This window comes from Balaenoptera physalus (assembly GCF_965194825.1).
Source record: "Balaenoptera physalus genome assembly, chromosome: 10".
Taxonomy (NCBI): domain Eukaryota; kingdom Metazoa; phylum Chordata; class Mammalia; order Artiodactyla; family Balaenopteridae; genus Balaenoptera; species Balaenoptera physalus.
In genome coordinates, this window is record NC_138889.1 from 64,563,873 (window position 1) to 64,793,966 (window position 230,094).

The 230,094-nt window shown below is 48.3% G+C and overlaps 10 protein-coding genes and 3 long non-coding RNA genes across 25 annotated transcripts; 5 read left to right on the plus strand and 8 right to left on the minus strand.

Annotated features, from left to right (window-relative positions):
- Positions 1-3,866: 3,866 nt before the first annotated feature.
- On the minus strand, positions 3,867-12,686 carry HPX (hemopexin). Its single transcript, XM_082409623.1, has 10 exons — positions 12,570-12,686; positions 12,357-12,421; positions 12,187-12,258; positions 11,887-12,008; positions 10,120-10,270; positions 9,218-9,430; positions 8,848-8,955; positions 4,591-4,721; positions 4,348-4,510; positions 3,867-4,211 (listed from the first exon to the last, which is right to left on the minus strand). The coding sequence occupies exons 1-10, from the start codon at positions 12,650-12,652 to the stop codon at positions 3,952-3,954; spliced, it is 1,368 nt and encodes a 455-aa protein (XP_082265749.1). The 5' UTR covers positions 12,653-12,686; the 3' UTR covers positions 3,867-3,951.
- An 8,288-nt stretch (positions 12,687-20,974) lies between these two features.
- Positions 20,975-44,795, minus strand: TRIM3 (tripartite motif containing 3). The gene is made up of 12 exons (XM_082476332.1): positions 44,646-44,795; positions 36,739-36,904; positions 31,163-31,394; positions 30,794-30,945; positions 30,408-30,588; positions 29,394-30,126; positions 29,186-29,289; positions 23,506-23,673; positions 23,147-23,315; positions 22,822-22,892; positions 21,676-21,816; positions 20,975-21,549 (listed from the first exon to the last, which is right to left on the minus strand). The coding sequence occupies exons 2-12, from the start codon at positions 36,867-36,869 to the stop codon at positions 21,397-21,399; spliced, it is 2,235 nt and encodes a 744-aa protein (XP_082332458.1). The 5' UTR covers positions 36,870-36,904; positions 44,646-44,795; the 3' UTR covers positions 20,975-21,396.
- Positions 44,796-44,933: 138 nt separating this feature from the next.
- Positions 44,934-45,552, plus strand: LOC309667692. The gene is made up of 2 exons (XR_014267901.1): positions 44,934-45,172; positions 45,412-45,552. It is a non-coding gene; the product is annotated as an uncharacterized lncRNA (long non-coding RNA).
- Positions 45,553-47,052: 1,500 nt separating this feature from the next.
- On the minus strand, positions 47,053-51,913 carry ARFIP2 (ARF interacting protein 2). 2 transcript variants are annotated; one of them, XM_082476402.1, is made up of 8 exons: positions 51,790-51,913; positions 50,846-50,986; positions 50,493-50,589; positions 49,648-49,766; positions 49,250-49,471; positions 48,572-48,729; positions 48,249-48,423; positions 47,053-47,789 (listed from the first exon to the last, which is right to left on the minus strand). In XM_082476402.1, exons 2-8 carry the CDS (start codon positions 50,942-50,944, stop codon positions 47,634-47,636), a joined length of 1,026 nt encoding a protein of 341 aa, XP_082332528.1. In that variant the 5' UTR covers positions 50,945-50,986; positions 51,790-51,913; the 3' UTR covers positions 47,053-47,633. The 2 variants fall into 2 exon arrangements, with proteins under 2 accessions (XP_082332528.1, XP_082332529.1); XM_082476403.1 differs by lacking the exon at positions 50,846-50,986 and having other exon boundaries at positions 51,790-51,898.
- Positions 51,914-51,997: 84 nt separating this feature from the next.
- On the plus strand, positions 51,998-69,009 carry TIMM10B (translocase of inner mitochondrial membrane 10B). Of its 5 annotated transcripts, none has more exons than XR_014267894.1 (4): positions 51,998-52,129; positions 52,321-52,416; positions 52,614-52,878; positions 68,869-69,009. XR_014267894.1 is itself a non-coding variant. In XM_082476424.1 (4 exons), exons 1-4 carry the CDS (start codon positions 52,088-52,090, stop codon positions 53,395-53,397), a joined length of 276 nt encoding a protein of 91 aa, XP_082332550.1. In that variant the 5' UTR covers positions 51,998-52,087; the 3' UTR covers positions 53,398-54,436. The 5 variants fall into 5 exon arrangements, 2 of the variants coding, with proteins under 2 accessions (XP_082332550.1, XP_082332549.1); XR_014267895.1 differs by lacking the exon at positions 68,869-69,009 and adding an exon at positions 53,393-54,436; XR_014267896.1 differs by lacking the exon at positions 68,869-69,009 and adding an exon at positions 53,020-53,386.
- On the plus strand, positions 63,892-140,366 carry DNHD1 (dynein heavy chain domain 1). Its single transcript, XM_082476291.1, is given in 45 exon segments — positions 63,892-64,275; positions 64,393-64,466; positions 64,738-65,551; positions 68,869-69,042; positions 74,072-74,275; positions 74,355-74,465; positions 76,439-76,595; positions 79,991-80,245; positions 80,355-80,492; positions 80,626-80,677; positions 91,652-91,917; positions 92,008-92,251; positions 96,610-96,767; positions 97,261-97,430; positions 97,432-97,745; positions 102,725-102,852; positions 102,954-103,152; positions 103,538-103,632; positions 104,181-104,388; positions 105,771-105,896; positions 106,204-106,301; positions 106,406-109,292; positions 109,493-109,670; positions 109,834-110,026; positions 110,256-110,544; positions 119,712-121,308; positions 121,503-121,711; positions 121,910-122,114; positions 122,190-122,292; positions 125,780-125,929; positions 126,179-126,361; positions 126,487-126,918; positions 127,135-127,606; positions 134,459-134,740; positions 134,984-135,136; positions 135,316-135,494; positions 135,627-135,921; positions 136,306-136,589; positions 136,789-136,975; positions 137,170-137,292; positions 137,378-137,579; positions 138,381-138,472; positions 138,634-138,783; positions 139,007-139,794; positions 139,978-140,366. Coding segments are annotated over 44 exon segments (13,959 nt in total). The 5' UTR covers positions 63,892-64,275; positions 64,393-64,402; the 3' UTR covers positions 140,329-140,366.
- LOC309667691 lies at positions 75,620-106,494 on the minus strand. The gene is made up of 3 exons (XR_014267900.1): positions 106,389-106,494; positions 105,211-105,318; positions 75,620-76,068 (listed from the first exon to the last, which is right to left on the minus strand). It is a non-coding gene; the product is annotated as an uncharacterized lncRNA (long non-coding RNA).
- Positions 110,559-164,834, minus strand: RRP8 (ribosomal RNA processing 8). 6 transcript variants are annotated; one of them, XM_082476349.1, is made up of 8 exons: positions 164,587-164,834; positions 163,030-163,399; positions 162,373-162,826; positions 162,153-162,282; positions 161,876-161,982; positions 161,695-161,791; positions 157,228-157,377; positions 110,559-113,234 (listed from the first exon to the last, which is right to left on the minus strand). In XM_082476349.1, the coding sequence occupies exons 1-8, from the start codon at positions 164,683-164,685 to the stop codon at positions 113,133-113,135; spliced, it is 1,509 nt and encodes a 502-aa protein (XP_082332475.1). In that variant the 5' UTR covers positions 164,686-164,834; the 3' UTR covers positions 110,559-113,132. The 6 variants fall into 6 exon arrangements, 5 of the variants coding, with proteins under 5 accessions (XP_082332475.1, XP_082332476.1, XP_082332477.1 ...); XM_082476350.1 differs by lacking the exon at positions 110,559-113,234 and adding an exon at positions 140,507-143,622; XR_014267893.1 differs by lacking the exon at positions 110,559-113,234 and adding an exon at positions 161,222-161,466 and having other exon boundaries at positions 157,286-157,377; positions 164,587-164,764.
- LOC309667693 lies at positions 145,865-156,194 on the plus strand. Its single transcript, XR_014267902.1, has 2 exons — positions 145,865-154,397; positions 154,707-156,194. It is a non-coding gene; the product is annotated as an uncharacterized lncRNA (long non-coding RNA).
- Positions 164,835-164,872: 38 nt separating the features above from the next.
- On the plus strand, positions 164,873-171,482 carry ILK (integrin linked kinase). 3 transcript variants are annotated; one of them, XM_082476355.1, is made up of 13 exons: positions 164,873-164,999; positions 165,389-165,571; positions 168,650-168,815; positions 168,998-169,093; positions 169,281-169,377; positions 169,476-169,559; positions 169,671-169,756; positions 169,890-169,999; positions 170,110-170,237; positions 170,329-170,450; positions 170,550-170,649; positions 170,757-170,887; positions 171,071-171,482. In XM_082476355.1, exons 2-13 carry the CDS (start codon positions 165,483-165,485, stop codon positions 171,218-171,220), a joined length of 1,359 nt encoding a protein of 452 aa, XP_082332481.1. In that variant the 5' UTR covers positions 164,873-164,999; positions 165,389-165,482; the 3' UTR covers positions 171,221-171,482. The 3 variants fall into 3 exon arrangements, with proteins under 3 accessions (XP_082332481.1, XP_082332483.1, XP_082332482.1); XM_082476357.1 differs by having other exon boundaries at positions 164,903-164,999; positions 165,437-165,571; XM_082476356.1 differs by lacking the exon at positions 164,873-164,999 and adding an exon at positions 165,022-165,134.
- TAF10 (TATA-box binding protein associated factor 10) lies at positions 171,455-172,884 on the minus strand. The gene is made up of 5 exons (XM_082476417.1): positions 172,607-172,884; positions 172,313-172,467; positions 172,008-172,072; positions 171,805-171,919; positions 171,455-171,621 (listed from the first exon to the last, which is right to left on the minus strand). Exons 1-5 carry the CDS (start codon positions 172,836-172,838, stop codon positions 171,532-171,534), a joined length of 657 nt encoding a protein of 218 aa, XP_082332543.1. The 5' UTR covers positions 172,839-172,884; the 3' UTR covers positions 171,455-171,531.
- An 862-nt stretch (positions 172,885-173,746) lies between these two features.
- TPP1 (tripeptidyl peptidase 1) lies at positions 173,747-180,317 on the minus strand. The gene is made up of 13 exons (XM_082476358.1): positions 180,221-180,317; positions 180,034-180,105; positions 179,632-179,771; positions 178,649-178,799; positions 178,315-178,442; positions 178,041-178,219; positions 177,653-177,851; positions 177,316-177,504; positions 177,007-177,076; positions 176,456-176,576; positions 176,213-176,371; positions 175,920-176,045; positions 173,747-175,746 (listed from the first exon to the last, which is right to left on the minus strand). The coding sequence occupies exons 1-13, from the start codon at positions 180,262-180,264 to the stop codon at positions 175,606-175,608; spliced, it is 1,719 nt and encodes a 572-aa protein (XP_082332484.1). The 5' UTR covers positions 180,265-180,317; the 3' UTR covers positions 173,747-175,605.
- An 805-nt stretch (positions 180,318-181,122) lies between these two features.
- On the minus strand, positions 181,123-216,017 carry DCHS1 (dachsous cadherin-related 1). Its single transcript, XM_082476292.1, has 21 exons — positions 215,738-216,017; positions 199,797-201,704; positions 193,914-194,102; positions 193,592-193,823; positions 193,224-193,460; positions 191,869-192,894; positions 191,455-191,648; positions 191,148-191,244; positions 190,888-191,045; positions 189,817-190,681; positions 189,482-189,721; positions 189,262-189,387; positions 188,499-188,708; positions 186,589-187,467; positions 186,351-186,464; positions 185,963-186,174; positions 185,719-185,873; positions 185,397-185,527; positions 184,998-185,281; positions 184,530-184,668; positions 181,123-184,197 (listed from the first exon to the last, which is right to left on the minus strand). Exons 2-21 carry the CDS (start codon positions 201,582-201,584, stop codon positions 181,586-181,588), a joined length of 9,888 nt encoding a protein of 3,295 aa, XP_082332418.1. The 5' UTR covers positions 201,585-201,704; positions 215,738-216,017; the 3' UTR covers positions 181,123-181,585.
- Between the last annotated feature and the right edge of the window lie 14,077 nt (positions 216,018-230,094).

The following is a 230,094-nucleotide window of genomic DNA, read 5'->3' on the forward strand; positions in this document are numbered from 1 at the left end:
CCTGTACCAACAAAGCTGGAAATCTGAAAACCACATTTCTCAGATTCCTTTGTCGCTTCGTTCCGTTAGGTTCTGCCAATGGGAACCCTCGCTTGAGGAAGGTGGGAGGAAGGTAAAAGTCGCTCTGCTTTTGGCAGTGTCTCTGGCGACCGCAGCAGCAGTGGTCCCAACCTAGCAAACGTGGAGGCTGTTCCAGCAGCATCAACAATACAAACTCCAGCTGCATCAGCAGCCAGTGCAGATGTGTGGGTTCTACCTCCTTGATCTTTGGGCAATGCCTTTTCTCCCTTTTGCTCCTCTAAGCCAAGATTAGTGGTGGTTTCCTGCTCTCTGGGTAACGCTTCTTTCCCTCTTATGCTTCTACATATCTCCCCCACAACTTTGTAACAAATTATTTGCATTAAATCCTTCTCTACTTGGAATATCTAGAGTGCCTCTGTATCCTTACGGAACAATGATACAATACACATTTTCCTACTTTGCATACACATGTGCGTGTACACACACATACACCACACACAAGGCTCAGAGAGGCTGAGTTTCTCAAATCTACAGTTAGTAAGTGGCCTAGCTGGGACTGCAGTTCAGACATGTCTGACTCTAAAGTTCTCAACTCTTTCTCTGACCTAAAGTTCGCTTTTGTTGTTCTTTTCTTTTTCATAGTTAGATTAAATAGAAGTTAAAGGGGACAGAGAAATAAAGGCATTGTTAAGAAAGTTGTTCAGATGATCAAACTTCATGTTCAATTTGGGTAGGAAAAAGAATAGCCTTCAGGGAATGGAGGATGGGGAGATAATAAAGGGATCAAAATCTCTATAAAGTCAAAGAGCAGGAGAGTGAGAATGAAGTTGTGAGGGAGGCAGAAGGATGAGGGTAAGAGGCTGCGGTCACAAGGCTGATGTTGGAATGTAAGGAATTTCTTCACAGGTGGAGCAATTGTGAATGAGGACTAGGGTCTGAGTTTGGGTGATTGAAGTGGGGACTTCAGCAAGTAAGGACATAGTCAGGAGGTTGGTAGATGAAGACCATAAGAATACTACAGCTCGCTTGCTTGACGCCAAAGGAAGAGGAATTTAATCTGCATAGAAAGAAGAGAAATGGCGTAGACGTGTGTGGGAGTCATGCCAATGCTGAGATGCTTCCCATCCACTGGGACAGCTACAGGGAAAGGAAGAGGGCCCTGGGGCAGAGCCTGGTCTCAATTAAAGCTGCAGGTAAAGAGATAGAGAAGCATATTAACTGTGGAGTGTACAAAGAATATAGAGAAGCTTATTGACCATGAAGAGTGCATTAGAGAGGGCACCATGGAAAGTACAGGAAGAAGAGGCACAATGATGAACAGGGAAAAGGGGCCATGGAGCAGCTTGGAGGTGAGATTCTTCACTCTCCCTCACCCTCCCATCCAATCTATCAGCAAGTCGTATAGACTGTGTGCTAAATGATTTTTAATCTGCCTACTTCTCTTCATCTCCTTGGCACCAGTGTCCAAGCCTCCATGATTTACCACCTGGACCACAGCACCAACCTCCTCAGTGGCCTTCTCAAATCCACAGCGGTCTTGTCTCACCCAGTACCCACTCTGCAACAGTCAGAGTAATCTTTCTAAAATGTAAATCTCATCACCTTACTCCTTTGTCTAAAATCCCTCGGTAGGTCTCCATTGCCCCAAAGATAGACAAAATCCAAACTTCCGAGCCTGACACGCAAGTCCACATGAGATGAGAAGCCCCTGGCTCCTTCTCCAGCCTCATCTCCCACCAGCCTGTCACTCATCCCCTGTATTCAGCCCTGCTGAGTAGTTGCGGTCTCCACTCCTGGCTCTTTGCTTGTGTTGCCTCCTCTGTCTGTAATGCACTGCGCATGGTAGTGCGTAGCAGGGAATATATATTTACTAAAGGATCACGTACCTTCTATTCATCTTTTAAAATTCAGCTCAAGTGTAATGTCATAGATGAAGCCTTTCCTAAACCCCTCTCCATCGAGGTATTGCTGGCTCCATTTTCACTTGCATATATCGTCTTCCATCTTAATGTGTGTCTCACTCTACTGCATTTATCTGATGCCTTGTCTGCATCCCCCTCCTGACTGTGTAAAGTAGCAGGCCTTGGGGGCAGGGACTGTCCGATTCATCTTTTGATCCATTGCCTGACACACTGCCCAGAACATAGGAGGTACTAAATGCATGGATGGAGGAAGCATGAGTTGGACCTTTTCTGGGAGTCCTTGGACACAAGCTAGAGGCTTCCCTGCAACAGAGCAGATGGGAGAAGAGAAGAAAGAGGAGACTTAAATTCTCCTTTCTCAATAGAGAGGAGGAAGTTAACCTTGAGTATCCAGCAGAGTTGCTGGATAACTGTTTAGACACCCCTAGCCTCCCTGACATGATGCAGTGATGGCCCCATAGGTGACACATGGACTGAATAAGGCCCAGAACTGAGACTCTGGCCTTGTCCTCACCCCTCAGACTGAAGGAGGAGCAGCCAATCCCATGAGGAGAACCATCCAGACATCTTCCGGGTTGGAAGAGAAAGCTCAAGGCACTCCTTGGAAGTGGACCCCACAGCCCTGGTGCCTGGCCCCTACCTTAGTTCCCAGCCCCAGCCAACCTCAAGTGCTGGGTGGACCCTGATCTAAGGGTCCCAGGTTCATCCCCTGCTTCCCTTCCTAGCCGTTGAGGCTGGGGAAGGAACCTGAGACAGTTCAACTGAACCGCAGGGGCCTGGTGCCTATTGGGAGCTACTCTATGGCCTGGCTTCGCAGTGCAAAGCTTGTCCATCTACTCTTCTACCCATGAAAGCCCCACAGAGCAAGGGGCCACCAGGTCAGGAGGGGTGACCCTAAACCAGGAGAGGCCATGGGCCAGAGTGTAGGTATCCTTTCAGGCCCCTTCCAGAGTGAATCCAAGAGATGGGTTGAGTCCATACTCATTGTCACTGGGAAGTGTCTAGTATTATACCCATTTTATGGAAGAAGTCACTGAGGCTAAGATATGGAAGCTCAGAATGAGGGCCCCCTGCTAGAGTCTGAGGCTATTTTTTTGAGCCTAAAACAAACAAACTTTCAAGCTCAGGTGGGTTGGAAACGTAGAGGAGGAAAAAGGTCTCACCTGAGACCCAGTTGCCTATAGTCCAGGCCAATCCCCAGTCAAATGGCTGTCAGTAAGTTTGGAGCCTAAAGCCTTGGTCAGCTTATGACCTGAAAAGAACAAACCACTGCAACCTCCACCCAGATGACATTCTTTGGCCTACATGGTGCAGATACCCAGGGGACTTAGCCAGCAGGTCCCCCCAAGGGCTGTGTGACGTTCTGCAAATGTGTTTCATGGTGCCCGCTCCCTGAATCAGGCCTTCTCCCCTTTCCCCAGCTTGCCTCAGGTGAGTGAAAACACTGTTTTCATTCCACTTGTTATGCCTAACTCATAGCAACCAAAGACTTGTCTTCTGGAGTGATGCTCCCTGAACCCCCGGACCTACAATTTGAGGGCCCCCGCGGCCCTCCGTGGCAGCACCAAGCCAATCCACTTTGCACAAACATAGCTGCCTCCAGCCCTATTTTCCCAATGTCCTGGGGCCAAGCTGTGGTCAGTTATTAGCAGGCGGGGGCAGAGTCCCTGCTCTGCCTCTTACGTGCTGGATAGACACAGGGGTTCCTTTCTCTACTTTTGTTCCTCTGTTTCCCTCTCTGTGTCAGTAGTCTGGAAGAAGTCAGTTTATGACCGGGGTTCAGGAATCACCTGTGCAAAAATGAGGTCTGTCCCTGAGCCCTCCCCTCCCTTGTCTCCCGCAGCCTCTTTAAGAGCCTCAAAAGAGAGGTTACGAGCTTCTCAACTCAGAGAAAGAAGTGAGATTGTTCCACAACCAGGGCCCTTTGATTCAAGCGAGGAAGCACTCTGGCTTTATTGTAAGGAAAACCAGGAGAAGGAGCTGGACCAGACTCACATCAGCAGTGCTGTCAGTGAGGGCAGCCCAGGAGGCTGTTTACTTTCTGGGGCTGGGGAAGGGCCTCGGTCACAGTCAACTTCTCCACGTCTCTGTAGCAGTACAAATTGGGGCCTTGGACGAGGTACAAGCCAAGACCATTGGCGGAACACGAGTTGGGGCCCAGAGACTTTTCCGTACACAGGGCCGCGTCAACCTTTTCATGGGGCCAAGGAAGCTCTGTCCACGTGGCTTGAGCTCCTAACTTCAGGTCCAGCCACCACAGCTGCCGTCCTGGGAAGAAACAGCGGACATAACATGGCTTCCACGTCATGGGGATCCTGACCTGGCTCTTCTCATGCCCTGACGGGGCTCTGTGCCAGGGAGAAGTAGCAGAACAAGCCACCCCTCAGCACCCGACGCCACTCACCTGCCGTGACGTGGAGCAGAGAAGACCCAGGACAGGTAAAGGCTGCATCCACAGTATCAAGGTTGATCCCATGAGGGCTCCCGAATTCCTTCTCCAGCCGCTTTGGATAACCATCTACTAGGGTATAGCCTCCCTTTGTCAGGAAGATATATACCTCGGTGCCCTGGAGGACAAAGGACATTAATCAGCACAGAGCTGGGTATTTTCCCTGTCTCCACCCCAAGCGTCTCTCCCAACACACACCTGGATCAGATAGAGCTTATCATCCCAGGAAAAGGCAGTATCCACTGTTGAAGGACCACGGGGCCACAGATGCTCGATGGGCCAGCTATGCCACCCGTCCCGGCTGGTGTCCAGACGCCAGTAGTGGGATCCTGTGGGGTAGCAGAGGTACCTGCAGTACTGGTGGTAAAAGGCCAGGCAGTGAAGAGGCAAGTGACAGAGGCAGGGGTGAGTCTCGAGAGGGAGGAAAGAATGCATCCAGAGGCCAAGAGGGAAGAGGCCATGTGAGGAGTTGAGCAAGACTTGGTTGGCAAAGTTGGGCATTGTGACCTAATTGGAATTGGAGTCAGTAGGGGCCTGACGGAAGGGCGAGCTTGGAGAACAGTGGCCAAGTTGCCAGGTAAGGCCAGCGTCATGAGGTTCAGTGGGGTCTCCTTATGCATCTCAGATGTCTGTGTGCAGAGATGCTACAATGAGACAGTGGCCAGAAGTTAAAAGGGAAGCACCGCAGCAAGCTTCCACTGGGCGTTCTCACGCTGGCTGTGTTCTCTAATCCCTTGAGGTGGTAGGAGATGGAGGGAGTACCCAGACCAGCGCCCTAATTTTCCTCTCCCCTTTTCATAACAACTTATTAAAGGAATTGTCTAAACTCTCATTTACCTTTTCTTCCTCAGCCCATTTCACTTACATTCCTGTTTCCCTCTTCCATTGAGATTTCTCTTTTCACGGTCACCAGTATCCTCCAACTTGCCAAATCTAATGTCTTCATCTTACTCTACCTCTCAGTGGCATTTGACTGCTCACAGCTCCCTTCTTTAAATATCTTTTTTGGATCTTGGCTCTGTGATTCCAGACTCTTCCAGTGTTCTTCTTATCTTTTTGACTCCTCTTCAGCCTGATATCTATTATTGGAATCCCCCAGTTTGGACCTCTGCTCTATCTACATTCACTCTCTTGGTGATTTCACCTAGTCCAGGGCTTTAAACACCATCTATATACGGATGACTTTTGATCTGTTCTCTTTGGATCTGATGGACTGCTTCTTCGAGTGTCAGGCTCAAACTCAGTTGCCTACCTGACCTGTCCATTTGGGACCATTAGACACCAAAACCCTAATGTGTCCAAACTTATTTCTGCCCCCACCAAACACACACACACACACACACACACACACACACACACACACACACACACACACCTCCTTCCCTAGTCTTTCCCAATTTTAGAAAAAGGAACCACCAGTCACCTAGTTTCCCAGTCCCCAAAAGCCAAGTCATTCTTGAAACCTCTCTTTTCTCTTCCCCACTCCGATCAATATCCAAGGCATTGGTTAAGTGCCATGGGCCCGACTTCCAGAATACATCATGATGACTCCTCACCACCTCTGCTGCTGTTATCCCAGTCCAAGCTGTCATCACCTCCAATCCAGACAGCTGCAAGAACTCCTCGCTGGATTCCCTGCTTACACAATTGTACCTCTGTGACTTATATTCCACAAGAAGCCAGGATGATCCTTTAAAAAAAATAAGCCATGGGCTTCCCTGGTGGCACAGTGGTTAAGAATCCGCCTGCCAATTCAGGGGACACGGGTTCGAGCCCTGGTCCGGGAAGATCCCACATGCCGCGGAGCAACTAAGCCCGTGCACCACAACTACTGAGCCCGCGCTCTAGAGCCCGCGAGCCACAACTACTGAAGCCCACATGCCTAGAGCCCGTGCTCTGCAACAGAGAAGCCACTGCAATGAGAAGCCCGCGCACCACAACGAAGAGTAGCCCCCGCTTGCCGCAACTAGAGAAAGTCCGCGCGCAGCAATGAACACCCAACGCAGCCATAAATAAATTAAATAATTAATTAATTTAAAAAGAGAAAAAGACAGATGCTTAAAAAAATAAGCCAGAACATATCACAGCCCTGATCAAGAACCCTTCCTGGCTTCCTTTTACAGTTGAAAATCCTTACCAGGCCCATGTAATCTGGCCCCTGCCTCCCTCTTTTCAAGCCACTTACCTGCTCCTTCTCAACCTATCAGCCACACTGGCCTCCTTTCTTGACCCCTCAAAGTATTTGCTCTCTACCCTCCCTAAAATGCTTCTCCTCCAGTGCTTTATGTGGCTAATTCCTTTTGATCACTGAAATCTCAGCTCAAAAATCATCTCTTCAGAGAAGGGGCCCCTAATTCTCTTCACCTCTATCCCATTATCCTGTCTTATTTTCTTCACAGCTTTTTGGGGACACTTCACATTTTTTATTTTATATTTTAAAACATCAACGACTCATAAATTCATTTATTCTAGCTTCAAATGGTATTTGAGAATAAGAAGCATTCTGATGTTCCCAGAACACATCACAGCTATTAACACTGCCTGAAAGTATTCTCTTTCATTTTCTCTTTTTTACTGTCCTCTCTCCCGCTAGCAGGCTCTCTGAGGGCAAGTGTCTCGTCTGCCATGTTCACGACTGTATCTCAGTGCCTAGAAAAATGCCCAGTGCCTATCAGGTGCTCGATATTTTTTGGTGCTCGAAAAATAGCTGGTATTCCCAATGCAGCCACAAGTTCTCTTTATGGGTATTAACTGGGCAAGTCACAGTAACTACATATCCACCTTCCCCTCCTGCTCGTGGCCCCTATTTTGAGCATCAGAGCTGTGCTGCATTTTGTGCAGAGGAAGTAAGTGCTGAGCCCCCAATCCATTAGAAGCCGATGCAGAGGCTGACCAGCAGCCACTTTAATGTGGTCTGGAGTAAAAATATGGGCTGAGCCAGTCCCATTCTCTCTCTGGAAATCCAAGTAGGGAAAAGAGAGCCGAGACAGTTATCAGTCGGATCTGAGGCTAAAAGATCCTGACTAGAGAGAAAGTAGAGAGGGCATGATGGTCCCTGTTCGAGCCGAAGTAGTGACAAAACAGAAAGAATGGATTAGCAGCTATGAGGTAGAGACAAGAGATTTATCAATTAGGGAGAGGAGAGGACCAGCCCTGTGCTGAGTGTCTGGGTCACACTGGTGTTTTCACCAAGATAGTGAGTTCCCACCTCAGCTGGGTATTTTTAACATAACAATATTCTCTCAACAGCTATAGAACATCTCTAATACTCTTGATTTAGGAATTCAGCTGCATTCTATTTATGGACACATGGTCTTGAGGTTCCATGATCTCTCCATGGCTGGGTGTTCTCTCTACATCTCTGTGGTCCCTGTGGCCCTATTTTCTTAGTGTCTCTATCTCCATATCTCTCTATCTCTATTTATCTCTCTATCTCTATAACCATCGCTATTTCATTTTGTGTATGTGTCCTCCCCATGGTGCCTTGCTCTCACCATAGCTGCATGTTCTCCTGATATTTATGTGTTCTTACTCTGGCATATATTCTCAGCATAGGTCTACCTTTTCACTACAGGTGTGCGTTTCATCACGGATGCATGTTCTCATTACAGCATGCATTCCTGCTGTGGGGATATGCTCTCCTTGCGGCTGTGTATTTTTCATTACAACTTCGTAGTCATATCTGATCAGATTTATTCAGGGATTCGGAGCAAGAAAGGATTTTCACTCTTCTGTATTCTCACCACTATTTTACATTTGTGTCTGATCATACATATATCTTAGGCTGAGTGTAATGTGGTAGGTCACTCCTTCTCTTGGAGCTGTCCTCAAGTATAGATCAAAACTTATCACTACCTGTCTGATGAGCCCTAGAACATCCTTAGGTATCATTAGATGGCTTTTTAATGGCACAGGTCTGGGGAGAGGGGTTTCTCCTGGTCACTCAGAGGAGAAATCTCTTCAGGCTGGTGAGACTATTGCCTGAAGGTCTAAGGGACTGAACACTTCCTGGCTGGTTCCCAACAATGGGAGCGTCTCATCCCCAGGTGATGCTGTGCCCAGAGGCCTGGACATAGGAACCAGGCACCTGGAACAAGATGGAGCTCCTGATGATAAGCTCAAGGTGGGGAGGGCCAGACATGCAAAAGCAAAGAGAATATGAGGAGTCACAGGGGCCAAGAGGTCCAGAGAAGGCACAGATCTGGGAATGGATGGTACTGGGAGGCAGACAGGTGAAGTTAGAGGCCTCAGCAATGAGAGACAGGTTGAACCGTATGCATCGGACGAAATGAGGTGTGAAAAGGGGCATGATAGGGTGTAAGGATGGGGGCCGATGGGACAAAATATGGGGCACAGTGATGAAAATGGAGGAAATGTGCCAGAGATGAGAGACACACATGAAAGAGACGGGAGGTATGGAGGGCAGAGATGGGGGAGTTGGAGGGCATCTCTTACCACTGAAGGCATAGGTGGCACCATGTTTGTCAGACAGCAGTGCAGACAAGACTAGATCTGGGCTACAGCGTTTATCCCTATGGTGGGTCACATTCCTGTGTGCATGGCCTTGGGGGAGAAATAGGTGAGGGGGAACACAGGAAGGCAAGAGGTCAGAATGAGTTCCGAGGTGGAAGAGGTGGCTGGGGTTTTTGGGGGTGCAGGTTTTCCCCATATGAGGACAGCTGGGAAGAGCCAGATGCAAGTGGAGCTAGGGCAAGGGCCAGGGTGTCATTCCACAGGGCGAAGGTAGGAGCTGGGATACGTGCGGTCCGCGAACCCAGGGAAGGTGGACAAATTCCAGGAGGTCCCAGGGCTTGGGCTTTCTCACCTCTGCCAGGGCAGGGCATAAAGTAGTCTCGGACATCCAGAGGGTATTTAGGATACATATCTCCCGTGACAGGGTTGAAGCGCAGGAATTGGTTACCCCAGAAGCAGTAGTAGTGGCTGAGCCATCGCATGGCAGAAGAGCAGTTGCCAACAGCCTGCCAGGAACGTTTCTTTACGGTTTTTGTAGTGAAGTCCCAGAACCTCATGTGGTTGCCTTTGTCCAATCAACCAACAAGCATTCAGTGAGGCCAGGCTGTGCCTTCCCTTGTGCTTGTACTGGCCCCAGGATGGACCAGATATGGTCCCCATCACGTGGAGCAGCCCAGCAGGGAAACAGTTGAGGAAAGTAATCATACAATAAAATGGAGCAGCAAAATACACATGATCAGCTCAGCAAGGGCGGTGGGACGAGTCAGGGAAAACTTCCCAGAGAAGGTGATACTTAAACTAAAATCTGAAGGAGGAGTTACAAGGCAGACAAGAGGGGGAGATGTAACTCCAGAAACAAAAGTCTAAAGCATGAAGCAACTTGGGTGTATAGGGAACAGCATAGAGTTTCTGGGGCTTCATATTCAAGGTAAGGGTTTGATGAGACTCAAGGCTGGAGGGTCAATAGGGACTTGGTCATGGAGAACCTTGTATGTAAAACTAAGGAACATAGATTTGTCCTAAGGGTCATGGGGGACAATGAGGGACTTTTAGCAGAATTACACCCAGTTACCTTCTCCAGGATGACTTCCCCTCCTTCCCCTACTCGACCTCTAGACCATAATTGGCTTCTCTACTCCTTCCCTTCCTCAGGAAACCATATAGTGGTTCCACCACCACCACCATCCCTACCACTACCTCTATCACCACCAACCTACCACTACCCCAGGCTCCCTTATTCCAGCCTGGACTGACCTTGGAAGAAGAGGACACCCTCATGTAGGCATTCTTCACGGTGACATTCCACAGCTGCATCCACTGGGGATGGGATTCCAGGAAACTCCTCTTGGAGCAACTTTGGATATTTGCTCTCCTTCTCAGGAGGGTATTCCCAGACTCTGTCCCCCTGCATGCAAAAACATGCTATTTTTAGCATGCACGCCAGATACTACTGCCACTCTGCCATCCCACACAACATCTTTGATCTATTGCACTTACATAATATCCTTCTGCAGTCCCACACACTCTCAATCCATCTGTGGACAACAATGTGCTGTCCCCTTGCACAACTTCAGTTTGTGCAAATCCCATCACTGTTACTATACCACACACAACTGTCTATGTACAACCAGATACTCCCATGGCACAATTATCTGCAATACCACTGGTTTTGGCAAACACACCCACAAATAGTCATCCTGCAATCATCCACCCATTCCTACATTCATTTGTTCATTTACTCACTCAAGAAACAGTTGCTGAATGACTTACCATATGCCAGGTATTGTGAGAGACACTGGGGATAAAGGGGTGACAAGACTCTGTCTCTGCCTTCAAGGAATTCACTGTACAAAAGCAGAAAGGATCCTACAGTCCTAGCCATGTGAGCCCCAAGGTGGAGGCATGTGAAGTGCACTGGGAATACAGGGGGAATACCTAAGTCAACCTAGAGAATTCCTGGACGGCTGCACAGAGGAGGAGGCATTTGGGCCAAGAGTTAAAAACTGAGCAGGAATATTCCAGGTAGACAAGTGTGGACTGGGCGTTATCAGCAGAGGGAGTAGCGTGTACACAGCATGCTCATGTGGCTGGCACACAGTGAATGTGGTGGAGGAGGAGATAAACCTGCAAAGATAACCAAAGTCCAGGTCTCAAGACCCATGTGCACCTGGCTTGCAGGAATCAGCACGTGGTGGTGCCATTTGCTGAAATAGGGAACTCAGGAGGAGGGGTGGATTTGTACAGAAGATATTGAGCTCCGTTTGGAGGATGCTGAATCTGAGGTGCCTACGGAACATCTAAGTTGAAGATGTCAGCCTGGAAATCGGAAAGAGATGTCTGGAGCTCCGGGGAGAGATCCAGATCTGGGGTCCACAACGTGGAGAGAACTCAGAGCCGTGGCAGTGGTTGAGATCACCCAGGCAGGGTGTATGGAAGGGCTGGGAAGGATCCCCAAGAAACATTCAAGGAGTGGCCCAGGATGAGAAGCCTGAGAAGAGCAGGAAAAGAGGCAGGAGGGAAAACAAAGCCGGCAGTGAGGGCCGCCCCGACCACACAGCATCTTTGTGCGAGTCAAGAGAAGGTGCCAGAAGGAGCAGACACAGGCTGGGCCAAGGCATGGGACTTGACGAGCACAGTAGGCTGGATTTCATCCTCCACTTGCCCCTCGGCCAGGTACCATTGTGTCGTGAACAACCTGGCAACCATAGGAAGAAGACTTGATGCAGGGTCATGGAAGCAAGGGAAGAAATTTCCCGGAAGGAAAGGATGGTCGACAGATTGAGGAGTAGCAGAGAGGTGTGGCCGCAGATTAGGACTGAAGAAGAGCCACTGGACGTTGTGCCTCCCAGGCCCGCATGCACACAAACTCCCCTAGCCTGAGCTTTCTCAGAAAAGGAAGGCACAGGGGGAGGAAACCTGGAGCCTGTTGGTAAGGGCTCCATGCCAGGGCCACTTGGGGAAGGGTCTCTAGTGTTGATTCCAGCACTTCCTGGCCTGGCCCTGACCTTGGTCCAGCCGTACCTTGATCAGAAAGACTCTGTCATGACCATGGCGGAATGCAGCATCCACGGGGCCGGGGACATCCTTCCACCTCTCTGAGATTAACTCCTGAGTCCAATTGTGACCCTTCCACACGAACTCCCCTGCAAAACGCACACTCACTGAGGGACCCGGAACAAACTTTTGGCCTACCGAGCTAGTTACAAAGAAGCTATGGGTGATACTCTCAGATAATTCCTACGATCTCCCGCAGATGGATACACCCTCGGTGAAGGGGACCAAGTCTGAGGTCCCAAATGCCCCAATCCCAGCCCCTCATACCTTTAAAAAACAGCATAGTCCCATGCTCATCCAGGGTGGTAGCATCAAAGCCCCAGCCATCCGAGCAGCGTTCTGGGAAGGAGGTGGGGAGATAGCAAATAAAAGACCAGTCAGATGATACAGTGCAGAGACACAGCTAGACAGATAGACTCAGGAAGTCAGGGTCTCACCCATCACATCTGGGTCCAACTTGGTTGCATTCCCACCTTCAGCTTCATGCCTAGGGGCATTAGCCCTAGAGAGAAGACACGGAGACGTCTGGCTCCACAGGGTCCAATCCCTCTCCTTTAGCTCCTGACCCCAGACTTGCCCCAGACCTAAAAACTGGCCCTAGCCCACTCTAATCTGGAGCCCGGCCCTCCTCCAGCCCCGGCTTCACTCACAGAGAAGGAGGATGGGCGTTAGCCAGAGACCAGCACAAGCCCAACAACCACAGTACAACTGGTGTTCCCAGTGCCCGAGCCATGATGAGCTGGAGAGGCCACAGGACAGCTCTGGGCACCTGGCTGAACCCCTATATAGGCATGGCAGCAGCACCACCCCACCTCCAAGCCTGCTGGGAATGAGATCTCTCAGGGCTATGCCAATATTGGGTGATTACATCAGTGCAAATAAGGTCAGGGTCTGGACAGAAATCTGAGTCCAAGACTAACTCTTCCCAGCAGGAGGGCCCATCCCCCTTCAGTGACTTTTGAGCAGTGACTAGCCCAGCCCACTGATGTTCAACTGTGACTCTCTTCACCTTGGTGATGGGTCTGAGTGCCCGTAAGGTCGGGGAAGGGGGTAGATTGATTGAGGACCACGTTTCTGTGGTTGGATTTACCTCAACAATGCAGGAGGTGAGAAGAGGAACGTAACCTTTTTGTGTACTGTGCCATGCCCAGCTCTGAGACCCCTAACGACACCGACACTTACATATACTTAGTAACCACACACATACGCAAACACGCTTAGAACTACTCAGAGAACAGCTTCTTCCAAGCTCCATCAGGGGCCTTTGGGGGGCATTCCCAAGCCTCTTTAGCTTTGCCCTTGATGGGTCAATAATATTTCACTGTTGCCAAAAGTCCAAGTTCCACCCTAGCCCCCACCCCCAATGACAAAGAGCTTTGCAAAAATCACCTGGGAGAGAAGGGCTGACAGTAATGGTGCAGGAAGAGGTGTCTCTCTTCCAGAGAGACCTACTAGTAATTAGACTTTCTCCATAGTTTCCACCTTAAGGGGAAAGTGTTTTGTTTACCTATCACAGAATAAATAGAACTGTACTGGGGTTTCACAATATTTACAGCTGATTCTTGCTTAAATGTTATCCTCTCAATGAAGTCTTTCTTGACCACCCCATCTAGCTATTTCAGACTCTCACTTGTTTCCTTTGTTACTTAATAAAACTTGAAATTATTTTGTCTGTCTGCTTACGCTTTTGCTTCTGCTTCTGCATGCTTGTGCTTTGTTTCTTTGCTTGTTTTGATTTGCCTGTTTTATGTACCATTACATTTTTTTAAAATGTTTTTGGTTTTTTGCCACACCACGCAGCATGTGGGATCTTAGTTCCCCAACCAAGGATCGAACCTCTGCCACTTGCATCAGAAGGGCAGAGTCTTAACCACTGGACCACCAGGGCAGTCCCTGTACCATTACATTTTCTCCACCTAGTACCTGGCATGTACAGGCATACCTCAGAGATATCACAAGTTTGTTCCAGACCCTTGCAATAAAGTGAATATTGCAATAAAGTGAGTCACACAAATTTTTTGGTTTCCCAGTGCATATAAATGTTTTGTTTACGTGGGACTTCCCTGGTGGCGCAGTGGTTAAGAATCTGCCTGCCAATGCAGGAGACACGGGTTCAATCTCTGCTCTGGGAAGATCCCACATGCCGTGGAGCAACTAAGCCCATGCGCCACAACTACTGAGCCTGCACTCTAGAGCCTGCGAGCCACAACTACTGAGCCTGCACTCCAGAGCCTGTGAGCCACAACTACTGAGCCCTCGTGCCACAACTACTGAAGCCCACATGCCTAGAGCCCGTGCTCTGCAACAAGAGAAGCCACCACAATGAGAAGCACGCCCACCGCAACGAAGAGTAGCCCCAGCTCGCCGCAACTAGAGAAAGCCCACATGCAGCATAAAAGACCCAACTCAGCCAAAAGTAAAATAAATAAATAAATAAATAAATTTAAAAAGTTATGTTTACACTATACTGTAATTTATTAAGTATGTAATAGCATTAGGTCTAAAAAAAATGTACATAGCTTAACTTAAAAATACTTTATTGCTAAAAATCCTAACCATCGTCCGAGCCTTCAGGGAGTTGTAAACTTTTTACAACAGTAACATCACAGATCACCATAACAAATATAATAATAATGAAAAAGTTTGAAATATTTCAAGAATTACCAGAACGCGACACAGTGACATGAACTGAGCAAATGCTGTTGGAAAAAATGTGCCAACAGACTTGCTCAACACAGGGTTGCCACAAACATTCAATTTGTAAAAACAATGCCACATCTGTGAAGTGCAATAAAGTGCAATAAACAAGTATGCCCGTAATAGATGCTCAATAAATATTTGTTGAATGAAAAAAATTAATTTCAAGTACTGAATAGTGTTACTAACGTTGCAGCCAAATTGCTAACAATTTTCCTCCTTCTGGGGTAAGGAGAATATCAGGATTGGGGGTGTGTTATTTTGGAGGCCTGTTGCCATCTAAGGGTCACAGGTCTCCTTGGCACTGACCTTCATCTTATGGTTTTGTTTCTCTCTCCAGTGTCCCTGCCCTACATCCCTCTCCTCCTCTTAGCCCTCCTATCTCTGGTACCTGCTATCTTCGGCACTCACTGGGGCTACTCCCAAAGTCTGCCCCATTTCTATCTGAGATGTAGTTGCAGGAGACAAATATGGGCAGAGTCAGCTCTGGGCCAGGCTGAGGTTCCAGGATCCCTGTTCCCCAGTCCAGCCTGAAGGAGCCCTGATCCCTCTCAGATGCCCTTGACATATATAACCTTAGCAAAGGTCTCACTTCCCTTATCTACTCTGCGAAGATTCCTCCTAACAGGAAGACAGAGATTTCTGGGACCTCTGGAACAGCGTGTCATCATGCCTCTGCCAAAAGGATCAACATCCTCTCCTGACTTACAGTGAAGACAGCCACGTTAACAGCATTGCTCCCCTTGGGTTAGTGAACAAAGCTGGACTCCCCAGGCCCTTGGCAGCATGGACAGTGCCTCGGCTCCCTCAACAGATACCTGACACCCACCTTCTCCCACTTCAGGGCATCTCTGACTGCACCTGCTTCCCCCCAGCTGCTGGGCACTGGGCACTGGGGGCCGCTACTCCCAGACTCCCCCTCTCCTGTTCTTCAGCCTCTAAAACCTTAATATAACCTTCCTGGGATTCTCCCTCCTTGAGCACCCAGTGAACCTTTCATCAGCAAACCCCTCAACAGCTGTGTGTAGCTCCAGAACTGCGTCTGCGTGTCCTGCAGATTTCACTGAGCCTGCCTGGGGAGATGGAAGCGTTCACACCGAGTCACAAACACCCCTCAGAAAACCCACAGTGAGGGTCTTCAATAGTTGTACTGGCAGGGCCCCGCACAGGCCTGCTGGTCCAGGAAGCAGCCTCCCTGTGCCCTAGCAGGGCTCTTTGAGGGGAGACAGCACATATACTGGATGGCGGTTTTTCAGCTCAGCCTCTTCTTTCCCACACAGCTCTGGTCCCCTTCATAGCACCCCTATCTACCTATCGCAGAAGAGTGATTTGTGGCACTCTTCCACTGTTGTTTCCTAATTTGCTTGCCTACCCTAAGGTGGCTTAGATGCCATAATTGGAAGCCTTCCTCCTTCCTCCCGCCCACTCCCATCCCCCCAGCCTCTCAGGGACTAGACTAGCAGAGTCTTCTACGTGGCAGGCAGCTCAGGTTGGAGCTCATATTCTGAGCAGGGGCTGAGAGGCCATTTGAGAACCCAGGCTGTGGATATGTTGGCCATCCTGGTGCTGGTAACAGGGCACAAGGCAACTGTTCTCAGGGGGCCCAAGATAGGGCTGGCCTTGCTTCTCTTCTCACTTGAGACGGCTGTTTCTGCTTGTCCTGAGTCCTTCCCAGCGCTCTGGCTTCGGCTCTGGACAAAATGCTTGCCCATACTTGGGCCTGAGCGCCCCCTGGAGGCCGAAGGGATCAGTGCGCTCCCACCCTTCGACCAGAGGCCACAGCCCCGGAGCTTTTCCTCCCAGAAACTGGCTCCCTACAGCCTTCCTCCTTTGCTCTTCTCAGCCTGGCTGTGGGGCCTTAGTGCCACATCCTCTCCCTCTGCAAACCTCTGCTGCCCAGAGCGGGTGCGGGGATCTCAGTCTCTTGCTTGATTTCTTGGGGAATTCAAGCCCAGAAATATACAACCGTCCCGTTTTCCATGTAGTCTTCCCAATCCTCATAACAAGCAGCTTTCTGGCTTCCCCCTGAGGCAGTCTGAATATGGGCCTGCAAACATCTTCATGGACAGAGCTTTCCCCTGCATTGCCAGGGACCACATTTAAGCTGGACACTGACCCACTGTCCCTTGGAATGGCTGTGTACAGCCTGCCCTGCTGTCATCTGAGTTCTCTGACCTCAGTTACTTGCCCTGGGCCCACTGAGTGCTGCCTGTGCTGGGCCTGCTGCCTGTGGCTGTGTACTCCAGGGAGCAGAGGCTGGATTCTCCCTTGCCCTGGGCTTGGAAGAATTGGGATACAGCTCCAGGTACCAAAAAGTGCTTGCTGTTCCCAACCAATGCCTCCAGGATTTTCTCTTGCTCTGTTTCTAATGGGCCTTCCTGCATAGTCTATTCTTACTTCCCTATGAATAAATAATTATAATAATAATTTGCTCATATCTATTGGGCACATGTACGTGCCTGGCATTGTGCTAAACACTTAACATGGATTATTTTATTAAATCATATTATTGGTATGATTTAATAAAATATATACTGTATTATTAGTCCCATGTTACAAATGGGGAAACCGACGTTTGGTGTCTCAGCCAAAGCCCATTATTAGCAAGTGGTAGAGCCATGATTAAGTTCTGGCTGCCTGGCTCCCTGGGGTGTGCTCTTTACCCTATCAAGGGGTGTGCTGGTGCATATTTAACAGCCAGCTTTCCAGAAGGGAAAAAGCCCTGATTGTAGCACTCATTAGTTTCTGTGGTGTAAATACTCCTATCACGGCCATCTTCAAGCTACCAACAAGACCAAAAAGCTACCAACAAGCAGCTTCAAGCTGCATCTTCTCATGGAGTTGAGAAGAAATGCACAGTAACATACTACTTACTATATGGTATTTCCACCTTGCAGATAGGACACATATAAATAACCCCAAGAGCACAGGTAATAGTAAAATGCAGTAAAATAATTAGGAAGTGATGAGTTTTGAGTATTTATTATATTTGATTTTAATAAAATGAATTTAATTTTAAATTTACATAATTTAATTTTTAAATAATGGCTGAGTTTCCAACAATCAGTTGTCAAAATTCCTGCAAATTTTGGGAATTCCCTGGTGGTCCAGTGATTAGAACTCCGAGCTCTCACTGCAGAGGGCCTGGGTTCAATCCCTGGTCGGGGAACTAAAATCCCACAAGCTGTGTGGCACGGCGAAAAAAAATTTTTAATTCCTGAAAATTTGACAATGAGCCCTCGTGGGCCAATATGAACCAGCTCCAGCACTGCACTGTTCACCATCCTGCCTTAATGAACAGGACCAGGATTTTATCTGCTTTATTCAATGCTATATCTTCAGTGCCTAGAGCAGGGCCTGAAACACTGTATGTGTTTAATAAATATTGAATCCTATTGTTCCTACTTCCTAATTAGACCTAAGAGTGCAAACACCATCATTTCTTATCTGATTACTGAAATAGCCTCTCCCTCTCTGCTTCTCCTGCCCCTCTATAACACATTCTTTGTAGCAACCATGGTACTCTTCAAAAACATATCTGAGACCACCTTATGCTCTGGCTTAAAAGTCTTTTTTCTTGAAGATAAAAATCAATCTTAATTCTACTAGCCAGAGAACACCACTATATATTAACATTTTGTCTATTCCAGTCTTTTTCTATTCTTGCAATTTCCTTTTTAAAACAAAGGTATGATTTTATAAACCTTTTTTTCTGGGACTTCCCTGGTGGCGCAGCGGTTAAAAAATCTGCCTGCCAATGCAAGGGCACGCAGGTTCGAGCCCTGGTCCGGGAAGATCCCACATGCCGCGGAGCAACTAAGCCCGTGCGCCACAACTACTGAAGCCTGTGTGCCGCAACTACTGAGCCCACGTGCTGCAACTACTGAAGCCCATGCGCCTAGAGCCCGTGCTCCACAACAAGAGAAGCCACTGCAACAAGAAGCCCTCAAGCAGCAACGAAGACCCAGCGCAGCCAAAAATAAACCAAAAAAAAAAAAAACCCAACGTTTTTTCTGTAACAGTGTATCTCAGACTTTGGCGTTTTGAAAGGATGCATATAATTCCATTATATGTGTAAGCAGAACTTTATATAACCATTCCCTGCTGATGGTCATTTAGGTTTCACCGGGATTTTTTTTTTCTATTATAAATAAAGCTCTGATACACATTGCTGCACACACCCTCTTTGTGCATTTGCCCAATTATTTTCTTAGCAGACATGCCTAGAACTGCAAGACTATAGATGATTTTAAGGCATCCAAAGTCTTAAAGAGGAGCAATTTAGAGATGTTTAATTTTCTCCTGTTTTTCAGTCTCACTTCTCTTCCCACCCCACAGAAGCACTGTCCAGCTGCCAGTTCATCCTGTAAGGCATCCCTTTCTTCCCTGTCACTTCAACTTTTCCATGGCTTACTGTTATACTGCAAATCAAATCCAAACACTTTACCTGAGTTAAATGATCCAACTCAGGCCTGACTCTCCAGTCACCCTGGCCTCCTTTCAGATCCTCCAACACACCAAGATCTTGACCCCTCAGGACCTTTGTACCTGCTCCGCCTTTGTCTGGAAATCTCTATCTCCTCTCTCAACCCAGCTGGCTCCCTACCCACCCCGCAACAACCCGCAGGTCACTGCTCAAAGAGGCCTTCTTCGCCCACCCTATTTAACGCCATTTCACTCTCTATTTTATTGAATGCGTTCCATTCATTTCCTTCACAATTTAACACAAACTTTCATTACACCTTTAGTTCCTTGTGTCTACTGGTTTGCCTGCCTTCCCCACTAAACTATAAGCTCCGTAAGGGCAAAAGACCATTTCTGTCTGTATTCCCAGGGCTCAAAACTCTGTCCAACCAATAGGAAGTCTTCAGAAGTACTTTTTGAATGAATAAATGAACCTGTAGGCCACATATGGCCATAGGGCTGTTCTGATCTCCAGACAGCCCTATATAAGCAAGGTATGAGCTCTTGCAGGACTGCAAAATAACTTTCTGACCTGTCCCAGCAGGAGGCTCTGCTGCAACCTGCAGGTCTGTAAAGATCGTTTAAGACTTAGGCCAAATAAGTCAAGGCATAGCTTCCACTGCCTGTCACCCCTTCCATCTACTTCTGGGCCCAAGGTCTGAATCGGAAATGAAATGCCCACTGTGATCAGACCTAGGAAAAAGTAAGTGACTGCCCCCCACACACCACCCCCCCCCCCACCCTGTCTTGAGATGCCTTCTGCATGGCTTAGGCTGGTGCTGAGTGACTGATGACTGAGCACACCATCTCTGCTGGCCAGGGCATGGGCTCAGGCAATCCTACTCCTAATTGGGGCCAGGGCCTGTTAACACTTGCCCTAGAGCCTTCAGGGAGTTTATCTGTCCCTCCACCTGCTTACCAGGTCCCAACCAGTGGGGCCAAAAAGCACCAGGAAGGTGAACACACCATGTGGTCCACACGGTGTCCCTTTGATCTCTGCAAAGCCCCTATGGTCTTCCACAGGTCCATGGACAGGCCCTCCTACCCTAGCCCTGAGAATCATGCTACACCAGGACAAGGTCTTGAGCTTCCCCATGGCCTCTTATAACCAACCTTCCCAGATCCATCACTCCCCAAATATTGTTGAGTGCCTTCTCTGCCAGTCACCATGCTAGGTGCAAGGGGCGTAAGAATGAGTAAGGTGCTGTAACTTACCAGTTAGGAGTATGACACCTACAGATTCAAGACTGGCCTCTGCTCTTACTCAGCAATGAAGGGCAGCTTCAGCCTTCTGTAGAGAGGGAGAAACCACAGTCCCTGCCTCCCAAATCGCTGAGAGCTAGTGCTAATTCTCTCTGGAACTGGCAGCCAAACCCTGGCAGAACAGAGCTCAGGAGGGGACGCTAGGACCCTTGTTCCACTGTGGGGAAAGGGCAGCAGTCTTGGCATGAAGAGCAGGAGGATGAAGCAGAGCTCCAAGCCTTCAGGACTGAGTTCTCCAATTGGCCACGGAGTCTCCCACAGGCAGCTTCCACCTAGGCTCGCCCCAGGTCCCTAACCCAGGCCTGCGTTTCAAGGATTGCTGTCATCCCCGCAACTGTTCCCCCTACAGCTGCTGGCTGTGTTCTAGGCCAGGGTCATTTCTCAGCCCCAGAGCAGATAGCCAAAGGACTCACTATTTCTGCAGGAGACGTGGGTCTGGGGACAGGCATTTAGAGGTGGCTGAGCCCCAGGCGTTCCCCCTCTCTGCTCTCCTCTCCTGAAGCTCCAAAACATCAGGGCACATTTGGGAAGCTGGGTCCCCTACCCAGCTGCTTGCCCACCTTTTCGTCAAGAGGTAGTTGCACCCTCCTCTACCCTCCCAGCCCCGGCCCACAAGAAAGCAACAAAACCATCGTGGTGAACACATTTATTTAATATGAGGGGTGGGTATTGCTGTCTCTGTCAGTGTGTATGGGCTGGTAGGGAGACAACCAGAGGGACTTCTGCCCTGGAGTAAGAGGCTGTTCTGGCCCCAGGCTGGGGGTGGTGGGGAGCAGACTGAGGGGATGGGGTGGTGTGTAAGGAGGGGAGGGCAGGGTGAAGCTCTGCACACATCCTTGGGACCATGGTCCAGGCCCACCCAGTCACCAAAGCAAGAACCGAATAAATAAAGTGCAACCGTGGGGCTGGGAGTGGGGAGAGGGAGGGCACCGGGCGCACCCACGCCCGCAGCCCACATTCAGTGCTGCCAGGTCTGGCCCACCTCCTGGCCAGACCATCTTGTCCAATCACCCCTATGTCCGTCCCTCCAAGAGCCAGGCAGGCCCTGTGCAGCTACTGGAGGTAGCGATAGGCCTTAAAGCAGTGGTTGCCCGCGTCGGCCACCACCACGTGGCCATCCGAGGTCAGTGCCAGGCCCTGCGGGCCATACAGCGGCTCTGCAGATGTGTTGATATAGGACAGGAAGGAGCCAGAGCTGTCGAACACCTGAGGAACGAGTGGAGATTGGAGGGAGCCGTGAGATCAGGCAGATGAGTGGCATTTGGGAAGGGGGTGCATGGGGCCCAGCGGGAAACCTCACCCTGGTGCCATCCCTGGGCCTTCCTTCCTCACCTGGATGCGGCTGTTGCCCCAGTCAGCCACGATGATGTTTCCATTGGAGTCCACAGCTACTCCCGTGGGGGCATTGAACTGCCCATTGCCCTCGCCGTGGGAGCCGAACTTGAAGAGGAACTCTCCGTCGGCACTGTACACCTGGCAGGGGAAAGGGCTGGGGACTGGGGACCCGGCCTCAGGCAGAAGGCGGGGCCTTGGAGGAGGATGGGGTGAAGCCCCAGGGCTGAGGACCCCCAGATCTGCAGCTATAAACCAGTTCTTCTTCCCAGGCTTCACGTCCACACGTGCCACTGCCTACTGGACACCTCCAGCTGATGTCCCTTGGGCAGCTTATCTTCCCTGGGAAAGTAGTTCTTCTTTCTCCTTCCCAGTGACTGGCAACACCCAGGTAGCCATGAGTCATTCTCGACTCCACCTTCTCCTCTGTGTGACGGCCAATGAATTACCACAACCCGCTGACTGTATCGCAAATCTGTACCCTCTGCACATATTGCCACTGCAATGGTCCTCAGCTAGATTATTGTAAAAGACTGATCTTCCTGCCTCTAGTCTCGCCCCAGCCAGAGCGATCTTTCTAAGACACACAGGACTACATCACCCTCCTGCCCGCAATCATTCAGTGACTCCCCATAGCTCTTAGGAAGAGAGCAAGCCCCTAAGGGAATGAGCAAGCCTCATTCTCACCTGGCACCACTGCCCTATTCAAACCTCATCTGAACTACTTGTAGTTTCTTGACTACATGGTATGAGTTCCCACCTCCTTGGCTTCTCCTGTCTCCCTACCTTCTGGTGAATTCCAACTTGTGCTTAGTCTCACCTGAATCAGATGCTCCCGCTACACCCTCACCCAGTTTCCCTGCACTCTCCTACCACAGAATGTATCACATCACACTGTAATATCCTGGCACCTTCTTCTCTTCCCCACTAGACCATAACCAATAAGATAGGGAAGGTATTTGCTGTATTCATCACTGTATTCCCAGCTTCTAGCATAGTGCCTGGGACAACGCAGTCACGCCATAGATGTTAATTGTTCAAATGAATGATCTCAAGGGGGAAAAAAGGGAGGTGAGGGAGAGAGGAGTCTTGTGCGAGAGGAAAGGGTGTTGGAACAGTGGTCGTGCAGGGAGGGAGGACACTGACCTTCACGGAATGGTTATGGAAATCCGTCACTACAATCTCATTCTTGTTGTTCACAGCCACAAAATGGGGCCCTGAAAATACAAAGTGGGCTCTCTGGCAGTAAGCCAGGATACTGAGTGGGATGGGGAAGAACATCTGGGATGACAAAGCTGCGGTGTGAGGAGAGGGGTGGGGTCTCTGGGATGATGGTGCCAGGGTATAGTGAAGGGACGGGGTCCCCTAGGGCCAAAATATAGGAGGAGGGGGTCTGTAGAGCTGGGACATCCAGGGGAGCTCTCTGGGACTGGGGTATCGGAGACTAGGTCTCTAAATTCTTTCCCAATACCTGCAAAGTGGCGGTCAGTGGCCCCACGGCCCCCAAAACGGCCAACCAGCTTGCCATTGGGCTGGAAGGTAAAGACGCAGCAGGACTTGTTGTCGACCACAATGATATGCCCATTCCGGTCTACAGCCACTCCCTTGGGGCCCATGAGGCGGCCAGCTCCAATCTTGGTCTGGAGGAAGGGGATATCCGTTAGGGGCTTTATCCTGCCCGGTGGGGAGAGTAGTCCCAGCCTGGCACCAAAGCAGAACCTTAGGCTGAGGATGGATCGAGCAGTCCAGGCCCTGACCACCAGGAGGCACTAGAATGGTCATCTCAGCTGGCCCCAGGGGTGCAGAGTAGAGTGACAGCAGGCCTCTCACCTTGAACTTGCCCTCAGGGGAGAAGATGCTGACCCAACGGTTGTCATAGTCTGCCACGATAATGTCTCCATTGGTGTCCACGGCCACACCTGTGGGACGCTGCAGCTGCCCAGGCGAGCGTCCTCGGACCCCAAAGCGGAACTTGAACTGGCCTTCATTGGAGAAAACCTGGAGCAGAGGAGCAAGGGAGGGAGTGGGCAGGAGGGGAGAGACTGTGGGCACAGAGGGAAGGGAGCAGGATCCTGAGGGAGGAGACCCACCCCCCTTCATTCATCACTCAACAAGCACTTCCTGACACCCTGCTGTGGGTAGAATCAGACGTTGCCAGCAGCAGACCTTAGGGGACATGCAGCAGAGGTGTGAATGGGACTGTAAGAACGTGAAAGGGGTGAGAGGTGGTCCAAGAGCAGGGGCAATCCGAGCTAATAGCCTAATAAGGATGCCAAGAGATGAACCAAAGTTGGCGAGTAAAGAAGGAGGAAGAAAGGTGTTTAAGCAGAGTCAGCAGTATGTAGAAGGCACAGAGTCCAACAGGGGCACTGCTTGAATTCAGTATGGGCACTACTTGCCTAGTGTGGATGGAGTGCAGTGGGCACTCCCGTAAAGAACAGAAGGAGTAAGGTTTTATTCTGGGTATGATGAGAATTCACTGAAAATTTCTGGGCAGGAAAGTGACAAGATGAGATTTGACTTTGTAGTATAATAAGAAATATATTTAAGGAACTTCCCTGGTGGCACAGTGGTTGAGAATCTGCCCGCCAACACAGGGGACAGGGATTCGAGCCCTGGTCCGGTAAGATCCCACCTGCCGCAGAGCAACTAAGCCCGTGGCGCTCTAGAGCCTGTGAGTCACAACTGAGCCTGAGTGCCACAACTGCTGAGCCTGCGCTCCAGAGCCTGCGAGTCACAACTACTGAGCCCGAGTGCCACAGCTACTGAAGCCCACGCACCTAGAGCCCGTGCTCCGCAACAAAAGAAACCACCACAATGAGAAGCCCGCGCACCGCAACGAAGAGTAGCCCCCACTCACTGAAACTAGAGAAAGCCCGCGCACAGCAACGAAGACCCAAGGCAGCCAAAAATACACAAATAAATAAATTTGGGGGAAAAAAAAAAATATATATATATATATATATTTGGCCTTTGTCCCCAGTGCCTGGCACAGAGCTCCTCAAACCCTTAGAATTTCCTGATCAATAAGAGTGTCTTCTGTCATTCATAAGGAGTCCCTTTTGAGTTTATGTTAATGAGGTGACTTAGGGCGGGGCCCCTAGATGGCTTCAGGATGGGGCTGGTCACCAGAAGGACCATCTGACTAAAGGGTCGGAACTTTCAGCTCTACCCACCAACCTCTGGAAAGGAGAAGGGGTGGGGAGCACAGATTAAGTTTTATAAAAATTCTTGAACAACAAGATTTGATGAGCTTCTGGGTTGGTGCCAGGAGGGTGTGTACCCCAGTTCCACAGGGACCAAAGCTCCTTATACTAGGGACTCTTCCAGACCTCACCCTATGTATCTCTTACCTGGCTGTTCATCTGTATCTTTTATAATATCTGTTATAGTAAACTGATAAACATAATTAAATGTTTGTCTGAGATCTGTGAGCTGCTCTAGCTAATTAACTGAACACAAGGAGTGGGTTGTGGGAACTTCCAATTTATAGCTGGTTGGTCAGACTACAGGTGACAAACTGAACTTTCGATTAGCATCTGAAGTAGGGGCAGTCTTATGGGACTGAGCCCTCAACCTGTGGGATGTGATGCCATCTCCAGGTAGATCATGTTGGAATTGAGTTAAGTTTATAGGCTCCCTGGTCGGTGTCCACTGAGAACTGGAGAACTGCTGGGCGGTGTTGGAAAAAGCACATGGGAGCTTTTTCAGAAAGAGCACTCTGGCTGCAGGGAGAAGTCGAGATTGGGACCTGGCCGGCCAGTCAGAGGTGCTGCAGTGGTCCAGGCGAGAACTGATGATGGCTCGGGCCAGGGCACTTGCTGGAGGGAAGTAGATGGATCAAGAGACATACAGGAGGAAGACTCCACGGGACTTAGCAGCAGACAAGAAAGGGGTAGGTAAGGGTGGGGGAATGGACAAGGATTAGCCCACCCAGGCTACGAGGCTGATAAGGTAATCTGGACAGAGGAAACCTTTCAACCTCTCACCCTCTTCCACTTCTTCCACCTTAGCAACATGCTCAGGTCTCACCATCCTAAAAGCACCTACGATTTTAACGCTCCTCTCCTCTATAGCTAAGCCTTCGTGCTTCTCCTTCACAGCCACAACATCACTCACTGCATAAGGCTCACACATTGCTTTGTTATAACTCTAGGGACACAAGATAAATCAGAGCCAGAAGCAGCCTTGGAGAACTCAAGTTATGGGCCTTGGCCTTGTTCTTTGATCCAGATGTTCTTCCTCCTGCGTGGACTGAGCCCCCTGCCCCTGCACCATCCCCATTTCTTAGGCCCGCAGGGCTGTTTGAACTGGTCTCACCAATGGACATCACTTCCTCCTGATGTGGACCTCCCATCATGCCATCCCCTGGCTGATCAGAACAGCCCCTGGCTGCTGCCCTGGTCCCCTGTGGTTGGACAGCACTTGCCAGCACGAGAAGGCAGGCACCACGGGCTGAAGAGGTGCTGTACCACCAGCTGGGTAGTGAGGCAATGTGTCTGCCTCCTCCACTCCGAGCAGCTTAGTTTCTAGCTCAACACTGAGGCTTTAGGGGGTCTTCCTCTTCCCATCCTATCCTAACCTATCCCACCCATTACACCTGGCCAACTCCTACTCATCCTCCAGTTCTCAGAATTTCCAGGTCACTTCTTCAGAGAAGGTTTTAATGATCAACTCCATCTCCTAAATCAATATACACACATAAAGTTAAGTCTCCGTGATACATGCTTTTTAGCTCTTTTCATAACAACTGTCACTCCTGTCACTAAATAACTGCTAAATATCCTTGCCCCCCATCTAAGGATGTAAGCCCCAGGTGGGGCAGGGACTGTGTCTGTTTTGTTCGCTGCTGCATTTGCAGCACCGGAATAGCAACTGGCACACAGCAGACATTCAACAAATGAACGAATCCGTCAGCTCACTCGCAGACCAGAATCGGACGCCTCCCCTTGGATGCCGCACAGCGATCTCAAACTCACCGCACGCAAAAGTGAATTCATCAACTTATTCCCAGGCCCGCTCCCAAATGGCAACACCGCCTACTCAGGTCACCAAGCCCTGCAATTCTTGATTCCTCCCTCTCCCTGGACATCTGATGGCTCATCAAAACCTGCCATAGTTGCTTCCTTATCTCTAGACTCTGCCAGTGCCCTAATTTGATCCTTAACATCTCTCTCTTTTGCCATGGTAGCAGTAAGCAACTTCAGGATCTGAGTCTACTTGGGGGAGAGACCAAAATAAAATAAAACAAACCAACCAGGGATTCTGGTAGAGAATGAAAAGTGCTATATGGCAAAAGGCTGAGGGAGCTTGGAGGAGAGTGTGATTAGCATTCTGCCTGAAGGAAATGAGGAAGTTTTCACAGAAGAGCTGATAAAATTTCTGGACTCAGACAATTACACAAGGATGTAATATATCCAAATCAAATTCTTCATTCAGAATCACAAAATGTTTCTTCTCTTCTGTCAGCTGATGCTGATTCAGCACAAGGAGAGGATCTGCCTCAGCTGCCACCATAGCCGGGTCCAAAGGAGGAGAAGTTCACGAGAACCCCAATCCTCACGAACCGAGCGGGGGGTCACAGTGCATCTGGCAGCCTGGCCCACAGCACACCTGAGGACCCCAGAGTGAGAGAACCTCAGCTTTGGAATCGAGAGCCAGGCTCCTAGCAGCTATGAGGTTGCTGCGCGGGTGGCAGCAGGGGCAAGGAGGATGGCTGTAGTAGAAGGGAGTGTCTGGAGGGGGGAGGGGCTGCACTAGGCCCTCCCTCTTAAGTCCCCACCCTGAAACAACAGACAAACACAGCCCCTCGTCAGGGAGACAAAGTGGCACATCTTTCCGGGGATGTGAGTACCTGTGTGTGTGCGCCCCAGGGGAAGTTTCCCAAACCTCAACGTTTGTGCCAAAAAGCATCCTTGGCATAAGAAGGAGGAACGGAGTTGGAGGGTGGAGGGTGTGATGGAGTAGGGCCTCGGCACCACCCCTACCCATCCAAACCCCTCCACTCCTCACTATCCAGCCTGGACCCAAACGCCTCCCTGCGCTGACCTGAGCCTCTCCTTTCCTCTGCTCTTAGGAACAAGGTGGGAATAAAGGTGGGCTAGACAGGCTTGGGAATATAGTCATGGAAGAGTTCCTGGCTCCTTCAGTCGGCTAGGTGGAAAGCAAGGGCCAGGAGACCAGACACTGAGGTGACAGGTCTCTGGCAGAGCTGCACCTGTGACAGGGGTACTCAGGCAGAGGGTCAGGAAGAAGTTTAAACGTACAGATGTGAAGTAAGGATCTTCAGGGAAAAGTTTTACTACCTGACAATGTTTCCAAGAACTGAAAGTTTACAGTAGTTAGAAACAATCCTGTACAGAATAAAATCAAAGTTCCACAGCTTCCTCTCCACAACCATTTACAGCGTGACCTCAGCTACTCCACTCCTAAGAGTAATCTCCCTCCAGCCGCCCTGGGATCCTTCCAGTTCCCTGAACAACGCCCTATAGCACCTTCCACCTCCTGGCTTTTGTCCCCACCTGGACAATGGTATTTTCAACAACAGCTAACAGTTAGAAGGTTCACTTGGTGTCAGGCACAGTACATGATGTCATTCAATGCTCCCAGCAACCCTCTGAGGTATTCTTTTCCTAATTTTACACATGAGTTAACCTAAGCTCAGGGAGGTCACATGACTTGTCAGTAAGTGGCAGAGCTAGGATTCAAGCCCAGGTGTCTGGTTTCAGAGCCTGAGCTTTGAACTGCTCTGCTGCGCCTACCACGCTGGTGCCCGTCACTAGGCTCTGCCTGTTCGTAGGCTCACTACAAGGAAAAGAGAAAACCGCATTTTCTGGCTTTATGGAGCTCAGAGTGCAGCAGACGGCATGTCCCTTCAAGTGGCAGATGCTTTACTCAGGTGTGTGAGGCACTGGGAGGGCCAGAGGCAGGACCACCTATGAGGATGCACTATAGTCTAGCCACTGGAAGGCACCCCTTTTCACCAGTTATCCCCGTTTGACTGTCTAGTCAACTGGACGTTTGCGGAGACGGGCACGGACGACACGCATTCCGGATCCACGCAGGCATGTTGGAAGATAGTGGGGGAGCTGCAGAGACTGCATCCTGACCACTGTGGTGGGCAGAAAGCAAGCCAGCCAGGTGGAGACTCAGGTGGAGGCAGAGGGGAGGGAACAATGAGCCAGATCTTTCGGGTCCAGGAGCAGGTCTGGCCTGAGCCGCAGCCTGGGAGGTAGAGGCTGCCAGCACAGTAAACCCTGGTGCCTAACTGTGAAGGTGCTGGTTACGGCTGTGGCCCTTGTGGAACGGATGGCGAGTGAGTGGGTGAGCGGTGGTGCTATGATTCATTGCTCTTTAAGGAAAGGTACTATCTGTAGGGTTTCATCCTTCAGGAGGCGACCTGTATACTTTGTTGGGTTTTTGTTTCTTTGTTTGTTTTGTTTTTGTTTTGTTGTTGTTTTAGTAGGCTGTAGCTTGAGAACTTCTATTTTGGTGTTAGGGGAGAGCTTACCTGGATACATTGGTTGTTGCTGTCTGCTACCACTATGCGGCCGCTGCTGGCTGCGGACACACCCTGTAAATTGGTGAATTCACCCTTCTCCCTTCCACGACTGCCTGTGGGGAAGAAACGGGGTGGAAGCAAAAAATTCACACTGAGGTCATTTTGAGTCTCTGGCCCCGCCCCATCCCCCTCTAGCTCCGCCCTCGGCCCTCTGTACCAACGCGGAAGACGAGCTCGTCCTCAATGGGGTTGTCCTTTCGTTTGCCACCGGTGCTGTACATGGAGCTGGGCCGACGCACCGCCTTCTGGCGCACGTGGCTGCCCGGGCCGCCAGGGGACTTGACGCGGCGCTTGACGTCGTCCGGGGAAGGTGGCAGGTCCCCAGGACGCAGGGCCCGCACACGGAAGGGGCTGCCGCGCACCGGCTGTCCGTAGAGCAGCACCGAGAGGAGCAGCTCGCCTTCGGTGCGCGCCGTGTACACCAGCTCGTACGTGCCGTTCTTGTGGTCCACCACGGGCACCGGCAGGCGTGTGCCGTCGGGGCCCGTGATCTCCGCGCGCAGCTCGGCGCTGCCTGTGCGCACCAGCCGCCCATCCTTGTCTTTGGTAGTGACAGTGAGAGAGGCGGGCTGGCCCACAAGCGCCTGGCGCAGGCCCTCGCCAGTGGCCACCGTCTCGTGTGCAGTGGCGCTCGTAGTGAGCAGCGCACCCAGATTGAGCACCGATCGCCGCAGCCCGTCGACCTCGAGGACCAGTTCCAGCTGCGCGTTCTCGTGCGGCCGCTCCGGGAAGGCCTGTGCTGCCAACGCCGCCAGCCGCTCTCGCATGTGCTTGCGCACGAGCAACACCTCCGGGGCCGAGCCCAGGCGCAGTGCCTGCTCAGCGAAGCTGCAGCTACTGCCGATGTGCTCCTGCCCCTGGCGCAGTGTGTCTAACTGGGTCTGCAACACCTGAGGAGGGGTTAGGGGAGGGTTGGGTAAGCAGGCTCGTGGAGGGGAAGGTGAGGGGGGCGTCTCTGTGATTCCTGATGAACTTGTGCTATGGCATGAAAGGAATACAAGAGGGTGAGTGTGGACGAGGGACACAGATGCCCGCAGTACCTACTGGCCACGCCAGAAGGGGGCAAGTATAGACTAGGGGAAGGGGTGCGCGGGTGTGGGAAGCAGGGGATGCGTAGAGGCAACAGGCCATCTCATGATGGACGGTGGCGGGAAAGGGTGAGCAGACACACCTTCTGCTTGGCTCCACAAATGGCCTCCAGGTCGCTGACCAGGGCCTGCTTGCGCTGCTGCAGCGCTTGCTCCAGGTCCTCGAAGGCTGCGCTGATCTGGGCCAGGGCCTCCGCCTTGCGCTCCTGCAGCTGCTGGCTGATGCCCCCCACTAAGGCGATGGCAGCGGACAGCTGTGGTAGTCTGGGGAGGGGAAACATCTCATACCAGGGCTGCTTGAGGATGCCCTCACCAAACCGTCCCTTCTCCCTGGAGACCCTACTGCCGCCCTCCAGGATTTCCCCTCCCTAGGAATTTTATCTCCACCCTCCGGAAGGTCCCTCCTCTGCCCCTGCTGAAACACCGTCCCAGATGGCCCCACCAGCGCGGGCTCCCGCCGGGCGCCTACCGGCCGCGCACCGCCTCGAGCTGGCGCTGCAGGGCGGCCTTGTGCTGCTCCACCACGTCGCGCAGCAGCACGGTGCCGTGCTCCCGATGCTCGCCGGCACGGCACTCGCCGCACATGGCCGTCTCACAGGCCTCACAGTAAAACTCCATCGTCTGGCGGCGTAAGGACTCCCGTCAGGCAACGACTAGACACCACACTTCTCTGTCCCCTCCCCCGCCACCTGCCTTCCTTGCCTCTCACCTTCCAGGTGCACCCCCCCTACCTGGACCACTTAGAATACCCTCTCACCCACAGCCACTCGGCCCCTCCCCCGACCTCTCCTCCCCCTCCACCCCAAGTCCTGGCCTCACTGGGCCTGCTTGGGCCCACCTTGCCTTCATGGTTGGGGCAGGAGAGGGGGCGGCCAGCCACTGCGCTGAGGGGGTGGGGGTCCTCGGGGTCGTGGGCCCCATCAGGTGCCTGCTGCATGGCCTCCATGAGGCTGCTGATGAAGAAGTTGTTCTGCAGCGCAGAGACGCCTTGCTCAGGGAGGATGGACGTCTGCCGACACACTGGACAGGACAGCGTCAGGCTCTGGGCAGGGATGTAGTTCTGGAGGCATCTGGCCAGGGAGGAGGAGGAGTCAAAGGGATGAAGGGGCGGGGCGGTGTCAGTGCACCCCTCCTCTCACCTGCCATGGGTGCCAATCCTTCTCCTCACAGGTGTGCTGTTACATTTATTTTGAAACCTCTCTGGCTGGCACACGCATCTTGTCCTGACAGCAGGGGTAAAAGGCCTCACCTCTCACAACTGAGTGGCAACACATCCCTGACGTCTCTCAGAAGATCAGACATACCCACATTCCTCACAGTGTGCACAGACACAAGTTCACCTTTCACAGGTGTTTACAAACCCTTCTCACAGAAAATGTGTGACTACCTACCCCCGCACCATTAACTCATTAAACATTTACTGGCTGCCTACTCTTGCCAAATTTATGCCAAGCTCTGGGGATACAAAGATAAAGCACAGTGCCTACCTCTAAAATACTTCCCGTTTGTAGAGAAAAAAAGTAACAAAATTAGAGTTTGTAGAAGTAAACAGTGTGATGATTAAAGGCATGGGTCCTGGAGCTAGGCTGCCTGGGTTCAATTCCCAGGTCAGTCAACTCTTATACTGTATGACCCCTGACAAGTTACTTAACTTTTATGAGCCAAGGATCCCTCCTTTGTAAGATGGAGACAGTACAGGCTTCACAAGGTGTGGAGAATTAAATGTAAAGTGCTGACATGCCTGTACAATATATCATACAGAAAGTATGATATATTGTAGTATTACAATACTATTATAATACTAATTATAGCTATTAGTATTACCTATCATTAATATAGGGAACACAGAAGATGCAGTGATAAGGAAATGCACAGAAGGGGCCTCTGGTAGTAGAGAGGGTAGACAGAAAAGGCTGAAGAGAAGGTGACGTAAGCAAAATCTTCATGGACAAATAATTGTTAGTCTGACCAAGAAAGGTGCAGGGAGAGGAGGAAGGGTGTTCCAGATACAGAAGGTGGCCAGAAAGAGCATAGTATGAGTAGGGAATTATAAGCCGTTCAAGGTGGCTGGAGAGAACGTCCAAGGCAAGGAATGGTAAGGGAAGTCTGGAGAGAGAGGCATGGGCCAGCTCATGGAGGGCTCCTGGGTCACATCAAGGAGCTCAGAAGTCATCTCAACAGCACGAGGGAGTTGCAGGAGCATGGTACAGCCAGGTTCACATTTTACCAAGTCCCCCTTCACTGCGTCTGCGTGGAGGGTGAGCGTGAACATGATGCGACAGCAGACGACGGGGAGGAGCCTCCTCCTCAGCAGCCAGCTACCACTTACTGAGCACAGTGTGCCAGGCTGTGCTTTGCACTTGGTGTTTGTTAATGGCCTCAGAAAGGGTAAGTGGTCCAAAGTAACGAAGCTAGCAAGCACAAGAGCCAGAGCCAAGGCAAAGCGTGTGCTTAACCAAGGTACTCTTGTAATAGTCTAGGCAAGAGGTGAGGAAGACCTGGATTTAGGCAACAGCAATGCAGACTGAGGTGGAACAAATTTGAGAAGTATTTAAGAAGTGCAGGGCTTCCCTGGTGGCGCAGTGGTTGAGAGTCTGCCTGCCAATGCAGGGAACACGGGTTCGAGCCCTGGTCAGGGAGGATCCCACATGCCGCGGAGCAACTGGGCCCGTGAGCCACAATTGCTGAGCCTGCGCGTCTGGAGCCTGTGCTCCGCAACAAGAGAGGCCGCGATAGTGAGAGGCCCGCGCACCGCGATGAAGAGTGGCCCCCGCTTGCCACAACTAGAGAAAGCCCTTGCACAGAAACGAAGACCCAACACAGCCAAAAATTAATTAATTAATTAATTTTTTAAACATTAAAAAAAAAAAAAAAAAAAGACAGGGAGGCCATCAACATTTAGATGGCTTCTGTAGCCATGGGAGAGGATATGATCACCAAGAAGGGGATTACAGTGCCAGAGCACCCAGCAAGTACTGAAAGAGGCGAGCAAAGAAGAACGGGCAGAGAGGTAGGAGGAGAGAGAGTGTCAGGGCAGCAAAGTGAGTAGTGCAATTTCAGAAGCAGGGAATGAGTAGTCATCAGTGTCAAAAGCAGCTGAGGAGTCAGGGAAGGTAAGGACTGGAAAATGCCCATGGAATTTGGCAACTGTAAGAGTACTTTTGTCTGTGAAGAAAACAGTGAGTGGAGGGAGGGGTAGAGGAAGGAAGGCTTGACTCTGGCCAGTTGAAGAGTGAATGGGAGGTTGGAAGTTTGAGTAAAAAGGAGGTTGATGGGTTGGATGGCAGCTGGGAGGGACAGAGGGACAAAGGAGTGTTCTTATCTGTTTGTAATGGGAGGCTTGAGCATGTTTGTTAAGTTGAGGAGCCAGTAGAGAAGGAGGGAGGGAAGAGACTAGAAGACATGGGACGAGGTCTGGGGATGGGAGAGTGGCTTAGGTTGGCTGGAAGAGGAGGAGTAGACCCCATCCTCTGGATGGAGGGAGGGGAAAATGAGGTGGATGCACTTGAGCACAGGGGGCAAAATTACAGAGAGGATGCCCCACTTGCCTCGGGCAAGGTCAGCTGCTGAAAGCGAAGGAGTGGGGTGGTGGTGGGAATCCAGGAGGACAGGGAGGCTGGGATTAGTCACTGAAGGGAGGAGAGAGGAATCTTACTAGAAACAGACTGACGGCAGCTGTGCTTGGAGACCACAAATTTGTGGAGGGAAGATTTACATGTTGCAAGGTTTCCCATATCCTCAATCTCTTCTCTTAACGTTCTCTACACTTCTTGATCTGAATTAATTAATTTTTATTTATTTAACAAACACTACGTGCCAGGCACAATTCTAAGTGCTTCACAAATATTAACTTATTTGTGACCTAGTTTCCCCTTCAGTCTTCTCGAGTTGAGAGTGGTTTTTGTCTCATACTCCACATTCCTCAGGACCAGAAGGTGGGGTTGAGTCCTCCCCGCCCCCAACTGGAACATTTCTAAATTCTTCTTCTTCAGCTCCTTGGAAGCTCAGGCCTTGATGTCTCCGCTGACTCAACGGTTGCTTCCCCACTGGCCGAAGTCTTTCTTCTGGCTCACTCTCTTCTGTTACCCTCCCTCCCATCCCAACACACACACTCCTGCCATCATTCTCGGTGGCTCTGACATCCACAGGGTGACCCACCCACCGTCAAGATTTCTTAGTTCCTAAGCTTCCTCTCACCCCCACCCCCAGTGATCTTTTCCTCCAGTTCACCTCAGCTGTCCACTCCCATGCTCCTGGCACTACCTATGTCTCATCACCCATCACGGCATCAACTACGAAATCTGCATTTCAACCATTCCACTCAGTTCCCCTGTAACTCTCTCCCCAGCTTTGCTGAATCTGGGGTTCACCTTGAATACCTTTGAACTCATCAAGATCTCCATCCTACGTGTTGCACATACCTGGCTTACGACTGCTTCCTAACTGGCTTCCTGTTTCCACTCTTGCTTCTCTAGAATCCACTGTCCAAACGGCAACCAGAATGAGCTTAAAAAAAAATCTAATTTATGGAATTCCCTGGCAGTCCAGTTGTTAGGACTCCGTGCTCTCACTGCCGAGGGCTCGGGTTCGATCCCTGGATGGGGAACTAAAATCCCATAAGCCATGCGGCGCGGCCAAAAAAAAAAGTCTAATTTATGTCACATTATTTCCCTGCTAAAAAAAAAAAATCCTCCGGTGGTTTCCCACTGCATATAGAACAAAATCCAAAACTTTCCTAAAACTGCCAAGCTCCCCCGTGAACTGTTCTGACTCTTTCGGACCTCACTTCATCCCACTTTCCTCCTCACTTAGTCATGCTGGCTTCTCCCCTGGTCTCTGAACATGCCCCACTTACTCCTTTCTTAAGGCCTTTGCATGGAACAGCGCAAAGATAATCCTGTTGCCTGGAACAATCTGTACACGTCTGTTTCCTTCTCATCCTCAGGTCTCAGGTCAAATGTCACCTCCTCGGGGAAGCCTTCCCTGATGACTCTACGTAGACTAGCCCCTGGCCCAACCGCCCTCACTTACTCCCTGTTTATTTTCTGGAAAACACTTAGTCCAAGCTGTGACTCTCCTGTTTGATTATTTGCTTGCCTACTGTCTGTCACCTCCCACTAGAGCATAAGTCTTTGAGAGCAGGGACCAGGGGATAAATGAATGAGTAGCATTAAGAGAGAAGGCTCTGCAGTTAAACCTGGATTCAGACCTCGACTATTTACTTGCTGCGGAGCCTCGAAAATATCTCTTAATTACTTAATGACTCTGAACCCTAGTTTCCTCCTCTCTAAAATGGGGATAATAAAGTATCTGTTGTGAGGATTAAGTAAATCAATACATGTAAATCACTTAGCCAGTCCCTGGCAAATAGTAAGCAATCAATACACGGTAGCTATTGTTATAATTTCTCAGGCACTGATTTTCTCCAAGAGTGCTCAGTGATCTGGGTATAGGAGAAGGTATGGAGATATCCAATTACGGCTCAGATCCAGGATTGAGCTTCTGCCACATGGGTTTAGAAAAGGACAAAGGTGTGTGGGAATTGTAGAGGCCTATGGTCCACCATGGGATTCAGGATGGGTAGGAAAGAAAGGGAGACCAGGAAGGAGATGGAGGCTGGGAGAAGAGGGAGCAGTCAAGGGCATTGGACATCTACATCCAGTCAAAGCTGGTGTAGTGAGAGTGGGGTAATGGAAGCCAAGAGTGGGATCCTGGAGTTTGTAACCACAGAAGAAGTGGTATTATTCTGGGTGTTGGCAAGATGCAGGGCGTCGTTGGGAGGGTGTCTGACTGAGGTGGCACGGACTACATTTATCTGTAGTCTGACTGTATGATGATTTGATTACTATCTTTCTCCTTCACTATACTGTAAGCTCCTTAAGAGCAAGGATCATATCTGTTTTTGCTTATCACTGCTTGCCCAGCGCCTGGGACAGGTCTGGCACATAGTAGTTGCTCGATAAATAAATATTTGTTAAGTGAATGAATAATAGATAGAAGCCCAGAGGCTGGGAGGGGTTGCCTTTCATTCAGTGCCTCAGGACAACAGTGAGGACAGGCAGGGAGGACAGACCTAGCTTTGAACATCTTCCCACTGGTCAGAAAGTTCTGGGGCCAGAGCTGGTTGAGAGTCTCAGCTCTGCCTGATTTCTCTGGTGGTGTTGAAGGCTGCCTTGGCGTTTGGACAGGGGCAGAGAAGGCCCTGTTCTGGGCAGGGGCCACAGCCCAGTGTTAGGAACCTCTGGTTCTCTCACAGGTTCTTGCACCAAACCCTTACCTCCTGTAGGCTGGGGTTCATCTGCTCCCCTCCATGTGTGCACACATCTCCCTCACCTCTTACAGGTTTACACATGCCACTCCCTTCTCTGGGGGGCCTGCAAGGTCCTCATCCCTCCCCGGTACACACACCCTCACCTCTCACAGAAGGTGTGCAGGCAGGGCAGCACCTTGGGGCACCGGTACCGATCCAGGCAGATGCTGCACACCAGGAACTGCTTGTCCATTGGCTGGACCTCTGGGCCAGGGCTGTCCTCCCTCTTCGCCATGGTGCCCACGGATGGCTCCTGCCACTCACACCAGCCTGTGTACGGAAAGACGGTCAGCACCAGGGAAGCCAGCAATCCCTCTCTCCACCTGATCCCCATCACTCAAAACCCCTGCAGAGCACTAGCCCCATCTCTTCTCTGCCAGGGACCGAGCAGCGTGAAGAACATGGACTGAGTACCCTCCGAGCCTGCTGCTCTGGTTAAAAGCACAGGCGTCAGGTTAGATTGATTTCAAACCCAGCTCAGCCTCTTACCAGCTATGTGACCTTGCACAATTCATACACCCTCTCTGAGCCTCAGTTTCCTAATTTGCAGTTATGGAAATAATAATCCCTACCTCAAATGGTTGTTTTGAGAATTTGCGATAGTGTATGTCAAGTGTGTGGTACGGGGATGCCCTTCACTGACACACCCACCCTTCATCTCCTCTGCCTCCCCCAAACCCCCCCACCAGGAGACTTTCCTGTTGGAGTGTCTCTCCTCTGACCACCTGCAGCCCTTCTATCTATGCTCTGACCCACCTCCCAGCGCAACTGCCCAGGATCACATTCTTTTCCACATCCAATCAGTATCCAGGTCCCGTGGATTCTGCCTCCCAAATACCTTATCCTCTTTTCTCCAACTGCACAGATACCACCCCCAATTCAGGTGCCACCAATTCTCTCCAGCGATACAGCAACAGCCTCCCAACTGGCGTCCTTGTCTCCTCGCCTATGCCTTCTCATCCCTCTCCCTCACAGCCAGAATGAGGCTTCTAGACACAGATTCCATCTTGTCACTAACTCCCTGTTTAAATTCTTTCAGTGGTTCTCCATTGTCCAGAGGACAAAGTCCAAACTCCTTAAACTGGCCAACAAAGCTTAGCTTTGGCCCATACCTCCCTCTACCACCTCACGTCTCATGATTCTGTGAGTAGTCACACTGGTTTCTTTCTTTTCAGTTCCTGGAAAACTCCTTGTTCTCTTTTGCTTCTGGGCAGTCACACATTCTGTTCCCTCTGCCTGAGATCCTCTTCTCGCCCCCACTTCGTCTGGCTAACTCTTGCTTATCTTTCAGGTCTGCACGTAAATGTCACTTCCTCCAGAAGGCCTTCCCTGATTTCCTGAAGTCTGGGTGAGATGCTCCACCTTTATGTCATTCTGCACCCTGTCTTTCCTCCATCCTGGCCCTTATACACTATACTGTAATTTTCTTGTTACTTCTCTGCTTTTTCCATAGTATGCAGAGTTCTTGAGGAGAGGCATTATATTTTATTTCTTTTTTATTCCTAGCACTTAGCACAGAGCCTGACATAAGGATTGGTCTATATTTATTGAATTAATTCAGTAATTCAACAAATATTTATTAAATGCCTACTTTGTAAGGCGCTGGGGATAGAGTGATAAACAGAACAGATATGGTCACTGTCCTTGTGGTGGGGAGGTAGTGAAAAGTAAATAAATGAATAAATATATAATTACAAATTAGGGGACGGGAGTGCTATAGAGAAGAAAAGGATGCTATGAGAAAGAATGCTTTTTTGATTGGGTGATTGGGGAAGGCCTTTCCAAGCAGGTAACTTTTAAGTAGAGCTTTGAGGACTAGAAGGAAAATAGTAGGGATGAGGGTGTGGGCATCAGAGAGTGAGGGGGGGAAACCGTTCTAGGCTGAAGGAAGAGCACGAAGGAAAGTCCTTAGGCAGAGACTCACTGAGAACTCGAAAGGGTTCATGTGGTCAGAGCAAAGGGAATAAAAGGCCACAGGTGAGTTTGGGAAGGTAGGCTGGAATGAGATCACAAAGGACTTTGATGTTAAGAATCTGGGTTCTATCCCAAATTGGGAGGGAAATGATGCAATTTACAAAAAATAAAAATAAATTAAAAAGCTACACTGGCAGCTATGAGGATTGAAGAGGAGCCAGGGTGGAAGCAGGGAGACCGCTTGGGAGGCTACCCCAGTTCTTCAGGTAGGCAGATGTTGGCTATTAGCAGAGCTACAGGCAAAAAAGTGGATTGATTTGAGAAATAACCGTGAGGTTGAGTCAAAAGGACACCACGATGGACTGGATGTGGGAGGGGAAAGGAATGACAATAAGGGCTCCCAGGTTTCTCCCCTGAGGAGGATGGGCTGTGCCTAGAGACAGTGAAGGCTAAGGAGCTGATCTGGGCCATTCCATTTTAACCATGAGACGTCTGAGAGGTGCCTGTGTGATACCCAGGTAGAGATGTCAAGTAAGAAATAGAATATAGGAGCTCCAGGGAGAGGTCTGGGCTGGTTTTTGACTTGGAAGCATTGGCATATTAATGACACAAGGCAATGATAACGGATGGGACCATCTAGGGATAGAAAGTGAAGAGTGAAGGAGAACTCAGAGAGATGGGAGGAAGACCAAGAGTGTGTGGGATGAAGGAAGTCAGGGGAGGGGGGGGATTCAAGAAAGAAGGAGCGGTGAAGTCAGATGAAGACTGGAGAGTGTCCACCAGATTTGGCTGTGGTGGAATGGGAGGGGCAGAAGCCAGGTCAGAGTGATGGAAAGATGAATGGAAATGAAGAAATTAACACAGCAGTTGTAGACAATTCAGGAGAGAAATCTGGCCATGAAGGGAAGCAGAAAGATAGTCAGACTACTTCAAAACAGGCAGTGACTAGGAGCAGGTCACCACTATCTGTGCCCAGCTTGATGCACCATGGCCCTCTCTAAAAACAATGCATGAACGAAGAATGAATGAATGAATGCAGTGGGGCCAGTCCAGAGTGCAGAGCTCTCTCCAGGTTTGCGGAGGGGCAGGAGAGGGGCTCAGCTGCATGTGCCTTATGTTTATGTCAGGGTGGGCATGGATAGGGTAGGAAGGGCCTCCCTGAATGTGGACACTGGGATTCTGAGGTTCTTTCTCCAGATGTGCAGGGTTCTGAATCTGGAGACTTAATACAAAGACAACAACATAGCAGGAGGAGGACAGATTGAGGGTTGGCAGAGGGAGCAGGAGGCCAGAGCCGAGCTGAAGCTTCTGTTTGGCGAAGGGGAGGGCTGCGAGGAAGAGTAGGAGTGGTCTGCTGGGCCCTTCTGGGGCAGCTGGAAGTCAGGCTCCGCCTCTCTCCGAGCCCAAGGGGCTCTCCCAGCCTGTCACACAGGGGCGGAGATTGGGCAACATCCAAGCACGGACAGCTCCCTCCCTTCCCCTTCCTGCTTCAGTTCCCCACCCAGACGTGCTGGGCGTACAGCCGCTGAGGTCACACCCCTGCCTAAATCACCAAGATTCCCTTCCTCTCCTGGGCTTTTACTCCCACCTCTCCCATCTCGCTGCTCCTTAGAGATCTGCCCCCAAGGTCCTACAGGCCATGGTTTAAATAGACTGTTTATCACAGCAGGTACTTGGAAGATCTTGAACTCAGAGCTGAGATTTCACCCTCCTTCCTCGGGCTGCCTACTGCCATCTCTGCATCCCTTATCCTTCCCATCTTTTAACTGAGGTTCTAAAGGCACTTCATTTCCTGTTTCAGCATTCATTCAACACCTCTGCTAGGCCTGGGAATACAAAGATACATACTCGCAGCTCAGCCTTCATGGATTCCACAATCTAATAAATCAATTAATGTAGTGCAGTATGGTGAGGGCTATGACAGGGAAGCACAGATTGCTAAGAGTCACCTAATCTAGATCTGGGGCGAGGGAAGGATGTACAGGAGGCTGGAGGTCCAGAAAGTTCTCCTGAAGAAAGGGCCATTCAAGAGCTCCAGGATGGCTAAGAGTTACAGAGAGAATGGTGCCTTCTGCATCAGGAGACTGAATCAAACACTGTGACAGGGGAGGACTAAGAAATGAGATGCAGTGGTAGGCAGGAGCTAGATCATACAAATCTTTGTTGGCCTTACTGAGGAGTTGAGACTTTACCCTTCCCTGCTAGGGGATTAAGGCTTTATCCAAAGAGCAAAGGAGCAGGGTGGGGAGGTGGAAAGGGTTTAAGTATAGAGTGAGAGAGCAAAAAGAGTAAAGTTTTGACTGCACCGTGGAAAACAGGTGAGGGGTATCATGAGTAGAAAGTTAAGAGACTGCCATGATATTGTAGAGGAGAGGTGATGGTGGCCTTGATTAGGGGAGTAGCAAAGGGGAGGTTGACAGAAGTGGATTTTATAGGGAGGAATCAATAGAACTTGGTGACCAGCTGGTTAGATAGGAAGAGTAGAGGGAGAAGAAAGAATTAGAGATGATTCCTAGTTTTCTGGCTTGAAAACTCTGAAAGACAAGCAGTTTGGATGGGAGGGTGACAGGCTCAGTGTTTAGTAAGAGGAATCTGAGGTGCCTATGGGACATTTGAGAGGTCCAGCTGGCAGTTGGAAAGATAAGCTGGAGCCTAGGAAAGAGGTCTGGCCTGGAGATATGGATTTGGGAGTTGGTGTAGAGATGGTACCTGAAGGCATGGAAGTGGATGACATCACCCAGAGAGGGCATAAGATGAGAAAGGAGAGCCTCTGACTGTGCCCCAACGAACCTCAACATTTAAGGGACAGGCCCAGAAAGCAAAGCCTGAAAAGAAATTGAAAAGGTGTGGTCAGAGAGGCAGGAGAATCAGGAAAGAGATATGAAAGCCAAGGGAGAAGAGAGCTTCATGAGTAAGAGAACAATCTTCATTGTGAAATGCTGCAAAGAGTTCCCATGATCTAAAGCCCAAAAGAAGCTGGTATTAACCTCAGGGAGTGTGGTTTCTAAGGGCTGGAGGAAAGGAAGCCAGATCCAGGGGGCTGAAGAGGAAGTTGATTGTGAGCAAATGAGGACAGCCAGTGCTGATTCCACCTGATCTTTGACATCTGCAAAGGATGTGTTTCAAGGCTTTTCAGTTTCTCCAAATTCTCAAACAGCATCTAATTTCCTCCATGACTTCCTCGTACAACCTCATGAGAGTCCCAGTATACATGGTTGACACAGCTGTGAGTGAAGGTAGGTGACCGAGGCATTGTGAAAAAGTGGATGCAAGAGGCCAGTTAGGCTCACTTGCTTCTGAAAATGACTCACTCCTGGTCACTAGCCTCCAAGTGTATTTGATCATTTGAGGCTTCAGCAAAATGACAAATGACTGCAGGATACAGTCTTTGGGTTTTCTCTGAAACAGATGAAGCCTTGGAGGAGGTAAAGTCCTCAAAGCCAAGGAATCCTTGCAATAACATTGGCAGGGAAGGAAAATGATGAAATTTGCAGTACCATCTCTCCCACCCCCTACTGCCAGACTGAGTAAGTAGGTGAATGAACCATTCAATGAGCTGATCAACCTATCAAACAATCAAACTTCCTGGGCACTCTGGACAAGGCCCTTAAAGTGGTTACTGGAGACACAATGCTGAAACAGACACACTCCCTGTCCTTCACAAGTTCTCAGACTAGTGTGGGAAACAGACATGGAAATACACAACTACCATGTGATAAGTGTCATGATATTGACATATTCAAACTGCTGTGGCAGCAAAGAGGAGGAAGTACCCAACTCTGAAGGTGGTGGAGAATAAAGAAGACTTGCAGAGGAAGGGATGTATGAGCTGGCTCTTGGGGGACAAATAGGAGTTTGATAGGTACACTGGGAAAACAGTGAGTAATGGAACAGAAGCATGAAAAATTAAGAAACATGGACCAGTTGGGCAAGAGAGCAAGACTCAAAAGGGCAGAGGTTGTACTTGATGCTATCACAACCCACTCGATGCGAGTTCTCCACTTGCCTCTCTGGCTGCTCCTTCACTGTCCATTCCTTATATGTCTAGCTCCTCAGGGCTTTGTTCTAGGGCCTCTTCTCCCCTCACTTTCATACTGTCTGGAAAATCTCACCATCTCCCATGGTTTCAGTTACCATCCACTTGCTAATGACTCCCAAAGCCTTATCTCCTGTGCAGAAAACTTCTTGAACCCACCACACCTGTATATCCAGCTGTACCTTGGACATCTGTACAGGGGTAATGCTAGAGACTAGTCTAAAACTGAATTCACTTTCCCCTAACCTACTCATCTTGCTGCGTCTCTCATCTCAATAAAAGCCACCACCATCCACCTAGCCACATCAGCCAGAATCCTGGGAGTCTTTTCAATTCCTCCTCTTCTTTCAACTTTCAGATATAAGGTATGACTATTATTCTTGCTTCTGCTCCTAAAATGTGTCTAGGTTAAAAGTCAGGAGATCCAGGAGCTAGTCCTGACTCTCACTAATTTCACCAATGCAAGGTAAGACTCTGGACAAGTTCCTACTCCATCCCCTTACTTGCAGATTGGGGGAGGGTGTCTTTTTCTTCCCCAAATCTGAGATTCCCAAGGTTTTCTGTCCAGCCAAAGGTCCCTACAGACTGTATTATGTACCCATGATTAAATCCAATCTTGTACTACCTTGAGTATGATTGCTGGTTTCCACAGGAAGGCTCGGTGTGTTAGAGAGTGGTTGTAGTTGTCCCCACCTCCCTTCCAAAATAAATGTTTGCTGAGTTTAGGGCACCCATGACACTCCCTCTGGGCACCCCCTACCCTAGCCTAGCAAAATGGTTTTGCTCCATTTTTCTGAACACAGGCTGTACTGTATCAACTATGGGCCTTTGCTCAAGCTCTTCTCTCAGCAAGAATGCCATTGTCCCCTAAGTGGCTGAGGCAGCACCTGGCACACAGAGGGTGCTCAGTATATGTTGGTGACAAGAGAGCCATGTTTAAATCACTGCAGTAGCCTCTCACCAGACAGAGAGGCAAAATCAAAGGCAATAACAAGACAAGTGAACGAAGTTCCAAGGAAAAAGACCTCTACTTAACAAAGAAGCTTTCCCATAAGAGAAGTAGTAAGTGCTCTGTCACTGGAGGCATGCAAGCCAAGAGAATCAGGGCACCTGTCAGGCCTGCAGCTCTGATTCCAATTCTGCAGCAAATCAGAACCCTGCTTAGGGGATGAATGGGCACTGATGAGCTGGACAGACAGGCAGGGAGAGACCTGTGAAAAAGACCTCTGCACCTGCTCCAACCTCCCAGATCTCATCTTCCTACAGGGGCCAGTCCTGGGCTTCTGCTTTCCACATCGGAGACCCCCACACCAGGAACGAGCCCAGGGCTGGCCTTTAGTGGACTGACCTCCCTGGGGTGCAGCCTGCCCCTCCAACCTGCAACCATCTGTCCCTGCAGGTTTGCAGCCCATGATCTGAAGCCAAGTCCAGAAGGGAGGAGGCCAGAACCAGGGAGGAGCCTGGGGTCCTCCAGGCGGGGCCCAGGCTGCAGGGGAAACAGAAGGGTCCTTTCCTACAAGAAACAGCCTCCGGATACGGCTTCCTGTCCAGAGGCCAGTGCTAGAGGAGGAAAGGGTGTCCTCTATACCCGCCGGTGGGCCTCTAGGTGCCTGAGAAGGGAGGGGGTAGCAAGGGGTGGAAGTGTCTGCACCAGGGAGAAAGGAACCCTCGGACAAGCTGGGCCACAAGATTCCAGAGTCCCACTCAGCCGCCCCACCCGCTCCCCCACCCCCCACCATCCTCGGCCGCAGCGTTCGACACCCTCCGCCAACATACACAAGCTCCCAAACCCCGCGCTCCTCCAAGGAAGCATCACCCATCCACCCGCGCCTCCCCCCTCAAACATGGACCTCACGTGAGCAGCCACAGCCCGAAGAATCCCCCCACTGCTCTCACGGACAGGGACACGCCTCACGTGGACAGAGACAGGCACAGCTTTTGAAAAGCATCTATGCCCTCACCCACAGACACTCGGACAGACACACCGCCGCTTGCACCCGGACCGGGACCTGGGCAGACAGGGATACAAACGCACCCCTGGGGGCCGCCCTTCGCACTCACCGCGGCGAGGCAGGATGGGAGGGCCAAGACCCGGACTGCGGCCACTCCGAAGGGCCCGCGGCGCTGCCGCTGCTGCCAGCGCCCGTCCGCCCGGCTCTGCCCGCGGCGCCGCCCCACGTCCCGCGCCTCCGCCTGTCCCCGCGCCGGCGCCGCCGCCGCCGGACCCGCCGCACAGGCCGGAGGGAGGGGCCGGGGCGGGGCTGCGGACCAGCCGGGGGAGGGGGTGGCTCGGAGACCGAAGACCCACCCACGCCCCGCCCGCCGCCACGGAGGCCCCGCCCGCCCCTACCCCACCCGCACCGCTCCTCCAACTCTCCTGAGGCTCCTGCAGGAGCTGCCTCCTCTGTCGGGCTGGGGAATCCTTGAGCAGGATCCCGGATCCCGGATCCCGGATCCTCGATCCCCGCCAGCTGCCTCTGGCTCCCGACGGCTCCAGGAAAGGGCAGCGCAGTGGGTCTCAGGGACTGGGCGGACGCTCCGTCACGAAAAGGCAGCTGGACAGCAGGGTGTTCGGACTCTGGGAGCCGGTAAGGGCTGTCTCCTGGAGGTGCCCTTCCAGGCTTTCCTGGGGGGCTCCTACGGACTATGTTAGTGTGGTCTCTGCTGAGTAGGGGGAGACAGGGATCGCCGGTGACTCGGCACGGATCTCTGGGCGGCGGACGAGCCCCAGGGTAGAAGGGCAGTACGCAGAGCTCTGGGAGAGGGGGCTGACGGGGTAGAAAGATGGGGGACTTAACTTGGCTCAAGGTGCCTGGCTCTCCCTCAGGAGCCCCCTCGCGAGGAAATTATGGTTCAGACCATCCAGCGACTCCCTTCCACCCTCCAAAGACCAGAGCAATTCTCAGAATCATCGCCTTGTGGAAAAGCAGCCCCGGTGGAAAATAATAAAAAGTATAACAGTTAACAAGGACTGAGTGCTTATTATGTGCCAGACACATAACGAATCACTTTACATATATTATCTTCTTTAGTACTCATAATCTTAATAGGTAGCTTCTTTTATTAGCCGTGTTTTGCAACGGAAATAACTGAGGGCCCTTGGCTCCCCAGACATTAACCCTGATCACTCAGGCAGAAAGTGCTGGAACCAGGGTTTGAGCTCTGCTTATAGGTCCTGCCTCCAGTCACTTGGAGCCTCAGTACCTTTCATGTTGAAAAAGCCCCAGTGGCCCATAAAGTGAGGGGCCTGTATGTGGACCACCTCACTCTATAATGAAGCTCCAGTCAGATAACTGCACCCTTCCAGAGGTAGGGGAGAATGCTGAAAAATTCTGGAGCATTCCTTGGTCAAGGAGCATAGGGTGATGGTACCTGGTCCCTGAGTAAATCAAAGTGCTATTAGGGAGCTTTCTCGCATCACACAAGGTTCAGATTTGGGCTCAACACCTGGATGCAGCAGGGACCCTGGGAAGTGCCTTGACTTCTCATCTGCCTCAGTTCTGGCACCCAGCACAGGTGCTCTGGTGCTTGTAAATGAGCCTCAGACAGGGTTCACTCTTGCTTTGGAATATGGGGCCAGGGCTAAGAGACCACTCAATATGAGGCAACTCTGGTCTGTATTACACTATTTTAAGCCTCACAAAGACTTCTTTCCTCAATCCTAAACTTCTCCCATGTCATCAAACGTCTGCTGATAAGGCTTCACAGCTCCTTTGAACAAAGGGCAAAAGTCCTTAAGCAGCCTGAAAAGGCTCAGCATGATCTACTTACTACCTTACCTCTACAGTCATTCTCAGCCACTCCCCCTTCATTTTTCCCAAGCTGAATTCCTTCCTGTTCCTACTCAGGGCCTTCACATATGTTGGTCTCTTTGCCTAAGATGCTCTTCCCCCTACTCTTTACCTGGCTGTCCTCTAGTTACCCTCAGGTCTCAGCTTTCAAGCTGACATCCCCATCTCCACCCATCTAGGCTAGACGCCCCTCCTCTGTGCTCCCATAGCTCCCTGTACTTCTGTATTTCTGTATCCTAGTACTTATCACTGTATTGTAGTTGCCTAGTTACTTGCCTCTATCCCCCACTAGGCCGTAAGTATTGTGGGCAGGGACCACGTTTTATTCCCTGATGTTTCGCCAGGGTCTAGCGCAGTGCCTGGCAAATAAAAACACTCAGTAAATATTTGCTGTATGAATGACTGGATGATGGAGGTCAGTGGGCCCAACCCCCTCTGGGCCCTGTGTTTTAAGATCCATTGCTATCTTGGTGCTAGCCTAAAGGGCAAATAAAGCTTTGGCTCCTACTGGGGCTGGGGGAGGAGAGTAGGCCCTCAGATTGTTCCCGAAACCTGTGACTTCAGCTATCTGGCCCCAGCTCTCCTGAAATGATAGGATTTTGGTGTGTAATTAGACTGAGCATTTCTCTACCCAGACCACCCTCCTAGAGTTCCCCACAAATTGACCTCACTGGGCCTGCTTTTATGAAAGGTTTATTCCTAGTGCTAGGTCCCAATCTTCCAGGGCTCTAAGCACAATTAAACTGGGTGGGTAGGTGAGGGGAGACCCATTCAGATGCAGGGCCAGAAATGGGGCTCCCCATATCCCCACCCCTTTGGTCCCAGTCCCCTTCTCTGCAATGGGCACGCATTGAGGAGGGACAAAGGATATTGGAGGCAACATCATTGGCCCAGGGGAGCCCAAGAAGAGCTGCCATTGGCTGACAGGGCCTTTTGAGGCTCTGCCATTGGTCAGGGGGCACACCCCAGGAACTGGGATAGGCCTGAGGAGTGATGCCATTGGCCAGGGAGTGGTTTTTGTCATAGCCTTTGGCTGTGGAGTGGAAGGAAAAGATCTGGGAATGAAGCCCAGTGGCCAGGAAGATAAAGGACAGGGCAGCAGCTGCTGGGCCTGCAGACCTCCTGTCAGGCCCCAGCCAGGGAAAGGGAACCCAAGCCAGAGCGCAGGTGGCAAGGGATGTCCCATGTCCAAATCTCCCCCACCCTGGGACTGCCCCTCCCAATGTCCTTCTTGACAGCCAGGTTGGGCTGGAGTGGCTCACTGCTCCTCTAGCCAGGAGGGCTTCTCAGCTCCTGGAGGCCGCAGCTTGATGTTGAACTGCTGCAGGGTCTGCTCCAGTTGTTTCTGGTTCCCAGCAAAGTAGGCTGACACGGCATTGTGGAAGAGCAGCAGCTGCTTGTGCATCACCTTGATCTGGGGGTCCAGCAAGGTCCGCTGAGACTGGACTCAGACACCCTTCCTGAGGGGCTATGAGCCTGAGCCCAGACCAGGGGCACATGGACTCTGCTCTGATGGTGCTTTTGGAGTGGGGGCTGACCTCCATCAAGGGGGCCAAAGGATAAGAGCCAGTGTGATAGGAGAAACCGGACTTGATTGGCAGGGCCAGAGGTTCTGGCACCCAAGCTCAAGGGCTGGATTTTTCCCAGTTATGTTCTTGGGATCAGCAGCCAAATCGTCCAATAGGAAAGGGCCGGGAATCAGAGGGAGGGTGACAGGAAAGGTCCAGGGGCTGAGTGGGCTGGGGGAAGATCCTACTCCTTAGCCAGGCTGCATTTCCCCATCCAATAATGGGGAGGGGTTTTTTTTTGGGGGGGGGTGAGGTCAGTGTTACAGATGGGAAGGTGGGTTGGGTCAAAGGGGTGGGGTTAGCACCTTGTTTTCTTCCAGGAACTTGAGCTTGATGGCCACGTCTCCCCGCAGCTTCTCATATTTGTCCCGATGGGCCTGGAAAGTGGCCTGGGCACTCTCAAGTCGACCACGCATCCCTGCATCACGGGGGCCTAGGCTCAGCTCCTCTAAGTCTGTCCGGTAGGCATCGTATTCCAGCCTGGGGAGGGGGTGATATGGGCTGGTCTCCACCCCTTTGCCCTCCACACATACTCTCCTTTCTTTTCTCAATTCTTATGCCCCTAAAGCTCAAACTTCCACCCATGCCAGCCAACGCCCCAAACCCTAGGCCCTGCCAGTGCCCACACCTGGCAGCCTCATACTGTTTGACAGTCATGAGTGTGTCTTCCATGGTCTTGGTTACCAACGTATTGATGCTAGAGACAAAGAAGTTCACAGCCCCTAGCAGCGTCTCTCCGTTCTTGCACAGCAGCTTCTGCGTCTCTGCATTGTAGCCAAATTCCTCCTGAGGGCAGAAGGGAGGGACAGGCCTTGAGTAACAGTCGGGGCTGTAGGGGGCCCTTCTTTCCCCTCCTGTCCCGGGAGGAACCAGCCATTGAAAGTGGAACAACCCAGCACTGCCTCCAGCAAGGCTCCCTTAGCCAGAAAGTTAGTGGGGCTGCCCTGGGGATGCCTGGGGCAGGAATGTGGGAGTGAGGGCCTCAGATGAAATTCACAGGACTGGAATAGGGAAAGCTAGTGAAGCAGGCAAAGGAGGGGCTCCGATTAGGCTGAGCACTGAAGGCATTCTTGTCAATGCAGAGAGGGATACTTGTGATGCACCTGGTGTGCCGCCTGCCCCACCCCCTCCAACTTCTGGACCTCCGTACAAGCCCCTGCCTCCACAGGTGGGTGCTGCTGGGGGCAGAGCTGGGCCTGCCCTGGAGGGGTTCTCCCTCTGGGCTGCAGGAGGGAGGGAGGCTGAGGGGTGACTGCCTGGCGGGCCCGGGCCCAGCCCCCAACCCTCTCAGGCCTGGCTGAGGCACCTGAAGCTCTGGGGACTTCTGGCTGAGGTCAGCAAAGGCATCCCCTAGTGCATGCTGGGTCTGCAGCAGGCTGTAGAGGTGGGCTGTCAGTGCCCGGCCCAGCTGCAGGACACTCTCATACTTGCGCTTCGTCTCACGCAGCAGCTCAATCTGCAGCTCTAGCTCCAGGTCCACAGTCCGGGAGCCTCGGCCAAATCGCTCTGATAACAGCTGCTTTGTACACTGATTGGGAAGTGAGGGAATAGGTCAGAGACCCTAGCACCCTGTCCTCCCAAAAGGTACCTACCCCAGCATCCCCAGGCTCCTAGTCTCAGCCATAGATGGGACATTAGGATCTGGAAGATGGGGAAAAGGTACCCAGGGGAGTTTGGGGGAAGGGAGAGGTGCTTGAATCCCACCTTATATGTGTTGATGCCCCATTTCTTGACGATGTCAAACTTCTCTCCAGCGATGCCCCGAGCCACCTCATCTCCGGGGCCAGTAGGAGTGGTATTGTGAGATGGATGGCGGCCAGACCCTAAAGGACCAAGTTCTCTGACACCAGCCTCTCTCAGATACAATCAGACACCTCTGTGGTTCCGCCCATACTTCCCTCCCAGCACATGAAAATGACTTCCCTGAAGGAGCAGAAGCTAGAGACAATTAGATTCTCCTACTCACTAGGAGGAACTCATACATTGTGCCCTGAGACCCAAAACCCGATACACATCCGGGCTCCTTCTGAAGTGGTGGTGGGGATTGAAGAAGGAGGGAAGAGGGAGTTGCTAGTGTACAGGGGTAGAGAAAACAGCAGGAAACAGGCTGAGTATGGGGTGACTGATCAAGGATAGTGTCAAACAGAAAACCCTGCTGACATTCCCATGTGGATACTAGTCAGTGTGAGATTCAGAGCTGTTTGTTCCTCTAAATGTTAGAGTCTAAAGTAAAACTCTGAGAAGCCTCACAAAGTTCCAAATCAGATTCAGGCTCCAGAGTAGGCGGGGGAGGCCCGTGAAACAGAGTTCTTTGCTTGACTTAGGTGGTGACAGCAGAGAAAGGACAAGTGGGGCTAAATGACAAGTGGGAGCAGATGGACACCTCTGGGAACTGGCCTTGGGCTGAGATTCCGTAGGGTTCATACTAGCAGAGGTTCCCAGGATCTCCAGACATAATTCAAGCCTCCTTAGACATACTCTATGCTCCCTAGAACCACCACTCTCCCCCTCTCCACTCAAGCTCCCTGTCCTGTTCTGATCATTCATACCTGTGGGGATGAGTCCATCACCAGAGCCCCCATAGCCACCAGACACAATGCTGGTTTCATTGAGGTTGGGTCCTGACACCATCACCTGCTGGAGGTCCTATAGGCCAGAGAAGAGGGGGGCTTCAGGAACATAGGGGCAGCTGAAGCATTTTGGGGGTGAAAACAAGCTTGGATTGAAGCATCATAGAGAGAGCACACAAAGGAGGTCTGCACAGAATCAGAACAAAGATTTGTAAAAAGATTGAAGGGAGACAGGTAAGTTAGGGGAAGGCTACTGGAATAGGGGCGAGAGTTCAGGGTTTAGGAATTGGGATTCCTCAGTTGAAACAATATGAAGAATCAAACAGAAGCACCTGCTCCAGCCCATCATCCTCAGGAAGCTGCCCAGCTTCGCCATTCCCGTGGATGGGGATCTCCATTGTGGCTGCCTTCCCTAGGATCCCGTCCGTCATGGCTAGCGAAGGGACTGGAGTCAAAGTCTCTACCCCAGCGCCCTGCAAAGCCCAACACAGACAGTTCTGGAAACTGGCCAGTACTCCAAAGAGGAAGATCTCCCCTGCCATTTCGGAGGTTGTCCCAGGGCCTCAGTGTTCTGGCGTTTGGCCACTACTCTTACCTGAAGTATATGTATTTCTCCCCTCCAAGGTGCATATTTGTAACACGCACACCCAGGCCTCAGGTGTGCCTGACCTGAGGTCATGTTCTCATGAACCCCCCGTCCTACCAGGACTCCGGTGATCATTCATGCATTCAATCACTCAACAGACATTTAATGAGTGCCTACTATGTGTCATGCACTATTTGAGGCAATAGAAATACAGCAGTGAACAAGAGAGATAAAGTCTGTGCTCTCAAGAAGTGTATGCCCATGCAGGTGTTTCTCCCCATCAGGAGATGAACCCCTTTCCCAGGGCTCAGGTGTGTACCCCCATTCAGGTATGTTCACCACTGCTTGGCCTTTCACACTCCTTTAGTGTTTCTTCCTCTTTCCTGCAGGTGGTCTCCCCCTCCTCCATCCCATGCACCTCCTCTTCCTCGGGCCCTCCCCCCTCAGGCCTTAGTTGAATCAGTTGGTATAAGTTCCCGACCTCTGGGAAAAGCCTCTTTTTCCCAGTACATAGGTAGGTGATCCCTTCCAAAGTCAGTTATGTCTCCCCAGGTGTGTGAGTCTCCGCCCTCCCCCCCATACACCTGGGCATCAGGTGTGTCCTCATCCTTCCCCAGGGTTCAGAGGCATCTTGTCCTCAGGTCAGGTTCGTGCATTCAACTTGCCCTCGCCCATGCACGTCCCTCTCACCTCGGGCCGGGCCGCTCTTCCCCTCAGGGCGCCAGGCCCGGGCCGCGCGGGGACCTCGGGCTCCAGTTCCCGTCGCGATCCTAGCGGCAGGTCAGGGACTCGGCGGAAGTGACGTCCTCTCCCGGGCAGAAGAAGCCGGCCACGTCGCAGATTATGAGGGCGGAAGTGACGTTAGCATCTGGGGGTAGGGCGATCCTGGAGCCAACCTCTCTGTCCCTGGGGAGCCACGAGAGGTCACTTCCGGGGCATGACCGAGAAGCTGTGAAGGAAGTGACATAGGGCACGGGCCGGTGGCGTGATGGAGCAGCAGCAGCAGCAACAGCAGCAGCAGCTCAGAAACGTGAGTGGGAGCTTTAGGGCCATGCGTTCAGCTAGCATCCCTGTCTGCATGGCGGGAACTCCAAGGAACCAGGCATCAGAGGGCTGGGAACGTCGGGCCATGGGGTGCGGTCCTGGGAGAGCTCGGGCGACGCGGCCTTGAATTGAGATGTGGCCCCTCTTCGCTGAGTTCCTTGTCCCCTTTCTTCCCAGCTGCGGGACTTCCTGTTGGTCTACAATCGGATGACGGAACTCTGCTTCCAGCGCTGCGTGCCCAGCCTGCACCACCGAGCTCTGGATGCTGAGGAGGTTAGGTGGGGGAACTGAGTAGGGAGATTACCCTCGATCCTCAGAGTTAACCGTAGACTGCTTCCCTATTCTGCCACTTCCCCTACCTCTGGCCCTGGCCTTTCTACGATCCTCGCCCCTAGGCTGGGGATGGGAAAGAAGGAGACGGACCTGACAAGACACCTTTGGCTTCTACTTCCACCCTGTCTTCCTTCCAGGAGGCCTGTCTGCACAGCTGTGCTGGGAAGCTGATCCATTCCAATCACCGCCTCATGGCCGCTTACGTGCAGCTCATGCCTGCCCTGGTACAGCGCCGCATCGAAGACTACGAGGCTGCCTCATCTGTGCCAGGTGTTGCTGCTGAACAGCCCGAAACCTCGCCATCAGGGAGCTAGCCGTCCCCAACCCCGGGAAGGGAGGCACTGGATGGACCCTCAAATTTAAGGAGCCAGTGGACCTTGGGCTGGGTGCAACCTGTATATAGTAAGTGAGGAGTTGCCTGAGAGCTGGGTACTGTTGCTCCTTTTCCTGGAGCTAATAAACCCACTTTTACTCTGTTTGGTTTATATTCTGGGCAAGGAAGCTTTGCCCACTTGATTGGCACCATCTTTATTATTCTGTCAGGATGCTTCAGCCCTGGCAGCAGAGAAATTGCCTTCAATGTGTAGAAGAAAAACCTCAGCATTCCCAGGCACCTGGTTAAAGCGACGTCTGTGGGTACAACTTTAAGACTGGCAGTAGCGACAAGAAGTTGGTTTCTGCCCAGATGACAGAAAATGGGAACTCTGTCTACCTGTTCTTAAATCTGTCTGACTTAAATGGCTCACTTAGAGATATCTAAGGACAGCAGATTAAGAATCCACAGGGCTTTTAGGCGCTACCTCCTGGGAAGTCACTAGCCTCAGACAGAGATGAAACCTGTAAGAATTCTGGAGTGTTCTGGAAAGTCAACCACTTCCTCAAGTTGTTACTTACTTAATATTTTCTGTCTTCTTAGGATGAGCAGTAAAATCTTTAAACAAAGAAGATCTGTGTACTTGTCTTCAGGAGCAGTCAGAAAGGGGAAAACTTGTGGAACCATATTCTGCAATACAGTCAGACTCGAGGGATAAAAACCTAAGGGAGGGGCTTCCCTGGTGGCGCAGTGGTTGAGAATCTGCCTGCCAATGCAGGGGACACAGGTTCGAGCCCTGGTCTGGGAAGATCCCACATGCCGCGGAGCAACTGGGCCCGTGAGCCACAATTACTGAGTCTGCGTGTCTGGAGCCTGTGCTCCGCAACAAGAGAGGCCGCGATGGTGAGAGGCCCGTGCACCGCGATGAAGGGTGGCCCCTACTTGCCGCAACTAGAGAAAGCCCTCGCACAGAAACGAAGACCCAACACAGCCATAAATTAAATAAATAAATAAAATTAAAAAAAAAAAAAACCTAAGGGAGAAGTAGATGGTGATGGTTATGGGAAAAAAAGGAAGAAAGCCAAATCTTCAGGACTTCTTGAATGTTACCTTAATGTCTCACTGCTTGTCTGTAATCTCCTGATTCCATCTCTTCGTCTACCCCACATTGTTCCCACTGTGCCTGTTCTGTGATTTCTAATTCCAACCTGTCTGTTCTTCCCTCATTATTTCCCTCCGTGTGGAATTTACTTCTGTATTCAGCAATCTGAGTGGCCTATCCATCACTGAATTTTCTTGCCATTTTTGTGTCCTTTTTGTATCAGCTGTTTTAACATTTCTGTTCCCCTATTCACACTGCTAGAGAAAAACAAAGCTGTGTAGTGAATGCCACTAAATATTCAAGGTCTCCAACCTCAACCAAGCCCTCGTTACAAACAAGCAACCCTTTGTGGGTTCCTGGTCTGTTTGCTTTCCTAATCACTACGGCAGTTATTTTACACCTTCATTGCTCTCCTTAATCCCCTACCTCACCCTCGACTATTCCCCATCAGGTGACCATGTTTGATTTTTAAAATGGAAGTAGAACTTCTTAGACATTGGTTTCCACAATCATTAAAAAAAAAAAAAGAAGGAAATAAAAGAAAACTTATAACCATCCACAAAGCAGATGTTTTCTCTCTTGTACAGATCAGGATGTTGAAATTCTCTGGTAGCAGACCCTGTCTGAAAATGCAGACCTGTCTTTAAAATCCTTTACTACACCAGGCTGCCTTTCAAAATATCTGTTGAGCACCTGTTTTTTATAGGTTCTGATCTTGGTATTATCCCCACTTAACAGATGAGGAAGCAAGAATTCAGTATGTACCAGAAGCCCACCTTATACACAGTTACCTATTGAGAAAAGTGGCTCTAATCAGCTTTTTGCCTCATTAGCTGAACAAATCTTGAACAGAAAGGCTTGCTAAGACCCTTCCTTAATAAAAAAGTTGTTGACCAGGAACTTTCCTTCTGAGTGGCTTCATGTCTGCCCAATAAAGTTCTCTCCTTGAAAAGTAAATGCAGGTAAAACAGCTTGTGAACCTTGCAATTCCCAGAGACAGGAATGGAGACCTGGGATATTGTTGTGATGGTGGGAGGATTCTTCTACATTGATTTTTTTTTTTTTTTTTAATTTCAGTGTGTGCTGTGTACCTTGTTTTCTTTTTTTTGTTGTTATAAATGGATGGGCAGTTAATTGAACCCAGTGTTTATATTTTATTTATTTATTTATGGCTGTGTTGGGTCTTCGTTTCTGTGCGAGGGCTTTTCTCCAGTTGTGGCAAGCGGGGGCCACTCTTCATCGCGGTGCGGGGGCCACTCTTCATCGCGGTGTGCGGGCCTCTCACTATCGTGGCCTCTCTTGTTGTGGAGCACAGGCTCCAGACGCGCAGGCTCAGTAATTGTGGCTCACGGGCCCAGTTGCTCCGTGGCATGTGGGATCTTCCCAGACCAGGGCTCGAACCCGTGTTCCCTGCATTGGCAGGCATTTTCTCAACCACTGCGCCACCAGGGAAGCCCCCTACATCGATATTTATGTATATCCCTGCAATAAACTTCCATTGTGAATTATCTATGTTTCCATGTCACATAATTAGTAATTGCTGGAGAAGGGCTAGGAACACAGATCTGTCTGACTCTAAAGCCTGTGTCCTTTGAACTTCCAGAGCTTATATTTGCCTGCTTATCTGCAGTCAACCTTTCCCTAGGCATGGAAAGACAAGTGTCTCTCAATCTGATCCACCAAGACTTTTTAATCTCTTCTTTCCTTTCTGTTTATAAATAGGTTCAATATTTATGAAAAGAACCTTATTCCTACTATCTGTCTTCCCTTGTCACTGAAATCTCCTTCAGGTCTTACCATAACGTCTTAGCCATTGTTACAATGAGCAATGTGATGTTTCAGGCACAACACGAGGGTAAATGTTGACAAAGCTTTATCCCTTTATCATAAACGTATTTGAGACAGGGTTGTTCTTGCTATTGTGGCTTCAGAACTTAACTGCCTACTCCTTTGCAAAGTCGAATTCCTTTGAGCCTATTCAACTATACCACCCTCTCTTATTACTTATCTGTAGTAACTGCCACTCTCCTACTTTCCTCTACATAGCTAGCTCTTGGTCTTCCTATCCACCTCTTGATACTTTAATGTTGCACAAGACAGTCCGTTCTGTTTCTCTTAGTTCCTTGACCCAATCTCTAATGATTTCTACTCTGTCTCAGCTACTCATACTTACATCCTTTCCATTGTCACCACCCCAAACTGCTCCATCTTCAAAGCACTATTACTTGCATCTTATTCACTGACTGTATTCCTTCCACTTTGTTTATTGAACTATTCCTCTACCATTTTTTTATTTAATTTCACTGCAGCATTCATACCATTGCTTCTACATTCTCTCCATTAACACCTTCCTGTCTTTAGATTCCTGTCGAGCTTAAATTCTAGTCATTCTTGGGACTTCGCTGGTCGTCCAGTGGTTGAGACTCCGCATTTCCACTGCAGGGGGCCTGGGTTCGATCCCTGGTCTAGGAACTAAGCTCCCGAATGCCATGGGGCGTGGCCAAAAACAAAGTCCTTACTAAATTCTAGTAATTCTTTTGGAATAGGCTAAATTTCCTTCCCTCTCATTTCTTTGTTGGACTTGGGTAAAATGAAACATTTGTGCCTGCATTTGGACATCTAAAAACTGCCCAAGGTAATCACTATAGAGCAGATTTATATCGCTATGAATCCATGGTTATCAACTTCAAATGGAGTCTGAGGCCCTGTAATCCCACTAGATTTTTCTAGTTGTCTTTCCTGTTCCCTGCAATGACTATTTCAAACCAATATTCTTTTTTTTTATATAAATTTTTTTATTTTATTTTATTTTTATTTATTTATTTTTTGGCTGCGTTGGGTCTTCTTTGCTGTGCATGGGCTTTCTTTAGTTGCGGTGAGCGGGGGCTACTGATCGTTGGCGGTGCGCGGGCTTCTCATTGCGGTGGCTTCTCGTTCCGGAGCACAGGCTTGTGGCGCATGGGGCTCTAGAGCGCAGGCTCAGTAGTTGTGGTTCACAGGCTTAGTTGCTCCACGGATCTTCCCAGACCAGGGCTCGAACCCATGTCCCCTGCATTGGCAGGCAGATTCTTAACCACTGCGCTGCCAGGGAAGCCCCAAACCAATATTCTTAAGCCTCTTATTATCCCCACGATTCTCTTCACTTTCTGCAGGTAACCTTATTTTAACTTCATAGGCAAAAGTAGAAGCTATCAGTTAGGAGCTCCCACAACATCTTGCAACTCAAAACTTGGTCACCCATCTACATCTGCATCATTCTCTCCTCTTTCCCTCCCGTCTAAACAGGACAAGTATCCCTCTTAAGGCCAGTGCCTATTCCTGTGCACTGAATCCTAGTCCTTCCTTCTTTGGAGATCTCTGACTTTTTCCCACTTTACTAAATTCTCATCAGTGTTTAACCATGCCAAAGACTCCCGTTACAACAAACAAACCACTCTACCTCACAGGTACCGTCCAGTTTTTTTCCATTTTACAGCTAAACTCAAAACAGTGGATACTTTGGTCTTCTCCATTCCCACTTCTCCGCCCACTCTATTTTGACTTCTGTAACCTTTATTCTATTGAAATAGTTCTTCCTGAGGTCACCCTAGCTCACCAAGTGACCTTCATATCCCTGAATCCAGTGGTTATTTCCTCAGCTTACTTCACTTCTTAGTGGCATCTGGTACTATCGACTTGTTCCTCATGGACACTCTCACTGGTGTCTGTGATTCCACTCGTGTTTTCACTGCTACCTCTGACCACATCTTCTTAGCTTCCTTTGCAGGCTTACCCACCTCCAGCCATTAAATCTAAAAGTTTCTCAAGGTCCTGTTATTTCTCAGTGTAATTTTTCTGGGATTGTTTCATCCCCATTTTGAGCGTTAGTCACTGATAATTCAGATCTCTCCTCTGAGCTACTCGATTTGACATCTCCACTTAGGTGTTTCAGAAACATCCCAACTCAACATGTTTCCTCATAAACTTTCCTCCTATGCCTGGTACTCAACCAGTTGCAGAAACTAGAAACCTCACTCAATTACCAAATCCTATCAGTTTACATTTCTAAAAGTCCCTTGATTCTGTCTGCTGCTCTCCACCTTCACAATCTCCCACCAAGATTACTGCAATTCCTGCTTCTTCCCATATCCACTTCTGCACCCCTCCAATCTGTTGTCCATTCATTGGCCAGATGACACAAACTGAGGCTTAAAACCTTGCAGTAGCTCCCCATTAGGATTCAAAACTGACATTCTACACATGACCTACAAGGCCTTGCATGATCCAGCCCCCCACCACCCCCCGCCCACCTACCTCAGCTTAATCTTGTCAGTAACTGTCAAACACCGGACAGTTAATGCTGTTTGTTGAACTGAATTGAATGGAACTGAACCACATCTCACTCCCTCTCTGTATTCTAACCACTCTGGCCTTTCAGTTCCTCTAACCAGTCATACACTACTCCGTCTCAGGGCCTCTCTGCTGTCTCCTGACTTGGAATGCTTTCCCCCTTACTCTCCCTACCTAATTTCTACTCATTCTTGAGTACTTAGTTCAAATACTGTTTCCTCAAATAACACTTCCCAAACTCCAGCTCCCATAAATGCTTATGTTTTTGGCATGTAGCACTTGTACACTTGGTAATGATCAATATAAACCCCATGAGGTCAGAGTCCTTGTCTGTATTGCTCACTGTTGTATCCTCATTACAGTGCCTGGCACATAAAAGTGCTTGATAAATATTTGTTGAATGAGCATCTTTCAGTCTCTTCCTAGCTCAGTCAACTGTTTATATAATGAGAGAAAGGCTTTTTATCAGAAGGGACAGCGATGAATCTGCATTTAACCTTTGACCTTTTGCCAATGATTTAGAGGTGTTTTTCATTCAAACCTTCACTTTTTGTATCTTCCTCCCTTAAGCAGATAAGTCAACACCTAAAAGCCTCCATCTGCAGCAAATCATTCAGATCTTGTTATGAGGGAGTCTTACCAGTCATTTACCCAGTTAAAAATTGGAGGTTCTGTTACTAAGAAGGAAGAGGAGAATGGTTACTGGGAGACACCTGCCAATCCATTTTCCATACTAACCAAGAGTGATTCATGTAAAATATAAAATTTAACCATGGTACTCATCTACTTAATGCCTTCCATGACCTTCAGACTCCTTAGCCTCACAATGGAGGCTTTCTCTGATCAGGTCCTAGATGACCTCTCTGGCCTCATCTTCAGCCAGCTTTTGATTATCTTATCCTTGTTATAAAAGAATTGATTTATTTGTAGTGTTCAGACACATCATGCTAATTCTGGACTCTTTCCTTTTCTGGGTATGTCCCACATTCATCCATATATTTATATATTTCACAAATACTTGAGAGACTGCCTTTACCGGCATTGTTAAGCCCTGCAGATACAGAGGTGAACGAGAAAGATGCAATCGTCGTTCTCTTGGAACTTAACATGGATATGGTGAAGGTCAATATAGAACAAGTAATTGCAACCATGACGTATGTCAGGAAGAAGAAATGTGTGTTGTAATGAGAACAGACAGTAGTACTAACTTAACCCATGTGTGGGATGAAGAGGAACTTCCCTGAGGAAGTGATTTTGAAGCTGAGATTTGAAGGATGAATTAGAATTAACCAGGCAATAGACAGAGGGAAGGGCTGCCCTCCTTTCCTTCATGTCTTTGCTTAGATGCCACCTTTTATTAAGGCTTACTCTGATTACCCTATTTAAAATTGCAACCCATCCTCTCCTCGGACATTCCTGATCCTCTTTTTTTCCCACAGCACTGTCACTTCTCACATACTACATAGTTTGCTCATTTTGTTTATTATTTATTATTTGTGTCCTCCCCCACTAGAATGTCAGCTCCATAAATCAGGAATTTTTGTCAATGTTATTATTTTGTACACTGATATAACCAAACACCTAAATTGGTGCCCAACACAATTGATACTCCACAAATATTTGTTGATAAGTGAAGGCAAGAGAGAATATTTCCAGAGCAAAGGTCTAGAGCTTGGCTTTAGAGGGAAGAGGATCGTCTCTTATTGGTAACAGGAAGGAGGGAGGAATGGATATCAGATCTAAGTAGTTTTTTGATTTGGTTTTGGAAGATTGAGAGTTCCTTTTAAATAGCTTGTGTAACGGTTAGTTTTATGTGTCAGTTTGGCTAGGTTACAGTACCCAGTTATTTCATCAAACATTAATAATAGAGGTATTGCTGTGATCGTATTTTATAGATGTGGTTAACATCTATAATTAGTTGACTTTAAGCAAAAGAAACTTCCCTCAATAACGTGGGTGGGCTTCATCTAATTAGTTGAAGGCCTCAAGAGCAAAAACTGAGATTTCCCAGAAAAGAAATTCTGCCTCAAGATTGCAACATTAACTCCTGCCTGAGTTTCTAGCATGCTGACCTGCCCTATAGATTTTGGACTTACCAGCGCCACAGTCGTGTGAGCCAGTTCCTTAAAATCAGTCTCTCTCTCCCTCTCTCTCTCTCTCTCTATATATATATATCTCTTTCTTCCTCCCTCCCTCCCTCACTTCCTTCCTTCCTTCCTTCCTCCGTCCCTCCCTCCCTCCCTCCATTCCTCTTCTGCTTTTTTTCTCTGGAGAACCCTGACTGATACAGCATCTACATTTTTTTTTTTTTTAAGTTGGAAGTGAAGTTATCATCAGAGAGTAAAGCCAAAGAAAATGGAAGATGAGAAAGTACAGCAGAAGGTTTGAAATAGTCATTGCACAGAATGAGAGAGTGAACTGACAAAAGGAACATAATTAGATTATTAGGTAGTGTTGAAGGCTCAGTAGAGGTTACTGAACAGAATTCCCTTTTGGCTTTGTCTGTCTGGAACTTTTTTTAATTGAAGTATAATTGATACACATCGTTATATTAGTTTCAGGTGTGCAACATAGTGATTTGGCATTTATATCCCTTATGAGATGATCGCCACAATAAGTCTAGTCACCATCTGTCACCATTTAAAGTTATTACAATATTATTGACTGTATTCCCTCTTCTGTGTATTACATCCCCATAACTTAATTTATTTTATAACTGGAAAAAACTATTATTTTAAGGCCTAAAACTTTAAGGCCTACTGTAACTCTTCCTTGCCCTTTCCAGGAAGGATTCTTATTTGTGCCCTCATTGAACCCTTTTATGTCTCGTTCACCATTATGTCCACAGCACTTGGTAGAGTGCCATAAACAACAACAAAAACACATAGCTCACACAAATCAGTTATATCACGTGTGTATTATCTACCAGGCTCTAGTCTAAGCATTTTATATACATTAACTCATTTAATTCTCACAACAACCCTGTAAAGTAGGTACTACTATTATCTCCATTTTACAAAAAAAAATAGAATTGCAGTAAAATATCCCACGACTAGCAAGTGGTGGAGTCAGGTTTTCAATCCAGTCAGTGTGACTTCCAGAGTCTGTCCTCTTTCTCACTAATGAAGATTGATTGCTATACATTTATGCATTTGTTCCACAAATATTTTCTGATGACCTACGCGTGGTGCCTAGCACTAGGGGCTGGGGGTACAGCAGAGAGCAGTCAGAATCTGCCACCGTGGAGCTTATACTTCTAGTCAGGGGAAACAGACAATAAGCAGTTAAGTTAAGTATTGATATGAGATGGTAATAAGTGCTATGGGGGAAATGAATGCAGGGTAAGAAGGATAAGGAAGGTGGGGAGAGTGTTGCTATTTTAGGCTAGGTTGTCAGAGAAGAACTCACTAATGAGGTCTCCTTAAGCAGAAACTTGAAATGAGGGAGTAAGCCTTGTGGACATCTGGAAAGAGTGTTCACTGTGGTATCAGCCACTACTTGCCCACAGCATCCATTGTCCCCTTCTTCCTTTACTAATAGAACCCCTGACTTCAACCTGGGCAGATGGTGGCTGAAAATAAAGATCAGATTTTGCAGCTTTCCTTGCAGCTAGGTGTGTCCATGTGATTGAGTGATGCATGCATTGTCAGGTTGTGCCCTTAAGGGTAAGGGTATGCCTTCTCCTACTCTTTCCCCCATCTCACTACTTGGGATGGGGCCCAACACACATGGTGTTGAACTGTCTTGGACCTTGAAGATAAGGACCACTTCCTTGGAGAAGGCAGAACAACTAAAAGTCTGCCATATTAGCCCTGGAGTACTTATTCCTGGACAGTTGTGTGAGAGAAAAAGTAAGCTTCTATTATGTTTAAGCCATCGTATTTTGGGGGTCTTTTTGTTATTACAGCATATGTGTAGTAGACAGAATGTTAACATGGTGCCCAAGATTTCCCACCCCCTGTGTACACACCCTGTATAATCCCTAGGACTGTGAATATGACAGATTTTACTTCTGTGATTAGGTTGTATTATATGACATACTTGACTGTAAGAAAGGGAGATTATCCGGGTGGGCCTGGCCTAACCACATGAACTTTTTAAAAGCAGGGAGTTTTCTCTGGCTGGTTGCAGAAGAGAATGTCAGAAAGATTTGAAACATAAGAAGGATTTGAGGCACTGTTGCTGGTTTGAAGATGAAGGTGCCATATGGCAAGGAAGACAGGTGGCCTCTAGGACCTGAGAGTGGCCCCTAACTGAGGCCCAGGAGGAAACAGGGACCTCAGTCCCACAACCGCAAGAAACTGAATCCTGTCAACAACAAGAATGAGCTTGGAGGAGGATTTTCCCCCAGAGCCTCCAGACAAGAACTCAGCCCAGCTGACCTTTCAGGCTTATGATATCCTGAACGGAGAACCCAGTCAGGCCATGCTGGGCATCGATATACAGAACTGTGAGATACTAAATGGATGTTGTTTTAAAGCTGCTTAGTTTGTGGCAGTTGGTTACACAGCCACAGAAAACTTCTCTGTCTTCTAAATGAACCGTAAGCAGAGACGTACTGTATGAAGGCTCTGGGGGTGTGGGTGGGGCATGCTCAGTGTGATCCAGGCACAGAGGAGTGGTGTGAATAGGGAAAGAAGGACAAAAGGCCACAGAGGTAGCAGCCAGCTGATCAGATAGCAAATTGTAGCCTGTGTAGGACTTCGGCTTTCCTGAGGGAATGAGATGATAAGGCATTAGTGAGTTTGAGCAGAGGAGTGATAGGATCTGCCTGTATTTGAAAAAGGTCACTGGCTGCTCTGAAAAGAGCAGATTGTAGGGGCAAGGGAGGAAAGAGACCAGTTAGAAGTCTATGGAATAATCTAGGTGAGAGGTGATAGTGGCCTAGACCAAGGTTTAGCTCTTAGGGTGGTGAGAAATAGTTGGATTTTGGATATATTTTGAAGCTATAGCTTAACAAAATTTGCTAAAGCATTAGACGTGGGATGTGTGTGGGGGGAGAGGGGAGTCAAAGGTGACACTAAATTTTGACCCAGGCAACTGGAAAAATGGACTTGCTATTTACTGAGATGGGGAAGACAGTGAAAGGAACAGGTTTATTTGGGAGGGAGGCAGTTAGGAGTCTGGTTTCGGACATTTTAAGTTTTAAAGTTTGGGATTCTTATCAGATATATAAAGCAGAGGTGGGACTCTATCACGTGCTGAATTTCTATTCATTGTAATCATTCAGGCGTTCCCCCCACTTCCAACCCCCATTTTGAGCTCCCTACGATCAAGGAGTTTGTCTTGTTTGGGTTTTCTGCAGGGGGTGAGGTGGGCTAGGCGGATTCGTGCGAGTGCGTGTTGGGTTGGGGAGTGTCCCAAAGACATAGCTTGCTGGTGCCCGTGGCAGCTTACAGGCTCAGTAATAGATAAACAGGCACATGCATTACACCTGCCCACGATGCCCTCAGGATTGCGACTTCCCCAGATCAACCACGTAGCTCTTTTCCAGACCCAACCGGTCAGAAGGCCTGTTCCCAAGGCCGTAGGTTCGGCCTGGGCTCGGCCCCTCCCCCCTAGGCCCCGCCCCTTTCTGGCTTCACCCGCGCTCTGAAAGGAGGCTCGGGCCTCAAGCGATCCTGTAACTGTTCTAACCGCTGGGAGCGGGTGGAGCTGCGGGTGAGTTTGCTGCTGGGCATCAGCTTCCTTTCGCACCGCTCCCCGCACCGCCCCCAAGACACCCACTCTCGCCACTGCCCCCAGGCAAGTCCCCTTCTCCTGCGCTCCTACGGATCCCCCTCCCCTCCCTTCCCCTCCTCTTCCTTCTCCTTTCCTCCTCCTTCCAGCCCGGCCCTCTCCGCTCTACCCCGCGCCTCACTCCATCCAACCAAGTAGTTCTCTGTACCCACTCCTCTGCTTTCTGTCCTCAACACATCCCTCAGCCCGTGGGCAAATGGGACTGCGGCTTTGCTGCCTCTGAGTGATGACCTGTTCCTCTCTTCGGGCGATCACCAGGCTCCAATCCCAGTGACAGTTCCCTGCTGTCCTAAGGTCCTCTGAGTGAGCCCTTTCGGTGTGTGTGTCTACAAGTGATCACACGTGTGTGTGCCAGTCTCTGGGTGGAGGTGGCTGTGAGTAGAGCGAGCCTGTGCCTAGGACCCAAGTCTAAGTTCATCCATTTCTCCAGCAGGCACTTCCCCATGAAACCTCACCAGCAGATACCGCTCTCTTCCCTTCCCTTGCCTCCCGTGCCTCTTAGGCCAGGTGAGGGGACAGTGTTCTGGGCAGTGGGAAGGGACTTTTGTGCAGGGAGGGCCCTACCTCTGTCCTGGGCCTGCTTTTTACCAGTCTTTGGGGGAATCTGTGGGGTCGGTTGAGGGTCTCAGGAAAGACCCTCTGCTGGTCTAGCTCTGCCCTGCAGCTCCATCCATTTTCCTGTCCTAAGTCCCTCCCTTCCCCTTTCTCCCAATCCCTTTGACCTTGCCCAGAGCCTAAGCCCCCTTTCTCTTGCCCTCTCTTGGGCTGAACTAAGCAGGTGAGATCCAGCAACCACGAACCTGGAACTGGCAGTCGGATCCTGAGCAGTGGGCGGGGTCAGTTCGTCAGCAGTTGAATGCCTGGCTCCTCTTGGTCTCGGATGAAGAGGCGTCATCTAGAGCCCTTGAATCTCGGCACTCTGTAGGTGTCCTAGACAAAGCACAGCAGCCCTGGGCCTGTCAGGGAAAACAGAGGCAGTTCCTGAAGGCAGTGACTCAGTCAGGGCGGCCTGCAGTGCTGGAGCTACTGGTAGCTGAGCTCCAAACTCTGTTCTCAGCAGTGCTGCAGGATGGCAGCCCCGCAGCTTGGTACTACATGTACGCAGTGCTGGGTCTGCTGCCTCCATATCGTGCGCTGCTTGTTGGTCGCCTTGATTTGCTGCCTTTCGTGGAGCGGCTGTACCGCTGGGCACCCTGGGTCCAGGCCCAGCTCCAGCTGGACCTGCTAGGTGCCATAGACCAGGCCTTTCCCCGAGACACCTCCTTGTTAGAGGGCACCTCCCATGTTGACTGCTATCCCCAGAAGCAGAGGTTCCATCACGGGCCCCCACGCCCAGCCTGCCCTTTTGTGCAGGCCCGGTGGGGAGGGCAGCAAGTAGAGGAGGGGTTGGCCACATGGCTACGACCACTGACACTGCCTGAGCTACAGCACAGCCTGGGTATTGTTGGTACTGAGGTGGCCCTGGAAGAGGCCCACTGGCTAGATGGCCTTAGCCTCCTGCCCTTGGCACTAGCGACGGACATCCCTGTACAGTATGAAAGCAGTGACGGTGACAACGCAGAAGAGGAGCCTGTCGGAAGAAGAGAGACTAAGTAAGTGAGGGACCTAGTCTGGGGCTTTGAGCAAAAGAGAGACAGAACCCTCTTCCCTTCTGTCTGCAAAATAAACCCAGTGGTCTCAGTGTTAATCCCCATAGGGAAATGCAGAAATTAATGGAAATCAAAAGTCAACGATGAGGAAGCCAAAGCTTCAGACAATAGCTTGAGTTTCCAGAGTTTCTAGACTTCTTTTTCATACAGTGCTTAGTTGTTTTTCTCACTTGTTCGTAATCCCTGAGTCTTGCCTCTGGGTCTACCCAGTGCTGGGTGCTGGAGGTTTGCTCCAGGTCCTTCCCTCGGGACGCTCCTAGGTGAGTGCTTGTCTGAGGGCCCTTCCCACTCACGTCTGTGCGAACTAAGCCAGCTCCAAGGCACATTACAGTTGGCAGCACTGACAGATAGGACTTTCATTCTGACCTTCCAGAGCCTTCTTCCTGCCCTGCGAGTGAGGGGATCCTGGCCCCTGGAGTGGTGATTTTCTCCCCAGTCTGGCTCTCATTGCTCTCTTCAGGGTTTCAGAATGCCTACAGAGACCCCCTCTTCTGAGAGTTCTCTAACTCTAATCTTGGAATTTCTCCCTGTCCTCTGGCCAGCTTGTCTGTGACATATTCACTGTCTGGGAAGAAGGGTAGTTTTACGTTTAATCTAGCTTGGCTTTCTCAATTTTTGCTCTAAGTTAATGGCTGGGTCAAGTTTTTCCTGAAGTCTTAATGGTGGGCAGATAGGCAGGCTCCTGGGGTCCTGATGACAGGTGGCCAGTGCCAACAGTGTATGCCTTCAGTAACCCCAGCAGACTCTTCTTCTTCAAAGATCTTCCCTGTGCCCTAAGTATAAGTCTCCTTTCCTGGGGGAACCTAACTTGAGTGAGAATGGGCTGAGATGTTGGCAAGAAGCCAAGTTCTTTGTCCTCTCTTTGGAGCTGGCGGTAAACCTCTGAGGTCTAGCTAATGTGACTTAATTTGTACCATGTTCCCCAGGACTGGCCTCCCAGGCATTGATACATTCAAGAAGTATTATTGGTTATCTAATATATATCAGGAACTGCTAGATGGTGAGGATACAGAAGTGGTAAGATAGACTCAAGCTCTTCCCTGGGGTTTTACAGCTTAGTTAAGGGAGATAGATGTTAAGTAAGTTGATTTAAGTAAAATATCATGTTAAGTAAGTTGATTTAAGTAAAATATCATTACAATTTGTGTTAAGTGCTATAAAAATCAAAGAACACTGCCCTTCCCCTGGCTGCTCCTCTGGGGTGTGTGTGTGTGTATACACATCAGAGTTAGGGGAAAGCACATCAGAGGAGTTTGGGTTTAGATTAGGGTTAACAAAATATCTTGAAGATTAGGAGGTGAAATAAAGAGGAAAGTTTCAAGGAGGAGGGAGCAGTCAGTAGTGTTAAATGCTACTGAGGCAAGTAAGAAAAATCTGAAAAATACTCATGGAATTTAGCAATAAGGAAGAGGTTGGTGAGAGTGGTTTCAGTGGAGTTTTGTGAGGAGGAAGGCAGATTGTAGTGTGTACAGGAGTGAATGGAAGGTGAAGAAGTGGAAATCACGTTTTGTTCTTTCATGAAGCTTGGCTTGAAAGGGAAAGAGAGAGATTAGGACAGCAGATTGAAAGAATAGTGGTATCTGAGTAGGACTCAAAGAAATGAAGAGATATTTATAGTCTTTAAGACAGTGCTTGAGAAGTAAGTGCTCAATAAATATTTGTAGAGTTAATGACTAAATATAGGCTAACAGTCAAAGAAGAAGAGATTGAAAATACATCATGAAGGGAACTTCCCTGGCGGTCCAGTGGTTAAGACTTCACCTTCCAATGCAAGGGGTGCGGATTCGATCCCTGGTTGGGGAGTTAAGATCCCACATTCCTCGGGGCCAAAAAACCAAAACATAAAACAGAAGCAATATTGTAACAAATTCAATAAAGACTTTTAAAAAAATGGTCCACATCAAAAAAAAAAAATCTTAAAAAAAGAAAAAATACATCATGAAGACGGGATAAGTGATCCCGAGCACAAATGGAGGAATTAGCCTTGCAGAGAAGAAAGTCACTCCTTCCTCGCAAATTAGGAGACAAGATTAGGATGGAAATATGTACAGATAAATGTGTGGAAAGGCAGCTGAACTTGAGGGAGTTATTTCATGGCTGAGAGCCTCAGTTTTCCCTGGGCAGAGATGGAGGCAGAGAAGGGGACCGGGAGCTCAGCAGGGCTGGGCATAGGTGGGGGAGTGGGTAGGTTGAGGCCTGGAATAGCAGCTGAGGAGACTGCAAGGGGTAGCTCCCTGAGGACTTGTACTAAGACATCGAGCAGAGTGAGCCCACAGATGAGACTGGACACCAGGAATCTATAGAGGAGCTGATGATATTCCTTTGTTCTGAGCTCTTCTGAACCTACTTAGATCATGTAGCACTTTAATTATTGAGGAAATGAATCTTTAATAGCAGTTACACCATTAAGATGTCCTGATCTGACGTCAAAATCATAAACCCTACTGTTGATGTGAACTTTAGAATAGGATTGCATTGTATCCCTGGGATAACTTGTTCTGTTGATCTAGATTTGGGTCAATTAATGACACGAATATACTTTGACTGATTAATTTTTCAGAGAGTTTTTGGTTTGTTTTATTTTTGTGCTCTAACCAAAATTATTAGTCCAGGTAATTGACTTTTGGCTTCTTGAATAATTAATTTGAATACCAATTTTATCGACTGGTATGGTAGAAGTGTAGGAAGATTGATGGTACTGGTGCAGGCTTGAGTGGGCTGCAGGGTGCTTCATCGGATCCCGGCTGGGAAGAGATGGATGTGAAGCTGGAAGCTGGGTGATGATGGAGGAAGAGTAAGAAAGAATCACAAGCATGGAGATCACGCAGGGTTGGAAAGCAGGTATAATGGGGGCAAAGATAGGAGATCAAGAACGTTAGGAAGGCTGCCAGAAGGAAGAAATCCAGGACCGTGGGCTGGCAAGGTGATGAGTTGGGACAGCCAACTATTCCCATTACTTTTACTCAGTATTATGTAATACTGACGTCATAGTAATCACAATCAATCCAGAATGATTATTCACTTATCAGAAAGGGAGAGGTTATTCACGCACAGGTGTACGAATATAGTTGCCTGACTGTATCTCCTCATGGGCTGTATTTGCTCAGTATGTGAACCTTCGGGTGTAGATGGTCGACATGCTCTGACAAGGTCACATCAGGTCCTCTCAGGCACCTGATCTAGCACCTTTATTCACTGGCTGACAGTGGCCACCCAACCGCTTTGCTCTGCCTCTTCTCTCCTGATTTCTTATCATACAGGTCTCAGCTTGACTCGGAAGTTCCTGGGGAGGAGATCTTCCAGAAAAGAAGCACTGGCTTCTTACCGCAGACTTCCCTCCTGGGAAGCCAGATAAGGACCGTAATGAAGACAGAGAGATACCTGAAGAAGATCCACTTCCTCTATCTCAACGTGGCTCCCGGCCGCTACTTTCGGTGAGAGCCCATGCCCAGACCCCTGTCCTACTCCTCCCGCTCCCTGACTTCCTCCCGTGCTGTTTTCCCCCTCCTCCTCCTCTCCAGACCCGCTCCTCTCCTATCTTTCTCCTCTCCCCTCTCATTTCTCCTCTGTCTCCTGGTTTCCCTCTGTCTTCCCTTCTCCTCAGCCTCCTCTCCACTCTTCACCTCCTCTTGCTTCCCTTTGCTCTCATAGCTTTTTGTCTTAGTCATTCTTTTCTACTTTTTTCTCTGTCTTCTTTGTTCTGTCCTAGACTGATAGAAACATTTGGTCATCACCTCAGAAGGGAATTTAATGGTGATCTCTTCTAACTCCAATGCAAGAACCCTGGTGTTTGTTCAAATCTTTACACTCTCAGGGAAGCTTTGTGTTTTGCAAGGCATCCTGTTCCTTAGACTACTTTCTTTTAACTTCTACATTTTCATCCTAATTTTATCTCTGTGCAATAAAAACAAGTCTCAATCCACATGACTTGAGAGGCATTCATTCACTTTCCTCTATTAGGTCCAAATCTTAGTATTTTTAAATGCTTTATTCAAGTCTCTTCTCTTCCCAGAAATAACAATAACAATTACCATTAATCAAGCTTTTCTATATACATGTGTCATTTAATCCCCACCTACCAGACAGGTGCCATTATTATTTCCATGTATGAGATGAATAGACTGATGCATAGAGAGGTTAAGTAACTGGTCTAAGACCACATAGTAAGTGATGGAAACAGGACTTAAACCTAGGACTGTCTTAACTCAAAAGTCCACACTGTTAAGCAGTATCTGATACCCACTCCCAGGGAGCCTTATTTCCTGCGTACACTGACCTCTTTCTCCTGAACTTAGGTGGCACTAATGAGCTGTACCATCCATTGATTTACTGATCAGTTCATTTAACGAAAGTTCACTGAGAGCCTTGTGCCAGTTATTAAGCAATTGTCTCTTGGCTCTAGTTCTGCTCTTCTCTCCCTGCTTTGTAATACTGGGGCTGGGACTGCAAACTTCATTTCTCCTTTTTCAGCTAGCTTCCTGTTAGGTTTGATCAATAGGGGGTGCTAGAAGGAGACTGGACAGCAGGATAAGAGGAGAAGGGACTTTGTCCTTCCTTTGCTTGCTCTTCATGTCACTGCCCCAGAAATTGTCCTTCACTCTGGCAGCGGCTGGCAGTTTCTGAATCAGCCTCCTCTGATCCTGAGAGGGACCAACGCCAGCTGGGTAGCATCTTCCCATCAGAGTTGTGAGTCACCGCTCTGCAAGGCGTCCCCCACCTCCAAACTCCTTATATACTAGTAATAGCCAGGCAGCATCTCCTTCTTAGAGAAACCTCTTCCTTTTGTTCCTCTAGTTCTAGGGCTGGCATCCATTTCCTGCAGTTATTGTCTCTGCGCTTAGTATTCCCTTTTTGCTTTTTAGGTGTCCTATGACACTTTTTCTAAAACACATTTTCTCTGTTAAATTCACTTTGTTGAAATTCCTAATGCAATTTCTGTTTTCCTGACTGGACTCTGATATAGTACCTGATATTATGAGTGGTCCCAGGAAACAATCCTCAAATATGGGATTTTGATATTATTTTGGTAATGTCCTTCGCCTTGGACAGTACCGGCCTCCTTGTTAATGGGAAATAGTATACTAGTAATCCATGACCTATAGTGGCATCACAATTAATTAGTCACTGTGGATGAAAGTGATAACCTACCTACTGACACTTAGTGGCTGCTACACTTGACTGTCCGGCAGTAGTGATAGTAATGGTAGCAATGTTGGATGAGATGCCTGTTGACCATGGTGGAGAGCCTACAGAAAGAAAATTACAAGTTTAGGGCTTTCAACTATCAGCTCAGTCATAGTCAGAGAAGCAGCACAATCAAAGATAATTAGGCACAGAGAGAGACAAGAAACCATGAGCAAGAGAACTAAAAAGGCAGTGAATAATCACAGGGCCAACATCTGTCAAAGAAGGAACCCAGTGAAGTGAGTTTCGCACTTGGTTCTGCTTTTCCCCGGAGATTCCAGTAGAGGCAATGGTGTGTCAGTTTTACTATATGCTCCTGAAAGATGGAGAAGAGGAGCTGAGCTTTCAACAGACTCAGAAAGCTAAACAGCAGAAGTTGCAGCTGGGGGCCCACACCAAGGAGGGAGGTGTTTTCTGGTTCAACCTGTGTTGTAACCAGGGTCCCAGCTGGAAGCCCAGGGGATTTAATTTGTGGGTTCTCTGATGATTTTCATATTTTACCCAGATACTTTGCCCAGTTTTTCTAGTTGTTCTCAAGTGGGAGTGTTGGTCCAAATTTCAAGTGCACCATCAGTAAAAGTGGAAACTGGCATTTTTTGTTTCACTTTATTTATTTGCCATGTAACAGGTTTTCTTTCAAAGTATTTGCATTTATCAAAATTTTCTTGGTACTTCCCTGGTGGCACAGTGGTTAAGAATCCTCCTGCCAATGCAGGGGACACAGGTTCGATACCTGGTTCGGGAATATCCCACATGCCGCGGAGCAACTAAGTCCGTGCGCCACAACTACTGAGCCTGCGCTCTAGAGCCCGCACGCCACAACTAGTGAGCCCTCATGCCACAACTACTGAAGCCTGCACACCTAGAGCCCGTGCTCCACAGCAAGAGAAGCCACCACAATGAGAAGCCCGTGCACCACAACGAAGAGTAGCCTCCACTCCCTGCAACTAGAGAAAGCCCTGCGCAGCAACAAAGACCCAACGCAGCCAAAAATAAATAAATAAAATAAATAAATTTATAAAAAAATTTTTTTCTTGTACTTGTCCTAGATTTTTTTTTTTTTTTTTGTCATACCACGTGGCTTGTGGGATCTCAGTTCCCTGACCAGGGATTGAACCCGGGCCACAGCAGTGAAAGCCAGGAATCCTAACCACTAGACCACCAGGGAACTCCCTGTCCTAGATTTTGATTTATACTTAGGGGAGAATATATTCCTTCACTTCCCTAGAGTCTTTGCTCAGCTATCCCTGACTCCTGGTCCTGTGCAGGAAGAGTAGCCTCCGTTAAGAAGGCCACAGGGGAAGGAGTGTTCCCTTGGGAAGTCAGGCCTCAGTTAGGGTAGGTAGCTATCCTGTGGGATGCCAAATGACCCAGTGGTTAAGAGAGGGGGCTTGAGTCAGGTAGATTTGGTTTTTAAGTCCTGTATTCTTTCCTTAACGGCCTTGTGCAAAGTTATGACCTCTTTTTGTTCAGTTTTCTCATCTGTAATTTGGGGATAATAGTACTCAAGAAGATCTAGTCACTTTGTCAGAAATGAAATAAAGTTTTTTATTATTTATTTATTTATTTATCTTTGGCTGTGTTGGGTCTTTGTTTCTGTGCAAGAGCTTTCTCTAGTTGCGGCAAGTGGGGGCCACTCTTCATCGCGGTGCGCGGGCCTCTCACTATCGCGGCCTCTCTTGTTGCGGAGCACAGGCTCCAGACGCGCAGACTCAGTAGTTGTGGTTCACGGGCCCAGCTGCTCTGCGGCATGTGGGATCTTCCCAGACCAGGGCTCGAACCTGTGTCCCCTGCATTGGCAGGCAGATTCTCAACCACTGCGCCACCAGGGAAGCCCTGAAATAAAGTTTTTATATGACTTGATTTAGTGAGTTTATTCTGGTATCCATGTAAATGCTCTTGAGTCGTTTGCTGTGTATTCTAGAGAGAGAGAAGGGTCGTTTCATCTTTTAGGCATTATATGCATGGGACCTGGGACACACTGCCTTTAAAGGGCTTAAAAATATATTTAGTGCTTAAAAGTATTACTGGTTCCAAGTTATGAAAAAAAACCCTGCAAGATAAAAATTAACAAATGCTTGGGACTTCCCTGGTGGTCCAGTGGTACCAACGCAGGGGACGCAGGTTCGATCTCTGGTCGGGGAACTAAGATCCCACATGCCATGGGGCAACTAAGCCCACGTGCCACAACTAGAAAGCCCACGTGCCTCAACTAGAAAGCCCACACGCCACAACGAGGAGGCCTTACGCTAGAGCGGAGGATCCCGCATGCCACAATGAAGATCCCGCCTGCCACAACTAAGACCCGACGCAGCCAAAAATAAATATTTTTTAAAATTAATAAATGCTTTATTAAATGTGCCCAAACATAGCATTATGGCAACTAGCTTTCTGCAACTAGGTACAACTATTATATAGTTACATATAAATTGTATTTAATATGGGATGTAGGTGCATTTTCTTGAAATAAGACAACTTAGTAGGATTTTAAGATGGCTCTGGAGGTACTTGTCTGGTTCACTAGGTGGCAGTTTTTCTCTTTATTGGCCTGTGTCTAGTCTTCTAGTTACTCTTGCTTTTCCCCATTCTCATTTACTCCAAACGGCATTCCCTGATTATCTCTGCATGTTATTTCAGCATCTAGGGATATACATATTTTATCATTTCTAAGATGCACATTTTTTTTCACATTTCAACATCTCCGAAACATCTCATGTTACAAATTGGTGGCATATCATATTGGCGACATTTTTTAATTTTAGCATTTCATAAGAAAATGTTGCAACTAGGGACTTCCCTGGTGGGCCAGTGGGTGGGACTCCTCGCTCCCAATGCAGGGGGCGCGGGTTCAATCCCTGGTTGGGGAACTAGATCCCGCGTGCATGCTGCAACTAGGACCTGACATGGCCTAAATAAATAAATAAATAAATAAATATATAAATAAATATATAAATAAATAAATAATTTTAAAAATGCTGTGAGCTTACAGTTGATGGCATCTTAGATTTGATGGGATGTTAGCTCTCTGGGTCTGGAGCTAGGAACTTCTTGGGACTGGCTAGGGGTCTTTTTCTTTCTTCCCACCTATTTTTGGCTGCTGTTTCTTCTTAATATTCCATCTTTCTGGTTTGAAGATCATTCTGCTCTCTTTCCCCTCTTCCCACTTTCTTTTGCCTTCTTTCCTGCCTCCTTCTTTCCCCCTTCCTGTCCTTCTTTTGTCCCTCCCTGGAGTCTGCACAAGTTTGCAAGGCTCCCACTGATCTGTGCCCTTTCTTAAAGACCTTACAGCCTGATGGTGGTACCACCCAACAAGGTGAATTCTGAGCACTACATCTTCTCACCCTTTGGGGTCCTGCACATACATCCTGTAGAGGGCAGTGAGGCAATGACGCTGGGTACCTGGCACCACCGCTCTGTCCTCTGGCAACAGCTCCAGTTCATTCCGTTCTTCAAGTATTGCCTCTTACGCAAGGCCTTGGCCTGGTAGGTGATGACGGGTATGGGATTTGGGAAGAAGTGTCACAAAGAGCAACAGCCACTGTCACTGCCCTCTGATCTGTAGTTGGAAGAAGGGTGTGAAGTTGCAGAGGCTGCACCGGCACCGGACTTTCCTAGAGAAGCATCTGCTCTTTGCCGTGCCCCACTTTGGAGTTGGGCTACTCCATATTAGCAGGTGAGGTCTTCAAAACACAACTTCAGTGGCCTTTAAAAAATTATTTTACAAGAAGTAACAACACGTTCATTGTAGAAGATTTGGAAAATACAGAAAAAAAAGCACAAAGGAAAAAAAACTTCAGTCTCACCATCTACAAATAACCATGACAAACATTTTGTTGCATATCCTTGTAGTCTTTTTTTCCATCACATATACCAATGTGATCATACTTTACATATTGTTAAGTAAGCAGTTTTTTTCTCTGAATAATATATTCTGAATGTAGCTCTATGTATTAATGAATTTCTACATCAACTTGCCCCAGATCATACAATTATTAAATATCAAATTTGAGGATGTAATGCAGGTGTTTGAAACTCTGCTCTTACTATGGTATTACTTGGATTCTTTTTCTTTTTTTAAAGAAAATCTTAGTTACTCCTATTTTCAGTACTTTCTTGCTTTCTCTGCACAACTCTTCAACCACTCCAGTTATGTTCTGTGATAGGAGTTGCAAGCTCAGATGCCTACAGGGCCCAAGTAGGAGCTATGGAAGAAATGCAATGGGTTCGATTCAAGACTTTAGGGAGTGTGGGACTGCAGTCAGTTTGGAGATTGCACCTAAAAAGGACAGTCACTACTCAGTTCCAACTGACTGTTGCCATGGGGAATATGGGTCCAGTGCGTCAGCCACATTATTTTTTCAGGATGACCTGGGAATCCACATTTTGTTGTCAAATCTCTTAATTTTACCTGGTTAGTGAAAATTTTTATTAAAACACTGTGCTGGCCAACTCTTAGTGGTACATATAAAAACCTTTTCAGTCTGAATTCGTCCCATGGGCTACCAGTTTGCAACCTCTACTCTAGGTATCCTCCCAGTCTAGCTTAATCATCATGGCATAATTGGGCTGCACAGATCTGAATTTAAGTCCTGAACACTAGCAAGGCACTTTACTCTTTGAGCCCCAGTTTCCTGATCTGAAAACAAGAGAGGAAGATTTCTGCTACTCACAGCTGTAGTGAGAATTAAATGAGATTGTGAATGTAAAGTACCATGTTCAGTGCCCCAATAGGTACTGAATAAATTACATCCATTATGATCATCCTCTGCTTATTAGGGGGGGTCCTTCATTTTTTCAAGGATATTTAGAGATGTAGATTTTTCAGGGATGAAACTTCCCCGTAGGGAAGTTGGAGGTTCCTCACCTTCGATTCTAAAACCTACCTGTCCTATATACACTACCAAATATAAAATAGCTAGCTAGTGGGAAGCAGCCGCATAGCACAGGGAGATCAGCTCGGTGCTTTGTGACCACCTAGAGGGATGGGATAGGGAGGGTGGAAGGGAGACGCAAGAGGGAGGAGATATGGGAATATATGTATACATATAGCTGACTCACTTTGTTGTACAGCAGAAACTAACACAACATTGTAAAGCAATTATACTCCAATAAAGATGTTTTAAAAATAGTAAAAAATAAAGAAAGAAAGAAAAAATAAAATAAAACCTACCTGTCCATCTAGACTGTTAGGGCCCTTGGCTTCCCCTATTCCACGGAAGAAGCCGCTGCAGTCTCTCCTTCTAAGTCACACCTTGGGATCTCTTTGACCCTCTTTCCTGGCGGAAAGGTAACTCAGTGTAAACATTTGCAATAGATAACTAATAAGAACCTGCTGCATAAAAAAATAAATAAAATTCAAAAAAAATTTTTTTTAATTAAATAAATAAAACAGAAAAAAAACCAAAACCAAAAAACATTTGCACATACCCCAAGCCTTTCCCAAAGAGTTCCCCAGCCAGCAACTTCCTGGGCTTAAACTCTTCCAAAGAACCCTCAAGAGGAGGCTGCACTGTTGGTCACTGGGAATATTATAATCTCTCTAAACCTTTGCTCATTCTGAGGTGAGCTGGGCTAGGAGGAAGTCAAAGGTGTCCAAGGTAAGAGGGCAGAGTCGCTGGCTCTGAGCAGTTTAGTCCTTGATTCCAGGCTTCTGCAGGAGCTGCGCTCTGTGTCCTGGCTCCCCCATGAAGCAGATCAGTGCTACAAGTTGCTGGACCTGCGGCGGGCTCTAGCCAAGGAAAACCACAACGCTCTGCGGCTGCTCCATCGCGGCCTGCGTCTCTGCACATCCATCCTTCATCTGGTAAGAGGCTCCGATTTATTGTGAGCTTTTTCTCCAAGCTGAACTCGCCAGTGTTTCAGCCTTCTCTTGGCTTAAGCTTCCCTGTGTGTTCTGGACTCTGCAGTTGGCTCAGAGCCATTGTCCTGTCCAGCAACAGCAGTCTCTGCTCTAGGTGGATGGATTAATAAAAGGCAGGCAGAGACTTGGACTCAACCTTTTCCTAAGGCCTTGAGCAGAGAGGAAGAGGAACATAACAATGTCTGTTTTTTTCAGTTGTTCGTGCCAGGAGCATTAGAGAATTTGAGAGTTGGAATCCTGATCTTTTGTGCTGCTAGGCTCATCTCTGAGCATATCTTGAACCTTTGACAGGCCACTGTGGCTGGTAGAAGCATCCAGTCATGGAGTCCTTCCTTCGTGTGCCTACTTTGTATCTGTGGTACATCCCACCTAAGTACAGTTTATTGAAATTTTTGCATATGTGTACACCCATTAACTACCAGCAGCTCAAGACATAGAACATTTATAGCACCTCAGCAAGCTCCCTGGTACCTCTCTCATCAGTGCCTCCACAAAGGTAACCACTACTCTGACCTCTGTCACCATAGATTAATTTTGTCCAATTTGGAATTCCATGTAAATGGAATCAGACAGCATGTGCTCTTTTTCGTCTGGCTTTTTTTCACTCCACATTATGTTAGTGAGATTTACCCATAACATTGCAGGTAGTAGTGGTTCACTCTTTTGTATTGCTTTGTAGTGCTTTACTATAAAAATGTACCACAATTTACTTGTTAATTCTCCTATTGATGGACACTTATGTTGGTTCCAGTTTTTTACTATTGTGAATAACTGTTATGAACATTTTTGTATGTCTTTTGATGGACATAAACACTCATTTCTTTGAGGTATATATTCTAGGAGTGGAATTGTTGGAATAGGGTTTATGTATGTTTTACAGTGCCAAACAGTTTTCTAGAGTAGTTGTACCAGTTTACATTCCCATCCGACTTATAGTTGTCCTGTGATCTCATCAGCACTTGGGAGTGTAAAGGTTTTTAATCTTAGCCAAATTGGTGAGTGTACAGTGGTATTTCATTGTGGTTTTAATTTGTGTTTCCGTGATCACCAGTGATGTTGAGCATCCTTTCATATTTTTATTGGCCATTTTGGTACCCTCTTCTCTGAAGTGTCAAACTTTTGCTCATTTTTGATTGGGTTGTCTGGGTTTTTTCCTACTAATTTGTAGGAGTTCTTTATATATTCTGGATATGAGTTGGTATCAAATATATACATATTTTGGACATTTTATCCTAGTCTGTGGCTTACCTTTTTACTATTTTAATGGTATCTTTTGATGAGCAGAAGTTCTTAATTTTCTTGAAGTTCACTTTATTATTATTATTATTTATTTATTTATTTTTTGGTTAGTGTCCTTTGGGTTCTGGTTTAAGAAATCTTTGCCTACCCCATATTCTACTATGTTTTCTTCTAGAAATTTTATTACCTTATCTTTTACATTTAGGTGTATGATCCATTTCAAATTAATTTTTATGCATGGTGTGAGGTAAGAGTCAAGGTTTATTTTTCTCATTTATTGAAAAGACTTCCATTTCCCCACTGAATGACAGTGTTGTCTTTTTCTTAAATCAGATGATTGTGTATGTGTGGGTCTGTTTCTGGACTCTGTTCTGTACCATTAATCTATTTGTCTGTCTATTTGTCAGTGTCATGCTATCTTAATTATTGTAGCTTTATAATAAGTCTTAATATCTGGTGTTGTTAGGTCCTACAGCTTTTTGTTATTCAAGATTTCCCTAGCTATTCTAGGTTCTTTGAATTTCCATATACATTTTAGGGTCAGCTTGTTAATTTCCACAAAGTAATTTACTGGAATTTTTTTTATTAGCTTGCTTTGAATCTATGGATCAATTTGGGGGAGAATTGATATCCTAACAATATTTAGTTTCCTAATCCGTGAACATGGATCTCTTGATTTATTTTGATTTCTTTATTCTTTCTTTTAATTAATGTTCTTTTTTTAAATTAATTAATTAATTTTATTTTTGGCTGCGTTGGGTCTTCGTTGCTGCACGCGGGCTTTCTCTAGTTGCGGCGAGTGGGGGCTACTCTCCGTTGCTGTGCGCGGGCTTCTCATTGCGGTGGCTTCTCTTTGTTGTGGAGCATGGGCTCTAGGCGCACAGGCTTTAGTAGTTGTGGCACTTGGGCTCAGTAGTTATGGCTCGTGGGCTCTAGAGCGCAGGCTCAGTAGTTGTGGTGCACGGGCTTAGTTGCTCCACGGCATGTGGGATCTTCCCGTACCAGGGCTCGAACCCATGTCCCCTACATTGGCAGGAGGATTGTTAACCACTGCACCACCAGGGAAGTCCCTCTTTAATTACTCTTAACAAGGTTTTGTAGGTTTCCTTTAGAGGTCTTGAAAATATTTCATTAGATTTATTACTAGATATTTGATATTTTTTGTTGCTATTATAAAAGGTATTTTAAAGCATTATTGTTTTCTAATAGTTGCTATACCATACACAAAAATTAATTCGTGGTGGGGCTTCCCTGGTGGCGCAGTGGTTAAGAACCTCGCCAAGTCCAAGGCATGTCCGTATATGACACGCCTAGCTTAGGTCTCAACTGCCTTGTGCCTGGATCTCAGAAGACTGGGATCTGAGCTCAGAGTTAGCAGAATACAATCCACAGACAACTCGTAGTTCTAATCACAAGCTCTGTTGAACATCAGAAAGAATAGGAGAGCAGCAAGGACAAAAGGTCCATCTGGCCAAATATGTCTTTCTGGTGTCTCCCCTCTGTTCCTCAACAGGACAGGCCCAGAGGTGGCAACTATCAGCAGGCTTTGTAGGCTGAGGAACTTCCCAGTTGTGAGAAGAACCCACAAAGAGGTGCCCAAGCTTTTAACCCTATTCCCTGTCCGCCGCTAGAAAGTCTGTGTCAGCAGCCAGAGACAGCTTCTACTCTCGCAGAAGGCAGTGTTGTGCTGGTCAGCAGGCCACATCACCCAGGCCTGGTGATTGGACTCCATATCCTGGAATAATTGCTGGGCCTTACTTAGCCAGTCTCTCTTTTCCTTTGTCTGGTCTATGCATTGTGAATCTCTCTATTTACACATGCACAAATTTTCTATTTGAGTTCCATCCTGGGGGCTTTTAGCAGACAGGCCTGGCCTATCAAACTAACTCACTGTGGCCTCTCAATATATGTTCTCCATTTCACATCTTCTATGGTCACTTAAAGATCTCCAGGGCCGATCTCTACTAAAAAGCAGCCATTCATGTGTATATCTAGGTTTTAGGCTCCATGACCTGAGAGCTTTGCAACAGGCCAGTGGGTGGCCAGTTTGGTCTCCATCCCCTTTTCTCCAGTGAATTTTCCACTCTCTATTCTGACAGATTCACGAGGATACATACCACATGCAACAGGGCCTGCAGGAACAAGTGAGAAACTGCAAGAGGATCAGGACAGGCCAGGGCTCCCTGTACCTTCAGAGGGTGCAGTGCCAGCAGCTAGAGCAGAAGCTGATGCAGGTAGAAGCTTGGCTGCTGCAGATGGGGCCGCTGGCCCGCCTGGTAGACTACATGATTTGCCAGAACCTCGTGTCCATCATAGAGGACGAGATAACCTCTTTTGTGGCCAACGTCTTGCAAGTGAGGTGGTGGGTGTCATGTGTGGAGGTTGGCGGGCAGTCAGGGGCCAGCTGGTAGGGAACGGATACTGACATCTAGCCCCACAACCTCTCCTTACCCTCCTTTACAGGCCCCAAGGCAGAAACCCTTTCTCTCAGCGCAGCTGGTCTTTGACAGTTGTGGCCAGCTGTCTCATGAGCCCTGTATTGAAAATATGATCCAGATTATAACTGGGGGCCTAAGGTCTACGAAGGCCTCTGCCCTGAAGGTATTCTGGACTGGACAGGGGGCTGGCTGTAGGAATTCCCAGTTCGTATCCTCTGTATAATCAGAAGCTCTCAGCCTGGTCTGAACTCTCATTGTTTGCTATTTCTGCCCCTTCTCTGTACCTTGGCCTGAAGGTAATGCAGTGTACAGACCCGAAGACCTTCCGGGATTCCCTGTACTTTGAAGGTATTTAAGGAGCCCTAGGCAGCAGGGAGGAAGGGTGGAAGGAGGGAGAAGGGCACATGCAGTGTCCTAATGGCCAGAGAGTCGGGCACTGGGCATGGATGGAGCAGCTCTAACCTGGGTCTGCACATGTGTTGGGCGGTAGGAGAGTGGAGACACGTTTTTGCTTTCTCGTGCATGTGTCTATGTGTACGTATGTGCACGCACCTGAGTGTAGTGAGAGGCGTATGAAAGAGTGTGAGTACATTGTCCTCTATTTGTCCTAACTCCATGAGGTTTTTCTCCAATGTCATAATGGCGTTTCATTTACAATTGGATTTGATTGCTAAGTTAATTTGTACTTGTTTGAAGAACTCTGCCTGTTCAATATTTGCTTTATGTCATGTAGCTCTTTTTCATTTCATATAGAATAATTCATTAGTATTACTGAGCTATTTTATAGTTACCAGTTATCATTGATTATCAATCCTCAAACTAGTAAATCATCAGGGAGGAAATACACCTTCACATTCCCTTTATTTGGAATACTCACGCCGTCACAGATAAAACCATCAAATGCATTCAGTCACCTCTGACATGCAGGTGCTTTTTCATTTTCCCATTCCAACTAGTACGTTTTCATTAAGATGATGTGAAGACACCAGGTTAATTTTAGGAATTAGGTGACAAGGAAGAAAAAGGGTCATTGAAAGGAGCCTGTGTTTTTCTTTTCTTTGTTTGTTTTTTGGCCATACCTCGCAGCATGCAGGATCTTAGTTCCGCGACCAGGGATCAAACCAGTGCCCCCTGCAGTGGAAACTCGGAGTCCTAACCACTGGACCACCAGGGAATTCCCGAGCCTGCATCTTTAACAAATCACACCAGTTGTGGCACATTTTTTTCTCAAGTGAATCTAGATTAATCAATAGAGATTATTGATGTTTGTTTTACATGGTACAGTGGAAAAAGGAAGGGCTCTGAAATCAGACAGGCTAGTTCACTAATCTGTAAAATGGGAAAACAAAAATACCTCAGTTGCAGCATTGTTTTGAAGAATAAAAGACTAATATGTTTAGAATAGTGCTCAGCACATAGTAGTACGTGTTACAGATAGTATCTTATTAGTAGTAGTATTAAAGATTTAGGTAAATCATACATTTCACAGTGCTTCCTCATTATATGATGTACTAGTTCATACTATGCATATGCTCCAGTATTTTCCTTTGAATGGCAAAACAAACAAACAAAAACCCCTTAAACTTTTATTCTAAATTCTAGTGAAAGTGAGAATATTCACTTGCAATGTCTTGGGTTATCCCTTGTACTTTTAGAAAAGCAGCAGGGACTGATGTATATAGGGGTGAAGTGTCACGATACTCATATCTTGCAAGTATTGGGTTGGCCAAAAAGTTCATTTGGGGTTTTCCATAACTACGGAAAATCCTGAATGAACTTTTTGGCCAAACCAATAGTTTAGGGAAAAGAAAAATAGAAGGAAAAACAAAAAAAGCAATGTGGCAAAATGTTAATAATTGTTGAGTCTAAGTAGATAGATAAAGAAAGGAGTGTGTAGAACCTTTAAACTTTTCTGCATGTTTGAGATTTTTCAAAATCAGAATTTGAAGGAAAAAAACAAGATCAGCATGGAAAATCAAGTTAATAACGTGGAGGAACCAGAATCAAAGTTCTGATTTGGGATTTTTCTGTGAGTTCTTTATGAAAATTAGAGTAATATACAATAAACATGTAGCAGGTAAAACACTATAAGTAGTCTTTAAGAAATACATTCATCTGAGAAATCTTTTACTTAAATGAGGCAAAATTTATATGGCATTTTAACCAAATTACAAAATGATTTCAGTACCTCCATTTATACCCAAAAATATGAAAAATAAGCCCCTTATAACAGAAAATTATATATTTACTAGATTCTAGTCCCTAAAAGAATACCCAGTGCTTTACTAAAGTGCTTGTAACATATTCTCTGTTCATAAGCTATGTTCTATGACATTTTCCAGAGGGCAGTCTTAGAACTGGAACATTTTGAGACCAAAAAGAGGTTATTAATGTTACTATCGGATGCTCTTACAGTCTTATCAGGAATATTCTGCAGTTTAAAACTGAGAAATACAATCAGATAATCATTTTTCTCATCTGGCAGGTGTCAAGTTCAGGAACTATTACCTTAAAGTTCTTACTTTAACTTTACTATAGCAATATCCTACCAAGATCGGAATATCTCTTTGAGAAATGAAGGAAACAATAGCAAAGATCAACAAAACTAAAAGCTGGTTCTTTGAGAAGATAAACAAAATTAATAAACCATTAGCCAGACTCATCAAGAAAAAAAAGGGAGAAGACTCAAATCAACAGAATTAGAAATGAAAAAGGAGAAGTAACAACTGACACTGCAGAAATACACAGAATCATGAGGGATTACTACAAGCAACTATATGCCAATAAAATGGACAACCTGGGAGAAATGGACAAATTCTTAGAAAAGCACAACCTTCCAAGACTGAACCAGGAAGAAATAGAAAATACGAACACACCAATCACAAGTAATGAAATTGAAACTGTGATTAAAAATCTTCCAACAAACAAAAGTCCAGGACCAGATGGCTTCACAGGTGAATTCTATCAAACATTTAGAGAAGAGCTAACACCCATCCTTCTCAAAATTTCCAAAATACAGCAGAGGGAGGAACACTCCCAAACTCATTCTATGAGGCCACCATCACCCTGATAGCAAAACCAGACAAAGATGTCACAAAAAAAGAAAACTACAGACCAATATCACTGATGAACATAGATGCAAAAATCCTCAACAAAATACTAGCAAACAGAATCCAACAGCACATTAAAAGGATCACACACCATGATCAAGTGGGGTTTATCCCATGAATGCAAGGATTCTCCAATATATGCAAATCAATCAACGTGATAAACCATATTAACAAATTGAAGGAGAAAAACCATATGATCATCTCAATAGATGCAGAAAAAGCTTTCGACAAAATTCAGCACCTATTTATGATAAAAACTCTCTAGAACGTAGGCATAGAGGGAACCTACCTCAACATAATAAAGGCCATATATGACAAACCCACAGCCAACATCGTTCTCAATGGTGAAAAACTGAAAGCATTTCCTCTAAGATCAGGAACAAGACAAGGGTGCCCACTCTCACCACTATTATTCAACGTAGTTTTGGAAGTTTTAGCTACAGCAATCAGAGAAGAAAAAGAAATAAAAGGAATCCAAATCAGAAAAGAAGAATTAAAAATGTCAGTGTTTGCAGATGACATGATACTATACATAGAGAATCCTAAAGATGCTACCAGAAAACAACTAGAGCTAATCAATGAATTTGGTAGAGTAGCAGGATACAAAATTAATGCACAGAAATCTCTTGCATTCCTGTACACTAATGATAAAAAATCTGAAAGAGAAATTAAGGAAACACTCCCAATTACCATTACAACAAAAAGAATAAAATACCTAGGAATAAACCTACCTAACGAAACAAAAGACCTGTATGCAGAAAACTATGAGACACTGATGAAAGAAATTAAAGATGATACCAACAGATGGAAAGATATACCATGTTCTTGGATTGGAAGAGTCAACATTGTGAAAGTGACTATACTGCCCAAAGCAATCTACAGATTCAATGCAATCCCTATTAAACTACCAATGGCATTTTTCACAGAAGTAGAACAAAAAGTTTCACAATTTGTATGGAAACAGAAAAGACCCTGAATAGCCAAAACAATCTTGAGAAAGAAAAACGGAGCTGGAGGAATCAGACTCCTGGACTTCAGACTATACTACAAAGCTACAGTAATCAAGACAGTATGGTACTGGCACAAAAACAGAAATATAGATCAATGGAACAGGATAGAAAGCCCAGAGATAAACCCACACACCTATGGTCACCTTATCTTTGATAAAGGAGGCAAGAATATACAATGGAGAAAAGACAGCCTCTTCAATAAGTGGTGCTGGGAAAACTGGACGGCTACATGTAAAAGAATGAAATTAGAACACTTCCTAACACCATACACAAAAATAAATTCAAAATGAATTAAAGACCTAAATGTAAGGCCAGACACTATAAAACTCTTAGAGGAAAACATAGGCAGAACACTCTATGACATAAATCACAGCAAGATCCTTTTTGACCCACCTCCTAGAGAAATGGAAATAAAAACTAAAATAAACAAATGGGACCTAATGAAACTTAAAAGCTTTTGCACAGCAAAGGAAACAATAAAAAAGACGAAAAGACAACCCTCAGAATAGGAGAAAATATTTGCAAACGAAGCAACTGACAAAGGATTAATCTCCAAAATATACAAGCAGCTCATGCAGCTCAATATCAAAAAAACAAACAACCCAATCGAAAAATGGGCAGAAGACCTAAATAGACATTTCTCCAAAGAAGATATAGAGATTGCTAACAAACACATGAAATGATGCTCAACATCACTAATCATTAGAGAAATGCAAATCAAAACTACAATGAGGTATCACCTCACACCGGTCAGAATAGCCATCATCAAAAAATCTACAAACAATAAATGCTGGAGAGCGTGTGGAGAAAAGGGAACCCTCTTGCACTGTTGGTGGTAATGTAAATGATACAGCCACTATGGAGAACAGTATGGAGGTTCCTTAAAAAACTAAAAATAGAACTACCATATGACCTAGCAATCCCACTACTGGGCATATACCCTGAGAAAACCATAATTCAAAAAGAGTCATGTACCACAAAGTTCAAATTGCAGCACTATTTACAATAGCCAGGACATGGAAGCAACCTAAATGTCCATCGACAGATGAATGGATAAAGAAGATGTGGCACATATATACAATGGAATATTACTCAGCCATAAAAGGAAACGAAATTGAGTTATTTGTAGTGAGGTGGATGGACCTAGAGTCTGTCATACAGAGTGAAGTAAGTCAGAAAGAGAAAAACAAATACCATATGCTAACACATATATATGGAATGTAAACAACAACAAAAAAATGGTTCTGATGAACCTAAAGGCAGGACAGGAATAAAGACACAGACGTAGAGAATGGACTTGAGGACATGGGGAGGGGGAAGGGTAAGCTGCAATGAAGTGAGAGAGTAGCATGGACATATATACACTACCAAATGTAAAGTAGATAGCTAGTGGGAAGCAGCTGCATAGCACAGGGAGATCAGCTCGGTGCTTTGTGACCACCTAGAGGGGTGGGATAAGGAGGGTGGGAGGGAGACATAAGAGGGAGGGGATATGGGGATATACATATGCATATAGGTGATTCACTTTGTCATACAGCAGAAACTAACACAACACTGTAAAGCAATTATACTCCAATAAAGATATTAAAAAAAAAGAATACATTTTTGATATTTGTGGTAAGATAAATCTGTAACCCTGAAAAGGGACAAAGGATTGCTTCATTTTTATTATAAAAATCTCTTGAAGTAGATTTTTGTTGGAATGGTGTTGAAGTTAGCTTAGAGATATAATGCAAAAAATGAAACTGTCCTTACTATATATTTTTCCAGGGGGCTGCATATGGCAGGGAGGGTCTCTTGGGAATGTGAGGTGTGAACAGTATGACCAGCAAGAGGAAGTATAGACGGAAGCAGTGTAACAGTGAGCGGATTCATAGATGAGAGAGGAAGGAGTTTTTTTTCTTGCCACTCTGTAAGAAATTTTGAAACGATGAAAAGTCCTATAAGTATGTTTGACAAGATGCTTTGCTCTGTGTGAAATGTCTGAGTTACTCATTCAAGGAAACCTACTGTAAAGATCTATCATTATTTAGGTCTTTCAAGTTGGATGGATATTTTAAAATGCAGCTCCATGTTGACTCATATGTATTATACTAAAACATATATATTTTAAATGGAAGCCCAAATCACTTAGCAGTGACAGGTAACATATTTCTTTGATTTACTTGATATCAGGTCTCTCTTTTTTTTTGTTTTTAATCGGAGATCAGGGTTTTTTTTATTTATTTATTTATTTATTTATTTATTTATGGCTGTGTTGGGTCTTCGTTTCTGTGCGAGGGCTTTCTCTAGTTGTGGCAAGTGGGGTCCACTCTTCATCGCGGTGCGCGGGCCTCTCACTATCGTGGCCTCTCTTGTTGCGGAGCACAGGCTCCAGACGCGCAGGCTCAGCAATTGTGGCTCATGGGCCCAGTTGCTCCGCGGCATGTGGGATCTTCCCAGACCAGGGCTCGAACCCGTGTCCCCTGCATTGGCAGGCAGATTCTCAACCACTGCGCCACCAGGGAAGCCCGATATCAGGTCTCTTTATTTCACTCTTCCTCTGGCTAAGAAGTCATTAGTGTTCTGTTCTGTTGGGATATTGCATTCGCCAAATTATATTAAAAATGCACTAGCTTTTCTTTCCATTGCTCAGAACCACACATGAATTGACTATATAGCATCATATTGCCTGAGTGCTCTCATGGGTCTTGGCACCTTGAATCACAGTTCTTCAACCCCATCTTTGTTTTGGAGCTCACAAAACAGAGAGTTACCAAATTCAAAGGCAGAAAAGATGTAGCAGCACCAAACTTCAGAGAAATTGAAACTAGAAAGTCAGGAAGAGAGTCCCTGTCTCTCAAGTTGGTGATTATCCTTTCATCTATACTTCTGTCTGTGCTTCTTCCCAATTCCCCTGATTCTCTCCTAACACTAGCTGTCTCTGCTTCCTGTGAACTTTCTGCTCCCTTATAACCATTGCTTCCAAATGACTTAGACTTTCTATGGCACCGACTCCATTCTTGACTCTATATATGATCTTTCAGTTAAGTTTTCCTGATTGTGTGACTTAGTTCAAATTTTCCAGACAAGAAATATGATTGATTCAGCCTATCCTATAGAGAGTCATGTATCCATAAAATCTGGCAAGAGCAATGGGGTCATGGTACAAATTAATTGGTTTTCACTATAGGTCAGAGCATATCCTCTTAGAAGGGTGTATATGGTGGAGGAGGCTCCAACCTTCAGCTATGCTTGTCCTGGCTATAAACATCTATTATATGGGCCTAAATGTGCAAGTTGGTTTTGGATTACATTTCCTAACTCAAAGCTAGCTAAGGAAAAGGGGAGATTTTTTACTAGGCCCTATAACTAAGAAATTAATGAATACAGCTGGATTCAGGGCTAAGGCAATGTCATCAAGGCTTTCTCTCTCTCTCTTAGTCCTTTGATTTTACTTGTGAGTTTGAATTCTAAGTCAGTGAGAATGCTGTCAGCTGGAAGTAACAGAAGACCTAAGAGTAGCCTAAACAATACAATCATCTCACATAACAAGAAGTCTCCAGGTAGCTTCCAGGGTTGGTTCAGCGGCTCAGAAATGTCATCAAGTACCAGGCTCTTTATATCCTTCCCTGATTCCATTCTGGGTTTAGCTGTAGGTAAGGACAGATCCTCTTGGAAGGGTATATGTGCTGGGGGAGGCTGCAATCAAAAATCTTTTTTCATCCTCAGGCTATTGCATTGTAGTTGCAAGACAAGTTGCAGCTCCATGCATCCCATTCTCAAGCAAAGTCATGTTTTAAAAAGGGGAGGCAAGATTAGAGAGAAAGCTCTCCTTGCCTGACTCTCACTTATTATCAGGAAAATAAATCTTCTCCAGAAACTCCCCAGCAGATGCACTGTTACATCTCATTGTAAAAATCTAGGTGTGGGAAATCAAATGGCTGATATATTTAGTTTCTCATGGAAGATAGGCTCTACCACCATGGAAGAAGGGAGAAGCAAATGGCTATTAGTTGGTCAAGCAATATGCCTTCCAAGGTTTCATTCTTCAGATAGGCTCTCTCCTCCTGGCAAGCAAGAGAATCACCAGCATTCTCTACATTGTCATTTCTGCTATATTCTTACCCTTTTAATAATTTTATTATTGAATAAAACCTCATTTAAGTTTAGTTCTACAAGTAACAATATATTTATGCTCACCAGCAGTCCTTATGTTGATGTCTCTTTTAGTCATTTTGTTTGCCCAAAGTTCATTCTCTATTTAGATTCCTCAGGATGGGCTTGTGGGAGCAGAATTCTCAAGTTCTTCTATGTTGATAATAGTTTGTACCCTTTGAAAGTTAGTATTACCAGTTGTAAAATCATTGCCTCATATGTTCTTCCTTTCCATATCTTAAAGATATTACTCCATTTTCTTCTGGCATTAAAAGTTGTCAAAAAATCTGATAATAATCTAATTTTATTTCCTTTATTAATCACTTGCTTTATTTTTTTTTTTTGCCTAGATACCTGAAATATTTTTCCTTTTTCCTTGAAATTTAGTAATTTTAGTAGAATATGTCTTGGTATTGAACATTCTAAGATAGTATTCTCAGGTATGCTCCTTTATAATGTAGCTTTAAGTATTTTTTATTTCAGGAAAGTATTCTTGAATTAAGACTTTTAGTATTGTTCTCTTCCCTTGCTTTGGATTTTTCTTCAGGGACTCCTATTACATGTGTTTTAGATCCTTATCACTTTTCCCCCAATGTATGTTCCTTTCTCTTGAAATATTTTTTTAAAATCCTTATTTCTTTTTTATTTTGTAATTATCCTTATTTTTACCTTCTATTTTTCTTAAGGCATTATTTACCTGTTAAGTTTATTTGCTCTTATCTTCCTTTTAGTTCAGTTTCCATTCCAAAATTATGTTTTCTTTTATTTCTAATTCTTTCCTGAGTTCTGTTGCATAATTTCTGAGTTTTTCTAATTCTGATATGTGGTTTTCTTTCATGGGTTATGCCATTTTCGGGGTGTCTTTTGACTTGTTTTGAAATGGGCTTGTTTTGATCTGTTTCCTGACATGCTTTCATTGTCTATAAAGATGTTATTCTACTCCCCGTTCTCTTTTTTCTTATACTAGCTTTGTATGGGGTTTGATGTTGGTACTTTTCTGTTACTCATTTCTGAAAAGTTCTCTTTTACTAAGTTTTAGGAGACAGCTTGGTTCAAGAATAGTTTTCTAACCTTTCAATTTCCTTTTCTATTGATTTTCTGTAGTGTTCAAAAAATGGGGGCTAACTTTCTGAGATTTCCTGGTTTCTGTTTCTCTCTCCCACTTTTATTCGGACCTTTTCTTTTTCTCTATTGCTTCCATTCTGCTCACTTTTTACTTTACCCCCAGCAGTTTCACCTTAGTGCTGAGCACTGTCGCAGAAGGGAGCCCTTGCCGTTGGTTTTAGGAGCTCATTGGGCATAGACTGCTAAAGCTTCTACGGACCTTACCTACCTGCTACTGGAGCGGGCAAATCCCCTTCCATTTTTACCTGCTCTTCTCGAATTAGCCCTCTTCTTTCCACAAAATGCCTGTTGGCTGTTGCGGAGTTTTCCTAGTCTCAGGTCAGTCTGGTATACCATTGCTCTCCTCTGCTTCCTTCCCCATAAATGGCGATGCCACTTGGGTCTTGAGGCTGTAGGTGGTTTGTTCCCACCCACTTATATTTTAGTGTTTGTAAGGATCCTTTGTCTTCATTTTGTTAAAAAATGTTATCCAGATGGGTTTTTTGTTTTACTGTCTAATTGCTCTGTCAATTTTATATACCAAATTCATGTGGGAATTTGGAATAGATTTCAAAATTATGCTGCCACTTCCACCATCTTCCTAGAACCCCTTCTGGCATTATTTTTAAAGGATCATTCTGGTTATACAGGGCAGACTGCAAAGTGATAGAGGCAAGGACCAAAGCAGGGAGACGAGTTAGAAGGGTATTTCAATAATGCCGTGAGATTTGATGGTGACTTGGGCTGGGGAAAGAGGGGAAGGCAGTGGTACAGGTGGTGAGAATCGGTTGGATTTTGGATATATTTTGAACATAGAGCCAATGGGATTTTCTGATGGCTGGCTGTGTTGTATGTGAGAGAAGAGTCAAAGATAGCTTTAAAGTTTTTGACTGGAGCACCCGGAAGAATGGAGTTCCCGTTTACTGACGTTGGAGGACTGCATGAGGAGCAATCTCGGGGGGGCGGATAGAGATCAGAGCTCATTTTGGGCTGTTAAAAGTTTGAGGTGCATATTAGGCATCTAAGTAGAGATGTAGACTAGGCAGTTGTTTAAGTGGGATTGGGATTCAGGGAGAGATCTGAGCTAGACATAAATTTCAGAGCAAATAGGTGGTATTTAAAACCATGAAACTGGATGAGCTCTCCTAGAAAGTGAGTACTGATGGGGAAGAGAAGAGATCTGAGGATGGGCCCTTGCGGGCACTGTGGTGTTTAGGCGTTGGCAGTATGGATCTAATTTCTGAACGTTTCGATGCTTCTTCTCCCTTTTTGTGCAAAGTTTTAACACAAATACTAAAATTGGCAATTAAACAGTTTCTAAGAATTAAGGGGGAGGCCAAGTTCAAGGATATTCCTTAAGACGGATACTGAGGACGGGCTTGCTCAGCTTCCTTTCTCACCTCCTCCTCTGTTCTGCAGAGGCTAGAGTGCTATAAACTGTGTTTCTCAGACCCCCTTGCGGCTGGGAGTCATATGTGATTTAGATCTATATGCGAGTTCAGCTCAGAATTGAGGTAAGTAGGGGAGAGAGGCAAGGCATATGCCATCCATTCTGCTGGTGGGGCTCGTAATCGCTTATGATCATGTGCTTATGTAGCTGGTGGTATGGCAATGACATCCCAATTTGCCAGGCAGCACAGAGCCCTAGACACTTGGCCTAGAATGTTTTTGTTTTTCAGCTCTTGCAGTTATTCACAACCCATGTAATAATCTATAATAATTTCCTCCCTGCTTTTACTAGCTAGACTGAATTCTGTTCTGTGCACCTGAACCCTAACTAATAAATTCCCTTGGTGGGTCTGGTACTGTGTTTATGATGTAGATGTATGTGTAAACTCACTCATGAACAGAGAATGTGTGTGTGTGTGTGTGTGTATGTGTGTGTACACACTCAGGGTAGAGGGAGAGGTTGTGTGTGGTCCCTGGAGGACTAGGGACAATTATGGCATGTACCCCCCTAGAAGAACATGAAGAGGAGGACTCGGACACGGACTTCATGATGCCCCAGTTCCAGGGCCAACCCAGCGACGCTGTGGACATCTTCTGCGGCCCGAGTATAGGAATGGTGTGGCCCTGGAAGTCTCACACAGTTACTGAAGCCCTGGAGGTCTGTGGGCACCGGCTGCGGGGCCAGTACTTGCCCCCCAATTATAAGCAGCTGCAAGAGGACCTGGACAACAGCCCTCGAATCCAGCAGGCACTGGCTATACAACAGGCCCTGCTGGAGGTGAGGACAGAGGTTTAAAGAATGGGACGGTGGCCACCAATTCCCATCATAGCCACCCACCTCTGCCCTAAACACCTTGTCTGCCCCTAGGGCATGCTGCGGGAGGTGCAGGAATTCTGCAGGGACCATCACTGGATGAAAGGCATTTATGAGTTCCTGCAAACCTGGGGGCCTCAGAAGCTGGAGTCTATGAGAGGTTGTCCTGTCAAGAACTACGCGATGCTGGTGAGCTGCCTAAATGGTTGGCAGGCCCGTGTCTCCAGCATACCCATGGAGCTGATCACAAAAGGCGGGCTGCTGCTGCTGAGCTGCCGTGACATACAGGTAGAGACGGGTGAGTGCTGCTTATCTTCCCTCCTTTCCTTTGCCTTCTGTACCTTATCCACACAGCCCTTCTTGGGCCTTCAGTGTCCTCCAGGGACCTTTGGTGCAGGCCCCTCATTGGACCTGTAGGGCCTCCCAAAGCCCCAGGTCCCAGGCCCTTCCCTTTGCAACTGAAGGTGTGATCACTGCAGAGGACAGCCTCTCCACCTGTCTTGGCTCTACTCATTCACCATACTCCATAGGAATTGTGTCCCTGTCACCTAGCACTTTCTATTCTTATGGCGCGGAAGTAGTTCGAACCAAATGTGACTGAGAAAAATCCTAGCCTGCTCCTTAGGCTAGGAGAACTCAGGCTAGGAATCAAGGGTGCCCTCTCCCCACGTGTAGAAGTCAAAATTGACACTACAATTTGCATGTATAAAAAGTTACTCTCTTTAACTGATCTTGGCTTAGTCTGTAGCCCTAAATTCTGCTGATGGTGAAAAAAGAGACAGTTGGCCCTTCCAATCTGCGTGTTCTGTGTCTGTGGATAAAATTCCAGAGAGTTCCAAAAAGCAAAACTTGAACCGATAACTGTTTATATAGCATTTACATTGTATTTACAACTATTTACATAGCATTTACGTCATTTTAGGTATTATAAGTAAACTAGAGATGATTTAAAGTATACAGGAGGACATATATAGGTTATATGCAAATACTATGCCATTTATAAAATGTGTGGATTTTGGTATCCTCAGGGATCCTAGAACCAATCCCCCGAAGGGACAACTGTATTCCAATTGAAAGTGCACTTTTTTTTAATTTAAAGCAGCACTTTTGGTCTAATTCAGTCTATTTTGGGTATTTGGTCAATTCAAAATTCATACTACAGTTCTGGATTGTTTTGATTTTCAAGTGTCCTCTACTCCTTTTCCTCCCCAAGGTGGCCCCGGCATTAGAGAGGGCTTCTGGGCTGTGTGCTCTTCTTTGCTGGCTTCTGTTGACTTCCCTGAGGTCTCTGCCCTCCTTGTGACCTTGCTGTTCCTGGTGCAGCTGTGTTCTGAGCTGGTGTAGCTGGCGTGTGTTCTCCTGGCTAATAGGAGCCCAGAGTGTCTACCTTTGCTGACTCGGCTCTGCATTGGCTCCTGCTGACATTACATATCCTTAGGGTTTTAGTGAACCCTTCATCCAGTCTTTGTCTTAGGCTGGCCACCCCATAGCTTCTGCTTAAGGGTCCCTCGCCCCTCCACACAGGAACCCTATCTGGGCCCACTGGCTATCAACTCTCCACTATCTCCTGTATCCCCTGCCATTTGGGAGCTGTGGCGGACTTGGGAACGTTATATTTGGCCCTCTTTCTGGCACAACACATCACACCATGATTTCTGCTCTGCTGTGACTATCTCATGTCACATGAGCATGAGGGCACCCTGCAAGCGGGTATCTCCCCAAAGTGATACATGGAAAGTGGAGCTCAAGCCCACTCTGCTGTCTGTTCCCCGCTCAGCCCATCTCAGTTTCCCACCTCATGTGTCTACCTACCCCCACGAGGCCAAGGCCTAGTAGGTCTCCCTGGGTCTCTGAGAAATCTGGTTTAAGACCTAGTCTTGTTCCTCTTTTCTCTTCCTCCCTTTCCATGGGAAGGATGTCTCATGCTACTGGTTACTAGCTAAGTGCCTCCATGCAGGAGATGGCTGTGGAGAAACACACAGAGGGGTAGATTGGGAAGCTGGTGATTTGTTCTTCTGGGAAACAGAGAGGTTTTGTCACCTAAAACACCCATGAATGGCAGTAACCAATCATGTCTGCTTCCTGCAGAGACTAGATACTCTCAGATCCATGGCCTCCAGGCCTGCTTTCTTTCTTTCTTTGGTTGCACCAGGTCTTAGTTGCAGCAGGCGGGCTCCTTAGTTGCAGCTCACCAGCTCCTTAGTTGCGGCTCGCCTGCTCCTTAGTTGCGGCAGGCAGGCTCTTTAGTTGTGGCATGTGAACTCTTAGTTGCGGCATGCATGTGGGATCTAGTTCCTTGACCAGGTATCGAACCCCGTCCCCCTGCATTGGGAGCGCAGAGTCTTATCCACTGTACCACCAGGGAAGTCCCCAGGCCTGCTTTCTTTATAAGGTGGGAGGCCTTGGAGCTGGGCCTGAAAGAGTTTGCTTAAAAGTGCTTGCCTGCCTAGCCCTCCCTGCCTTTGCTCTTCCACAGATGAAAGCACATACCTCCTTAGGTATCTTCTAGACCACAGAACTCCCCGCTCTTTCCCCAACCGTCGCTCCTAAATGCACAGGGGATTCAGGCTGGCAAGGCAGGAACAGGAGGACCTGTGATTGGCCTGCTTTCTTTCTGACCCTGTTTTGGGCAGGATTTGCTCCACTCTTGCTCAGGAAGTCAGTGTTCTTTCTAGTTTGTTGGCTTCTTGGTCCTTAGTCCAGGTTCAACTGGCCTCTTCAAGAGGAGCAGATGGAGAGATAAAAGCACAGGGTTCAGAATCCTGGCTCTGTTTTTTACTGGTTTGCATGACTTCAGATCACTGAGCTTCAGTTTCTTTATTTGTAACATAGGCATAACAATGTAGTCGCTCACAGGGTTATGGGAAGGAGGATTAAATGAGATATTATTTGCAATGTTTCTAGCATTGAGTATGACATGCAGTAGATGCTTAATTTTTTTCATTTCACCTTATTCCCTTCTGTCCACTCTCATCCTTCTTGCTGATCTAATTCTGTCTTCTTATCCTGCAACTTTGTTCCTCTTCTACTTGGGCTCCCTTGAATACTTGAATTACCTACTGTTATGAGTTGGCCTCACCAGAAACTTGAGTTCATACTTTACTCTTCCCTCTCCCTAACTCCACCACGTCCAGCCTGTCACCAAATCCTTTCCATTCTTCTGCCTCCTAAATATCTCTCAAATGTGTTTTCCCATCCGTCTCCAACTTCCAGGAGCCCTGGTATTTTATCAGTCCATTGCTCCCTTATACCACACAGTGTCACTGTTGAGCTCCTCTCTGTCTTCACTGGCCCCGTGCTGCTGGTCAGAAAGCGGCACCATGGCAATGGCCTAGCTACTGTCATAGGTCAATGGGATAGTTTGAAAAGGGATAAGTGCACATCTTTGTGTTCTGTTCAACCTTGGGTACCCCTCAGAATTTCCCTTGTCTTGGTTTTCTCAGTCTCAGCTCTTGGTGCCAAGTCCTATTCGTTACCTCCTCCAAAGCTCCAACAGGTCCATTCCCTGTATGTCTCAATTACCTGTGCCTGGAACTCACTGTCCTACTTTCCAGTTGCAGAGATGCTCATGGAGGATGAGTTAATTTACTTTTCACCCTTCAAAACATAAAATATAACACAGTGGAGCCAGGCTGTCAGAGTTTGAATCCTTGCTCTAGCATTGTGTGATGTTGATATTTAACCTCTCTGAGTCTCACTTTGCTTATCTTTAAAATAGGGGCAATAATAGTATCTACCTCAAAGGGTTTTGTGAGGATTAAATGGGTTAATACAGGTAAAGTAGTTGACACTGTGTCTGGCATGTAGTAAGCACTCTATACTGTATTTTGTGGCATACTCCATACCCTATTTCTATATTGTATTTTGCTGCTCTGTGCATATTTTAACATCTCTGAACTTAAGAGGTGTATTATAATTGATGGCATCATCTTTTCTTTTTTCGTGGTGTATGTAAAATAATGGTGCTTCTTACAATCAGTGGCATCTCAGATTTGACGAGGTATCATGTTGGTATTACTCCTGTCCTCGGCGACAGTGGAGGTGTTCATATTGCCAAAGCCAGCTTCCAAGATTATCTTCTAGCCCCAAATCCACCTGAGAGCCTCTTTCCTTTAATCCTTAAAACCAAAAGGCAGATTACACACTCTTCTTGGTACCTCTTCTACTAGAGCAGAGGCAGTAAGACTTCTCAGATAGAAAATGTTTATCTGTGGTGGGCATTCTGCTCTTCATGGACACGGCATCCCTGTGGCTTTGCACACAGTTTCATCCACTTGGCGTCCCCTTCCCTGAGGAGGCCTTCCCCAGCGTCCTCAGGTCTCCTGCCCCTTCACTGAGCCAGGTTGAGGGCTCTTTGAAGAGCATTTATCACACTGGTATGTGATTATCCACTTATATGTCTGTCTCTGCTGCCATATTGTGAGCTGCTGAGGGTGGGAACACTTTCTGTCTCACTCATCACTCTTGTCTACCGGTGCCCAGCACAGGCCCAAGTGCACTGCAGCTGACTGGACACCAAGCAGGGGTCCAGTAAGTGTTCAGTGACTGAGGGAACGAATTCATGCTCTGGCTGCCCCTTCAACCTGCTCCCACTCCAGCCCCGCCACGCTCCCCTGGCACTTCACCCCCCCATGCCTAACTCTCTCCTGTCTTCAGAATCCAAGCTGGTGAGCATCAGGAAGGACCTTCTTGAACAGGTACAGAACGAATGCCGGAGCCGTGGTCAGCAGCTAATAACAGAGCTCACAGATTTCACGAAGGCCTTCCAAACCATCAACTCAGACATCCACGCCCTCACGTGGTGCTCCCAGAAGGTGGGCTCTCCCCATTCTCCTTTCCCAGCTTATCCAGGGCCGTCCCGCTCGCATGCCCAGCACACTCCCTTCAAGTCTCAGCTGAGCTCTCGACCGGGCTTGATGCTCTTAAACTGTGCTCACATGCATGGTCCGCCCTTGCCAGTTCTCATCCTGCTCACGTGGCCCTCAATATCATCATGAGAGGGGGAGGCCCTGGTGTCTTGAGAGAGATAAAGTCTGGCTTTCAGAGACCGAGTTCTGCTCTCTGTACAGTCAAGTAGGGATCCATACCCTGCCATCAGGGCAACGATCTGACGGGGGAGGAACTGTGCTGTCTTCAGGGAGACCTAGGTCAGATGGCGGATCTGATCCCAGATTGCCCTGATCCCAGCTGGTTAAAAGGTGGCTGCTGGGGCCTGGAGCCTCTAGCAGATGGGAGTGCCCCTCAGGATGGGCCTAGAGAAGTGCAAAGGGCTGTGGGAGTGCTGGTCTCATACTGTAGTCCCTGCAGCTGAACGAGGCCAACGAGCGGTACCCAGAGCTGGAGGAGCGAATGGAATATACGCGGTCACTCTATGAGCTCATCCACAACGACTTTGGTGTCTTCAGTGCTGAGAATGAGGCACTGGACATCTCGGTGAGAAGGCACCTCTCCCGTCTCTCCCAGTGCCCCTCCCCCATAACCACCTCTGCTTGACTGCCTTCTGCCCGCCCCGCAGCTTCTGGACACGTGGGAGTCATTCCAGTTTGAGAAAAGCCAGGCCTCAGGGCTCCTGCTCAGTGAGCGACATGCCATTGTGCCTAAGCTGCAGCAGCTGATGGCGGCGGCGCTGGCGGAGCTGGAGGGCCTGATTGGGAAGGCCCTGTCCGGTCCCTTCATGGACCCTGCGCAGGAGCAGAGGAGCACTGAACGGCAGCTCATCTCCCTGGAGCGTCAGTTCCAGAACACAGCCAGCAGCCTCAGGGAACTGCACCATGCCTACACCACCGTCACTGGTACCGAGGGCCCCGGCCCCTCCATCGCCACCCTGGGATGCCCCCTCCCACTGAGATCAGGGTTGGGACTCAGGGACCTGCATCTTGGGTGACCCTAAGCAAGTCTTGGGAATCATATACCTTCATTTTAGTCTCTTTTATATGTGAAGACTGCAGGACAAAATCTAAATACATTGGGTATGTCAAGTGTTGTGCTTAGGGTGGGGATACAGGGGCACACAGTCTGGTAGAGAAGGCAAATAGGTGAGCGTTCCATCAGAATGTGATGGGGTCAGAGGGCTAAAAGCTTGTGCAGGAGAAATATAAAGGTGTCCTCATCGTAGTCCTTAGCCTTTGTGTAGCCCTGTTCAACCCAGTCCTACACCAGGCAGCAGGTCCCAGATAAAAAGGGGTCTTGATGCTCCACGGCCACTGCTTCCAGCCAATGTGCTGGAGAGAGGTGGCTACTAAAGGCCTCACCGGCCCCTAGTAGGAGACCGGGACAGAACTATTGACCTTAGCCCTTCTGTGCAGTGGCGTAGCTAGGCTGGCTCCCCTCTGCACCTAAAGAACTTTGTAGGCTCCAGTTTCTTTTCTCAGGTGCAGTCAGTTCTGTTGGTCACTTGTATCCCTTGGAAGGGCACACTGCTTCTGACTTGCCTCTTGGCCAACCGCCAACCGTTACCATCTCTGCCTGTGGGATCTTCAATCCCAGGGAGGGCCATTTGACCAAATGTGAGGTAGAAGACACTGTGGGACCATCCTCAAACAAGGGGCTTTTTCTTTGGTCAAGTATTGGGAGACCCTCATCCTATACTGTAACTGATGTAGACCAGACCTTGACCTTTCCTGCTAGTGGTTGGGACATTTGTGGAAAAGCACAGTAGGGGACTCAGGCCTTGTGGGGTTAGGCCCAGGAAACCCCACAGCATTGCTTTTACTTCTTTCTTCCATCCCTGTCTCCTCACCAAACTCCCAGTTTTTAAAAATAATCTAGGGTCTTAGATCAAGACCATTAATACTACTCTTTATTTTCCACCACGTATCCTTTATTTTACTTACTACCTTTGACATTTGCTTTGTTCTATAACTGTGTTAACAACTATTTTGATATCTAAGGTTTAATGGTTTTGTTTACCCACTGCCAATTTTTAAAGTACCACATCTTTTCATTATTTTCACTCCTTCCTTGGATGGCTGCAATAATTCTTTGAGTATTTCTTTTTCCTAAGAAGGGAGTTGGAGGTGTTAAAATTTCTAAACTTCTTATGGCTAAGAATGACTGTATAATGTCCTTATATCACAGCTTGGCTAAATATTGAATTCTGAAGTCACAAAATTTTTTTGTCCAGACTTAGATATTACATCACTGTCTTCTGACATTTATCATTTTGGACAAATCTGATATCAATCTGATTTTCTTCCTTTGTAGGTAATCTTTTTTTCGATTATTTGATAATGGCTCTTACAATTGCTCTGCTCCCCTTTCAGAATTTTTATTTGTATGTTGGATTTTCTGGATCTCTCCTCCATTTCTTTCATCTGCTTCATCATTATTTCTTTTATTCTTTTTTTTTTTTGAGTTCTGGGGAAATGTGAATTTATCTTATAAGCTTCCATTTTCTGTGGTGTCTACTCTGTAATTTCTTTCTTTTTTTAAAAAAGTAAATTTATTTATTTATTTTTGGCTGCGTTGGGTCTTCGTTGCTGTGCGTGGGCTTTCTCTAGTTGTGGCGAGTGGGGGTTACTCTTCGTTGCGGTGCACGGGCTTCTCATTGAGGTGGCTTCTTTTATTGCGGAGCACGGGCTCTAGGTGCACGGGCTTCAGTAGTTGTGGCACACGGGCTCAGTAGTTGCGGCTCGTGGGCTTTAGAGTGCAGCCTCAGTAGTTGTGGCGCATGGGCTTAGTTGCTCCGTGGCATGTTAGATCTTCCCAGACCAGGGCTCGAACCCGTGTCCCCTGCATTGGCAGGCGGATTCTTAACCACTGTGCCACCAGGGCAGTCCCTGCAATTTCCATTGCGTTTTAAAACACACATACACATGTTGTATTTGTTTGATTAAGTGCACATGTATATGTATATAAGTGTATGTATATGTGTATATATACATGAACATATTTCCTAGCTCTGTCTACTGAAGAGTCCAAGAAGGAAATACACTCCAATAGCAAGGAGCCACATTGTGCCCAGATCGTAGTTTCTAATACCATTCCCCACTAAAAGGAATCAGGGCTCCTCAGAGAATGAATGATTCCAGGGCCATGGCAGGGTAGGTACAAGATGAGAGTGGAATATCTTTTTAAGCCAGAAAGTAAGGAAGTGTTAAGTTCTTTTTAAAAGTGATGGGACATGGCACAAGGACACAGAAGGGATGCCAACTGGACAAATCTGGGACAATTTGACCACCAGTGGAAGTACAAAGTAAACTACTGAAAAAAACAGGAATGTATTATCCATACTAATACTAAGTAGATAAATCAGTGAGGGAGAAATGAGGACTTGTGCTTACAGTAGAATGCCGGAGCCAGCTGGGCAGTGTGAAGGGAGGGCTGGAGAGGGCCCTCATTTTGCCAACCATCATGGTAAATATTGGATTGGGAGAGGATCATCAATGAATGCCAAATTCGGGGGCAAATTTGATGAGGAACAGAATATTTGCACTGTCTTAGAGAGTCTCCCTCAGAGACTACTTATTAGTTGCAAAGGTAATAATTCAGTGGAGAAATTGGGCAACATTTTGAAGGTGATCAAAATTAATATCGCCAATGAGGGACAGATGAGACACAAATGGACATCACGTACCTCCAGACGTGATACCCAGAGGACACAACATTACCGATTCAACAGTCCAGCATTACCGATTCAACAGTCCAGCTGAGAGTGATTTTACAACCTCAGCCATGAAAAGAAGCATAGAAACACAGCACAAGAAACTTTCTGTTAACAAAAAAGGGAGAAAGGGGACTGTCTACTTCAAAAATGTCTATGTTACAAAAGACTGTGGGGAATGTTCCAGATTAAAAGAAGTTGAGGAGACATGACAAGTAAATATGGTACTTGACCCTAGACTGGATGCTGTACTTGAGGGGAAAAAAAATGCTATAGAGGACATTACTAGGCCAACTGACAAAATGGAAGTATAGACAGTAGATCAGATAAAAGTATTATATCAATGTAATATATGAAGTTGATAATTGTACCAACGTTGTAGAAGAGAATATCCCTTTTCTTAGTAAATACACACTTGAGTATTCAGGGGTAAAGGGACATGATATATGTAACTTAGTTTAAATAGTTCAGAGAAGAATTATGCATTTGTGTGTGTATACACACCTGCCCAGACACCCACAGAGCATGTAAACACAAATGGTAAAGAGAATGGGTAAAATGTTAACAAAAGGTGATCTTGATAAAGGGTATACAGGAATTCTTTTTACTATTTTTTTTTTGCAATTTTAAAAAGTTTGATAGCATTTCCAAATAAAAAGTTTTAAAATGCAATGGAATTTACGGAATAGACAATCCTCAAGTTTGTCTTTATTTTCTCGTGTGTCTGGAGATACTATGTCTGCTCCTTCTTACAAAGAGAGTTCTTTACTTGTTCAATATTTAATGTTAAGACAACTGCTATCAAAGATTATACGGGGGGAGTTCCCTGGCGGTCTTGTGGTTAGACTTCCGAACTCTCCCACTGCTCTGGCCCGGGTTCAGTCCCTGGTCTGGGAATTGAGATCCTCAAGCCTCATGGCGCATACAAAAAAAAAGATTATATGGGTTTCTAGCTGGATCTTTTGAGTTCAGACAAAGGAAGATTTAAAGAGTTTAATTTACTTTGTGTGTGTGGTTTTTCGGGTTTGGTTTTGTTTTGCGTTTTGGTTAGATCAGAGCGCTGATAGCCTAGTGATTCTCAGACCTGCATGATGGGTGATGCATCACGTAAGATGCATGGTTCTCAGCATTTGGGTGTAGCTTTTTCACTTTTTCTCTCACTCAAGAAGGTACAGTGGAATTCAAGTGAATGAGAGTGACAGTTTTATCGCAATATTCTTCAATCTGGTCTGATGTCTTTTAAGTAAATTGCAAACCTCAGTACTATAATTATTATTAATAACAAATTATTTTTGACACATATCTCAAAAATGAATATAAATTTTGGTTAAGAACTAATGCAGAAGCTTGTGAGATGAAGGGAGGGAATAATGGTCAGAGACAGACAAAATAGGGAGCATCACCATTTACCCGTTATGGTCCTCCCTGTGGGCCAGATCTTTTTTCATATGCATCTCACTGAACTCATTCATTTGTCCAACACATATTTGTTGAGTGCCTACTGTGCACCATGCTTGAAGTATATCAATGAACAAATGACAGAACCCCTGCCCTCATGAACTGAACGTTCTAGCTGGGAGAGAAAGACAACAAATAATAAACATAAAATATAACCAAATGATGGAATATGTTAGAAAGTGATAAATGGTATAGAAAAAAAGTAGAGCAGGCTAGGAGGGGTTGGGAATGCCAGGGAGGGTGGCTAGCAGTTCTTAATGAGGTGGGCTGCATAGGCCTCATTCGGAAGGTGATATTTGAGCAAGGACTTGAATATGGTGAGGGACTGAGCCGTGTGGTTTTCTAGGGGAAGTGTGTTCCAGAAAGAATGAACTGCCAGTCAAAGGCCCTCAGCAGGAGGGAGCACGCCTGGTGTATCTGAGCAACAGTAAAGAGTGTGGTGTGGCCGGAGTGGCATAAGTGAGACAGAAACTAATAGAAGAGGAATCCTTCCCTTTCATCACTATCACATTTTCCTAGATTTTCTTTCCTTGGACTAACTCTCCCTTGGATTATTGTACTGAACAATTTTGGGCAACCCCACCTGCCCTGTCCCTGGCACTTTCAGGACCCTCCCTTCTGTCATTATGGGCTCTTGACTGACCATCCCCCATCATGCCCCCACCCCCAGCCCTGCACATAGCCTGGGCCTCAGCAAGCCCTATCCCACAGGGGACGAGAGTCCTGTGCCCTTGCCAGTCTGTGGGACCTGTCCTATTGTGCAGCAGCAGCGCATCTGGCACCTGTACCGAGTCATCTCTGAAAATATCAGCGAGTGGAAGTGCATGGCTTTTGCCAAGGTGCTGACACCCTCCTTGGACCTCCTGCCTGGGAGTGGAGAGTCTGCAGGGGTCGGGGTGGGGAAGGGTCTCCAGCTGCCAGTGTGCCTTTCTCCCTACAGTTCAATCTGGCTGTGGCCCAGGAGAAGACAGATGGCTGGCTGACAGAGGCGGCCCAGATGAGTGCAACCCTGGGGCTGCACAGCCCAGTTCTGCAGCGCTGCATGCACGTGCTGGAGGAGTTCCGCAGCCTCCTGCCGTTGCTCACCAGGCTGGGCAGCCTCCAGCTGCAGAACGTCAACTGCCAAGCCCTCCTGCGAGGTGGGTTTGGGTAGAGTCAGAAGGGAGGGGAAGGGAAGGATGTAGGGTTTGAACAATGGGACAACTAAGTTCCCTATTGCTCTTTTTGGAAACACCTTTCCTCCTCAGGTTGCCCTGGTCTTCCCTCACGGACCACAGCCTCCTTTCCCCCACAGGGACAAACATTCTTAACCTCTCGCACTACCACGTGGGTCCTCTCTGCTGACTTGGGCTGGGCTGGGCTGGAGTCTTACCTCTGGACTCTGAATTGTGCTCTGGACCTTAGGTTCTGGGCCCTTGCCTCTGCGTCGTGCTCTGAGACGTGCTGTCTGGGAGCTGGGCTGGGCTGGGCTGGTCTCTGCCAACGACCGAGAGTTGCCCTGACTTGTTGTCCCTCCCCCTCCAGACTTAGGGTTAGGCGATCTCCACAACATAGAGCTCCTAACAGTGGGCCAGCTGCTCTCTTGTCCCCTGCTGGAGTTTACAGATCGAATCAAAGAGGTGGGCTGCCCCCCGCTCTCCGCCCACAAAGGAAAGGTGGTCCAAGCCCAGGGCCTGTTTGCTAAGCTCTAATAGAGCCAGTTAAGGCTTAGCAGCCCCTTGAGACAAGGAGGACAGTGGGTATTGGCTTGTAGTGGGGTGGGGTTGAGATTGCTAGCCTGCCTGGAGGGTATGGGGATCTGATGGGTGGTTCCAGATGCTCTGTGACGGAAAGTATGTCCCTTCCCTCCCAGGGGAAGGAAGTGGGTGGCAGCCCTGAAGTTGTGGGCACACAGGATGGCAGATGTCCCCCAACACTTACCCTGGCCCAAAAGAGCATGAGCTGACTGAGGCATTGTCTGCTCAGCTGGAGCCTTGCAAAAAAGTGGGTTTCAGGGCAGCAGCCCTTGGTCACAGTGTGATGCTGGTGGCCTGTCTTTGAAACCTGATGGTCCCACTCTCCATCTCTGAGACCTCCACTCTCCTGGGCCCTGGCCCTCGAGTCCCAGCTCCAAGGCTATCCCCTGAGCCATTAGCCAGTCCTGGTTCCTGAGACCCAACTGTTCCAGATCTGGCGGTGTGAAAACATACGGACTCATGCCCAAGAGACCCTACTGCAGCTGCAGCGGGCCTGGGAAGCACGACAGCTGCGACTGCTCAACTTCATCCTGCACGTGCCGTACGAGCCCCCAGCTTCAGAGCGCTCCAAGAGACAAGTGCCCCACAGCCCCCAGTGGCAGGTGGTGGGCAAGGATAGTGGCACCTTCATCCTTTCAGGTGAGACCCAGCCCTCGCGGCCCAGTGAAAGCCCCTGCTGCTGGGGAGAGTATTCATTCCCCAAGCCCTGCCGGATCTGGCTTCTCTAGCCAGGGCCCCCTCCCCCCTGGACAGCCTGAGCCATCAGTCTGTTCTGAGACAATATCTTCCACGTAGCTCTCGTACAGTCTTAATCTTCTTGGGAGCCCCCCACCCACTCCCTCCCACCCAACGCCTGGCCTCTTCAGCAAAGGTCCTCCCCTTTCTGCGTGTGCTAAGAAATTCCTCATGGTCACGTCTCTCCAGCTTTCAATGCTCTGTCCTCCAGACTGCACCCACTCATTAATTCCTTTGTCATTCCCTCATCAAACTCACCTGCCTCTTCTAAGCCAAATGCAGGAGACTCTGAGATTTACAGACCGAAGTCCCATCCCTTGCGGACTCCCAGTCCAGTGAGAGAGGGACAAGAGAATAGAGACAGGTGCATGACAGAGCACCTAACTGAGGGCAGTAGCATCTCAGAAAGAGGACCAACATCAAGGGACCGGCAGAGTTAGAGAAATCTTCCCTTCCCTTAGGCAAAGGCCTCAGTCTGACTTCTGAAGGAGTAGGAGTTTGCCAAATTTGCAAGGGGAGAAGGGCATGCCACGCAGAGGGAGCAGCGTATGTACGGGTACTCAAGATGGTATAATTAGGGAAGTAAAGTAGAAATTCTCTTATCCAGCCTAATTGAAACCCAACTGGCGAATTCCAAAAGTTAAACAGGGAAATCATAAAATATGCATACATGGCTTAAGATTTTTATTTTAGCTTAAATCATATAATGTACATTTATTTACTAACCTTTTAACCTAAAGACAAGAGATTTTCTTTGATTTGCAGTCAAGTGATAGAAGCTCCTCACTGCCTTTCTTGCGTTAATACATCATCTGCTATTTCCACTTTCAGTTTCTGTAAAGTTGAGAAGTGACATGAGGACACTTGTAAAGCTATCTGAATCCAGAACTTTTCTAGATTTTTATTATGATTACACAATCTTAAAATATCGACTTGCCTATATCTAATTTAATATCATGTTTTTATTAGTATACTGAAGCCCTTCCATAGTTTCCATAGATTCAGCAACTATTTTACCACCCACATTTCAGTGGTTAACATGATATAAGATTAAATTCTGTAATTAAAATTATAACTCACACAAACAGAACTCACATAAACAAGTTTGCAAACACACTCTGGCTCTTGGTGAGCAACTAGGTTCAACTAGTAGAAGACAAAAAGTTTGTGTCTTCTAGAGAGTAGTTTGAGATCTGTGAGTTTCAGTGTATTTTGGGTATCAGTCACCCCTGCCCTTGCCCCATCTGACTGCCAGCTCAGCTCAGCTCGAGCCCACTCTTCCTTAGATCACAGCAACCTGCAGGATTCTATCCAGGAAAGTCTTCAGGTGTTGTTCAAGATCCTGGCCATCCAGAAGTCAGGAGACTTAAACAAAATGGCTTTGGAGTGGGTGACTATCATGCAAGGCCTGAGTGAGTGCCGGCCTCTAGCTGGGCTGGTGGGTGGGTCCTGAGGTGAGACGGCCCAGAAGGATGGGGAGAGAGGTCGGGGGTGGGTGAGGACAGAGTGAGGACCTCCTTCAGGGCCACTTCTTGGGCTGAAGTGACCAGGTCTTTATTCACGCTGCAGGTTTTCTCTCCTTCGAGCAAGGTCCCTGGGTCCTGCTAAGCAGAGTTTTTTGGGGGTGGGGCATCCCAAGAGGGCAGGAGCAGGCTGGACCCCCTCGCAGAAGCTAGAACCCTAGTCTCCCTCCAGTGTTCCCCTGGCTGCTTCTCACAGGTGCCCTGCTGCAGGTGTGGGTGACTTTCCAGCAGAAGTGGATATTTCTGAATAAAGTTCTGCATGAGATGAAGATCCAGTTTCCTAGTTCTGACCTGGTAGGGAAGGGGGGGTGTGGCAGGGTGGGCAAGTGCTACTGGACAGTGGGGCTCGGGGCGGGAGGGGGATGCCACCCTCACTCTTACCTTCTCTCTCACCACAGAGCTCCCGTTTTGCGGCCACGGATGAGCAGTATCGGACCCTGATGAGGATCTCTGTAGCTGACCCCCTGGTTCTGTCACTTATAGTGCCCAGTGCCAAGCGGAGCCCTTCCTTCCAAGGCCAGCAGCTGCAACAACTGCTGCAAGCGGGCTCCGTGGAGCTGGAGGGCATCATCGTGGCTCTGGAGAGCGTGCTCTATGCCACGTGTGCTCACTTCCCCCGCCTCTTCTTCCTCAGTGACAGTGAGCTGGTGGCCCTGCTAGCTGCCCCGCTGGAGCCCTGTGAGGCCCAGCTATGGGCACGACGCTGTTTTCCTCACGTGCATGCCGTGAGCTTCAAGTCCAGCCGAACTGATAGAAACACGGATGACCGGGAGTCAAGCCCAAGCCCACAGACTCAGGTGGAGGCACTTGCAGTGCTCGGGGCAGGTGGGGAGGAGGTGGAGCTGCCGGCGTCCCTTCCTCTGCATCCAGATCTCCCCAGGTGGCTGGCCTCCCTGGAGGAGTGTCTGCGTCTGGCCCTGGTGCACATGCTGCAGGACTGTGTAGCTGCCCGTCTTGCTCTGGGCCCGTCCCTAGACAAGGCCTTCAGGCAGCCGCCCCAGCAAAGCCAGTCGCCCCCGCAGATGTATGTCCAGCACTGGCTGGACCTGGTCCAGGCCTTCCCGTGGCAGTGTGTGCTGGTGGCAGAGGAGGTGGTATGGCGGGCCAACATGGAGGAGGCTCTGCTTGAAGGGAAGGCCCTGGCCGCGGTCCCCATGCACGTGCGCAAGCTTGAGGTACTGGTGAATTTTTTGCGGGCCCAGAGGGCCTCTCAGGGTGAGCAGCCCCTGCCCTCTGTCCGCCAGACCAGCCTGCTCAGCGCCCTGTTGGTCATGACAGTGACTCACCGGGATATAGCGCAGCTGCTGCAGGAGCACCAGGTCAGTGATCTCACGGACTTCCACTGGGCCCGCCAACTCAAGTACCACCTGGCTTCACCTCACCCCACTCCCCAAAGCCCCCTGCAGAGTCCCAAGTCTCGTGCACCTACTGAGACTTCTCTGTCACCAGCTGCATGCTGGATAGATGTGCTGGGTCGGTCTTTCCTGTACAATTACGAGTACCTGGGTCCCAGACTGGGGTCTCTCCCCAGCCTGCTTCCTGAGCGGCCGGCCCTAGTGCTGTTACTGGCCCTGGAAGAGGTGGCCTGTGGGACCCTACTGGGCCCTGATGGTGTGGGCAAGGCAGCTATGGTGAAGACGCTAGCGCAGGCCCTGGGGCGCCAGCTGGTGGTGGTGCCCTGCTTGCCTCAGATGGAGGCCCAAAGCCTGAGCAATTACCTGAACGGGGCCCTGCAGGGTGGCGGCTGGCTGCTGTTAGAAGCAGCTCAGCACTTGCCCCTTGGCTTACTCTCCGCCCTGGGCCAGCGCTTGGCCGAACTGCGCCACCTCTATGCCCCACTGTACCAGGAAGCTTCCCGAAGTACCAGCACCGTCGACCCCACCCACCCCCAGCTCCTTGGCAGTGGCTTCTTTGAGAAACGTCACGTGGACGTGCGCCTTGGCTATGGCTGTCTCCTGACGCTGCGTGCCCTGAGCCCTGCCGTGCCTGCCAACCTGCGCCAGCTACTGAGGCCTGTGGCATTGACACTGCCTGACCTGCGGCAAGTGGCAGAGCTGACCCTCCTGGGTGCGGGGATACGGGACGCCTCCCGCATGGCTACCCGCCTATCCAAATTCTTCTCCCTTGAGTGTGAGCTGGTGTCTGGGCCCCTGCCCTGCCGCTTGCCCCTGCTGAAGAAGGTGCTGGAAGACACGATACAGGCTCTAACCGTGACCAAGGAGGATCCCGAGTCCGAGCAGCCCCGCAGCCTAGCCGCCGTCGAGGAGGCCGCCCTACTGCGTGCCCTGCTGCGCTCCCCACTGTTCAGCATCCTGGACGGGGTCCACCTGCACAACCTCCAAAAGCTGCTCTGTGGGCTCTTCCCTACCGCCAACGAGGTGCTGGCAGAGCCTGTAACCCCCAGGCTGAGGAAGTCACTGCTGGTGGAGGAGTTGCAGCAAGGAGGCCTGAATCCCAGCCCTGATATTTTGGGGTCCCTGGAGCAGCTGAGTCAGGCCCTGGGCCAGGCCTCAGGTGTTTTGCTCCTGGGCCCTGCAGGCAGTGGCAAGACCACATGTTGGCGCAGCTTATTTAAGATCCAGAATCAGTTGGCAGCCATGGAGGACCCCTCAACCCAGAGCTGCCAGCCTGTGGAAATTACTCACCTGTATCCCAGTGTCCTCAGTCCCCAGGAGTTCCTGGGATGGCTGGAGGGCCCCTGCTGGCACCATGGTGTCTTCCCCAGGCTGCTTCGTGAAGCCAGTCGGTGTAAGACTGTGGGCCCAAGGGGGAAGGTGCAGGAATCAGTGGGGATTCATCACTGGATAATATGTGATGGGGCTCCCAGTGCTGCTTGGCTGGACTCCATCACTTGCCTCCTGGGTGACCCCCCCCAGCTTAGCCTCCCCAATGGTCAGCAAATAGCACGACCCCCAGGTACTTTCCTTTTGATGGAGGTGGGAGATGCAACAGACATGTCTCCCACAGTGGTGGGCCGTTGTGCCCTAGTCTGGTGCGGTGGGGAGCAGACTTGGCAGGGTATGCTGAGCGTCCTGATGGCAGCCCTGCCCCGGGAGTACCGCCTGCAGCTCCAGACTGTCACTGCACTCAACCACCTGGCAGAAGTGCTGGTGCCTGCCACATTCCGATTCCTCACCTGCCAGGGTGCCAGCTCTCTGCTGCAGGTACATGGGCAGCGGGCCGTTTGCCCAGGTGTGGCTGAAGTCACCAGCTTGGCCCGCATCTTGCGTTGTCTGCTTGACCCACACCTGCGCATAGATGAGAAGGAGAAGGCACATATCCCAGGTGAAGGGAAGGGCTGATTTGAGAGCTATGTGGCCTTGAGGATAGCTGGGATATAGCTCGAGCCTGTGGCCCAGGTTCTTAGGTGGACTTGGGCCTGGGGACTGAAAGTGAGAAGTAATAGTCAACCTCTACTCTCTTCCCCCACCTCCCTCCCCTTTTTCCTCCTGGGGCTCCGATTCTGGCCATGGTGACCTTTGCAGAGGACCTCAGCTATAGTGATCCTGTGGCCCGAAGCTTCAAGTCCTCGAAAAGCAGCTCTCTGCACCGGTACCAGGTCGACAGTGACGCTGTGCCTAGTAAGCGCAGGGAGCACTTGCTGGCTGTCAGCAGCTTTCTTTTTGCTTTGATCTGGGGCTTTGGAGCCCACCTTCCCTCCAGGTATCTACAGGGATGGGGGATGCAGAGGGCTGAGATGGAATGAATGGCCCATGGGAGTCAAAACCCAGGTGACATTGTTGGGGGAGGGTGGAGTGTGTGAGTGTATCACAAATGGAACTGTTGTAACTGTCTGACACTTTTGCCTGTATGTCCATCTGAGCAGGCTCTGGCCCCTCTTTGATACCTTCCTGAGGGATTCTATTAGTTGCCTCTCCAACTACCCTGAGCTACCAGCCTCAGCCTTGGTGTTTGATCTACACGTGTGCCCTGAAGATGGGACGCTGGCCCCCTTCAATGGCCAATACCTGGGCAGCCGCATCAAGGGAACTCAGGGCATCTTCAACCCTTCTCCTCAGGTGTGAGGACAGTGGGGCAGTAGCTGGGGTTGGGGCTCAAAGAGATATCCTGGGGCGGTCCATGTCCTAGGCCTACCTGCTCCCGTTCCTTGAAATGTTTTCACAGTCTCCAGAATGCATGCAGTGTTCTGCAAATACAGCTTTAATACAGATTCCTAGACCTTTACTTTCGGCTAGATTACTGTGTTAACCTGGAGCTGCCACAGTAAGCCCTGCTCCTGTCCTGTAGACCGAACGGCTCTTGTACGTGGTGGACCTGCTTCTGTCAGAGGGACACCCGGTGCTGCTGGCTGGAGAGGCAGCCACGGGGAAGTCAGCCTTTGTGGAAGTGCTAGTGGAGCCACAGCACCCTTACACGTCCAGCCCCATCCACCCTGCCGTCAGTCCCACCCACCTTCGCCTCCTGCTGAGCCGGGGGGTCCAGGGCCAGTCACAAGCCAGCCCGTGGCCTGGGCGGCACGTGGATTCCAAAGGCTTTCTCCTCTTCCTGCTGGAAGATCTGCACCTGGCTGCTTCCGGTAAGGAGCTGGGAGGAGGGAAGGAGTCATTGTCAACTCTTGAGACTGGAAAAGCCCTAGCAATATTCAACTCTCAAACATACACCTACAGACCAAACTTCAGTGTTCCATTCTTAATATCTTCTCAGTCTACGTACGCTCCCTGAATAATCCTGTCCCTTGCATGGCCTCATCCACCATCTCTATGCTCTGACTGCTAAATCTCCATCTCCAAGATCCTCTTCTAAGCACCAGATCTGTTTATCTAACAGTCTGCTATATATCTCTACCTTGTTGTCCCATTAACACCACAGATCCAACTCTGAACTCATCATCCTCCCCCAAAACCCTGCTCTCATGTGCCCTCTCAGTACCTGGTACCACCATCCATCCAGTCACTGTAGCCAGAAATCCTGTTGACATCTTCCCCTCCCTCACCAATATCCAGTCACCATGTGTCTTAATTTTGCCTCCTAAGTATCTCTCAAACCTCTCCACCTATTTCCATTCCATCTTCCCTGGTTCAGGCAGTCATTACCGGGAACTCTGGCAAATTTTCTTGTGATGAGTGTTCTCTAGATTTTTATGCTCTGTGCTCTAACTGGATTCAACTTTGTAATGCAGGCATCCAGTAAGTTAGGCTTCCTCTAGCCTCTGGGATCGCCATCCTCTCGGCCTTCTCTCCTGCATTTATCTAGCTAAATCCTACTTATTCTTTACAAATAATCTCAGGCAATATCTCCTCCAGGAAGTCTGGGCCTCCAGGCTAGGTTCGATACTCATTCTGTGCTCTGTACAAAAATCTATGACAAATATGGTTTTATGACTGTACGTTTACTGGCCTGTCCCTGCCATCCCACTCTGAGCTTCATCAGAACAGAGAGTTGTTTCACTCATTTTGATAGACCCAGCAGGAAGTAAGTTCTCAGTAAGAGTTTGTAGAAGAAAAGATAAGGAAGGAAAGGGGAGAAATTGTGATGAAAGTTTGGGTTATTAAAGTTTAATGTTTCTAAAGCAATATGATGTCAAATCCAGATGATGACAGTTTCCAAATATGGCCATGGGAATGGGCAAAAATGAAGTATAGGTACAGGTTATTGAAGTCAAGGAAGTCAGTGGGCTAAAGCTTTAGATGGATTGTCCAGTTAGACACTGGAGTCCTTATGCAATTTAGAAACTTGAACCAGGTGGTATAAGTACTTAATAATATTTGGTATAATTTATTGAGTACTATATGCTACATGCTTTATCTATGTCATCTTTAGTGTTCATAAAAGCCTAATAAGATGGAGATTTGTTATGATTATTTTAAAGATAAAGAAACTGGGAGATTTTATAACTTGACCAAGACACTCTAGCCAGTAAGTATCAGACCAAGATTAAAATTTAAGCCTGCTTGGCTAAAAACCAGCAATTTCTTCCAACTAAATTATTTGGCCTTCTCAGTGAATTCACACAAGAAATCAGGATGTCAGTGGATAATAGAAAGAGTAAAAGGTGGTACTGCCAGATCTGTGAATGGCAACCAAGACAAGATTTCAACAGGAAGGTTGAAAACATTGTAAGCAATGTTGTAGAGTGAAGTATACACAGCTGGCAGTGTAAAAGCTGTCCTTGGGTGAAAGCCACCAAAACATCCAGTATAAAGTAAAAAATTAATATACATACAACAAAACAGAAAACTGACCCACCGTCAAGAGAAAATGGTCGATAAAAAACTGAGCCTGAGATGGTCTAGAAGTTGAGTTTCAGAGCATCCAAGTACTGAAAGGAAAATATGAGCTTAATGAGTGGACATAGAGGTAATCTCAGCAAAGGAATGGAAACTACTAAAAACAACTAAATGGAAATTGTAGAACTGGAAAATACAATAACTGAAATGAAAAATTTACTGGGTAGCTTAACAGCACATTGGAAATGGTAAAAGAAAGAGTCAGTGAACCCTGAAGCGTGGAAAAATATTGACTATGAAAAGAGCTTCAATCCAATGTATATATAGTTGGAGTTTCAGAAGGAAAGAAGAGTGAGACTAGGGCAGAAAAATATCTTTGAGGAAATAATGGCCTATATTTTCCCAAATTTCTATAAAAATATTGACTTTCAGATATAGAAATCTCAGTTATCCCCAAGTAGGATAATAAAAAGAAAAACATATCTAGGAACATCTTAGTCAACTTGCTGAAAAACCAAAGAAAGAAAAACTTTGAAAGTAGAGGGAAAAAAAGACACATAATGTACACATGAACAACATTAAAAATGGTTAACTTCTCATCAGAAATAACAGAGTCCTGAGGGTGGTGGTACATCTTTTTTTTTTAACTTATTTTTGGCTGTGTTGGCTCTTAGTTGCGGCATACGGGATCTTCGTTGAGGCACGGGGGATCTTTCGTTGCGGCGGGCAGGCGGGCTTCTCTCTAGTTGTGGTGTGTGGGTTTTCTCATCTCTAGTTGTGGCATGCAGGCTTCAGGGTGTGTGGGCTCTGTAGATGTGGCATGCAGGTTCCAGAGCATGTGAGCTCTGTAGTTTGTGGCACGCAGGCTCGCTAGCTGAGGCGGGCAAGCTCAGTAGTTGTGGAGCGTGGACTTAGTTGCCCCGCGGCATGTGGGGTCTTAGTTCCCTGACCTGGGATCGAACCCTTGTCCCCTGTATTGGAAGGTAGATTCTTTACCACTGGACCACCAGGGAAGTCCCAGTACAACATCTTTAAAGTACTAAAAGGGAAAAAACAAAACAAAACCCTGTCACCCTAATTCTCTACTGAGTAAAGAAACCTTTATAAATGAGGATAAAATAAAGATATTTCAGATACATGAAAGCTGAGAAAATTCATTGCTGCTAGAATTGTACTACAAGACATGCTAAAAGATTTTCTTTAGGTAGAAGGGAAATAATATCATATGGAAACTCATATCTACAGAAGAGAATGAAGAGCATCAGGGACAGTAAATATGTGGGTACATATAAGTAACCATTTTTTGTCTCTTAATTTCTTCTAAAGATAGCTGGTAGTTTAAAACAAAAATAATAGTATTGTTAGATAGAGTTGGCAATGTAAGTAGAAGTGAAAAAAATTGGAACAGTAGTAAAAGGACAGGGTGGGGAGCAGTGAGTAAACTGAATTATACCATTCTAAGGTTCTTACATTTGTGAAATGTGAAATAGGAAGGTGAAATAGGAAGTGGGAAAGGTTAGGTATGAGGTGTGAAGTGGTACAGTGTTACTTCTAAGTACTGAGAAGTTAAGGAGGCATATTGTTAGCCCTAGAGAAATCACTAAATACTAATAACAAAGAGTATAACTAAAAAAGCCAATAAAGGAAATACAGTGGGGTATAAAAATATTTAAGTTATGTGAAAGAAAGCAGGAAATGAGCAACAGTGGAATAAAAAAAACAGAAGACAACAATATGGTGGACTTTTTAAAATTTTTGATTGGAGTATAGGTGATTTACAACGTTGTGTTACTTTCAGCTGTACAACAAAGTGAATCAGTTATACATATACATATATCCACTCTTTTTTCGATTCTTTTCCCATATAGGTCATTACAGAGTATTGAGTAGAGTTCCCTGTGCTATACAGTAGGTCCTTATTAGTTATCTATTTTATATATAGTAGTGATGTATATGTCAATCCCAATCTCCTAATTTATCCCTCCCACACTTCCCCCCTGGTAACCATAAATAAGATTGTTTTCTAAATCTGTAACTCCATTTCTGTTTTGTAGATAAGTTCATCTGTACCATTTGTTTTAGACTCCACATATGTGATAGCATACGATATTTGTCCTTCGCTGTCTGACTTACTTCACTCAATATGACAATCTCTGGGTCCATCCATGTTGCTGCAAATGGCCTTATTTTGTTCTTTTTTTATGGCTGAGTAATATTCCATTGTATATATGTACCACATCTTCTTTATCCATTCCTCTGTCAATGGACATTTAGGTTGCTTCCATGTCCTGGCTATTGTAAATAGTGCTGCAGTGAACACTGGGGTGCATGTATCTTTTCAAATTATGGTTTTCTCCAGGTATATGCCCATGAGTGGGATTGCTGGATCATGTGGTAACTCTATTTTAGTTTTTTAAAGAGCCTCAATATGGTGGACTTTAAACCAACCGTATCAGAAATTACATTAAATGTAAATGGACTAACACTCTAAATAAAAGGATAGCTTTGTTAGACTAGATAAAAAGGTAAGAAGTAGCTATATGCTATCTAAGAGATATACTTTAAATTAAAAACACATATAGATGCTTTTAAAGGCAAAATATTTACCATACAACTAGTATGCATAAGAAAGTTGTGTGGCTATAATAATATGAAAGTCCTTCAAGACAAAGTGTATTATAGAGAGCTGGAGATCTCATAATCAAAAGATTCAAATAATCAGAAAGACATAAAAGTCAAAAATGTGTATGCACCTAAAACAGAGCTTCAAAATATATGAAGAAAAAAAACGGACAGAAATGAGGGAGAAATAACAAGTCCAAAATCCTAGTAAGGGGCCTTCCCTGCTGGCTCAGTGGTTAAGAATCTGCCTGCCAATGCAGGGGACACGGGTTCAATCCCTGGTCTGGGAAGGTCCCACATGCCGTGGAGCAACTAAGTCTGTGCACCATAACTACTGAGCCTGCACTCCAGAGCCCGCGAGCCACAACTACTGAAGCCCGCGCTGCCTAGAGCCCATGCTCTGCAACAAGAGAAGCCACCGCAATGAGAAGCCCACTCACTGCAATGAAGAGCAGCCCCCTCTCGCCACAACTAGAGAAAGCCCACGCGCGGCAACGAAGACCCAACACAGCCAAAAATAAATAAATAAATATTTTTTAAAAAGTAATGCTTCAAAATCATAGTAGGAGATTTAACACTCCTCTCTTAATAATTTATAGAACAAGGATAGAGAAAATAAGGATATAGATCTGAATAACACTATCAACCATATTGACATTTAGAGAACATTATACCCACTAACTGCAAAATGCACTTTCTTTTCAAGTGCACATGGAACATCCACCAAGACAGACCATATGCATAAAATAAGTCTCAATAAATTTCAAACGATTAAAATTTACAGAATATTTTTCTCTGACTGTAACAATAAAAACCAGTAATAATAAGATACCTAGAAAATCCCCAGTTCTTTGAAATTAAACAGCACACTTCTAAATAACTCATGCATCAAAGAAGAAACTCCAAGGGAAATCAGAAAATATTTTGAACTGAAAAATAATGAAAACACAACACATCAAAATTTGCAGGATGTAGCTAAAGCAGTGCTCAGCGAGTTTATAGCTTTAAATGCTTATATTAGAAAAGAAGAAAAATTTGGAATCAATGATCTGTATTTTCAGCTTAAGAACCTAGAAAAAGAAGAGCAAGTTAAGCCCAAAGTAATTAGAAGGAGATAAATAATAAAGATGAATGAAACGGAATAAAGCACAAACAACAGAAAATATCAATACAGCCAAAATTTGAAAAAGATAAATCAAATGAATCGCCAAGTAACACAAATCAAGAAATAAAATGAGAAAATATAAATTATCAACATCAGGAATGAAAGAGGTTTTATTTTAAAGATGTTAAAAAAGATAACAAGGGAATATTGAGGAAAACTTTATACTAATAAATTTAGCAATTTAGATGAAATGGACAGATGCCTTGATAAACACAACTTATCAAAGTCTGACTCGAGAGGAAAAAGAATAGAAAATGAATAGCCCTATACGTCTATTAAAAATTTGAATTCATAATAATAAACATCCCCAGTCCCGGAAGGTTACACAGTTAAATTATATCCAATATTTAAGAAAACAATGGAAACTTACACACAGGTTTTCAGAAAATGGAGTAAATGCTTTTCCACTCATTTTATAAGGCCACCATAACCCTAATACCAAGTTCTGAAAAGATATTTCAAGAAAATAAATTATAGACCATGATCTTTCATAAATATAAATGCAAAAGTAAATCCTCAGGAACTTCCCTGGTGGCGCCGTGGTTAAGAATCCGCCTGCCAATGCAGGGTACACGGATTTGAGCCCTAGTCAGGGAAGATCCCACATGCCGTGGAGCAACTAAGCCCGTGCACCACAACTACTCAGCTTGTGCTCTAGAGCCTGCGAGCCACAACTACTGAGCCCGCGTGCCACAACTACTGAAGCCTGTGCGCCTAGAGCCTGGAATCCTCAACAAGAGAAGCCACCGCAATGAGAAGCCCGTACACTGCAACAAAGAGTAGCCCCCACTCGCCGCAACTAGAGAAAGCCCACGTGCAGCAATGAAGACCCAATGCAGCCAAAAATAAATAAATAAAATAAATAAATTTATTTTAAAAAATCCTCAATGAGATATTAAGTAAAATTCAGCAACATATAAAAAGAACAACACATTATGATCAAGTAGGGTATATCTCAAGAATGCAAAGTTGACTCAACATTCAAAAATCAATGTAATTCATGACATTAACAGAATAAAGGAGAAAAAGTGTAACATCGCCTCATTAGATAAAGAAAATGCATTTGATAAAATTCAGCACTATTGGGAATTCCCTGGTGGTCCAGTGGTTAGGACTCCATGCTTCCATTGCAGGAGGCATGGGTTTGATCCCTGGTTGGGAAACTAAGATCCTGCATGCTGCGGTGCGGCCAAAAAAAAAAAAAGATCAACACTATGGTAACTCCCAGCAAACTAGGAACAGAAGGGAATTTTCTCAATTTGATGAAGGGCATCTATTAAAATCTACAGCTAATACATACTTAATTGTGAAATATTGAACACTTTCTCCATAAGATCAGTCACAAGCAAGAATGTCCACTCTCACTGCTTCTATTCAATAGTGCACCAGAGACCCACATCAGTGCAATAAGAAAAAGAAATAAACGCCTTTAAAATTGGAAAAGACAAAGTAATACTGTCTCTACTAGCATATAACATGATTTACTACACGGAGAGTCCTAAGGAATCTATCAAAAAAAAAAAACAAACTACAAAACTATTAGAATAAATAAGTGAATTTAGCAGGGTCACAGCATACAAAGTCAATCTGTTGAATCATTATTATTTCTATATGCTAATTACAAACAATTGGAAATCAAAATTTTTAAATATTTAAAATATCATCTAAAAGCTCAAAGTATTTAGGAATAAACTTAGTGAAAGATATACACTGAAAATTACTAAATATTGCTGAGATAAAGGAGATTTAAGTAAATGAAGAGCTATACCATGTTCATAGATCAGAAGAGTCAACATCGTTAAGGTGCTCATTCTCCCCAAATTGATCTATAAATTAACTGTAATCCCAGTCTAAATCTGGGCAGGCTTTTTCTTTTTTTTTTTTTTTTTAGGAATTGACAGACTCATTCTGAGACTTACATGGAAATGCTAAAGACCTAGAAGGGCCAAAACAACTTTGAAAAAGAAGAACAAAGTTGGACGGCTTACACTAGTGATTTCAAGACTTGCTATATACAGTTACAGTAATCAAGAAAGTGTAATATTGATATAAGGACATGGATACAGCTTAAAGGAACAAATATACAATCATTTGGTTTTCAACAAGTGTGTCAAGATAATTCAATGAGGGAAAGGATAGTCTTTTCAGTGAATGGGGCAGAAACAACTGTATGTCTGTGTGGGGGGAAAAAAATGAACCTTGAATCCTACCTCACAACATCCACAAAAATCAATTATAAATGGATTATAGACCTAAATGCAAAAGCTAAAACTATAAAACTTAAAAAAATATTGGAGAAAAATCTGTGTGAACTTGGTTAGAAGCAGTGATTTCTTAAGATACAAAAATTGTATTTTACCAAAATTAAAAACCTATGTCCTTCAAGACACTGTTAAGAAAATGAAAAAATAAGCCATAGAAAAAATTCATGATACATATATCTGACAAAGGACTTATACCTAGAATACATAAAAAGCTCTTATAACTCAGTAAGAAAAATTTCATTAAAAAAATGGAGAAAAGACTTGAATAGACACTTCACAAAAGAAAAATATATGAGTGGCCAATAGCACATGAAAAGGTGCTCGATATTATTAGGCATCAGTGAACTGCAAATTAAAACCACCGTGGGACAGTACTTCACACCTAGAAAGATTATAATTAGAAAGACCGATAATAATTGTGAAATGTGGAGAAAGTGAAACCCTCACACTTTGCTGGTAGTGTAAAATGATACAACCACTATGAAAAAAAGAAGTGTGACAGTTCTTACAAATTAAATGTATGCTTACTATATGACCCAGCTGTTCTTCTCACAGGTATTTACCCAAGTGAAATGAAAGCACATGTATGTTCTCAAATAAACTTATACATGAATGTTCATAGCATTATTCTGAATAGTCAAAACCTGGAAACAACGTAAAAGTCCATCAATGTGTCAGTGGATCTACAAATTGTGACATTTTCATAATGAAACATCACTCAGCAATGAAATAGAACAAACTACTGATACACGCCAAACACGGATGAATCTCAAAATCACGCTGAGTGAAAGAAGCCAGACACGGTAAACTACAGACTGTATGATTCCCTTATATGAAGTTCTAGAACAGGCAAAGCTAATCCATAGTGATAGAAATCAGATCAGATAGAAATTCCTGGGACAGTGTGACAGGGGATTGACTGTGACGGGGCATGAGGGAACTTTCTGGGGCAATGAAAGTGTCCTAAGTATCGTTGGGGTGGTGGTTACACAGGCATACACATTTGTCAAAACTCATTGAACTATTTAAAATATGTACATTTTATTTTATATAAATAATTTCTTAATAAAGTTGACTTTATAAAAGTGTGCATGAGATATAACTCAACTATGTTTGACTGTGATGATTGCACTTTTCCCTCTATTGTGGTCAGATCATGTTTCCATCAGTCTCAGTTTCCAAACCTTCCCACTCATTAACCTTCAGTTAAGGAATATGTAATTGGTCTTAGAGGTAGGATTCGGGGCAGAAGAGGGGAAAAAATCACTCACTCCTAAGGAGAGTGCGAGGGAGAGAGAAGAACTTACTCAGACATGACCAAGTCCCAACACACCAGATGCATAAAATTCCTTAGAACCCCGTGTGTGCCAGGAGCAGACCCAGTGAGGCAGGGAGAGGAGGAGTGGGGTGACACTGTCATGCGGACTTAACGCCTGTTCTCTCTGTTATTCTTCACGGCCCACAGACCCAGAGAAGAGCTGTCAGCCAGTGTTGGAGACTCTGCGCCAGGCCATAGACGGCACCGTGTATGCCCACAGCACCTTGGAGGTGCAGACGCTGCAGCCTATAGTCAACTTCCTTGCCACTGCCACAGTGCCAGGCTTCTGCGAGCTCCCGCTGTGCCCACGCCTCTCTCGGCTCTTCACCGTGCTGGCCCTGGGCAGCGTGACCCTGGCCACGCTGCTGAGCAGGCACGTGCCCAGCATCCAGGCCTGGCTCGAGAGCTTCCCCTCTGTGGAGCGGGAGAGCGTTCTAGCAAGAGCCCTGGTCCGGGCCTCAGTGGAGGCCTGGGAGGCGGTGGGCAACTGCTTTCTGCCCTCACCCCTCCGCCCACACTACCGCTTCTCCCTGCACTCTGTGAGCCAGCTGCTGGGCAGCCTGCAGCTGCTGCCCATCAGGGTGGGCTCCCGGGGTTTTGTGGATTGTCCCAACCACCAGGAGCACCTGCGCCGGGTGTCCGGCTTACGTGGCACCCGCCTGGCAGTCATGATGACCATGCGCAACATAGTGCGTCTTTGGTTGCATGAGGCACAGAGGACCTTTTGTGACCGGCTGGACAGCCCCAGGGAACGCTCCTTCTGTGCCAACCTGCTCCTAGAGGTAGCTCAGAATGTTTTCTGCTGTGGGCCAGTACCCCAGAGCTTGGGCAAGGGCTACGAAGAGGAGGAGGAGGAAGAGAGGGTGCCTGAAGTGGAATCCGAAGGGGAGCTGGCCCAGTGGGAGGACTTGAGCAACAGCGGCGGTGAGACCGAGGAGGAGGAGGACCCGTGCGGCCTTCAGGCCACAGGCTCACTGTCCAATGGTTCAGCACCATCCAGGGCACCAGTAAAGAGGGCGACCGCAGGGAGCTTAAGTCAGAAGATAAGCCAGGAGGAAGGCACAGGGACCTCCAGCTACAAACTCCAGCTGAATAACAGATCCAAGAACTGGTGGCAGAAGACAACCCAGGCAGACGTGACCTCCCCCCTGTTGTTCCCAGTGCTACTGCTCTGTCCCCAGGAAAAGCCCTCAGACCTGGTCTTCAGTCAGGAACTGATACTACGGTCCAACTCGGAGAGCTCCAAGTTGTACCTGGAACGGCAGTGGGTGAGCCTGGAGGAGCAGCTGGCCGCATCAGCTGCACAGCTGAAGCTGAGCCCCCACCTGGCCCGGTGCCGCTCGATGGCCCAGCACGTGGCCCGCCTGGTCCGGGTGCTAGCCAAGCCCAGGCAGCATGGCCTCCTGCTCTCGGGGGCTCAGGGGACTGGGCGCCGTACTGCCGTCACTCTGGCTGCTAGCATTTGTCAGGCCCGCCTCTTCCATCTGCCACGTGGATCAGAGGAGGCCATTCTCCAGTGTCTACGGGATGCCAGCTGGCATGCTGGCATGTTAGGCCAGCCAGTGGCCCTGCTGGTGCCCAAGGGTGTGAATCTCACTACCCTTCATCGCCTGCTGGCCCTGGCAACCTCAGGCAGGTTCCCTGACCAGTACACAGAGGCAGATCTGGACAACATTGAAGAACATCTCCCCAGGGACAACCTTAGTGTCAAGCAGAACGTCAAGAAGGAAATGCTGTTGCAGAGGTGAGGCCAAGAACCCCAAGCCAGGGGCTGCTCTGCTCTTGCCCCACCCTGGCCAAAGGCCAAAACCCCCCACAAAACCGAAGGGCTACTGTGAGGGCACAGGAGAGCAGGGCGGAGGCGTCAGGTTGGGATGGGGACCTAGATGGGCAAACAGGGATAAAGCGGAGGACGGTATCTGAGCTCCTGCCCCACAGGTTCTACCAGCAGGTGTGCAGCCACCTGCACATGTTCATCCTGATCGGAGAGGACCAGGCCCACAAACAGCTGCCCTCCACCCTTTTCCTGAGGCTCCTTCAACTGGCCATCGCCAGCACTGACTGCTATGAACCCTGGGACCAAGATTCCCTGGTCAGTGCGGCCCAGCACCATCTGGAGGGTGCTCAGAGCCCACCCCTCGATGACGGTGAGCCCTTTTTACCTGTCCTTGCCACTCATCTTGACCAGGTTCTAAAGAGGATTATTACTTAGGTCAGTCTCTCTCTCTAGAACCTAGTTGAGCCCCCTTCACCTCTTCTGCTCTCCTTCCTGAGCCAGGAGAGGGTCTCTGTCATTTCTTCCCCTACGAACTCACAAGTCCAGGCTAAAGCCATGCCTGTTGCAGATTTCTTGAAGTGCCCAGACCTTCAGGCCTCAATTCCCAGTGTGGCCAAATCCATGGCTCTCATCCACCTTTCGGCTGCCAGCTACCACGGGCACCTGTGCCCGGAATTGCCTCTCGTCACCCCCAAGACCTTCCTGGACTTCCTGGACAACTTTGTGCTGCTGCAGCAACAGATGACCCTGCAGATTAAGAACAAGGCCCGGCGGTGAGTGGCCCCATTCCCTCCCCCGTACCTCCTTCTGCTCCCTCAGGTCCACTCACTGGCACACTGTGTCTTCAGGATCCAGGATGCCCTGGGAAACCTGAGGATGCTGACTGAGCAGCACAGTGCCCACGCCAACCTGGTCGTCAGCTTGGAGCAGCAGCTGAAAGACTCCCGCAAGGTAAAGGGGAGAGGATTTTGAGGCATGCACCGTAGGGTCAAAGCAGGAGCCCAAATGGGGACTTTGGAGGAACCATACAGACGGAACCTTAGTTCTTGTCTCCTGAGAGTCCCCTTTTCCCCAGGGGATCTCTCTAATTCCTGCCACCTCCTCCTTTAGAGCTCAGGCTCAAAGCTCCCCATGGCGCAGCGGAGATCGGGCTGGTTCCTCTAAACACATGAAACCCAAGTGTCTGCTTCTGGTTGTCCCTAGTACCTTGACTGTGTGAATTTCAGTATGCTCCCCAAGCTCTCCAGAGATCCCCACTGGGGATGGGGCAGGATTACATCCTCATGGTCCCCTCTCATTGTAATCCTCTTCTCCTGGATTCTCTATCACTGCTAGTTGGCACACCTCCTGTAGCTGTCCTCTCTTCCCATGCTGCTTTGTGCCTGCACGGCTTCCTTCCACAAAAGCACCAAATACACAAATATATACACTGATATATAAAAATATACACTGTTATGTACAGCGGATGGGAGATGGCTGTGGGGGCCATTTACATTCTAGAACAGAACCAGAAATAGATTAAATGGCATACTAGAGCTCAGTGTCCTGAATTTTTCTCTGTCACCGTCCTCTACAGGACATTTGCTAGTGACGGACTTTTCTCTCCTCCTCCCATCTCCACAATACTGTTCCGCAATGCTATTCAGCCACCCCACTTTTCCTTTAGAGCTCCCCAAATACAGTGCTCATGTGATAAGAGGTTTTTCTTTCTAGTCCAAACCCTAAATCCTGTTGCTTTCTTATACAGAGCAATTTCTTCTTTGAATAAACAAACCGCTCATATCTAGCTAAAACTGGTAGCAGTGGGGTCATCACACCGTCTATAGTCAAACACTCTTAGTTAATAGTGTTTTTCTAAAATAAAGACACTTTTTTCTTTCGTTTTGTTTTTAATAAGAGGAATTCTGAAATTGCTTTTTTTTTTTTTCCTTCCTGCTACACAAGACTTTTTGATGAAGGTTCAGGGATAACTACAGTGAAGTAAACTAGTGATCAACTTATGAGCAGATAATCTGAGTTACTTTCTACTGGGCTTTCAGGGCTTCCAGCTCCCAATGCCTAACCCGCCTCTTCTGATGGGTGCCCTCAGGGCTGTCATCCAGTGTTGCACAACTCCAGGGGCACGGCTTACATTGTGTCTAAGTACATGTGTCTACTCCCCATGTGTTCTGCGCAGTCCTCATAGTACTGGTGCCCGCCTACCATCAGCCACAGAGGGTCACTAGCTTAGATTAAACATGAAGACTCAGTTGAGATGCCAAAAAATTGAGAAGTTCATAGATGGACAGGAGTCCTCTTTCCCATGTTTTCCAAATTCCAGTTTCTTGTCTTGGGCCTTACGTTTTCCCAAAATGGATAATACCAGGAATTGTTGATATGGCTTAGGGGTGTTATTATTCTTTGATCCCTGGGTCAGTTACATCAGAGCACAACATAAGAACCCCAAAATCTGGATATGAGATTTTCATAGTCTCAGGGGCATTCACTCAACAGCCATAATGGTGTGTACTTCTTTCAATGTTGTCTACCTCAGGAAATGGCACCACCATCCACTTAGTCATTTAAGCTAAATCCCAGGAGTCATTCTGGACCCCTCCATCTCTTTTCCCTCTCATATTCAATTGGTTCATTTATTTATTACTGTACTCAACAAAAATTAATTGAACTCCATATTTTTTGTCCGAGCACTCATTACTATTTTTGTCCATGTCTACATCTATGCTTACATCTAGATAGATAGAATTTTCGCCTCAACTTTTCTAAGGAGGCCATCCTTTCTTCCGTTTTACAGATGAGAAAACTCAGATCCAGAGAGGTTAGGATGAGAATTAAATGAGATCTTACATGTAAAGCACTTCAAAGTGCCGGCACATAGCAAGAGCCCAATAAATGTTATCATGTATTAGATTGCCTCCTAATAAGAAAGATAAGACACTGCCCTTGCCTTCGTGGTGCCTAGTCTACTGGAAGATATAGGCTCATGCAGGAGATTACAAAACAGTGTGTTATGACAGAGCAAGTCCAGGGTGCTCTGAAGTATCAAGAAAGACTTTCTAGAGAAAGCACAGTGCCACACAGTATGTAGCACAGAGGCACGTGTAGAACACGGCAGGTGTTCAAAAGCATTCCTTAAATATGTAAACAAATGAATGAAGTATCAAGGGTGATACCTGAAGGTTAGGTAAGATTACGTATACAAGGGTTTGGGAAGAGTGTCACAGGCTGAAGTAACAGCAGGTGCAAAGGCCCAGAGGCAAGAGGATATGTGCCACCTTGGAGGAGCTGAAAGTCAGGAATGGCTGGAGAGCAGGGTTCTGGGAGAGGAAAAGGAAATGAGGTTGGAAAGATGAGTAGAGGCCTCCTGGTCATGGAGGCATTGTAAACCAAATGAAAAAAGTGGCAAGTGTTAAGGGACATGATGATATGATATTTGGCTTTGAGAAAACCAATTAGGCTGCAGCATGAAAAGCCAGTTAGAGGATGGGGAGTAGGAGTTAGGAAGCCAGTGCAGAAGGTCAGGAGTGAGAGAGCATGGGCGTGAATGATGGTGTTGGGGATGGGAGTAGATACGAGAGACATTTAGGAGGTGGAACCAAAAGGCCTTGAAGATGGGTTGGGTTTGGGGGACTAGAAGAGATGGAGTCAGGGTAACAATTAGGTCTCTTCCTTGGGAAACTTCGATGTATTTTGCCAGTTCTCTGAGAAAAGAACACATGAAAAGATGGGTAAGATTGCAAGACATCTGAGGAGGCATAGCTAATACGTTCACTTCTGGACACGTGGAGTCTGAGGGGCCTGTGAGACACCAAAGAGGAGATTCCCACTAAGCGGATGGATACGGGGGTGTGGGTCTTGGGAAAGAATCTGGCTAGATATGAAGATTTGGAAGTTGTTACGGTATAAGTGGTACTCAGAGCCATGAGATTAAGGAGGGTGCACAGAAGTGTAGGCTGAGAAGAGAAGGGGGCCCTGAAAAAATTTCTGAGAAATATTTAAGGGATGGCAGAGGAAGAGACTGAGAAAGAGCAGCCACAGAAGCTGGAGAAAGCCAAAGAAGAACACGGGCTCATGAAAGTCAAGGGAGGAGAATGTTCAAGAGGGGGGAGCTGTCCTCTGTGGCAAATGCCACTAATGGGTCAAGTAAGAGTGTAGCCCGGTGGTTAGTGTGCAGGCTTTGGACTCAGACTTCCTGGGCCTGTATGGTAGGTCAGGAGAAGCACCCACCCACTCGAGGCTGCATTACTACATGTATAACTCACAGATGAGAAAATGACACTTTCAGAGCTCAGCATGTATCTGTGGCCTATTTGGAGTTCAGCTTGGTCACCCTGACTATTGAGTGAGGAGTACGCCTGAGTCCAAGCCCATGGGGTCTTCCCTTGGGGTAGTCCCACCTGGCCCGGGATCTAGAGCTACAGAGCCTGAACTTTGTTCACAGAGCCTCGGCAGACTGCATCATCAGCTAGACCAAAACAAGCTTCTGCACAAGCGGCAGCTGGCAGAGTGTCGGCAGCAGGAGAACCTCATTGAGAACCTGACCAAGCAGCGGGATGCCCTGCGGGCTCAGCATGAGGCTTTCCTGGAGCAGGTGGGCTCTTCCTGCTGCCTGCCCGGCACTGCTCCTCTCTTGGAAGAGGACAACCCCTCATAGGATGCCCAGAGGAGAGGATGGGTTGACTTCTCATGAAGTCTCCTGGGGGAGGGGGTAAAGGTAATAAGATGGCTTGGGGTATGGTCCCTTAGGGGACCCTAGGAGAAGATGATCCCTCCTGGAAATACACTGAAGAAAGAGGACATTCTGGGAGCTCACTTCAAGAGCCCATCTCTCCTCATTCAGATGGGCAAGGCATTTCTGGGGCCCCTGAGCCAGCTGCAGGTGGCTGACTTTGAGGAGATACGGAGCTATCGAGCGCCACCAGAATCTGTGGTCCAGGTGACCGATGCTCTGTGTGACCTCTTCCACCGCGAAACAGGCTGGGCCAGTGCCAAGCAGCTGCTATGCACTGAGGATTTTTATCAGGTAGGGAATGTGGGGCGCAATGGAGAAGGAGAGTGGAGGCATGGAGGGGAGACTTGGCAAGGCTGTGGGGCAAGGTTCAGAGCACCTATGTCTTCCCCCACCCTTCTTAACACACACTCTCCCAGGAGCTGGTGTTCTTCCCCAAGGAGAAGATGACAGACTCAGAGATGATAAAGTTAAACCTAGCTCTGAAGGCTCCAGGCATGAGCGATGCAGCCTTGCGGGCAGTGAGCACACCTGCAGCAAGGCTGGCAGCCTGGCTCTGGGCCGTTCTGTGCTACGGGCTGGCACGGCGCCGAGGACTGCCCACGGGCCTGCTGTTGCGGCAGGTGGAGGCGACACTGGCTCGGGAGCAGGCCCGCCTGGGCCACTACCAGTTCCAGGCCCAGGAGATCCTAGCGTACAGTTTGGCCCTGTCCAAGAAGCTGGAAGATGCCCAGGCTTCCCACAAGCATGTGGCAGAGAAACTCGGTCAGGCACAGTGTGGCCATCATCACAAGTGGCCCATCAAGGCTGCACTGCTCACGCCCATGCATTCCTGGACTACAGAGCTCCAGGTAACCAGCCCCTCCTAGGCTGCCCCCTAGAGTCCATTTCGGCACCACAGTCCCACTCCTCTGCTCCTCCCCGTGCCCTCACTGCCTTCTTCTGTCCCACTCTGCCCTCCTTGCCACGCTTTCCTCCACACCCTGCCTTGCTCCCTCTCTGCCAGACCCTCTGCCTCTACCCTCCCCGCTGGCCTACACACCCTCTGGTCTTCCCTTCCACACCAGAAGTTGAAGGGGCACTGCACGACTGTGTTCGGAGATGCTGTCTTGTGTTCAGCTGCCATCAGCTACCTGGGTCCCTTCCCACCAATGCGGCGCCAGGAGCTACTTGACAAGTGGCTGGCTCTCTGTAGGGGCTGTCAGGAGCCGCTGGGCCCAGATGACGTGGCACAGGCACTGAAGCAGATGCAGAAATCTGTCATCACGCCACCAAAGAAACCCCTGCTCTCCACACGCTCTCCCTTCAGCCTTCTGGCCTTGCTGAGCTCTGAATCTGAACAGTTACATTGGGACCGAGACCTGAAGCCCAAGGCAAAGTCAGCCCGCCTGGCAGGCCTGCTTCTGCGAAGTCACACTCACTACTTCAGTTGCCGTTGGCCCCTGCTGCTTGACCCCAGCAACCAGGCCCTCATCTGGCTGAACCCACTGCCTCTAGAAGAGGCTGGATGCTTGGCCACAGGTCCCACCAAAGGCAGAGGTAAAGCCAGGGATAGTAAACCCAGTGCATCTTGGGTGTCTGAGCTGCCCAACACTCTCAGCCACATGTGCTCTTCCCTTTCATAATGAAGACACTAAATTTTTATGGCCAGGGTATCCCAGATTTCATTAGCCAACATGATATTTTTTAAAAATATTTATTTATTTATTTTGGCTCTGCCGGGTCTTGGTTGCGGCACGCGGGATCTTTAGTTGCGGCATGCAGGATCTTTTAGTTGCAGCATGCAGACTCTTAGCTGCGGCATGCATGCGGGGTCTAGTCCCCTGACCAGGGATCGAACCCGGGCCCCCTGCATTGCGAGCACGGAGTCTTACCCACTGGACCACCAGGGAAGTCCCCAGCCAACATGGTATTAATAAATTAGGTCACATTTACATTTTTGGGCCCATATTGCAATGATTCTGAATCTACGTGGCTGACCATGATCTTCCACATCCTGATCTGCTCAGCACTATTAGAAACTTGAACTACAACTCAGAGCTTTACCCAAATTTATCCCATGTTCAGGAATTCTGGGGAAATATTTCTATTGGTCCTGCTTGGATCAGGGACCCATCTGGGTAGAGCATCAGAAGGAGCATTTCCTAGGGGAAGGGAGAGTGTTTATTTCCCAGAAGAAGGGGTTGAGGGTTGTACTGGTAAGAGCAATAGACATCTAGAATAGAAGGTGTATAATAAATTTGTCTGTAACAGGGGCTCTATAAGCAGACTATCTGGGTCAAATATCTGTCCTTTGTTAGTTGTGTGACCCAGGCAAGGTATTTAACCTCTCTAAGCCCAAGTTTATTTGCCAATAAAATGAGGGCCTTAATTATACCCATCTCATAAATTGTTGTGAGTATTAAGATAATTCATGAGAAAGAGTTCACACAGTGCCTAGTATATAATAAGTTCTCAAAAACATTAGTCATTATTACTACCAATATATTACTGCTATCATTATTACCGTCCATCCCTTGGCTGTCCAGCACAACTTTCTGTCTCTCTGTTGTTCCCATACACCATTACAAAAACGTCCATTATACAGCTATCACATGTGTATCTATAAATTAATTTACCCCCTCTCTAATAAGAGACACCCTGAAAGAAACATCTAGCTGCTATACCCAATTCTGAGTGCTGAAACTCTGAATGATGTTTGTTGCTCTTGATCAGATCTGGATGTGGCTCTTCATGATTCTGTAACCTATGCTACATGACACGCTGAATCTCACCATACCAATACACCTGATATGCAAAGTGAAGCAAAATCAAATCAAGATAACTATAATAAACTTCTGTTTAGAAACTTGGAAAGGGTAAGAAGTGCACGCTGTATATTGGTCTCTAGCATGTACTGTACAATGCTAGACAGATATAGTAAGACAAATGATTAGCATCATTTCACTGGCTGATGGAACTCACTGGAGTGAGTTCTTGGACAGCCAGTTCAGCTGCCCTGAGTTCTGATGAATAGCATAATTTTCCTTGCCCATTGTCCCCAGGGCTACCTGTGAGAGGAAAGTTGGGCAAAAGTCCCCTGTTCATAGCCGTTATGCCATAAATGTCCGCTTCCTATTGGAATGGGTATGGGGGCTTAGGATTTGCCTTAAAATTAAGCAAACACAGATCACTTGTTACCAGATGGGAGATTTTCCGGCTAATCCCTTAAAATCTCTCATCTTTTTTCCTGCAGATTTCATTTGTAAGGACTCTATTAGCTATTAACAGATGCCAGAAATCTTGATACATTCTCATTATTGAATTTAAACCCCAGCTTCTGGCTTCTGTCTCTTAATATTGGTTCTGGGGGCTCCACAAATTCCACTAAGCCTTAGTGTAACTGTCATCCATCTAAACCTTGGCCTTCACCTCAGAGCTGTAGTAAGAAAATAGTCTGAGTAGTGAGCTTAGGCTAACTGGCCATGGAATGGAGCCCCTATTTGGGCTGTATGCAAATCAAAAGGGGGAGGGAGACTATTTCTTGTCAAGCAGGGAATGCATAGAGAGAAGTGCTTCGGATGAACCTGGAGGCTTCCCTGATTTTCCAGGCTCCTCCAATAGCCCATAATTTCCTATTCCATGTGACATGATATACAGAATCATTTTTTATAAATCAGCAAGTTGCATGAGTATCTGATCATGTGTGATCTGAAATTTCTTGATATGAGAAGAAAGGAATTCCCTGAAAGTTTTTTCTGGAGGTTGTTTCTCTCATCTAAGTAGAGAAGTAGCCAGCATGCTCCAGTATTTTCTACTAAATCCACTAAAGTTCAGTGAGCACATGGTCCAAGTCCCATGAGATAAGCTAACTTCTTACCCAACACATAGCCTAACTACCTTCCCAGTAGGGAAAAGAAGAATCCTCATTTGCCCTCACTCCCCAGTGTGCTCTATCAGTTAGGAATGCTCTCACTACCAGTAGCAAAAATCCAACTCACCATGGGATTTATTCATCTCACATTATAAGATGGACTGGGATAAACAGGTACAGGGCTTCAGTGTTGACTTCAAGCACCCAGAATCTTCTACCTTTCTGACCTATGATCCTTGGTATGTTCATTTATCACATTGTAGTGGGTTGAATGGTGTACACCCAAAAGATATATCCACATCCTAAACTCCAGAACCTATGAATGTGACCTTTTTTTGGAAAAAGAGTCTTTGCAGATGTAATTAAGTTCAGGGTCTTGTAATGAGACCATCCTAGATTTCCAAGGGTTGGCCTAAGTCCAATGACAAGTGTCCTTATAAGAGACAGAAGAAAAGGCATAGGTACACAGAGGAAGGCCGTGTGAAGATGGAGAGCTAGTGGAATTACGTAGCCATGAGCCAAGGAACTCCTAGAACCACCAGAAGCTGGAGGAGGCAAGAAAGGAGTCTTCCTTAAAGCCTTCCGAAGAAGTACAGCCTTGTCAACGCCTTGATTTTGGATTTCTGGCCTCCAGAAATCTGAGAGAATAAGTTTCTGTTGTTTTAAGCCACCATATTTGCTATCAAATGCTGCTCTCTCTCCAAGCATCGTGCCAGAGTTTCTCCTAGCCAATTCTGTCCCCTTCATCAGGAAAACAAAAGATCTTCCAGAAATCTCAACAGCAAAATGCACTAGGCAGAATTTGGCCCCCATCACCTTTGTCCTCTGATGTTACTCCATAATTATGTTACATGGCAAGAGAGACTTTGCAGATGTAATTAAGGTTGTTAATCAATTGACCTTAAAATGCCCATTTTTTGATTGGGTTGGGTTTTTGTTTTGGCTGCTTTGAGTCTTCGTTGCTGCGTGCAGGCTTTCTCTAGTTGCGGTGCGCAGGCTTTCTCTGTTTGCGGCAAGCAGGGTTACTCTTCGTTGCGGTGCACGGGCTTCTCATTGCGGTGGCTTCTCTTGTTGCAGAGCAAGGGTTCTAGGCGGGCAGGCTTCAGTAGTTGTGGCACACGGGCTCAGTAGTTGTGGCTCACGGGCTCTAGAGTGCAGGCTCAGTAGTTGTGGCGCATGGGCTTAGTTGCTCCACGGCATGTGGGATCTTCCTGGACCAGGGCTTGAACCCGTGTCCCCTGCATTGGCAGGCAGATTCTTAACCACTGCGCCACCAGGGAAGTCCCTGTTTTTTGTTTGTTTTTTGATATATATATTATTATATATATAATATATATATATATAATATATATATATTGAGCTATATGAGCTGTTTGTATGTTTTGGATATTAATCCCTTGTTGAAAAGATATATTATATATATTATAATATATATAATATATATATTATATATTATTATATATATTATATATATAATATATATATATTATATATAATATATAATAATATATAATATATATATATTGAGCTATATGAGCTGTTTGTATGTTTTGGATATTAATCCCTTGTTGAAAAGATATATGCACCCCAGTGTGCATAGCCGCACTATTTACAATAGACAAGACATGGAAGCAACCTAAATGTCCATCAACAGATAAAGAAGATGTGGTGTGTGTGTGTGTGTGTGTGTGTGTATATATATATACATGCACAAATAATGCCATTTGCAGCAACATGGATGGACCTAGAAATTATCATACTAAGTGAAGCAAGTCAGACAGAGAAAGACAAATATCATATGACATCACTTATATGTGAAATCAATAAAAAAACATACAAACAAACTTATTTACAAAACAGAAATAGACATACAGACATAGAAAACAAAGTTATGGTTACCAAAGGGGAAGGAGTGGGGAGTATAAATTAGGAGTTTGGGACTAACAGATACACACCACTATATATAAAATAGATAAACAACAAGGACCTACAGTATAGCACAGGGAACTATATTCAATATCTTATAATAACCTATAATGGAAAAGAATCTGAAAAAGAATAAATAAATATATAAGTATATATGTGTATATATATATCTGAATCACTTTGCTATACACCTGAAACTATCACAACATTATAAATAAGCTATACTTCAATAAAACAACAAAAACAAACAAAAAACTCCAAAATAGTAAGCCTGGAAGAGCACGCAAGTCCCAGATGAGCACTGCAGCCCCAGTGATTTTAGCCTTTTTTAAAAAAAATTAATTAATTTATTTTTGGCTGAGTTGGGTTTTCGTTGCTGCATGCGGGCTTTCTCTAGCTGCGGCGAGCAGGGGCTACTCTTCGTTGTAGTGCGTGGGCTTCTCGTTGCGGTGGCTTCTCTTGTTGCAGAGCACAGGATCTAGGCACGCAGGCTTCAGTAGTTGTGGCTTGTGGGATCTAGAGCGCAGGCTCGGTACTTGTGGCGCACGGGCTTAGTTGCTCCACGGCATGTGGGATCTTCCTGGACCAGGGCTTGAACCCATGTACCCTGCATTGGCAGGCGGATTCTTAACCACTGTGCCACCAGGGAAGCCCCTGTTTTTTGTCTGTTTGTTTGTCTTTTGATATTGAGCTATATGAGCTGTTTGTATACTTTGGATATTAATCACTTGTTGAAAAGATATATGCACCCCAGTATGCATAGCAGCACTATTTACAATAGACAAGACATGGAAGCAACCTAAATGTCCATTGACAGATAAAGGAGATGTGTGTGTGTGTGTGTATATATATATATATATACACACACATATATATACATGCGCAAATAATGCCATTTGCAGCAACATGGATGGACCTAGAGATTATCATACTAAGTGAAGCAAGTCAGACAGAGAAAGACAAATATCATATGACATCACTTATATGTGGAATCAATAAAAAAATATACAAACGAACTTATTTACAAAACAGAAATAGACATACAGACATAGAAAACAAAGTCATGGTTACCAAAGGGGAAGGAGCGGGGAGGATAAATTGGGAGTTTGGGATTAACAGATATACACCACTATATATAAAATAGATAAACAACAAGGACCTACAGTATAGCACAGGGAACTATATTCAATATCTTATAATAACCTATAATGGAAAAGAATCTGAAAAAGAATAAATATATATATGTATATATGTGTATATACATATATATATATATCTGAATCACTTTGCTGTACACCTGAAACTATCACAACATTGTAAATAAGCTATACTTCAATACTTCAATAAAACAACAAAAACAAACAAAAAACTCCAAAATAGTAAGCCTGGAAGAGCACGCAAGTCCAAGATGAGCACTGCAGCCCCAGTGATTTTAGTCTTTTTTTAAAAAATTAATTTATTTATTTATTTTTGGCTGAGTTGGGTTTTTGTTGCTGCACGCGGGCTTTCTCTAGTTGCGGCGAGCGGGGGGCTACTCTTCGTTGTAGTGCGCGGGCTTCTCGTTGTGGTGGCTTCTCTTGTTGCAGAGCACAGGATCTAGGCGCGTGGGCTTCAGAAGTTGTGGCTTGTGGGCTCTAGAGCGCAGGCTCAGTACTTGTGGCGCACGGGCTTAGATGCTCCACGGCATGTGGGATCTTCCTGGACCAGGGCTTGAACCCATGTCCCCTGCATTGGCAGGCGGATTCTTAACCACTGCGCCACCAGGGAAGCCCGATTCTAGCCTTGATTTTAGCCCAGTGTAACTCTGAGCAGAGTGCCTGATCAGGCTTCTAAGCTACTGAAGTGAGAGATAATAAATGGGGTGTTGTTTTTAGCTAAGTTTGCGGTAACTTGTTAAGCAATAGGAAACGAACATACCAAATTGTGGACCTGGCAACCTCCACTTGCCCACTTCTTGAACACTTAATATTTTAAAAAATCCTCAAAATTCTTAAATTTCTTGACAATTAAAAAAATAAGTATTTATGTTTTCCAGATCCTGCAGTAGAGGAGGCAAAGGAGAAGGGGGCTGCAGACGGCTGCTGGTCAGCTAACCACTTCGTGCACAGCACTGTCCATGACGTGGCTATTGCCACAGTTTATGGCCTTTCTCCTACAAGTTGTTACTTCCAGGCACTGGCCTCTATGCTAGTGATGACTCTTGTAGTTGTTAGTGACAGACTTTGCTTAGGCAAAAAGGGAAATGCACTGACTCTTCTAACCAACCTACAGAAAAGCAGAAATGGAGCTGATTTCAGGGGTGACTAGAACCCCTCCCTGGAATTTTAGAGTAGCAATAATGAGAGCTACCCTTTATTGAGTGCTTGGTAGGTGCCAGCAGAGTGCTTTCTATGCATTGTTCCATGTCATCTTCACAGTAACCCTATGAGGTACTCACTACTATCAACCCCATTTTGCAGATGACGGAATTGCGTCATAGAGAGCTTAAGTGACTTTCCTAAGGTGCCTTCTCGCAGAACTTCCTTCATGAGCTGGAGCCCTTGGGTGAATGGCGCTCCCCAGGAGCCTGAGTCCCTCCCTGAGAAGAGCTCCTCTTCATCTTTCTGCCACAGGGAAGGGCTTCAGGAGAAATCAAGGAGAAGAGTCTAAAGAGGAGGACGCGGAAGACAAAGGTGATGAGAGTGATGAGTGTTATAAGACAAAAGAGCAGACGGCAGAAGAAAGGGGAATCGAGGAGAAGAACAAGGAAGAGGAAGGGCAGCAGGAGCGAGAGGAGACAGAACAGGAGGAGGGGGCGGGGACTGCGACTCAGTCCCCGTCCCCTCCCGAACTCCGCGTCTTCTCGGGTGCTGACCCAGAGCTGGGGCCTCAGCTCCAGGAGGCAGCTGCCGGTGGTGAGAACTCGTCCCCTCCACCCGCGTGTCTCCTGTGTCCTCCCCCTACTCTGTGGCCCCGCAGGACTCCAACACCCCAGTCTGACCTCAGCTCCCACCTTTACCCTGGTCACTAACTCTGTGGAAGAGCCCTGAGGGAGCCATCCTGTCAGCCGGAGGGGAGCAAGTCGGAGCCAGATTTTGTGCATGGGGGTGCCCAGGTGCTGGCATGGTGGGTAGGGTGTCCTTGCCTCCCCCTCGCAGGCCTGCCGGTGCTACTGACCAACATGGAGCTGGGCCTAGAGTGCCCAGAACTGCAATGGCTACTGCAGCGGCAACAGCTGTGCCCACCCCAGTTGCAGCCTGGCTTCTGTCTCTATCTGAGCACGACCCTTCCCCTCAGTTCTTTGGAAGAAGGTGAGGCCCAGTGGGTAAGTTGCCAGAACAGCTTTGTGGGAACACCAGGGCCTGAGCTTCACTCAGTCAGTCTGGGCCAGAGCGGGCTCAGGACCGTAGCAGGGAGCCATGCTCCCTGTGCCTCTCACCCCTGGCTCTGCCAAGGGGAAGAGGTTAAGCGTCTCCCATGTGATTCCAAGTGCTAGGCTGTGAATTGCTGAAAGGGCTGAATGTGCTGGACCTGGGCATGAACATGGAAATCCTAGAAGAACAGCTGCTGCGTGAAATCTTGTGCACAGAGCGTCCTGAGCTTGAGAGCCACTGGCAGGACCTGAGGATCAGATTCCTGGACGCCTGGGAAGCTGTGCAGGCTGCTGAGGTACTTGGGGGGTCCAGTCTGCGGGTTGGGATGAGCTTTGCAGGGGCCCAGGTACGGGGTTGGAGGTGAGTGCTGCTGATTGGGAGCTACGTGGGAAAGCGCCGGATCCATGCAACAGGCGACTGTTTGCAGGAGCGGCTGCTGACGACGCTGCTGCTCCAGAACCCAGGGCATCAGAAACCAGCCAAGTTCCTGCGAGACATGGTGAGGGCCCAGGCAGAGCTGTGTCGGCTGCGTGCCCATTTCGAGGAGTTAGAAGAGCTGAGGATGCAGGAGGTGGCATTGTGGGCACCCTATCGGCATGTGGTCTGGCACGGAATGGCCATTATAAAGGCTCTTAGCTCACTGCAGAACCTGCTACCGCTTTTCCGTATGAGTCCAGAGAACTGTCTGGCAGCCACCAAGCGGGCTCTGAACAGCATGAAAGGTGAGATTCATCAACAGGAAGAACTACCCTGCCATCTGCTGCAGTTAAAAAGACAGCTGACCCTCCAGCTACTGGGCAGTACTGTTGCTACACTGGGCCTGACCCAAGTACCCTTGGTGGGTGCCTTGGGTGCTCTGGCTCTGCTGCAAGTGGCAAGGAAGGCACCAGAGCTGGAGAGGCTGGCCCTCTGGCCTGGACTGGCAGCCTCTCCCAGCACAGGCTACAGAAAACCAGTCCCAGGTGTGGCTCGACCGGCCTGGCTAGGGCTGAGAGCCTGGCACGAATGTGAGATGTTAGAGGTACTGCCCCCATATGCTGGGCTGTGTGCATCCCTGGCAGGCCACTCCAATGTTTGGCAGGCTTACTTGTCACTGTCATCCACAGTGCTAGGTCCTGCACCGGGGCCTGGGACTGACCCATTCAGCCTCCTCCAGAAGCTGATCCTGTGGCGTGTGCTGCGACCCGAGTGCCTGGCCAGTGCCCTGGCAACCTTCACCACCAGCCTCCTGGGCCGGCCCCTGGATGAAAACCTGTGTGCTCCCACCATACCCTTTGAACACAGTCAGGCTACTCAGCCCATGCTGATTTTGTTGCCACCACCTGGTCACCCCACCGCCACTGTGCATCCCCTGACCGTCATCCAGAAACTGGCTGCCAAACATGAGCAGGTTTGAGCCTAGCCTCTTGGCCACAGAGCCACCGGGCTCTTAGGGCTGGGATGGGGTGTGGGTCTCCCCTCCCAGCATTCTCATGGATCCTTCTGGATTACTCAGGGACTTTTCAGGTCATCTACGGCATTACTCTGGGTCCCTTGGGTCACCCTGGGATCCCTTTGAGTTACTCTGCCATTTTGCTGTTGGTCCTCAGGGGCAGAAGCACCTGAAGGTGATAGCTCTGGGCTCTGAAGCCTGGGACCCGGTCTCGGTTGTGGTCAGCATTCTCCGCAAGGCTATGCACAGCGGGCACTGGCTGGTGCTGGAGAACTGTCATCTGATGCCTCACTGGCCAAAAGAGCTGCTACAGCCCTTGCTGGGGCTGTTGGCCAGAGCCAAGGGTGGGTTTGCTGCCTAGAGATGGCTTCTAGGACCCTATCCTACACTTGGGCCTGAGCTTGAACTCAGATCTCATGGCTGATCCCCTAATCCCCTTTGTATCTGACTCCTAACCCCCTAGCCTTAAGTCTGATCTCTAGGCTTATGTCTGACCCTTTACCCAGCGATTGATCTCAGCCCCATGTCTGACCCCTAGTGGTCTCGGACCTGGAGTTAGAACTGCTTTATGCTCAACAAGCAAGAGAGAATGTGGCCACTGTCCACAGAGATTTCCGTCTTTGGCTTATTGTATCTGCAGAGGCTATTACTTCCTTACCAGGTGAGGAGCTTCCCCCCTTAGGCTCTCAGATTGGAGTGGGGAGGTAACTGTATTGTGCTGACTCAGCACTTTCCTTCCTCCCCAGCCGTGCTGACTCAGCACTCCATGCCTATTTTCTGGGACCAGTCCCTGGAACTGGGCCATGTCTTGGTCGACAGTGTGGAGCTAGTCCAGCAAGGACTCCGTGTGCAACCCCCAACCAGGGTGCTGCCTCTGCTCCTCCTACATGGCCTCCTGCTACACCGGCAGCTCTACGGAATGAAGCTGCAGGCTCACAGGGGGTGCTGGTGAGGGACCCCACCCATCCTACTCTGTCAGCCACTCAGCAAACACTGAATATTTTTCACATGCTGGGATTCATCTCTGGGGAGCTCCAAAATGTGAGGGCAGGGGGAAGTCAAGGAAGGCTTCTCCAAGGACTTAGGGATCTCACTTTGAACTGAGTCCTGACAGCAGAGGCAGATGAGGTGGAGATGAGGCCTTTCTGAGCAGAAGGAACTAAGCTTAGCAGGAGAGAGGACTTCAGTGTGGCTGACGTGGACATGCTGGGGGTTGAGTGGGGAGAGGTGAGGCTTGTGGTAAAGGGCCTTTAAGACCATCACAAGGGACCTGATTGGATCCTGAGGACAGTGGGAAGCCACTGAACAGTTTTAAGTAGAAGACACATGATCCCATCTGTCTGTTGGAAAGATCACTCTGGCTGCAGCCTGGAGAATGGACCAGATGGGGCAGGGCTGGAGGCAAGCATAATAGTTTTGGGAAGCTCTGGCAGTCTTGAGGAACGAGATCATGGTATGGGAGGTAGGGACTAGGGTAGTCACAGTGGGGAGAGAGTAAATATCGGGTGAGGAAGAGGGAAGAGTCAAGGATGGCTCTCAGATTTCTGCCTTGGACAACTGGGTGGGTGATGTGGGAGGAAATGATGATTTCAGTTGAAAGGAAGTCGTATTTGTGGTGCCAAGTGGCGATGACTAGTGAGCCCTCATGGGTCTGGAGCTCAGGAGAGAGGTTTGGGCTGGAGAGAAAGATGTGAAAGTCCTCAGCATATAGATGGTTTTGAAACCCTACTTCCTGCTCTCCACCCCCAGGAGTCAAGTGACGCTGACCCGGGTCCTGCAGCTCCAAGACCAGCTGTGGGCCAGCCTGAGCAATCCCAGTGCTGCCATGCAGGAGCTGGCTGGTGAGACTCCTCCTGTCCCCCATGCAGTCACCAGCCCCCAGGAGAGCCCAGAAAGGGGTAGGGAGGGGAGCACTGAGATGGGGACACAATCTACGACTTTGGTTTGGGAGGTGGTGGAAACTGGAGGGGCTGTAACTGAGGGGCTCTGACCTCATCCTCAGCTTCAGTTTTCTATGGGGGTCCCGTGGGAGACGAGAAGGACAGGGAGGTCCTGACTAGCCTCACGCAAGCCTGCCTGAGCTCCAGCAGCGGGAACCAGGCCCAACCACACACACCCCAGTGTCTGCTGGCCACTCTGATGCCCAGCCCAGGTAAGCTCCAGTCAGGTATCTGCGTTGAGGTGGGGAACAGCGCAGTAACACCACCTTGCTCAAGGGAATATAACAGAGGTACCAATAAAGGTGTAGAAGGGGGCAATATTCACAGTTATGGGATGATGATGGCTTAAAGTGTCAGAGAAAGGCCTACTCCCTTGGGTCTGGGGTGGGAAGAGACGGTCTTCTCTCTCACCCCTCACTCACCTCCACCCCCAAGAACTAGGGGAGCTGGATGCTATGGAAGAGTGCAAGGCCCAGATGCACCTACTGCCCACACCACCTGAACCCCGGATCTGCGGACTGAGTGCTGGCCCCCAGACCTGGCTGCTGCGACGCCAGAGTCGCGCTGTCCTGAGCGCGCTGCAGCGGTGTTCGCCCACTTGGGTTCCGGCGGCCCGCGGAGGCTCCCGGCGCGCCGAAAGGCGGCTGCGGCAACGCCTGGTGCAAGCCAAGCGGAGGCTGGAGTCATTGCAGGCCCTGCTGACCGAGACCACTCGCCAAGCTGAGTCCTGCGCGGGGTGGGGGGAGCTGGGGCTGAGTGCGCCGCGGCCTCTGGAGGGCTTCCTCAAGACTGAGGTGCTGGAACTGAGCCAGCTGGTGGGCGCGCTGCAACGGGACGTTGATTGCCTGTTGCAGCAGCTGAAGGGCGCGCCCCCGTGTGCCTCCCGGCGCTGTGCCGCGGTGGCTCACGCTCTCTGGACTGGCCGCCTACCCTCGCCTTGGCGACCCCACGCCCCTGCTGGGCCTCAGCCACCCTGGCACTGGCTGCGACAGCTGTCGCGCCGTGGGCAGCTGTTGGTTCGCTACCTGGGTGTGGGAACCCAAGTACCAGAGCGCATCTTTCACCTGTCAGCCTTTTGCCACCCGCGCCGCCTGCTGCTGTCACTGCGTTGGGAGGCTGCCTTTGCTGGGGTTGACCTGACGAATTTCCCTGGTTGCCAAGGCTCTAGCTCCAGTCAGCTCCCCCATAAACGTCAGGAGCTAAACAGCTCTCTGCACCTCCAGGTATCCTCGTGCTGCCCCTTCGTTTCCAATTCCGCCCCTTGAAGTCCCTGATTACACCTCTTCGTTACCGCACCTTGCCTCTTCTTGGTTTTACTCCCTCCAGCCCCATCTGCTTCTCTGATCCCGCTCCACCACGACCCCTCAGCTTCTTAGCCTTGCCTGACCAGTTTCTGGCACCCCCAGGTGGTGAACGGCCCAAACCCCAGGGTTCCAGAGGTGGGGCTGCTGCTGATTGGGCTACAGCTCTGGAACGCCGAGTGGGACCCGCTCACAGGGGCCTTGCAGGACAGTTCTTCCTGTCAGCCCAGCCCTCTGCCTCCGGTCAGAGTCAGCGGCCAGGCCCCGGGGGCCAATGACGTGCCACCCCCAGCCGGCCTGGCCGTGTATTCCTGTCCTGTGTACTTGGAAGGACCCCTCGGCACCACTAGGCTGCACAGCAGGAAGATCCTGATGCACCTGCCCCTGCCCACGAAGCTCAGCCCCGCCACCTGTGCCCAACGGAGAGTCCATGTGTGCAGCCCACCGTTGCCCTGAGCCCTCAGCCAAAATAAAGTTGGAGTGCTTTGATGAAAGATTTCTGAGACTTAATAAGGAATGCAGGTGTGTGCCCACTGATAATGTGACACACTGAGGGGAAAGCACTGTGTACACAACTGAGAGAGAGGTGGTCTGTTCACACTGAAGGTAGAAGAGGGCGTGTGCCTGGCGATGGGGAGAGGGGAGTGTGGGTACACTGTGGGGGAGATGGGCCTGGGGTTAGTCACGTATCCAAGGGGCTAGGCAGATCTCAGGATGGCTAACACACAGGACTTGGAATCCCTACCCAGCTCTCGACTGTGCTAAACCCACAAGCGATATTTTTAAAGGGAGAACATTAGAACTCAAGATAATTTCTTCAGGCACGTAGCAGTATTATTGGGAATGCCCCAATCCTGCCCTACTAGTCATCCCCTCCCCCAGAATGGATCCTGAGTGAGTCATACACACACACACACACAAAAGCAAAATAAGACACAAGGTCATATGTTCATTCAACGATTGGTTATGAGCACTCCTCTGAACGAGGTGCTCTGCCAGGCACTGATGAGGCTGTTCTAATGCCGGGAGACAGAAAATAAAAGGCCAACATACAAATGAGTTAAATTTGATGACTTTTAAGTGCTATAAAAAAAACCAAAGCAGGCTGATGTGTTAGAGAGTGACTAAAAGGGAGCAGTTAATCTAGTTTGGGTGGTCAGGGAAGCCTTGCTGAATATTTGAAAGAGAGCTATTTGAAGATCTAGGAGGGTTTCAGGTAGAGCCCTCAGTAGGTGCAAAGGTGCTGAGGCAGGAACAACCTTGGGGTGTTCAAGGAACAGAACATATAGCTGGAGTACTGTGAGTGAGGGTCAGAGTAAGCCAAAAGGATGGAAAGGTATAGAAAGGGGCAGATCACGTAGAGCCTTTTCATGATAATGAGCTTGTATTTTTTAAAAGAAGGAATCTATCAGAGAGTATTAGTTGGGAAATGAGCTTTTTCAAAGATCACTCTGGCTGTTCTATGGTGGGTGGATGGATGGAAGGAAATCCAGAGTAACAAGGAGGAAGATTTGTTTGGAGGCTATTGAAGTAATTCAAGTGAGAGATGATGGAGTTTGGACTAAGGTCATTAACAGTGGAGATGGAGAAATTAATGGATTTAGGAAATATTCTGGAGGCAAAGCCAGCAGAACTTGCTGATGGATTGAATGTGAAGAGTGAGGGAAAAGGGCAAATCTACCATAGGATGACTGAGCAACTGGGTGGATCATGGTGTCACTAACTGAGATGAGAAATCTGAGAGACAGGTTGGAGGTAGGGAATCAGAGGAGTTCTGCTTTGATACGTTCAGTTATTATTAGTTGCGTGATTGCTTGCTACCCCAGGGCAAACCTCTCTGACAAAAGCTGGGTTAGAGTATAGCAGACAACACCAGCTAAAAGCCAACAAGAGCTCCTCTCCTTGCCCCCAAGCACCAAAACTTACTAGGTACAACTTACTCCCCTTGCTGTATGATTCGGTACAAGCTACATGGTGGAAGGAAATGCAAACAGAGGTGTATACTGAGCATCAGTGCACACCCTCTTCACAGTCATCCCACTTGCTGGTGACTGCGGTGCAACTGATTTCCTTTAACGAAAGGCTAAGCAAAGAGGCAAAAGCTTTCTCCTTCCTCAGCAACTCTTCCCTTTTCCTTTCCACACTCAACCAGGGGCATGCCTACTCCTTCAGGAGAGGAGATTAGCAGAGTACTAAAGAAGTCCTTCTGGATAAATGAACACTCTGTCCATATTTACCATCAGTACTATTTTCCCCAGTGGGAACAGGGAACAATAGTAATATACGAGTAAAACCATCTGAAATTGGTTAGCACAGAATAGTTTCTACAAATCCACATCCTTCTCGAGACCAAAATTTATTCTTTTTTGTAACCTAGCATTTCTTTTATTTTTTTAAATTTCAGCTTTATTGATGCATAATTGACTGAAATTCATTCTTGAATTATGCCCAGCAAATTATTAAACTTAGTCAATCAGAGATTATAAAATAAGTACCAAGTGACAGCATAGCTCAAATACAATGACTGCATGTAAAAATGTTCCAGATTTGACAGTTTCACTGTTGAAATTGTCTAGCAGGTAAATTAAAATCTCATTAGGGAGAATTCCCTGGCAGTCCAGTGGATAGGACTCAGTGCTTTCACTGCCAGGGCCTGGGTTTGATCCCTGGTCGGCAAACTAAGATTCTTCATGCTGCTAGGTGTGGCCCAAAAAAATCTCATTAGGGAAGTAAAGTCTCAATGAAAGTCAGGAGGAAGTAAGACACTTGACAAAGGAGAGAAATATGTCCCATCCTGTCTGGACAGATGGGGTGGCAGGGGTTGGGGGGATGGATGAAGGAGTGGAATCAAGGGAGGGAGGAATATGACAAAATCAACCTGATCTGGGACTTTAGCAGTAAACTGAGGTACTGAGGGCAGAGGCTTTTGCCCTTTTCCCTAACTGGGACTTTAGAAGGGAACTGCTCTGCAGCATGGACCTACTGTGGCCCCAAGAGGATAAAGAAGGCAGAGTGACATGGAAAGGAAGAAGTATCCCTTGATCCCTACATGGTGTGGAAACGGAATAGAGACCTGTTAGGCTCGAGGGAATATGAGGCAGAGAATCACTAGGGTCTGCAGCACCAAACAGAGTTGTTGAGAGGAGGCCAAATTGGCAGGGAGGAGCAAAAGGCCCTGACAGCTGAAAAAGACAAGACCACGAATTCATCAGCTTTAGAAGCAAATTCTGGCAGGATGCCCAGGGGTGGAACTGGGCCAACCATACCCAGAGAATTCCAGCTTGTGCACACCCAAGAACCAGTATTAGGCCAGGGACCCCTTCCTTCTGAACATCAAAATGCCACACAAGCCCTCCTCTCTACCCCTAGATGCCACTTTGGAGAGGAGCAAAGGTAGAATGCTCAGAATTTGAAATTCTGAGTCTGTATTTCAAAGAGAATAAATGAAACCTAAAGAGAGTGAAACAAATTTATTTCTAGCCTCTTCTACTATCCAGCGGAGTGGAGAATGGGAGTGAGACTTGTGAGGAAAATCAGACCAGTAATTGAGAAAGGAGCTAAATTTTATTTGCATATCCAAATTTGTGAGGAAATCTGTGATCCTGCTCTGTACACTATATGCACTAATAAATCCAAAAACCAAAAATTTCATTCACTAGTGCTCTGCAGCTCACCTGAAACTCATATTTTTTCAGCTTTTCAGTCTAATTTGAAATCCTCATTCAGAAATAGGATATATAGGAGAAATGTCTGAAATAGAAAAAAAAAAAAGTGCCAGTTCACCCACTAATGCCTAAGAAGCCCTGGTAACTATAATAGTAGCTATAATAGGTACTATTATTATTCCGTGCTACAGATCAGGAAACTGAGATACAAATTCAGTCAGTTATTCAAGGTCATAAAGTCAGAGCCAGTTTGTTTGTTTTTTACCTTTATTGTCTATATTTCTTTCTCTAAAAAAATTTAGTCAGTAGTTATTACAACAAAATCATACCTGGGTCTTATTTTAGGCAAAGTGTACTCTTACTCAGGTTTCAAGTTCTTACTCTGCTTGACATACTTTTCTCACTTTGTGAGAGAAAATTGGACCATTTTAGACCATATGACTATGAGCCTGTGCTTGAGAGCCATGCAAGGAATGGCATTTTGAATAAGAGTACTTTTAAAAACTTCAGGATGACAAATCCTCTTGGATGGGACCTAAGACAGCACTACTTTATACTGAATTTTTTTCTGCATGAAAGAATATAGTAAACATCCAGCAGTCGTCACTGGCCCTGAGGATCTGAGCCACCGGTTAGAATGGGGATTCAAGTATGCCCCACTGAATATGGCTTTCTCTAGGTGTACGTGAGTTGGGGGAAGGAGGCCCCTCTTTCGGCTTGGATGAACGATTAGCCCATCCCTGGAGAGTATGGGTCTGCTGGAAGACTGGTTGGTGCCAGCACTGAAGGTAGAGACATGGGCCTTTTGAGTGTTTAGTCTTTTTAGACTGAACAGATTAACTCATTTTGGGGAGCAGATCCTACACGCCATATGCCAGGTACTGGAGGAGTCACTTTCAAATCGGTTCTCTCCTTTAATCCTTTTAACAATCCTGCGAGTGTTGTTGATTTTCTGTCTAGTTGTTTTACGGATTGTTGAGAGTCTCCAACTGCAAGTTTGGATTTGTATATTTCTCCTTTCAGTTATATCAGATCTACTTCATGTACTTTGCACACTGTTGTTTGGTGTGTACACATTTAGGATTGCTATGTTTTCTTGCTGCATTGACCCATTTATTATTATATAATGTCCCTTTCTCCCTCTGTCAAAATCTTTTCCTCTGAGGTCTACTTTATCTGATATCAATATAACCACTCCTGGTTCCTTTTAAATAATGTTTGCATGATATATCTTTTTCTTCCTCTTACTTTCTATTTGCCTATATTGCTATATTTAAAGTGAGTTTCTTGTAGACAACATATATTTGGGTCTTTTTTTTTCAAATCACTCTGCCCATCTTTGTTGTTTAATTGGTGTATTCAGTTCATTAACATATAATTATTGATATGCTAGGGAGTAAATCTGCTTTTGTTTGTTTTTCTGTTTACTCTCTCTGATTTTTGTCTGTTTTCTTTTTTCTGCTTTCTATGAGTTAACTGAATATTTTTTAGAACTCCATTTTGAGTTATCTATAGTGTTTTTGAGTTTATATCTTTATATAGCTTTTTAGTAGTTGTTTTATGTATTACATTATATATACATTACTTAACATGGTTTACTGGTGTTGTCATCTTGTTCAAGTGAAGTATTGAAACCTTACTTCCCTTTATCCTTCCCTGTTTATAATGTAATTGTCTTAATACATTTAGAACCACATCAGACAATGTTATAAACTTTGCTTCAACCATCAAACACAAGTCAGAGAACTCAAGAGAAGGAAAGCTAGCTGTATATGCACACATGTTTGTTTACACATATATTTGTGCCCTTTCATCTTTCCTGATGTTCTAAGACTTCTTCTTTTATCATTCCCTTTCTATTTGGAGAACTTCTTTTAGCCATTCTTTTAGGGTAGGTCTGCTGATGACAAATTCTCCTAGTTTCCCTTCATCTGAGAATATCCAAATTTCCCCTTCACTCCTAAAGGATATTTTATTTTCACTGGGTATAAGTTTCTGGGTTAACAGTTCTTTTATTTCAAAATCTGAGAAAAACTGTGCCACTCCCCTATAGCTTCCATGGTTTCTGATAAGAACTCTGCTGTCATTCAATTGTTTTCCCCCTTTAGGTAAGGTGTCATTTTTCTTTAGTTGTTTCAAATTTTTTCTTTTTATTTAGTTTTCATAAGTTTAATTATATATGTTTTAAATGGATTTCTTCATGTTTATTCTGTTTGGGGTTCACTTGCTTCTTGAATCCATATGGATTTCTTACCAAACTTGGGAAGTTTCTGGATATTTTCCATCAAGTGCTTTCTCAGCTACATCCTCCTTCTCATCTTCTTCTGGGACTTCAATGACACAATGTTAGATCTTTTGTTATAATCCCACAGGTCCCATCAATTTTTTCAGTCTATTTTCTCTGTTGTACAAATCAAGTACTTTGTATTATCCTTTTTTTTCCCCCCTTTTAGTTATTTATATTTTTCAGTTCTAGAATTTCCATTTGGTTCTTTCTTGTAGTTTCTATGTTCTGGCAAGGTTCCCCATCTGTATATTCGTTGAGGCCATATTTTCCTTGAATTTCTTATCCATATTTTCATTTTATTATTTAGACACATTAATAACAGCTACTTTGAACTGTGACAACTAAATCCAATATCTGAGCCCACTAGAGTCAGTTTCTATTGAGTGTCTTTTCCCTTGAGTATAAATTACTGTTTATAATTTCATATTTTTATAATTATAATAGGGCTATAATTTCCTATTTATTTGCATGTCTCGTAATTTTGGTTGAAAACTGGATATTGTGAATAATATGTTGTAGAAACACAGAAACTACAAGAAGGAACCAAATGGAAATTTTCATTCTGTTATGTTCTGAAGATTTGTTGTTGGTGTTGTTATGAAGGAATTTTGGGATGGGGGGGGCCTCAAAATGCAAATTTCATATTTCCTATGTTGTGCATACAACAGTTGACATATCTACTTAGTTCTTTCGGCTTCTAGCAGCTGCTTTTTTAGCCTAGCCTCAGAGCATCTCACCTGCATTTACATAGGTTAGTCACTGGCCAAAGACTTGGACAGATTTTGGGGGTTCATCTCCTCTATAGTTCTTTTGCTTCTGGGATTTTCCTTTTAAATTTCCAGCTGCTCTCCACTGCCAAACCCTGTCTTCTGACACTTCAGCTGCCACCCAAGCTGGACATGAATTGAGGAATGTATTCAGGCAAAAAAAGCAGCAAATTTGCACATCTTACTCCAGTGCATTTCTGTCATTTGACGATAGGCTCCACGCTGGATTCTGCCAGCTATTTTTGCTAGGTCCCCTTGAGTCTCCCCTTTGCATGTGTAATTTAGTAGTCATCCAAAGATTTGGGTTGAGTTTGTCCAAATTTTGGTTTCACCCCTTATACCACTCTCTCTTCCAGGATTTCTGCTCTTAAATTTCCAGCATTTTTACCAGCCTTGAACTCTGTCCTCTGCTGTTTTGAGTAAGGCTGTGGTTTTCTGCGTTTGGAACTGGGGGATAGGGTGGGGCTGGAAAATGGGGTGGGGAAGGAAAACCTTCAGACAGAAAGACCACAAAAATCACAATTCTTACCCACTGCAGCTAAAGTCTTTCATGGGTAAATTCTCCTGTGCTTTCTGCCTGCTTTTGTTCACTTTCCAGGGCCTTCAAATATTGGTTTTTGTGTGTATTTTGCTCAGATTTTATAGTTGTTAATTGTGGCATAACTGGCCTGACAAATTAACTTGAAATCTGGAACCAAGACTCATATATACACTGTATACATTTAAGAGAACATTTATAAGAAAATCCTTCCCCCATTTTTTTTTGGTCACAAGGATTTGGATAATCTAAATATCTTTAGAGGAATGGCTATGTTAAATGTTCTAAACAAATACATGTTGGAACACTAAACAGATGTCAGATGCAAGTATGTACTAGATCCCAGGGATACAGTATTAAATAAAACAGATAAGTCCCTGCTCTCTTGGAATTTACATTCTAGTGTGGGGAAATACACAATAACTACATAAACAAATAAATATGTAATTTAAAAGGTGGTGATTAGTCCCCTGAAGAAACACTAAGCATGGTAAGGCAGTAGAAAGTATTGGCTTAAAAAAAAAAGTTAAAAAAAAAAAGTATTGGCTAGAGAGAGAGATTATCTGATAGACTGACATTTGAACAGAGACCCAAATATAGTGTGGAAGTAGGCCATAAAGATAACTGTGAAAATATATTCCAGGTAGATTTAATAGTACAATGGCCCTGAGGCAGGGGCATGCCTAGAATATTCAATAAATAGCAAAGTGGACAGTATGGCTGAAAAGGTGTGCATGAAGGGGGCGAGTGTTAGAGAGATAATTGGAATCCAGATAATACAAGGGGCTTTTCGGTTATAGTAAAGAACTGTGGACTATATTATGAATGAGATGGGAAGCCATTAGAGCATTTGAAAAAGAGGTTAAAGTGAGTTATAGGTACATATAGCAACACGAAGAGAACAAAAAGCACTGTGTTGAGTGGGAAAAGGAAGATTTATAGGAAGATATCACTTATGTTCACTCATGAGTACAGATTAAAAAGTCCTATACAAAGTATTAAACTGATTTCATCAATATATAAAAAAGATATAATCAACTAAGCTGATTTTATTCCAAAAACTCAAGGTTGATTTCACATATGGAAATAAATCTTTTACTTGCTACACTGACAGAATTTTTAAAAACATATGATCATCTCAATTCAGAAGCAGCATTTGACAAAATTCAAAATCCAATTCATGGGGGCTTCCCTGGTGGTGCAGTGGTTGAGAATCTGCCTGCCAATGCAGGGGACACGGGTTCGAGCCCTGGTCTGGGAAGATCCCACATGCCGCGGAGCAACTAGGCCCGTGAGCCACAATTACTGAGCCTGCGCGTCTGGAGCCTGTGCTCCGCAACAAGAGAGGCCACGATAGTGAGAGGCCTGCGCACCGCGATGAAGAGGGGCCCCGCTTGCCGCAACTAGAGAAAGCCCTCGCACAGAAACGAAGAGCCAACACAGCCAAAAATAAATAAATAAATAAATAAATAAATAAATAAAATCCAATTCATGATACAAGTAATAGCAAGTAGAGCACATTACTGATCTGACAACCATTAATCAGAATCTCACTTCAAATATCACGCTCAGTGACGAAATACTGAAAGCTTTTCCTTCAAGTCTGATAATGATTCACACTTCCACCAACATCACTTTTCTTGAACACAGTGATGGATCTCCTGGCCAGTGGAGTATAGCATGGATAAGAATAAATGAATTAGAAAGGATAAAATAAACTGATACAATGTTCAGAGATGATATGAGTATAATATATGTAGAAAATAAAAGAATACAGATAAATTATTACAGTTAGTAAGTGAGGTTATTTAGCAAGGGTGCTGCTCCATGGTCAACACACAAAAATTGGTGATACTTCTATATACAAGCAAGCAGAAAATGAAATTTCTAAAGATCCCGTTTGCAAGATGTTTAAAAAAGAAACAGTAAATGCCTAGGAATAAATCTAACAAAAGATGTGCAAGAAGAACTTTGCACATAAATCTGTAAACGTTATTGACAGCAATTAATGAAATGGAGCACACAGACCACAGATTTGGAAGCCTCAGTATTACAAATGTATCAAATCGCACCAAACTGATCCAGCATAAGAAAATCCCATCAGGGTGTTCGGGGAACTTGACAATCATGGAAATGCAAAGGTCCAACAACAGTCCTTCTGGAGATGAAAAACGTGTGGGACTTGCTGTACCACATACTAAGACTTATTAGAAAGCTACTGTAGTTAAAACAGTGAGGTACTGCTGTGAAGACAGACGTACAGACCAAGGAATGGATTAGGGTGCCCAGAAACAAACTCGCACTTATATAGAAAAATATGGAAAGGTAGAGAGCAACAGGAAAATTTTTTTTTCAATTGACAGTTTTGTATTAATTGGATATCTAGATGGAAATAAAATTAAACTTGGCTCCTATTCTAACCACACGGAAAAATCAGTTGCACATGGGTTGTAGAACTATGAAAAGCAAAATACTAACACGTCCAGAAGATAATTTAGTAAGATATCTTCATCATTTTGCGGTAGGAATGATTCTTTAAATAGGCACACACAGCATTAACCATGAACAATCGATAGACCAGGCTACATTAAACTTCTGTTCATCAATAAACACCCATTAAGAGAGTGAAAAAGCAAACCACAGAATGGGAGAAGATACATGCGGTACATATAACCAAAAGGGATTATATATGTATGTATATATATATATATATATATCTACAACAATCAACAAAGAAAAGACAATCCATTAGAAAAAATGGGCAAGAGACTTCAACAGGCACTTGATAGAAGAGGATTTTCAAACAGCCAGTAAGACCCATGAAAAGGTCAATCCCATTAGTAATCAGGGAAATGAAAAGTTAAACCAAAGGGCATAACATAACACATATACTGGAACTGGGGGACAATGCCACAAGATAGCAAAGATATGGAATAAAGTGAATTCTCACGTGGATTGTGTGAACACTCATTTCCCTGGTGAAGGGAGTATAAATTGAAAAATTTGTAAACAGCCTGGCATTAACTATTAAAGTTGAGGATATACATACTTTATGACCAGTTTTCTCCTAGTTATATTCCCAAAGGAAGCATGTGCACACGCACAAGAGGCACTTGCAAGATTGTTCACAGCAGCATTGTTTGTAGGAACCACAAACTAATCATTAGGCAGTTCACATTCTGTTTCTCTTCCTTCTGGGTACACGGTAGGCTTGTACGGGAGGTATATATGGCAATGAGACTTGTTTTGGCCAATTAAACGGGGCAAAAAGGACATGTGTTGCTTCCAGGGTGAAGCTTTTGGTGCCAGGGTGTGATCTGTCTTGTTCCCTTTTCTCGCCTAGTGATTATGGACGCATGTATTGCAATGGAGTTTCATTAGCTTGAGTACCTTAGTGACTAGGAACAGAGTCCCTGCCAACCTACAGCAATAATAAAAAATTATCTTTTGTGGGGTTAAGCCATTAATATTTTGGGTTTTTATTTCCTGTAGCATGATCCAGCCCATTCCGATTGATACATAACTCAAATGTACATCAACAGTTGAATCAATCAATAAACTGTGGTTTCTTCACAGAATGGGATATATTTCTACAGAAATAAAAATGAATGAAATTCAGCTGCACTCAACACATGGATGAATCCCATAAATCCAATGTTGAGTGGAAGAAGCCAGACACATGGAAATATATACAATTTAGGTATGGATGCTCAACTGGTAAGACTATAAAGAAAAGCAAGGAAATCAATGTCATGAAAGTGAGGATGGTGGTAACTTTGCGAAGTCAAGAGAAGAAAGTTGGGAGGTGACATAAAAGAGGCTTCTGGGTGTTGACAGCCTTCTGTTTCTTAGTCTAGGTGGCGTGTACACAGGTACTGGCCTTGTGATAAACCATTAGGCTTAACATTTTTGTTTACTTTTCTGTATGGGTGTGTGTTTTGTTTACTTTTCTGATGTGTTCAATTAAAAGGGATTTAAAAAAAAGATTACTAGTCGCTGTAACAACAAACCAAGGGTATAATGGCTCAAAAAGATAGAGATTTATTTTTCACTCATGTGAAATCTAAAACAGATGTTCCTAATTGGTGGGTGGCTCTCCTCTAAGTGATGTTCAAGCTCCTTCCACCTTTTGGCTCCATCATCTTCAATGTGTAGCTTTCAAGGTCATATGCTCAAAGGCCAAAGTGGAAATAACATGTGGGACTGTGCATAGGAAAATTTAAGGACCCAAGTCAGAGAAGTAGCACACCTTAGTTCCACTACCATCCAATTGGCTAGATTCAATCACATGGCCCCACTTAAGAATAAGGGAAGCCGGGAAAGAGTACAGCTAATTTCCCAGGAAGAAGAAAATGGGTGCGAGGAACAGCTGGCAAGTCTCTGCCACAGCATGCATATACCAAAACCACCATCTATTTTGCCAAAGATACACAGGTGTCCAGGGGCACATGACAAACACACTGTGGGGTACAAGAGGGGCAGAAGTATGAATCAGGAACAAAGTAAACAAACAAAATAACAAAGAACAGGAGAGGGACCTTTCTGAGCCAGTCCTAATATAGTGCCATGAACATAGAGGAGGATTAACTCAATTTTCAGCATCAATCTATGTACCAACAACAGTGAGAGAAAAGTCAAGTAGCAATGGTGACAGCAGTGCCATCCTAACCAGACTGACTAAAGTTGACCTTAGATTTTGCAGCTGTTCATCCTCCCGTGGCTCCTGTCTGTTCTCTAAGCCTCACTCCCTGGACTTTCCATTAGTTCTCTGAGTAACTTATTGACACCCTTCCAATAATTTTTCTTCTTAACCATCTTATTAAAGCCAAATTTGTACAGAGCAGATTTATTTTACCTACTGAACTTCCAGAATACGCTGAACTTTCGCCCCTACAGCAGGCACCCTATTTTGTCCCTGGCTTCAGCGGGACGCTGCTGTAGAAACCCAGCACCTACACCTGCCTCCAGCAATCACAGCCAAGCGGCAGGAAGATGACCCTTACCTCCCAAATCTCAAATGAGCGCATCTAGTCGGGGGCACTTATTTTGTACTCAGAACCCTAGCTGCAAGGATTTTAATTTCTCCAGATGGCAAAGAATTTGAGGCAACCAGGCCAATATATAAGTTTACTACGGTGGATGCATATTATGAAGTACTTCACAGCTGACAGAAGCAACAATCTAGATGTATGAGCAGCTACATGGAATATACTGGCTATTTACCTATTTTCTTTTGGCTCCTACACTCTCCATATCTCCCTCTGCAACACACCTCCCTCTCAGCCCCCATGTACACACACTCTGGAGTTGTGTTGTTGCAGCTGTGATTCTGCAAAGTGTATTTCCCAGAATCCACTGGCAGGTGGTTCCATTAGGTTTTGCCAAAGGGATGCCATAGAGGGAAACTGAAAATGAAACACGGGGGGAGAGTCTTCATTCCGGTTTTCCAGTTGCTGTCACAGTATTTCAGCTGCAGACAGTTGTCTCTGGCTACTAGCTTCTTTTGCACTCAGCAGCTTTGCTACACTTCTGAGACACCAGCAGCAGATCAGCTCCCCGCTTGGCAGTCAGAGAACAGTCAGACCTTGCTCCCTCACCCTCAAGGCCATTTCCTTCCTCAGAAGTCCAAGCACCAGGTATGTGGAGGGAGCCTCCCCCACAAAGATCTGAGTACTGACCAGTCAAAAGTGGCCCCTTTTCTGAGCTCCTAGTTTCTGGTAATCATTTCCCGTCTTCCCTTTTGTTTTCCCAGGCCTTAGGACATTATCTGATTTCTCCAGTTCTTAATTTTTAATTACATCAAGCATCTTTTGTCTCAGCCTCTATCACTTGTAGTCAATTCTCTGCATTAAATGCCCTCTAACTGAAACACTTAGTATGGTTTCTATTTTCCTGAGTGGGCCCTGATTGATAACATAGATGGATATTAAAAACACAGTTGAGTGATGGAAAAAAAGAAGACAAGATTTGTTGACAATACTCTATAAATAAAGCACATGCACGAGAACAATTCACATTTTACAAGAATACTTGCACAAGTAAGAAGATGTTAAATAAGGGTGCTAGATATACCTACATAGAATTTACTCTAAGGTAATAAAGGTGATCCAGGGCCCACCAACCTTCCTACTGTACATGAAGTTAGAAATGCAAGCTTCATTGATGGGAATTTTTAGGAATAGAGAGAACTTCTCCCTGAAAGGTAAAGAAGCAGTGCTGTTCCCTCCATCCTAAATCAAGCGAGGAGGGCTCCAACAGAACCACCTATTGTCATTTCATGTTCCCATGAGAGGGAGAGACCTTATATTCATTCAGCACTACATTCTCTAGCAAGACACTTGCTATACTCAGAAACTTATAGACCCAGCTCCATATGGCCACTGGGGTGGAGCCTGGGGCAGAGGCTTCTTGGGAGAAAGTAACCTGAATCACTTGTGAGGGTTTGGAGCGAGAGAGAGAGATATGGAGAGCTCAGAGTCAGGCTAGCTGGGACAGGGCAAGGGGAGGGGAGTCAGCTGCTGGCTGGGCTGCACTTCTGCTGTTTGGCAGGACCAACATGCATGAGTTTCCTGGGAGCTCCCGGAAAGGTAACCACTCTTAAGGTATTTGTTGGGACCTCTCCCAGGAGGGCTGCCCACCAGGGTGAGGGACTTTAGCACGAGGACGCTGTGCATACACGGTCAGTGTCAGGGGCTGAGGAGCCGAGGGGGAGTGTGGGCTGAGTATCATAAGGAGGGAACCAAAACCAGTTAGCACGCAAGTCCCCGTGGCGGGACTCCAAAGAACCCCAATACCTCACACACTGAGCCAACATTTAAATGCCTGTCTTTGTAGAACACCCTGATGAAGCTAAACTAAATCAAAGTTTAGCCTTTTTGCCTCTAATATGCCTTCCCCCATCCCAATCCTAGAAATGGCAGAGGAGGTAAAGAATGAGTGAAAGAAACAGACCATAAAGGTTTCTCCACCCCACTAAGCTGGAGGGAGAACAGCTTTGAATTGGATGAATTGCTGACAGGCCACTGAGATGTGGGAAGGGGCGGGGGAGACAAATATATTTAAAACAGTAATATTTCAGATTGGTCTCAGCCATGTTATAGGGAATAATAGAACATATTTATACCAGAGTACTAACAATGTAGGACCCTTGAAGTAAGGCCAAAAAGATAGGGGCTGTGGCTACCTGTGAGACTCCTGAGAAGGGTAACGGTAAGTAGGGTGTCTCTACTTAATCAAAACACATCATCTTGGGCTTCCCTTGTGGCGCAGTGGTTAAGAATCTGCCTGCCAATGCAGGGGACACGGGTTCGAGCCCTGGTCTGGGAGGATCCCACATGCCGCGGAGCAGCTGGGCCCGTGAGCCACAGTTACTGAGCCTGCGCGTCTGGAGCCTGTGCTCCGCAACGGGAGAGGCCGTGACAGTGAAAGGCCCGCGCACCGCAATGAAGAGTGGCCCCTGCTCACCGCAACTGGAGAAAGCCCTCGCACAGAAACGAAGACCCAACACAGCCAAAAATAAATATAAATAAATAAATAAATTTATTTTAAAGAAAAACACATCATCTTGTGACCATGAGGATCAAGAGAATCACACAGACCTAACTGCTAACATCCTTGAATTCTTGAACCAATGCCAACAACCATCAACCATCAGGTTTCTAGTTTTACAAGAAGAAAAATCTAATTTGTTTAAGATATTCTTTAGGGGGATTTCCTTTTTTTTTTGGTCACAATCAAAATGTAACTGATAAACTGATAAAATCAGTATCTCAACTTCCTCATGTGAGCATTTTTTTCCCCAGTTAGGAGTCCAATTCATAGGACTGGGGGAAGTGTTGACTGGCATCTGGTAAGCTAATTAAATGTCTGAAGCACCCTGAAGGAAACAAAAAGGGTTTTGTGATCAAGATAAGGTGGACAGCATGGCCAGAGAAGATATATTAGCCAGGGCATATCATGCTAAACATTAACGCAACAGAGGTTACTCCTTGTTCAAAGAAATGTGGATATTCTTGGTCAAGCAATTCTCTAAGCAGGGACTTAAATATCCAGATTCCTTCTATGCTCTGACTCCATCTTCAGAACACGTGCTTCAAGGTCACCCTGGAAGGCAGAGGAGGGGGTGGAGAATATGGAGAAGGCTCGTCCAATCTTTAACTGTCTTGGTCTGGTACTGAAACGTCACTTCTACTCACTTTCCACTGGGGAGGACTATGCACACAGCCCCACCCTGATGCAAGGAGCTGGGAAATGTAATTTAACTGTGTGTCTAGGAAAAGGACATTTTGGTGAGCATCTAGCCCGTTTTTTCCACCGAAGAAATGGTGATGCTGGTGTGAAGATCTGGAAGATGACAACGAACTCACCAGGGAAAAGTATCCTGAGAAGATGGAGTGGCAAATGTAACGACCCAGAAGTAGAAATGGCTTGGAACACTTGAGGAATGGAAAGAAAGCCTGTGTGGCTGCAGTTTCGTGTGGAAGCAGTGGGTTAAGGTGCAGTTGGAGAGGGCGGCCTGGGCAAGATCACATAGGGCCTGGGAAGGAGTTTGCCTTTTGTTCTCAGAGCACTGTGAATCCATTGAAGGATTTTCAGCAGAGAAGTGACATATCTGACTTACATTTTAAAAAGCTCACTTGGCTGAGTGGAAAATGAATTGCTCTGGGGACAGGAGTGGAAGCAACTGGACCAGTAAGGTGGTTACTGCAGTAGTCGAATGTCCTAGAACCAGGTGGCCAGCCTGAGAAGTCAACAGGGATGGAGGGGCTTCCCTGGTGGCGCAGTGGTTGAGAATATGCCTGCCAATGCAGGGGACACGGGTTCGAGCCCTGGTCTGGGAAGATCCCAATGCCGCGGAGCAGCTAGGCCCGTGAGCCACAGTTGCTGAGCCTGCGCGTCTGGAGCCTGTGCTCCGCAACAAGAGAGGCCGCGATAGTGAGAGGCCCGCGCACTGCGATGAAGAGTAGCCCCCACTTGCCGCAACTGGAGAAAGCCCTCGCACAGAAACGAACACCCAACACAGCCATAAATAAATAAATAAACCCAAAGTTTAAAAAAAAAAAAAAGCTAATGTTTAAAAAAAACAAAAAAACAAAAAAAACAGGGATGGAGGACGACGTAATTAGAGGTCTCTGTGAGAATCTGTAAAGGGCTTCGTGCAATTACATAAGTGGTTGAGTGACTGGAGCCAAGCTGTGTCTCTGCCAAGACCGCGTTGCTTCTTTGGGAACTGTGCTCCCTTAGAACAGTGTTAACAGGAACAAAAGCTGGAGCACCACGATGACTGCAGGGGCAATAAGCCTCTAAAAGGGATGCTGAGGAAGCATGAGCACAGGCTGCTATCCAAACCCAACTTTATTCTTGTCTCTCACCACCCTCCAACCCTTTTTCATTTAGAGAAAAGCTGCAGCAAGCCTGTGGCTTTTCAGCTCATTCTTAGTTCATAGATGTCTTAGAATCAGTTTAAGATGCAAAACCAATCTCAAATGATTGCAATGGGGCTTCCCTGGTGGCACAGTGGTTGAGAATCTGCCTGCCAATGCAGGGGACACGGGTTCGAGCCCTGGTCTGGGAAGATCCCACATGCCGCGGAGCAACTAGGCCCGTGAGCCACAGCTACTGAGCCTGCGCGTCTGGAGCCTGTGCTCCGCAACAAGAGAGGCCGCGAGAGTGAGAGGCCCGCGCACCGCGATGAAGAGTGGCCCCCGCTCGCCACAACTAGAGAAAGCCCTTGCACAGAAACGAAGACCCAACACAGCCAAAAATAAATTAATTAATTAATTAAAAAAAAATGATTGCAATGTCGAATCCTACGTTACAATAAATAATCTGCACCTATTGTAGCTTTAACTATTTTCGCCTCCCAGCTCTGTCCCACTTAAGTCAAGGAGCCTGCACTGGGGAAGGGAGGAACAATCTGGATGCTCTCTGCTCTTCTCACCTCCTCTCCACCTAAGAGCTGCTGACTGCTCTGGGCCCAACTGCAGAGAAGGAAGGGGATAAAACAGTTCTTGCTTGACTGGATGTTTCTGTGCCCCATGAGCCTGCTACATATTTAAAGGGAGCATCATGCTGTCCCTTTTCTGCAGTCCCCTTTACCTTGGTGGAGGCAGCTTTACTCTGGGTGGTCTCCTGAGCCTCCCTCCTCAGCCCACATGGCACACTCCTAGCTTCTTTGTGCTGAGGTCTCCTTGCCTCTTCAAATGGTCCTACCGGACAGGACTCAAGACCAGCTGACGCTTCCCTCTCCTGCAAGGTGCAAAGGATACACTCATGCATGGCTTACCACAGCAAATTCTGGGAACACAGGCCAATGCAAAAGCAGCAGCACTCCCCTGGCTCCACCCCTGAAACAGTTAATGAATCTCTGTTTGCCCTCCGCATTTCCAGGGCAGGAGTCAGATTCCAGGTTCACCATTTCTTGGCTTTAGGAATAAATACCTCAAGCTTCCCAAATGCTCCCAGTGGAATCTCCAATTACACTCTTTTCCCACTCCTGTTTACCTCTTACTATGACTGCACTCCTTCATTCTGTTCTCCAATTGTTCCTTAAACTGATCTCATTGTTCCTTAAACAGCTGGCATGCTGTTATTTCTTAAAGAAATATATATTGTTCTCTCTTCAGTCTAGGCTCTCAACATTAGACACTGAAGCCCAGGCATGGACTTGAAGAACAGCTTGTCCTGAAGCTGATGATGGAGCAGGGAGGACCCAGACGTAGGAAAGTCCTGCTTTCAGAATTGATAGAAATGCAGATAAGAGGCTTGGCTGAGTTAGGGGGAGCCGGGGGCCTGAGTCAGACCCAGAAAGATGTTTATATAGGTGGCTGGAGCCAGAACAGGCAAAGAAAGAATCCAAATTTTAAGTAAGGGAGGAAAGCAAAAGAGGGAGGAAGGCAGACCCCAGCTGTCCTGCTGAGCATAATAATAAGGCAGGGAAAATTAATCAAGATCTAGGAATATAAATAACACTTGGGAAACAGAGATGTGGAACTATAAAAAGGTGATGTGTGTCCTACAGTGAGACAGATGCCCTGTTACTCCAAAACATCCCTTAGACTTTATGGCTTGCCTCCCTGTTATCCCAGGTGATTCCTGTCCCATGGAGCTGCCACAACAGTTGTCTCTCCAACAATCCCCAGTGAATCCCGACAAGCTGGAGAGGACTGTCAGGGTATTTTGTCTTGGCTGCCTGGCAGCCAGCTCCACTCACCAGCCTCACATCACCCCCAAGATCCAAGATGGAAGTCTCTCTAGTAGGCTGTGTGAACCCTCTGTCCCTTTGAAATTCATGCTATCCCGCCTCTCCTACTCTTTGTAGATCTCCTGGATCTGCCCCCTTCTTCAAGAGGTTGGCACCTGTTCCATGCTTATGTCTACCATCATACTGGAGAATTTCAAAGTCCACGCAGAACCTCTCTCAATACCTGAGGCCTCCATGCATTAACTAATCTCCTGGCAACCTCCCTTGCACACCTCTCAGGCACTCACCCCTATAACTACACTCTAAACTTGGCCATTGCCTGGAGCTGCTCTGCTTCCAGTATGAATTATTCAGGCATTCCAGTTTCTGACCACAGTCTCCCATCCTTCCAGGTTACTTGTTCAGTTACCCCCAGTGCAACAACCTACTCCTGTCTTTACTCCACTCACCTGTTCTACCAAATTCCATGGTCCAGCATAGCAATCACTTACTTACGAACGGTCTGAAATTCCTTTGCTCGTTTATTTCAATTGCATGGCAAGTTTCCAACTCCGGATGATCCCTCAGTACTCACTTTTCCCACAGCTACACCTAGATTCCTGAGTAGGTAGAGATAACCACAGCATTGGGCTGATTGGGCTCTCTATAAATTCATGAATAATACCACTATAAATTCAAACCCCAGGCCCTCAACATTATGCAGCAATCCTCTCCCCGCTGCGATCTGACCTCTCTCTCATCTTAATAGACCTTTCAACAGCATCTGACAGCCAGAAACCTCCCCACTCCTTCCACATTAAGAAATCCATTCTCCTGGTTTTACTCCTCCATCTCTGGCCCCACCTTCTCTTCTTGTCCCCTTTATTGGTTCATTTTCCTTTACTCATCCATTAAGTGCTCCTGAGAGTTCTATTCCAAGCCATTTTCTCTTCTCATTATCTTACTTTGGATATCTTATCTATTCCTATGACTTGAATTACCTCCTCTGGCTGCTGAGTTTCTGTCCCACTTCCAAATGAACATCTAGGTACCAAAAACCCAACCTTTTGAATGGCATCACCAGCCCAACCAGTTGCTCAAGCCAGAAGCCCAAGACTTGCTTCAGATTCCTTTCTCTCACCAAGCCGCAATGTCCCACCGGTTCTACTCACTGAAGCTCTCCCAACCGCCTCCGCCTATTCCACCGTCACTAGTCCACAGTGCCCTCATCATGTGCCCGAACCTGGGTTCCTGCAACACCCCTGCTTCTCATCGGTCCCACTCAACTGGACCCTGTCATCCTTATCACCTCCTTAGATGGATCTCAAGTGACCAGCTCGGGAATACAAAGATAAATATGAGTTGAGAAGACTGCAGCCTAATGCACAAAGCAATTGCCACACAGTACTTAAGTGCTGAAATTGCACTCTTCACGTAGCACTTTGAGAGTGCGGATGAAGAGGTTAGTTCTGCTTTGGGAGTAACGGAGTAGGAAACAACTAGGCTGTTTGGAAGGATGAGTAAGACTCTGCCAATCAGATGAGTATTCAGCAGAGAGAAGCACATGCAAAGGTACTGAGCAGTATCTGCTGGATGGTTCATAGCCCAGCCTCCAAACATGCCCTCTGGCCTACACAGCCTGCCTCAAAACACCCACCTTACTGGAGGCACCCAACTGCCTCAGAGCCCCGGAACCTGTGTCCCAGTGGTCACTCTCAGTTCTTGTTCTTTGAAATAGGTAGAACAGGCTATATCTTTATACCTGGGCCCATGGCAGATGCCTTCTGGAAGAGGCCAAGGACCTATCATCTCAGTTCATCTTCTCCCAGCACTAGCCTTCCCTGTCCATAGCTTTCCTAGGACATGCTGATTTGGGCCCACTACAAGGCAGAAACAACAGACAGACCCTTCTGCCAATGAACAGCCCAATCTCCACCCCAAATAGCATCAATCAGTTGTGATTTATGAAGAGACCCAGCTCCTGCACCACCCCCCTCCAAGAACAGCTCACAATCTGTCAAGAATCTCTAAAAATCCTATAAAATAAGCCTGTTGAAAGGCCTATCTTGAGCTCTCCCAGTCTTCCTCAGTCAACAAATCCATTCTTTACTCTTCAACCCCTAACCCTGCCTGGAGAAGGTCTTTAGAAAACAGTAACGCTTACAACACACATCAGCCACAGCTAGTTTATTGTGCACCTCCTGTGCACCCAGCCCTAGCTACAGATTTCCTCATTAACCCACACCACACAACAATCCCATGAGACAAGAATCCTACCATTTTCCAAATGAGTAATATGACATTCAAAGATTAAAAGACTCTCAGCAATCAGTGGCAGGCCTACCTGATTCCAAAATCTGTGCCCTCAGCCAGACACACACCAGGGCCCTATGGGACAATAGATACTAGGAGTAGTTTGGGCCATACAGCTCCCAAGATGGAGATGAGGATCAGGGGCAAGAAGCACTCAGTACAGGGACAATCAAACCATCCTGACCTAGAAGCCCAGACTGATGTGCTCAGCCAGGATGTTGGCAGGCTACCAGCTGCCCCAGAGCCAAGAAGCAATGCCTGCCCCAGGCCTTCAAGGCCTGGGCAGACCAAAGCTGCAGAAGCTATGGGTAAGCAGAAGGAGCTGGTGCTCAAACAGGAAAAGCAGAATAGAGGAGAGTGGAGATGCTAGGACAGAAAGCCCATGTGGCTCCTGAGAGATGGAAAGAGGAGCCAAACCCAGAGATGCCTTGAATTCCAAACCATGTCGTTTCCATGACACTGAGGGGATCCATAATTCCCAGATACTCCTGCATTCTCACAATAAACTCCTTATTCTTTAGCTAGCCCAAATGACTTTATGCTTCCTGGAACCAAGAAGCCTTCATTAGAGCAGGGCTGAGCCAGGGGTTTCATTACATTTTGTTCTTGGGATGGAGTAAGGGTGGTACCAGGCCTCGGGTCACAGCCTGGCTGGATACAGTCTTCAGAGTACTGAGCCTGGAGTTCAAGACTTGCCTCCCCTTTCAAGGGGGGTCCAGAGGTCACCTGCGCTTGTAGAGACAAGGCTGGAGCTTCAGGCCTGAGAGTTGAGCCTTGGGCCCGACCCGAGGAGGCCCAGTCTTTTGAAAGTCAAACAAGAAGAAGTGGCTGTTGGTCAGGTCCTACGGACATAAAAGACCCAGTGAGCTCTAAATCCTCACCCCAGCTCCTCAAACCACCTCCGTCCACATCCCGTCCCTGCTCAGAAAGCTTCCCAGGGCTCTCCCACGAGTCATGCCTTCAAGGAACAAACGTCTGTGTCTGATTATGACCTCCTTCCTGAACACCACTATTACCCTGAAGGGCCACACATGTGACAAAAATACGGACAGACTTCTTGGGGCCCTCACCTTGGAGATGACCTTGAAGCCCAGTTTGGTGACAGCCCCCAGAAAGGTCCGAACATCTTCAAAGCGGCTGCTGACCTCAGCCACTTTCAGGAGACCCCTGCAAAGGATGGAAAGTTCTGGATAAATGCACAGACACATGCATGTGCACATATACATGCATCTGTTTCCTGGGGACTCCTACCCTGGCTTCAGCACTCGATTTGCCTCCTCTAGGAAGTCTCTGATGTTGGTTCCCATCAGTGAAAGGCAGAACACAGCCACATCTACAGATTCATCCTCCAGAGGCACCTGTGCAGAGTGAGAGTATTGTATGAAGCACACATTATGGGGAGGAGAAAGCCAGCACTGAGTGCTAGGGGTGGACACAAGGATGCCAGGCAGAGACGGCATGTTAGAGATTAGCACATGGAGTTTGGGCCTAGGGCACAAGCCAGATATGTGGAAGGAGTGGGGTTTACCTGGGCCATGTCACACACAGTGACCCGGGGGTCCAGAGAGGCCAAGTCGAAGCAGTGCACAGGGTTCCGGATACTTGAAGCCAGGCGGCAGTCCCCACAGCCAAAGTCAGCCACCACCAGGGATGCAGGCCTGGAAGTGGAAGGGAGGAATAGCTCACTGGTCTGGTCTGAGCCCGTGACTGACACACCTCGCTTCTCACAATGCCCAACTCCCACTCACCGTTGGTGAAGATCCCTGGCAATGCGGTCCACTGGCTGCAGTGGCCACTTCTTAACTTGGCTCTGGAAGCCACGGTGGTAGAGGAGAAAGGCCTCAGGGTCTTCCTGGAAGAGGCGCTGTGCAGCACTGCTGGGCCCTGAGTACAGCTGTTCATTGAGGTAGCGGAACCGGGCACCATCCAGCCGCTGGGCCATGCGGGCTCGCAGAGCCTCCGCCCGGGCTCCATGGCTGTCTGGACTGGGGGCAGGAGGCACCTCTGTCTCCTCTGCGGCGGCTGTGACTGAGGCCTGCTCTGGTGGCTGAGGAAGCCGAAACTTGTTCTTCTGTCTACGCTTGTTCTTCTGCCGGTTCCGCCACTGCTTGCGACTCAAGGTATGCGGAGGATTAGAGCAAGGGATCTCAGGGCTTGGCTTGGTGAAGTCATTTGCAGCACTAGAATTCCAAGCTTTGGAACCTGCAGGGAGTGAGATGGGAAGGCATATTTGGGGCAATATCCCCTGAATTCAGAGGCTTAGCAAGAGACTAAACCTGAGACAGAGGCTGTGGCCCAGACGAAAGTACTTCTTATTCCCTAACCCCAAACCTAGTGGTGGCAGATAACCTCTGTCATATGTAGGATCAGCTGATCCCCCCTCCCTGTCCCACATGCACTAATACCAGTTTGATCAACATTGTCCAGGGGCTGGGCAGGATTTGAAGGGTCCTGTTTCTGGCATTTCCTCTTTCTCTTCTCTTCTTCAGCAAAGTCATTGCCAAGAAGAGCCCCTTTGTGGCACTTCTTCCTTTCCACTTCCTCTTCCTTGGAGTCACTGCTAGGTGGGCCCTGTTTTTGACGTTTCTTCTTCCTTTTCTTTTCTACTTCAGGAGAAGTGCTGGCAAACAAGACCTTTTTTGGGCGTTTCTTCTTTCTTTCCACCACCTCCTCCTCGTCCTCCTCGTCACTGCCAGGCAGACTGGGGGGCTGCTGGGGAAGAGATGCTGCCTCCAGGGCCCGTAATGTGGCCAAGAGCTGGCGGCGCTTGGAGCCCTGGGGGAAAACAAGGGATGAGAGCAGGAGCGAAGAGAATGGATGGGGTCTGGAGAATAAGAAAGGAGAGATGGGGACCTCATTCAGACGCTGGTTAGAGGCATCTCTGGATTATTCCCAATCAACTTAACTCGTCATGAAGACTGCCAGACCCTGAAGAACTTTCAAGTCGCCATCCCAAGGAGGGCAGATAAATCATCCACCCCACTTTCTTCATTGTGCAGATGAGGCAATGGGGTTCCCCAGAGAAATGCGATAAGGTCACAAGCTACAAGATCAAGGCCAGGGACCAGGAGTTCCAACCCTCAATCTCAGGCTTCTACCTCTAACTAATACCTTTTTATAAAAGTTAGGAAGGTTTCTGAAAACAAGAGTAACAGGATCACACGTGCGTGTATTAAAGGTGCCTCCTTTAATAGTTGTAGTGCAGAGAACAAACTGAAAAGGACAAGCTGTAGACAGAGGCCAGTGGCACGGACTACAGCAATGGGTTGAGGGGTTGAAGAGGAGGGAATAAAGCAGACAGATTCCATGTTGGAGGCTGACCGAAGGATAGAAAGAGCCTGAGCAAGTGCAGCAGCCCTCACATCGGCAAAAGCTTAAAGGAGAAGGTCTGCTGTCTGGGAGGCCATTCTAGGTTGAAGTCCTACTGGGCGGTCCTAAGCCAGGCACTTGTCTTGGAGTTCCCCTCAGCACCACCTCCCTTTGAAAAGTAGTACTGACAACCCTTCATCGTCGTTCACTCTTGCTCTCTCCTATCTCCACACAGCACCCAATGACCTTTTCAAAATTCAAATCTGAAAAAATCATTCCTCTGCTAAAACACTCCACTGGCTTCTATCTTTACTGTATGCAAAGCTTCTAATCTAGCTCTCCAATTTCTACGGCACCCCCTCTCACTCTCTCCGTTCCAACTACACAGATTATTTCTGTGTAGGTGTGTGACCCTAGCAGAACATGCTCTCTCACACCACGGTCTCTACACGTGCTTTTCCTTCCAAGAAACCCTCTTTGCTTCACTAACTTCTACTCACCAAGTCTCTCTCAGTTCCAACGTCACTTTCTTTTGGAAGTTCCGGGATTTTCGGGCGGCCGCAGGCTCCCGCCTCCCCCTAATACACATGCGGCGCGCCCCAGCTCTGGGATCCAGCGGGGTCCGTTCCGACTGCCCCTGCGGGTCCACTCACCTTGATTTGCGAGTCGGCCGTGGTCCGAGGCCGTAAGGCTACAGACCCGAGGTCCGCGACTACTGGGGCCTCCTCGGCCCACTCCGGCTCCTCGAACATGGGGCTGGCGAGAGCGAGGTCGCGCGGTCCACCAGCCTCTCCACGTGCCCAGCTCGTCTCCAGGAATCAAATCGCTCAGAGCCTCCAGAACAGGGCCGGAAACCAAAGAGTGAAAGCTAAGGCGGCTAGAGCAGCCGGCGCAGCGCCGGAAACCATCGAGTTTAGACACTGGTGGGCTAGAAGGTCAAGGAAGGCGGGCTGGAGGGCTGGGGGAAGGAGGCCCGCGCTAGCCAGAGAGGGCCAGGGGCGGGGCCGGGTGGCGGGCGCGGCCGGACGGGAGTTCCCCGGAGAAGGCTCCTCCAGCCCGAGTCCCGGTGAGTGTGGGAGCACCCGTGCCCCCTCCCCAAGGCTCGAGCTCTACCAGGCGGTCACCCCTCACTCCGCCTACTCCGTTCCGAGTGGGGAACGAGGGCCATCCCTGGGAAGGACCTCCGGTCCCCTCCCCCAGGGTATAGGGCGCCTAAACTCCCCCCTCCCCCCAGCTCTGTCCGCGGGTAGGGTCTCTGTGCTTGCTCTCTGACGTCCCTTCGGGAGGTACTACCTCTTAATCACCCCCTACTTTGCCCGACCCGCCTTTCCCTCGCGCCCAGGGGACACAGTACGGGATCATCCCGCTGCCCCCCTAACCCCTTCACAGACCTCCAGTAGCCGGGGACGCAGTGCCCAGACCCCCACCCCAACACAAACACTTCTCTCCTTTAAGGGACAAAGCTTGGGGCTCACCCCCCCCCTTCCCTGGATCCTTCTACAGTCCCCACGCTTTCCCAATCGAGGGGACTGAGCTCCGGGACGCTGCTATGGACGACATTTTCACTCAGTGCCGGGAGGGCAATGCGGTTGCCGTCCGCCTGTGGCTGGACAACACGGAGAACGACCTCAACCAGGGGTGAGCTGAGGTGGCTGGTGGGGGAGAGGAAGGGCGAAGACATGCGCCTCTCCGCGATGTGGGGGTGCTCACGTCTGGTGCGGGCTGCCGACTTTCCTATCCAGTGTGATGAGGGCTAAGCACAGCCAGTCAGCGGGGCCGAGGGTCTCCACACAGGAAACTGTTGTTTGAGCTGAATCTGGACTGAAGAAGAATTTCACAGGCAGAGGCTGCAGAGAACTATTCTAGCCTCAGTAAACTGCATGGGCAAAAGCTAGGGGGCAAGACACCCAGAAGAGGGTGCCCGGAAATTGTCCGGATAGAAGACCTCTGTGGGCTTCTGTGGGCTGAAGCACTGGGTACAAGCGGAGAACGACAGGAGATAAGATTGGAAAGGTCTGCAAGGGTCAGCCAGGTCATGCAAGAATATTTAGACTATAATAATGTATTTATTCCAAGAACAAGGGTTTAAGGCCAAGTAATGATATGATGAGACTGTCCATTTGTTAAGTGTCTTGGATGCTTTGTGAAGAGCAGGTGGTGATGTGAAGAGAGGCACCAGCAGTGGTGATAGCTTGGACTGGAATTGGGGCAGGTAAAAAAGAAAAAAATGATCAAATTCCTGAAACCTTTAGGATAAAGAATTGGTGAGACTTGGTGTGGGAAGTGAGGAAGGTCAAAGATGATGACCAGGGTTCTGGCTTGGGCACTTGGGTAGATGGTGGTTCCTTTTACTGACATGGACAAGACTGAAGGGTGATGAGTTCCACTCTGGACATGTTAAAGTGACAGTACAGTGAAGTGGAAATGTTGAGTAGGCTGTTGGATTTCAAGAGAGATCTGACTTGGAGACAGATTTGGGAGATATTAGCAGGTAGGTGGCACCTGAAGAGGTGGGTGTGAAACAGAGGGGATGAGAAACCTACAAGACCAAAAAGGAGCAACTGGAGGTTGAAGGAAGGAAAATATGCTAGTAAGGCTTGGAGAAGTGACTGTTTCAAAAAAAGGGGAGTGGTCAACGGTACTATAGGCTGCTGAAAGGTTAAAGAACTTGAGCACTTTAAAGTAACCACTGAATTTACAATTATATATTTGATGATCTCTGTGAGGGCTGTTTCAGAGGAAAACAGGTGAAGAAACCAGACTATACTTGGTTCCTTCATTTAAGGAACTATACTGAACTTCTGTGCTGGGTGCTAAAGGTCCAGAATCAGACATAATGCTTGCCTTCAAGGCAGCAGCCCTGTGACAGGTTGAATGGGAGGTAGAGAAAGTGAATGTAGACAAGTTCTTTAAGGTTGGCTGAGACAGGAGGACAAGAAAAGCAGTAGTGATGTTGATTCAGGATGGTGGATTTTAATTTTATTTTAAAATTTTAGTTTTTGAGGTTGGGAGAATTTATTTTTCAGGTTTGAGAGGTAAGGATCACCTGTTATCTTCATCCAGGCTTTACAGGTCCCTATTAGGCTCTATGCTATTTCTCCATAATTCGCAGTCACTCCTTCCGTTTTTCATGTAATTCTTCAAAGGGTGCTCTGATGAAGACAGTGAGCGCAGTTAGTATTTTGTTGGTGGGGTTATAACGGGTCAGGTGAGGTTGTCCAGTGAGCCTGGCATCTAGGAAGACTCAGCTGCCAAAAGGTGAAGGGGTGGCATTAGTGAAACTGGTGCTGGTTTGAGTGGATAGGCTTTGGGGGCCCAACTGGCTATATGCTGGATATGAAGTGAGGGTGAACTTCCTGCTGGCCTCTTCGGGACTAAAGTTCAGGTTCTGAGGTGACCAGCAGCCTGACAGTGGGCAGAACCCTTGTGCCCATACTTTTGCTCTCAGGCTGTGGCCTGCTCTGGGGCTACAGACTGCCAGAGGCTGATAAGCTGGGGCACAAATTAAAGAGCTGGGATGCAAAACTGACTGATAAGCAGGGGCTGGTGATTGCTTTAGGAAGAGGGAGGGGAACACCCACCTCCCAGGAAAGGTTTTGGCTATCTTTGCGAGCAGATGAGGGCAGCTGTGGAGGGAAATCTAAGTTAAAGGCCACACCCACCACCCACATTGGCTGTGGGGACATCTGGGTGGCCCGCCCAGAGCCCACACACGGGAAGTGACCGCAGCACTAAGGCATCCCGAGGCTGCCGGCCCAGACCACGGACTGCCCCCCTGCTCCGCCCCTTGGATCTGCAGCCCAGGACTGGAGGGAATTTCCTTTTATGGCCCCAGGCTGTCAGGCCGGCCTAGCTTCCACCCAGTTGTTTTTTTTGTTTGTTTGTTTGTGGTTTTTTGTACATTTCTTTTACTTTATAAAATACAAGTTCTTGGGAAAAGAAAAAAGTCAGGTATAGCTTTCTTTCTAAAGAAGCCATTCTCATTTTCTTGTTTTCTTTGCCCAGGATTGCTTGAGTAGAGGAATCCTGTCTTATGTGGTGGTATCTACTTCATCATGAATGACTTATCAAAAGCATTTCTCCTTTTCATTATAAACCCTTCCAAACCATCATTTTAATTCCATTCCCTTTTTAGATCTTAATTTCAGTATCAGAACCAATCAGTAAGCTTGCTTCCTCTCCCATGAGCTTCGGCTTTCCTTCTCAAAGCTACCCCTCCTTCCCATTAACATGCACTGAACAGCTGCCCTCACTCCTTTCTCTCAAGAAGCTTACAGTCTAATAGACAAGACAGCCCACTAAAAGATTTTTACAATCCAGTGTGACAAGTACTGTAGTAGGGGGGTGTGCCAGATGCAGTGGAAAACAGAAAGGACCAACAGATGTTGCAAAAGGGGTGCAAAGGAAACCAGATGAAGAATGTTACCACTTAATGAGATAGGGCATGCCAGGTAAGAAAGGCTAGTGGGAGATGGTGATGAAGACAATGAATCATATGGATTTGTTGGGATTTCAGGTAGTGGTTGGTTGGGTTTGAAGCTCAGGGGAAGGTCTGAATTGGACAGCTTTGGGAGTTGCTGGCATGAATGAGAATCAAAGTTCTAGAGGTAAAGTTTCTCAGGGAGAGTATGCAGAGTGACTATCAGTTTTTTTTTGTATCAAAGCCTTTGCCCCCATCCCACCTCCAGATCAATGACCATTGCCCCTTCCTCAAAGGGACGATCATGGCTTCTCCCCCTTGCACTGGGCCTGCCGAGAAGGCCGATCTGCTGTGGTCGAGATGCTGATCATGCGCGGGGCACGAATCAACGTGATGAACCGTGGGGATGACACCCCTCTGCACCTGGCAGCCAGTCATGGGCACCGTGATATTGTACAGAAGGTATGTATGAACCCCTGCTTCTGTCATCTACTTGACGTACCTGCCTGGAAGTCAGCCACAGGCACTATAACATACCGTAGAAAGTATGTATACTCTTCTCCCTCCTTGCATGCCTCAACACACGTCTCTCATTTGGGACTGACTGTACCTTCTGCCTCTTTCTGTTTGGCCATGGGGACCAGCTGCTGCAGTACAAAGCTGACATCAATGCAGTGAATGAGCATGGGAATGTGCCCCTGCACTATGCCTGTTTTTGGGGCCAAGATCAGGTGGCAGAGGTGAGTACTCAGGCCCCGAGTTCCGGGATGGGTGGGAAGCAAAGTCTGAGCTGGAGTGGGAGATTCTAGAACCCTCAATCCATCCTATGAGTACTGCCCAGTACTCACGACATTCACAGGGTTTGTACTGCATCTACATTCATGGTTGGTTGTGACTGCCCTCATCACAGCCACCTTTTAATTCCAGGACCTCGTGGCTAATGGGGCCCTTGTCAGCATCTGTAACAAGTATGGAGAGATGCCTGTGGACAAAGCCAAGGCACCCTTGAGAGAGCTTCTCCGAGGTCTGTCCCCACCCACTGCTCGTGTCTTATCATATTTCAGCCTATCTCCTCCCAGCACACAACAGCTGAGGCCAAGACTGTTTGTCTTTCTTCCCTAGAGCGGGCAGAGAAGATGGGCCAGAATCTGAACCGTATTCCATACAAGGACACATTCTGGAAGGGGACTACCCGCACTCGGCCCCGTGAGTCAGTTGTGAGAGGAGGGGCGGTGATAGAGAATAATCCTGGGCTCCTGGGGCTGGGTGAGAGGGAGGCTGGTTAGAGGGAAGTACCTGACCTGCCCGTACTCTCAGGAAATGGGACTCTGAACAAACACTCTGGCATTGACTTCAAACAGCTCAACTTCCTGGCGAAGCTCAACGAGAATCACTCTGGAGAGGTGACCCCTGCCCTTGCCCTCCCACCCCCCCACATATTACCTGCTCTGCACTCGTTTTAAGTTTTTCCTCCAGTTAGTGGGCAGGAAAGCAGTGGCCTTAGTTAAAGCCTTCTAACCCATATCTGTCCCTCAGCTATGGAAGGGCCGCTGGCAGGGCAATGACATCGTCGTGAAGATGCTGAAGGTTCGAGACTGGAGTACAAGGAAGAGTAGGGACTTCAACGAGGAGTGTCCCCGGCTCAGGTGCGGCAAGGCCTAAACTGGAAGCCTTGGTTCCAAGGAACCCTGCCCAGCACCCAGAGGGAGATCTTTTATGCTGGGTCTCAGCCAGGGACATTCTCTCCCTCTTCCAGGATCTTCTCCCATCCGAATGTGCTCCCAGTGCTCGGTGCCTGTCAGTCTCCACCTGCTCCTCACCCCACCCTCATCACACACTGGATGCCATATGGATCCCTGTACAATGTGCTACACGAAGGCACCAGTGAGTAGGGGATGCCAAATCTCGTTGTGGCAGGGGAGGGGAGAGAAGTGTAAGCCTCTCCAAACTATTTAACTCTTGCCTCCTCTTTTAGATTTCGTTGTGGACCAGAGCCAGGCTGTGAAGTTTGCACTGGACATGGCAAGGGGCATGGCCTTCCTACACACACTAGAGCCCCTCATCCCACGACATGCACTCAACAGTCGTAGTGTAATGGTAAGGTCACAACTTCACTCCTGGCCCAGGCCCCAGAAGCCCTTTCCCTATCTAGAATAGGACTTACCTCCTTCCACACAACTATCTTCTCTTCCTCAGATTGATGAGGACATGACTGCTCGAATCAGTATGGCCGACGTCAAGTTCTCCTTCCAGTGCCCCGGACGCATGTATGCACCTGCCTGGGTGGCCCCTGAAGGTGAGTGAGTGCATTATGTTGGGAGGTAGAGAAGGGGCAGCTCAGTAGTAACGGAAGGGAGCAGAGACAGGATAGGCAGCTGGAACAGTTAAGTCCTGTCCCTCCAGCTCTGCAAAAGAAGCCTGAAGACACAAACAGACGCTCAGCAGACATGTGGAGTTTTGCAGTGCTTCTGTGGGAACTGGTGACACGGGAGGTACCCTTTGCTGACCTCTCCAACATGGAAATTGGAATGAAGGTGAGAGCATAACTGGATATACTTGTATTGGGGGAATGGTGGTGGTAGTGACAATAATTGTAGTGGGGCTGGACTCTTCCTACATTTGTTCAAATATACAGAATCCTGTCCTGAGGGCTAGAGGCCGATCCCCACATGAGACTCAAGTTCTGAGACCCACGTTGTTTTTCCTTGTGCTTGCAGGTGGCATTGGAAGGCCTTCGGCCTACCATCCCACCAGGCATTTCCCCCCATGTATGTAAACTCATGAAGATCTGCATGAATGAAGACCCTGCTAAGCGGCCCAAGTTTGACATGATTGTGCCTATCCTGGAGAAGATGCAGGACAAGTAGGGCTGGAGAGTCCCTGTCTAAACTCCAGAGGTGTCAGGACACGGTTAGGGGAGTGCACCTCCCCAAAGCAGCAGGCCTCTGGTTGCCTCCCCTGCCTCTAGTCATGGTACTACCCCAGCCATGGGGCCCATCCCCTGCCCCCATCCCTACCACTGTGGCCCAAAAAGGGAATGGGCTTAAAGCTTTGTCACTTGCCACACGGTGTCTCCCAGCATGGGAGGGATCAGCCCTGCCTGTCACAATAAAGTTTATTATGAAAACAGGCTGGTGTGGGGACAAGGGGATGGACAAGTACATTTAGATTGGGTGGCTCAGGTGAAGTAGTGCGGCTTCTTCACATTGATGCCATACTCGCTGAGGGCAGGGGTCAAGTCCTCCATGGTTAGAGTGTACTTGCGGTCCTGAGGGAAGAGGGAAGAGCACCAGCTGAACACAGGAATTCCAGATTTCAATCCCAGGTGGGTGACCCTGAGTAGGTCTTTCACCTCCCCTAGGGCTTAGTTTCCCTCAAAGGGGTTTCAGAATAATTTAAGCCTCTGCTGCTGTAGGAGGTAATAACTGACTCAATGAGCCTCCCCTCACACCTTGCTCTTGCTTCGGGAACTGCCAGAGGCTGTGCCCTTCATTTTGCAGTGCTGTAGGGCATCGTTGGCAATATCTGAGATGAATTTCTGGGCAGCTAGGGAGATGAGCCGAATTCTAGAGAGAGAAAGATGGTATGAGAAGGAGGTGGACAGCAAACTCCACACAAGCACCCAAGGCTCTAACCTGCCCGGAGTTTACTCACATGCGTGGGTCCGAGGCCTCAAAGCCAGCACGGTTCAAGTAGTAACCAGTCACTGCATCGGGGATCTGAGAAATCAATTAGACGACTGTCAGCGTTAGCCCTGTGTACTGTGGGGCTGAGAGTGGGAGGATAAGGGAAATGGAGGGCAAGCCTGGCTACCAGGAAGCTCCTCGTTTGGGTGGGCAGAAGGGATAAATCACAAGAGCTAGTAGGGGAGTACACGCAAGAGGACGCTGCAAATACAGGTGGTGTGGCAGAAACTGACGTGACAGCGGGCCAGCAGCCTGTTCAGGCGGGAAGCCCACCGTAGGCGTGTAATCCTCCAGCTGCATCAGGAAGTCCACCAGAGGCGTGCTGGACACCACCGGCTTCACATCTCCGTTGGCCGCGCTTGGCAGCACGTAAACCCCGTTAGACATGGCCCCCTCCGGGGGCGCCGCGCCGCCCGCCGTCACCGGAGCTGGAGGAGAACCAGAAAACTGAGACATGGAGGTGGGAGGCGCGGGGGCCCAGCTAGGTCTGCCTTAACCCTCTGCCCTCAACCGCCGCTGAGCCCAGCCCAAGGCGCGGCCCTCGCCCTCACCCGTCCCGGCCCTCACCCGCCCCGCGCCGCTCGGCCGGCTCCCCGGCCCGCGCCGCCACGGCTCCCGTGCCCCCTGCCGCGGCTCCAGCCCCAGGCCCCCCAGCTGTCCCCGCGGGGCTGGCCTTGTTCTCCGCAGCGACGCCGGCGGGCAGCGCGGCGGGGGCCGAGACCGCGGGTGCCGGGCCCGAGGCCGAGGCGGCGGAGGCCGGCGCCGCCTCGGGGTCCGCGCCGGAGCCGCTGCAGCTCATCGGGCCGGTGGGAGAGGCGGCGAACAGAGCCGCTTCCGCTTCCGTTCACGTTACGCACGCACCCGGGTTGACGTCACACGCCTCGCGACTCGCCCCTCCCACGCCACGTTCGCTCCTCCCTTAGGCCGCCCGCCTCTTTTCGCGGCCCCTCGGGCGGCTAGATGAGAAAGGCCGATGGGCGGAGACCAAGTGTTGGAGAACTGCGGTAGCGCGAACATTTCTCCTCCCACCCCGCTGTTCTCCTAGGCCGATCCGCTGGGATGGGAATGCTTGAATGTCGAGGAGTCTCTTCTGTAGGTCTGGGACCCCTCACCCAGCCTGACGCCCGAAAACCTTGCTTTGGGGCCCATCGCCCCGACACCTCTCGACCGTTGGTTGCCTGCCAGTCTGCATCCTTTCTAGTCCCTTTATTCAGCCTTTTACGGGTTTGTAGTGGAGTTGGATAGCCTCTCTCCCTGGCAGCTGCCCAAAGAAGTGAGGGCAACAGGAGAACTCAGTGCTGCTGCAGATGGGGAGGGAGGTACAGTCCACCCTCCGTATAGGTGGTAAGGGGTGGGCAGGATTGGTTCCAGGACCCTCCCCTCAACCCCCTTCCCCCACCCCACCCCCACCCTGGATACCAAAACCCATGGATGCTCAAGTCCCTTATATGAAATGGCATAGTATTTGCACTGTATACTTTAAATCATCTCTAGATTACTTATAATATCTAATACAATGTAAATGCTATGTAAATTGTTGCTGGTAAATTCAAGTTTTGCTTTTTATAACTTCCTGGAATTTTTTTTTTTTTTTAATATCAATTCATGGTTGGTTGAATCTGTGGCTGTGGTATGTGAGGATACAGAGGGACGGCTGTCTTTCAGCCTGAATAAACAAGATATGCAAAATCACACCTAGTGAAAGAGTGGGGTTTTCAATGCAGCAAACATTTATTTAATTCCTATTTGTCAGTCCTGATCTAGGGCCTGCAAATACAAAGTTAAGTAGGACAAGGTTCTAGTCCTCTAGGCACCAATAGTCTTGGAAAGGGAGGCAAACAGTTAAACTGGCCATTTCAACAATATATGGGGGTTTAAATACTGGAGGTAGACACAGAGTGTACAGTGCAAGGGAGGAAGGGAACTAACAGCTGCTGCCTATATCTGTGTCAGGCATTCTATTAACTTTATCCTATTTAATGATTCCCTGAATATTAGAGGCAGGTATCAATATCCTCATGTAACAGATGAGGAAAAAGGCTCAGAGAGTTGAACTTTTTTGCCCAAGGCTCTCGCCTAGTCTATATCAGAACCAAGAATCAAACAGGTTTGTTTTCAAGAATCTAGGATTTTTCTGTCATACCAAAATCAACTAGCTTCAGGGAGCCAAAAGGTTCACACGAGAAGGTGACTTCTGAGCTGAGTCTCGAAAGAATTCTGGAAATCAACCAGGCAAAGGGAGCCAGGTGTAATGTTAGGGCCCAGAATATCTTGAGCAAAAGTGAAAGTGTCTGTGGGGAGGGCAGGAAAGGATAAACAATTTGTTACTCAGGAACAAATGGCAAGTAAGGGATTAGGTTTTTAAGTCATGATAAAAAGCCTGAACTATATCCAGTAATCTCTGAAGGGTCTTAATCAAGTAAATGACCTTATGGGATTTGCATCTTACTCTGGTAGATGGTTTAGGGAAGGGCGGAAAGTAAGGACACTTCTTGCAAGGGCCTCCTCAATTCAGAGGAGAGGGAATATGGCTCAGGGCTAATGTAGTAGCAATAGAGATGGAGAGAATTCGATAAGTTCTAGATATACTTAGGAAATACAAATGGCAGGACTTGTGGATTGATAAAGATATATTTAAGAGGTAAAGTCAGTAGGACCTGTTGATTGAAGATGATGATGGGAGGAGGTGAGGAAAAGGGAGTCTAGGATGACACTTTAGGTTTCTGGCTTGGTTGGAAGAATCATAGTGTCATTTACAAAGAAGAAACAGAAGAGAACAGTTTGGGATTGGGAAGAAGGGAGATGAAATATTGAGTATCACACATACTACTTTTGAGATATCAATCACTGTTGGATAAAAAGTCTGATATAGTGAGATGGTGATGGCTGTGGATGCCAGTGATTGATTTGTTCCAGGGTCAATGAGTAGAGCGAGAAGAGCAAAAGACTAAGGATGGAGCAATGAAATACAACAACATTTGATGAGGAAGCAGAGAAAGAGAAAGAGGGAAGAGGGAATGAAGGAGGAATAGGGAGTCGTCAGAGGAGAAGTTAAGCCCTAGACGCTAAGGAAGGAGAGGCAGTAGACTACTGTGACAGAGAGCCCACAAAGCAAAGATTGGGAAGTGTCCACTGGATGAAGCAGCAGGGAGGCCTTCATTTCTCAGTGTTTCTCAGGGGAGGAAAGAGTGAAAAAGTAAGGGCAGAGGTCTCATGGCAATGAATTGAGGAGTGAAGATGAAGTGAAATAGTGTACTACACAGACAGTGTAAACAACTGAAAAAAAAAAAGAAAAAATGGAAGAGGGGGTGGTGTGCGGGGGAGGCTCCCAAACAGTGCAGGTTATAGCATCTGTAGAGGAACCTGGGGAAGGGGCAGGGGGACCTGAGTATGAGGGAGCAGGTAGCGTTGGGAGTCAAGTCAAGCTCACAGCATTTCTGGGTTAGGGAAATAAGCTGCGGCAGTCAACAGTTGAGGGTTTAGCAGGGCTTCCAACAGTGCAGAATCAGGGACCGAGCCACCAGCTGTGGGGCAGTGGACAGGCCCACTCTTCTAGCAAGAAAGGATCAAGGGTTAATTAGTGTCTTCAGCAGAGCTGGGAAGTTGGGTGTTCCCCAGCCGGTCACAGGATCCCAGCCAGGGCCAGAGCAGAAACCTTGACCCTCCACCTCTTCATTCAGACAGGACTCATGGCAGCCACGTGTTACCTAGGGAGAAGGTGGGCATCAGATCCCGGCTTGCTGATACTAGCAGACTACAGCACCTCACCTTGTATTCACATTCCAGAGGCTATCCCACCCCATCAGAATTGTCCTCAAATTCATCTTAGCACTCCACATACTCTTACGAAAGTGGCCACACCCCTCGCTTCCATACTCACATCAAAGAGCCCTGCCCCGTGCTGCTGGTAGAGCCGTGGGTTGAGAAAACCAAGAGGGGGGAGGCCTTTGAGAATTCTGTGTTCATTTATCAGGGATAGGAGTCCCCCAAACACTGGAGTCGAGGCCTGCAAGTGTGAGGGTACAAGTAGAGGTTACGGGTTCAGAGTGATTGGACTTTCTGGGAGGGATGGATCAGAGGTCTCTGAGGAATTGGGGTTCTGGGTGTAAGGTCTTGGGGGTGGAGGGTGCGGGTAGTCCCTGGGTGGGGGTTTGGAGCCAGGCTCATTCTCACCGAGGTGCCAGACACCCATGGAATGGGCACACGGTTGCTGACCACCCAGTAGCCATCAGAGAGTGCAGCCACGTCTGGGTAGGCACGGCCGCTGGCATTGAAGTAACTGGATGGTGGCAAGTGGGGACTGGAGCTCAGGTACTGGGCTACAGCTTCCTCCTAAAAGGCATTCTTGAGTGAGTATCATCTGCTGCACTGAGGATCCCACCCGTCCCCCCTCCATCCACACAAACACACACGTACCTGGTACGAAGGCCGTCGGAACACATTGCTGAAGCCGCCACCACTGATATAGTCAACAACCTCATCTGTGACTCGGAAAGGATTCTGGAAGGATGTGCCTCCCACTGTGGTGACATAGGGGCTGAGGGCAGAAGACAGCACTCAGATTGCAGGGTCCTAAGGGCACCTCCAAAATGCATGGGGATGGGTGAGTATGGGTCTGGGTCTTGCTGGAGGGACTGAGGAAGCACTCTGGTGAAGTATGTACATGGGGAGGACTGAGAGATTTTGGGCCCTCAAGGCATGGCCTGAGGTGACCGTGCACACTTTTCCCTACGGAACACCCACCAAATCTCCCCCTAAAATGCCTGGGGACTGAGGAAGCGGAACACTGGGAGCTATGTCCTACTCAGGAGACTCGGGGCCTGCGACCTACAGGAAGAAGAGGGGGGTGCAGGTAAAGCTGAGGGTTGAGCCACAGGAGCACCTGGTGCGATCAAGACAAAGGTTCCAGATCATGAGGTCATAGATGAATTGGTGGTCACAGGTAAGTGGTGGGCTGGGGTGCTTACCTGGAGGCAGGGAAGCTGGGACGGAACTGGTGTCTTCCAGAGACAGACCAACACCCAGCCCCACTGTCACCTGGGAGAGAGACCAAGTTTGCCACTCAGTTTAATTGGTCAGAGCTTGGAATGTGGGTTCAGATGTCAGAGAGGAAATTCAAGTGTTAGTCATTACTGCAAGAGGTCAGAGTTGAGGTCAGGTCAGTGGTCCCTGTTGAGTTCAGATTATGAGATAGAGATCAGGTCCAGGAGTCACTGCGCGGTCAAAGTTCTGAGGCTGGGTGGGTGTGGGGGTCTAAGTTTAGAGTAGGAGGTCACCTGAGGCAAAGAGCAGGGTGAGACCCCGAGCAGCAGCCTTCATGAGCTCGGTGTTGACCCGCTGGATGTAGGCGCTGCTGAGGGAGTCCTCATCATCTCCGTAGCTCACGGTGTGCACATGTGGCAGGGCTGACTCATTACTGAGCAGCAGGAGCCACTGCAGGAAGGGCTCCTGTGACTCATGCCGGCCTGGATTTTTTTTTGGAGAAGAGGGCACAAGGGCAGTCATTTGGGAGGTTGTCAGGATCTCCCTGTAGCTCATGGGATTCCCTTGGGGAAGCAAAGATCACCACTCACCCCCACCTCTATCCCCACCAGCCAGTCCCCTTGGCAGTACCAGGGCTACTGTAGACCCAGGTGGAGATGTTGGCGCCAGCACTCATCAGGTACTCCACATCTAGGCTGGCCTCGATTCCGGCCTTGCCCCGGCCCTGCTGTCCGACCACACGGGCTACTGATGCGTGGTGTGCGAAGTTCCCACCGAAGAGGTGCATGAACTCAGCCAGGTCTGAATCATGGAAATACTGCTCCAGGAACTATGGAGGGTATCAGAGCAGATATCATGGGTCAGAGGACACAGCCCCAAGGGTCAGGTCAGGGGATACTGTCCCAAATCACAGGATTGGGGGTGAGAGCCCAGGGGTTAGAGTCAAGAGAGTCAGCCCCAGGCTGGTCAGGCACCTTGGGGAGGCGGTAAGGACCCTGAGGCTCTCTGCGTGGCTCACCTGGGCACAGGCTTGACTGTTGTTGGTCGTGCCAGAGCCCACGTCTTGTGCCGTCAAGTTGTAACGCTCACGGATCACAGATGGGGTCACCCCCAGGTGCAGGCCAACAGTACCTGGCACCTGTGGCTCGGGGCGTTGCCTCAGGGTTGATGTGGGGGGAAAGCGGTGCAGCCCCCCCACTGTGGGGAGGAGTCAGGCTTGAGGAAGAGATCCTTTAGCCTCCAACCCCCATTTTATCACTGACCCCCCCCCCACCAACCCCCCTGGGTGTTACCAAAGTCCACGTGGGAGGCCAAGGCCTTCGGGAGCCGGTAGGGACGTGGGGACCTTACAACATGGGTCTCTGCAGGTCCCCCCATATAGCGATGAAACTCAGCCCCAGAGAGCAGCAGCTCTGCTTGTCTGAAGTCCGAGATCAGAGAACAGAGGTCAGAAAGCATGGAACAGAGCAGAGGAGGCTGCCTGAGCATCACTGGGCAGTTAGTCGTTATCTCCCCACGTGTTTTCACCCACAGGCCCTGGCAAGCTCTCAGCTCCCTTCCACTGCGGTGACAAATCTCCCTGATGGGATGATTGGTGCCCTCCATGAGGCAATTATTCCCTCTTACCGGACACTCAGCCAGCAAGTCAGAAAGTCCTGTGTGGTCACTGAGTGGCAGTTCCGGGCTCCAGCAGCCAAAAGCCATTTTTGGACTGTGTGGAGGGTCAGTGGTGATGGCCGGACCAGTTCAGCCACATCCTCTAGGGTCAGGTACTTTCCTGCAGGGATTCAGTAGAGGCTTTTGCCTTCATTCCTTGCTTTTCTAAGCTGCCCTTTTTGAACCTTAACCAGGAGACATTGGAGCTTAACATGATGGCGAGTCACTGCTCTCCAGTGTGGCTCATGCATACACCTCCCGGGTGAACCTTAGATTGCCCCCCTCACCATGAAGGGCTTCCAGCAGGGGAAGCCCACAATCCAGCTTGACCATTGGAGCAAAACATGGACCTTCTGGAGCAGAGTGGGGAGTAAAGTAGGGAGAAGAGTGGAGGGGAAGAGACTGCAGACCAGTGAGGGGGCTGGCAGCAGTCCAGGTGAAAGAGTAATCAACTGAGTTGGTGGCAACAAGGAATGGTGAGACAGTGGCGTATTTCAGAGCTGGAACTGGCAGCCTTAGGGTCGAATGGAGGAGTAAATGAGAGTGAATTTAGTGGGGGGAAGTGAAATTTGAGGTAATGAGCACTTATACGTACTGGATGCTACTTCCCCATTTGTCTGGTAGTTGGTAAACAGTAGAGTCAGAATTTGAATCCAGATCTGATCACCAAGCCTGTGCTCTTAACCATACCCACTTTCAGTTTTTTAGCCTGATGAACAGAGGTGGAAAGTTTTGGAGGAAAGAATGTGAATTAGTTTTGGACACTCTAGTTCCAATTCACCTTTTTATTCAGAAACTCTTTAATAAGGGTCACTGCCATTCATCTGTCCTATACCACCCCCTCGACAGGCCCCAAGAGCACGTCCCTGACATGACCTGCACCGTCCCACGCTCAGCCCAGTCCTGTGTCCCTCCACTGCATCCCACATCCCGCCCCCAGTCCCATCAGGCACCGTAGCGAGAAGAGCCGGGATCCGACACAGCCTGCACCAACTCGGACAGTCTCTCCAGGTTCTGCTGTCTCAGGGCAAACGTGAGACTCAGCTCTTCCTCAGGGTCCACACGGCCCAGAGACACCCAGCCTGGTGGCAGCCTGCAGGGTCAGGGGTCAGGCACATGGCCTTCATTAGAGTAGGGATGGGAAGGTTCAGCATTAGACCTAGACCTTGGGGAGGATTCCAGAAGCAGATATGGATCACAGGAGGTGGATTATCGGGGACTGAGTCTCGGAACCTGGGAATAAGGCTATGGAGTGGGTACCAGGAGCTGGTAAGGGGGGTGAGGGAGGCTAGAACCAGGAAAACGGGTACAGGAGAGGCCATGGGGTAGGGGGTGTCAGTGCTAAGTCAACTCACGTCCGCTGCTGGTCAGGCTCTGGGCTGTAACTGCATTTGCCGGCGACGAAGAGGGCAAGGAGCCCTAGGAGGCTGCAGAGGCAGCACATGGGTTTCAGCAGGAGCTGGACTGTCATTGTGTTCCCACCCTCCAACATATACTCCCTCCAACCTGATTCCCTTCTCCCAGGGCCCCCTAGTTTCTTACCAGGCTCGGGGGCCCATTCTGCCTTTCTGCAGATCCGCTGTCATGTGACAGATCACATGAGCCCTATACTGCACCACCACCCGTCTCTGCCTAGAAACTAGTGACGATGCTGGCTCCTCCCTTGAATGGGTGGTCCTGAATGCTGAAGAAGGGGAGGGGCTGCCGCTCGGATTCTCCCTCTGTGGACTGTCAAACCCTGGGTAAGCTCAGGGCTCCCTACCTGCTGCCAGAATCCAGGACTCACCACAGTGTAGGGGGTGCTTAAGAAAGGGGCTTTGGAGGCCCACAGACCCACAGACCCAGGTTCTTACTAGCTGTATGATATCAGAAAGTCACTTAACTTCTCGGAGCCTAGGTTTCTTCATGTAGAATATGGAGACTATTATGTTAAAAGTGCTCTGCCTCAGAGGGTTGCAGTGAAAATTTACAGAGGTAAAGCAGGCAAACCCCTCAGCAGAGAGCCTCACATGGCAAAGGCTCAACAAATGTGAGCTCTTATTACACGCGAGTATATAGGGGCCCCACGGAAAACAAATACACCACGTGGCTGCTCTTGTACCCACCCCCACCTCCCTGAAGACCCTCAGGCCTAGAGCTGGTCATCTCGAAGATCTCTCCCCAGCCAGCCAATCCCTCTCTAGGTCACTGCCACAAGCAAGCCCCTGCTGTCTGCCGTCTTCTGGCCTCCTGCCCATGTTAGAGGGAAAGGTCGACTGCAGAGAGATGTGATAGTCAGCCTCAGGCTGGGCTCGGGCTCCCAGTGCCATCCCCACTCGCTCCCACCCTAGATGCTCCTATGTCCACCACCTTCCGTGACTTCTGAGGTGTCCACAGTGTGCCAGGTGCCTTCCCATCATCCCCCCCACCCCTACGGCCCCCACAGAACAGAGCCGGACACTGGATACAAACTGCAGTTTATTAAGGCTCCAGAGTGAGAATTGGCACTTGATTCTGGGCAGGGGCAGGGGTGTCAGTGGAACCCAAAGGAGCTGGGCCCTAACAAGTTAGAGGGACTGCCCCCATTCCCCCTACCCCCCAATAAATAAAGTCTCAGCTCCATCTCAGGGTGCTGGCACAGGGCAAGAAGCCCTCACTGAGGAGGACCCAGGGCTGCTGCCTCCTTCATCATCTTTCTCTCCACACTGGACCTGGCCACAGGTCAGTGCCCAACAGGGCCTCGTGGTGCTGGTGCTCTGACAGGGCCGGGGTGAGACGTGAGACCTGTCCCCACTGGAGGACTCTGGGGTGGGGCGCTGGCCTCCCCCGCGGCCAATCATGGTCCGAGGCTGCCCAGGGCAGGCTCAGATGGGGCCTGCATTGGGGACACTGTGCGCATCCCAGGTCGGGGCCCAGCCCGGGCCACAGCTAGATATGCAGCTCCGTGTCATCGGGTGGCTCCAGGCCGGACTCTGCACTCAGTGCTGAGGCTGAGGGGCCCTGGGCCACCCCAAATGGTGAGACAACAGGTGAGCGAGCAGCCAGAGGAGACAGTGAGGGTGAGAAGCTGGGGGACATGGCAGCTGAGGACAGGGAACCTTCATGGCTGATGGGGGAGCGGTGAGAGGCTGGTGGGAAGATGGCCCGGGTTGTGGCCGTGCTGGCTGGCTTGGGGGGCACAGACTTGGCTCCTGGGTGGGCCACGGCAGTGATGAGGGGTGGTGGGTCAATACGGGGAGCCGGGGGACATGGCCGAGCCTCATCCTTGAGCCGGGCGATCTCTGTGAAGACGCTGGCCAGCGGCTGGAACTGAGGGCACCAGCTCAGCAGGTAGTCCCAGTTATAGCTGCCACGGAGCTCCTCCTCACCAGCCACAATGGCCGTCAGTGCTCCTGCCACACATGGCTTGCCATCTGCTGGAAAGCCATAGTCCCCAGTGGGTGCAGGGCTTAGGCCACAGCCCCCCAAGAAGGCTGTGGCAGCGGCTGGGGGGCCCTCTTCTCGGTACAAAGTGGCCCCTGCACCTGGCAGCAGCAGCCCTGCCTTGCGGCCCTTATACCAGGTGTCGGGGGCAGGTGGCTCGCAGGATGTGTCACTCAGTCCATCTGCATCCTGCTGGATGCCGGAGTCAGGGCCACGGGCAGCCAGAGAGGAAGCCACACTGGCCACACGGGGGAACTCGTTGATCATGCGGATCTCGTCATCCTCTGCAGCCTCCGCTGAGCCTCGGCCGCTTGAGTGTGAAGGGTCCAGGGAGCCACCACGGGGGTAGGGTCCTCCAGCTCCTGGCCCACCATAGCTGGGGAGAGTCTGGTGATACAGGTGCTCTGAAGGCGGTGGGCTGGGTGGCTCTCGGCCCAGTTTCTGTAGAGAACCACTGGCCAGGGGTGCTGCCTGTGACATCGGCCCAGGTGCCGCCTCAGCCTTGCGGCTCCGGGCCCGCACCAGCCCTAGGACCAGGGCTGCCAGTGCGAGCACCACCACGACTCCCAGGGAGGCCGCCACAGCCCCCACCAATAGCAGGTTGAGGTCAGGTGCCAGGCCCAGCGCAGTGTGGGTGATGTCCACAGTTACGGGCACCGTGGCACTCCGGGAACCAGGCAGAGGCCCCCGTGCTACCACCTCCAGCCTCAGCTCCCGTGGTGCCTCACGTCGGGTCCGGCCCCCACCCCCAGAGGTGCCTGTTCCGCTGCCTGGTGCCCGGCTGTCCACCCGCAGGTACAGGGCACCTGTAGTCTGGTTGATACCAAAATAGGGGGAAGAGGTGGCAAGGGAATAGAGCACCAGGCCATCAGCACCTCCATCCTCGTCTGTGGCCTGCACGTGACCCAGGCTGTGGCCACGCCGGGCACCCTCTGGCACTTGGAAGTGGAAAGCTGGAGCCAAGAATACCGGGTCATACTCATCCTCACCAGTCACCAGCACTGACACAGTGACTGAGGCTGACAAATTCCCAGCGTCGGTAGCACCCACCAGCAACTGGAAGCTTCCTGTGTGCTCATAGTCAAAGGCCACTCGTGCCCGCAGCTCCCCTGTTGAGCTGTTCAGCGCAAATGCCTCACGGCCCTCAGGCCCTGGCCCAGCCTCCAGCAGGTTGTAGCGGAGCCTTCCGAAAGCCCCAGCATCCCCATCGATCGCGTGCAGAGTAGTCACGAGAGTGCCTGGAGGCTGGTTCTCTGCCAGGCTGGTGCTGAGCAAGCTCAGAGGGAAGGCCGGCCTGTGGTCATTCACATCCTGGACCTCGATGGTCACTGGTGCCAGAGCAAAGTGTGCCCCGGCAGGGTCGGCAGCCCGCACGACAAGCTGATGTCGAGCTTGGGTCTCACAGTCCAAGGGGTGGGCCAGTCGCAAGTCACCTGAGCTCTCATCCAGCTGAAAGAGCCCAAAAGGGTCGCCTGAATTGAGGGTGAAACGCACAAGGCCATGCGGGCCTGGGTCAGCGTCGGAGGCCTCCACGTGCAGCAGCTCGGCTCCAACAGGTGTGTCCTCGGGTACTGCCACACGGTAGGATGCTCGGGTGAAGACAGGTGGGTTATCATTGACATCCAGCACAGTGACGGTGACCGGCACAGCCGAGCTTCGAGGTGGCTGTCCCCGGTCAGCTGCAGCCACAGTTAGATTGTACTGGGTTAGGCTTTCGAAGTCTAGAGGCTCAAGCAACACCAGGCAGCCCAGGGCCCGGGGGCCTAATCCATCACCCTCCCCAGCCTCAGCCAGCCGGGGTTCCAGCTGGAAGACTCGGCCCCGGTTGCCACTGACGATGCTGTAGTCCACGGTGGCGTGGGTGCGGCTTCCGTCGGCATCTGTGGCCTCCAGGGTGAGCAGGGTGGAACCAGGGGGCAGATCTTCAGTTACTGCCACACGGTAGTGTGGCAACGTGAAGCTCGGGGCATGGTCGTTCTGGTCCTGCAGCTGCACGTGCACTGTGGTGCGTGCTGCCCGAGCCGGCGTCCCATGATCTCGTGCTTCCAGCACCACGTCCACCACTCCTGGCCCTTCATGGCCCAAGGCCATTGTCCCCACTGTTGTGAACAAGGTCCCTGAGACGAGAAGGGAATGAAGAGAAATATGCCATCAGCAGAGGCTGTGGGTGAGCAGAGTGACCCTTCGGGGACTGGGAAATGGCCTCGGAAGTCAGACTCCAGGGAGTGGCCTGTGTGCTAGGAGAGTACGGAGTGGCCTCCAGGATTCAGAGAATGGCTTCTAGGCATGCAGTCAGGACAGTGCTTAAAATAGAGACAAAGGGCGGAAAATGTCCTCCCTGGGTCAGAGATCTAGGAGTTAAGAGTTCAGGCAAGAAATTCCAGGAATGAGGTCAAAACATGGCCCAGCACAGTCAAGGATAAGGGGGTAGATCCCAGGAAGGACGCACCGTTGTTGGGGTCAACACTGAAGCCCTCAGCAGGGGAAGCCAGGTGGTAGGAGACGTGACCATTGGCACCTGAGTCCCGGTCAGTGGCAGAGACGGAGAGAATGGCACTGCCTGGGGGTGTGTGCTCAAGCAGCATCACCTGAGGTGTGAGGACAAGGGTTTATGGCCAAGCATCCCAGCTGCCCACTCAGCCTATGTTCTGGAGCTTGGTCTCATGAGCTCCGCTTGGCATCTGTCCCAGCTTGGAGCCCATCTACCCCTTAGAATTTGTATTGTGCACTTTCCCCCATTTGTGGGCACTGGATGAAGAACCTGGACACAGTTCCCAGGACTTATAAGGCTGGTCTTATATCCCCAAAGATCCGTCCCCAAGTCAGTCCCGACATCCAGCCCACCTCAGATCCTTCTAGCCTTGTCACTCCCCTCCGTTGTGAACAACCCTGGGCCCAGAGGTGGGGGCATCAGTACCTGGTAGAGGGTCTGTGAGAAGGCGGGTGCATTGTCATTGACATCCTCCACGAGCACCGTGAGGTTGGCACGGCCCTCGTGAGGCCCGTCATGTGCCAGGAGCTGCAGGTGGTAGCGGTCACGCTGCTCGAAATCCAAGGGGCCCGTGAGGGAGAGGCGGCCACCATAGCGGCCTACACTGAAGGGATCCTGGGGCCCAGAAGGGCTCAGCACATACCACAGTACTGGTCCTGAGTCCACATCATTCCCTGTTACCTGTGCAATCTCTGAGCCCAATAGTGCATCTGCAAAACATGGGACAAGTGTGTTTGGCATGGTCCCAGAGGCCCCTGGAGCCCCAGAGTGGGGAAAAGTGCTTCCCTACCACCCTTTGTACCTCTCACTTTACCCAGTCCTCACCTTCCGACACTCGGAGCTCCCAGGGCTGGGGGATGGTGGGGCGATTGTCATTGGTGTCGATGACCATCACCGTCAGGGTAGCTGAGCCTACCAGGGCTGGGCTTCCTCTGTCTGTGGCCATCAGCACCAGCCTGAACACAGAGCACAATCGGGGTGGGACCTGGGGATAAGGGAGAACCTTGTGCAGAGATAGGAGGGCTCAGGACAGGCTGGGGGGTGGGGAACTCAGGACGTGGCCTAGGGATTGAAGGGGATTCCATGCGGGGCTCGAAACTGGATGGACCTGGGATGGAGTCTCAGGGTCTACAGACCCAAGCCTCACCGTGTTTCAGCCCAGATCTCACGGTCCAGGATAGCTGTGGTAGTGATAGTGCCTGTCGCTGAGTCTACATGGAACAATCCCCGGGCTGGCTGGGATGCGGCCAGGCTGTAGGAGATCTGTCCACTGGGGCCTTGATCCAGGTCATCTGCTTCGACCTGGTGAAAGTAGGAGGCTGCTGGCACTGGGCTGGCCACAGACAAAGTCTGCCCAGCCCTGCCCCCCATCTTCCCGTCACACCCCACACCTGCAGCAGGGGTCCCTCCAAGGGCCTAGACTCAGGCAAGAAGGCCACGTAGTGGGGCCGCAGGAAGCGGGGAGCATTGTCATTGGCATCTTGCAGGGTTAGGGTCAGCACGGAGAAGGCAAAGGCTCCTCCACTCTCCGCCTGCAGTACCAGTCGCAGCCGTGGGCTTGCCTCAAAGTCCAGCCCCTCTGCTGAGCGAACTGTGACGGCTCCTGGAGGGAGGTGGAATGTACATCACTGACAGACCTCTTGCTTGCCCTAGAGCCTCCGTGTCTGAGGTCCGCTACCTCAGAGGGCAGCCTCTCCCCAACCAGAGTCTCCTCGGGCCCAAACAGGAGCCCCGCCAGGAGCCTGTCCCCTCACAGAGCCCCCTGCTCCTGCCCCTTACCTGTACTAGGCTGGATGGAGAATGTCCCTTTCTCATTCCCACTGAGAATGCTGTATGTGATGGGTCCACTTGAGCCCCCTGTATGGATAGCCTTGGGGGAGACAATGGGAGTCCCTGCAGAGGGGATGATATTGGTTGAAATGTGAGCACTAGACTGAGGGAGTCTGGGGACTATTTTTAGTTAGTAACCCCAACCCATCCAGGGATACAAAGCTGGGAGACATGGTTGGGCACCCACCTGGGGGTGCATTCTCACGGAGCATGGCTTCGCTACTAGCCCGGGGAAAGCGGGGTCCACGCTCAGACTCCCCCTGCAGCCCAACAATGACCACACCAGTGGCAGAGCGAGCTGGACGGCCAAGGTCGGTTGCCACGATGAAGAGGACACGATCCTGGGGACCCAGGGTTACAGGGGAGCGGGCCACACGGATTTCACCGGTGTAAGAGTCCACAGTGGTGCCAGGAGGTGGTGTGCCTGCCAGCCGGTATAGGATGGAGGCATTGGCACCAGCGTCACGGTCTTCAGCTCGCAGAGTGGCCAGAGCCAGGGTTGGGGTGCTGAGGCTAGGGCCTGGGCGGGGCAGGCGCAGCCTCAGGGGACTGGTGGGGAAGGTGGGCGCGTGGTCATTGACATCGCGCACCATGATGGTGATAGGCACTGTGGTGCTTAGGGGTCCAGCAGCTGCACCATCCACTGCATTCACGGTAAAGGCATAACTGGGACACTGCTCTCTGTCCAGGGCTGTGGCTGTGCGCAATTCCCCAGAGCTGGGCTCCAGCAGGAAGGCTCCTGCTGCACCTGCACCCAGGTAGTAGGTCACGTGGCCATTGGGCCCAGCATCAGGATCATGAGCCTGTAGCTGCAGCAGCAGGGTCCCTGCAGGTGCATCCTCAGGCACCTCCACAGAGTAGGCAGGCACAGGGAAGGCGGGGGCATGGTCATTAGCATCCAGCACTGTCACTGTCACAAGCAGAGTAGCACTGAGAGCTGGCTGGCCTCCGTCCCGGGCTTCTATCTGCAGCTGGAATGCTGGCTCCACCTCCCGGTCTAGTGGCCTCATGGTGCCAAACTCCCCAGAAGCTAGGTCCAGGACAAAGGCTTCTGATGGGTCCCCATCTGCAGAGAAGGGCATGCACACATAAACATACATGTGTCAGCCCATGGGAGTGGGGGTGATTTACAGGCAACCTGGCAAAGAAAGAGAAAGAGAGAGGGAGAGAGAAAAGAGGGAAAGTGGGATAAAGGCAGAGAAACAAAGAGAAACACAGAAGGTAAAGAAAGATACTGCAAAGTAGCTTTTCTAAGAGTGTGGTCTGAGGACTCCAGGGATTCCCCTGAGACCCTTTTGGGGAGTACATAAGATCAAAACTATTTTCATAGTAATACTAAGACATTATATGACTTTTTCATTCTCATCAACTCATAAATGCAGAGTGGGGTCCAGATGCTACCTGACATGTGATGACATCATGACTTGGATGGTTAATGGAATATGTGTGCTTGTGTAGTCTTGTGTTTCCCGGAATATTCTAGGTAGAAAGTTTAGAGCATAAATATGTGTTGTTTTCAGAGATTCACTCAGTTTTTGCTGGCTTGTGTTCAGTTATACCTGCTATAATCTTTGTAACCTCATTACTGTCCAACAAATTGTTAGTTGAAATCCTAAAATTTCCTTGGGCCTATGCAGAAATACGGCAAGTGGTATACTTCATTGGCTTGTTTTGCAATGATAGTTTAAAATTTTCTCATCTTTAATATAAATATTGTAAATACTGATATAATTTGTTTATTATATATTTATATATTTATTAAATTATTATTTCACATTTTATTATATCAATAAATGCTGATATCATATAAGCCAAAGTTCTTTACAGTTCTCAAAAATTAAGAATGTTAAGGGTTCCTGAGACGAAAAAGTTTGAGAACAACTGCTCTACAGGGAGAGACAATCAAGAAAGAAAAAGAAAGAAAAGAAACAAAAAGATAAAAAGAGACAAAGAGGAGATCAAGAACTGGAGGGGAACAAAAATAGATGCTTGGAGACACAGAAACATAAAGAGAAGGAAAAGGAGACCGGGCACATTGGGTCTGACACAGGCCAACAAGGAGTACCCCTGGGCAAGTGGGTGCGGGAAGGTTCTCACCCAGGATGCGGTACTGCAGCTGCCCGTTGGCTCCCACATCCGGGTCAGAGGCCCGCAGCGTGGTAAGGGTCTGTGGGTCCTGGCCCTCAGGCACCTCCAGGGAGAGATGGGCACTACCAAAGGCTGGGGCGTGGTCATTCTCATCCTCCACAGCCACTCGCACTGTGACATGGGTCAACAGCGGAGGCGAGCCTCCATCCCGGGCATACACTATCGGGAAGCAAAATCAGTGAGATCTAGCCTGCTCTCATCCCATGGAGGAATCCACACCACATAGTGTTCACATGTGTTCACCAGATGCATACAAAAATCAGAATATGTCCCTCTCTCCACACCCCACAAGCACACAGGCACACATACGTATATGTGGTGGTGTGACAGAAAAGGCACTAAATGAGGTAACAAAAGATCTGAGTTCAAGTCCCAGCTCTGCCACTTCCAAGCTGTGTTAGCCTAAGCAAGTTACTTAATCTCTCTGGTACTCAATATCCACATGCTACTCTGTTAAATGGCTGCAGAGGGAATCCTAGAGGGCATAGCTGTGACATTACGCATTTGAGAGTTAGTGTGATCACACTGGTGACAGCCTAGATGGCAGTTCAACTTGGACTCTGCCAAACTCTTGACTCCCCAAAAGGATTAAAAATATAATAGAAACTGTGCTGTAAGAGGTGGAAGCTTATAAAATGTACTTTGGGGGTCCTGCCCATGTAACACTGCTGTTTACAACACCTCAGGCTTTGGGCATCCTGTCAACGTATACCTGTCAGATTGATCTCCTGCTGCTCCTCCCGATCCAGGGCCCGAAGAGTTGTAAGAACTCCAGTGTCTGGGTCCAGGGAGAAGCTTTCGCCAGAGATGCCTCCATAAGTCACTTGCCCATTGGCCCCTGAGGAGGGGCAGCGTGGGGGAAGATCAGAGGGTGAATATACCCTTTCTTGACCCAGTCCATCCCTCTTTCAACTCATCCCCCCAGGCCTTACCCAGGTCTGGGTCGGTTGCCCGCAGAGTGAGCAGAGATGTGCCAGGCGGGCTGTTCTCACGCAAGAGGACGCTGTACTCCTGCTGTTGGAAAGCGGGTGCCTCGTCGTTGACGTCGGCGACACTGACAGTCAGGAGCTGCGTGGCTGAGCGCGGCGGGGAGCCATGGTCGGAGGCCACCACAGTCAGCACGAACTCAGCTCGCTGTTCACGGTCCAGGGACCGCACCACGGACAGCGCTCCTAGTTGAGCGGTAGGGCGGGTTGGAAGGAAACCTCAACACTCGCCCCACGTCAGCACCCTCCTCGTCCCCACCCCCACCCCCGGCCCAACTCACCGGTACTGGGGTGTAGCCGGAAGTAGCCGTCCCCGCCAGCTGCCAGGCGATATGACACGCGTGCAGCCTCGCCCAGGTCCGGGTCCCGGGCTACCACGTGCAGCGCTGCGGGCCCCGGCGGGTGATCCTCCGAGAGGCGCACACGTGAGGGCGACGCAAAGACCGGGGCGTTGTCATTCTCATCCGTGACAAAGACGCGCGCGGAAACGCGTGCTGCGCGGCGGCGGCTGGCATTGGCAGGCCGGTCGGTGGCTTCCACGAGCAGCAGCAGAGCGGGAGTGGTCTCCCGGTCCAGGCCTCTCGGGGCGCTGAGCGCCCCGGTGCGTGAGTCCAGGCGAAGCGCGGGCATGGGCGGCTCCTGGCGCAGCAGACGGTAGCGCACGTCGCTGTTGGGGCCCGGGCCGTCGGCGTCCGACGCCCGGAAAGTGTACAGCGCTGCGCCCGGCTCTGGGTTCTCCGGAAGCGCCAGAGCCAGCGGGTCACGCGCGAAGGCCGGCGCATGCTCGTTCTCGTCCTGCACGCGTACCTGCACTCGCAGCAGCCGCGCGCCCGCGCCTCCCGGCCCTTCGGCGCGCACTGTGAGCGCGCGCCACGCCGGGCCCGCCTCGAAGTCCAGGGGCCGCGCCAGGTACAAGCGCCCAGACGCCGCGTCCAGCGCGAAAGTGCCCTCCGGGTCGGCGCCGCCCACCAGTGTGTAGGTGAGTGCGCCCACCCCCGCCGGCTCTGGCGGCGCCACCGAGCCCAACAGAGAGCCGGGCTGGAGCCCCTCGGCTGCTGTCACGGTCAGCACGACAGGCACAGGTGCGGCCGGGTCTGGGTCTGAGGGTTCCGGCGGAGGCTCAGCCGAGCGAGCTGAGGGAAGCACCTGTTGTGAACCCAGGAGGGAGTACGGAATCAGGCGGACCCATGTAAACGGGAATCTGGGCTGGCCTGCTGAGTAGCAGGAAGGGCGGTCAGAGTGGCCTGACTAGAGGAGAGGGTGCAAGGACTTAGGAAGATGCTCTCTTGGAGGGGGGTGCCCACACTGGTGACCAAGGAGACGTGGACAGATTGGAGGAAGGGCAGCCATACCTGCACCAGCAGCTGGAGGCTGGAGCTCCGAGGGGGGCTCCCTTGGTCGTGAGCGCTTAGCGTCAGCACATAGTGAGGCCGCTCTGCTCGGATCAGGGGTGCTGCAGTGAGCAGCTCCCCTGAGTGAGGGTGCAGAGAGAAGAGCTCTGAGCCAGGACCTGGGGACAGGCAGAGGAAGGGTGAGGCCTCGGGTTCCAGAGCTGGGCATGTCATGAGGGCCTGCCATCACCCACCAACTCCCTTCTCTCCAGCCCCCATACCAGTTAGCATGTACAGGATTGTTCCATTCTCCCCCTCATCCGGATCCCTGGCCTGCAGAGTTGTCACCAGTGTTCCTGGAGGCACACCATCTGGTACCTGTGGGAACACAGCTCATCTACAGTTGTCTCCTTCCTGTTCTTGAGACAACTCAGGATGGAGTTCCCATCACCTATGTGCAGGCAGAGCCCCTTTTTTGCTCTCAAACCTGTTCCAAGACGCTGTCTCTCTTACTTACACCTACAGCTCTAAGCAGAGACCCACATACCCTCTTACTTCTTCAGGGCAGAGTCCTGCAGCTTCACATACCTGTACAGGGAGGCCCCCACCAGCAGCCCCTGAAGCCTGCAGGAAGGTGGGGCTGTTGTCATTGAGGTCGAGCACTGCAATGTGTACGGTGCCTGTGACACTGCGGGGTGGGCTCCCCCCATCCTGCACCTGCACCAGGAGCTGGTAGCTGCTCTGCCGCTCACGGTCCAGAGTTTGGAGTGTGGTAACCTCTCCTGGGAGTGCAGGACAGATAGAGATCATGTATGGGGTAGCTAGGGATGCAGAGCCTGAGGTCCGTGAGAGGCCGGGGTTTGGGGAGTGTGGAAGGGAATGCCCGGGTAAAACTCCAGCTCAGTCCTGGTCCTCATGGCCAGGCTCTGGGGAGCGTGTCTGGGTGTTCACCAGTCTGAGGATGAGGCTATGGGGTCTCAGATTTTGGGTCCCAGTGCTCACCAGTCTGGGGGTGGATGCGGAAGGCCTTGCTGTCTTCTGACAGCTGTCGCAGGCTGTAGGTCAGACGTCCATTGGGTCCTGAGTCTCGGTCAGTGGCAAAGACCCGGCCCACACTGGTCCCTGGGGGCTGGTTCTCAGCCACAGCCAGGAAGGTGGGCTCCTCAGACAAGCGGGGACTGTGGTCATTCTGGTTGAGGATGCTGACCCTCACGGTGGCTGTGGCTGTCTGCTGCCCCAACTCAGCTTTGGACCCAGACACTGCCATTACTTTCAGTGTGTATAACTCCTGGGCCTCACGGTCCAGTGCTGCTCGCACCCATAGCCACCCACTCTGTGGTTCCAGGCCAAAGGGGCTACTTGGCCCATCTGCTGCAAGGCGGTAGGTGACAGGGCCCCCATCTGGTGCTCGAGCCTGCACTTGCAGGACTTGAGTTCCAGGGGTGGTGCCTGAGGGCAGGTCCACACGGTAGGTTGGGCTGTCGAAGTGGGGAGCCAGCCCACGGGTCCCCAAGTCCTGTACCACCACCCGCAGTCGAAAGTGGCTGGTGCGGGGTGGGGAGCCGCCATCCCGGGCTTCCAGCTCCAGTTCATGGGCTGGCCCCCCTGGAGGCCCCAGAGGTCCCATAAGCAGTATGTGGCCTGTGGTGGGGTCCACAGTGAAGGCCCCACCACCCCCAGCAAGCAGGGTAAAGGTGACTCGACTGTTAACGCCTGAGTCGGGGTCCAGAGCCCGCAGTGTATAGATGGGGGTCCCTGGGGCAGTGCTTGGTGGCAGCAACACCGTGTCTTCAGGTGCAGGGAAGGCAGGGGAGTTGTCATTCACATCATCCAGCAGCACACGCACCCGAGCTACAGCGAAAGCCGGGGGCACTCCACTGCCTGCCCGTACCTCCAGCTCTAGCACTGGTCCCAGCAGCTCCCGGTCCAGAGCTCGAAGCGTTTGTAACAGCCCTGTGGCCCCATCTAGGGAGAAGAGTCCTCGGGGATCCCCACCTGATAGGGTGAGGGTCACAGGCCCCAGGTGACCTAGGGAAGAGGAAAGAAGGGTCAGAAAAGAGATGGGGGGCACCTATTGAGTTGGGGCCCAGACTCTGATCCCCAAAAGAGCTAGGCAGTGCCCACACCTGGGCTTTCAAAGTATTAGGGGGAGGGGCAGGTGTTGGCAGAGAAGCCGGGTGGCACCAGGGTGATATTCATGTACCTGGGGATGAAGCAGAGTGCCTGTACCATGCCCAAGGAGGTGGCGGGGATTGGAACCAGAGTGTTTTGTATTGGTGCTATCAGTGGTGTGATACTCGAGGGTTATGTTGGGGTGTCTGGGTATGGCACCGAATGGATATAATGATAAGTGATACCTGATGGATTGTGTGCTTGGACTACGCCCACACTGGTGCCTGGTGGCACATCCTCTGGCACAGAAAAGACATACTGTAGTTGCTCAAATACTGGTGGTATGGGAGTTCCAGGCACAATGCTGATGTTGACTCGGGCACTGGGCTCTGCCTGCAGGCCACCTCCATCCTGAGCCCCGATCTCCAGCTGCACCACGGAATTGGCCCGTCTGGCCAAGGGCCAGGCTACCGTCAACAGCCCTGAGAGGAGGGACAGAAGTGGAGATGTATAGGGAAACAGAATAGAGCTGGAAAGGTTGGGGGGTGGGGTGCAGGCAGTACTTCATTTAGGCAGATGGGGAGGCAAGCCCTGGGAATGTGAAGATCCTCACCTGAGTGCTGATCCAAGGCAAATAGTGGGGGGCTATTGCCAGCCAGGATGTGGTAGGAGAGTCGCCCATGGGGTCCCTGGTCAGGGTCATGGGCACGCACCCTCAGCACAGCTGTGCCTGGTGTACTGTGGGCGCTCAGACTGGCAGCATACTCCCGTGGATAAAACTGAGGTGGGTTGTCATTCTCGTCTGACACAAACACCTTCACATACACCATAGACTTGAGGCCTCCCTGGTGAGACATGCAGCCATTAAGTCAGGTGGCCCTTGATTGGCCCTGGTGAATGCCCTACCCCAATCTGCCCATAGACTGTCCACTCACCCCATCCACAGCTGTCACAGTGAAGTCGAAGCTTGAGGGCCCCTGATCGCGGTCCAGGGTCCGGGTCGTGCACACGTCGCCACTGTGGGCATCGATGCGGAATGGGGGAGACCCCGAGGCCCCAAGTCCGGCACCCAAGGAATAGGAGAGGAGGCCAAATGGGCCACTGTCTGCATCTGTGGCTGTCACCTGGGGAGAGGCTGGGGTGAGTAATGCCCCATCTTTTTGGCCAGAAAAACCATAACTAAGTGGCAATTGGAAGGAGAAGGCCCTGGGCCAGTTGGTGCCCAGAGTCTTTGGATGGTGGACACACAGAAGGGACTAGTAGGACACGGGCCAAAATCCAAACCCAGCTCAGACCTCACCACTTGCGTTAGGTTCCTGTGAGACTCTGATCACAACATTTTTGTCAACTGGTCAATATAGAACTTTGTTTTATGTGTGTTTCTGTTTAAAGGCACCTTATTTAATATATATTGTTGGTTCATTAACACTGAATTCATGGCCAATGGCACAACTCATAACTAAATGAAACTTATCTAACACATGTATTTTCTCCATAAGGCACAGCACAGCTTTCTTGTGTTTAGGAAAACAGACATCACTTCAGCACTACAGTTGGGGACCATTTTATACAGCAAAATCACCAAACAAAAAGCACAAAAATGCAAAAAACGTGGCATTAAATAGACCACGAAAAGGACCCTTGTTTACCATGTAAGAGCTGTAACATGAAGGCAGAGCATTGCCTTGTTCGACCTCAGCCGGGAATGTGCTTGTTGAGAGACTTGAATTTTCCATCCTTCTGCACATGTCCGGGAATGACTGTGAAAGCTCCATGAGTATTGATTCAAGGGTTACAAATATATTTTAGAGAGTTGGCGAATTCACAAATACAGAATCTGCAAATGATGAGGACCAAGTGTACTTAAAAGGGGAGTGCTAAGGGCTGTGATAGCAAATTCCAGGTGGGTCACAGGGAGTTAATAACCATCACCGAGTCTCATAATCACTCCAGTCAGAGAACTGGCTGACCCACAGAGTTATTGAGACTGATGTTACAGGCCTGCTCTTTACTGAGTTTGGTTATAAAGTGGGATCTGATGGATACTCAGCTCTGGTAACTGGAGTGATCAGGATCTGCACTGTGAATTTATGGGGTGTGGCTCATGCGCCTTTAGCACCCCTTCATCTCTCAAGCCAACCTCACTGGAAATGAGAAAGGGAGAACTGCAGGTCTATAGGAGAATACCGAGGTCATTACGTTCCAGGGGCTCCCCAAAACTAAGAAATAGGGGAAGGTTTTCCTGGTGACTTCTCAGGCATCTCCCAGACTGGCTCAGGAAGAGTTTATGACTGGACACCAATGTCAGGAGCCTCTGAACATTTCAGAGCCAGATCAGCAGGAGACAACATTCCGAAAGCTTCTGAGCCTAGGACAGGGCCAGGCACAGAGTAGGTACTCTATGTATATTTGTTCATTGAGTAAACAGACATTCGGATTGCCCTGCCTTACAACAAAAGCTTCTTTCAAACTAAGTTTTATAAATTGGGTGCACATTAGGCCCTCAATAGTGGGTTAGCTGGTGCAGACTGCTGTAGCTTGTGACAAAGTACTCTTTGTGGCTACACGGGCCTCAGGGTCATGATATGCTGCAAAAGGAAGCTGGAGAGTTCTCCTTTCTTGGCCAGAAAATGTTGCTCAGAGAGAAGCCTAGCCAAGGACTTCTGATTGTTGCCCAGGCCTTTGACAGAAGTGATTTGTGCCATTGTTTACCCTCCTGAGAGACACTAAGACCTTGCCGTGCTGAATCCTGGAAACAGCTCCTGCCCCAACTCTTTACTGTGGCCGTGGGCCTGGATATCCCAGGAGACAAACTTGCCCCTGGATCAGTCTGGCGGGCTGCGGCACAGCTGCCGCACCATCTCCAGAAGCTGTTAAAGACCTCTGCCCTCTGACTCGCTGCAGGAAGAAAGCAATAAATAGTGGTCAAGAGAAGTTGTCAGGAAGTGACCCCAAAAGGCGCAGGGGCCGTTGACTGGAAATGACCAAGGCAGAAGTGAATTTTCTGGCCTGTGCAGCCCCTGCTCGGAGGTCCTAGTGCAAATGCAGTCTCCATTTTCAGCAGACTCTCAGCCTTGCTTCATAGTCCAACCTTGGTCAGCTCCCGCTTCCAGCTCTGCCTGAAAGCTGTAACTAACCTCATCTCTCTCCTCTTGTCCCCACCCCACCCCTAGCTCTCATCAAATGCACTAGTGCAAGGAGAAAATAAAGACCCTCATCTGTGAACTCTCTAAAATTCCTAGCAGACCACAAACTTACTTCATCTGCCCCACGCTGACATCCTTCCCAGGTGTCGCTCCTGCTTTGACACTTTGATACTGTGCTCTCCTGCTTCTCCTCCCACTGCTTCCCCACCCCCAGCCTTCCTCCACCTCTCCTTACTCTGTATGTTATACACTGTTGTTCTCTGGAATCTTTCCTTGGCCTCTTCTCATTCTACACACTCTGAGGGCCTTCTCTTCCACTGCTGTGGCTTTGACCATCATCTGTACTTTGACCCAGACCACTACTCTGTGCTCCAAACTTGTACATCCAGATGCCTGCTCAACATCTCCACTTGGACGTCCCACAAGCACCTTAAATCCAACCTGTCCTAAACTAAACTCATGATAATTCCAACCCCTCTCTAATGATTCCTCCATCCACGCAGTTGCTCGAGCCAGAAATCTGTTCTTCCCTTTTCCTCTCTTGGCATATCAGTCAAGCAGGGACTAAGTAAATCCTCATTATCCCTCCTATTTGTCTGTTCCTCTCCATCGCCATTATCACTTTCCTGACTTGGGCCTGAGTCGTCTCTCCCCTGGACTACTGTAGCTCCCTTCTCATAGGTGTCTGACCCTCCAATCTGTCCTCCATACCAGGACCTCTCAACCTTGGCATGACTGACATTTTGGATCAGATAATTCTTTGTTGTGGTGCTGTCATATGCATTATAGGATGTTGACAGCATCTCTATCCACTAGATACCAATAGATCCCACCAGTTGTGACAACCAAAAATGTCTCTAAACATTGCCAAATATCCCCTCCAGAGGGCAAAATCACCAGCCGTTGTGAACCACTGCTCTACACTAACTAATAAAAGCATCTTTTGAGAAAACAAATATCATATTATTCCTCTACCCAAATATCTTCAGTGTCCCCTAAAGAAAAATGCTCAAACTCCTTGGCTTGGCTTGACTCCTCACTGTCTGGCCTCCTGCAGTCTCATCTCCCACCTTAAATTCCAGAGATACTGAGCCACTTGTAGGCCCTTGAACGAGTCAGACAAGTCAAGCTCTTCCACTTCTCTCTGCGTGTCACCTCTGCTTCAACCCTTCCCTTATCTCGTCCCCTCATCAGCTCCTGCTCATCTTTTAAGTCTCAGCTCAAAGGTCCTTTCTTTTGAGAAAACATTCCAACTGCCTATCTGTACCTCATGAATATCCCCATATATAAGTTTTTATTATTGGAATAAAACTGTTTCTCTGCATATGAATCTCACCTCTAGACTATAAACTCCATGAATTAGGTAGGGGTTACTCAGTCATTACTGTATTCTGTGTCCCTAATACAATGACAGGCACATGGCAGATAGTTGATAAATGAATATTGAATAAATCAAATATTAAGACTTCTTGTAACAGTTATGAACACCCAACGGTCATTTTTACCCCTGCTTCCCTATGATTACTACTAGTAAAAACTCCAGGAAACCACCTGGAGAGATGCCCTCTTGCTTCAGGCACTAGTGAGGAGGGAAGACGTTTGGAAGCCACAGCCCATTGGTCCTGGGCCAAGAGGGAGAGTAAACACATGGGAGAGTGGGTGGGAGCTGGACAGCAGTAGGCAAGCAAGTACCCAGAGTCTGGCCAGACAGGAGGTCAGCCAGGCCTAGGCACTGGCCTGAAAGTCTAGGCCAACAGGCAGCTCCTAGAAGATGCTCAGCGATCTGGTGGACTTCTGAGACATAAAGACTTCAAGCACGAATCTCCTAAGAGACCACCGTGCCTCCAGTCTCCTCTTCTGCATCCAAATTCCATGGGGCAGCCAAAGCAATCTTTCCAAAAGACATATCAGATTTGCCTAGAGCCTCTCAATGGCTCCCTATGATTTTTAAAATAAAGTCAAAGCTTGTCATCTGTTCCCTGTCTACTCGCTTGTCTCATCTCCCCATAACTCTTTTTCATCAGCACAGTCGAGGCCAACTTGAACAACGCAGTTCCGTGAACACATCATGATGTTCTGTAGCTCTTTCTGTGGCCTTGGAGTCCCTGTCCTCATACCCCATGTTATTCACTTGGCAAAGTCTCATTGCTTCTGCAAAGGTCTGCCTTTAGGCTTCCATAGCACCTCATGTGCAGCCTGATGCATTACTAGTTACTGGTGTGTCTCCTTGCCTAGACTGGGACTGGCCTGGGAATAAGACTGTTTCTTTGTTCTCAGGGCCCAGCAGAGTGCCAAGCTTACAGTGGGTAAGTTAATTTTTGAATGTATCACTTACCATTGATCTAATCTCTCTTTCACTAAAGCTAAAGCAAGTTAGCTTCCCCCCCAAAAAAAAAATACAAAAATGGGACTTCCCTGGCGGTCCCAGTAGTTAAGACTGTGCGCTTCCATGAAGGGAGCACGGGTTTGATCCCTGGTTGGGAACTAAGATCCCATATGCTGTGTGGCATGGCCAAAAAACAAACAAAAAAACAATCTGTAGTGAGGAGGGAGGGATGAATAGGTAGAGAACAGAGGATTTTTAGGGCAGTGAAACTACTCTCTATAATACTATAGTGTATGTCATTATATATGTCCATTATACATATACTTTATACTTTTGTCCAAACCCATAGAATGTACAACACCAAGAGTGAACTCTAATGTAAACTATGGACTTGGGTGACAATGATGTGTCAATGTAGGTTCATCTGTTGTAACAAATGTACCACTCTGGTGTGGGATGTTGATAATGCGTGAGGCTATGAGTGGGGGCATGGGGTATATGAGAAATCTGTACCCTCCACTCAATATTGCTATGAATCTAAAACTGCCCCCAAAACATAAAGTCCTGAAAAAAAACCAAAACCGAATCTGATCATGCCTTTTCTGCCTCAAAGAAGTTCAGTGACCTCTTTTGCCTTCCAAGTAAAGTCCTAACCCCTCATGGCTTGGTGTCCAAGGACTTCTGCAGTTTGGCCTCAGCCTGCCTCTCCAGTTTCATGCTCCACCCATCTCCTCCAAGCCTGACTTGCAGGAAGTCTGTGGCTCCCACAGCCTGTCCAGGGCTCCTGCCTTTTCCTCTGAGAGGTCTTCCTGCTCTGGACATTGGGATCTCACTCGATACTTCTTGTTGTCTCTCATCCTCGTGCCTGAGCCCAAGTGTCCCATCAAGGCTCAGTTCCAAGGGCAGGGATGGGGGTGTATTCCAGGACACCTCAGCACTAGACTAGGGTTGGAGGGCTCTGTAAATGCTGGCATCTCCCTTGGGGAACAGGAGGCACATGGGTGTGCAGAATCTCCGTCTCTGCCCTGCAGAACAACTTTGAAACTTTAAAGAGTCCTCTCTTACTTCCTGCCACCACAGGACACATTTTCTCTATATCCAATCTTAATTCTCTCAACTGCCAAGATTACCTGGCCCAGCTCTTGCACCCTGCTTTCTTATCTTCTCATTAATCCTCACCCTCTGCACAGACTGTGGAGCTCACCAAGTAGGACCGAGCCCTCTGGCATATGTCACCATCAACAGATGGCACCTGCAAGGCTTGGTTCCTGCTCTGAGGTCCACTGTGACCCTCTGATCCACTCCTGCCCACAGAATCATCCTGCTGTGTGCGGGGGCTTACCCACCTGCAGGAAGCAGGTTCCGGGCTGGATGCCCTCAGGCAAGGAGGCATTGTAGAAAGTCCTCTGGAACTGCGGCTCATTATCATTCACATCCTGCAAGGCCACACTCACTGTGGCAGAGGAGGTGAGAGGGGGCAAGCCCCCATCCGTGGCCACCACAATTAGCTGTGGCTGTGGTTCCAACTCATAGTCCAGTGAAGCAGCTGTGGTGATGATGCCTGAAGTGGGATCGATGGAGAACCAGCGGGTGTGGGCACCTGGGGCCAGGCTATAGGTGACCTGACCGTTGGTGCCCTGGTCAGGATCCCGGGCCATCACTCGCACCACGAAGCTCCCAGGCAGCGCAACCTCAGGCAGGGGCTCGGGTCGGTAGAGCTGGCGGTCAAAGGCAGGGGCGTTGTCGTTGACATCAGTGACATGCAGCACAAAGGCAGCCTCGGCTCGCAGCGGGGGTGAGCCTGAGTCTGTGGCAGTAACTCGCAAGTTATAGGCATCCCTTTCCTCTCGATCCAGCTGCCGAGCCACGCACACCAGGTAGATGACGCTGTCCTGGGTGCTGAGCGCAAAGTGGCCCTCTCCACCCTCCAGGGACACATTGACATGGGCAAAGTCACCATCATCTGGGTCTGACACAGAGATTCGAGCAACAAGCTGGCCAGGGGGGGCAGCCTCAGACACTCGGGGGGAGCCATCCGCACTCAGGAAGATGACAGTCATAGAGGGCTGATTGTCATTGGCATCTCGCACGTGCACGGTCACAAAGGCCGAGCCCAGCTCAGGGTGAGCCCCTCCATCCCGTGCCTGTACCACCAGTTCATGGACCCGCCGTTGCTCGAAGTCCAGTGGCCGCTCCAGCCGCAGGAGCCCCGTGTGTGCGTCGATGGAGAAGGGTCCGTCACCCTCGCTCTGCCTCCGGTTGATCTCGTAAGTTACAGCCCCATTGGCACCGGCATCGGCATCAGAGGCATACACCTGCAAGACAGGACTGCCGGGGGCCAGGCTCTCGGACACCACAGCGTGGTAGCGGCTCTGATTGAAAGCTGGGGCATGGTCATTGATGTCCAGCAATGTCACGTCCAGTAGGGCCTGGGCCCTCCGGGGTGGTGAACCACCGTCGTAGGCCTCCAGTTGCAGCATGTAGTGTGAGCGGTTCTCTCGGTCCAGCTCCCCAGTAACTACCAGCTCAGGCACTGGGGCCCCATCTGGACCGGGACGTGTCTCCAGCCGGAAGATCTCTCCAGCCCCATCACCAGACAGCGCATAGCCCTGGGTTCCTAGGCGGTCAGCGTCTCCATCACGAGCAGGCTCCAGTGGGTAGCGAGTGCCAAGAGCTGTATGCTCAGGTATCTGCAGGACAGCTCGAGCCTGTGGGAAGGCTGGAGCGTGGTCATTGATGTCAGCCACTCGCACGGTAACTTCCACGGTGGCGCCATCAGGAGTGACTGCAGTGAAGCGGTAGCGATCCCGCCGCTCGCGGTCCAAGACTCGGGCTGTACGGACCACCCCACTGTGTTCGTCAATGGCCAGGTCTGTGCCCACACCGCTGCCCTCCTGGGCGGAGATGAAGTACATGGGAGGTGCTGCCGTGCCTGCTGGAAGCCCTGCACTGATGTCCCCGATCAGTGTGCCCGCTGGCTGCTCCTCATCAATCTGCAGGTCCAAGCTCCCAGCCTGACCCCAGGCGCCTGGCACCCCCGCACCCAGAAGCAGCAGCAGCAGTGATAGCAGGGGTAGGGGCCTGGGGCTCTGCATGCCTGGGCAAGAAGGTGCAATGCCCCGCTCCTTCTGCATGGCAGGGCCAGTCCAGCTGTGGCTTGGGCTCCAGCTCCAGGCCAGGCTCCAGGCCCAGCTTGATCTCAGGCTTTGGATCAGATCCAACTTGGACCCCGACTCCAGCTCACGATTCCTGACCTGGGAGAAAATCGGAAGCAAAAAGGTCATGATGGAGGAGGAATCAACCGTCCAGGCTGAGGTCTAGGCCACACCAGGACTCAAGCATGCTCAGTCCCCCCGCAGGGCCCTTGTGCTGCCTCATACCGTCTGGGGCCCAGGAAGCTCCTCAGGACCCCCTCCAGTCTTTACCTGGCAGGTCCCATCCCACTCTGATTCCCGTCCCCCCTCCACCCCCCAGCAGATTGTTTTTTCCTATTGTTCAGACCTAAATGCCTTCAGACTCCCTTCCTTCCATCTGTAGACTTAAACATGTGGCCAATTCTTTCTCATTTTTCTTCTCATCCAGGATTAATACCTCAGTAATCATGTGCTTGGCAACCTCACCCGAATCTCAACATTGTCCTCTCTGCCAGAGCCTTCTACCAACATTTAACTATGCTGAAGTCTCTCTCTCTCTCTCTTTCTCTCTTCTCTCTCTCTCTCTATATATATTATACATATATATATATACCTTTAGCCCTACTTCCCTCTCTATTCAGCAAGAGATTGAGCACCTATTATGTGGAGGCACTGGAGACACCTCAGAATAAAGGAAACAGTCCAGGAATTGGACAAGTAATTAGAAGTGTGATAAGAGCTGTGAGGGAGAAGTGCGGGGAGCTGTGAAGGCATAGGTATAGGAGGGACTTACCACAGTCAGGGAGTCAGGGAGTGCTTCTCTGAGGAAGCGACATTCAAGTCAGGATCTACTTAATGTAGGTGTTTGCTAGACAATGGTGGGCGGAGAAGGGGGATACAGAAACGAGAGAAGAACATTCAGAAGAGGGAACTGAATGGGAGGCTTAGAGTCTGCAGTCAAGAAAGGGCTGAGGGTGTCTGGGGGCAGGTAGGGCACAACGTGTGTGAGGTGTAGAGTGCTGGGGCAGAAGGTATGAAATGGGGCAGGGGCTCGTAGGCCATACTGATGATTCTGACTTTATGCCGAGGACAAATGGAAGCCATGAAAGCATCTTAAGAGTGGGTGCTGCAATATGACTTACGTCATGTGAAGATCTCTATTGCTGCCCCTTTGTAAACAAGGATCACACAGATGGGAAGGTTATCTTAGGACAGCCCTGATAACACACTTGGGGGAGTCCAGGTGAGGGTGAACTGACGGTGAATTGGATGAGTGTTAGCAATGAAAATGGGGAGAAGCGGATAGCTCTGCGGGACGTTTCGCAGGTAGAACAGGCAGGGCTTGATGATGGCTTGAGGTAGGGGATGAGGGAGTGGGAGGAGTCAAGGATGATGGGCAGATTTCAGGCCTGAACCATTAGCTGGACAAAGGCAGCATTAACTGGCCAGAGAGAGAGAGACAGAGAAAGAAATCCAGGGAAGGGCGGTGCCTCTGTGACTAAGGGAGCCAGGGCTTCAAATGCTGCTGACGTTCAAGAAGGAGGAGGCCTAAAGCCCCATGAAGGCCTTTAAGGACTGAGTGAGAGCAGAATCCGTGGAGACGTTGCCCTCTCTGAAAGGTTTGTTCACTTCCTCCAATTTCTCACCTCTCACCCCCTCCTCCATCTACACAGAGAGTCTTCCTCTCCTGTGACACTGCTTTCACTAAGCTGCCAATCATCGCTATACTCTGCATCCAATGGACACTTTGTTATCTTCTTGCTGGATCATTCTGGAACACTGAAACACTGATCACTGGCTTCTTGAAGCCTAGCCCTCCTGGCCTCCCATGGTGACCCCCCACCTCTTGCTTCCATTGTACTTCTATGTCCACTCTAAAGTCCCCTGGGCAAGTTCTTCCTCTGCCCTTAAAAACTGGTGCTCCTCAGGACTCAGTCCAGGGCCGCATGTTTTCCCACTTACCACACTGCCTGGGTGATCTTAATCACTCCCATGCCTCCAGTTCAAATGTATCAATCATTTTATGTACCGTCTATGTGCTGATGACTTTGCAATCTCCAGCTCTGGAGAGCACTGGAGACACATGTCCATCCATACAATGGACTTCCTTACAATGTATCCCCAACCTTCACCTCAACCTGATTTTCTTACTCCATTCCCTTTCCTGTGAACAGCACCACCGCTCAGAAACTCTCCTTGCTTTCCTTGCTTTTCTTCAGTCCTGATTTCCAATTAGTCTTCAGAACCTGACCATCTTAACTAGACATGTCTCAAGTCTGCCCTTTCCTATGTTTCCACACTGCTGCTGTCCCAGTCCAAGCACTGTCATCCCTCTTTTCGATTCCTGCCACAGCCCTTTCCTGGTCCCCATGCCTCCTGGATTGGACCCTCTGATCCATGTCCACCTGACCAGAGCTATCCTCACAACTCTCACCAAACCAGTCCCGACAAAAGGCTTCCACTGGTTTGCCATTACTGACGGCAGAAAACTGCTGCCCATTACGGACAAAAAAATGCGGATGCACATACACCCAAACTGTGTCTGCAGTTTCACGGGTTCATGGACACTAGGTATAGAACTTCTTTTCGCAAGACAAAGCCCAACCTCCTTAATATATCTTCCTGACCTGAGCCCTGCCAACCTCTCCACTGTGCCCCACACTCACCTTCCCCCACTGCACCCTGCATTCCAACACTAAACCCATCACCTGATCCTTCCCAACTCCTTGCCTTGTATGCACCATGCTCTTGTCCTGAGATATCCTCTAAAAGTCCTGTCCAATTGGCCATCCCCTACTCAAACTTCAAGATCCCATTCAAATATCCTGTCTTCTGTGGACTCTTCTATGATATCTCGCTGACCTCCCTGCAGTGCCTATGGTATCCCCTACTGGGCTCTCACTGCTTTTGATGCACACTGACAATAAATTGCACAGCAGCCCTGATTTGTTCATGTATCTGCCCATCACACCCCTCCCCCTACACCGAACTGAAAGCTCCTTGAGGACAGCAGCTTGAGGGTCTTAGTTAGTTTCTGGTTCTCCAGCAGTTCATAGAAGTATCACGAGAGCAGGCAATCAGTGCTGAACAAATGTGCAGAACCTCATAACTGCACACCACCACCCTCACCTACTGACACAGGGAGAAACGTCCCTGGATACGCCAACTCAGACAACACACACAAACGCGTGTAAGTCCGTGCCCCTGAGGCACCATGGTCAGGAGTGTGGCCGTAGAAATGGCTGCAGAAGTGTGTCCTTTGGTCTTTCTAGATTCGCTCTGCTCTAGGACTTCCTGTCCTCCCAAGGGATGAGAGTTTCTGACCCTCTGCTTACACTTCCAACCCCCATCTCTCCCATCTGTGTGAGGCAATGAAAAGAGCTGGGACTCTGGAGTTTGAGCTGGCTTTGAGTCCAATCTGAGTGTTATTTTCCTAAGCTGTATAATGGCCATGTTAATGCCTACTTTGTGGGGTTTTAGGAGAATTACAGGCAATGGAAACAAGGAGCTCAGAGTTGGGCATTTGGTAGATGCTCTCTCCTCGGTTCCCAACACCATCCCTGGCTTCAGAGTTCTAGGATTTACTAAGACCCCTCTCCCCAAGGCTCAAGTCTGTGAAGTCTGTGGAGCTTCCACATGGAATAACAGATCAGAGGAATTCAGAACAAGAAGGTCAGAGTGAACACAGGCCTGACTCAGAGAGGGGAGAGGCTGTGTGTAGAGAGATGGCGCAGTGGCCGGGGCAGGGATCTAGGCCTAGAGACTGGGTTAGGGGTCAAGGGTTAGGAATTGGTCCTATTCCTTTAATCAGTCAGTGGAGAGAAAGCAGAGTGGGGATAATGGATAGTGAGGTCAATGTACTTCTTACATTCTGTGTTAGGATTCTTTGTCCCCAACCCAGAATGTCAGCTGTTTGAGGGCCAGGACTGTATCTTATTCACCTTTGTGTGTAGCACAGAGCATGGCACATAGCACATGATCAATACATTTTCTGAATGAAAGGATGTATGAATGGTATGAGATAAAACTCAGGTGAATGATCAGCCTTGAGGAGGAGGGATTCAGGCCCAGGCAGATGTCCCTTCTCCCAACCCGTGTAGACCCTGGTGCCCTCCTGGGTCCCTGTTCAATGCAAACTCCCCCATACACCCTCACAGTGGATGCACAAAGGTGCCTACTCACGAAGTCACAGACCCACACACAGCCAGGCACACAGATGCACAGACTTACATGCAGACGGGCACACTCAACACACATACTCACATAGACAGGAGCTACTCTAACATACACAGAGACACCCAGCCTCACAGAGGAGCATCACACAGATGCTCACTCACACAGATGGGCATGTTCATTCACCTGGAACCTTCCCCCACCCCCCACACACATGCAGGCACACATGCAAACACACACAGGCATGCTTTTGCCCACACAGACACATGCACACAGAAAGACACTTTCTCGCGGGCCTCAAACAGGCGCGCGCACACGCACAGGCACACATACACACAGGCACACTCACACCCCCTCCCTCTCATGGACACAGACAAACCACTTTCACCCCTGCACAGACTCACGCTGGCAGGCCCGCGCACACACTTGCAGATGCACCCACACGCCGGCACGCTCTCACACACGCTGTTGGGGCACTCGTGGTCAGCTCTGCGGCTGCAGCTGTGACCTCGGGGTCCCTGGGGCCTGTCTGGACTATGCTTCATCACTTCCTGCTCCAGGGCTTCTAGTTCCAAACTCGAACTCCAGACTCTCTCCCGAGACTGTCTCATCCTCTCTCCAACTCTCTTCTCAGCACCATCTCCCCATCTGTCCACTGTTTCTCACTGCTTCTTCCCCAAGACTTGCTCCTCCTCTCTGTTCCTGTCTCTTTCCCTCTCCAGGTTTGTCCCATCCCTTCCCCCAGACCTGGCCTAAGCCATCCATCTTGTCTCTTTCCCCAATCTGTCCTGCCTCCTACCCAGATCTGTCTTCTTTCTGCCCCCAGATTGGTCACATCTCTTCCCCCACCCAGTTCTGCCTTGCTACATGCCCTCACCCTGTCCCGGTCCTGTTACTCTGTCCTCTGGCTCCATCCTGCTCTCCCCCTCTAGCCCCACATCTGGGCCTCTGGAACCACAGCTGGTTCTCATTAGGAGGAGGAGGGGCGAGACTGTTCATTGGGGCCTGCAATGTGATGTCAATCCCCCCCCCCCACCAGCAGTCTGTGCGTCTATAGGACCTGGGAGCAGGGAGAACATGGGAGAGGAAAGAGGTGGGCTGTGGGGGAGTAGTAGGGGGACCATAAGGGAAAGGGTGCTCCAGAAGGAAGCAGAGGAATGACCCAAGGTGCAGAGGGGAAGCAGGCTGGGGGAGCTGGTACCTCACAGGTCTCCTCCCTCAACTTCCTGTCCCAGAGCCAGGGAGGGGCTGAGACCAGAAAGACAACAGGGTGAGGAGGGGGCTGCAAAAGGCAGATTGGCCCAGAAGTGGAGGAAGAAGAGGGTAGCTTTGGTGAGCAAAGGGAGGTGGAGATACAGGGCCAGGCATAAAGGAGAGGAAGAGAGGCGAGAGTTCTCATGGGGGATGACTCGGAGCAGGACTGAGGGAGAGCGTGTGTCAGCAAAGGAAAGAGTGAGTGGAGTTCATACAGAAAGGGGAGGCACGTCAGAGACAGGAACAGCTGGGCTGGAGAGGTGGGGGGTGGTAAATAAAGGCGGGAGCTAGGGCTGGGGAGTGGGTGGAAGGGGGTAAAGAGGAGAGGAGGCATTAGTAAGGGAGGAGGGAGGAGAAGGCTGACAAGCTGGCTTCTTGGATGTCCCCAGGACAACCTCATGGATGGGTGGCCAGGGCAGTGTCCGGGCCTGGCTCTGTCCCTCTTGAGGACTGGTCCCATTAGGCACCTCAGGGAGAGGCCGGGGATGGATGTGAGCAGAGAAGGCAGAGGGAAAGTTTCTTTTCTGAACTGTTAGTGTGCTGGCAATTCATAGACGGTGCCTTATTTTATCATCGTAACAACCGCGTGAAGAAGGCATCCCACCTTCCACTGAGGAAACTGGGGCTCGGAGTGAAACAACTGTCCTGAGTTAACACAGCCTTGATTTGATCCCAGGACTATGCACTCCATACTGCCTGAGATTCATGGAGAAGGGAAAGATGAAGAGAGGAAGAAATTTCAGGGGAGAGACCTAGGAAGACAATGGAGGCCTGGAGAAGAGAACCTATGGGAGGAGGGACACCAAGGACAAGGTGTTTGTAACCCAGGTCAGCAGTAGCGGGACAGAGAGGACACAGAGAAGAAAGATGTGAGGAGGTGAAGTTGACAAGATTTGGCCACCAGCCCTTCAGGAAGGGTGAGGGAATGGAAGGGCTCTAGACTGACTCCAGGGTTCTGGCCTGATTACTAATGTGGTGCCATTAGGACACCACATAAGAGAAGCCATTTTGGGGGTTCCTGTTGAGGTCTCCCCATGGAGATGTCCCAAACACAGTTGGATTTGCAGGTCTGGAGCTTAGGAGAGAGGTCTGGGTTGGAGAGGGATTTGGACCAATCAAGGAGTAACTCATAGCCATGGGTATGGAGATCCATCAGGTAGGACATGTAGAGCGAAAAGAGAGTCTACGACAGAGCCCTGGGGAACAGTCACATTCAAGGGGCAGACTGAGGAGAGCGTTATCCTTCTTGGAGGAGAAAGAGAAGGAGGCTGTAGCTCAGAAGTTAAAGGAGGGAGCATTTCAACAAGGACGGAGAGAGCGATAGTGTCCAATGCTGCTGAAAGGTCAAGAAAGATGAAGACTGAGAAGCGGCCACTGGTTTTAGCAGTCAGGAGGTCATAGTGATCTTGGGGAGAATCGTTTCAGGAGAGTCCTAAGGGAGCAAGCCTCCTGCAATGGGAACTGATAGAGAATGAATCAACTAACAATTAGCCATAGACCAGATGTCAGTATAGATTCATTCATCAACACATGCTTACTGCACTCCTAGAAAATGGAGGCAAGGTATCATGGTGAGGTAGGACCAGGCAGTGATGAAGACATGGACTCTGGGGGTAAACCAACTCTGGGATTTCTCCCCAGCTTCTCACTTGCTAGCTGTGTAATCTTGGGTGAGCCACTGAAATGCTCAGTGCTTCCATTTCCTCATTTATAAAATAGGGACAGGGACTTCCCTGGTGGTCCAGTGGTTAGGACTTCGCCTTCCAATGCAGGGGGGGCGGGTTCGACCCCTGGTCAGGGAGCTAGGATCCCACACACCTCATGGCCAAAAAACAGAAAAACATAAAACAGAAGCAGTATTGTAACAAATTCAATAAAGACTTTAAAAAAATGGTCCACATAAAAAAAATAGGGACAATAATAATACTACAGTGTATTCGCAGTTAGAATAGTGTGTTGCACACAGTAAGCACACATAAGCGTGAACACAAACATGCTTGTGTAAGTACACAAGCATGAACTATTATTACAGTGGTTAAGAAGATGGGCTCTGCTGTCTGACAGACTCGAGTTCAAATTTTGACTCCGCCACTTATAGTGAAATCCTGGGAAAACCGTTTAACCTTTCTAGACCTAAGTTTCTTCTTTTGTAAAATGGGGATTAAAGTGCCTACTTTATATGGTTGATATGAAAGTTAAATGAAAGAATGACAAAAAACTTAGCAGTGGCTGGTATACAGTGAAGGCTCAATAAATGTTGGCTGCTATTGCGTGCCAGACACTCACAATAACCCTGGGATAAGTGTTATTCCACAGATGAGGAGACTGAGGCTCAGACTAGGTAGCAGAGAAACATCTGGAACATAGCTCTGATGGACTCCAAAGCTAGTGCTTTCTCTTCCACAATATTGCTTCTCTGCTGGAGGGCTCGGAACAGCCTGATAAACGTTCATGTAAATGGCCAGGCAACCGAACAGGGAAGGAGCCTGAGCAGAGCTGCATGTAGAAGAGTAACTCCAGCAGTATATGCAAGGTGGGTCGGAGCAGGAGGTGATCAGTGATGAGGCAGTTATGAGTCCAGGTTGAGGGTCAGGTGGGCATGGGGTCAGGTGGTTAGAGGGGACGTGACCAGAGGATGCTTGGAGGTCTCCAGGAGACAAAGGGAAAAATAGGAGAGGTGGGCCCAGGGCATGTGTGTGAAATGATTCACTAATAGATTTATTCAATAAGTACCTATTGAAGACCTACCATGTGCCAAACACCATACTAGGCACTAGAGACATAGCAGTGACCTGGAAAGATCGCGTCCCTGCCTTCATGGTGTTCACAGGTAGGGAGGCCTGGGCAGGGATGGGCAGGGCAGGGGGAGGGAGCTACAGTGGTGGGATGAGCAGCAAGGACCTGGTCTTAAGATCTGACTCTCAGAAGTAGAGTCCGGGCTGCAGAGGAGGCCAGTGAGGCTGGAGCTAGCAGAGAAGCTGGAGACGTAGAGGGAAGAACGAGCCTGGGGAAGCAAGAGGTGGAGGAGAAGGAGAGAGTAGTAGAGGGACTGAGATCTTGGAAGTAAAGTGAACTAAGTTAAGAGTTGAGCACTTAATAGTTGTTTTCTTTCTCAATCCTCAGAACAACTCTCTTACTGTTACCTCCATATTCAGCTGAGGAAAGGGAAGCTCAGAGAAGCTAAGGTCATCCAGGTGGTAAATGGTGAGGCTGGAAGGTGTGAGGTGTACCTCCCGCCCCCGCTTCCTTTCCTCCCTTTCCTCCTTCCTCACCAAGCATATGAGAGTGTGTTCTAGGCTCTGAGAGGAAACAGCTCCTTCCACGGAGCAGCTTAGACAGAAAAACATAAACAACAGGGCACTCCACTGTGCTAAGCGAACACAGAGGGGCATCCTGACTCAGGCCTGGGGGTTCTAGGTGGGACTGCTGGAAGGAGGTGCCCTCTCACCAGGGGACACAGGAACTGAGAAGCCCCTCCTAAGTGGCAGAGGTTGAAATGCCCGGAAGTCAGAGGATTACCTGGAAACACTGACACCGGAGCTGAAGGAAGGGGCAGGCAGCAGGAAACCAGGAAAAAGATGGGATCCAATACCATGAACCCATGGGAGGGGCTTTTGCTTGCAGGTACCGGGGCATCAGAGAGTCCAGTCTTGCTTCTGTCACCACTGACAGGCAAAAGGAAGAGGAAGAAGAGGGCACAAGTATCTGGGAACCTGATACAGGGAGGAGCAGGGGCCTGGGTGCCAGGAGTAGGAGGGCTCAGAGTGGTGTATGTGAGGGGGTGTTAGAGGAAGGAGCAGCCCGTGGCACCTCCAGGGAAGGGAGCCTGGTGGAGTAGAGCAGATGGAGAGGCACTGTAGTCCTGTGGCCTGGGGGCATGTCACAGCTTCCTCGTCTTCCACTCCCTCCAAGAACCCCAACAGGCACATGGCCCAGTAGATTTGGATCTGCAAATTTCTGGTGTTTGTTAAACATTTGCCAGCTGAATGAAAGGGAAATAAAGTACAATAGGGGAGAGGAAGAGGATCCAGGAAAAGAGAAGTCCAGGTGAAAGAGAGAGAAGAGGAGAGACAGTAGGGTGAGGAAGGACAACTTGTGGGGGAGGGGAGTGGAAATGTCTCTAGTGGGTAAGTGGGCGTGTGTGAAAATGTCTCTACTGTGTGGGCAGCTGAGACCAGGGGTGAGTCTTCTGAAGAGTGAATGAGGGTGAGGGAGGTGCTGTGAGGTGCCTCATTCATTCATTCATCTGTTCATTGCCAAGCATCTGTAGAGGGGTCCGGGGACATGAAGATGAATAATATACAACCTTGTCATTAAGGATATCCCAGCCCAGGCAGAGAGACAGAAAGGGAAGAGGTAATGACAACAGTGAGACAAGAGGGTCCCAAGCTTGCCTGGTGGTCAGGAGAGGCAGGGTTTGAGACTAGAGCTGAGGATGGGAAGGGGTTAGCCAGGAGACAAAGGGAGTAAAAGGCTTTTCCAGGCAGTATGTGCAAAGGGCCAGAAGCATGGAAGAATGCAGTGTCTTTGGGGAACTACAAGGAATTCAGTATGGCTGGAACTTGCAATGTGAGGGAGCTATGGAAATGGGAGAGGGTGGGGAGGCTGGGGGAGTCAGGTCATGACAGACCTCCTAAGCCTCCTTAAAGTAGAGATCTCACCCAAGACAGTGGTAGGATACCAAAGAATGCTGAGCAGGGAATGCCGTGGCTGGATTTGCACTTTAGGGAGATCCCTCTTGCCGCAATGAGAAGACTGGATTGGAAGAGGGAAGAGTAGACGTCTAGGGAGACAAGTTAGGAGGCTCTTGAAGTAATTCATGTGAAAAGATGGTGAAGGCAGTAGCTGAGGCCATGGGTAAAAGGGGATGGGATATCAGAGACAGCTGGAAAGGAAGTAGAACCAACAGGTCCCAATGACGTTCTGGGTTATGGGACATGTGGAGAAGGGAGTGGCTACGGTTAATTTCTGGGTTTGTAGCTTGATAACTGAGTGGGGATGGTGGTTTGGGGGAGGAAGGAATGATGAGATCAGGTCTGGACATGTTAAGGGGTTTATGGACTCTATAGTAAAGATCAGGTAGGAAGCAGACCTGCAGGTCTGGGGGTCAGAAGAGAGGTCTGGAAGAGATAGATATTTGGGAGTCATCAGCTTATACAGATGATAATTAAAGCCCTGGAAATGAATGAGACAGATGACCAAGAGGGGTGTATACAGTGAGACAATAAGAAGGTCCAAGCCAGAACCCTAATAAACAGTAACATTTAGGGGCCACCCAAGGGAGCCCCCAAAGCAGACTGAGAAGGAACAGCCAGGAGGTGCTCTGAAAGAGAGATGCACAGATCCCACCCTACTGTATTATCTGTTTGTCTGTCTCTCTTGCCAAGGGTAGGTAAAGAATAGTGTCTTCTATTACAGTATCCCCACCACCTAGCAGTGAGCTCATTAAATATTGACAGAATAAAATAGTGGCTCAAAAGGCGTAAGAATGATTCAAAGAGAAAAAAACAGTCAACAATGTTGGACCCTGCCAAGAGGTCAAGCAGTTGAGGAGTTTTGAAAAGAGCCCCTAAATTTGGCAGGTGAGAGGTCATGTTCTCTTAGGGAGAGCAGTTACATTGGATGGGGCAGGAGTAAATGGGAAGTGAGGAGGTGGGAACAGCTCTGTGCGGAAGACCCTTTCACAAAATGTGGCAGTGAGGCAAAGCGAGAGAGCGTCTTAGCTAGTCAGGTATTACGGGGTTAATACCTGGAGAGGTATTATAACCTAGAAGGTAGGAGAGCCTGGAGGCTCTTCGTGTGCTCACAGGAGGAACGGGTACAGAGGGAGAAACTGGACACATGGATAAGACTCAGAGTAATTTGTCAAGTGAGGCCGAAGGGGGTGGGATCTGCAACAGCCGAGGGAATTCAAACTGGATGGCCTCAATTTTCCGAGTGGCCGACAGACCAGGTGTGTCTGTCATGTCTACTCTTCCTTCCCCCCTTTCCTTCAGCCTCCACATCCATTCTGTCACTGAGCCCTTCTGACCCCACTGCCTAAAGAATTCTTGAAACTATCTACTTCCTCGTCCTCTACTGCCACTCCTCCAGTTCAGACCAGCATTATCCCCTCCTGGGTTCCTGCAACAGCCAACTATCCCTTTCTTTTCAGACTCCTCCCTCCAGTCACCACACTGCTGTCAGAGTGGTATTTATAAGACAGATCTGATCATATCACACCACAGCTTCAAATGATTCGGTGATTTTCAATTATTCTTGGCTTCCATAAGCTCTCATATGACCTACAAGAACTGCATGACCTAACTAACCCTTCATTACCTCTCCCAGACTCTGTGACCTGCCCTCACATCATGCTACTAGTGCCAGGCTCACTGGATTGCTTTTTCCCTCAGACATACAATACTTTCTTACATGTGGGCTTTCCATTGCTGCTCCCTAGGCTTGGCATATTTTCCACCCACTCCACCTCACCTCCACCTCTCCTTTGCTTGGTAGACTCCCTATGTATCTATCAAGCTTAAGCTAAAATGTCACTTCCTTCCAAAAGCCTCTTCTGGTCTCCCTACAAGGGCTCAGGTTTCCCTGCTATGTGCTGCCATGGTACAGAGCTCACCCCATAGCCTGTAAGCTCCATATGGGCAAGGACCATGTCTATTTTGTTCACCCTTGTAATGCCAGCGCCTACCACACTGCCTGGCACAGAGTAGGTGCTTAATAGGTGTTTGCAGAATAAATGATCCGGCGAGTTGACTAATTAATCTGCTGAAAACAATGAGGGATGTAAGGTAAAGGGATGTGAAAAAATAGAAAAAATTTCATCTATTTATTTATGGAGGGCCCAGTTGAGGGTGCAATTTATAGAAGTGTGAATTTATAGAAGCATAACTTGGTGTGGTTGAGAAATCATTCCAGCTAGAGTTGAGACTTTGTGGGATGGGTGGTCTCAAGGACAACAATAAAACGGAACAAAGAGAGGCCAAGGAGTGGGTGAAGTGATGGTCCTGGGCGTATAAACTGGAAGGAGAGCACAAAGCCAGAAAGGGGCAGATTAGGACAAAGCAAAGAGGTCAAGGGCAAGGAGTCATTATGAGGTTGAAGAGTAAGTGGAATGGGAGCGAGGGCATCCGGGAGCTGGAAGGACACTGGAGGCTGTGGGCAGAGTGGAATGTAGGAGTTCAGAATTTTAGAGATGGACCAATTATACAGAGTGGTCGTGGGAGGGGAGAAGGTAACAGGAGCTAAAGAGCTCAAGAAACTGTGAGGCTACACTTGGAGGGACACTTGGAACCATAGCAGGGTATAGGGTGAGGGGAAGACTGATGTAGGTCCCCAAGTTTTCAGGGAACTTCCCAGAGGGTAAGCCTGCGAAGTCTATGAGTGAGAAGAAGCCATGGTGTGAGTATCATAAGTTAATGGGAGTTTATTCAGCAGTTGGGACAGCTCAGTCTGTGGTGTATGCAAGACACCTAAAACTGTGTTTCCTATGGGATATACACATGGGTGTTGGTAAGGGTGACTGCAACACAGCCTCCTGTTAGTGTCAGGTCTCTGAGACACCTGCGATGTACAGGCAGTCCTGATGAAGTATAACCTAGATGATGGCTTGGCTGTGACAGGGTTACCATTGGATGTATATTGCTGTGGCAGTGTCTCCGGAAAGGTGCTGGCAGCAGTGGTGTCTCCCATGGTTTGTGGTGTCTCCCATGGTTTGTGGTGGCCTTGACAGTGATCCTGTGGGAATGTGTTGGCTGCACCATTTCTGTCGTGGGTGTATGCTGTTCTGAAAGCACCCTCTGTAAATGTGTAGTGGCTCTGACAGTGCTTCCGGGGGTTGTGTGATGGCTGTGAAGGCATCTCTTGTGGATGTGTGCTGCCTGCAACTGTGTCCCCTGTGGGTATTTGAAGAGTTGACATAAGCAACAATATTTTTCTGGCCTATGACCCCGTGGCTGTGAGCCCGGCCCACGCCACACTGAGCTCATTGTACTTCTAGACCTCCATTTCCCCACCCCCTCCACGTGGGACTAGGCCCGCAGTGACCTCCCTCCGTCCCCTGCACAGGATTCCCATCTAGGCATCCTGGACACAAACTCAACACCAGTCTGGGTGACAGACCTCCAGTTCGGGCTTCGCCTGTCTCTCCTCTGTTTCTCTTTACTTCTCCCCCCTCAGTTTCTTTGTTTCTGTCTCAGTTTGTCTCTGTCACACACCCATCCTCCACATTCTGACACATGGCTCCCACAGAGGCAGGCAACACACACACACACACGCGCGCACACACACACACACACTCCCTCACAGGGACTGGCTCACCAGACACATACTCACTCTGACCCACACACCCTCGGAGTGACACGCACGTACACACGGCCAAACACACACACACACGCACACAAACTCCCCAGTGACACGCACTGACTCACACTAGGCGATGCACTCGCGCTCACACTCACATTCGGAGCACACACACACCCTGCCCACACCCCCGGCACACTCACGCCGCCACACATCCGACTCGATGACACACGCACACAAAGACCCCCAGGCCCTGCCCCCACGCTCACGTTCACGCTCGTCCTCGTCCCGCAGGCCCAGGCCCCCCCCTCCCCCATTGTCTCCGGCTCAGAACAAAGCCCCCGGCTCCGTCGCCGCCACCGCCGCCCAGGAGAGGCCGGCGGTCCGGCGGGTGCGGCCGGACGGACCGGGCGACCGCGGGCACTGACCTCCGCGCGGCGCGGGCTCCCTTGCCCGGTCCTGGGGCGCCGTCCGGCGCGGTCAGCCCCCTGGGCAGCGCCCGCCTGCGCGGGGCCTGGGGCCGCGCATCGTCCGCCACCGCTGTCTCCCGGCCAGCGAGCAGCTCCGGGCGGGCGGCCGGCCGTCGGTTCGCAAGCCCCCGCCCGTCGATCGGTCCGTCCGCCGCCGCCGTCGCCGCCGCCGGGGCGCCGCCTCCTCCACAGCCGCCCCGAGGAGGAAGCGAGATTCGCCGCCGCGGCCCCGCGCCCCCTCCCCTCCCCTCCCCCGCCCTCCGCGCGGTAACCCGAGCCCCCGCCCCTCCACCCGCGAGCCCCCGCCCCCGCCCCCACCCGCGCTCCGCGCCGCTGCCCCCCCAGCGCCCGCCAGTCTTCCCTCCGCCCCTAGACTTCCCGGCCCCAGTCCCCGGCCGGATCCGGCCCCAGCGCTGCGCGGTTCCCGCGTCCCCGTTCTCTTCCCTTCTCCTGGTCCAAGCGCCCTGTCCCCTTCTCCCATCCCGTTTTCTACATCCTCTCTCCTCGTCCCCTTCTCCTTCTCGTCCTGCTCTTCCATCTTCTTTCCTACCCCCCATTCCTCCACCGTCCCCTCTTCTCCCTCACTGCCCTATTCTCCCTCCCAACCCTTTTCTCTCCATTCCCCTCTCCCTTCTCCCTACCCTCTTCTTCTCGCCCCATCTCCCATCTTTCCTCTCCAGCCCCTTGTCCCCATCCCTTCTCGATCCTTTCTCCTCAGCCTCTTCTCCACACCAGTTCTCCCCATGTCCTTTGCCTGCCCTTCTCCTTTCCCTGTCTCCCCACCTCTTCTCTTCACCTCTTTCCCCCCAACCCCTTCTCCCTGTCCCTTTCTCCCTGTCTCTTCCCCACATGGCTTTCCCTCCCAGTTTCCTTCTGTCATCCCTCTTTCCTCATCCTCTTCTTCTTCCATATTAATCTCTCCATTCCCTCCTCCTGGTCACTTCTGTTTAACCCATGCTCTTTATTAGTTCTCCTTCCCTCACTTCCTCTTTCATCCCAAAGTTGAGGCTCCAGATGGAGGGTATTGGAACGAGGAGATTTAGGGATGGTGGTCTCACTCAGGGTATACTCCTCAGAAAAGGAAAGCGAGATGGAAACTAGGCAAGGAGGTGGGAAGGGGCTTGAGGGGCCAACTGGCAGAGAAAATGGAAAGAAGTAAATCAGATGGAGGCAGACAGTATTAAAGAACTGGAAGAGTTTTGATCCCTCCTCTGTCCTTCCTGTGACTGAGTATAGGCTGTGAATCCAAAGGTATTCTGACTTGAGACATGTGCAAATGGTACAAAGAAATCAGGAACTTCTGGGGTGAGAGAACACACTTTCATTTAAAGCAGAAGAGAGTGTGATTTTGAAATAGAGGAGTGAAGAAGAGGCTGAAATCCTTGATAACATCCAGGTTTCTGGCTTGGGCAGCTGGGTGGATGGTGGTGACATTCACTGTGTTGGACAAAAGGAACAGGAGTTGCTTGCAGGAGGCTGATTTAGAAAGATGATGACTTTCGATTTGGGCTGCTAACTTTGAAGTGCCTGTCGGGTAGGTAGGTTTGCAGCTTAGAAGAGTGGTCTGGGATGGACATAAATATTTGGGAGTCATCCGCAAATACCGTATAAGCTTGAATATAGGGTGAGGTTTTTGCTGTTTTGTTTTTCTAAAATCATCCCAAGGAAAGAGGGAGTAACCTTACATTTCAGTCCTTACAAAGTCTCTCATATTACAGGGTTTGCTCTCATTTACTTTATTTTGAACAACAAACCACTGGATAGAGCAGTATGGTATGGTGACTAAGCTTGTGGACTCTGGGGCCAGACTGCCTGGCTTGGGGTCCAGACCCTGCCATTTACAAGCTGTGTGGCTTTTAAAAAGTTACTTAACCTGTCTCTGCCTCAGTTTTCTCATCTATAAAGTGGGGCTAAGGGTTAAAGTATTTAATATATATAAAGTACTTCGTACCTGGCATATAGTGAGTGCTCCATAAATGCTAACTATTTTTACTGTTTGGGCAAGACCCATTAACCTGAAATGCCCTCAACAATGCTATTTTGGATGCCTGTATAGGTCATTTGCCACAGAATCAATAGTCACAGCTTTGATAGCTATTCCTGGTAATAGTCTCACAACTGCATGTGTTGAATGTTTCTAAATATGCTTTATAAAAAGTGCCTTTAAAAGTAATACTGTAGTACTTGGGAGGGGCTTCTAGGCTGCTGGAAATATTCTCTTTCTTGACCTGAGTGATGTTATATGGATGTTTTACTTTGTGACAATTCATTGAGCCAAACACTTATGACTTGGGCCATTTTCTGTATGAATATTATACTTCAGTAAAAAAATTAACAATTAAAAAGTTATTTTTAAAAGGCAAAACATTAAGTGATTGTTAGAGGTCATGACTATATTCTTGCAGGATGCATGCCAAACACCAGCTGCCCTAGAGTGATGCAAATGGGGACCTGTGACTTGGGATACAGTTTCCAATGACTGCATCACAAATGGATTCAAATTGTGCTGTGTCCTCTCCCAAATTCTCCACTTAGACTGAAGAGAAGATCATCTGTTCTGGAAAATAGGTAAGATGGCTGAAAAAGTGACCCTAATAATGAGAAAGACACTGCTTTGGAGAATTCATGTTAAAAGTATGCATTAAATTGTTTATGGAATTATGAGAATGGAAAGAAAGCAATATTTATAAATCAATATATTATTTATAAATATTTATACTTCATGATGATATGTGAATTTAAATATATGTATAATAAAGTCCATTAACTGATAGAAGTAAACTTTTGGTTGTTTCATCCTCATCCCTGAAGGTATACAGTTTCAGGTTGGTCAAAAAGCTTTTTGGATTTTCTCATTGGGAAAATGAGGAATCACCTTAGGTTTGGGTTGGCTTATATGGGAAATGTGATAAATGGTAAATGAAGCTAAGGGAGTGAATAAGATTTCTCAGGAACAGCATGTACACTGGGAAGAGAAGGGGGCTAGGACAGACCCTAAGAAGCTCCAGCACTTAAAGGTTGAGGAGAGGAGGCACAGCCTTCAAAGGAGAGTGAGAAGGAGTAGCCAGAGAGGGAGAAGAAGGGGAGGAGGCAGTGCCAATGAAGCCAAGGGAAAGCCAAAGGAAGCCATGGGACAGAGAGTGTTCATCAGGGTTGACTGACACAGAGGAGGCCAGGGAGGCAAGGACTGATACGTATCCATTGGATTTGGCCAGAGGGAGACCACTGGTGACCTTGGGGACAAGGGGGTGGGTGGAGAGGTCGGGGTGGAAACTAGTCAGCACTCAGTAAAGGAGTTGGGTAGGGTGGAGGGGGGGACTGAAGACATGGAGTAGAGCCTGTTCTTTAAAGAGGCTTGACTACAGGAAAGGAGAGAGATCTATAGCAGGGGGAGGGGACAGGTGTTTTAGGGGGCCAGAGAGTTTTTCCAATAGGAGAACCTAAATTTTCTTACTTCCTTCTATTTACTGAAGACACATATAAGTGGCCAGCTTTATACTTAAGATACATAGTGAGGATATGACTAAGGAGCTCACAGTAAGCTGTGAAGACAGATCTGCACATTGGCACTGGGTAGTATAATGATAGAGGAAAGCATGGGATTGTGGGCATAGAGAAGATTCTTAATCTAGCCCGGGGTTGGGATGTCAGCAAATGGTGTCACAAAGATGATGCTGGAACTGGATCTTGAAAGATGAGTAGAATCATAGCAGAGGGAGAAGTTGGAGAAAGGACTTTCAGGCAGAGTAAACAGCACCATGTTCAAAATCACAAGAGCATGAAAGAAAATAGCCCTTGGCCGTGGAGGCTGGTGTACAGGTGGTAAGTGTTGGTGGTTCCTGAGTACACTGACTTGGCTGGAGTGTAAGGCATACGGGCTGGTGTGAAAGGAGAAAACAAGAAAGGTAAATGGGGCCAAATCATGGAGGATATTACCTATCATGCATATAGTCCAGGCTCTGAGGAGCCATTGTAAGGTTTATTTAATAAGGGAAATGATCAGGTTATGTGACATCAGCATCATTTTGGCTTCAATACTAAGGATCAAAGGAAAATAGGCAAGAGTCAGTTTCAATTGCCCAGCTTGTAATGAGGATCTAAACTAAGCCAGTGGTCATAGGATTAGAAAAGAGGAGTAAGATATGAGAGAAGTTACAGAGACTACAATTCTTGGTGGCTGACTAGATGTGAGGAGTGGTGGTGCGGGAGGAGTGTAGTGTAAGATGACTTCTGTCTTCCTGGGACGTACATTAGTGATGTTACTCATGATGTTTGGGAAGAAAAGGATGAACAGGTTTGAGAGGAGAGACATACCATAATGAATTTGGTTTTGTACATGATGACTTTAAGATGTATGTGAGATATCCAAATGAAGATGTCTAGGATGTGGTTGAGTATAAAATTTGGAACTCAGGTGAGCTGAGGATAGATATTTTGGAGACATCAGTCTGTCAGTCTATAGTGGTTAAGTGGAACCATGAGAATGGATGTTGTCACCTCCAGAGAATATGTAGTGAAAGGAGGGCCTGGGCAGCATTAAGGGTGGATAACAAAAGAAGAGCCATGAAGGGGATTGGGAAGAGCAGCCAATGAGGTAAGAATTGAACAAGAGAGTAGTGTCCAATGTGTTATCATAGAAGCCAAGGAAGGAAACAGCTACTAGAATGAGAGTCGTCAACAGAGTAAAAATACCACAGTAATATGAGGTCTGATAGGTCTCCATTAGACTTTGAAATTAGGATGTGGCTGATGATCCTAATGATTCAAAGACGGGAGAGGAAGAAGAAAAAAGCTGGAGGCATCACACTTCCTGATTTCAAACTGTATTACACAGCTATAGTAATCAGAACAGTATGATATCTGCATAAAAGAAGACACATAGATCAATGGAACAGAATAGAGAACCCAGAAATAAACCCATGCATATGTGGTCAATTTTTTTTTAATATTTAAAAATAAAATTATTTATTTATTTGGCTGCACCAGGTCTTAGTTGTGGCACACGGCATCTTCGTTGCCACGTGCGAGATCTTGCGGGATCTTGTTGCAGCATGCGGGATCTTTTTTTTTTTGATTTTTCTTAGTTGCGGCATGCGAACTCTTAGTTGCGGCATGTGGGATCTAGTTCCCTGACCAGGGATAGAACCCGGGCCCCCTGCACTGGGAGCGCAGAACCTTAGCCACTGGATCACCAAGTCCCGGTGGTCAATTAATTTTCAACAAAGGTGCCAAGAATACACAATGGGGAGAGGATAGTGTCTTTAATAAATGGTGCTGGGAAAACTGGATATCCATGGGCGAAAGAATGAAACCAGACCCTTATCTGACACCATACTCAAAAATCAACTCAAAGTGGATTAGATTTGAACATTAGGACCTGGAACGATAAAACTCCTAGGAGAACTTCAACATAAGGGGTAAGCTGCTTGACATTGATCTTGGCAATTACTTTTTTGGATTTGACACTAAAAGCAAAGGGAACAAAAGCAAAAATTAACAAGTGGGCCACATCAAACTGAGAATCTTCTGCATATCAAAGGAGACCGTCAACAAAATGAAAAGGCAACCTATGGAAGGGGAGAAAATATTTGCAAACTACGTATCAGCTAAGGGGTTAATATCCAAAATATACAAGGAACTCATACAACTCAAGAGCAAAAAACCAAATAATCCAATTTAAAAATAGGCAAGGGATTTTTTTTTAAAATTATTATCACCTTTTAATTATTATTTATTTATTTATTTATTTATTTATTTATTTTTTTGGCTGTGTCGGGTCTTCGTTTGTGTGCGAGGGCTTCCTCTAGTTGCGGCAAGCGGGGGCCACTCTTCATCGCGGTGCGCGGGCCTCTCACTATCGTGGCCTCTCTTGTTGTGGAGCACAGGCTCCAGACGCACAGGCTCAGTAGTTGTGGCTCACGGGCCCAGTTGCTCCGTGGCATGTGGGATCTTCCCAGACCAGGGCTCGAACCCGTGTCCCCTGCATTAGCAGGCAGATTCTCAACCACTGTGCCACCAGGGAAGCCCCAGGCAAGGGATCTTAATAGATCTTTTTCCAAAGAAAATATACAAATGTCCAATAGGCACATGAAAAGTTGTTCAACATCACTAATCATCACGAAAATGCAAATCAAAACCACAATGAGATACCACCTTATACCTGTTAGGATTGCTGTTATCAAAAAACAAGACATCAAAAATGCTGGCAAGGATGTGGAGAAACAGTGAACCGTTGGACACCGCTGGTGGCAATGTAAACTGGTACAGCCACTATGGCAAACATTATGGAGGTTCCTCAAGAAATTTTAAAATAGAACCACCATATGATCCAGCAATTCTGCTTCTGGGTATATCCAAAGGAAATGAAATCACTATCTCAAAGAGATATCTGCACCTCACGTCCATTGCAACATTATTCACAAAAGCCAAGACATGGAAACAACCTAAGTGTTCACTGATGGATAAATGAATAAATAATATTCATTTATGCTGAATATAAGAAAGAATATAAATATTTTTTCCAGAATAAAGAAAGGATGCTAGTGAGACAGGAGGATGAAGAACTACTACTCAGTGAGTGCAGCAAGGAAAGAGAGAAAGGATAGGTAACAGGAGGCTGAGAGGGGGAGTGGGGAAGGGAAGGGAAGGATTGAGGAACAGTTGCTGGGAAGTAAGCACTGGGACCTCGTTTAACACCGCAGGTAAAGAGCTGATGGACAGGCAATGGCTAGTGGAGCAAGGTCCCAGAGGAGAGAGGAGGGTCTGAGGAATTAACCATGGCTACAGGAAGGAATTGGTTTTTAACCTAGAGAGGTACCTCCTCCTTCAAGACTGAAAGGGAAGATGGGTGAGGATGCAGATAAGTGCATGCATGAGGGTATGATGGCAGTGCAGAAGGAGGGCGGACAGGGTGGGAATTTGAGGCCATCATACCTGGTGATCCCATTCTCTCTGGAGAGGAGTTGGAGTTTGTGAAAAATGGGGCTTGAGGGAGGCAGTATGTTAGTGATTTTGAGGAAAGTGTTAAAGGAATGGAGACACTGTTAAGAGGAATGATGGCTGGTGGCCTTACAGGCTTAAAGGACCATGGAGTTGAGGATGCTGGTGAGAGAACAAAGGGTACAGGCACAGCTATACTAAAGTCTTTGATGAAAAAGAAAGGTCATTTCATGACAACACTGAGGAGGGTAGAGGCTTGAATAACAAGATGGTATGATTCTGAAAGACTTGGGGGAGGTGTGGAAAAGTACTTATGTGTGTTTGGGCCTTAGGGAGCCCCAAGAGTGGAGATAACTTCTCTCTCCTCCCTAGACTTGTGGAAGAATGTGAAGAAATGATGTACTTAAACAAAGCCAACTCTCTTAGAGGAAGTGGAGACTCAGGGGTGTATAATGGGGCTGAGAATTTAGTGGTTTCAGAACAGGAGAGATTGGGAGGAGAGTCCACGATGGAAAGGGCTAAACTCTGGGAAGCAGTGGAAGGACAAATTAACCAGGGGCAAGGAAGGACAGATGAATGTGGGGAAGATCGAATGGAAAAGGAAAGATGACCCAAAAGGCCTGCCTTGTAAATGATGATCCTGAATGACAGGATGGGAGGCTAACAATTCTCATTGGCTCTGTTATCCAATTGTTCCTTCATAGTGCGGGAGGAGGCACCGGGTAGCATCATTGCTTGGTTGCATACTGCTCTGAGACTGAGCCCCCGTTCAAATGCTCATGAGAGACCACAGTCATTAGCACTCTTCAGTAGAGCCCAGCCCTGGAGAAAGTGGGCAGGAGTATTAAAAAAATGGCCAGAGTCCAGCACTGTTTGAGTTGGGATCTTCCAAGACCAAGTATATTTTCCAGGCTCTGAAGGATTTCAATTCCCTGCAGAGACTCTAGGAAAGGAAAAAGGAGACTCTCGATTCTCTCCCACAGGGCAGGAGCCAGAGAAGGCAGAACCAGATGGAATCTAGAACACAGGTGGAAGGATTAAATGTGGAGAAGAGGAAGGACTCCTATCCTCTGGGATAGGAAGTAAGGAGAGCCAGTTCTCTGAATTTCAGTTCACAGAATGATCAATTTGCTGAAATTCACCAATTTTCTCAATTTACCAAAATTTTGTTTCTTTTAATTATGTATAAAGTTTACAACAATTGCATGGTTGTATGGATTTTAACTACTTTTGAACATTTCTACAAATTATCAGTTGACTCATTTGAAGTGTAGTTTAGCTCAGTTTTAGTTTTAATTTATTTGCTGTTTCACTGAAGTCATTTTGCCATGGCTGGCCAAAGTTCAGTGTAATCTAAAATTTTCCTTACTTTGAATCTAAACTTTTGAGACTGAGAAGTTCTTGTGTATTTTGTTCTACAAGTGTTGTGCAATGACTCACATGTCAAATATAAACAATCTTGCGGGGGGGGGGGTGGTTCTCTCTTTCAAAACATTTTCAATCTCATAATTTTCCTTCTTAAAAACACTTTTTTGTGCACTTATAATTTTAATAGGTATATAGATATGGGCTGAAATATGGCCATACTGTATTTCCATACTGGTTGGTAAATGGAATTAATAGTTACTACAGTAAGTGCTATAATTAATTATATAAGTTCATTAGTTAAAGATAATTGTTCTAAGATCTCATGATGACCATTGATGAATGGGCCTCCTGCCATAGTGACATCAAAGAAACATTTGTAGAATTTCTGCCAGTCCCATTCACGTCACAATAGGATGACTGTACTTTAGGAATATCTCTGCTTATTCTTATCCTTGATTATGTAGTTGCTACTACTTCTAAATAAAGTTTTTACTTTGATTTTATTTTTTATTTGTTTAAGTAACAGTTTTATTGAGATACAATTTATATACCATAAAGTTCATCCATTTTTTTTTTTTTTTTATTTTATTTATTTATTTATTTATGGCTGTGTTGGGTCTTTGTTTCTGTGTGAGGGCTTTCTCTAGTTGCGGCAAGTGGGGGCCACTCTTCACCGCGGTGCGCAGGCCTCTCACTATCGTGGCCTCTCCCGTTGCGGAGCACAGGCTCCAGACGTGCAGGCTCAGCAATTGTGGCTCACGGGCTTAGTCGCTCCGCGGCATGTGGGATCTTCCCAGACCAGGGCTCGAACCCGTGTCCCCTGCATTGGCAGGCAGATTCTCAACCACTGTGCCACCAGGGAAGCCCCCATTTTTTTTTTTTAATAAATTTATTTATTTATTTATTTTTGGCTGTGTTGGGTCTTTGTTGCTGCGCACGAGCTTTCTTTAGTTGTGGTGAGCGGGGGCTACTCTTCACTGTGGTGCACGGGCTTCTCATTGTCGTGGCTTCTCTTGTTGCAGAGCATGGGCTCTAGGCGTGCGGGCTTCAGTAGTTGTGGCACGTGGGCTCAGTAGTTGTGGCTTGCGAGCTCTAGAGCTCAGGCTCAGTAGTTGTGGTGCACGGGCTTAGTTGCTCCGCGGCATGTGGGATCTTCCTGGGCCAGGGCTCGAACCCGTGTCCCCTGCATTGGCAGGCGGATTCTTAACCACTGCGCCATCAGGGAAGCCCAAGTTCATCCTTTTAAACTGTATAGTTCACAGTGGTTTTTAGTATATTCACAGTTGTATATCCATCAACCACAATCAAATTCCAGAATGTTTTCATTGTTCCAAAAGAAACCCCATACTCACTAGCAGTTACTCCCCATTTCCTTCTCCCTTCAGCCCATGGCAACTAATAATCTGTCTTCTGTTTCTGTGGATTTGCTTTTTTTGGGTATTTCATATAAATGGAATCATACAATAGGTAGCCTTTTGTGTCTGGCTTCTTTCACTTATCCTATTTTTGAAGTTCATCTATGTTGTAGAATACATCAGTATTTCATTCTTTTTATGGCAGAATAATATTCCATTCTATGGATATATCACATTCTGTTTATTCATTCATCAGTTGATGGACATTTAGATTTTTTGCCCTTTTTGGCTATTATGAATAATGCTGCTGTGAACATTTGCATACAAGTTTTTGTGTAGACGTACTTTTTCAATATCCTTGGGTATATACCTAGGAGTGGAATTGCTGGTATGATACACATTGTAACTATGTACTATAAACTATGTTCACCATTTTGAGGAAATATTTGAGGAAATGTGGCCAAACTTTCCTACAGCAACTTCACCATTTTACCTTTCTACCAGGAGTGTATGAGGGTTCCAATTTCTCTACATCCTTGCCAACACTTGTTATTATCTTTTTTATTATAATCATCTTGGCGGGTATGAAGTGGTATCTCATTGTGGTTTTGATTTACATTTCTCTAATGACTAATGATGTTCAGCCTCTCTTTGTATGCTTATTGGCCATTGTATAACTTCTTCTCTGGCTTCTTTCAAGATTTTCTATGCCTTTGATTTTCTGTGGTTTGAATATTTTCTGTAGTTTAAATATTCTGCAGTTTTGTACACCTAGGTGTAGATTTTTTTCAGTGTCTATTTTGATGTCTTCTGAGCTTTCTGGATCTGTGGTTTGGTGTCTGTCATTAATTTCAGAAAATTCTCAGTGATTATTACTTCAAATGTTTCTTCTGTTTCTCTCTCTCTTTCTTCTCCTCTGGTATTCCCATTACATACATTTTATTATTGTTCCATAGTTCTTGGATATTCTGTTCCTTAAATAATTATCTTATTTTCCTTTTTTAAAAACTTTTTTAAATTAAATGATTCTTTAAATTCTGTAGCGCTTTAAATTTTCAAGTTTCACACACATGATTTCATATAATCACATTAAATAACCCTTTTTTTCCCCACCCCTATGTTGCCCCTTCTCCCTCTTATTTTCCTTTTGTTGCTTGTGTTTTTGGCATTCTATCTAAGAAATCATCATCTAATCCAAGGACAAGATTTACTGCTATTTTTTTGTAACAGTTTTATAGTTTTAGCTCTTACATTTAGGTCTATGATCCATTTGAATTAATTTTTGTATGTGGTGTGAGGTAGCGGTCCAACTTTAATTTTTTACATGTGGATAGCTGGTTCTATCATTATTTGTTAAAAAGACTTGTCTTTCCTTATTTGATTTTCTTGTCATCCTTGTTAAGAAAAAAAATGACTATAAATCTAAGGGTTTATTTCTGACCTCTCAATTCTGTTCCCTTGATCTACGCGTCTGTCCTTATGCCAGTACCACAGAGTCTTGATTACTTTGTAGAAGTTTTAAAATGAGGAAGTATAAGTCCTCCCACTTTGTTCTTTTTCAAGATTATTTTGTGTGGCTATTCTGAGTCTCTTGAATTTCCATATGAATTTTAGTATTTCTGCAAAAAAAAAAAAGCAGCATGACTTTGATAGGGATGGTGTTGAATCTCTAAATCAATTTGGGGAGTATCTGCATCTTAACAATATTAAGTCTTCAAATCCATGAACATGTGTTATCTTTACATTATTTAGGCGTTTTACATTTTCTCTCAATAATCTTTTGTAGTTTTCAGTGTGTGAGTCTTGTACTTCTTTTGTTAAATTTATTCCTAAACATTTTATTCTTTTTGATGCTATTGTAAATGGAACTGTTTTCTTAATTTATTTTTTGGATCGTTCCTTGCTAGTGTGTAGAAATATAATTGATTTTTGTATACTGATTGATTTCAGAATGGTAACCAATCTTGTATTTCTGGTGTAAAGCTCACTTGGTCCTAGTGTATAATTCTTTTTTTATGTTGTTGGATACAGTTTGCTAGTATTCTGTTGGCAAATTTTGCATCTATATTCATAAGGGATATTGATCTTTTCTTGCAATGTCTTTTTCTGATTTTAGTATCATGGTAATAATGGCTTCACAGAATGAGTTAGTGCTGTTTTTAACTTTGTTTAATTCCTAGATTTTTTTATCAGCTTGATCAAACGAGTATTATATATTCATTTTAGGCATCTGAATCCTAAGTTTCTGATATGAGTATCACACACAAAAGTGACATTCAACAGTTTGATTGAAATCTGGTTATACAACAGACCTAATGAGAAGACTCTGGTTAAACTAAAACTAAACTAAATCAAGCTGAAATTAATTGAAAACTAAAACTAAAAAAAAAAAAAGCAAAAGAAAAAAGAGTGAATCCATAAGCTTATTAAATCTTTCCACACAACACAATTTCTATAAATTTTATACATTATTGATAGAAACAAATTTTTGGTGAATTGATAACTCTACCAAATAGATTTTGGTGCTCAAAATCAACAATTTTTAAACTTGATAACTTTGGAAAATTTGATGAATTGAGCTTTTGGGAGCGTGGTCATTGGGTGAACTGTCTTCAGTAAATAGATTTTCAACTTATTGCCTAGTTCCTAGATATAGATAAAGATCAGGAGGATAGGGAATCGAGAAGACCATGCCTACAGCCTCCTTTTTTTTTAATTCTGGGAAGTAGGAGGTGAAGTTAAGTGCTTATACTAAGAGATGAAGATGATACAAAGAGTTTAAGAAAAGTGGAGAAAGTTTGCAGGGGTCAAAGAGATGGTAGGATTGAGCAATCCAGGCTTGTTGTGTTCAGGGCCTGGTTCTGTTGATTCCAGTGCGAGTGGTTGTGTGATATTTTTTGTTCCTAGGAGCTCTTAGTGATGAGGGCACAGGAGTAGAGAAATCTGGTAATTAATAAGTGGGTGGGAGAGAAAGACATGGGGTTGACTAGGGGCTGCCATGAGAACAGGTGAAGTTGGATCATGATATCCAGGCTGGGTTGAAAAGGAAGAAAGGCCTGGTATATACAGGGAGAAAAGAGTTCAGAGGACTAGAGTTTGAAAATTTGATATGTGCGCAAAGGGAGACCCAGAGGCAAGAAGCTGGGTTTAGAGAGTGAGATTCTGGAGGATAAAGCTTCAGGGGTAAAGTAGATCTGGTCATGAAAGGGTCAAAGGCATGGTAAACAGAGCGGGCTGGATTGATGGGCTTCAGTAGGAGAGAACAATAAAGAACTATGGGGCCAGAGTCGTTTTTTCAATAAAATTTTAAAATATTTATTTATTTATTTATTTATTTTTTGGCTGCATTGGGTCTTCGTTGCTGAGCACGGGCTTTCTCTAGTTGCGGCAAGTGGAGGCTGCTCTTTGTTGCAGTGCATGGGCTTCTTATTGTGGTGGCTTCTCTTGTTGTGGAGCACGGGCTCTAGGCACACAGGCTTCAGTAGTTGCAGCACGCAGGCCCTAGAATGCTCAGGCTTCAGTAATTGTGGCGTGTGGGCCCGGTAGTTGTGGCACACGGGCTTAGTTGCTCCGCGGCATGTGGGATCTTCCCGGACCAGGGATCGAACCTGTGTCCCCTGCATTGGCAGGCGGATTCTTAACCACTGCGCCACCAGGGAAGTCCCAGGGGCAGAGTCTTGAATGGGGCATCCAAGGTTGGGATGGTGAGTAAGACTCTGGGCCTAAGACTTGAATGAATGTGTGAGTGATCAGAAGCTGTCTTCCCCCACCTTCACCCCTAGTCAGCCTGGCATGAATGGCCCAGTCTGTTATAAAAAAGACAGATGTGGGGTAGGGTTCTCAGTGTTACAAAACCCCTTCAGAGTTTTGACTTTCCTGTACTTGCTTTTATCTCTGCTAGCTCCATGCTGACTTCTCAGTCACATTCGGAATTCCTGATATTTTGTCTGTCTGCTCTAGCCCATCCTGTTAGGTCTGAGACTGACGGAATTTAACGATTCATTTTGTGACTAGCTCTGGGCTATACACTGTGTATGTTTTCTCCTCAAAGGCAGACAAGTTCAAACTGCAAGCTTGCCAACTGACTTCCTGTACGTTGGGCCAGCAGGTGCTTCAGGCATCCTGTAGCAGCTAAGGCCAAGAACATCAGGAGGAGGTGGTCAACCAAGGTCTCGAGTCCCCAAAGAAAAGAGGCTTTACATAAAGGTGGAGGAGCCATGGAAGCCACAGTGGCGAACGAGAAAGCTCTCTTCCATCCCCTTTGCCCTCAACACAAGATTTTGGACTTTTCCCTCAAACCTACACAAACCCTTAAGTGTCTATCTCCATAACTAAGGCCTGGCAAAAGTACTCATTATAAAATTGTCTTAGTCTATTTGGGCTGTTATTACAAAATACCGCAGACTGGGTAATTTATAAACAATAGAAGTTTCTCATAGTTCTGGAGGATGGGAAGTCCAAGATCGAGGTACTAGCATGGCTGAGTTCTGGTGAGGACCCTCGTGCAGGTTCACAGCCAGCACCTTCTCACTGTGCCCTCTCATGGTGGAGGGAACAAGGGATCTCTGTGGGGTCTCCTTTATAAGAACAATATTCCCATTTGTGAGGCTTCCACCCTCATGACCTAAGCACCTTCCAAAGGCCCCACCTCCC

Excerpts from the sequence above, each read along its gene's own strand:
- HPX (XM_082409623.1), bottom strand. The coding sequence starts at position 12,652 with ATGGCTCGGGCACTGGGAACACCAGTTGTACTGTGGTTGTTGGGCTTG. Across the intron at positions 9,431-10,119 it reads GGGTGTCCTCTTCTTCCAAG|GCAACCACATGAGGTTCTGG; the intron begins GTCAGTCCAGGC and ends GATTGGACAAAG. Across the intron at positions 4,212-4,347 it reads TCTGCTCCACGTCACGGCAG|GACGGCAGCTGTGGTGGCTG; the intron begins GTGAGTGGCGTC and ends GTTTCTTCCCAG.
- TRIM3 (XM_082476332.1), bottom strand. The coding sequence starts at position 36,869 with ATGGCGAAGAGGGAGGACAGCCCTGGCCCAGAGGTCCAGCCAATGGAC. Across the intron at positions 30,127-30,407 it reads TTTGTGGAGCCAAGCAGAAG|GTGTTGCAGACCCAGTTAGA; the intron begins GTGTGTCTGCTC and ends ACCCCTCCTCAG. Across the intron at positions 29,290-29,393 it reads CGAGCTCGTCTTCCGCGTTG|GCAGTCGTGGAAGGGAGAAG; the intron begins GTACAGAGGGCC and ends TCTTCCCCACAG.
- ARFIP2 (XM_082476402.1), bottom strand. The coding sequence starts at position 50,944 with ATGACGGACGGGATCCTAGGGAAGGCAGCCACAATGGAGATCCCCATC. Across the intron at positions 48,730-49,249 it reads AGAAGTCCCCAGAGCTTCAG|GAGGAATTTGGCTACAATGC; the intron begins GTGCCTCAGCCA and ends TTCTGCCCTCAG. Across the intron at positions 48,424-48,571 it reads AAACAGTATGAGGCTGCCAG|GCTGGAATACGATGCCTACC; the intron begins GTGTGGGCACTG and ends CCCCCTCCCCAG.
- TIMM10B (XM_082476423.1), top strand. The coding sequence starts at position 52,088 with ATGGAGCAGCAGCAGCAGCAACAGCAGCAGCAGCTCAGAAAC. Across the intron at positions 52,130-52,320 it reads AGCAGCAGCAGCTCAGAAAC|CTGCGGGACTTCCTGTTGGT; the intron begins GTGAGTGGGAGC and ends CTTTCTTCCCAG. Across the intron at positions 52,417-52,613 it reads GAGCTCTGGATGCTGAGGAG|GAGGCCTGTCTGCACAGCTG; the intron begins GTTAGGTGGGGG and ends TCTTCCTTCCAG.
- RRP8 (XM_082476347.1), bottom strand. The coding sequence starts at position 164,685 with ATGTTCGAGGAGCCGGAGTGGGCCGAGGAGGCCCCAGTAGTCGCGGAC. Across the intron at positions 162,827-163,029 it reads GGACAATGTTGATCAAACTG|GTTCCAAAGCTTGGAATTCT; the intron begins GTATTAGTGCAT and ends CACTCCCTGCAG. Across the intron at positions 157,378-161,694 it reads GCTTCAAGGTCATCTCCAAG|GAGAGGGAAGCGTCAGCTGG; the intron begins GTGAGGGCCCCA and ends TGCACCTTGCAG.
- ILK (XM_082476355.1), top strand. The coding sequence starts at position 165,483 with ATGGACGACATTTTCACTCAGTGCCGGGAGGGCAATGCGGTTGCCGTC. Across the intron at positions 170,451-170,549 it reads TCAACAGTCGTAGTGTAATG|ATTGATGAGGACATGACTGC; the intron begins GTAAGGTCACAA and ends TCTCTTCCTCAG. Across the intron at positions 170,650-170,756 it reads TGCCTGGGTGGCCCCTGAAG|CTCTGCAAAAGAAGCCTGAA; the intron begins GTGAGTGAGTGC and ends CTGTCCCTCCAG.
- TAF10 (XM_082476417.1), bottom strand. The coding sequence starts at position 172,838 with ATGAGCTGCAGCGGCTCCGGCGCGGACCCCGAGGCGGCGCCGGCCTCC. Across the intron at positions 172,468-172,606 it reads GGCCGAGCGGCGCGGGGCGG|CTCCGGTGACGGCGGGCGGC; the intron begins GTGAGGGCCGGG and ends GTTCTCCTCCAG. Across the intron at positions 171,622-171,804 it reads GTTCCCGAAGCAAGAGCAAG|GACCGCAAGTACACTCTAAC; the intron begins GTGTGAGGGGAG and ends CTCTTCCCTCAG.
- TPP1 (XM_082476358.1), bottom strand. The coding sequence starts at position 180,264 with ATGACAGCGGATCTGCAGAAAGGCAGAATGGGCCCCCGAGCCTG. Across the intron at positions 177,852-178,040 it reads ACAGTCAAGCCTGTGCCCAG|TTCCTGGAGCAGTATTTCCA; the intron begins GTGAGCCACGCA and ends TACCCTCCATAG. Across the intron at positions 176,577-177,006 it reads CCCAGCTTCCCTGCCTCCAG|CCCCTATGTCACCACAGTGG; the intron begins GTAAGCACCCCA and ends TTCTGCCCTCAG.
- DCHS1 (XM_082476292.1), bottom strand. The coding sequence starts at position 201,584 with ATGCAGAAGGAGCGGGGCATTGCACCTTCTTGCCCAGGCATGCAGAGC. Across the intron at positions 187,468-188,498 it reads GCTGCAGTACCGCATCCTGG|ATGGGGACCCATCAGAAGCC; the intron begins GTGAGAACCTTC and ends CCTTCTCTGCAG. Across the intron at positions 185,282-185,396 it reads GGAGCTCCGAGTGTCGGAAG|ATGCACTATTGGGCTCAGAG; the intron begins GTGAGGACTGGG and ends CATGTTTTGCAG.